At 33.0% G+C, this 248,485-nt stretch overlaps 2 protein-coding genes across 5 annotated transcripts; one reads left to right on the top strand and one right to left on the bottom strand.

Moving 5' to 3' along the window:
- Nucleotides 1-59,160: 59,160 nt before the first annotated feature.
- On the bottom strand, nucleotides 59,161-183,595 carry LOC118200432 (uncharacterized). Of its 4 annotated transcripts, none has more exons than XM_085825576.1 (2): nucleotides 183,486-183,595; nucleotides 59,161-60,790 (listed from the first exon to the last, which is right to left on the bottom strand). In XM_085825576.1, exon 2 carries the CDS (start codon nucleotides 60,600-60,602, stop codon nucleotides 59,187-59,189), a length of 1,416 nt encoding a protein of 471 aa, XP_085681702.1. In that variant the 5' UTR covers nucleotides 60,603-60,790; nucleotides 183,486-183,595; the 3' UTR covers nucleotides 59,161-59,186. The 4 variants fall into 4 exon arrangements, with proteins under 4 accessions (XP_085681702.1, XP_035228295.1, XP_035228296.1 ...); XM_035372404.2 differs by lacking the exon at nucleotides 183,486-183,595 and adding an exon at nucleotides 72,354-72,467; XM_035372405.2 differs by lacking the exon at nucleotides 183,486-183,595 and adding an exon at nucleotides 72,138-72,265.
- Nucleotides 167,783-246,674, top strand: LOC118181320 (alpha-1-macroglobulin-like). The gene is made up of 24 exons (XM_085825575.1): nucleotides 167,783-167,821; nucleotides 174,546-174,642; nucleotides 179,634-179,758; nucleotides 184,025-184,183; nucleotides 187,515-187,718; nucleotides 189,158-189,400; nucleotides 189,558-189,716; nucleotides 189,827-189,914; nucleotides 192,827-192,933; nucleotides 197,928-198,078; nucleotides 203,281-203,425; nucleotides 206,253-206,481; nucleotides 207,671-207,904; nucleotides 210,385-210,421; nucleotides 214,657-214,820; nucleotides 217,218-217,407; nucleotides 219,453-219,575; nucleotides 219,673-219,795; nucleotides 226,048-226,173; nucleotides 228,047-228,172; nucleotides 232,265-232,392; nucleotides 235,256-235,457; nucleotides 241,966-242,216; nucleotides 246,301-246,674. The coding sequence occupies exons 3-24, from the start codon at nucleotides 179,636-179,638 to the stop codon at nucleotides 246,409-246,411; spliced, it is 3,423 nt and encodes a 1,140-aa protein (XP_085681701.1). The 5' UTR covers nucleotides 167,783-167,821; nucleotides 174,546-174,642; nucleotides 179,634-179,635; the 3' UTR covers nucleotides 246,412-246,674.
- The last annotated feature ends 1,811 nt before the right edge of the window (nucleotides 246,675-248,485 follow it).

Below are 248,485 nucleotides of genomic sequence, written 5' to 3'. Positions count from 1 at the left end.
GTACATTGATAGAATTTATTTTCCGAAGAGAAACCCTTCACAGTCTGGACCTTTTCACAAAAGTACTCATACAGATTGTCTCAGTATGACAGAGCACAATCAGGAGTTACCATTTCAAACTAATAATAACGTTTGTAGAGTCATAAGAATTTTGTGAACCAGGGAAGGCGAAAAATGACAATGCTTTTGCCAGGACTCGAACCTGGACATCTCGAATACTCGCCGAGTATGTTACCGTTACATCACGAAGGCTTGGAGAAAGGAGGGAGAAAATACCTTATAGACTCACCCTTTTAAAGGGCGACTGGGTATTAGAAGATTCAATCATTAAATCCTGGTAGTGAAGCATCATCATCCACCACGTTCTTTTAGTTCGGGCGCCATTGTAGAATCATTTAGAATTTTTAGATGTCAAGCAACTGAAGAAATGAGCATTTTCCTCGCTGGAACTCGAACCTGGACCTCTTGAATAGGCAGCGAGTGTGCTAAATGTTACACAACGAAGGCATGCTGGAAGGAGAGAAAAAATACCTTATATGTTAAACACAACAGAATACCGAGTGCATTAAAACAGCTAAGGTCGCACCTCAATGCTCCGAAGTCAGCTCTGAACTGAAAGCCGATGCAGCAGAAGGGAAGTATAGCTTTAAATATAAATCGATGGCTCAAATTCTGAAGAGGGTACAGCCAGCGTCTTCTGCACAAAGAAAGGTCTTCACTCTTCTTCTTTTTCAATGCTCAGTCAGATTGAGACATCTTATTTCTGGCTCGAAGGCAGCATTATATGCAAATCTCAAAGCAATGAAGTCGATCTTCATTACATACGTTTACGCACCGACAGTATTTCTAGTATTCAAACCATTAGTGTTGAGCCTCTGAACACTCTCCGGTATATGCTAATAGGAGATTCTCCTTAATTGCGACAGTTTTATCATCAAAAAATAGATCAAAGCCCATATATATCACAAGGCAAATGAAACGGGATAAATGTTGGCAAAGAAGGCAACAGCATACACATTCCTGCCCACCGAGTATATTCCAATTCGAACTCAACGTTGAAACGAAAAGTTAAAATAAACGCAGATAACACCTGGCAAAGGCAATAGGAAAAAGAAAACAATGGCGCTCATTTTTTCTCCCATGACTGCTTTCAATTAAATTCTTCAAATCTAAAATCAAAGCGTTGACTACTGACTCATCTCTGCATTGAAAACTGCTTTGCACGAGCCTATCTATATACAGGTTCGGGGATAGGGACTCGTATCAACTCTGTTGTGGTAAACTATTCTTGAGATATTACTTATATAAACTAGTCGTAATACAGGGCAGTTATTTCTCAGTCTTCTGAAAGGAATCTTCAGACCTCGAGAGCTTGACTAGAGGAAAATGGAAAAGACATAAGAAAAGCTCTCAGGCCCGTATATGAACGCTAATACAGGCGGTCTTTAGACTTCCACATAGCATACTACTTCTTATTTAAAATTGCCTATTGTGATGTACATTGTTTTAGATAGTGATTAATCTTTTTTTTTTCTTTTTTTTTTATTCATATATTTAAATACCCAGCGACACAAATCCACGATTTTTAAATACTATGTTGTAAGCATCTTAAGTTTTACTAACGTTTATTTTATTTTAAAACTATACTATCCTCTCTTATTTTTCGCTTCTGGCCGAATTAAATGCGTTTTATGTAAATTGTATTTGCTAACGCCCAAGCATTTAGTGGCCTTTTGCCAAGTTAGATAGAGGGAAAGTGAGGTCCCTTGCCACTGCACGAGTTTTCAATCAGCTGCTGTCTGCCTTTAAGGCCAGAGGTTTAGTCCTCTCCGTATTTAAAACGTATTGTAGTTTCAGCAGTTTGCTAAACTAGTTCAAAGTTATCTCTTAATTTTAGTTATTTAGTAGTTTTTTTATATTTTTACGTTCAGACCACAAGTGGTTGGTCTTTGTATCCCGAAGTGTGGGAGCGCCTGTATTATTGTGGAAAATAAAGGGTAACTAAATCCTTCTCATCTTGTTATCTCTTCAGTACTCCTTAAGACATACGTAATTTGTAGTCAAACTTCCTGTCCAGTCAGGACACGTCATGCTTCCAAAACAAATTAAAAGAAATACAAGTCCTGATAATGTAAATATTTTGGCAAATTATTATTCTGATATCAGTATATATTCTGTAAGAAAATTCCTTTGATATCTAGCATGCTAATGTCTTTCCTTTAAAATATTGCAAGAGCAGCTAATTTTGCAGTACGATTTAAACTCATAATCTACAGTTCACTCGTAGAAGCACAAGATCTCAATATGTTTGCTTCAAGAAAGATTTGTAAGCCCGTATAGCTCAAAATACGTGTTTAAGTAATGCCATCTCTCCAACCCTCCGGATCATTGGACGTTATCAGAAGACAAAGCACTTACAAAAGCTTAAGAGTAAGCCTCTAACTATCATTGAGCTGCAGAGTACAGAGCACCATAATAACGACATAACTTTGTTGTTTATTATTTCTTTAGTTGTACTCTCCGAAAAGAATTTTCTTTATAAATATAGACAAACCATCATTTAAGTAAAAGCTGTAATCGTGATGGGTAAAATGACACCTTATTTTCTGCAATTTTATCTCTTTTACAATCCCCTCTGCATCTAATTATAAACGAACCGTTGTCTTCAACTGAAATTAGGGACTTTGCAAAATTCTTATGTATCGTCTTTGGTTAAACGGTTTTCGTCCAATGTACTTCGGAATCCTTCAGAAAGAAAGAAACTGACGCTAAAGTGTAGCAATGTCACATTTTTCCATCATTACACACCTGCTACAGTTTGAAAGTTTGAACTCTTTTTTTTGCAAATCATCGTTAAATATGCAATTTAACCTTCTAAAAGTGCAAGAAGCTTTTAAAAAGGATATTTAAAAATTTAAGAAAGTTTGAAATTTAAACTAGCAGTATTGAATTTAGAGAGTTATGGATTGCCGTATGAATCCTCCCCTCCTCCCAAAAAATAAATAAAGCAAATGTTTTCCATTTCTGAGACAAGCAAGTTTTGCCGAAGCACAAAGTTTCAGTATTAAGTACATTGCATCGTATATAAATTATAATGAAAAAACCCATAACCATAGCTATACTGGCTTTTTCATATTGCTAAAAAATTATAAATAAATATCACAAATATGAATTTGAAAATAACAAAAAAATATGAATAACAATTTATGAATGACAAGTAAACAAGGATATTTACAGGCTTTATTGAAATGTTAGAATTTTTCCACAACTACGAGATGGTTGAGAAAAAATATGTATAATCGGCTGAGTCCTAGAACATTACTGGTACGTACACGAACGTTTCCTTTATTTTATTGCAGTAAGTGCATAGACCTTGTAAAACTATTTTCTGCATTAGTTATTAAGTTGCAACATAAAATTGTTCAGTGTCTTGTCTAATAAAATGGACTAGTACAGAAGTCAAAACTTAAGTAATTAGCGAAATAAAAAAATGGGAGCTAAGAAAAAATAAATGCAATCTTGGGCACAGTGAAAAGAAGCATGTCTAAGGATATGTGACACAAATAGTGATGAAACTGTGCTAAATTGGATTCGCCATTACTGATCTCCAGACTTGCGTGATGATAAATGCCATTCGAAGATAATTCAAGGTCAGAATCCTGTCAGACAATGTTCAGAGCTTAAATTCCGCTGGAGCCCAGTGGAGTATACTTCTCAGTTATATACAGTATACCAGTACTTCTCAGTTTTTGAGTTAAATGATTATTCTATCCAGAGTGAAAACAAAGCTCTAGATAAAAGGGTCTTTTTTATATAAATGGAACACAGTTTCAAAGAAAAAAATTATTTTAAAAATAAATATGTGTTAAAAGTCGATTATAACTTCCCAATGCATACCTGTTTTGTTTTTGTCTGGGAAAAAATGGACGGAGGTGTTAACAATTTTAAGGAAAGAAATTCCCCATCCACATGTCAAAGGTTTATTCTCCGGATAGGACAACGAATTTATGAAAAAGGGTAAAATGTTTTGTTCCCGAAATTACGAAAAATTATTGTCTTGGTCGTGTATGTCTAGCGCTAGTGATCTGTCATTGAAGAGCTCTGCAGAACGTGTAAGCAAATCACGGAGACAAAAATTGTCATTTGCGTAGACCTTACGTTTGTTATGTTATTATCGGATAGAATTTGGGGAAAAAGTTTCTGCCCTGTCGAAAATTCTTCTTGACAGCTAGAATTATATAGCCATGCCATAGAGGTCAAAAAGCATAGGACTGTTCTTTGTTTTCAAAGCTGCACTTCTCCATTAATTTTTTCCCTATACTCTTATATTATTTCCAGAATTCCCTATATTCTCATTAGTGTCGCTTTAATTGTTTTACTTTTTTTCATTAGTATGCTGGAAAAAGAAGGTTTTCTTTTCCTCTCATCCCTTAAAATAGTACATTATACCGTATATTCAGGGCGTGAATTCAGCCGGAGGCCGGCTATAAGATATTGCTTAGTTTCTGAATGATATTGTAAGTCCGGCCGGAGGTCCATAAAGATGAGGCCCAATATTTTATTTCTTTTACTTAACTTTATATCATGAATTTAACAATTTATTAAATTTTTATTAATATCTTTCCATTTTATTTAATTTTAATTTTAATTTAATTGCTTAATTATTAGTCGTTTGCTAATTTTATTAGTTATTTTATTTATTTATTTCCCTCCTTCTTCCTGACGACTTTCCATAGGGCTCCGGCACTTCATATTTTAGAAATTAAGCCCTGCTAAGGTTGAAATTAATAAAACAACAGTGGAGAGGGGGATTTATTCCATGGGATTTGTCATAAAGATTTACGATTGGATATCACATAAATAACAGCAAAGCGCAATTTGTTGCATTTCAAACTTTGCCTTGTAGAATGCATCCTACAGATATTTTTTAGCCAAATGGTGACAATGATAATTGAGTTGTCTGCTGAATGTCAAATGACGCAAGAAAAGTTTCAGATGAGGCAGAATTTTAGGATCCATCGTAAAACAAGTATTTTGCGCCCAACAAATAATGGACCAGTGGAATAGTAAACTAGCGGTTAATTGGTTTAATAACAATAGATCTTAAACTATTTTCATTAAACCAAACGTTAAGTAAGGAGATTACCGCCATCGGCTATTCCAGCCTTGTAAGAAACGTAGTGAATCGTCTCTTGGTGAATTGTCACTGAATAATATTTCATGACGATTCTGTACATCTAGGCTTCCATAATAAATATTTCTTTTTGAATGTTTTGTTTAATGCAGGTATTTTTGCACCTATGTGGCTCATACAAAGATATCTTCAATGTCTGTCTCTACTGCTTGCCTGTAGTGAATAAGTTCATATATCCATAGAATAATTTTATTTCATCTTAAATATAAATTACGCAATTTATGCAGGAAAATTATGTTGAATTTTGTTTGACAAATGCAAATGGAATTTAGACATCCAAGAAGTGCAATATTTTGTGATATTTCATTAGCAAAATCTATCAATCTCTCTTCCTTGTTTAATTAGCAAATAGACAGGCTATTGATAACACATTTTCTCTCTCTTTATTTACTGTGCATTTTCATATATTTTGAAGGAAATTTATAAAAATATGCCAATATGCTCTACCTTCAATCACTAATTAGATTATCTAACTAAGTAAATAAATTTAAAGAAACTCAAATCATGCCATCAAGATCGAATCATCCGAGTTTCATTTTTAAGTGGTAATTATACAAAATTGTCATCTGGCCTGTTTACGTTAGAAGTTAATACCTGAGTAATGACAATAAGACAGTCTTGAAATCAAAATTCAGCCAAACTACAGACCTTTATATGAGCCCAGAGCACAACTTGTTTGACTTTAGTTCAATAAATGTCCTTTTTTATAGCATCTAAGTAAGTCCGTGGTTTTTTACTTCCTTGAACGAAGTAAAAAGGAAGTATTGTAATCGCGAAAAGTTTCAGGCAGCATATTTCAATGAAAATATCCATTTTGACCACTATCGAAGTTTTTGCGTGATATCTGTACGTAAAGGCAGAATAAAAGAATCTTTTTCTCCAAAAAAATTATAAAACTGCTTTAAAATAAATTCTGAAGAGAATTTTTCGTGACGTCTGTACGAACGTATGTACGTATCTCGCATAACTCAAAAACGAGTAGCCTCAGAACTTCGAAATTATGTATATAGGACTGCTATAACATGTAGATGTGCATCTCGTATTTTGGTTGCAACCGGCCGCACCAAACGTATATAAATATATTTACACATATATACATGTACTCTGTTACCCGACTCAGTAATCTCAGTTTCTTTACTCTTATATGTTTGTAAATTGCGCACCTTTTGCTTTAAAAATGATTAAATTATGTTGTCTTTATCTTCCGGTTAAGGTTTTTATGCCTTTAGTAAATCTTCATGCGATATGTTTAGAATTATTAACAATTTAAAAGTTGTTTAGGAGTCGGTAAGCCTTTTGCAATGGCGGCAATGTTTGTTTACATTTGAAACTTAGCAGAATAGTAGATTTGTTGCCGATCTAGAGAAAGTAAGCTTCGCAAAAAGAAAGATAACGCCTTCTTTTATTATTGTGAATTAAATCATGCTTAATCGATTCTGGAATTTATTCGAGGAAATAAGTATTTAAGATTTACTTCAAAATTTTTAATACTGATATTTTGAGTATTACGTATTTTTGCCTTGTCGCGAAGGGAAAACTGAATTCGTTGAATGAGAAATACTGGATCGTCTGTGAAAAATTTGTTGTTGTTGTTGTTGTTTGCTTAATTTCTTTTATACATCGTTTTAGATTTATTATAGTATTTGAATAGAATATGTGGCAACGATTAGATAATTCTTAAGATGATATAAATTTTGTGCATGCTGAGTTAAACAAATGAATGAAATTTAACGCTGTTAAGCGAACCTAGCGCCAGAGTGTCGCTGTGGTAAACAAATATAGTGAATTTTAAAGAGTGCATTTATACTATTGTGGTTTATACGCTAATGACGAAATAAATTTAATTAAATCCAATAAGATTAACTGAAATGCAAGAAAAATGCGTAGAAATTTAATATTCCGTACGAGGAAGTCATGTGGTGTACACATCAGATTTTTTTAGATAGGTTAAGTGGATCATCATAACAAGAGCTCAAAAATGTCGCTTATTTTATTGATATGCTCAGAAACGACGTCGCTAATAACACAGTGCCCTTGAAATAGGAAAAAATGAAAATTGAACCACTTCATAAAAAGACTTTATCAAGGGCGTTCAATCAAAGAATTCCGGGAAAAAAGAATTTATCAAAGGCTTTCAATCATTTTGTAATTAAGGACAAGAATTTAACTGTTCAAACAGAAGAACTTCATCAAAAGATAACGTACAAAAAATATATTTTAAACATAGAAATAAAACTTCTAAAAGCTGGAAAATTTGTGATGAGGAGATTACGTATTACAACGTAAAATGAATATTTGAAAAGTAGCAGAATTCATAATTGAAAAATTTTAAATGGATTCTACGTTATTCATTTAATTATGTAGAACATACTTACTTCATTATTGCTACTTTTTAACCGCAGTAAGTTTTATGAGTCTTGCGTTGCACAATATACAGGAGGTCTTCGCGTTAAAAAGTAATTTTTTTTTTAGACTGACCTTTTCTGTTGCGCTTTTAGTATGTAGAATTTTATCTAAAATTTAAAAGACTTGAACCAAAGTATTTTACATTATTACATATATGACTCACATATTATTTCATATTATTATTTATGTCCATATTATTTCATATTATTATTTATGTCCATATTATTTCACATTATTACGTCATATGCCATTATTTTTAAATTTTTATTAATGCTTTTAACACTGCATTTTATCCCATTTTTTCATTATAAGCATATTCATCTGTTGCGCAATACTGCCTAGGAAAGCGGGAGAAATACCTTGTAATATATACTTTCAAAATCTTTCATCTTGCGTCTTTGAGAGTCAACTGAAAGATAAATTATTACCTTTTTACGTATTCAAGTCTCTTCTACACAACTTACTGAAAACATGTGGCGCATGTTAGCAAATTGCGATCTTCTTGACAGCAATAAACTCATGCAATAAACGCATTTACTTTGTTATTATTTTTATATCACTTTCCTGCCAGAGCTGTATTACTTAATGTCTTTGTGTAATGCTTTACAGATTCGGTTAATTCACTTAATTTTGGGATTTCTCTTCTTTTTTAACTGTCTTTCTCACCAGAATTTAATTGATGAGTCTAATTTTTGCAAAACAACATAAAACAATAATGCATCACCGAAATTCTCTATTTTTTTTTCAAGCCTATCCAGACCACAAACAACATCATTCACTGTGTCCACTAAACTCAGAATTGCTAAATCTGATTCTTTTGAGTTGAAGTCAATAAAAATAACCTTTTGATCTGTGCAAATATTAACTCGCTTTTATTCGGGTAACGATCCTTCAGTAATTCCCACACCTATGAGACAATTGTTATACGTTATCTATCTTTACTGCTTGTCCAATACGATACACATTACCTTTTAATAAATATTTTAAATGTTGTAGCTTTTGAGAGCTTGTGGTTACTACAAACACATGCATTAAACAGATCATTAAATCATCATATTACCTACTCCTTCAAATTTTATCACTAAATGTTTGCAAGTTCTGCTTTGGGGCCTGAAGATGACGTTCTGAAGATGTTACTTCAACTTTTATCTTTGACTTGAAACCCAACTTAATTGCCTCAAACGTTCTATTTAATTATAAGATTAGTTCAACTAGACTTTCTTTGAATGCCAAACTGCTCCTCATAATACTTTTCAATGTCATTTTATTCACACCTTATATTCAACTTATCAAATATTTCTTACAGTTCACTATTAAATGCATTTTATTTCTTTAAAAGTAATTCACATGCACTTACGTGTACTTTTTTTATTCTAACTGTATCTCTACATTTTGTTCTTTGTAATTTCAATAAATCTTTCTGATTCATGTTTAACTCTTTGAGTACAATTGAAAAAACTATTATCCCGTTTTCTATTTAAGTTTATATCTAAGTATGTCATAAATAAGGTAAATGTCGCATTTAGGATTTTTTTCGACAAATGGTTTCAAGCCAAGAGCTGGAACACATATGTCGCAGCCGTAGTTAACGGCGGGATAAATATATCTCACACGTAGTGATCGAATTACTATAAGCAGATCTATTATTCTGGAAACCTTTATTATCTGAAATAAATTTACATCGTGTAGTTAAGGGTGAAGCATTCTTTGCATTACTCAACATTCCTCATTGGGCAACTCATATTTGTTCTTTCCTCTATGTTCATTTGTGTACAACGAGCACAGAGGCTTTTTGATTTTCAAATTATCGGAAGATGACCCTCAATATTCAGTATATTCTAAGTAATTTTTAACCCAGCAGTAAAATTTAAACGTTTAGTGGGACATATATATATCGTTAAACAGTTAAGGTAGTTGAAAATAGAATTTACCACTTTAGATTCGTCAGCTGGCTTCCACTTTACAGGAACTGCTCACTCACACCAAGGTCTCCCCTACAGACGAGTCAAGTATAAGTTGTTTCGTCTTAGATGCTGGTTCGAGAAATGAAATTAGGCGCCATATAGTGATAAAATCCTTTTATTGGTCCTAATATACTAAAAGTTACATGGAGTCTCTCTCTCATCTTTACATTCCTTGTAACAATTACTTACCACTACGAGATGCACACTTCATAGTAACATTTCAAAATCGGTGCAGTTCTTTGTGGCTTCTCGTTTACACTCTTCAGTGCTTCTTTTACAATCATGTACCAGAGAAAATCACATGTTGTCACTACTTGTGATCCGATTTCTGATTCGTAAAAGAAAATTCTAGGACATTAAACATTTTCATATACGTTAACCGAAACTGAAAATTTCCGACCTAGTTCTTCAACGTGGGTGCGGTGGTCTTGCCAAACACTTGTAGTTTTATTATTGTTAACATCTTGGTGAACGGGCTGCATTTTCGTGGTATTCCCCCTTGGTTAACGTAGACAGGAACCAGTTTCTTTTACAAACCTCTCCAAGAAGGCTGCTCTTCCCGTAGGCAGATAGCCTTCTAGTTGTTTTTCCTTTAATCGATTACTTAACCGACGTAGAAGAAACTGTTACTATAAATGTGCAATCCACCCATTCGGTCATTTGTATGCAATCGAAATATGCGGATGGTCATAATCTGAAATGGATAACATAACGGTTACTTAATTTACAGTCTAAAACCTTCCATCTGAAGGTTTTGGACCATCTGAAGGTTTTGAACTGTAAATTACGGATAGGGTCAACATAACGGTTACTTAATTTACAGTCTAAAACCTTCCATCTAAAACCCAAATGCTGATGAGGAGTGCGTTGAATACTACTTGGAGTATTTTGCGGTGAGGCTTGAAGGTGTAGAATAAACCATTCTTTAAGAACGCTGACTTTTATCGAACTATACCGTTATCTGAACGATGCACGAAAAATGTTCATATTGCTATTCATGTCATCGGCGTGTAACTTTCATTCACATTTTTGTAAAAATATATGGATGTGATACGCAAACCACTCTACTTATATATGCCTTCAATTCTGCATCTTAAACATACATTCAAATGAAGATAATCGGCCGAGTTTCTTTTATTTCTGACTTTATGAGAGTTCTCAAATGAATAGCACAAATCGGAAACACCCACAAACTCACCTTCCGAGAAAATACGCTACCATCTCTGTTGGTCATTGCTCTTTTATCTTATAATACCCGATGTTATCCATTTCAGATTATGACCATCCGATTTCGATTGCATACAAATGACCGAATGGGTGAATTGCACATTTATAGTAACAGTTTCTTCTACATCGGTTAAGTATTCGATTAAGGAAAAACAACTAGAAGGCTATCTGCCTACGGGAAGAGCAGCCTTCTTGGAGAGCTTTGTAAAAGAAATTGGTTCCTGTCTACGTCAACCAAGGGCAAAACCACGAAAATGCAGCCCGTTCACCAAGATTTTAACACGAATAGAACTACCAAGTGTTTGGCAACACCACTACTCCCACGCTGGAGAGCTAGCTCGGAATTTTTCGGTTTCGATTAACATATATGAAAATGTTTATAATTATATATCTTATTTCCTAGAATTTTCCTTTATGAATCAGAAATTTTACAATGTTATAAATGTATTGAATGAAAATTATCTCCTTCAGCATAATAAATTTATATAACCTTAACATATGTATTATAACATTTATTTTTAAATTTAGGTTTATCACAATCCTTTTTTCCTTAAAAAAATTTCAATTTACTGATGTGATATTAGAATCTTCATCTCATTTATTGAAATTTGTGTGGGAGGGGAACATAAAACCGACATAAAAGTAGGGTTATTGATACGCCGAATGTTTGTTTCTGCTTTGTTTCTTCCTCATTTCTTTCACAGACGACCATTTCATGGATGATGCTTTCTACAAGCTTTTACGTTATTTTATAGATTTGATGAAAACATTGATTTATGTTACTTTAATAACAGTTGCATTTCTCTCAGCGACTGCGTTTGAATACGATCTAGATTCTAAAGTTTTTCATCTATTTATTTTAAAGTTCTTACGGTCTTATATATTTTATTTCCATTAGAATCATTCTGCGAATATCATTTTCTGTAAACAATCAAGTAATAAAAAATTACCTTTTTTAAATGCTTTAGTATTTTATTTTGCATTAAATATTCACATTTCCGTAGGATTATTATGTTTACATTATTTAAGGAATAGTTAGTACTAGCAAATTTCAAAAGATTTGCGTGTATGGTATACGAAATAAAATTCTTAATCACTTAGATATGAAATATTTTGGCAGTTCAAATAATTTAATTTATACTTAATTCCTCAATACGACTTGGCAGATGTCAGTCTCTCTCTTTATATATATATATATATATTGGGACGATCAGATATATGCACCTTCGGACTTCCCGGTGCTTAATGAGAACTTCCTGTTTTGTTCAGAGACAAAATGGACAGCAGAACTTTGACGAAAGGTACAGCGGAAACCCCCTAGTGTGGGTTCCAGCCATAAGGGACTAATTATTCTCTTTCCAGGTCGTAACGAAAACGAAGAGAGGTCTTTGTGTGAAAAGCTTTTGATGCTGTAAACGAGTGGAAGCAGACGCATTTTAGCGTCCTCGCTGCGTCAGCGGCTTTTGTTTAATTTATGGCTGTAATGATTCAAATATTTTAATATTTAATCAAGAATTTCTAATTAAGTTTTTAAAATAAATATTTTAAAAGACAACCTGTCTTTTCCTGCACCCAACACGGGTGTTCTGACGTTACGATATATATATATATATATATATATATATATATATATGTTCACAAGGGTTCTATAGCTTTGCATATACATGTATATATAATCTTAAGGGTTCTGTAGCTTTACACACACACACACACACATATATACATATATATATATATATTTAATATCAGACTTTAATTATTAACTATAAACAGAATATCAGTATTATTGCAACTTACATAAAGCAAATTTATAAGGTATTTCTCCCTCCTTCTTAGCGTGCCTTCGTAGGGTGGTGGATGATGATTCTGTACACCAGGATTTGGCGACTGGGTTTCCTAATAACCCCAGTCGCCCTTTAAAAGGGGGAGTATATAAAGTATTTCTCCTGCCTTCTTAGCGTGCCTTCTTAGTGCTGTGGTCTGCAGGTTGGGCGCGTATTCCAGAGGTCCGTGGTTCGTTTCAAGGTGAAGGCGTTGCTCATTTCACATCCTTCCTGCTTCCAAATAACCTAATGTCTCTACAAATTAATATGCAATTCAATTAATTTAGAATTCAAACTGGACTGATGAGCAGTAACCATTAAAATGCTATTAAAGTTTCGTAAGCTGATGTACGATACATTAAAATTGTACAAAGAAAGCAGAAATGTTAAAAAAAATGTCTACAACAGAAACAAAATGGAAACAAATTATGATTAAGGATATTGTTTATTTGCCAAAGGAGAATTTACTTTTCAATGTAAAATAATTTTATCTTAGCTGATGCACAATAATTTGGAGATTATCTCTTTTCCTAACAATCGAACGATGAATGTGAGTGCAAACTAAAAAATTATATTTGCTATACACAAAAAAAAAAAAAAAAAAAAAAAAAAATTTAGATAATTTAAAGTTTAAATGTGTATTCAATGATGATCGATTTCCCAAAATTTCTTCATTTTATTTTTATTGTAAAAATGTTTTAACATTTCTTTGTATAATTTTCATGTATCATACATTTGTTCAGGCAAACTTAAACAGCATTTTTAATGGTTAATAGTCATCACTCCAATTCGACATCAACAGCGCTCAATTCTCAATTTAAAGTACTTATTCCATTGATTGTAAATAAATATATATGTATATATATAGACAAAAAATAAGATATTTAGAACCAGTTTCACACAAAGGCCCAAAGGAAATGAAACTCAAATATATTTAAACAAGCTGAACAAAAATACCTAGTAATTGAACCTACAGTATTTGTATGCATCAAGTACAACATTAAACTTTGATTATTAACCATCATGAAGCAGATTTTTCGGCAACTTGATATTGTAATGAGGCGAGATTTCAACCATATGTAGACGAACAACACAAGCGTATTATTACAGACAATCTTAGACAATGTCAAGCTCAAGAAATACAGCAGCTTGTGAAAAAAAAATACATTTAAACCAATCAAATACATTCCTAAATTAAATTGCATCCAAAGTAATTATGGAACTATTGATAAGTTCTCTATTAAGTTTACCTTCCCATCTTTTTAAGGAATAGAAGAATGAAAAACTGTAAGAATTTACTTCAGAGGTTTTTCACAATTGAAAAAGCAATTTACGATTGCCAGAATTGATAAATCCAGCAATAATATCAGGACTTTATGAAAAACGTTCTGCAATTCCCTTATTGAAAAAGAAATGCAAATTTCTACTACATGTTGTATTTCCAAAAAATGAAAGAACCGCAATAATCAACAAAATTTTTGCTTTCCACAAAAAATGAAAATTTTTTCTTTTTGCTGCAAACAATAGATTTACCAATCTATATGGTTTACCAAAATTTCATAAAAATCCTGTGAAATTTAGATTTATTGCAAATGGTACTAGAAACTTCAAGAAGAATTTTGATAATGTTTTCACAAATCCACTTAAATGAGTATGGTTGGTTTTGTTTATTTATTTATGGCAAAGCACACTGGCTATCTGCCTAATGGGAGGGATGCCTTCGTGGAAGACTTTCGTGGAGGAGTACTGTTTCGTATACACGTTACACATGGGGAAAATCACGAAAACGCACATACAGCCAGCCCGTTCGCGGGATTCGAACATCGGACCGAACTACCAGTGTTCAGCGACTTGACCGCTCGGCTGCTGATGGGCTAAATGAGTATGTAGTTTAGTCATTGATAGAGCTAACGCTGTTAAAAATTATTGTTGGATTATTAACAAAAACGTGTAAATTTATAAAGTTAAAAATCTAAAAGTTTACAATATTAACTGCTATAACGTTGAGAATCTCTACACGTTCTCTGCCACTCAAAGAAATCTATGAAAGTCATCTGTAACTACTAAATGTTTTCCCTGAAATGCTTACTATTCTGGAATTGCAAAAAAATGGACAGATTTTCTGTATTTCTCGCTTTCTACATAAAACATTCTACTAAAACTACATAAAACATTCAGAATTTCTTTGTCTACAAACAAATGGGATTCCAATGCGAAGTTCTTATTCAACTCATTTATGTAACCTATATTTGTTTTCTAAAAAGTTTTAATTTTTTAAAAATCTTGTAGAGACATTAGGTTAATTGGAAAAGCCATAGAAATGAAAAATGAGCGAACGCCTTCGCCGGGAATCGAACCACGGACCTCTGGAAATGAAATGAAATACTATGTCTAAATTGATTATTAGAATGATGTCTTCATATAGGAATTGTGTGTTATATAAGCATATAATTGTAACGCACTCTTTATATAACAGGACGAATTGGTTTAATTATATTTCCATTTTTGTGAACAGATTGAGATCTTTATACAGTCGGTTCCCGATTAATCAATGTAGATTACTCATCTTATGAGCTAGACCCTATCTAAAAAATGTTAAGTCTGTTTATTGTCGAATGACGGAGATGTTACTGTCATTAACAATTAACATAAAAAAATTTGATGTGCACAATACATGACTTTTTTGTACGCAATATTAAATTATACGCCTTTTTTCTTGTCTTTCATTTAAACATATTGGATTGAATTAAATCTACTTCGACGATAGCGCATTAACCACAATAGAATACATGCTTTCTTTAAAATTCACTATATTTGTTTACGATAGCGACACTCTGGCGCTAAGTTCACTTAACAGCGTTACATCTCACTCATTTTTATGGGTTTTTGTAGGTACAGGTATCATCACTTTATTGCTGGCATACAATTTCTAAGAGTTTTGACCAGTATATTAATAATTGTACCAAATTAACATTTGCTTTCAAAAATAAGGTGCACTATTTATAAAGTGTCATTATCGGTCAAAGGTGCAAATTCAGAATGAAAAATCATGAGTTTAAATACATATAATATTAAAAGATAAAATAAAACACAATGTCCTTTTAACAGGTATGATGATGAGAGTAAAATACCGCAGTTGAAGCGAATTAAAGAATTAAACTAAAACGTTGTATTTGTCATTCACTTTTTAACTCAGAATGCACAAAATTTATATCATCTGAAGAATTATATAATCGTTGCCACATATTTTATTCAGATACTATAATAAATCTAAAATGATCTATAAAAGAAAGGTAAAAAAAAAAATCACAGACGATTGCAGTATATTTTTCATTCAATTAATTCAATTCTCACTTCGCGACAAGGCAAAAATACACAAAAAATCAAAGTATCTATATTAAAAATTACGAAATAAATCTTAAACACTTATTTCCTCGAATAAATTCCAGAATGGATTAAGCATGATATAATTCTCAATAATAAAAGAAGGCGTTATCTTTGTTGTTGCGAAGCTAAGTTTCTCTACATGGCAACAGTTCCACAATTCTGCTAACTTTCAAATATAAACAAATATGCTATGGTAAAAATAATTAGGCTTATCCGCATTTAAACAACTTATTGATAATTCTACAAATATTGCTCGCAGATTTACTAATAGCTTAAAAACCTTAACCGGAAGATAAGGGCAACATAATTCAATCATTTTAAAGTAAAAAATACACAATTTACAAACATGTGTGAATAAAGGAACTGAGATCACTGAGTAGAGTAAAAGAGGGGATATATATATATATATATATATATATATATATATTTATATACTATTATAAATATATATACATATATTTATATATTTATATACCGCTATTTTGCCAAGTTTGAAATGTAAACAAAAACATGTCCGCCATCGCAAAATCCATTAGGCTTAGCCGCACTTAAACAACTTTTAAATTGTTGATAACTTCACAAATATTGCATGCAAATTTACTAAAGGCATAACCGGAAGATAAGCACAACATAATTCAATCATTTTTAAAGCAAAAAATGCACAATTTACAAGCTTATATGAATAAAGGAACTGAGATCACTGAACAGAGTGGATATATATATATACATATATTTAAATAGTTTTGGTGCAGCAAATTGAAAACAAAATAGGAGGTGAACATATACATCTCATAGCAGTCTCATACACAAAATTTCAACGTTCTGAGGCTACTCCTTTTTGAGTTACGCGAAATACATACATACGTACGTGGGCACAGACGCCACGAAAAATTCTCTTCAGATTTCATTTTAAATTAGTTTTATATTTTTTTTTTGTGGGAAAAGAGTCTTTTATTCTGTCCCTACGTACAGATATCAGGCAAAAGCATCGTTAAATTGGATTCGATAGCGGTCAAAATGAATATTTTCGTTGAAATAAGATACCTGAAATTGTTCGCGATCACAATACTTCCTTTTTACTTCGTACAAGGAAGTAAAAAGAACGCTCCGCGAAAAATTAAAAATCAGGGAAAAGAAGAAAAACGTTGCTTGGAATAGCATCAGTGACAACAGATGATGCACATAAGACGAATTTCACCCCCAAACAGAAAGACCTAAAATTCTTTTATATGATCTTCAATTCAGCACATCGTTTAATTTCGTTTCTGACTATTATTCGTAAATTCTGTTTATAACGTAGTTTCTTCATTTATGATGAAGTTTATTCCTTCTTAGTTATGAGTTTTTTGCAATGATATTTAGTTTACAATGAGATTATTTAGTTTTGAGTACTTATTTATGTAGCTAAATGAAAATACTCTCCACATTAAGTTGCTTTAAAATATAAATGGACTGACAATAGTAATTTTCTGTTGATAGTACTAAAAGTTATTCCTTATTCCTGATTGTTTTAGTCCAAAACCCAGAAGGTGTATTAAATTCGTGCCCACCAGCGGCCGAGCGGTAAAGTCGCTGAATACTGGTAGTTCGGTCCGAGGATCGAATCCCGCGAACGGGCTGGCTGCATGGGTGTTTTCGTGGTTTTCTCCATGTGTAACGTGTATACGAGCCAGTTTCCCTTAGAAAGTCCTCCACGAATGCATCCCTCCCCTTAGGCAGATAGCCCTCGAGGCTTTGCCATAATCGCACACACACACACACACACACAGTATTAAATTCGTTTCGGCATTCTGCGGTAAAAACCTTAAGTGTCCGTTTCACTTTTCAAACTGTTGCCACCAAATATTATCGACATGTGTTATATTTAAAGAAATTAAATAATGAAGAATCTGCATAACTGTATGTATGTTTTTCGCATTTTGGCAATCGCTATCGAATGCAATTTAGCGATGTTTTTGCGTAAAGGACGCTTTTTCACCCCAGAAATTATAAAACTGTTTTAAAATGGATTCAAAAGAGATTTTTTCGTGGCTTCTGTATATACGTATGTGCATTTGTATGCATCTGGCATAACTCAAAATCGAGTAGCCTCAGATCGTTGAAATTATGTATATAGGACAACTATAGGATGCAGTTGTGCACCTCCGTTTTTGGTGTCAATCGGACGCACCAGAAGTAAATAAATATATATATATACATATACCCACTCTGTTACTTGGCTCCGTGAGCTCAGATTTTTATTCTTATATGTTTGTAAATCGCATATTTTTTGCTTTGAAAAATCATTGCTGAATTATGTTGTTCTTATCTTCTGGTTAAGCTTTTTATGCCTTTAGTAAACCTGAATGCAGTATTTGTAGAATTATCAAGAATTTAACAGTTGTTTAAGTTCGGCTAAGCCTAATTTGTTTTACCATTGCAGCCATACTTCTTTACATTTTCAACTTAGAATTATAGTGGATTTGTTGCCAATCTAAAGAAACTAAGCTTCGTAACAACAACTGTTTCTTTTCTATTTTACTAATTTCTTTTTTATATAGTTTTATATTTATTATAGTATTTGAATAGAACATGTGGCAAAGATTAGATAATTCTTCAGATGATGTAATTCTGAATTATAAATTGAATGAGATGTTAATTGAACTGTTAATTGAACCTAGTGCCAGAGTGCCTCTATGGTAAATAAATATAATGAATTTTAAAGAGTGCATTTATTCTATTTTGGTTTATGCGCTATCGACGAAGTAGATTTAATTCAATCCAATACATTTAAAAGAAATGCAGGAAAAATGCGTATAATTTAATATTCCGTGCAAGATAGTCATGTGATGTGCACATCAGTTTTTTTTTTTTTTTTTTTTACTTTACGATTTACACGACATTAGTGTACACTGCAGTGTTAATAGTTCCTTTAATTAAATAATGGGTTTGAAAATTCGAAAAACTAATTTTAGCAAATGTGAAACAAGCAGCTCATCCATAAAAGGCTCGGTAAAAAAATTTAACCACTTTTTTTATTTCCAAAAATGCAAAAATATACACTGGTGTGCAAAAATTAAGGACAAAGTCGAAAAATTAGCATATCAGCTGAACGAAGAGGCAGAGCCGACAGAAAGACCAATCAGGAGATTAAGTAAGGTGATGTACGGTAGCGCATGCGCAGATATGCAGGTAGAGGTAATGGGGGAGCGTCTGAGTAGTATAAAGCATGTTGTTGGTGTAAGATCAGTATTTCTGACAAAGAGATTGCACGCCGTATAGCAGTTAAAATCACACCGAGTTGCTGCCTCAATGGCGAGTTGCTGCCTCAATGGAGAAATGGCGAATAATCAATCTGTTAGACGACATCTGCATGCTTTTACCCGAGGTCGAATCATTGGGAAGTTGGACTAAGGCCGCAGTGTGACAAGTGTGGCTGCAGAGTTCGGAATTGCTCACAGCATCGTTTCACGACTTTGGAGACAATTTCAAACTACAGGAACAGCTATCCGGGGGTTTAGTAGTGGTCGTCCACGAGGAACCACACCTGCAGATTACCGGTATATTGCCTTACAGGCCAGAAGAAACAGGCGGCAGACAGCGGGAGAAATCGCTAGACACACGACACAGGCGACTGGACGACCGATGTCGCGTTTTACCGTGGCCAGAAGACTGCACGGTGGGGGTCTGTTTGCACGACGCCCTGTACGGTGTGTAACTTCTAACGCCTGCCCATCGGAGAAGGCGTTCTCTGTGGTGCCGGGAACACCGGAATTGGAGAGACAATGAATGGGGACGAGTACTCTTTACAGCTTTGGGCAGCAATGCCTCAACAACTCATTGACACCCTCATTCTCAGCGCTGTGAAACCTGCCTAGCAGTCAGGGGAGATCATAGCCCCTATTAAAGACCGGATGTTTCTTGCTGGACACCCATCACGGGGATATTTCGGCCTTCAGTCGCATTGCGCTCCATGCTACTTTTTCAATAAAGCTTCTTTTTATCCCTCTGATTTCTCTTTTAGTAAGTGTTGCTTACATTACTCATGTCCTTACGTATTGGGGATCTTACGGTATTAAATGTGTTGATTTGGAAAGCTTTTGTACAAAGTTATATTGAAAAAACTGTCTCGTCCTTAATTTTTGCACACCAGTGTATGTTCCACCTTGTATTATTCAAGTCATGTCATTTAGATACATTACAAATTTTTCCAATATATTAGCAAGACATACCAGAAATTTGATCATTTAGAAATATTAAAAATATATTATTACGCTACATGAGAAATAATATATTTAGCTATATTATTAATTTTATCAATTATACGCATTTAAAAAGAAAGCAAAAATATACAGATATTTCTAAAATCAATATTTATGCCAAATATATTAAATATGTACAGTATTTTCAGCACTTTGTGAAAGCTTCTGTTAAGTGTATAGACATATCCGTTATTAAAAATATGTATTACTATACTTGGTAGAAAGAATAAAATCAATAAAACCAAGCTAAGCCGAAGTTCAAATAATCACTTGCCGATCAATAATTCAATTTGATTAAATACACCGGAATTAAAATCTTGATGTGAAAATAAACAGAGGGTTGAAAATTTATTTTTAAGCCGCTGTTTTCAATCTCGGCCGGGATGAAACTTTCATTTAAACAGCCGAGAAAACTGTCTCCGTCAGCGGGCTAAAATGCGCTGAATAAACACGTCCCGTATTTTGATTTCTCGGCTTTAACATAGTCTGGAAAGGAATTATCGATTTCGTGCGCAAAAAATCAATTTCGCCAAATACTCGCTTTTGGAGTGGTCTTGAAATTGAGTTATCGAAATTTTTCTGAAATTTCTTTTGTCGATTCCATTGCGGCCAAGGCAGGAAAACGCCCCGATTGGCACTAATCGGAAGATAAGGATTCCTGTTAAATCTCACAGTTCGTCACTAAGGTAATAAAAAGAGATTTAATTCTTTGATATGAAAATCTAAATGTCTATTGATAGTTTTATTATTTATTTGGTTACAAATGATGAAAAAATAGTTGCAAAGCGTCGTATCGTGAAGGTCTAATATTAACTGCAATATGTGCACTGAGATTGGAGTTGAACAATATTTCTTTGATCTCATTAAAATTGAAAATATACTTAAAATTAATACTTACCTAATTATTGCCGTAAATGTTGTTACAAATATTGTAATATCTAATATAAAAATAAAGAACTATAGGAAGAGAACCTATTGTCATAGTTATATGTTATACATACACACACACACACACACACACATATATATATATATAACCTTACAGAAACATCTATAATAAACAGGATTAAAACTTTTCATAAGAAACTCAATATTACTTTCAATGCAAACTACAACATATTTACTAATCTTTATGCGATTCCCAAATTCCATAAAACACCATTAAAATTTAGATTTATAGCTAATGGAACTAATAATTACAAGAAAAATATAGACTATTATTTTTCAATTCAACTTAATAAAATCTGTAAATTTATTTTCAATGATTGTAACACTAATCATAACTATTGCTGGATCATTCATAATAACACTCCTGTCATTAATACCATTCATACCATTAACATCCAAAACAGTAACTGCTATGATTTTGAAAACTTATATACCTCACTTCCTCTAGAAGAAATCTATACCAGTCTACTTGATCTACCAAAACTTTTCCCTAATATACTCAATATCATGACTCTTGACAAATGGAAAACCTACCTAAAATGCACACTTTTTCATAACTACATCAAGTTTCAAAATCAACTTTTTAAACAAGTCAGAGGATTGCCAATGGGCTTACATTCCAGCACCTCGATCTGTAATATCTTTTTATTTGTCAAAGAATTTAACTTCCAAAAAAATCTACAACCACAAGAGTTAAATTACTACAAACACACCTACAGATATATTGATGACCTTATTACAATTAATAATTTTGGTAAAATTGAAAACTCCGACATTTATCCGAATTGTCTTAAACTTAATAAAACTAATAATTCACAAAATAGCACAGACTTTCTAGATCTTCAAATCATTAACTACAAAAAAATTTTACTTTTTGACAAAACAAGAAACTTCAATTTCAATACTAACAAATTAATAAATTGGAACTCCAACATATCCAAAAAAGTAATTAACAATACTATAATTAATCAAATACAACGAATTAAAACTATATGCACAGATACAATAGATTTACAACGCGAAATTTTGATCCTTATCAAAATTCTCAAAAATAATCTAATTCCCTTTCAATTTATCAACCATTGCCTTAAAAGAGCAGGCGTTAAATACTCACTCTAAATCATTTAACTGATAGGGATATGATAATTTATTCCTAAACCTGAGAAGGCGGTATAAGTTGGATGACTGTCAGTTGAAAGATTTGTATATAGTGTAATTACTCAATTGTATATATTGTAAAAAGCTAATTGTCTTCAGACATATACTGTTACTATACTGTTACTAAAAAAATGGGCCTATTTCCTGCCTTTAGACTGTCTACTAGCTCTTGGACAGCGAAAATGCCTTTTTCCTTTCTTAAATTCTTAATCATTGCGACACGACAATTAGCCAGAAATTAATTAATTTCCATTCACTAGTATTTTCGAAAAAATCTTAACAGACGGTCTCTCTCAGATAAGAACTCCAGAAAATACATCCCTCAAGAATTCCAAGTCCCACCCACTACCATAAATTACTTCACCCAAGTCTTACCGACTGATATTATTCAAAGTCCCTACTGCCGCTAAGAATTTTCGGACACCCAACACTTCTGAGTCAGACACGAAAAGAACACTTTGCCAACTCTCCCACTAGAAAGAATGTAAGTTACTTAATACCTTTCTGGCCTTTATATCTTCATGTACATTCACTAATCTTATTTATATTATTTTCTATATTATTATTTTTATATTTTTATGTTTTCTTTGATTTGTTTTTACAAAGTTTGCATTATTTATCTTTTTTATAATCTTCTATGTTTATTTCAACTTTACTTTGATTTCGATTTCATAATGACAATTTCCAATGTTTAATTTCTACAAATAATATAGTACTCAAATACATAAAGATGATAGTGTCGGGGACGGTTACTCGAGTTTTACAGGATTTCTCTACAGTAATTGATTTTTACTCCAAATTGAATTGACTAAAATGCTTCATGAGAATAAGTTCTTTGAGTAGCAACCATTCGCGGAAATATTTGGCCTGACTAGAATTGCCGGTTTGGCTTTAACTTATAACTCGAGTAAAGACGAAACACTTTCATATTTACGTATTTTTATCAATTATTGTTCATTGAACGGGAGTTGGTTTGTTCCCCTTGAAAAGTCAACTAATTTCCGATCAATGACAATAATTACATGTTTTAATTTTTCCTTTTACAATTGTCATATTATTCTTCGTGATGATTTAACTCCAGTCCCCGTTAAAACATTATTAACATTTTGCTTTCAAATTACTTCAAAACACCTTTCAAAATATAACTTACCAGTATGGATGCACACTTTTAAAATAATTCTACTTTAATTAAACTTAGGAGATAATATAATCAATTAATCAATACTGTTTAGGAAATAAATTATATATATATATATATATATATATATATATATATATATATATATATATATATAGTATATATATAACAATGCAGTTAAAAAAATTAAATATTTGCAGATATATATATATATATCTGCAAATATTTAATTTTTAAAAAAATTAAATATTTGCAGATATATATATATATATCTGCAAATATTTAATTTTTTAACTGCATTGTTAGCCCAAAAGGAACGTGAGCCCCGAAGTCTCCAAACGGCAATGGCATTTTGCGTTGTATAAATGGCGTATGACTTTTCAAATTTTATCCATCAAATATTGTAGCCTTGTGTTACATTTAAGAAAATTATATAATGAAGAATCTGCATGAATTTATGCATGTTTGTCTCACGGTGATAAAACAAAGGCATCTGAAGCTGTTAAATTTTGATTAACGTAGTCCTCCACCCCAATATAGGCACATAGAAGCATGAATGTTAAATTTCAAATTCGTTTTATTATCTGTTTTGTGTTTTGTAAAAGTTTAATGACATTTTGATTAACAAAGTCAACAGTTTCAAAGCGAGAAGTGGCAACACCTTCCTGAAAAAAATATTTTCGTCTCCAACGGGCGATACTATCTATCGGAAATTCTAAGGACATGCTGTTCTTAAATACTTTCTGATTTTGTTGTTGAATCGAATTTTATGTGGCGTAAGGGTCGAGAACGTGATATTTAATAAATAAAGTAAACAGCGTAAACACTAATAATAAAGAAACAAAATGTTTTATAAATTCATCTTAGTAAGAAAACTCAACATTGATATGACGAACTGAGAAAAGACTGAAAAAAAAAAAGCAGAAAATGTGTGGAAACACTTAACACTGCATCGCAAAAACTTTAGCAAACTCTTCTGGATGACAGTTAAAATCTGAACCCTTTCAGATTTTTTTATATCATGTTTTTGTGGTCAAAATTATTCTATTTTATATGCGTTTGTTTTTAATACAGAATTGTTAATTTTGTTGGTTTGAGAATAGCAAAGTTCAGGAAGTAAAAATAGTTTGAGTGAAACTCGAAACAAGCTCTTTACGCAATAGATCTATTCTGAAAGCTCATTTATGACTTACATAAATACGGTTAAAAGAGGTCGAACGAGTTGTTCCAGCTTCAGGCCTTACACTGTCTATCTTCTCAGAGACGCCACTCTCCCTTAATAAGTTTCTCTGATTAAAATGTGAATGATAAGAGCTTCGCTATTTACAGAATAATCGATTTAGTTTCACGATTTTCGCTAGCGGTCGAATTTCTTCAGCTATCTCATACATTCGTAATTTGAAGTAGTGATCACCTAACAACCGTTCTCATTCCTGATTGCTTGGAGAACGTTTTCAGCTGTACCTAGTATACAACACATATATTATATATTTATCGCTTGCATTCCTATTTCTTCAGTTCTCAGTGAGAAAAAATTTTGTTTTTCACTAACAGAGCTCCATTTTATTCTTGAAGTCTGGGCTCATTTCATTCAAGTTTTCTCCTGCAATTCTCCTTTTATGGACCTTTGTTTAAGATTCGGTACATATCATTTTTCTTCTGGGACTTCGTTAAGATTCTAGTGATACCTCACAAAGCTATGCTTTGAAATTAGGATTAAAAACAATGTATCAAAGTATCACAGAACGAGTTGTTCTTGTTCTTCTTGCAGTTTTATTCAGTTACAAGATTTAGCGGAATTATGAGTGTATTTTGCAAGTGATTGGAGCCATTGCGGATATTTCTCGAATATTAAGCAGAAACTGTTTATATATATATGCGTTTTGTTGAAGCTGTTGAAGTCACATACTGTTCTGTTTGTGACTGATGTTTCATAAAATACTGTTAATCTCTTCCTGTGTAAAGAGATTCTTCAGTGCGATATGAATGAATTGTTAGATGGGTAATTGATTAACAGTAGGTCTTATAAAATGTATCTCTTTGAATGCCGATAACCAGAAAAATGGAAGGTTGATTAAAAGCTATCATGGAAATGAAAAGTTTTAATTAATCTTCGAAAAAATAAAACGAGCGGATAATAAATAGCTTCAAATACCGTTGAGGTGAAATTCTTCGAAGCAAATGACGCTGAGGGGAAAACTTAGGCAGCCGCGAATGTCATTGAGATGAAGAAGAACATTGCTGTAGTGGAAGAGAAAAATCGTGAATGGTGTGACTGAGAAGTAGACTCTGCAAAGGAAGTGACGAAGAGATAAAGACTCTCTAAATCAAGAAATCATTAATGGAAATTGAGAAAACTGTGAAGAAGATGAGAGACTTGAAAAGAAATTTTAATTTTAGAGCAGAAAATTCTAGAATCAGTTTCATCTATATACAACGTCTCAGCTCAGCCTGCTTTGAGCAACATCAAGGTTCTTTATTTCGCCCGACATTTATCTATTCCCTATGATGGGAAGTCAACAAGAAGAATGTACAGAACACAATTTCACGTGATTTAGAGATAAATCTGTGAGATTCTGTCACGAAAGGCTTAAATATGGCTGCATCCTTAAGAGAATATGCTGCTATAATCTTACAGACACTTCCAACCTAAAAACGCAAAAACGTTCAGACCTTGAATGTTTAATTAATGCGTTATGTCTGCTCTGTAATTAATGCGTTAGATATGTCTTCAACTTTGGATTTTCGTTTGGGATTCTATATGCGTGGTCTCTCTCGCAGGATTTGGTTGAAGTGCTAGTAACTGCGCATAAAATTATGCGCTGAAACTAGCATAATAAATGATCAAAGGACGAATTGTTTTTGCTGTGCTGTTTCAGTTGTTATTCAACTGCATGATTTAGTTGAAATGTGAGTTTATTATGCATCTGACTGTAGGCAATTGACGATATTTTTCGACCATTAAGGAGAAATTATTCGTATCTGTGTCTGCTATAACTTTCTGTGTTGCTTGTAACTGTTTTTCTTGTTTTTTCTTCCTGTGTTGTTGTTTTTTTTAAATTGTTAACTTCTTCTTGTGCATACAGAGTTATCATTCAGAGAGATATAGACCGAAACGATAAACCCTAACCCTAAAGATGTTTTCTTATTTATTATAGTATCACATCAGTATATGATAATCAGTATATGATAATCAGTATTTAAAACTGCCTCCTTACTTTTAAATAAACAAATTTAAACAGCCAGACCATTTCACTAACCAATAATAGGTCATTTGTGCATTCCCGAAGGTATATTAAATATCGCCGAGCTCTGCTGAGTATTAAAACTACGCACCGATTTTGATAACGCGGGGTAGTTCGAAAATCTCCATCTGCTCTTCCTCCATCACGAACGATTCGAGCGAACTTTCAGCTGGCCTTGTATTTTGAGTGCGCCTCACCGCAGAGACATTATACACTATTAAGCACCGTTTAAATGCAACACTCTTTTGCGCAACTGGGATTAGCAAGAGGGGGAAAAAGAGATGTAAAAGAGTTTACATCCTCTGTCCTCTGTCTTCCTTCCTTTAACCAAGAAGGCACTGCAAACAATGAGGTCCATACGCAGGAATTAGATTGGTTGATTTCTAATGTTGTTTACACATTTTTTAATGTTGTCTACTATGGTTATATACGTTATTAGAAATTTCAGGATCCATTTCGTAATGCGTCCCGAAACAGTTCTGCTTCATTATTATTATTATTATAAGTTACGATTCAGATCACTCATGGTGTTTACCGTTGTGGTGAAAGTTTTGTCAACTATTTCATGATAAGCTATCAAGTTCAAATTTGTACATACAATTTATGGCTAAGAAATACAATGCGGTGCAGCAATTTGTTTCAATTATAATTTTTCAAATTCGATTATGAAACTATTTTTCGCGCGTATCTTCGTTTAACGAAAAAATTATAAGTTTCAGAATTTTATTGTTAAAGACATCATAGAGAGCAGGATAAAAATCTTTTAAATAAAATTTGCATGAAATTTTAACTTAAATTCTTACGTGTTAGAGAATTTTCTTTCGATTTTTGGTTTTCGTTTTTTGTTCGATTTTGTCTGAATCTTTCGATTTTTTTTGTCGACTTCTATTATTTTTAAATTTCATCGTCTACAAATATATTGGTTATAAAGTTTTGCATTTTTCTTAGATTCTAAAACAATATATAACACAAAACTCTTATTCATCTCCTATCACTATTTAAAAAATTGTAATTATTTTATATTTTTTAATACAGAATCTAAAAAAAATTAACAAATAATAAGAGATGTCGGTTATATTTCAAAAGAAGAATTTAAAAATAAATATTTCCAGATAGTTTCTACATACTTGATTTAAAAAATTCTAAAATGAGATATCGAAGGAATTCTGACCCTATATAAATATGGAAAAATATTTAAAAAAAGAAAAAATATTTAAAAAAAGAAAAAATATTTACAAAAAATTTACAGAAGATATTAAAAGATAAACGTATCCTTATCAATGAGTATAATTAAGTGCTTCAAGTTTATCAGCTTTTGCTTTTATACCTCTTGTTGCCTTAAGTGCAGTAATTGCTGAATTCATTGAAGGAAAAAAAGGAGAATACAAACATTCTTATGATTTTATAAACAGTTATTAAATTTATGGAAAGCTAAATCAATTACGGAAGACGTTTATCTACGAGAACAAGATTTTGTAACTACTTAAAAATATCCGAAGAATTTTCATCCCTAATAAATGGATATTAACTGGGTGAAGTCTCTAAAAACACAACTTTAAATGAAGATTTAATTAGAACTTTCGAAACTGTTATAAATTGGGAATTGATATCAAGATATCAAAAATTATCTGACCTTTTCATCAGCGAATATAGAGATAGAGTAGATTGGAATAATATATCAGCCTATCAGAACTTAAGTGAATCATTTATGATTATGCATGAAAATCAAATTAAAAGGGGTATTATATCTAAATGTCAAAAATTATCCGAAAAATTATTTTAGATAATGCAGATAAAATAAATTGGGATAACATATCAGAATATCAAACATTAAGCAATAGTTTTATTTTACAAAATTTTGAAACATTAAATATGAAATCAATTTCTAGATATCAAATATTATCAGAAATACTATCGAAAAACCGAAAGAAGTAGTCGATTGGGATGAAATAATGAAATATCAAGAACTGAGTGAACACTTTTAAAATAAACATAAAGATAAAGTTGATTGGTGTAACCCTAAATTATATAAACGATTATCTGAAAATTTTATTAAAAGATATAGCGAGAGAATTCCCATCAAATTAATACCACATGTATCTACAGCTCTAAATAAAAGTTATTATTGAAATTATTCAAGTGACATATAATGAGCCAGGGGGCAAAACATTAAAAAAAATCTCATATGTACACCACATGACTCCCTTATGCATTTTTTCTTGCATTTCATTTAAACTTATTGAATTGAATTAAATCTACTTCGTCGACAGCGCATAAACCACAATAGAATAAATGCACTCTTTAAAATTCACTATATTTGTTTACCATAGCGACACTCTGGCGCTAGGTTCACTTAATATTTCGTTCACATTATAACTCAGAATGCACAAAATTTATATCATTTGAAGAATTATCTTTTCGTTGCCACATGCTCTATTCAAATACTATAATAAAGCTAGAACGATATATAAAAGAAATTAAGCAAACAAAACAAAAAAAGAAAAGGTTTTCGCAGACTAGTATTTCTCATTCAATTAATTCAGTTCTCACTTCGCGACAAGGCAAAAATACATAAAAACAAAAAAATATCTGTATTAAAAATTACGAAGTAAATCTTAAACACTTATTCCCTCCAAAAAATTCCAGAAAGGATTAAGCATGATTTAATTTGCAATAATAACCGAAGGCGTTATCTTTGTTGTAGCGAAGCTTAGTCTCTCTAGATTGGAAACAAATCTACTATTCTGCTGTTTCGAATGTACAAATATTGCTTCTCGATTTACGAAAGGCATAAAAACCTTAACCGGAAGATATGACCAACATAATTCAATCATTTTTAAAGCAAAAATTGTACAATTTACAAACATATAAGAGTAAAAAAACTGAGATAACTGTACCGAGTAACAGAGTGGATATATATATAAATATATTTATATAGGTTTGGTGAGGCCGATTGCAACCAAAATACGAGGTGCACATCTGCATGTTATAGCAGACCTATATACAAAATTTCAACGTTCTGAGGCTACTCATTTTTAAGTTATGCGAGATACGTACGTACATACTTTCGTACAGACGCCACGAAACATTCCCTTCAAAATTCACTTTAAAACAGATTTATAACATTTTATGGAAGAAAAGAGTCTTTTATTCTGTGCTTACGTACAGATGTCACGCAAAAACATCGTTAAATTGCATTCGATAGCGGTCAAAATGGATATTTTCGTTGAAATATGCTGCCTGAAACTTTTCGCGATTACAATACTTCCTTTTTACTTCGTACAAGGGAATAAAATTATTTTAATTAAATAGATATGGAAGAATTCAATAGACTCAGATCTTATCCAGATCCGGCTGCTGGGCCTCACAGAAATAGAGTGATCGGTTTACTTAATATATAACCAGTCTCTTCCATTGAAAACTGCTATTTTGAGCTTTGACCTTTATGAATGCGTTTCTAGAAAATGAGAAGAATGTTCCAAATCTGAATACCGAAGTAAAATTCATTATTATTCTTGAATCATGCTTTTAAAGGAAATATTGGCGGTGTAGTGTTAGATAAGCAACTCTATTTTATTTTGTGATTAAAAATAATAAAAAAAAATAATTTTCAAGATTATGGTGACTGGCAAGATACGCTTAAAAACCACTGTGGCATCATTGTCACCAGGCAGTTCATTTTACCATTCTTAAGATAAAAATCAGCAAGTCTATTAAATTCTCGGAATCGGGCGTACTCAAGTTTGCCTGCCAACTTTGGCCATCATGATACAACTTCAAAAGGGAATGCTGAGAGAGCTGAACTATAGTATAATTATTATTTAGGAAAGAAATATGATTGTATATACTATAGATATATAAGATTGAATTAAATTAAATACATTAATAAATCAAACCAGATTTCCTTATACTTGAGCAATAGCTGCATAAATTACTTCTAACAAGTTTAGCCGCCGGAAATAATTCAAAACCCCCGCTGCCGATAAAGAATTTCGGACACACAACCCTTCTGAGTAAGACGCCGAAGACAACACTTTATCCACATCCCACTAGAAAGAACGTGAGTTAATTAATGCTTTTTCTGGCCTTTTATATCTTCATGTACATTCCCTTTTCTTATTATATATATATTAATTTTCAATTTTTATTATTTGATTTGTTTTTGCAATGATTGCATTATATTTCTTAATTTTCTAATGTTTATTTCACTTACTTTGAGTTCTATTTCATAATTCCAATTAAGATTACCAATGTTTAATTTTTTACAAATAATTTTGAATTAAAATGCATAAAAACGAGGGTGTCGGGGGACAATTACTCAAGTATTTTCTCAATTTTACTACATAAAAATTACTTCGGGATATATGATGGGTGTGGCAAAAGCTCCCACTCGAGCCTGTACAGAGTCCAGCCGCTGAATGCAGACACATGTAGTCTTGCATTATCTTGATGGAACATTCATTACCTTTTTGCGGAAGAACTCAGTTCGGCATTTCTCCTTGATAGCAGCGTCAATACAGACTACCATCTAGCTGTGCGTCTTTACTGTCGAGGGTTTTACCTCTTCCTAAATACTTCTCGTGGCAATCCCACCAGATACAAGGCATGATCTTTTCGTTAGTTAAATTGCCCTTAGCGACACTGCCTACGGGCTCACTTGGGGTAGACCAACCCCCCTTTTCGGTCTGTGTTGTTGAAGTAAATCAGCTTTTCATCACAAGTGACGATCCAGTCGAGAAGTCCGTCCTTGCTTTGACATTCGAGCAGATTAGTGCAAGTTCTAACACGTCTTTCTTTATCGGCTTGAGTCAGCTCATGCAGCACCCAGCAATTGAACTTGTTTCTCAAGTTTATAAGATACATAGCACGACTATTGGGCAGAGCACTAACGTCTAATTCCTTAGCAAGCTCTCGAGAGGTTTCATACGGATCTTCTTCCACAAGTTCTCGCAGACGGACCTCATCAACATCAGTAGGACGTCCAGAGCGCTCTACTTCTTGAATATCATAGTCCATGTTTATGAACTTTCGGTAGCAAACCTTCACAGTCTCATATGACTGTGAAGTATCTAAAGTATTAAGACCTAAAGCTGTATACATGATTTGGTGACATTCTGCAGCTGACTTTTTGCAACAGGACTGGAAGTTAATGGTGGTTATAATCTGGTAGCATGACAGTTGCATTTCAGACTTGCACTTAATGATAACGATATATTTTTTTTTACAAATTTCACAATGCAGTGTTCGAAAGTCTCTTTCTTTCAAAAGCTAAAAATCATTTGACAAAATATAATTAAACACGCCAACGCGAACTGTTTGCGCAGACGATAATTGCGGTGCCGGGAACCTTCGTTAAAACCAGATATTTACAGCCATGATGCACAAAATAAATTTTTGACGGCCTTAACAAAGGAGTACTCGCTTAAAATCAACACAAACATGAGTTAGTTAATTAAATTTCATACTATATATCATATACCCCGTAATATTCTTCTCTTTATCATAATTAAAGATCAAATGGATAAGATCGCTGAAAATGTATAGTTCGATTCATAATGTAACACCGGAAATCAGGATATTTTCGTATTAGTCATATATATGTAATATAAATACGAACCATCTTCCCTTAAGAAATCCCTCACGAAAGCATTTCTTTCCTTAAGCAAGGAACCTGCATTTGCTTTTCCATACTCTGTTAAGGAATTAAAGCTTCATTTTGAAGCCCAAAGTATTAATACTTGTATCTTGAATTAAAAGTTAAAAATTATCTATTTTCTAAACAGCCTTCATGAGTTATTCATTAGAATAAAACATAATTTTTAGTTTCTTTCGAAGAATTGAACATATAAATATCAAACATCATTAAAGAACTTCGTTCCACGTTACTAAAGAGTTGTCAAACACTTCTGGTAAAACAGCAAATCAAACGTATTGAGAGAAATATTTTTTCGAGCACTTTCTTTCTCAATCCCTAAAAGTACGATATTGTATGAGCAGTATAATTTAAACGTTACGATCATGAATACGTTTATGTACTTACTCTGCTTCATGACAAATCGATATCAACATCATCGATTCATGAGCATCATTAACCTTACATTTCGCCTTACGTATTTCCTTTTATTGAACTCTCAAAAGTTACTAAAGAATCAACAATAAAAACAGAACTGTTTAAAGAGCTATTTTTAGAGGGTGACTTTATTTTTATGATTTTTTGAGTCATTAACTCGAGAAGTTTTTAAGTAAGAAAGAAAATGGCAACAGAGTAAAAGGAGAAAAAAACAGCAAAGGAATTCAGTTACGTTTTGAAATAATTCTTAAAATATTTCTGAATTCATTTTAGGGGAAAAAAAGTTCAGTTTTTTAAAGAGATAACTATTCCAAAAATGCAGTTTAATATTTTCTGAAAATCGTAAAAATAAATTATTTTAATTCTGAAATATTTTATCCGTTATTCTTAATAATGTTTTGCCCGTTACATTATTTCACCATCTGACGCTATTATTCGATAATTAAATTTGAGGTATCTTCTTTGATGAACTTTGTATCATAGATGGGCTGAATTCCACTTCTTTAATAGTATTTTAAATGGAATTTGCGCTTATCATTTAATGAGTTATTTAAATGATAATGGATGAAATAAACACTGCTCAAATTTTTAGAAATCTGATCATTAAAGCCTGTGTTTTTCTTTAGCTTCCATTTTAAAATAGAATTACCATTATTTTATGCAGGATCGAAATGTCATTGTAAATCATTTTGTAAGGAAAATGACATGGATACGTAAAAAATTGGCCGAAATTTAGAAACATAAATAAATTTTAACAGCACATTTGTTTTGAAATAATCAATTTAAATACAACAGTTAATAATGACTGTTTACATATACAGTGTCTCAAAAAAGTGATGGGACACTTGTGCTTTACAAAAGGAAACTGCAATAAAATAAATTTTAAAAACATGTAAAATTTTTTATAGGTGTGTTTCATACTTAAATTTAGTAACAATTATTACATAACATACATTTTCTCAAAATATTAAAACATTAATTTAATAAAAATACAATTGTTTAGAACGGAGCAGAAAATGGCTCACTTAAGTGATGGGACACTACGTACTATGCAACAAAAATCGTCTTAAGTAAGCAATAAAAATATCTTTTGGGGTATTTATTTTCACTCAAATGCAATTGCCAATAATTTATAAAATCGTCTGCAGTATTTCTCTCCAGTTTGTTTTGGAATTTTTGTGTTTTTTAGCTCTGTGCAGCCATGAATGCTAAACGAAAAGAAACTTTGCCTGGAATTCGAAAATTAGTTATTAATTTGCATATTGAACGTGGAAAATCTATTAGAGAAACTACTGAAACAGTTAACTTCAGTCATTCAACAGTTTTCAATATCATTAAACGGTATAAAAAGAATTGTATGATTCAGGATAAAAGAAGACCTAGCCGACCATCAAAGCCATCCAATGGAAGAAAGCGAATTATCGTTCGAAATATTTAAAACAAAATCCAAGAATGAGTGCTCCTAAAGTTGCTGCTAAATTACAAGCATTATATGGAGTAATTGTTGATTCTGAGACTATTAGAAGAGTAATTTCGATCTACTGGATATCACGGTAGAGCAGCCAGGAAAAAATTCTTCGTAAGTGAAAAGAATAGAAAACCCAGACTGGCTTTCGCAAAATCCAACATAAATAAATATTCTGATTACTGGAATGAAGTTATATTTGCTGATGAGAGTAAATTTAATATATTTGGTTCTGACGGTAGAATCTTGGTGTGGAGAAAACCCAGGGAAGAATTTCGCAAACAGAACTTGGTGCCAACAGTAAAACTTGGTGGAGGAGGAGTTATGGTATGGGGGTGTATGTCGTCCGCTGGAGTTGGTAATCTTGTTTTTATTGACAGTATAATGGATCAGTACAAGTATATTGACATTTTAAATCAAAATTTGAAATCTTCAGCACGAAAATTGAACCTTCATAACGATTTTAAATTCTACCAGGACAATGACCCCAAGCACAGTGCTTTGAACGTTAGACTCTGGCTGCTGTATAACTGTCCTGAAATAATAAAAACACCCCCACAATCTCCACAATTAAATCCCATATAGAATATTTGGCAAGAATTGGAATCAAGAATTCGCAAACACACCATTTCTTCAAAACAACAATTAAAATCGGTGCTTCAAGAAGAATGGGGTAAAATCACTCCAGAAATCACAAAAAAATTAGTCGAATCCATCCCAAAAAGATTAAATCATGTTTTAAAAGTAAAAAGAAATCCAGCAAAATATTAAAACCTTTTAAAAAGTAAAATTTTTGGATAAATATTTGATGGAAAAGTAAGTGTCCCATCACTTAAGTGAGCCATTTTCTGCTCCGTTCTAAACAATTGTATTTTTATTAAATTAATATTTTAATATTTTGAGAAAATGTATGTTATTTAATAATTGTTACTAAATTTAAGTATGAAACACACCCACAAAAAATTTACATGTTTTTAAAATTTATTTTATTGCAGTTTCCTTTTGTAAAGCACAAGTGTCCCATCACTTTTTTGAGGCACTGTACATAGGCTGTTCGCGCATTTTTAGGCGATTTTGCTTGGTATTTGCTTAATATACGGACCGGTTACCTGATTTGTTACAAATTTTAAGTCAAGCGTAATCGAAATATTTTTAATTGAAGATTTTTCTTTTCGAAGATAATCACTATTGTAGTCATGTAAGTGCTTTGAATTTTAATCATTGCTTCGGAAAAGGTATATTTTTCATCTGTCTGGTAATTCTTGTATACTAGCCAGCTTCCCGTATAACCATCTTTTACGGAAACATTCCTCTCTATAGGGAGGAATGTTTGTAATTCGGCGACGGCTTTGTTTATGTTTGATTACGGTGTAGAAACTTTACAGATTTTTGTTTATTTAAGTAGAAGACGTGAAAATGTGTAGTGCCCTCGTCGAGCATCAATTCATTTCAATGAAGTAACTTTGAATTCTTTAACTCTTTGAAAACCGAATATTTTGCTAACCTGTATGTTAAAATACTGAGCCGCCCGAAATAATTTTCGAGAGTCACGGCAGTTTCCTTCCTTCCCCATGTATTAGCGCACAAAGAGTGAAGATTTTAAATGACATCGTTTCTACTTCTAATAAATAGAGATAAGAAACCACAAATAAATACTTTTAGGGCAAGCTGTCTGCAATAAACTGATGCAGTGCATTTGGGGAAACTGCACCTGCTACTGCATATCTTAGGGGAGGGAAGAAAACAACATCGGAATTTCGGCCGTTTGGGGCAGTTGCGGTCGTTTGAATGAAAGGCCGTCTGAGGCGTTATGGTCTTCAAAGAGCTAACTTTTTTTTCTTTTTTTTCGAATTTGCCTGAACTATTAATTAATTTTAATGATGCAATTCTGAATTCCTTTACTTTTTCCCAGTTTGTTTGTTTTCTGACTGAACTAACCTTCATTACTCGCGCAGGGTATGAGATACCCATCTTTCTGAAATTTTTAATGTTCCTTTCTAACTTTGGGGGGGGTGGGGGTGGGAAATGGATGAATCTTCGTATAGCTGACTCTCAGGTCATAACTTTGAAGGAGTGGAAACCTGCAGCCGAATCCAGAAAATAGTTCTTTGAATATTCCCTCGACGGGTATATTATACCCTGCGCGAGTATTTGTGTTATAGTTCTGAATATGCGAATAAGCTTTCAAATTGTTCTTCCGATATTGCGCGTTATCGCCTTTGATGAAGAATGCGATGTTTGAGAAATTCATTAGATGTTGTATCTTCGGATGAATAACTATCGTTGGAACCATAAGAAAAAATAAAAGAGAGCTTCCTCCAATGGTTTTGAGTTCAAAGAAGAGAGAGATTTACACCTTTATGTTTCGTTTCCAAAAAAATACAATAATAGTCTCACATACACCCAAGAAAAATAAGAATGTTCTTCTACCTTCAAGTATGCATAATTATGATACAATAGAGTCATCTACAGGAGAATCCAAAAAACCTGAAATAATAACTTTCTACAATTTATATAAAGGAGAGTTGTATAAAAAATTGTTGCTGGAATTAAGTGCGCGAATTATTTTGTTATGTATTAAGAAATAACCTACTGAACATCAAACGAGGCGATCATTTTTGAAATATTTGCGATTTCAACTTGCAGAAGAATGCAAGAAAAATAGAAGCCAACAAGCGATGCTTCCGTGAAACTTAAAAGAAAAACTAGGATCCAATGAAACCATTGCACTTACCTATAAAGAAGGCCAAAGTAATATCTAAAAGATGCTCGGAATGCCCTAATAGAAAAGCCAGAAATCTAAATTTATTTTTGAACGGTGGAACAAACATATATATATATATGGAACACATGGCATATATTTGCAGAAAATATGCAAAATAAATTTAAGTAGCATGATTAACTAGTTTTATAACTGTAGTCTTCTTTTTTTAATTGTTTTCTACTTTTCGTGCATAGATTTTATGGTAGAAAATATAATGAAACACTCTTGGGTATGACATACCCTACGCGAGTAACGCCGTTCGTTTTTGTCGGGCGGGTAATGCCAGGTTAATATTGTAAAATCGAATATTCCAGGTTTCCAATTAATATCCTCATAACATTATCTAACTTAAGTTATCTTAAGAGCATGTAGAGATTCCTGAAGATTAATTTCGAAGGTTTACTTGTAAAAATATTATATTTGGGAGCATTTACCGTCAAGCACTTCCACAGAAAATATAGGTTATGAACCTAATTGCAGCCAAGGCTTCCGGACACTTAGGGTTTTCGCCTCTAAAGCGACGCCAACAAAAATCATTCCTTAATTATGTTAAATATGCACTATTTAGTGCTTTTTGTATTAACTAAGTAAAGGTTCTCAAAAAAGTGCTGTGTACAAGCAGCAGTTTCAAGCGGCTTCAAATAAAATTACAGTCAGTTAATTAACTGCTTTCTCATAGATTAATTATTAAATTGCCCAACGAAACATTTTCATCATAATTAGCTCTATAAACTCAATTTTCGGGAATGCTAGCTTATTCATACATATTATTAAATTCTATGCATAATTTTTAAAAATGGAAGTGCCAGACTCCTATGTGACGCCATTAGGTTTGGTCTAGTTTATTTATTTGTAGCAAAGCACGCAAAGGCTATCTGCCGAAAGAGAGAGATTTCGTAGAGGACGTTCTAAGAGAAGTCTCGTATATACGTTACACATAAGGTGGTGTGGTGTATTTAATTATGGCAAAGCACACTAGGGCTATCTGCCTAAGGGGAGGGATGCCTTCGTGGAGGACTTTCTAAGGGAAACTGGCTCGTATACACGTTACACATGGGGAAAACCACGAAAACGCCCATGCAGCCAGCCCGTTCGCAGGATTCGAACCTCGGACCGAACTACCAGTGTTCAGCGACCGCTCGGCCGCTGGTGGGCCCTCGTTACACATAAGGAAAACTACAAAAACGCCCATGCAACCAGCCCGTTCACCTGGAATCGAATCCAGATCTGAACTACCAGTATTCAGTGCCTTTATCCTTCTGTCGCTGTTGGGCCCCCAAGACGCCATCACGAAAGATGAATAAAAACAACTACATAAAATAATATTTAATGATTAAAAATTAATTAAAATAAAAACATATACATATATAAAACATTGATAAATTAAAATAATTTTGACAAATACTGGTTGGCGGGCAAAGAAGTGATAAAAGTAACAGCACCTATATGAAAAATGAATTTGCTTATTACATTGTTGCTTATATAGCTGGAAAAGAGAGCTCAAAAGATTTTAGTGCAACTCTAAAATATGTTACTAGTTTCCTATTAACCCAATACTTATACAGAATTACATACATTTCGTAATTTACATACATATCATATATTTCGATTTTATTTATTTGTTTATTTGTTTGTGAACAACGTTTGTTAAATTATCTGCCTCAGGTTCAAGGATGAAATTCAGTTTTAAACCCAAATGATTTAGTTTAGCTTCATTTGTAGCTGGGGCTAATTCGATGCCCTGTCTCAGTTGCACGCATTCAACATCATTAGTCTGAGTAATCCTATCGTTCCTGTAATTAAGGCACACAAAATCTGCAATATCAGCTACGTGCATTTAATACACTTTTCTTCTTTCCACAAAAAGAATATTTAAGACGTCAGGTTCAGTTAATGATGCTGAAGGTGTACTAGACGGGTCATGTTGCCACAGAAAAAAAATTAAGAAGTATAAATCCGCTATTCTGCCAAGCTTCCTGACGAATAAAACTTTCTAGTTCTCCTTTTCAGTTAAGCAAACCATGATGCAATAAACGTGATGATTTCGGATACACAAGACAGAAAAACTTCTCTGATATATGAAACCCTAGCAATCTACCCGCTGAACTAATCGAAATAAAATTTGAGGTATTATGAATGTATGCGCTCAAAATTATGCTGATTTAAAACAATAGACCTCACGCAGTTACAGTTAAAGTAAAAAAAACTGAAATTTTTAGAAGGCAATAACCAGCTTTTTCTCCGATCAAACTGATCTGCACATTGAAAAACCATAAATGGCGTTGGAACGAGACGCGTCTAACGACAGTTGCCGGCGTAAAACATCTACAAAGAACAGCATTGTAAAGGACCGACGACAACTCAAGCGAGGAAAGGGAAAAATACTTTTATTGGAATTACAAGTTTTCAAAGTGTTCAACTTTTCAAGCTGGAATCATCTCCCGTAATTTTGCATCTTCGTGGCCACCGCAATTCCCCTATTTCACTCTGAAGAATTTTTGGTTTTAAGGTTATCTGAAATCTATGCTGCACATATGAAATTCTCGAGATTTGTTGGAATTGAAACACGCCATAAAACGTGAAGTTATACAGATTCCTCCTGCAATGACACATTCGTCATTGTTGTCAATAATCTCCCATATGCAATGCCTTATTGTCTGTGAAGGTGGGCACGTTAAAAACTTGTATTTGCAATAAAATATATTGATGGTCCTTTACAATATTTTTCTTAGTAAATGTTTTATGCCGATAATTTTTATCATGCGTGTTTCGTTATGACGCTGTTTATGGTTTTACGGTTAATCTTCCATAATCAGGATGAGCGCCAAACTTGGCGAGAGTTTTTAATTTGGCTCGATTTTGATTTGGTTGTGGCTTCCGGCTGTATGTTTTTCTGTGGCAAACCTAGAGCTTTATTTCGGAGATTGTAATGAATGCGAGTTTAGTGTAGCAAGAAGATTTTTTTTTAATTTAATTTTAAAATACTATGTTTTTTCTTTAAAGTTTTGCTGTTTAATACTTACGGGAGGTTAAACTGTTGTTGGTGGGAATTATCTATTATATAGAATAGAATAGAAACACGACAATGTGATAATTAAAATCGCAATAACAACCTTGTATTTAGCGTACACATATTAAAACATTCAAACGATTTCGAGGGCAGCTCCTCATCAGGAGAACGAAATTGCTAGAAAAGGGAAAAAGAAGAAAAATAAAGTACTGGCAAAGCAATCTCAGAAACACGTGGTCGTTATCAGCACACACGTGGTCGTAACTGGATTTTGAATCATATTTACACTGGCCGCCTACTTTTCTGAGCCAGGCTATCTGATCAAACATATAAAACATGAACTAAAAAGCAAACAAATCAGTAAAGTAAAAAAATAGGGAGCGAGGGGCAACTGCACCTTCAGGCACCAAGTCTGAACCTCGAATATAGGGAAAGCTTCCACGTTCCACTTATGTTCCACTTTATGCCGTGATTAGCACGTAGAATTACGTGCTGTGTTCTGGCAGTCATAATGCAGTTGCTACGAGGAGCAAGCACTGAAAGTGGAGAAATGCGTGAGCTGGGCGGTGCAGGATAGCTAAAGTGCAGAAGGGGTGTGTGACCCACGCTACGTGAGCACGAGATGACATCTGAATGCTACAGTTCATTATGCTGTAAATACGATAAAAAACAAAATACAAGAGAGAATATAAGTTTAAATGCAAAATAATAAAACATAAAGTTCTTGATTAGATAATCACTATTTACATATGTACAAGTCTCAAGAAAGCATTATAAGCTGGAGAAATCAGTAACAAGTCATAAGGTGTGGAAGGCAAGTCACGTGGGAGGCACCCTCCCAAGTCCTGGCTCTGGTGAATGCTGCTTCATTTTTTAAGTTAGAATTTGTGCAGTCAGACTTTGAAAATAATAAGCAACTATTTAAGTTGGAAAGTTTTGGTTGCTATCTAGCATAAAAGCAGCGAAGAGACGGAGATGTCTATCTTCATCCAGTATTTCATACTGAAGAAAATTAAATTTGTCTAGATACTCACAGTCCTTAGCTTTCCTGAAGAAATTCTTATTAGTTTTACGAAGGAAATTGTCCATAGTCTCAATTTTGAGGTCCTTGTGTAAAACTTCGTTGCGAAGGTAAAGGTGCGCGTTGGTTATGAGTCTTAAGAAGAGATTTTGAATTAGCTTATTTAAATCAGACACAGTGGCTCAGGCTGGTGAAGCATAGATCATTATTGGTCCTAAGATCGACAGGTAGATAAGTCTCTTTTTCTCTAAACTAAGTTTGGAGAAACGGCCTAACATGGGATATGTAGACTTTTCATGACATAGATCGTTTTTTGTTTGACATGATTAATATGATTTGTCCAAGTAATTTTACTATTTAAAATCACACAAGGTATTTTGCTCGAGTCACAACAGGGATAGGTTCGTTGAATAGATTGAGTTGATTTTTGAGTTTCTTTTTCTTTTTCCTTCTGCGGATGATAAGAACCTGGGATTTAGAGGCATTAATTGGCACTTTCCAGTTCTTACACCATTCTTCGATGAGCGGGATGTGATCTTGAAGTTTACGGACGGCATGATTCACATTAGCAGACTTTACTGCTAATGCAGTGTCGTCTGCATAACACGCTAAAATCGAATTATTGCTGTGAAGAACAGTTGGAAAGTCCGCAGCATAAAACAGGTACAAAATAGGTCCTAAAACACTTCCTTGTGGAATTCCACTGAGTATTGGCAGAACCTCCTACATACAAAGCCACGGCACGGCTGACACTACGTCACTAAAGTCGTCCTTATCTACAGACAGCATGGTTGCCACATGAAACCACTTACGCTGTTATTCCCTTAATACGAGAGAAAGAAACGTAGCCCTCCTTGCAAAAGGCTTATATCTTTTAGTTGTAAATAAATAAATATGTATAGATATATATCCGATTTGCCCTTCATCAACTGCATTTCCTAATTTCAAATACGTATCTTAACTTTTCTTAAATAATTTTACACTTAATAATAAAGAAATTGATTTAGCATACTTCAGGTGGTGGTAATAAAATATATTTATAAAAAGAGTCTGTTGCTGGTTTGTTTTTTGAAGAATGTATATTTTACTAAATATCCTCTTCCTTAATAGAAAGGCAACAATAATGCATAATGGCAAGTTTACAGTTGATTAAAACTAAAAATACCTAAATTTACTTTAATCGTGTTTTATTTTTTTAATATCAATTTTTAACAACATTTTCTATTTACGCATATTTGTTTAGTAATTTTCCGGTTTTGATAGGCTTTTTCACTTCACGGTAGGATTGAATTTCGTAACAGATAATAAACCTGGAGTATGATTTGAAAGTTACTATTTTTAAGCATATATCAGTATTTTATTCAGTGTTAATTTTCAATATAGGCACAATAAATTCCATATATTTAAGCTTTTTCAATTAAATTACTATTTTTGAAGAATATGTAATTCATCTTTCTCAATAACAAAAAAGGAAAATCGCAAAAATTCAACAAACTTTACACTTGTTTGGAATTCAAAATCCTCAAGTTTCATTCTTATCATTTAATGTCTGTAACATCTCTTTTGTTTATTATGTACATGTATAATTTTCTTGTAGCTAGTAAATTTTTTTCCTAAAATCATTTAATTGTAACTTATCTAAACTTTTAAGCAAATGATAAATATGAAGTTATATAACTGATATGCACTTACTGGAATTTTTTTGTCAGGATAATCAGTAGAAACTTTTAAAACATCTAAATAGATCAAATGCCCTGAATTCTTAGAATTGTAAGGAATAAGAAGTTTAATGTATCTCCTTATTAGAAATCAAAACTAATGTAGCACATTTGTATAAGGTAGGACTTAAAATTTTCAGAATAATTTCAGATCTTTATTAAAAGGAAAGTAACACAATTAGGGTGCAAAACGCATTAAAAAGGATTTTTATTTTTGACCTGAAATTGTTCTACCATTAAAATTATAACTAGAAATAACAGGAAATGACACCACAGTACAGTAAGAAAAAGGGGAGTCAGTGTTTATTTAGGCAACTTGATGTTACTTTCTTTTTATTGCAGTAAATCCCTTTGAGAAAAATAGCTTAGTATAAATGTATGAGACCTTTCAGCCCTTGATTACATAATTAACTTGTCGAGTGTTTACAGTCGGTTCACTACGCTACGAGAGCAAGAGGCAAGTGTTGACAAAGTGGAAAGACGACTTTCGTGACGTCAGAGCGTTCAAGCAACCCTAGAGCCTTGGCCTTGTATGTAGGAGGTACTGGTATTGGGCATTCGGAGGTGTAGGAACCGTGTACAGTCACTTTGAATTTCCTGCAGGTGATGAAAGATAAGATAATAAGTACAAGTTCTCTTTCAAAATTGAAGTCGATAAGTTTGGAGATAAGACCCTCATGCCACGTCTAACATGAGGATAGCAACGTTTTGTTTACAGTGCAGTGCTGATCTTATGAATTCAGTTAGTCTGACAAGTTGTTTTGTAGTTGAAAGCTGAGCTCTGAATCCAAACTGTTCAGGCAGTAGTAAGGTGAGATAGATTTTCATTTTAGCAAGCAGAATCCTTTCGAAAACTTTACTCAAACTCGGAAGAAGTATAGGCAAAGCAACCTCTGTAACGGCATTTTACACCCTCCGGTAGTATAAAACGCGATGAGGCAACGCCATCTATCGGCAAAAATAACAAAGAAATAATAGAATTTTATTTATTTAAAAAATAATAGAATTTTATTTATTTATTTATTTATTTTTATTTAATCTCGTTTTACTATTCTGTTTACATAAAAGAACGACGTTTCACTAACGCAGAACTTAAAAAGTTACTATTCTGTTTATGTTTAAAAATCACATCTTAGTGCTCTCACTGCAGCAAAAAAAAAAAAAAAAAAAAAAAAAAAAAAAAAAAAAAAAAACTCGCCAACATTTGAAGGCGAAAATAGTTTGGCGCCAGCTTACTTCTCTTATGGAACATTAGCCGGTTTTACAGTATGCTGATCAATATGTGCAGGAAAAAAGTGGGACTCGCCATTCGACATTTTTTAACTGCAATCGTAACCGTGAGAGCTCTATTGTTTTAAATCATTTCAATCTCGAATGTAGACCTTCAAACAGCAATAGCTGATATTTCATTTTGATTTGAGTAGATAGTGCTCTAGAAGCTCATACACTAGGGAAGATTTTTATGACCTCCCTGTATTTGTCTTCTTTTTTTGCCTCCACGTCTTTTCATGGACATCCTTTAGTTGAAGAATAAAATAAATTAAAGAAAATCTTATCTTATTTGGGGTTCTTGGTAAATTACAGTATCATTAAAAACCTAAAACGTTTTGAAGCCTAAGCTCCACTGAACTTAAGAACTTAAACCCGGCTTCGTAATATTTAAATATAGTATGTTGAGTCGAATATCATCGGTGTAAAGCGGACTCAAACATTGATTATCCATAAGAAAGCTACATAAAACTTCTGCATGGTGATAATAAAAAATTATAACGGCAGAAGATTTAGAACACTACATTTACTTTCAAGCCTTATCTTAAAATTCCATTTACGTTATTTCATTACTAGAATGGATAATAAAATGCTTTATGATTACCGATAACTGCTCAAACGAGAGTTTTCAATAGTTGAATTTTCCTTGCTTTTTCTTGATTCTGCCATCTACTGCTGAAGACCGGAAACAAATTATTTTCTTTCCTGGTCGATAATTCGGCAAATTAAAATTAACTTTATTCATGCAGTTATGATATAGGTTTTGGTAGTACAAAAATTCTTATTATACATTTTTGGTGGATCTGGAAATGCTATAAAAACCGCACTAGACTTAACAATAAATACTATTTAAATGCTATGTGGAATAAACAAAATTTCATTTCAAATCTATTTATTTTATTTATACATGATCAGAAAACTATCACTTCAAAATATTACTTATAGAATTCATGTATTGTAATGCCGCATTATAGTACTTTCAATTGACTGATAATAATTCCCATTATTAGTAACAGTCATAATACTTGTATATCTTGAAACTCTACACAAAGCCTCAAAATTACTTTTAGAAAAGAGAAAATTGTTACATTTTTAATACGATTATAATTTTGGACTTAAACGAAATTGGAAATATACACGAAGAAAACTAGTAGTACTGATGATTAAATGCGCAATATTTTACTAAAATATTTCATATTAAACATCTCAATATATCATATTAAACATCTCAAAATGTGTGCTATAAAGTAATAACCAATGCAGAAAGAACTAAGTAAAGGTGCACTATTCTTTAAAATTGGTAACCAAAGTGACAGAATTTACAAGCGTCGTTCTGAACTTCAAATTACAAATTTAATGTTCGGAATAAAGAGGAGGATAATTTGTTTCACTGACTTTTATCGATTTTGAAAAGTATAATGCTGATTTACAGGAAATACTAAAAATTCTTTTCGCGTTTAGCCATGCAATGATATTTCCTTCAACACGATTTCATTCGAGTGACAAAATATCATCTTTTCAAAATATCCAAGCCTACCTAATGAATAATATCCTTCTACTTGAGAAAGGCTACGTAAACGAAATCAATTTCCATCAGCTTTTCTGAGATGGCTGAAACACAAATTACTACCTGATACTGGCATTAATGCGATGGATCAAACAGCAATGATCACACTGGATTAGCCTTTTCATTTAATAACGTCACCGAGAGAAGCAATACATCACACTTGCTCAATTTTGACTATTGTTCCATTTCAAGTCTCTGTTGGGATTTCTTGCACGCCTGAAAGCAATATAAAAAACTATGTTACTCACTCGAATTCTCTTAGTTCTTTAAAATCACTGAAAATTTGTTCTGTGATTTTCTAATTGCTCATGTTAAATCAATATCTTTTAGATCAAGAATCTCTAATTTTTACTTCCTTGTACGAAGAAAAAGCAAGTATTGTGATCGCGAAAAGTTTCAGGCAGCATATTTTAACGAAAATATCCATTTTGACCCCTATCGACTGCAATTTAACGATGTTTTTGAGTGATAGCTGTACGTAAGGACAGAATAAAATACTCTTTTCCTTCAAAAAAATTATAAAACTGCTGTAAAATTAATTCTGAAGAGAATGTTTCGTGGCGTCTGTACGAACGTATGTACGTACGTACGTATCTCGCATAACTCAAAAACAAGTAGCCTCAGAACGTTGAAATTTTGTATATAGGACTGCTATAACATGTAGATGTGCACCTCGTATTTTGGTTGCAATCGGCCGCACCAAACGTATATAAATATATTTATATATATATTCACTCTGTTAAGCCTTTTTTTATGGCGGCCATTGATGTTTACATTTGAAACAGGAGACTAGTGGATTTGTTGCCAATCTAGAGAAACTTAGCTTCGCAACAACAAAGATAACGCATTCATTTATTATTGCCAATTAAATCATGCTTAATTCTTTCTGGAACTTTATCGAGGAAATAAGTGTTTCAGATTTACTTCGTAATTTTTAATATAGATATTTTGACTCTTTATGTATTTTTGCCTTCTCGCGAAGTGAGAACTGAGTTAATTAAATGAGAAATACTGAATCGTTTGTGAAAAACTGTTTCTTTTTTGTTTTGTTTGCTTAATTTCTTTTATACATCATTCTAGCTTTATTACAGTATTTGAATAGAACATGTGGCAACGATTAGATAATTCTATTCTTTAAATGATATAAATTTTGTGCATTATGAGTTATAATATGAACGAAATATATAAGTTAACTGTTATATAATTATTAATACTGCTAAGTGAAGCTAGCGCCAGAGTGTCGCTATGGTAAATAAATACTAGAGTGAATTTTAAAGAATGCATTTATTCTATTGTGGCTTATGCGCTGTCGGCGAAGTAGATTTAATTCAATCCAATAAGTTTAAATGAAATGCAAGAAAAAATGCGTATAATTAAATATTCCGTACAAGGAAGTCATGTGGTGTACACATCAGATTTTTTACTGTTGCACTACTGAAGTAAGCCCAAAATCAAGTTGAAGTAAATCGTCCTTCCTCTATTACTGTTTTGACAGCAGTGATAGTTTCGGACATGCTTGCTACCTCTTCTTTGAATGTTCGCATGGTCTTTTTCATCACACTCATTGAATGTGCTCAGTCAAACTTCCCAATTAATTCACATAATATTTTGGCTTATTTCTGAAGTCACCACCCCTTCCTGAAAGTTTCGACACATCTCTGGACACAAAGAAAAGTTTGACAAAAAATCACAGTTTTTCGACTGAATTAAGGTCAGTATATAAACAAGGCTAGGCCTTTTTCCAAAACTGAAGCTATTTACTTATGCGAAAGCCGCCCGACGGGGATAGTGGTTAATGACTCTTACTGCCTTACCAAAGGACCCGGGTTCGAATCTCGATGAAGACGTGGCTGTTTGTAAATGTATAGTGTCTGTGCGCATGGGAACACTCTAAATTTGCGACGAGTCGAAAGCCCTCTTGCGAGTTTGGTGGTAGGAGAAGAGGGACAGGAGGCCTTTGCACCCATCCTCTGGAAGCCCTCTCTCTCAAAATTAGGTTCACAACTCTAGCTTAGTTATCAGGACTCTAGCGAACGAGTCAAGGCTCTTGCCAATGACGCCCAGCAGCGTCAAAGACGCTAAACACTGGTAGTTCGGTTCGAGGTTCGAATCCCGCGAATAGGCTGTGTGCATGGGCGTTTTCGTGGTTTTTCCCATGTCTAACGTGTATACGAGCCAGTTTCCCTTAGAACGTCTTCCATGAAAGCATCCCTCCCTTCAGGCAGATAGCCCTCGTATGCTTTGCCATAATTGAATAACCCAATCCAATTCTTGCCAATGACAGGCGTATATGACTCCTTACTACGATGAATATTGTGAACTTGCTCTGACCTTTGTCAGACATGTGAGATCGGGAACAACAACAAAAACTTACGCAAAAACTATTTTAAAAAAGACATAAAAGGAGAGTAGTAGGTTCGGATATAGTGATGTCACGCAAGAGCAAACCCTGAAGTACTGAACAAACTCTGAGTATCTTGGATCGAATATCGGCCCATTTCAACACCAAAAAATAAAATAAAATAAAGTAAAAAGGCCGGATTCCGTAAATTGCACTTGCGCAAGCACACAAATTTTGGCATACTACATTTATCCATTGACGAGTTATTCAATCCTCAGATTAGAAAATCTACTGAAGCCCTTTTTTTGGCATAATCACCCAAGAACATTTTAGCGTAAATAACACAGGAATCATTTAGGGGAAATCATCCTTTTGTGCCAAACTATACGACTCAATATCGAGATTCGAATTTTTATGCAAGAAGCTTAACGTTTTGTTTGTTTATAGATTTGTTGTTTGTTTGTTTTAAGATTTTAACTCTTATGATAATCTGGAAAAATGTGTTTCGTAACTAAGAGAAGTTATTCATGATGCCTTTTCTCAAATCAAACACTCGCGTACATTTTGTCCACAGTTTTACAGTGATGAAATTTATCACTTGAATCATTCAATTAAAAATCAGTTGCACTTCAGTATTCAATTTCACGGTAATAAGACTGTCGATATTAAAGTAATTAATATTTGACACGTATTTTAGTATGGATTATTCATATCTGGTACTCAGTCAAATTATTTCGCTTAAGTTCTCATTTGCGCAGATTACATTAGTTCATGATTTGATTTTATAAAATCTTGAAGTTTGATGATTTACAAATTTCTAAAATATTTTATATTAGTACTCACATTGTGTATTCATATCCGCAGTTTACGAATTTTAATGAATTCCCTTCTGATGAAATTTAAATGAAGCATTGCTGTGAATCGAGAAGAGATGATACTTGATGCAGCAAATATTACTTTTAAAAATAATATTTTGGTGCAAAGGTAAACGGTAATGAAATAAAACTTGTTTCTAATACATACCTGATTAGATTGAAGTCGTATAGCATGGTCTATGAGTGCATTAATTAAAAGTGCAAGACATTCCAGAACTGAAAGTAAAAATTGCTGATAACATCTAACGTTAAGTTATATTTGACCTGAAAACGTTAAACAATGCTAAAGCCATATCTATGGCTGGAAAACACTGAACAGACATCAGGGATCCATTAAAAGGACCATTGCTGCAGAATAAAAATCAGTTAAGTGATCAAGATTGTCCCATGAAGCAAACACGCTAAAACCGCCTTAGATATTCACATGATACTTTAACCCTTTCCGGCATGCTACCTTTTAAAATTGGAGTTTTGATTTAAAAAAAAAAAAAAAAAAGTAGGCAGTCTAATTAGGCCTAAAGGAGTAAACAAGTAAAATTTTGTGAAAGTAGCACTTATCGTTTTAATTAAGTGTGCCCAAAGTGGGCACACTGATTGAATAGAGCTTCGAAAAGAGTGCTGAAACAAGCATCGTTGTCAATGAACTGACCGATGAGATGCTGAGAAACAAAGAATACAGACTCTCAGTTGTCCTAGATTATCGGTGAGCCGGGTCTGGGCACACCTAGGGTTCGCCGTTTGATTTTAAGCAAGATTTCAAGGTAAAAATTTAAAACTAATATAGAATAAGGATATTAGCATACAGCCAAAAAAATAACATAGAAATTTCTTTTCAAACAATTCCTTTTATACCCTAGAAAAAATCTGGAAGATTTCTTTGAAAAATGAGGGTCTTAAAAAAACTAAACATGGCTAAAATATATGGACTGGTTTGTGTTCAGCTGCCATCTACTATAAATAAAGATGGTTCAGAGTAACCTATAAATCCTTTTTCATTCAATTTTTCTGTGCGTACAGAAGGAAATTTTTAGGTGCATCCAGACCGGACACACTGTGCCGCAAAGGGTTAAAAGAACTTACAGAGACGCTGTATAAAACTACATCTAAACCCAAAGTCATGCAGCAGTTCACCAGGCTGCAGATACCCAATCTTTGATGAAATTATCAGCGTTTACTGGCTTTATATACGCAGTAACTAATTCATTTGTAATCATTGAGGGCCCACCAGCGGCCGAGCGGTAAAGTCGCTGAACACTGGTAGTTCGGTCCGAGGGTCGAATCCCGCGAACGGGCTGGCTGCATGGGCGTTTTCGTGGTTTTCCCCATGTGTAACGTGTATACGAGCCAGTTTTCCTTAGAAAGTCCTCCACGAAGGCATCCCTCCCCTTAGGCAGATAGCCCTCGAGGCTTTGCCATAATCACACACACACACACACATTTGTAATCATTGAGTATGCGTTTTCTCCCCTGAAGTATGTAGTTAAAGTAACTACCTTATTTTGTTTTAGAATTCTTAAAATACAAAACTCTAATTGCCTAGAATTGTAATTGTTAGACGCACTGCAATTAACACTGCAGTTGACTATAAAACAGTTGTACCCTGCAATTAATTACATTGCAACGATCTAGAAGCATTTTTAACTACTAAATATTTCATAAGGTAAGTTAACTTGTGAAAAATTGCTTTAACTTACATGTGTGTTTATTAAACATGCAAATAGCACATTTTAATTGATTGTAGTTTGGAGTAAAAGTTATGTTACTTACAACCACTTGAATTTACAAGTTTATGAAAAATTAATTAAAATGCAAAATATATGTAAGGGTTAAATTCTGAACTAAGTTAGACTTGTAAATTTATAGGCATATTCATCAATTTTTAATTCACGAAATCGCCTCTGCGTCAGTCTTAATTAGATTTACTCCGCCATCTTCGCTAAAGGGTTAGTTCAAAACTGTGAACCTTCATTCCGCTTTAAATAAATAAGTCTTTCTAGCTAGTTAGATATTTATTAAAAATTTACTGAAAATATTATTAGTTTCTAGTTCAAGAGGCGTAATTTTGAGAATTAATTTCTAATATTTGCACTTGAGCAAAATCTCAAGAATTTTACACAGCTAATCCGTTTTATTGTTTGTCGAGCGCAGAAAAATATTACCTGTATCCATTGACATTCTTTCATTCATTCAGAATCTTGCTGCTTCTAGGAATTATAATTTTTAAATTAGTCTGTAACAGTCAAAAGCTTTTTTCTAAACTAGACTTTTCCAAAACCAATATTATATTTCTTTTATAAGCTGGGCTAACCAGAAAGCGGAAGAAAAGGCTTTTGAATACTTATCGTTACACCCCGGTTTAAATTTTGGTAAGCAGACTGGATACATGGGCGCTTTCATGGTTTTTCCCATATGCAACATGACTATGAACCCTCTTTTTAGAAAGTCTTCCACAAAGGCACCCCTTTCCTTAGGCAGATTGCCTCGAGTTCTTTGCCATAATCAAACTTCTTCTATTGCACATTTAAGTAATATCTGAAACTAGGGCTGCCTATTGAATAACCATTGAGTCAAATTCTGATAAACCCATCATAAATTAAAATTATCGTATTTTGAAACAACATTTCAAAGACCTATTTCAGGAAATGAGCGTATCATGCCTTAAACGCACTCAAAAGACTGCATTATGCTCCATTTGAGCAAAATAATTGAACGGGAAGCCTGTTTTGATGTAAACTCTTAATTATGTCAGGTAATACGCTGCATAATATACTGAAAGAGAAGAATGCAGTGATAACACGCACATTCAGCGTAATGCACACAACTGAAACTATATTAGGCCTAATGAATTTTAAACATTCAACTTTGCATGACGTAGATGCATCATCAGTTTATGTTTTTGTGAAAAGGCTTGAGAATATCAGACAAAAAGCTATTAAGCACAAATATTTATTTAAGATTTAGTACATTCAGAAATCTTCACGATGATATTTTCACACTGTAAAATTTATTACGATTAATTGGTATCATTGTTATTGCATTGTGCAATTTGTTCGTTATTTTTGCAGTGACTTTGTGTATAGCAATCCAGTACCTATGCTAATCAGTTTTCTCGCTCGTAAACGTTTATTTATGGTATCCTGTTACATATTTTATCCCTGAAAGAAAACATTTTGCAAAACTGAAATGCGATTTATGTAGGTTTGGTTTGGTTTATTAGATTACGGCAAAGCACTCGAGGGCTATCTGCCTTAAGGGAGGGATGCCTTCGTGGAGGACTTTTTAAGGGAAACTGGCTCGTATACACGTTACACATGGGGAAAACCACGAAAACACCCATGCAGCCAGCCCGTTCGCGGGACTCGAACCTCGGACCGAACTACCAGTGTTCAGCGACGTTACCGCTCGGCCGCTGGTGGGCCGATTTATGTAGGAGTTCAGCGCTTTTGTTAAAGTTAATACCGTTAATGTTATTAAAGTCGTAAAATTAACACCGTTAAAGTTGTTAAAGATAACACCGTTTGTAAAGTTAACACTTTTGTTAAAGTCAGCTTTAAAGTTAGACACCATATGTTACAATGTGAAATTAATCTCAATAGTAGTTAACAATTATGCAGGCGTTCGTGTGTTTCTTTTCGTATTTATAACCCTCCGTCAATGCAAAAACTATCGTTATAATAGTTAAAAAAATCATTTATAAAGCAGAAAAAAATCATTTATCATTTATAAATCATATATATTATTACAGTTGCAAGAGATCAGAAAATTGGACATCAGTAAAACCCGATTTCATCGCTTTCGGTGGGTGGATGGACTTTTAAAAAATAGAAAGAGGATGGTGTGAGAAAAGAAAGAAAGAAATGGGAGTCGAGTACAGAAAGAAGAAAAAAATGAAACAAAGGAAAAAAAAGAACCACCCTTCCTCGTCAGATTTTTACGCTCGCGTGGCGATCGACTTTCCCTGGGAATTAATCGCAACGAAATGAACGCATTTTCCGAGCCTCCGATTTCGAAAACGATCCCTCGCCTCTCTACGAGCACTCATGCATCATGTCACGTATGCGTTCAGAGCAGCAGAAGGATGGTTTCCGTAAATTTCTCTAACTTATCCCTAACATTTTTTTTTTCATTTCATCTTTCCTCGGTCAGATGACACTCTTTTGCGAGTCGTCTTTTCCTCTCTCCTCTCCAGTTAAGTACGACGCTCTCCACTTAGTTTCTCTTCCTCTTTTCCTCATATGCAGACATATATATTTTCATCTGAAAGTAGCTTGTTGTATTGGATTTCAACGTTATGATTTATCATTAATTGTCTTCTCTGAAACTATTGTAACAAAACAAAATATTTTTAGCATTAATATTGTTGTTAAGTTGTTACCGATTGTTAAGTTACGGTTGTTAAGATGCTGTCATCTATTTCAGTCATGAGTATTGACTTAAAATGGTGTTTGTTTTCAAGCTATAATTGATTGTTATGTTTGTGGACTGTTATGTTTCAGCCACTGTTTGATTACGATTGTTATCAGTCCCAAGGAGCTTTACCTCAGAAGAGCTGCTAGTCTCGGAACGGTATTTGCGTTGAATTTCTGTAAAAGCCTGAATCGCTTTCCAAATTGTTGCCACCGCATATTACCGATCTGTATTATTTTAAGACAAATTAAATAAAGGAGAATGTGCATGAATGTGGGTATGTTTCTCGCAATGTGAGAAACCAACCGTACTTAGATCCATCAAATTTTGAATAACGTAATCCTCCACCCGAATATGAGAGCTATTTATCGGAGATCCTTAAGATACGCTGTTTGTAAATATTTTGTGATACTGCTGTTGAACTGAATTTTAAGTGCGAAGAACATGATATTTCATAAATAAAGGTAGCACACAAAGCGTTAAAAAAAGTCCCTTTGGACGTAATATAAAATCTGAAATCTTTCAGATATTATTTTATTTTATTTAGTTTATGTTGATTCTGCTATAAATTTTGCGATTTATCATTAATTTTCTTCGACAAAACATTCAACGTACAACATTTTTAACCTTGTGATTCGTCGTTAGTTTATAGGTTTAAATTGCAGTTGAAACAGATATTGCCTCAGCTTTGTCACTGCGAGTGGAACTACTTAGCACATTTTTATCGTAAACAGACGTCTCTATAATTATACGACAGAGATGTGATTGAATTTTGTGTTATACTGGGGAAAAGTCATAATGCAATACTTGAAATGTTATGGTATGCATATGTTGATGAAACATTAAAATATGCTCCTGTCTTTCATTGAATGAGACGCTTCAAGGCGATAACTCTTGAGTGACTTAGAAAGCGAGTTCTGGCAGGTGTTTACAGTTGACTTCTGTATTTACAGATGTTTACATTTAGCACCCAAGGGTAGTGTTATCTAAGCATCTTGAAAGTGATTTGCATTTAACCATCAAGAAGCAAAGATCGAATTTGCTCAGGAAATTGTGGCTTTGCTCTAGAATTGTGCCTGGTTGCATCTTGCTGCTGTTGCATTTGCACATTGTGTGAAAATGCTCTGTCAGCATTAGAATATCCGGTATGCAGCGCAGATTTCGCAACATTGATTTTTAAACACTTTCCACATTGAAAAGATTTTCCTTCCCACTTAGGAAGTAAAATACGCCACATAGCCTAGTTCTAAGAAGAATGTAATAGAACAGTCTATTTCTTGTTTCAGAATCATTTTTAATGCAAAACCTCAGTTTTGAGATGAAGAATACGAAGTCCATAGAATTATATGAATCTGAATAATAATGAACTTTTCAGCTCGCATAGTATATCGATTTCCACAGCTCTCATTAATTTAGCCCTACAGTTAGAAGCGCAAACTGGAAATTAAAGGAAATTTAAAAATATGAAATTAATATATAGTTAATGGCAAAGCAAATCGTTCTGAATATCAGATTTTAAGTAATTAAAAACAATATTTCATTTTTTCAAACTAAGTAAGAAACAAACTATATGTAAAAAATTGTTATTGTAATGATTCATATGTGGAAAGAGTTAAATGTTTTGAAATAATTATGAAGTGACAAAAGCAGCTGAAATATTACAATGTAATTTGAATGCTATGTGCAAACTAAATTCTCGATATAGCCTCAAATACACACTTTTTATACACGATATAGCCCCGATATACACACTTTTTGAATCATTAAAACACTTCCATGTTTTATGTTTTTGCTCTGAATTATCCATAAGAATGTAGGATAGATGTTTAAAACAAATTTTGTTCTGTCCATCTGATTATCTAGATTTTTACTTATCTGAATTAAGGTAAATCCAGAAATTTTTGTATAATTTGTGCTCTGTTATACTCAAGCAAAATGCAGATACTTGTTATCTTATGCTTCTATACGTGTCTGCAAATCAATATCATATCACGTACGTTACTACATACATTTGTTTACGTAAGCTGAAAGTATTGTAAATATATATGCATGTTTAAAAATGTGTTATTTCAAAATCATTCACGATAATTTTATTTATTATTTCATTTATGGATCATCAGGTGATAAATGTATTCGTCATTTAATAGCCATATATCAAATATGTAATTGGGATAATTTCAGGATTGCATTACATTTCATAATTAGACATGTAATTAGTACAAAACCGTATCTAACTTCCACAGTCTGTTGATTTCAAGCTACCTTTTTTTTTTAACCTTGTGTCACTTTCCTTGTTCACATTGCACTCAATTTCATTCCACTGTAAAATATTTCCCTGACAAAATTTAAGAAAGTTTTGTTTCTGCCTGGCGCAGGAACATATGCTTAACACCAAATCGATGCTTAACACTAAAAATAATGATACGTATACCAGAAGTATTATAAGATACTATAAAAACTTAAAGAAATGGTCGTATAACTTAACAAAATGTAGTAGAGGTTTCTCACGTTTAACATTGGGAAAGAGTACAAAGACAGTCTCAAAACGTTTCATCAGTCACGCCTTGTACGTAGGCTGTCGTATTTTTCTAATTTGCTATGCTGTAGGTTGTTGGTTTAAATGAAAAAATATTTATTTTGTAATTTATTATTAAATACATAAAGTGCAAGAGTTTTCTTATGCTGCATAAATATTCTCCTCCTTCATCCATCCATCAAATGATTCTTCATTTTCCTGTGACACACCTGTAACCCGAATAGTCCCAGAACACGATCTCAGTCCGAAGTTTTGATAGAAAAGAATCGATAAGAAATTTATGTAATAGGTATCACTTGAATTTATATATAATTTATTGAATATCTATTAAATATGCGTTGAAAAGTGCTGATGTGTAATTTATTATTGGCAAGAGAAAAATACCTATGATCGATTAACTTTTTAATTTTCTTGTGCTACGTATCACTCAGTAATGTTGAACACAATAAATTGATAAATAAGTGTTAATCTAATATTTTACATGCATTTTATTATTTTGTTAAGAAAATTGTATCAAATGAAAAACTATATTTATTCCTTTAATATATAATAGCAGTATGCATACAATAGGCTCAGAAAGATAGATATAGGTTTTATTTCCTTAAATATTTATTTCAGAAGAGTATATATAGTTATAAAATTCCTCAAAACAAGGTTGAGAACTTTATGAATACTTTCAACATTTTGGATAGGGAATTTCTACATTATGGATAGATGGTGGTTAGAAGTATAAAAAAATCTCTTTTTATATAATCCATGTACATCATAAAATTCAAATGGTAAAATATTTATCATGTTCCAAAAATTTTAATCTAAGAAGCTGTATCTCTTTATGCAGGTTTTAATCATCTGAAAAGGATTTACTGTATATCTTTAGGTAAAAATTTCAAGAAACAATTTACAGCTTTAAATCATTTTTTAACTTTTTAACTTAGATTCAAGACTTTTAGCCAAATTTAAAGAGCAGCTGTAAAGGAGGAATTGCTTATTTTGAATCTTGATTGTTCGGTATTGGGGGAAAAAGGAATGATGCTTTGGACTGAATTTATAATTTTTATAATAAAATATAATTTTATATTTTTTAGAATTATTTCAAAATCAGTTATAAAACTTTAAATTAGAATCTTAAGATCTCAAAAAGGATTTTATCTTTAAATAAAATAATCATTTATTTTATTTACCTAGAACTAGATAATAATACCTAGAACTGCCGAATCATAAAATTAAATTTGTACTATTAAATGATAATAAAATTCAATTTTAAAAAAGATATTCCAATTTTCAAATCTCCGATGTTATTTCCTCCATTTCTTTTGAAAACATAAACTGTTATGAGCCGGAAAATATCGAAGAAGAAAATTAGAGCTTTAAAAAGATGTTTATAGTTTTAATTGAATTAAGAAAAAGGCATGAATACAGAAAGATAGTCGGTATGCTCTTCTAAAATTTCTTCCTTGCTATTAGATCTTTGGTGTTGGTGCAGATGATAGTTTCAGTGCGCTTTTGTAATATCCGTATGATCCGTAGTATCCAAAACAAGCATTAATCAAAACTTTTATCTTATCTGCATAAGAAAAATTAAATTTGCTTTAAACATTTTAAATTTCAGTATTAACTATATTTAATAGTTATTATAAAAGAAACAGTTAATTAATTTATCGATTATAGTTCACTTCCGAAATATTAGCGTTGAGAAGGATATATACTGATTACCAGGTTTTTTTTTTTTTTTTTTTTTTTTTTTTTTTTTTTTTTTTAATGGCACTAACCATTTTAGGCTTTGGCCACTACTAAGCCAGAAGCGATGGTCATTTTATTAGATGAGGCTACTGCTAAGCGGCCACCGTTAGAACTTAGGTATTGACAATTTATATCCATGCCTTCTCTTGGATTCGAACCAGGGTCATTCTGTACAGAAGATAGAATCATTACCCCTTTTCTCGCCTCGGCGACGGGATTCATTTATTAAAAAACGATATCGGCATTTCTTTGGCTAAAGTCATTCCGCGTATTTGGGATGACCGGAGTTCGAATCCTGGCGAAAACATTGCGAATTTCTTCAGTTTTCTGACTTCAGTAAATTCTAAATGACTCTGCAAATGACGCTCGACCTAAAAGGGGGTAAATAATAATTCGTCACAACCAGGATTTGACGTCTAGTTCTCCTAAACCCTAGCACCCCTTTAAAAAGAAGAAATACTTGAGGTTTTTCTCCCTTCTTTCCGTGTGCCTTCGTGTTGTAATTGGAAGCAAGCTCGACTCGTATGGGGAAGGTCTGGAGTTCGAACACGGCGAAGGCAGTGAAGATTTATTCAGCTTCCTGACATCGCTATAACTTAATGACTCTGCACATATATTGTTGGTTAAAATTAAACAGTCAGCTCCGATACTTTCCCGAGCACATCATCACAGACAAATTAATAGTTCTTTAATTTCTTTCAGTATTTATCATGTTCAATACAAAATGCAGCTTTTTTTTCCGCCATGTTTCCCATAATGATTCTTTGTAATGTGTTTCCTGAAGAACTATGGGTTGCAGAGCTTTATATTTTAAGGAGCGTTTTAACCCTTAAAAGTGAGTTTATGCAGTATTCACGTATCAGCCTGTATATATACATACAAAAGTAATAAAATGTAGTAGAAATGTTAGAAAAATTTGTGACTTTTAATGAGTTATTTCTGTCCTTGTTTCTAATTTGTTCAGAATCCTTTTATGTGTAAATATATATGTAGGTATAGATATATGTATATATAGATAGTTGTGTAGTGCGTATATATGATGCGTAGTTTGTCTGGGTGACATATGAAACTGTTAAACATAATGTCCAATTTGATATATTTATACCTTTCATGTGTTGCTATTTTTATAATGCTGTATATACTTATGCTATCTGAAATGAAATGTTTGTTAATTAAGTTATACTTTGTGTTTTATTGATTGGTTTAAATGCATGTTTATTTCGCTTTAATATTCAAAATATCAAGACAGAAATGTGAATTTCAAATATAATTAATTCTAAACGTATACTTTCGTTGTAACCTAAATTGTGATCTAAATTGTGCCAAAACGTTTATATTTAGTGAATATTCTCTCTCCCCGAAGAAAATTCTAATCTAAGGTTGATTTTATTTATTTTTGCTTTGATTTTCTTTATTTTTGTTTATTTTTGCTTTAATTTTGTTTATTTTTGCTTTAATTTTGTTTATTTTTGCTTTGATTTTGTTTATTTTTGTTTCCGATAGTAAGGATGAAATAATTATATTTTTGTTTGGTAAGATTTATATCATTTAGATTTGAAAATGATATTTTGCTTCATTTACAGAAGAAGTTCAGCAGTAAAGCAGGTGAGACATAATTAACTATTAATAATACATTACCTAAAAGACAGAGCGTCGTATTTTTTTTTAATATTTACATAAGGAGACACAATTCTTTCCAAATTGGTTGTCGATGAGCGTCTTTATTCAATGGCTTTAGAGCCTCTCGGATAACTTCCACAGCATCATTTCCCGATCCATAATGTTCTTCAATAACTGGAAGAGCTTTTGTTAACAATTCGAATTGCTTGTTGTAATCACCTAATGCACCAATCGCAAAACCTAAATCTGCCATTGCCTCTGCAACCACAATATGTTTCCGACCATAATATTTAATAAGCATAGGCATAGCACACTGAAGAAGTTCCTTTTCAGTTCGACGATCATTTCTGTCTCTGTAAGCTGAGGCTAGCCATATCATTGCTTCACATAATTCAAGAGTCTCAGAACTATGAGTACATTCTAATATTGGTAAGGCTCGTTCAAGTAAGTTTTTCATTTTTTCATATTCTTCAAGAGCGCCGTAAACCTTGCCTAAATTCAATAAAGATTTAGCGACTTCATTGTGGTCCGATCCATAAACTGTTTCGTTAATTTGTAGTGCTTTTTCGTGTAAATCTTTTTCTTTATTGCGATCGCCTTTAGCACCGTAAGTAAATGCCAAATTCGTAAGAGTGATTGCAACTTTAACATGTTCTTCACCATATTGTATTTGGAAGCAGTGCAAAGCCTTTTCTAATAGCTCTATTTCTAGATCCTTTTCTCCTAATGCTCCATACACAACACCTAAATTTGCGAAAGGTTCTCCAACTTCGAAATTATTACTGTCATAGTGCTTCTGGATAATTGGCAGTGCACGATCTACAAGTTCTTTTGCTTTAATCTCATTTTTCAAGTACATATAGCCAGCTGCCAAAGCTGCTAATTTTGTAGCTAACTCAAAATGTTCATCTCCATATTTCTTCTGTATTACAGGCAAAGCTTGTTCCAAAAGTTCAACTTGCTTCTCGTTATTTCCTAAATCCCCGAGAGCTACTCCTAAATCAAACAGAACTTCTGCAACTTTAAGGTCATCAGGTGTAAAATATTTCTCAATAATTGGTAAAGCCTTTGCTAAAATCTCTACTGCTTGTTCGCTTTTGCCTAAAAGCACATGTGTGATTCCTAATCTAACTAAAGTTTCAGCAGGTTTAATTTCATCAACATCTGGGCTACCGTCAAAAACAATAAGCGCATTTTCAAGTAGTTCTTTACTTTCATGGTAGTTTCCTAAATGAGTATGAACAAGACCTAAATAGGACGAAATGTCAGCTACTTCCAAATGGTTAGGGCCATAATGGTCCTCGTATAATCGTAAAGCATCATGTAAAAATTTACACTGCTCTTGTTCATTACGTAATTCTTTTGAATGTTGAATTAATTCTACTGCTATAGGTTCATCGTTGGAGTTATTCAAGTGTCCTAAATTAAATTTTTGGTAAAGAGTGTTAACTTTATCTATGAAAGACATTTTCACTCAAACTCTGATGCACAAAACCTAACTAAGGAAACGAAAGATATTGGTTGATTGACTGAAGATCTAGTCTAGTATAACTACAAGACACTGCTGAATCGCATTGTTGAATCTTCATCCAAGTTTCAGATGACAGAAAACTGTAATACACCGTTCATGAAGAGGAATAGATTTCTCAGATAAACCTAAATAAAATATATATTAGAAATGAGAGAACATTTTTGAAGCATAATTCAGTTATGAACATTTTTGTTTGTAAGCTTTGCTTAAAGGTATACATTTAAAGGATTAGAACCTAAAACATGTATTCATTATTTTTGAATACTTAATATGAAAATAACTCACGTGGTTATTAGGGCTATAAAACCTATTTTTAATTTTTATAAAAAAATGTAAATTATTAATATTATATTTATTGCAATACATTCTTATGCGTATTTTACAAGCCACCTCATTATTCCAATCGTTATAAAATCATTCTCCGTAATTCAGAATCTCAGTATAACAGGAAATTAAGACTACAGAAGAAATGTCCTCCCAGCAGTCGTTTATTGTACTGGCTCGGAACTGTACCTTGGCAGCCTCGGCACCGGGCGGGGTTAAGAACAAGAGCCTGGAGAATCTGTGTATGTAAGCAGGTAATCCTGACTTCGTTAACTAGACTGACCAGCAGGCCAAGGAGGAGTAACCCTGTGTTAGTCCCAGTACAGGCATCAAGCAACTTGCGTTGAACTGGCGGGCAGCATTTTGATGACCAGTCAAATCTCCAGGCGTGATATTTTCCCGCCCTCTCGATCCCTAACAGCCGAGAGTAGTGGCCCCGCACGCTCAACGCTCAGGGGTAGTAGTGGTTATACAGAAAAAAATTTAAAGTCTGCCCTTTCGGACTAGAACCCAAGGCAGTAGCATGGTTAACATACTATTTATCACTTGGAAAACTTCGACTGTGACCCGCGAGTGCCTAATATGGGGCTTGAAGCGGTCCGTGTGGTACAGAATAGGAGTAGCACGTAAAACAAACATATATACAGATTGAATGGGGGGGAATGGGTGAATTTACGGTTTGCAGAATTATGGTTGGTTTAGTTCAGAATAGGATCAGTATATAAAATCATATACACAGAAGAAATGGAAAGACGGGTGAATTTATGGTTTGCATATATGGGTTAGCATTTAGGAATTGATCTGAAAAAGGAGCTATTATTTTCATTCATTGAAAAAATAAGGAAAGGGAAGTTCCATATTGTTAATCTGGGTTTTACTGTTATTAATTTTACAATGGTTAATTATCATGTTAATTTGAATATACGATGATATTTTTTCATAAAAATGCTCTGTTACAAAAGCTATACCCAATTTATATATCTATTCTGAAATTTTTTTTAAAATGTATAAATTTAAGATTATTTCTTTAACCATTAACACTAATCTAAAAGAAAATAATTACTTAGTTTTCTTTCAGATATTTAGAAAAAACTCTTGACAGGTTTTGCACATCAGACGTTCATCACAGTGAGGACATTATAGATACACATCATTTATTTTCTTAAAAAAAAAAAAAAAAAAAAAAAAAAAAAAAAATGGACAGCTTTACATTCGATTTATTATAATGCGTAATAAAAAAATCTGATGTGTACACCACATGACTTTCTTGTACGAAATATTAAATTATACGCAGTTTTTTCTGCATTTCATTTAAACCTATTGAATTGAAATAAATCTACTTCTTCGATAGCGCATAAGCCACAGTAGAATAAATGCGCTTTTTAAAATTTACTATATTTATTTACCATAGCGATACTTTGACGCTAGGTTCACTAATCAGCGTTACATCTCATTCATTTTATAACTCAGAATGCAAAAAAATTATATCATCTGAAGAATTACGAATATCTAATTGTTGCCACATGCTCTACTCAAATACTATAATAAATCTAAAACGATGTATAAAAGAAATTCAACAAATAAAAAATAAACAGTTTTTCACAGACGATTCAGCGCTGGTTACCTAATGCGCATGCGCTACTCATAAACATTCTCCCCTATCCCAAACAGACTGGAAGCCCACCAGCGGCCGAGCGGTAAATTCGCTGAACACTGGTAGTTCGGTCCGAGGTTCGAATCCCGCGAACGGGCTGGCTGCATGGGTTTTTTCGTGGTTTTCCCCATGTGTAACGTGTATACGAACCAGTTTCCCTTAGAAAGTCCTCCACGAAGGCATCCCTCCCCTTAGGCAGATAGCCCTAGGGTGCTTTGCCGTAATTAAATACACCACACCACACCACCCAAACAGACTGGCGACAGTATTTTCTACTAATAAGAAACACTTATTTCCTCGAATTTCATCAGAGATGTATTTCTCATTCAATTATTTCAGGTCTCACTCAGCGGCAAGGAAAAAATGATAAAAGCACAAAATATCTTCATTAAAAATTTAAAAATATAGAAAAACATAAAACACCAAATACATTTAAAAAAAGAAAAGAAAATTTTACGATTAAAATTACAATTTCTACGCAAGAACAAGCTTGCAAGAAGACAGATTTTTCGGTGCACAAAACTGAAAATTTACTTTTGGTCTCACTTGGCAAAAAGACAGGGAAGACGCAGAAACTGATTTAATTTGTTGTGGACGCTATGCTGAATCAATGTATAGGATAATTTAAAAACTTAAATGATAATTCCAGACTGGATTAAGCATAATTTAATTCGCAATGATAAAAAAGACGTTACTTTGTTGTTGCGAAGCTTAGTTTCTCGCACTTAAACAACTTTTAAATTGTTGATAATTCTACAACTATATTATGTAGGTTAAATAAAGGCATAAAAACCTTAACCGGAAGATCAGAACAACATAATTCAATCATTTTAAAGCAAAAATGCACAATTTACAAACATATAAAAATGAAGAAACTGGGCTCACTGAGCCAAGTAACAGAGTTGATATATATATATATATATATATATATTTATAAATGTTTGTGGCGGCCGATTGCAAATAAAATAAGAGGTGCGCATCTACATGTTATAGCAGTACAATATACAAAATTTCAACTTTCTGAGGTTACTCGTTGTTTTAGAGTTATGCTAGATACACACATACGTACTTACAGAGCCATGAAAAATTGTCATCAGAATCCATTTTAAATCAGTTTTATAATTCGTTCGGGGAAAAAGAGTCCTTTTATCTGATTTGCGTACAGATGTCACGAGAAAACATTGTTAAATTGCATTCGATGTCGATCAAAATGGATATTTTCGTTGGAAATATGATGCCCGAAACTTTTTGTGTTTACAATACTTCCTTTTTACTTCGTACAAAGAAGTAAAAACCATGTTTATTTAATTCATTGTAAGCTTCATTAAAATTTCTTTAGTCATACAGCGGGCTTAAAATTTCTTTCCGCAAATGCAGTTATTTAACAACTAAATCAGAAAAATATTTTTACCGACGCACTATTTGAAATCCATAATCAGATTTTACACAGCGTTGAAAAAGTTTTATAAAAAATTATACTAACGATATTTATGTGTAAACTAGCTGAAGAAATAAATTACACATTGAATTTATTAATAAAGAGGGGAAAATTGATAAAAAAATATCTTTCTTAAATATTGCACTAATTATAAGGTTATATGCTTTTTATAATGCACTTGTCTCCACAAATAAGGAGATATTAAAATAATTAGAATCATACTACGTAAAAATCTTTGAAATTAGAAAAAAAAATCTATTTGACAGTCAAGTTTAGTCAAATGCTTTGTTACGTAAATCAAAACGCTGGGACCCCCAACATCTCCTCTGCAAGTTTCAATTAGATTAGCTTGCATACAGTAAAATTTAGTCGTTTGAATTAAATGGAGCCACTGACAATCCGCGCATTCAGAAAATATTGATATTTGTTTCATTTTATTTATAAATACTTAACTGTAATGGAAAAATATTACCTCAAAATGCTGCATTTAGTAATGTAGAATTACGCATTTTGCTCGGTCATAAGAATTCATACTTATGAAAAATGTGACACACATCCAGGACTTAATTTCTAAAATTAGAACATGTTGCGTCCGTTGCACCGCAACAAACGACCGTTAGGAAAGGGAGAAAAATTTTAAAAATAACTAATAAAAGAATACAATAAATAATAATTAAAATAATTAAATTAAAATAAAAATTTAATGGCACAATTTCTGGAAAGTAATCAATAAAACTTTAATGCGTTACTAAATTAATGATAAATAGTTAAATAAAAAAATAAAATATTGGACCTCGTCTTACTTGGGGCTCCAGCAGGAGTTACAGTTTCATTGTAAAACTAAGAAATAGTTCAACCGGGCTTTGGATGAATTTAACGCCTGGATATACAGAATAATATACTACTTCACAGAATGATACAAACAAAGGCCATTCTTTTTCCAGCACACCAATAAAAAAGTTAAACTGATGAAGGTTTCACCTTTATTAAAAAGAAGAGAATGCTAGAAACAGTATGAGAGATGGGAAGAAACTGTAATGGATCTGTAAACTGTAACAGAACATAAAAAAAAAAAAAAAAAAAAAAAAAAAAAAAAAAAAAAATTCTGAAGGATTTTGAGATTTTAAATTACGTCCAAAGTGCTGTTTTTTTAACGTTTTGTGTTGTTACCTTTATTTATTAAATATCATGTTCTTTGCACTTAAACCATAAAATTCAGTTAAATAGCAATGTCGCAAATAATTTTAAAATGAGCATATCTTTAGAATTTTCGATACACAGTTCCGCGCGCTGGAGATAAAAAAATTTTTTCCCCGTAGAGTATTGCCATTACTCGCTTTTAAATCGTAGAGTTTGTTACTCAAAAATTCGTTAAGGTTTTACAAAATATGAAACCGATAATAAAACAAATTCCAAATTTCAAATTTGGTCTTCCATATGCCCATATTCGTAAGAGGATTACGTCATTCAAAATTCGATGGCTCTATGGACCGTTGTTTTATCGCAATGCGAGAAATATACATACATTTATGCCGATTTTTCATTATTTAAATTTTCCAAATATAACACATGGCGATAATACTTTGTGGCAACAGTTTGAAAAGTGATTCGCCGCTTGTAGTGAATCGAACCAAAATCGTAAAACGAAAACCATAGTCCTTCAGAGACAAAGCTCCCTTGGACTAAAATATAGCAAATAACCAGGACTGCTAAAGATCTACTGCATTAAGATTTTTCATCTTTTATAGTATTTGAGTGAATGTAACTTTCTCTTAGAACGACAGATGGCACCACTGCACATTTGTCCTCGCTTCAAAAGCAAATTATATTTTGCAACGGTGCAATCTATTTTTATCCTTTATTGGAGCTTGACTTCTGCACAGGCAAATGGGACATTTGTCAGATCTTCCTAAAGTGTTTCAATTATGTAAAATTTTAAGCACATTCCTAAGCGTTAAAAATACAAAATTAGAAATAGATCCGATAAGGTTTAAAATGTATTCGTGTGTATTTTACAAAATACAACTTGTAAATGAAACCAAGAAAACAAAAGTTATATAAATGTGAAAAGTAATTCTTTTATTTAGGTAACTTTGAAGGAAAAATATTAAATTACATGGCTATTTATAGGAAAAACTTTATATTCAATCATTTTTGCCCTATGTACTCATTTTTCCATTCCTAGGAGATCATTCCTAACATTCTATATTTGGTGCTCTCTCCCTAAATTAATCTGTTCGCCCAAATTCGAGATCTTTCTATATTATGTAACGCTACTGAAAAAGGGCAACTGAAACTAATATTAACCATAGCTTGCCTCTACAATTACATCAAACTTAGTATATATACTCTTGACACAATAACTACGTCATAATTCTGCTGCACTCTTCTGTTAACTTCTACACTGCTAATATCTCCCTGCCTTGCTTCTTTAAAAATGCCTGCGTCATTTCTTGTTAAAAACCAATGTACATAGAAATTTATCATCTTTAATTCTGATTGAATCATACAAATGTATCGAACTTCATTATGATTGGATAAATATTTCCTGAGATGATTTTATATGTGCAAAGATAAAGACTGGAGATTCTTCAAGCTCAAGTGTGTTAACTGCGTCATCATAGTTTTTACTTTCAACTATTATTGTCTGCTCAGGCAATCGAAAGCTGTTAAGAGTTCCAGCCATTGCGAGTGTGCTTCAAAATTATGACAAATATATATCAAGGACTGAATTAAAAAATATTAATAAATCTTAATAAATTGCCTAATACTTGCGAAAAAACATCAAAGTAATAAAATAATAATTTATTGATTAATGGATTAATTGAGCGTATTATCTCCTTTGAGAAACTTAGTAGAATTTTAATTGAATGAAGTAACTTATAAGCATTTAAAAAAATGAATCTTGCAAAAATGTTTTTTAAAAAGAAACATCCCATAGGAACCATGAAAAAATTGAAAATGGAAACTTTTGAAAAATGAAAAAAATAATCAATAACCCAAGTAATTATCGTCATTGATCGGAAATTGTTTAACTTTTCAAGGGGAACAAACCAATCCCCTATCAGTTAACAATAATTAATAAGTGCTAAGGTGTTTCCTCTTTTACTCAAATAAGAATTATGATGTTAAACGGATGAGTTTAAGCCAAGCAGATAGGTTTCAAGCGAGATGAATTTAAGTCAATGCACTATATAGAATTCTCAAAGGGAATAATATACTCAATTAATCCACTAGTAAATAAATTATGTATATGTATATTTGATATTGGAATTTAATTACCTCCTAGGAACAGTATTTCAATATTACTGTAATTTAAATAAAGTATATTAAATTAGTATGAATCTCAATTAATTTAGAAGTGTGAAATATAAAACTCAAATTGAACTGACGAATAGCAACTATTAAAAATGCTATTAAATTTGCCTGAACAAATGTATGATGCATTAAAAATTATACAGAGGAAAGGTAAATGCTTAAAACATTTTACACTAGAAGCAAAACGAAAAAATTATAATTAAAGTATTGTTTATTTAGGAAAAGGAGAATTGACTTTTCAAGGAGAAATAATTTTCCTTTAGCAGATGCTCGATAATTTGGGAATCGTGTTTTATCGCAACCTATCCTTGAATACAAACTAATAAATTACATTTGCTATGCACAGAAACAAACATGATAAAATTTAAATATGTACTCACAGATGACTGATTTCCCCGACGCGTCAGTGTCAACATATTTATAATAATAGTGCATAAAATCGGAATATATATATATATATATATATATATATATATATAATAAAATGAGAGGGAAAAATAGTTAAAACTGTAAAGATCATTTGAATAATCCTATTCTAGAGATTATAGATAGATAGATAGATTATTTTTTAAAGTATTTTATCAATTAAACAATAGAAAGTATAGAAAATTTTGCTAAATACCAAACCTTGAATTAAGGTAATTTTTTTTATATTCCTAAACTAAAATTAAATACTTTTAATAGTTGAATAAAGGGTTGATCACATTCTCCTCCACCCCCCGAAACTATGAAATTCCCTCTCCCTGATTAATAAAGAAACTCAATGCCAATGATTATAAGTTACGGAGTGCCTATGGTTCAAAACCATGTACCTCCACATCAGAAAAATATCTAAGTAGTGAACAGAAATAGGAAAATTGCATAATTGGTTATCATGATGCACACTAGAGGGAGCTGCATTAGCTCAAGAAAGTTTAGGAATAGAAAAATCAAGTTTTGAGTTATTTTTTCTGCTTTATACGAAATATGTCTCATGTAAATATAATTTTCATTAGTGGCATCTATTACATTTAAAAAATTAAAGCCTGAGCTCTGTTACAGGTCCTGCCGGAATCTCTATTTTTACTTCCTTATACGAAGTAAGCGAAGTATTGTAATCACGAAAAATTCCGGGTACCATATTTCAACGAAAATATCCATTTTAACTGCTGTTGAATACAATTTAACGATGTTTTTGAGTAGCATCTGTACGTAAGGCAGAATGACTCTTTTTCCCAAATGAAATATATTGTTCTTATTTCTTAGAACAGCGTTATTGCTTTTAAAGAAAGTATTGTTAATAAAAAGTTTTCAAAGTTTATGGTTCAATCGGACACTTCAGTAATTTTATTAAACGAAAGAAAGGCGCCGCTCTATTGTAATGGTGATAAGTTAGAGCTGTTAGGTGTTATAGCTGTTAGGAATTCAGTTTAAAGCATTACTTTCCCTCACTAGATGGCGCAAGGAATTCCACAAAAATTTAACTTTCCCCCTCCTCCATATTTGCCATAGTTGTCAGTTACCATTCTACTTCGTTCCGGTAAACGCATGTAGAAAATGCAGAGTTAAGCCCATCTGTTTCTTTTTACAGCCACAAATAAAAAATATTCAGTGTGCTGTAGTTTTCAAAAAAATAGCATCTAAACATTTCTTTTTCTCTCAATGTTTTTATATCATCTGTACATAAAAAATATAAAGTTTCAGCAAAAATAAACTGCGTTTCGCCTAAAACAAAAAAATCTCTTTTTTAGCTAAGACATTACCACAAATTACTCAACAGTCCTGCAAACAAAAAGAGGTAATGAAGTTTTTTCTTACAGCTTAACAAAAATTATAACAGAGCCTGCATTTGTCACTGGATTCTAACACTGTTTATCAACAGCAGTTGATTGATTACTATAACTTTGGTCCGGAAATTCGAGCTGTTTGTAAGTATAGTGTTTTTGCAGCATATAGCACCGAGAGTCCTTCTTCGACCACGGAAGGAAAGAGAGGCCTTTTTTATACCAGGGCTGACGCAATGTTACCAAGTTTGGATAGTCTAAGGTAGTGTTTTCCAGCGTGGGGGCCATTCGATTGTTAAGGGGAGAAATTCGAAAAGGGGCTCCTTCAGAGTCTAAGAAGACAAGGAGCGTTAGAATTTCCAGTTGTAGACATGGACATTTAAGTGCTTTTAAAGGGCATTTAAATAGCTGACACGCTTTCCAGACGTTTCTCGCACATGTCAGCCAACGAATTCATTTTATGTTTTACTATAGGAACGGCAATAAGTATATTATTCTTCTCTTGAATGTCAACAGCAGCTGCTTTCAGCTTTGTTTATATTTATCGATATGACAAAGTTTTTAATTGATCTGATATTTATTTCTTTAAGCCCTTAGTGAAATGAGTCGTGCAAGCACAAAAAAATGCTCATCAGTACTTGGAGGAATATTAAAATTTGGGTTCATTCCGATGAACGGTCACCTTTTTGTCTTTTATGCCAACAATGCCTGACCAACGAATCAATGAAATGAAGGCGCCTTGAGGTACATCTGAAGGCGAAACATAATGCTCATATTAATTCAGATTTGAATTATCTTCAAACCTTAAAAACAAATTTTGAAATATGAGTAACATTAAAGTCTCTACTTCTAATAAAGCAACTGTTAATCGTACTTATGTTAATCGTACAACTGGTTAAGGCTAGTTATTATATTTCATTATTCATCACTACATCTCGGAAAAGTCATACTATCAGGATATAATATAATCAAACCGTCCATATCAGCATTTCTTAAAACGGTTCTAGAAAATGACGACAAAGACGTTAAAGCTATGCCAGTAAGTAACAATACGTAACAGTAACAATTTTTGAAAAAAGAAAAATTTTGGTGCAGATGGGCTGAATCAACTTTGAGAGACTGTGCGGCCGTCCTTATAACTTATGTAAGATATATTGAGAAAGGTGATTTTGTCTAAGAAATGTTCTTCTGTAAATCATTAGAAAGCACCACTACCTACAAAGATATTTATAGTAAGCTAAAAATGACTTAGATGTCAAAAATATACCAATGGAAAATTGTGCTGTAAATGGTGCTCCTACTATGATGCGGAAGAAAAAGGGTTGCGTAAAATTGATGAAAGATGAGAATCCAGAAATGCTTCTTGTGAATTATGTTATTCATAGGGAAAACTTGATAGCTAAAAACATTCCGCCTCTTCTTAATGTAGTACTAAATTTTATAAAGTGTATCAATGCTATTAAAGCTAGTGCCAAATGTGAACGTCTCTTCAAGTTATTTTGTGAAGAACAAAATGAAGACTACATAGGACTTAAGCCTGAAGTAAGACGGCTGTCGAAAGGGAACTGCTTAAAAAGATTTATGGTACTATCTGATACTCTTAGTTATTTTTTACGCCCCAAACCTGAAATGAAAAATCTGTTAACGGTTGATGATAAGGCATTTGTGAGTTATTTAGCCGATATCTTTGAAAAGCTAAATAAATCAAATAAACAACTTCAAGTAGCAAACAAAACTCTTGACGGCGCAAAAGTGAAGATATTTGGTTGTATTACCTTTATTGAATTATGTCAGGAGTATATTTATAACAAAAATTTTGAAAAGTTTCATTGCCTCCTCAAATATGGAGGGACTGATACCGCTGGAATAAATAAACTAGAGGGAAGAAAATAAGAGGGCGGAAAAACAACAAAAGAAAGAAAAACAGCATCTAAATTTGCTGCTCAACCGGAAATAGTGGTTAGAGACATTAACTGCCTTACCGAAGACTCCGGAGTCGAATGTCGGAGAAGATATGGATGTTTTTACATGTATAGTGTGTGCATGCAGCATGGAGACATTGAAAATATGCAAAGAGCCGAAAATCCTCTGGAGAGACTGACGATCCCCTAAAAGCTGGCAGACATTTTTTTCCCAATGGCCGAGCGCTTTATTTAATAGCCATTAGCCTTGCGCCACTGCAAGGGCTGGAAGTGGTGGCTATTTCATTATGGAAGCACCTTATAAGTGGCCACCATTGCCTCCTATATAAAGGGACGGAAGTTATAGCCATGGCTTCTCAGGGATTCGAACCCGGGCATATCGCTACGGCAGTCAGGATCGCTAATCATTTTGGTATTTTAGAAAATATATATATCTAGATCTATATCATCGAATATCAATACATGATTCATTTTTAACAGCCTATTACAATTCAGTAACTAATTATTTTATTAATATGCATTTTGAAATAAAGATGATATATATATATATATATATATATATACGTATATATTTCCAAAAATATTCAGAATTCAAAATTGAAAGATATTTCTTTCTAGTCAAGAAAATATTCTGAAAATCACTCCTGGTCATTTGTAAAGCATTACAATTTGCAAAACAGTCTAAAACCCTAATATACTTATTAGCGGATTGGACTTTAGTACATGAACTTGGTGACTCGAACAAATGAGTGTAACATTATTTCAGAAAATATATTTTAAAGAATTAATATTAATTATATTCTAGAGAGTAGTATTATTTCAACAACATATTTTAAGAGCCTTAATATTAATGTTATTTCGAATGACACAAACTACATATTTTATAAATTTTTGAAGCTCCTAAATTCTTGAAACTTCTTAAAGAATTCTATAAATTATTTCTAATTTTAAAAAAGAAACTTACTCAGAATTAATTTGCAATAATAGTACATTAACAATTAACTTTAATTTCCTGGATGTGTACCAGAAATGCATGAAAATACACTCTCTTACTCTGTGCCAAAAATGTGAGTTTTTATCAAAGCTTGGGAGTTGATTATCAGCAAGTCGATGACGTCTCCTTTCAATTGATGTTTATCCAAAGAATACAACTGTTATCACGATGTACCAGTATTCAAAAGGTGCGCAATCTCCAGATTAAAAGAGAACATATTCTTCAAAACTAAAGACATTTTATCGTCTGATTAACATCATCAGCTTTATACTTACCTGGAGTATGAATGCACTGCTTCAATTGCAGAGATTAAATATCGTTAAATGTTGCCCCACAGTTGCACACAGGTAGAAATAAATTATTACTATCAATAATACAATTAATTTTGAAAATGGCAGGAAAAGCTGTTGACACATCCTAGTTTATCAGCAAGACTATGAAATCGATATCTGTGTATTGATAACACGTAAAAGTCTGGTTGATTAGTAATACTTGAACAGATTTAACAGCAAACGACTTTAATAGGGAAACATTTAATGTATATTGATTTTCCAGCGATAGAATTGAACACATATTATTAAAAATATTACGAATATTCTACATAGCTTAAATGAAAACAAAAGATGTCAAAGACATCTTTAGAAATAAGCTTCAGTTGTGTATATTATTAAAAATGCTAAGAATAGCCTATGTAGCTAAAATTAAGACTCGAAATGACAAAGACTTTGGAAATCACTTTCAGTTATGACTATTTTATCAGTTTTAGTTTTTTCATCCCAAATTCGTTTATCTGCGATATTTCTTCTAGTCAGCAGGTTACAATAATATTGACATTATTGGTTTCAAAATTTGTATAAAAAGTTCAAAAATTATATTCTTCATTTCGCATTATATTACTAAGCTGTAAGCCTCTCTACAAAATTCTGTAGAGAAGGAAACAAGTGATAAATATCGATTATTTTGGGAATGAAAGAAAATATTATTTTGGGAATGAAAGAAAAGGAAATCTTCATAAAATTATTGGGAATCTTTTATAAATTAAAATTTTATTAATTAATTATTTTGGGAATGAAAGAAAAGGAAATCTTCATAAAATTATTGGGAATCTTTTATAAATTAAAATTTTATGTGTCATCTATGTCAGGAGTTCCAAACTCAAATAGCCTTGGGCCTCATACACGATCTGAAAATAGATGACAGGTCAGAAATTTTTAACAAAATTTTAAAAAAATATATTTACAAAATAAAAAATCTTTGAAATAAATTTTTAATTTCGCTAAGTAGTTTTCAAAACATAATACATGAATCACAAATATAAAGTAGCAAAGTCAAACTATATTTATTTTCTATCTGAAACGTAAAGTTCGGTAACTGCAACATATTTTTGTGATTTTAATTTGTAATTAAAATGTATTTACACTTAAAAATTAAATTTTCAGGTTAAAGGTTATTTAAATAGTTTTAACATGCTAATTAATCCTTACTTAACTTAATCTAATTTATTAAACTTAAAGAAGTTATGAAAACTGTTTTTTTAACTTCACAGTGAAATTCCATTTAGGAAAAACTTGAGAATATAATGATAATTTAGTTTTTTCTCTTTATTATTATTTTTCGACGAATAAATAAAATAAAAATGCATTCATTTATATATAAGTAGTTATACCATTTGGGTACTTTTTCGTTTTGTCGTAGCAGGCGATAAAGTCAGCAATAATGGTACAACCGATACCAAACGGAATATCGTCGCCGGTAACCTTTTACTCCTCATTTTCAAAACAAGCCGCAGCCATTTCTTATCAGATTGTTCGGTAATACTGGCATATAATTATATAGAATTTTTACCAGAAAGTTCAATTTTATGCCCTAAGGCCATTCGTGGGCGATAATTAAGTCAATTAGAATGCAATCACAACTCTCACCTGATAATAAAATATAGAAAAGGGAAAGTCAATGGTTAAATTCATCAATTTCAATGAGAATGTACTAGCGAAGTAAAGTACTGCGGTTTTACATAATTTCTGAGTAAGCTATTTGTACGAATTGAAATAATTCTTGCATTTAAATCTGTATTCCAAATTAAGATTTAACTTGAAATTAATGTAGATAATTACTGAGTGAATTAGATTTTTGTAACGTAGTTTATGTGAGATGAGATCACTTGGGGGACACGTGAACCGGCGAATCAGGATGTTGAACCATGAAAGCATAGTAAATTCTTAAATTAACGTCTCTTTTACAAATTTATTTTAACAAGATTTGTATCGCATTATAAATTACACAGCAACATTAACAGATTTTCTGATGTAAACATATGCACGTGGAAGACCGAATTTTGAATTTCGAATATTTATTCCTGTTAGTTTTTAATGGTAATTCATATAATATAAACTTCGGTTTCAAATAATTAAAATTTTGAAATCTTTGTAATGCTATATTTGCAAGATGTTAATAATTGAAACGTTTTCACGGGCCGCAAACATTGTTTCGAGGCCGCGTGCTGGCCACGGGTCGCCAGTTTAAGACCATTGATCTATTTAATTATTATGTTTAATTAAATTATTTAAGGCTTTGCCATAAGTATAAAAATATTTAAATACAGTTGTTTTGCAAAAGTTTGATTGAGACAGCATGCATAAATTTATTCAAGGAATAACACAAATCTAACATACTGAATTATTAGTAGCCCAAAAGGTCGTTAGTCCCGAATGGTCTTAGTCTCGAAACATGACTTTGCGTTGTCGACTGTAAACGGCGAATTACCTTTCGAATTGTTGCCACCAAATGCTGTCGATCTATATTTTCTTTAAAGAAACTAAATAATGAAAAACCTGCATGTATGTATGTATATTTCTCCCATTGTGAAAAACACAACGTTACCTAGAGCCATTAAATTTTGAATAAAATTGTCCTCCACCAGAACATGTGCATGTGGAAGACCGAATTTTGACTTTCGAATATTTATTCCATATTTTGTAAACCTTTAATAAATTTCTGATTAACAAATTCAACGACTTGAAAGCGAGCAGTGGCAACAACACTGTACAGAATAAACTACTTTTATTCCAGCGCGCAAGGTCTATAGGAAATTCTAAAGATATGCTGCGTTTAAATATTTTGTGATTTTGCTGTTAAATTGAAGTTTATGTCACGTAAATGTGAAGAACGTGATATCTATAAGCATAAGGAGAAGTTAACACACAAAACATTAATAATAAAAAGACACAAGAAACATTTTTGTAAGCCATCTTGCTAAGAAAACTGAACATTGATACGATAAATCGAGGAAAGACTGAAAAAAATAGAAAAACATATGGCAACATTTAACATTGCATCTAATACTGCTTTTAAAATTTTTATAAATTTCATGGTTGAAAACTAAATGGAGTACGTGCGAAGAAAATAGTGCTTAATATCAAAGCAAGCAGAAGTGAGTGCAACAGAAGACTGGTAGACTGCGATCTCAGCGAGAGCGTAAAAATCCGTAACAAATCCCATTGGGCAATCATTAAAATCTGAACTCTTTCAGAATTTTTTAAACACTTTTTATTTCTCTTTAAAATTCCATATTATTATCTACAGTTCTTGAATTTTAATATTAATCGAGTGCAGTAAAAAATGTTCTAGGATTAGCAGTTATATTCAAGAGTTTTACAACTACAGTAGAACTCCAATTATCTTATCCGAACCGCTGATTATCCGAATCGCTTTCAAAATTTCAGAATTTTTTAGAATCAACTAAAGGAAAGAAGCATAAGGAGAAAAAGAAGAAAAAGGACATAGAAGCTCAAAGAAAAGGAAAGGGACGAGAGAGAGGAGAAGATGAGAATGACGTGTCACTTGAGGAATTAAGAAGCATTCTTTTGCAAATTCCTCGATGTTCAGAAGTTAATGCTGAGGATACAGCAGAATGGATGGGGTGTGATTCGCCAGACCGTAGGTTTCAAATTCTAAGTGATGAACTTATCGAAAGAGTGAGAGAAGAAAGTGTCGAGGAAGAACGCGACTTTAATGTCGAAGTTGAAGCAGACATGGGACCATCAGCTATTGAAGCGCTTGCCGGTCTTGAAACTGCACTGAACTGGATGGAGCGTCAGCCCGAGTGTGACCACATGCAACTTCTCATTGTCAAGCGGACACGCGACTTGGCTGCCCGAAAATGGATTAAGCCAGACGAACAGGTTACTGTGACCGAGATTTCAGCAAGCAATGACTCTCAACACATGTAAGTACTGTGCAGTACATACCATGTATGTAAAAGTGTTTGTTGTCTTTTCATTTTAATTAAAACCTCTTTTTCTTTAAAAATAGTTTTTTCCTTCCATTTTCAACATACAGTACATACAGTAATTAAATAAAGTGTACGTAGACTCTCACTTAGGAAAAAATCCAATTATCCGATTTTTTATTATCCGAACTGGGTCCGGTCCTAATTGATTCGGATAACTGGAATTTTACTGTATTCATCAACGGCTAAAATTCGGTTCAATCTGTTAATGTCTTTCTCTTTTTGTGTATTACTCATAAGAATTTTAATTTTTAATCGTCCTCTCATTCACAATCCATTGTGAATCAGAGCACGAAATTATTAAACTTACTTATTTGATTTCGTGTAACTGCAAGGAATATGTTTATTTTTATTAAATATGGAAATATTTTTATTTATAATGCCACCCAACACATTAATTACTTTACTGTCGTACAGAAATGTAGTCTGCAAACAATCACAATGCTTTTTTATTGGATGAAAGTAAATATTTCATTAAAGAATTTAAGTATCTAATATACTGCTGCATCTCTGAGATGTTCCAGCTGAATGTCGAAAACAGTAAAACGAGTTTTTATTTCTTAATCTTAATTGTTCTGCCATTATGTAGCTAACAGTTTGGACACAATTGCAGTTTTGGTACTATGACTCAGTAAATAAATTATGATGCCAGGGAAAAAATGATTCATTGATGGGAAATACTAAAGATATACAAAAAGAAAAAAATGGTGGTGTGTCTTTGCTAATAGTACTAAATTTTTGTCAAAATTTCGCTTTTAATTCCTATTCCATTTATAATCTGCTCTCACACACACAAAATTAGCTTTTTATGGAATTATAGGAGAATGACATAAAAGTGGTTTCAATTTTATTTATTTATTTATTTATTTGTATTTTCTGTCGTGGTCTTCTTTGTTTTTAAAATGTATGATACACTTCATCGAATGATTAAAATTATTAGAGCGGGTAGCCACTAGCCAAGTAATGCACATGCGATGCCAGAAACACACTCTCTCTCTCAAATCTAAAAAAAACTTAAATGCTCACACTAATTTGCATTCTTGTGAGAAATAAGAAAAGAAGAAGTTGTAGTAAACGCTGAAATCATAATAACTGTTTAATTAACATAAGATTCCGTACAGCTCTAATATAAAAAAATCTGATGTGTACACCACACGAATTCCTTGTACGGAATATTGAATTACACGCATTTTTTCCTGCATGTCATTCAAACTTATTTCCTCGAATTTCATTAGAGATTTATTTCTCAATCAATTAATTCAGTTCTCCCTTAGCGACAAGGCAAAAATACATAAAAACTCAAAATATCTATATTAAAAACTGAAAGATATAGAAAACATAAAACACCAAATACTGTTAAAACAATAAAAAAAAATACATTTAAAATTATTGTTTTTACGAGAAAACAAATCAATTCGGCCAGAGGGCAAGAAGGCAGATTTCACGGTGCACAAAAGTGAAAGTTTACTTTTGGTCTCACTCGGCAAAAAGACACTGAAAGAGTAGAAACTGATTGAATTTGTTATGGACGCTGAGTCAATATATAAGATAATTTAATAACTTAAATGATAATTCCAGAATGTATTAAGCATGATTTAATTCGAAATAATAAATGAAGACAATATTTTGTTCTTGAGAATCTTAGATTGGCAACAGATCTACTATTCTGCTAAGTTTCAAACGTAAACAAATATGGCTGCTGTAGTAAAAAAAAAAAAAAAAAAAAAAATTAGGCTTGAACTTTGAAATTGATACTAATTAATACCGCACTTATTGAAATTGTTACTAATTCAACAACTATAACATGTAGGTTAACTAAATGCGTAAAGGCATAAAAACCGTAACCGGAAGATAAAAACAACATCATTCAATTATTTTAAAGCAAAAATTGCACAATTTATCAACATGTAAGAATAAAAACATTAACTGACGGAGCCGAGTAACAGAGTGGGTATATATGTATATACATATATTTATATAGTTTTGGTGCGGCCGATTGCCCCATAAAGGGAGATGCACAACCACATACTATAGCAGTCCTACGTACAAAATTTCAACGTTCTGACAATGCTCGTTTTTGATAAATGCATACATACGTACGTACATACAGACGCCACAAAAATTCTCTTCTGAATACATTTTAAGTGTTTTATGTGCCGTTTGAGGGGGGGGGGAGAATCCTTTATTCTATCCTCACGTACAGTTGTCACGCAAAACCATCGTTAAATTGCATTCGAAATGTATATTTTCGTTGAAACATGGTACCAGAAATATTTCGTGATTACAACACTTTCTTTACTTCGTACAAGAAAGTAATAAAAAATATCAAACCCTATATATATATATATATATGTATGTATGTATGTATGTGTATACATCGCATACATTTAGAACTTTTGGGGGGAGAGATTGGACGTTACTTGTGAGTTTTCACATTTTTCACACTATTGCCTTCTGGCAAAATTTTAAAATTGTTATACACTAAAATAAATAGTGATGAAAATTCAAAACATTCCTAGTCAACAAATTTTTAATTTAGGATTAAGTAACTACAAGGGTGAACAAAAAGTTGCTGGATTAGCTGTATTGCCAAAAAAATATATGCATTTCCTCGTGAGCAACAACGCACGGATTTCAACAGTACTGTCATTCGCTGAAATGCAATTCGGGGTTATTTTTGTGTAAGTGTGTCAATGATCTTTAGCGAATCGCAGTCGATATCGTCACTGTGGATGATCCAGTACGTGAATGATAGATTGATAGATTTTTCTGGTCATGGACATTCTGAAAGAGTGCCACATGATAAAAAGGAGTCATCTTATAGAGAACAAACTTGGCTTGGCACTGACAGGGTAGCACGTTCTTTTGCAGCATTAAAGCAACATTATGTCAAAAAAGTAGTAACCTAATCAACACAAGCTGACAGATATGTGAATTAATTGCTTTCTAGTAGAGAATCCCAGATGATTATAGAATAAACCAGTTCTTTTATATCATTAGTTGTAATTGCTTCACTATTCCAATGAAACTTTACTTATTCCAACATCTATGTGTTTTATTATCATTTTTAGGTTGAACGGCTTGGTGACTTTTTCTTTTACCAACAGTATTCATTTCAACTAGACTGCAATTGCACACTCGTTGTTTATCTATTTTTACTTTGATATTTTACGATTTTTTGACTTCAGCTTTTTTTTTTTTTTTTTTTCCTGTTACAGCAATGGTACATGTAACATGGAAATAAGCGGAGTGTTTCTTAGACAGTCTCCCACAGAAATATCCTTCCCTCTACACAGATGATCCTCGCGTGTTTCGGTCGTAATCAAACAAATTAACCGTCACCAGCTATGGAGATACTATTATTTATACCATATTTTTACTATCCATACATATGAGGCAATGGTTTAATTTTGTTCTTTCGTAAAATTTCTCATTTTTGTGTGTTAAGCAGTGTGTACTGGTATAACTCAGAACTATGTACAGAATTTTTTTAAGAGTAGCTGAATGAGGGGCAGAAATACATTAGTTTACTTTAGTTTATGGTACAAATATTAAGTAATTGAACTCCAGTTGTTATCTAGATATTTTGCAGTGATGCTTGAGTAAAATATTGTGGAACATCAATCAAATACTATAATGAGTTAGCGAATGAAACATAATAAATTCTATTTTCAAACTTAACGACATTTGTTGTAATAATCTGTCCTATTGACGCACATCAATATATCAAAGCTAAGAAAAATAAATTAGGAGAACAATAATATCTTGCAGAAAACAGTTGTCCCCTGAAAGGAAATGAAAACAAATATCACCTCAAAATGGAATATATTACCAATATTGCAGCTAGAATTTGCTCTTTCGAACGCGCATTCTAAGCAGAAGTTTATTGATGAATCGAATGGTGAAAAAATATTGCCACCCCAAACGAAAGTAGCAATTTTTATTTATAAATGCTAAAGTGGTACGTGTTTTAAAATCTCTGATTCTAAATTGCAAAAGTAAGGTCATTTTGAAATCATAAGATCAAGATTTGGAGTTCGTATTCTTAATTGCCGCAAAATTTAAAACTGATGATATTGGCTCAGGCCTTGTAACTACGTAAAAGGTGAAATTTGTGTTTGTAAATTTCAGAAACGAAGACATTTGCAGGCAGTTGTTTACGTATAAATATTTTTTCAATATTCTTACAAGCACAATTTAATGCTACCTCATCAAAACTACCAATAATACTCAGCATCAACGAGGATAATAATGCTACAACATCAAACCAGACAAAAGATGATTTATTCCTGGTTCTAAAAGAACAAGAGGAAAGTATAAAGAAATTCAGAAAATTCTGACAAAGAAAGTGAAAATGAGAGTTTCTAAGTTCTTGAAGAGAACTCCGTTTATGAACAGTTTTATAACTCATAAATATAGTAGTAAAAACTATTTTAAGAAGTCGCATAAAAGAATATGAAATTAATTTGGAGAATACAGAACTTCGGGAACCGTTTAGAGGAGTAATAGTTTCCAAAAAAAAAAAAAAAAAAAAGACTCTTTCATATCTCCCATTCTACTGGGCCGACTGATGAAATTTAACTCCCGTTTTTCATACCTCGAAAGCGCGACTTAGGATATATATCAGATTATATATAGCATTGTTCTAACGTGCCGCACGGAAAACCATGTTGTCCTTTTCTCGATCGAACCCAAACTTTGAAGGTATTCCAACACAAAACCGGACTTTTTAGAAACCAATGTTTTTCCATTTTTCGATATTACGACTCAAATTATGGCAAAGTGCCAAGTTTTGCAAAATTACCTTTCAAAATTTTAGCTCCTCAGTATTAATTGAATTTGGTATATATTTATTAATATTTCTTTTTTTTATTGAACTTAGAGTAATTCTTTCTTTCCTAGTTCGAAATTTAGATTCAATTAAAATAAAATTTGCAGATATTTTCGGATTTATTTTTAAAATTTGTATTTTTTAGCAATTTTTATGCATTTTATTTCGAAACATTTTTTTTAATATTATGTCCCATAAAATTTTTACTATCATCTTAAAGTAGATGCATTTCTAAGCATACCAGCAACAATAGAGTTTTTATTGAAAATTTCCCAAGATATTCGTGTGAATTTATACATTGGTGCGATCTGAAATTTGGCATATTTTCTATAAGCGATAAGTTAAAATTATTTGAAATTATGAACGATGCAGATTTCTTCTCCGTTCGTGCACGATGAAAGGGAAAGGAAAATAGGTTACTGAAAATCAAGAATTTCACCATGTGAATTATTCTTGGTGCAACTTGAAAAAAAGTGCCGCTGAGATAAATTTTTAAGTTTCTAGGTAAGTTTCTCACCAAATTTTGCAAAATTTCATATTTAGACATGATTTCAGTCGTAAAATCGAAACATGTAAAAAATGCATATATAATTCCCGAAAGAGTAATTTTGTGTCAAAATACCTATGTTAGAACAATACTATGCCTAATTCTATTTCGTAAATCGCGCTTTCGAATATATCTAAGTCGCGGTTTCGAGACATGGAAAACGCCATTTGAATTTCGTCAATCGGCCCATTAGAACGGGAGATATATAGAACTGTCCCATTTCTTAGGCACAGTGTGCAACCCCGCCTGCATATTGCGCTGAGAACCTGTCCTACAGTCGTTAGAATATTTTGAAGCAGGAGACGTAAAAAATGAGCAGTGCCCTCTCCAGTACTCGAACCTAGACGTCTCGAATGGGCGCCGAGTGTACTACCGTTACCCCATGAAGGCATGATGGAAGAGGTTAGAAAATATGCACTACCCCTTTTAAAGGGAATTGGAGATTAGGGAACCCAATCTCCAAATCCTGGTGATGACGAATTATCGTCCACCGTCTTTTAGTTCGAGCGCCACTGTAGGATCATCCGTTTTTTTTCGGGGGGGAAGGAAGCAGGAGACATGAAAAATAAGCAATGCTCTCAACAGGTCGGAAACCTGGATCTCTCGAATACGCGCCGAGTGTGTTACCGTTATACCACGAAGGCGGAAAAAAATACTCCCCACTTTTAAAGGGCGACTGAGGTTTAGGAGAGCCAATCGCCAAATACTGGTGCTGACGAATTATTCCACACCCTTTTAGTTCGGGTACCATTTTTAGAGTCATTAGGTTATTTTTGAAGACAGCGATGTGAAAAAGATACAGTGCCCTCACCGAGACTCGAGAGCATGCCTTCGTGGTGAGGGCATTGCAGCCTCTCCAGCATCAAAAGGTTCTAACGACCCAGCACTGAAATGAATTTTAGCCCCTCTTGACCTTTTCACATACTTCCGACCAGAGAAATTAGATTCTTACTCTTTGTTCATCTGTTTGCCCACTAGTAAGAGTGCCTTGTTTATGCTAGCACAGCAGCGTGGAAAGAAAACACGACTGAAGTAAATTTTAATCACGTAACCGCGATACTACCAACTTTGGGCAAGTATGCGCAAAAGGCAGTGTGACAAAACTGGAGATATGTCTTAGCGACATGGAGATCATTTTTTACTTTCCCTCGCCGTTCGATCATTTGGACTCCCACCATTTCTAAATATTGTAAATGTTATTGTCAAAAATAACTGAATAATTTAAATAAAGCTTTGAATAACATTAATATTTAATAGACTGTCAAATCAATTGATAAATAATAGAAGCTGACGAATTTTTAACTTCATCTGACACAACTGTAAACCGCAGTATTTTTTTTTTTTTTTTTTTTTTCAGAATTTGTTTTATTTTGACATATTAACACATGAATCGTTAATGCTTCATGTGAATGCCTAGGAAATTTCGTAATTCTCGGGTAAAATTAAGAACCAATACAGAAAACTTTCTGAAATCTTAAACCGGGGGGGGGGGGAACGTAATCAGAAATAAGCAATTAATTGCATTGGATCTTTGAACATCTTTCGTAGATACCTTCTTTAAAGTTATTTCTGTTCAGAAATACTGTTCTTAGTAATAAAATTCTTCAGGTTGACAGAAGGATAGTAGTAATGTAATTTAATATCAATAATACGTCATCTTAGACGGAGAATAAGTCTTTTCGATATAAGGAAATATAAGGAATCTTTAAGAATTAATAAAAATATACATATTACCAAAGGGATCACTTACTATTATTAGACAAGGGAAAACTTAATTTCACTTACTAATAAAACAGCATAAAATTTTTTTCCACCTCAAAAATTTTCAAAATCCAGTCTCTGACATTACCATATTTGTCAAGAAGCTGTCTGCAAGAAGTGCCGGCATAGGCCACTGATTTCCGTAAAAAACCTTTAAATCGTTTTATGGACACCAGATGGCTGTACTATGTTACGTTGTTCCGAAAGTAAATTCTAATTTCTGTTAAGTATGTTTCTAGTTACGATTTGTTTTCTTACATGTAGAGCATTTTTTTAAAACTAGTTATTTTAACATTCATTTCTTTATTCGCTCTCAGTTTTCAGCCAAAGAAGTCATTTTACTGTTATTAAATATATTTAATTGATATAATTTATACCTTATAATTTTATATTTTATTTATTTATTTTTTTTTTTTCACTAAGTTCCATTGGAATTATCAATTCAATATTTATGACGACCTATGTTCCCTAAATCCTAGTAATTTATTACTTGCCTGCGGGTTAATCGATAATGTTAGAGGAATATAATATGTTTAAATTATTCTACCGGCACCAGATGGCTGTACTAGCTTACCTTACTTTTTAAAGAAATGGAAACTGAATTCTGATTTCTGTTAAGTATCTTTCTAGCTTTTTTTAAATTATTATTAGGAAAAAAAATATATTTCCTCACGCACCACAAAGTATTACACGAAGCTTACTAAAATGCTAGTGAAAAAAATCTGATGTGTACACCACAAGACTTCCTTGTACGGAATATTAAACTATACGCATTTTTTCTTGCATTTTGTTTAAACTTATAGGATTTAATTATATCTACTTCGCCGACAGCGCATAAACCACAACAGAATAAGTGCATTCTTTAAAAATCACTCTATTTGTTTACCATAACGATTATAACTCAGAAAGCACAAAATTTGTATCATTTAAAGAATTATCTAATCGTTGCCACATGTTCTATTCAAGTACAATAATAAAGCTAGAACGATGTATAAAAGAAATTAAGCAAACAAAACAAAAAAGAAACAGTTTTTCACAGACGATTGAGTATTACTCATTCAATTAATTCAGTTCTCACTTCGCGACAAGGCAAAAATACATAAAAACTCAAAATATCTCTACTAAAAATTACTAATTATTAAAAAATTAACTAAATCTTAAACACTTATTTCCTCGAAAAAATTCCAGAAAGGATTAAGCATGATTTACATCGCAATAATAAATGAAGGCGTTTATCTTTGTTGTTGCGAAGCTACGTTCCTCTAGAAGGGCAACAAATTCACTTCTCAGCTGCTTCAAATGTAAACAAGAAATGGCCACCATCAAAATAGGCTTAGCGGCACTTAAACAACTTTTAAGTTGTTGATAATTCTAAAAATATTGCATACAGATTTACTAAAGGCATAAAACCCTTAACCGGAAGATAAAAACAACATAATTCAATGATTTTTAAAGAAAAAAAATGCACAATTTACAAACATATAAGAGTAAAGAAACTGAGATCACTGAGCCGGGTAACAGAGTGGATATATTTATAAATATATTTATATACGTTTGGAGCGGCCGATTGAAATCAAAATACGAGGTGCACATCTACGTGTTATAGTAGTCCTATATACAAAATTTCAACATTCTGAGGCTACTCGTTTTTGAGTTATGCGAGACATACGTTCGTACAGACGCCACGAAAATTCTCTTCAGAATTCATTTTAAAGCAGTTTTTTTTAGTTTTTTTTTTTTTTTTTTTTTTTTTTGGAGGAAAAGAGTCTTTTATTCTGTCCTTGCGTACAGATATCGCGCAAAAACGGCGTTAAATTGCATTCGAAAGCGGTCAAAGTGGATATTTTCGTTGAAATATGCTGCCTGAAGCTTTTCGCGATTGCAATACTTCCTTTTTACTTCGTACAAGGAAGTAAAAGGCATATCAACTTTAAATAATACAATTAATTCAAATATTTTTTACTAAAAGAAACACAAGGTATATATTGTGTATGTTTCTTTTAGTCAAATGATAGGAAATAATTAGAAGGAGGGACAAAAAAATATTCAAATCAGTGAAATCCAGAACTGAGAAATGAAGTTAAGTTTACACAAGTTTTCAAAGGTTGTTTTCTTATTTAATTATGGCAGAGCTCTCGAGGGCTCTCTCTCCCTATTGTTTTGTTTTGTTTTCTGTTTGGGCTCCGTCTGAATTCAAGCCTTAAACTGACTTCATTCACAGTGCATATGAGGTGGAGTTTAAGCTGTTTGAACGCAATAATATAAAGAAGAGGTAATAACTCCTACAATAATAAAGTGATTGCACGAAGATCATTGAAATTAACCTAACATTTTGGAAAAAGGAAATTATATATATTACCCTGTTTTCTAATTTTGCAGCTCAATGCGCAAAATTCTTGACAGCACAGGCCTTTTTCATTTTGTTCTCCTTTCTTCAATTATATATATATATATATATGTGTGTGTGTGTGTGTGTGTGTGTGTGTGTGTAAAATATAAAAAGTAGGACGGCTTTGCTCTTTGCGAACCAAGAACCTTTAACTATTTGCAATTCATTCAGAATCTTCTCCCTAAACCAGTACTTTCCAGAATATCCCAGCTTATTACGTAACCGCTTCTGTAAATAGAGAACTCACCCCATTTTGCGTCAGAAGCTCCTCTCTCCCTGTGCTCGTGAGATCTATGCTGCTGCACTTCTCATCTTTCTTCACTTTCTTAGAATAGTTATGACGTCAAAAGCCTAGATTTCATCATATTTAGTTTGAAACACTATTTGATATGTAATTAGGAGAATTTCATCTAAAAGAAAGATTATCTGTCATTGGAATGCCCGGACTTTGATGCCAAGCTTCACCATTCATGTCCACGACTGCTAAAATATCACATATATCACATATATATATATATATAAATAAACTGAAATGACTATTAAAAAATATAAACTTTCTAGTTGCAATTTGTTTTCTTACGTGTACACTATTTTTAAAACCAGTTACTTTAACACTGGCACTGAATTTTCAGTCAAAATATTATTTTACTCCTATTAAAGATATTTGATTGGTTTAATTCGTACCTTATAATTTTACTTTTTTTTACACCAAGTTCTAGTAGGCTTACCAATTCAATATTGATGAGAATTTGTGTTCCGAAGTCCTTAGTAATAATTATTTTCTATCTGCGAATTAATGGATGAAGTCAGAGTAATAAAAATATTAAATGGCTTTAAATTTTAACGAATGAATTGATCTTGAGTGAGGGGAAATGGAACTGGAATTTTTCCATTGACCTTCCCAAAATGTTAGGTTAATTTCAATGATCTTCGTGCAATCACTTTATTATTGTAGCAGTTATTACCTCTTCTTTATATTGTTACGAATTTGGTATTTAAAAAGCTAATATTAGTTCAATTATAAATGAAATGGTTTTATTTCTCGCGCAGTGCAGCGCGTGACGAATATTAAAAGAATGCTAAGCCGGAAAATTGAAAATACAACAGCGCGTGCATTAAATAAATAAATATCTCTTTTTGATTTCGAGAAAGTACTGGAAAATTCTAGCGCGTGATTTTAAAATCTTATAAAAGGAGGAAAACATCTCAGTTTGTAGTAGTTGCTTAGTTTGTTGTTGTTTAGAAAACTGCTCTTGTTGATTGTAGCGAATTCGCGGATTAGCGTTCTTTAGCTGTTTTGAATAACGTTCTATTGGACATTTGAGTAGTTAAAAGATAACTGCTGTGAGATATTGTAATACTGCATGATAATTCGAGAAAATTTAAGTATTTTTGTTGTGATAATAATAAATTTTTGTTCATTTTTCATCGGACTTGTGCATTCATTTCATAACGAACCCGTACGCACGCAACAATTTTTGGTGTCAGAAGTGGGATTTGAATGCCAATAACAAGAGCGATGGAAGAACAATTGAGACAGCTCATTACTGCTCTTGCTGCGTTCCAAGAAAAGATGGAAGCTGGCCAAACATCTTTTAAAGATAAAATTAAAGAGAAAATGGATGCTGGTCAAAGGTCCGTTAAAGAAGAAATAAAATTGGGCCAGGAATCCCTCAAGGAAGAAATGAAAACGGCACAGGAACAAATGAAATTGGGCCAAGAATCCGTTAAGGAAGAGATGAAGGCCATTCAAGCTGGTCAATTAACTTTTAAAGACGAAATAAAAGTTGTTAAGGAATCTGTTAAAGAAGAAATAAAAGCTGGACAAATCAAGATTGAAGAAAGTCAATACGAAATGAAAAGAGAAATTACCTGCATAATAGAAACCAAATTCGATGCTATGGAAGGCAGAATAGATGTGGTTGAGAATAAAATGGGACAAATTGAGGAAAATGTTTCTTCCGTTAAAGAAGAAATAGAAGGAAGAGTATGTTCCGTTGAAAAACAAATCGAACAACAAATTGATGACCGGGTTTCTGCGGTTGCCAAAGAACTGAAAACTTTAAAGAAATTCGTAGCGACGGCTGGGAGCAAGTGTGATGATTTTAAATTCTTAACGATGCCTGCTCGTCCATCTCTGAAGCTATCCACATATGATGGGAAGACTTCCTGGCAAGTGTATAAGACCCAGTTTTCTATCGTGGCGGATGCGAATGGATGGGATTCCCAAGCTAAGCCCTGTCATCTCGCCGCTTCCCTGAGAGCAGACGCAGCGGATATCCTGCAGACGCTTCCGGAAAATCAAAGGCTAGATTTCGAAGCTCTATCCGGCGCTTTGGAGCTGCGCTTCGGCGAGAAATGTTTAAAAGACTACAGCAGGCTCCAATTAAAATCCCGTCAACAGAAGCTCACTGAAACATTTCAGGAGCTCGCCACGGATGTTGAAAGGCTGTCACATCACGCCTTTTCAGAGTGCCCGACAGAAACAAGGGAAATCCTGTCCCTGCAATATTTCGTCGATGGCATCCGGGACCCTGAAATACAGAAAGCACTGCGAATGGCGGATGTTAAAGACTTGAAAAGCGCTTTATTGTACGCCATGAAATTCGAGGCAGCCCAGCAAGCCACTCGTCGAGACCGCCACCCAGTCAGAGCTGCTCAAGTCCAGCAGCCAGGGGATAAATTCACCGCTCGTCTAGACGATTTAACTAGACAACTGAACTCCTTGAGACGGAATATTGGTGAGAAGAAACCGACCGTTAAGTGCTGGAACTGCGGTGCTGAAGGACACATACGACGAAACTGCAGAATACCCCAGGGTACGGATGTTAAGACCGCTGCTAACAAACAGCAGGGAAACTAATTAGTGGCCATCTCGCGGGGCGGAGGTTGCCAGATAATGAAAAGCCCCAGTTTAAAGCGTTTCAGATTTCTGCAGTGAGAGGCGGCAGTAATGGACTTTTTATAATAGGACATATTAATGGAGTTCCTTGCAATATGACGATAGATACAGGAGCCAACGTTACCATCATCCGAAAAGATTTGGCTCAACAACTGGGAAACAAACTTATCTGGACGCCGCTCTGCGTTACCCTCCAGACTGTGTCCGGTGAGAAGATCGACATCGATGGAAAAATAAACGTTAACATAACGTTTGGAAGTGCCGCTTACCATCACACGGCATATGTAGCAGAGATCACAGATTCTTGCATACTCGGATTGGCCTTTCTAAGGAAATACAATTTTTCCTTGGACTTTAAAAATAACGAATTGCGTTCTACATCTGAGGACATAGCCCTTTTCGGAATTAATGATGGAGTGAAATCTATCCACAAAATTATAGCTCAAGATGATATCACAATTCCCGCAAGAACCGAGTTTTTACTTCCTGGATCCATAGCCGAAAATAGAAATTTCCGCTACGGCATCATAGAATATCCCGATAGCTGTAATAGCCCAAAAGGAGTACTAGTAGCCTCAACACTCGTCGACCTATCCAGAACGGTTATCCCGGTGAGAGTCGCCAATGTAACTGAGAAGGCGAGAGTTATTAAGAAAGGTGAAGTGGTTTCAACATGTACTCCAGTAACCACCGTTGAAAGAAAGAGTAACATCCAAGAATCCGTGTCTTCAGAAAGCATTACATCAGAGTTGCTTCAGAATGCGCAATTAAACGATGAAGAGAAGAATGCTGCCGATCGCGTTATTAAAGATCTTCAAGTTGTTTTCTCCCGCTCGTCTTCTCACGTGGGTCGAACTAGTTTGACACAACATAGAATAGATACCGGCGATCATCCCCCGATCAAGCAATATCCAAGGCGTCTACCGTTTGCTAAACAGGAAGAGGTGCGAACACTGTTAAAAGATATGGAAGAAGGCAATGTCATCGAGCCTTCAGCAAGTCCATGGGCATCTCCCATCGTTCTCGTCAGAAAGAAAGACGGCTAAACAAGATTTTGCGTTGACTATCGCCGGTTGAATGAGGTTACGAAGAAAGACAGTTACCCTCTTCCTAGAATTGACGACATTCTAGACACTCTTTCTGGAAGCAAGTGGTTCTCAACGCTTGATTTAAAGAGTGGGTATTGGCAGGTAGAAATACACCCTCATGACCGAGAAAAGACGGCATTTACTACGGGACAAGAGCTGTGGCAATTCAAGGTGATGCCGTTTGGACTGTGTAATGCGCCGGCAACATTCGAACGCCTCATGGAGACTGTTTTGAAAGGACTTTCCTATGAAGCCTGTCTGATATACCTATACGATATCATCATCGTCGGAAAGAGTTTTGAAGAGCATCTAGAAAATCTTAGAAAGGTGCTTCAGAAACGCAAAGAAGCCAATCTAAAGCTGAGTCCCGCTAAATGAAAATTGTTCCGAAAGGAAGTGACTTACCTGGGACATGTCATCTCTGCAGAAGGTGTGTGCACGGATCCTGAAAAGGTGTCAGCCGTTAAATCCTGGAAACGTCCCGAAAATGTTCATCAGCTGAGAAGCTTCCTAGGGCTTCTACTATAGGAGATTCGTGAAGAACTTTTCTTCCATCGCAAGACCCCTTCACAAGCTGACAGAAAGTAAGCAAAAGTTCTTGTGGACAAAAGAATGCGAGGATGCATTTAACAACTTAAAGGATGCTTTAACATCTGCTCCAATCCTGACGTATCCTCAGCTCGACAGACCATTTATTCCCGACACCGACGCGAGCAATGAAAGTGTCGGTGCTGTTTTGTCCCAAGAAATAGACGGCCAAGAACGTGTAGTGGCGTACTGGAGCAAATGCCTGTGTAAACCGGAGAGGAATTATTGTGTCACCAGGAAAGAGTTGCTCGCCATAGTCAAAGCTGTAGAACAGTTCCATCACTATCTATACGGCAGAAAATTCCTGCTCCGCACCGATCATGCATCATTGACCTGGCTTTTAAATTTCAAGAATCCTGAGGGTCAAATAGCATGGTGGATACAGAGACTCCAAGAATATGACATCACTATCTGTCATCATAAGAGATCATCACACGGGAACGCTGACGCCCTGTCTAGACGACATTGCCCAGAAAGCTGCCGATATTGTTCCAGGGTGGAAGCGAAATACGAACTGCTGACTCCGGTCGTAAGACAAATTACAACATCAACATCGGCTGATCGAGACCCGTGGAGTGATGATGAAGTCAGGAAAGACCAGCTGGAAGACCGTGACATTAAACCCATAATTTATTTAATGTAGTCATCAAACAGAAAACCTATTTGGCAGAACATTTCTATCTGTAGTCCTACAACAAAACAATACTGTGCACTCTGGGATTCACTTCACATTCGAAACGGCGTCTTATACCGGAAATTCGAATCGGATGATGCGAAGACGTTCCGATGGCAATTGATACTTCCAAGATCCCGGATTCCTGATGTCCTTAAAGAACTACATAACAGTCCTACAGGAGGTCACTTTGGAATTATGAAGACCTTACAGAGAGTTCGTGAGCGCTTTTACTGGAATAATGCAAAGGATGACGTCCAAAAGTGGTGCCGATCTTGCGATGCCTGTGCAGGTCGGAAAGGACCGAGAAAACGCAGCCGAGGCAAGCTGCAACGTTACAACGTAGGTGCGCCGTTTGAACGTATCGCCTTTGACATCTTGGGACCTCAGCCACGAACTGCTGATGGCAACAAATACATACTCGTTGTCATTGATTACTTCACCAAGTGGCCTGAAGCGTATCCTATTCCTGATCAAGAGGCTGTTACAGTAGCTGAGGTGATGTACAGCACTGGATTCCCAGGTTCGGAGTACATCTTCAGTTACATTCTGATCAGGGAAGGAATTTTACCTCGGTAGTAATCAAAGAACTATGCAAACTACTCGGCATTGACAAAACCCAGACGACGCCATTACATCCCCAGTCGGACGGCATGGTAGAGAGGTTCAATCGAACCATCCTTAATAACCTCTCATTAGTGGTTTCCAGAAACCAGCAGGACTGGGACAAGAAATTATCGCTGTTTTTACTGGCTTACCGCAGTGCTGTCCACGAGACTACCGGCTATACCCCGTCACAGATGCTCTTCGATCGTGACCTTCGTCTGCCTTGTGATCTCTTGTTTGGTCGCCCTCCGGATGCTCCTTCATCGTCTGAGGAATATATTCAAGATCTCCAGGCCCGGTTTGAAGTGATGCACAACTTTGCAAGAGAGCGAGTCAACTTGGCGACGGAGAAGATGAAGACCCGATATGACACAAGAGCTACTGAACATCAATTCCACGAAGGAGACAAGGTGTGGTTGTGGAATCCGAATCGACGGAAAGGACTTTGTCCGAAATTACAGTCACCTTGGGATGGCCCGTACACAGTCCTAAACAGGCTGAATGACGTCGTGGTTCGGATTCGTAAGTCTTTGAACTCTAAACCTAAAATCGTTCATTACGACAGGTTAACTCATTACTATGGCCATAGTACGTAATGTAAATAATTGTAAATAGTGTAAGACCATGTTCCTTTTTGTTTCTAAATGTGTATTTAGTATTTGATTCGTATTTTGCATTTCATTTGTATTTTGTATTTGATAGCATTTGATTTGTTTTATTTATTGCATTTATTATTCATGTTGTTTATTATTGTAATGTAATGCTTATTATTTCATTTATACCTTTGGTTGTAAGTTTGACTTCCTGTCCAGGGATTGTACTGCCCGGGACGTGCAGTCCTTGGGAAGGGGGCAGTGTTACGAATTTGGTATTTAAAAAGCTAATATTAGTTCAATTATAAATGAAATGGTTTTATTTCTCGCGCAGTGCAGCGCGTGACGAATATTAAAAGAAAGGTAAGCCGGAAAATTGAAAACACAAGAGCGCGTGCATTAAATAAATAAATATCTCTTTTTGATTTCGAGAAAGTACTGGAAAATTCTAGCTCGTGATTTTAAAATCTTATAAAAGGAGGAAAACATCTCAGTTCGTGGTAGTTGCTTAGTTTGTTGTTGTTTAGAAAACTGCTCTTGTTGATTGTAGCGAATTCGCGGATTAGCGTTCTTTAGCTGTTTTGAATTACGTTCTATTGTACATTTGAGTAGTTAAAAGATAACTACTGTGAGCTATTGTAATACTGCATGATAATTTGAGAAAATTTAAGCATTTTTGTTGTGATAATAATAAATTGTTGTTCATTTTTCATCGGACTTGTGCATTCATTTCATAACGAACCCGTACGCACGCAACAATATTATTGCGTTCAAACAGCTTAAACTCCACCTCATATGCACTGTGAATGAAGTCAGTTTAAGGCTTGAATTCAGACGGAGCCCAAACAGAAAACAAAACAAAACAATAGGGAGAGAGAGCCCTCGAGAGCTCTGCCATAATTAAATAAGAAAACAACCTTTGAAAACTTGTGTAACTTAACTTCATTTCTCAGTTCTGGATTTCACTGATTTGAATATTTTATTTGTCCCTCCTTCTAATTATTTCCTATCATGGCATCTTTTATCATTAATGTCTGAACACATCCGCCGCCATCAAAATTTGAAACATAATTTTTTTTCTTATTGAAATTGATTCAATAATTAATTATTATAATCACACAGCATAGCGTGTTCAAAAAATTTGGTCAAAAGTTTTATTTCATGAAATTTTGATCCTAGTTATGTTATCCTAGTCATGATTGCAAACTAAGATAGAATATTTTATAACACAGTTTCAGGTTTATGGGTAAAGTTAAAATTTTCATATGTTCGCAATGTGGTAAATAGGCAAAACTGCAAATTTTTATCATATTTCAATGAGTTAAATAACCTTGTACAAGTTAAGTAACGTTGCAAAACTTTGCACAAGTTTGCGAGTAAAATTCGCAGAGATAATCTCTATTAACAGCTGTATGGAACTAGCCAAAAAAAAAAAAAAAAAAGGGAATAATTAAATGCCGGTTTTTTGTCCAACACGGAAAAACTAATCGCGAAATTGAAAAACATTTTCTCCATCTCCTGGTGCTATTGTTTTTCGTTAAATGTAATAAAAAATATCCAGCTTTTGCCTGGTGATAAGCAATGGAAATATAAACCCATATCTTTACGATTTTGTGTTACTGTTTCATATTAACTGAAAAGTGTGACTACTGTTTTGTAAAGCCAGGTAAGTGACACTTTTCATGAAGAGAACCGTATAAAATTTCGGTTTTTATTTACTGAGCCTTCTCGTCTGCAACGCTAAATCTCCATTTATAAAATTCTCTTATATATCTTGAAAAACCTGTTGCATAGAAGTATATTCACTCAAAAAAGGTCATGGAGATAAGATTTCTTGGAAGTGGTAAACAAGGATTTGAAGACGCTCTCACAAATTGCCAACCTGAAAATATTTTTGGCGAGTCATTGTGCTAAATTTATTCCTCATTTACCAGCCGACAAAGTGACTGTTTATTTCAAGCATGTTGTCGAATCGTCGGACCTGCTCAATATCATAAGAAAAATTTTTTTTTTACAAATTGTATTATGATAATAATAATGATAAATCAGAACAATAAAAATTTTATATATATATATATATACCAATCTTGGATTCAAAAGAGTGTTGTAGTGTTCAAAGAAAACACACACGCAAGAGATACTGTATAGAATACGTTTTAGTTTTTCAGGATTGCGTTCAGAAAGAAAGAGTGGACCGCTTTCCAAAATGGCTTCCCTATTCAAAAAGAGATCTCGTAGAGAGGCCATTTCAGTTTTCTAAGATTGAGGCTCAAAGAGAGAGTGGACCGTTTTTCAAGATGGGGGTTTCACTTTTCCAAAATGGCATCCCTATTTAAAGAGAGATCGTGTAGAGTGTCCATTTCAGTTTTCCAAGATTGGGATTCAAAGAGACAATGGACCGTTTTCCGAGACGGGGGTTCCACTTTTACAAAATGGCTTCCCAATTCAAAGAAAGATAGTGTAGAGAGTCCATTTCAGTTTTTCCAAGATGGGGGTTCCACTTTTCGAAAATGGCTTCCCTATTCAAAGAGAGATAGTGTAGAGAATCCATTTCAGTTTTTTCTAAGATTGGGGCTCAAAGAGAGAGAGTGGCCATTTTTCTCACTTTCCACGATAGGGATCCACTTTTTCCAAAATGGCTTCCCAGTTCAAAGAGAGATCATATAGAGAGTCCATTTCAGTTTTCCAAGTTTGGGGTTCAAAGAGAGAGTATACTGTTTTCCAAGATGGCTAAGAATTCAAAGAGAGATCGTGTAGAGAGTCCATTTCAGATTTTTCCAAGATGGGGGTTCCACTTTTCCAAAATAGCTTCCCAATTCAAAGAGAGATAGTGTAGAGAGTCCATTTCAGTTTTCCAAGATTGAAGTTCAAAGAGAGAGTGTTCACTTTTTACAAAATGGCTTCCCAATTCAAAGAGAGATGGTGCAGAGAGTTCATTTCAGTTTTCTAAGATTGGGGTTCAACGAAAAAGAGTGTCCACTTTTTCTAAAATGGCTTTCAAAGAGAGATGGCGTAGAGAGTTCATTTCAGTTTTCCAAAGTGGGGTGAATCTTTAGGTTCTTCAGAAAAAGAAAAAAGCCATGATTGGTTGGCACAAGAGCAAGGAAAGAAAAACGCCATCTTTTCATTTTCTGATAGGGTACCGGTGTTCGAATACTTTTGTGGCCGACTATCTTATTAGTTGAATTGAGGAGAAGAGTCTTAAGTGCTCTAAGATTAGAGGTTTCTAAAATATTCTTCTGGACAGATAGCATCATTGACCTGGCATGGTTAAGGAGTGTAAAGACCTCAAAAACTTTTGTTGCTAATCGAATATCGATCATCCAAAATTTATCTGTGGTTGAACAGTGGCATCACGTCCCATATAAACAGAACCCTGCGTGGATTTCATAGCAAGAGGTGCTGATCCGGTCAAACTTCAACTGCGTGAACTGTGGTGGTGTGGTTCTCCATTTCTTCTACAACCTGTGATGACTGAGTGCCAAAATGATATATCTGAGGAGATTGAAGAACTGCATCTTCGTGAATTAAAAACATCAAGAGTAAATGAATACAAGGAGTAAATTTTGTATTATTTCTACAAGAAATGTAATTAGAAAATTATATTTAATTGTATTATTTATAAAAAGGTAAATTCCAGGTATGTGCAGCAACAGATGGCGGATTTACCAGAAGCAGGAGTGACCACATCGAGAGATTTTTGGTAGAACAGGAACTGATTTCTGTGGTCCATTTGTGATAAAAACCTTTGTATGTATAAGTAAACAAGTAAGAAAGTTTTTATATGTATTTTTGTATGTTTCACTGCGAAAGCCTTGCATTTTGAAATTGTAAATGATTTAACAAGTGCAGCTACCCTTAGCCAAGTTAATATACTGTAATCAAATAAATTATCCCCCCCCCAAAAGAGCCTCTATGCTTACTGAGCAGTTAAACAGTCATCATTGTTTAGGCTTAATGTAAATGATTTATCATATTTAAAAATTCTAATGCTGAAAATATTACATATATTATAATGATCGAATCCAAATAAAGAATGAGAAATTATCCAAATTTTATTTACGTACAACAAATGTTTTGCTGTGTATGTTATGTGAGCACTAGGTATGTACAAAAAATGTACTCCTTAACGTTTGCCCAATGGAAGACTTCAAATGTGTTAGATGATGTAGTATGGAAACTCAGGGTACAAAAAATGCGAAATCAATAACCATTTAGAAGTGTACTATGTGATCAAGGTTCATAAAATGTTTGTAGCACGCGAGGTAATTTTTTAGTTTCTAGTTAATTTCCATAAATTGATTATTGCATGTATACTATTTATAAAAAGGCAGTGTTTTAAAATCTGATGAATCATTTATTATTGCCCTGAGGTTTCCGAAGCTCACTGCTGTCTATCTTTAGAGGTTGTCTAGAACTAGTGATCAACAAAGAATGTCTAGCACATAACAGAGAATAATTCTTAAATTCCCACCATTTTTTTATTGATATATTTTGCCCTTGATCTATGATTTCATCAAATTGAATATATCAGGCCTATGATTATAGAAAACTAGCACACCACAGGTTACCTATGGCTACATCAGCTCAACACTGGTAATTGAAATCTCAATTTCTCACATATTCCAGGTGCACATCCAATATCTGTTTATTTCATGCAGCAGTTTTATGTAATGACTGTACGAGGTGGTATATTCAAAGTCTGTTTTTTAAATCACGTACTTTCAGTCTAACTGATTTGTTTACACATGTACAGTTAAGCCATATATTAAAAGTTATTTATATAATAATTATGGTTTTATCTACTGTCTTCTGTAAAGTTACGCTTTTAATGGCCGTCAGTGTTTTATGATTACAACAGTTATTTATATTAATGTTAACAAAAAAAAAAATTAAATCACTGTGGAAATCTACAATTAGGATCTACGTTATCGGAAAGTGAAAGCAAAGTCATTAAGCTAATGCATAAGCTAAATTTACTAGACAATTTTTTTGCCAGAAATTATTCAGCTTCCAAAATAAATAAGTAAATAAACTTAAAAGTAATACAGTTACCATTAGATTTCATATAACTTTCTATATATGCAAATTATATAACTCTTAAGAACTATCCCCGGTTCTGATTAAAAACAAATTTATTAATTTGTTTTAACTTACAAGGGCAGTACTTTATTATAGACATCACTATGCTATGTAAACATCACTTAATATGTGTAATTGTTAAGAGCCTGAATAAACTGAAAATGTGATAGGTATAAGCATGAAAATTCTGGGCATAATTATCACTTACGAAATATTTTCAATCACTATATATGCGATATATTCACTTATGTCCGAAAATAATTCACTTATGTCCGAAATTACTAATGTCCGGAACGACATCAATTAAAAGTATTTTTTGGACTTGAAGAAAGTAACTGAAGAAGAGTAACGTACTTACGTACTTATAAGTGAGTAAAAAACATAAATAACGTTTTAGTGCTTAAATTCTTCTGTTACATGAATAAATTTATTAACATTTCCTAAAAATTAAGCAAAAAAATAGTTCTCCAAATCGAGTAAAACAATATAATGAGTTAAACAATGTCAATGTAAGGAATTCTAAATGTGAGAATGATTTTATAAACTGTGAAAAAGTATGTAAAGATGTTTCAAGAGTATAGTTAGTTATCAAGAGTATATAAAAGTCTGTTATTTTTTTTTTTTTTTTTTTTTTCTAAAGTATCTTTTGACATTGTGTCGAAAAAAATTCAACTTGGGATGTGCTCAATTATTATTTAGTGGCGCCATCTGTTAGCTTCATATGTAACTACAACAAGTGGCTAGAGAATGAGACGAAATATTAAACTTAACACTTTTACATTATTTTGATTTCCCAATATTCAGTGTGCCTTAAATCAAACCAAGAAATACTCCAAATTGTGCATTACAGTAAAAAATTCAAAAATATTCCTTAATTTAAATCTAATGTAAATGCATATCTGTTCAACTAGAGCAACTTTAAAAATATCGTTGTCAATCAACATTATCAATATAACGAACACTGTTATTATTATTTTTTTTTTTATCTGGGAATAAGAATTCATTATTATATATTTATACTGTTTGAAAAAAAAAGGAAAACTTCATAAAAAGTACCCCAACAAAATTGTACTCATACATTTAGGAAAGTTCCGTCTCTAATTTGTAAAATTCACCTTTCATTAATTGCGAGCACGCCTATGGTAAGATTTTTTTTTTTTTTTTTTTTGCTAGTCTGATTAGCACAGCAATCCAGAACTTTGACTAATAGTGGCCGGTATAAAAACACTCACATTTTTTTTATGAAGAAGGCTTTTATGAAGAAGGAACTGTTCTGCGTAAGGGTGCACGTGTCTTCATGCCAGGCTACTGTTATTGATTTCGTTTTAATTGATTATGGCAAAGCACACCACGGCTACCTGTCTAAGGAAAGGGATGCCTTCGTGGAGGACTTTCTAAAGAAAACTTGCTTGTATACACATTAGACGGTGGGAAAATCCATGAAAACGTCCATGCAGTTAGCCCGGAATCGAACCCAGGTCGAAACTACCAGTGCTCAGCGACTTAACCGCTCGGCCGTTGGTGGGCTCATGGTTCTCGTATTGTCACAAGCAAGATGTCGAATTATATCAAAATCCGTTTACACTTGCCTTTATTTACAATATCAGTTTGCTCATAGGACAAAATATATTTTACGCAACTGCGCAGGACGCTATCTGAATCTCTCAGAATCAGACATAGACTTCTAAACTAAACAGAAATCTCGGGTTGCCATTCCATGTTAAAAGCATGGAGTTATAATAAACAATTATGCATTTTTAAGAGTTATGAAAATGGTTGTCTTTAAAATTTCCTTCCTTACCATTTTTTTTTTTATTTTTTATTTTTTTTTTTTTTATTTTGGATGTGTAATGTTAGTAGTAAGTACATAATATAATATCTATAATGTTTCGCAGTGTGTGGGACAACATTGATGTGAGTTTTGACAGACGTGTTTTGAATGAAATCCCGTTTGAACGAAAAAGTGTTAATAATATTCTGTAAAGATGATGTGAGCTTACGAAATATTGAACAAAATGCTATATCACATATATAATATTTTCTCTTCCTCGTGATTTTTTTTAATTTCCTTTTTTTCTAATTTTCTTTATTGCAATAATACAGCACATAATAAAATAAACATGCACAGTTTGAATTTATCTGTAGCAGGGGTGGCTTAACTGCATGACGAGAGGAGCGGATGGTAGATTTCCTGAATGTTCGGAGAGCCGCAAATTTATATTTATACCGTTTCAAAAATAATTAGACATGTTTTCAATGGAAAGGAACTTTTGAAGTAAATTAATAAGAATTTCGTATTTTATGTGATTAATATGGTTATATGTAAACGTAAATAAATATTGTTTTTCTCCTGACCTGTATTCAGAAAATTATCCCAGGTCCCAATAAAATATAAATTTGACTGAATTACGTAGTATTATTGAAGTACTGTATTAGACATTTGAGCATTCTTCTTTCAAACAGAAACAGCAGAAATGACAGAAACATTTTCTTTTCGTTCCCTTTCCTTTACCCTCCCCTTTTTATAATGGTTGTTTGATTTTAATAGAAGTAAGCTAAAATCAGAAGAATATGTAACGTTCTTTAAGAATACAGTTATGTAAAACGTTTTTCGTTTGAGCAAATTATAAATAATTAATTGAAGAAAGAGTGTTTTTTATTTAACTTTAAAAGAAGTTTTCTAATAAAATAAATCAAGTCATGCAAGTCAACATTCATTGCAGAGAAACCTTTATTCCAGGAAGAAAATTATTTAAAAAAAGCTACCAACATTTATAGCCTTTTGCATAAAAATTAATTTTGTTTTTTTCACGGGGGTCAGCATACCGAGACCAAATCTGGCTTTAAATAACTGAATTAATTCATTAGATGCGAAATGGATTTCAAGTTACATTTTGATTTTTATACAGATATTCGAGTACTCAGATCTCAGAAATTTTCAGAAAGATTTTAAGTTGCAAATATCGAATCCTAAAGCTCTCTCAGTCATTCGAATGTTCTGAACCCTAACCTTAGAAATCGTTAGCCATTTTAACCCAAAATTTTGGAATGAATAATTGACTGATATCCAGAAAAGAAAAATTAACTAAAAATTAAATGAGATTGCAGTGGTATCTGAATCATGAATGTCACACCTGATGGCATTGAGTGTTACATTATTTCAGCATCCAACGAAACATGCCAGAATTTTCATGTAACCATTACACTTGCGCATCAATGAAAATTCTCGAAACTATGTATTTCGAAACTAACCCAACAATTCTGACCATAGATAACTTATTACTGATAAATCTAGTGGTTCATATAACGATATATAAATATTTTAGGCCACATATTTCAACTGTTTAGCTGTTGAACTCTACAGCCATGGCTGTTGAATTTTGAGCTAATTTCAAATACAAGAGAAATCAAAACTAATGATACAAAAGGAAAACGTAACCTGTAACTACTATACTGAATTTGTTTCACAAATGCAGATATAATATGACAGTTTAATTCTCCATATTTCTACGGACCCTTGTGCATACATAATAGACGTTTACACGTTAGTTTAGTTCCTGAGTTCTTGGTACATATATGTACGCATCAGTCGTATTCATATTGTTAGCTTTTGAACCCATAACTATTTCACTTCAAAATTAAAGATAAAGCGATAATTTGACTTATCGCTTTATCTTTAATTTTTGCTCAAACTCAAAGTTAACTCAAACTCAAAGGAAGGAATAAAACAAAACGTTTTTTTATTTAATCTTCAGCCTCATAACCTGCGTGTAGGAAAAAAAGTCCGAAATGGAGTTTAAAATGGAATCTGTAGGCGTATGAGGGTACTATGATTGCAGAAAATGAAAAATCACACTTACCAACTGTAAACCTAGCAAAGTCTCACATTGTGTTGCCTGAAATGTGTAGTTATCAGTCAGTGGATCGTAGTATTACAGCATTCCTGTGTGCTACATCTGACGCCTATTCTGCGAATTGATTCGGGTCGAAAGTACATTCGTATCCCAAATTATGTCCCTTTTTTCTCGAAACCCTAGAATAGGATACTTGTGGAAACCTTCATAAAATACAACCTACCGTCCGTGTAGAATTATTTACTCTCTGAAGCATTTATTGCTTGTCATTTAAGTAATAGCATTCTTCGAAAGTAAAGGAAAAATCTTCCATTGAACGTCATTAAAATATAAGAGCGTTGAACATATTATCTCTCAGGTTTCTTCGTAAAAAAAGTACGACGAATATACTTAAATTTTAAAAAATGTAGCTTTAAATTGTAGGTTCGCGTCATACACCGTTGCGCATTATACCGCCGCAATATACGATATGTATTTTTTTACAGATAGTTATATCAGTGATTCGAAGATAACAGGCATACAAATAGTTTTGAACGTAAAATTAGCAAAGCAACAATCTTGTAATCAATGAAATCCATGATTCTATTCTTAAAACTATATTGACTTTAATTCTTGAGGAATTTATCGCATATCTTGCCAGAGTGGTTTGATATATAACGGCTAAACTAAAAATACCGATTTTTTCCAGATATCAATTCTACGACTAAAATTATGCCTAAATAATAAATTTTGTAAAATTTGGTGCGAAAGTTAAGGATAAATTTAAAAATTTAACTTGGCGCATTTTTTTTCAGTTTGTGACAAGAATAATTCACTTGGAGAACTTCTTAATGTATGGCAACTTATTTTCCTTTCCCTTCCATGGTGCAGGAGCGAGAAAAAAGTTACATTGTTTCCACCTTTTTACATTGTAGTACATAAGCGGAAAAAAAATCACATCGTTTCTACTTTTAAATAATTTTAACAAAATGCCTAAACCACATTTGATGTTATTATCGCTTTCAAGAAATATGCCAAATTTCAAAAGGCGCTAATATCTAATATATGAATATACGTATATCTTCAGAAATTTTGAATAAAAAAACTATAATTTTTTGCAGGTATGCTTAAAATTACATCTGTTTTAAGATGATGGTAAAAATGTTATAGATTATAACTTAAAATGTTTTCGAAAAATTTATAAACATTATTTAAAAATACAAATTTAAAAAATAAATCATAAAAATAGGCGAAAGTTATTTGGAATGTACCTAAATTTCGAAATATCAAAGAAAGAATCTAATAAGACTAATAAAAAAGAGACATTAATAAACATATATCAAATTCAATTAACAGTGAGGAGCTAAAATTTTGACAGCTAATTTTTTAAAAAAACTACTCGTGCGATTTTTACAAAACTTGGCATTTTGACATCATTAGAGGCGTAGAATCGAAATATAGAAAAAAATTGGTATGTTATTTCAGAAAATGTCCGCTTTGTGTCAATATACCTATATTAAAAAAAATGCTACATATAAATCCAATAGATATCCTAAGTCTCGTTTTCAAGACATGGAAAACGCAATTTGAATTTCATCAATCGGCCTAATAGTCGGGAGATATAGAACTGCTCTAATTTTTTTTTTTTTTCGAGCTCTTCGAGTATTTTTTGCGGAAAGTTCCAGAAATGTAAAGTGTTTCTTTTGGTAAAACAAATTTTACTAAGCTATCATCAGTTCTGCGTGCATTCAGTCTCTCCGTACGCACTGTGTGTATTCAATCTATGCGTACATTTCTATCAGTTCGTGTATTCAGTCAGTACAGTTCTATCAGTTCAATCGTGCTATCAGTTCTCTGTCCATTCAATCTATCCGTACGCCCCCAACCATATCTTTTTCGAAGCATTAGTAAACATTTATGCCTATCATTACCTGAGATATGACCGACTATGAGAAGAGAATCTTGCGAAACATATCTAAACATGCTTGAGCAGTCGGCTGATATTCTTTTAAGATTTTACTCTTAATTACTTCGTAATTTTTGGCATCATCTTCACTAACATAAATCAAAGCCGTTTGTTGCATTTTCACCTAAAAAATTTATCAAAATTTCGGCTTTGTATTCTTCTGGTTCATTTTTAATCTTAAATGCTCGCTCTAGCGAAGAGAAACAAAGTGTCCATTCCGGTCGAGTCAGATCGGATATTGATAAAGTTTTTATGCTTTTAATTAAATTTTCTAACGATGTGTTATCCGAAAGATTAAAATTAGATGAAGCTCTAAGTTTTGCGGTTTCTAGTGCGTGTTCTTTCTCTAATTTAAACTTTTCTAGCTTCAGCCTTTCAGCTTCCAATTCTTCAGTGGATTTCCTGTCATCAGTAATGGATATTACCATCGATTTAACGAATTCAGGATCAGTTTTGTTGTCATTACTGTTAATAATTTTATCTTTCAGTTCCGCCAGTTTCAGACTTTCATCAGCATCTTGAGCTAGTTCTTTTGCCAATAGAAATAAGTCTTGTTTTTTTAGACCTTTAACTGAGAACATTTTGTGGCTTTCTTATAACTTCGTAATATAGCGCTAATTAATTCAAACTATTACAGTAAATTGTAATATACATCATTTTATAGTTTACGTAACTGTAATTTACACTTTAATAGGTAAGCCTAAATCACTTACTTTTTCTCCTTTTAGGCGTTAGTTTCGATTCTAATCCAGTTTCACTGCGATAATGTAGAATTCAGCCGTGGCCGGTGTGCTGTCCTCATACGCAATTAGTGGACTCAGATTTACCTTCTTATTTATTTACAACACACACCATAGATTATATGCACTTTACAAAACTTATACAAATCAAAATACGTGAATTGATAGAATTGTTTAAATTTTTTAAATTATCCCGAGCATTCAGCCTTTCCCGCCGAAAGCCAATCTGCAAGGAGGACCAGGCAGCATGTAAGCATTCTGTACCGCACCACGCGCATAGGAAAAATCCGTACTTGTGATTGGACATACTTTCAGATGACGTCATTTTCTCTTGGCGTAACGACGTTTAGGCGGGATTCTTATTTTATTTATTTATTTATTTATTATTTTTTTTAATAACGCGTATCGGTGACACGGAAGCGTAAAAATTATCGTTTGTTTCCTTCGAAACGAAAAAATTTAACTGCAGCGTTCTACAGATGGATTCCTGCTGAAACCTCCTTCTCTGAATGTGAGAACATTGTGGCTACATCGATTCTTGTATCGTTATCACGCGCGAGCACGTGCGTCGAAAGGTATAAATACTGGAAGGATTGGTTTGTCTCTCTCTCTTTTTCGTTTTTCCCCTCTTGCTGCCTGACGTCGAGTTTAGCGAGTGTGTGGGCCTTCGGGCCACACACACTCAGCAGTCGCCATTTGTTCCTGTCTAATTTTGCCGAGAAAGAAGCAGAATGAAGAAATCCAGTACTTAAAGTAAAAGTTTGATTTGTGAATAATATGATATACGCACAAGTGTGTGGAATTTGTGAATAAAATAAACGCGCAAGCAGAATATAAGTAACTGTTCGACTTCAAGATGTGCTGGACCAGCAATGGGTCACCACGTGCGACGTGTGTGAAAAATCATATGAATGTAAAAGGAAAAAAGAAGAGCTTATAAGTGTGTAACCAGACAGCGCGATAATATGAAGATAGAATTCATCAAGTTTCAACCGCAAAATTATTCGATGGAACAGGATTGCGCGAATAGTCACGCGTCGGCACTCCACGGACATTCCATTTGAGTCATCGCATTGCGAGTATCTAAGTTATGATATTTTAGTATGTATATGTGTGTGTTAAATGTGTCTTATTTAATCCAGAAAGTATGTGTATTGAAATAAATGTGATTGGAAAAAGAAAATAATCGGCTCATGCATGCATCAGTGGGTAAGTCTTGTTAATCTATTTAGTAATGATTAAGCAATATACTAAACACCAAATTTTAGTTTAAGTATTTACGCAAAATTAATTTGTACTTGATATTCTTAGTATCGACACTTTATACGATCAAGGCCAGCAACACCACATTTATGGTGCCGTGACCAGGATTATAATAATAAAGGCACATTATGGTGCCGTGACAAAAAAAAAAAAAAAAAAAAAAAAAAGGGAAATTAAGTTTTAACTGTTTCATTTCAGGTAGAGAACCATTTTATGCTTATGCCTAAAAATATAACTACACATGTGATTCCAGTTTGATAATTGCTTAAATATTTTGAATTTTGTGATGTCTGATATCAAATATGTGAATATTAGTAATGATTGGATAAAATTTTGAATTTTGTGTTTATCTGATATGAATCATTAAGAAAAAGTTGAAAATTGCATATGTAAAATATATATATATATATATATATATAGAATTCCATATGACTGTTTCCTGCTAATGTGAAATAATTTAATGATAAAAAATAGATATGTGAAAATGGTAATATCAATTCAAAATTGGTCAGTATTTAAGAAATTATTCCTGAATGTATATCATATTGTGTGGTAAGGAGTATGTAATAACTTGTATCCATGTGAAAAATTTCGATAAGTTACAATAGTGTATTTATGAATGTACTATACATTAGAAGTAATAATAATAGTAATTTAGAGTGGTACTAAAGTATAGTCAATTGATTCAGAATGGCTAAAAAAAAATAATGTAATGAATATGAGTCTGGCTACTGCTCTGCCTACTTTTTCAGGGGAGCATGACGAAAATATAACGTTTTTTTTAGATCAGTTATGCCAAATGGCAAATTTAGAGAACTGGAATGAGAACAGAAAATGTTTGGTGTTAAAAATTCAATTGAGGGGTAAAGCACTAAAATTTGTAATTGATAATGAATCGTGTAAAGATATGTCATTTGATGATTTAAAAGCATTACTAAGTAAAAAATTTGCAAAATCTCAGTCATTTGACACAATTCAAAATTACTTTAACTCAATTAGACAGACCCCAGATCAGTCAGTCGAGGACTTAGCGGAAAAAGTGAATACTTATGCCACAAAATATTTTGGGTGCTATCCTAGTTCGAGTGAAGAGGTACATAAACTCACTCAAAAAGCAATGCTTTCAAAATTCTTAGAAGCTCTCAGACCAGATTTAAGACTAGAGGTTAAAAAACTAGGACCTATTGATTTTGCTACTGCTGTTAAACAGGCAAAGAACATAGAAAAAGCATTGGAGGATTCTGGTAATAGCTCACAGACACATGATTTTTCACCTGAATTAAATACATTAATTATGCAACAAATGCAAAATAATAGAGCCATTGAGGATTTGTCAAAAAAATTCAATGAAATTTTACCTAATGGTAATGTAAACAATGTAACTAGCCTAGAAATTAATGCTACACAAAGTAGTAGTAATAGTCTTGTCATATTTGCCAACAGAATCATTGGACTACAGAGTGCCCTTATTTTCCTTCAAACAATAATTTTCAATATTATAGACAGGCTAGAAACAACCAGAGAAGAAATTTTTATAGGGGTAACTTTATCAATAGAAGGAAGAGATATAATAATCGGTATGCTTTCACGCAAGGTAATAGACTACAGAACAGTAATAGAAATAGGCCACAATACAGAAGATACAATACTCGTACAAATAATTTAAACTAATGAAGGGTACTTGCAGATCTCCCAGATACACAAAGTATTACTCAAGTGCCCATAAAAAAATTTGGGGGAAACAAGACAAAATAAAAAAAGTAAGGAAATCAAATAGGCCAAATACACATGAAAGATTCAGACACAAAATTAAAGAAAGTAATGAACAAAAATTGGTAGCTTCTTGCCAGACTAATAGTATCACAGAATTACCAGTAATAGAAATCAAATTTGGCGACTTTGGGGTAGAAGCATTACTTGATACAGGTGCAAATTTAAGCTTAATACAGCCAGACACCTTGCAAGTAATACAAAATTACACAAAGATTCATTACTTAAGCAGATCTGTAAGAATACATACGCTAAATAATGCTACTATCCCATATGTATCTGCTGTAAACTTAAAATTTCGTTTAGGAAATAAATGGCTTGCCAACCAATTTTTTGTTACACAACATAATTGGAACACAAATTATCAAATGATTTTAGGGTATGGTTTCATTCAAAAAAATAAGATACTTATAGATGCAGATAAAAGTCAGTTAATCATTGATAACACATATTTTGATCTTTTGGACAAAAGAAAAAACTGTACTAATATTAATGCAAAAAAGGTAGACAAGAATAGTAGACCAGAGGAGTCGGGTATTGTAAGAGTAGTATTGAATACCAGAATTGCGCCAAATACAGCAAAGATAGTAAAGTTAAGCATTCCAATTAATATGCAGAAAGAAAAGCAAATAATGTTCTCACCAGACAGGCGAAAAGTGGGCAAGATAGGTGTGACTGATTCAATTCATGAGATAAGTGACAGGCAATATATATTCACCATAATTGAAAACAATTGCAATGCCGCAATTATTCTAAGAAAGGGTGAAAAGATTGGTAAGGTATATAAAGTCGAAGAAAAACAATTTGAAAAGCCTAGAGAGCAACAAAATTTGCAGATTAACCATATAACTTTAAAAGAAATTAAAAAATTAAGAAAGGAGGAATTAAGCCCAGATGATTTTGATGTAAGTCATTTAGAAGCAGAACAAAAAAATAAGATGATTGAAATGCTCATGAAAAATTCAGCTGTGTTTTCAAAATCTTACACCACTCTGGGTGAGACTGATGCTGTCGTGCCACAATTTAATTTATTACATAACTTTCCAATTCAAACTAGACCATACACTATTCCTCGCATTGCTAAAAAATATGCCCAGGAGGAGATAGCCAAATTGTTAGAAGCAGGTATTATAGAGCCATCGACATCGAGTTACAGTTTTCCAGTAATTTTTGTCAAAAAGAAAGCACCACCTAATACTGATCCTAGCAAATTAAAATTTAGAATGGCAGTAGATTATAGATTGTTAAATTGCATAACTGAATCATATCAAATATGTCTACCTAAGATTTCAGATATTTTGCATAATATAGCAGGTAAAAGTTATTATTGTGTGCTAGATCTTAAGTCAGCATTTTTTCAAATAAAGTTAGATCAGAAAGATAAAGAAAAATTAGCCTTTTGCACGGAACTTGGCAATTTTCAACCAACTCGGTTACCTTTTGGTGCAAAAAATTCATCTGCTTATTTCCATACTCTAATATCAAAATGTTTAGGTGAATTGCAGGGTCCAAATTTACAATATTTTCTAGATGACATAATTGTTGCAGCTAACAGTATAAATGAATTAGTAATTATTTTACAAAAGGTGTTTGACAAGTTAAAAAAATTTAATTTAACATTAGACCCAGCCAAATTGCAGTTATGTAAACAAGAGATTACGTATTTAGGTTTTTCGGTTAATAAGAATGGTTTTGCTCCTTCAGAGGAGAATATTCAGAAAGTAGCCAAATTTCCTAGGCCAAGAAATGTGAAAGAGGTTCAAACATTCATAGGCATGGTAAATTATTTTCGACACTTAATTTTTAATTATGCAGAAATTGTCAAGCCAATAGTAAATTTAACAAGAAAGAATATACCATTCGTGTGGAACGAGAGATGCCAAAATGCATTAGATAAAATACAAGAATTAATTTTAGAAAAACCCACAATAAAAAACATAGAAAATGATAAACCTTTATATTTAGTAACCGATGCTTCTAGATCAGCCATTTGTGGCATATTAATGCAAAAAACTGATGAAAAGTTTTTCCCAGTACAATTTTATTCAAAAATTTTAACACCTGCTGAGGCTAGATATCCTTCAATTAGGAGAGAACTTTATGCAATCTTCAGATCAGTAAAGCAATTTCACGAACATCTGTATGGGAAAAAATTTATAATATTAACGGATGCTAAACCTCTGACTTTCCATATTAGTCTTGACAAACAGCCAGATATTGTAGCACGTTGGTTGTTATATTTACAGGAATTTCAATACACGATGGAGCATATTCCTGGTTTAAAAAACCCAGCAGACTACTTGTCAAGAGTTTCAGAGGATGTAGTGGTAAACAATGTAAATATATTTAAGACCAATGATAATTTGTCTATTCAAAACATAATTAGTAAACAGCAAAGTGATCCAGACATAAAATCAATTATAAAAAAATTACAGGACAACCACAAAGAAAGTGTAGAACAATATTTTATTGATAGTCATACAGATGTAGTAATGATAAAATTAAAACCTGTAAATATGAGAAAGAAAGACAGAAGTATCCAGAATAAAATTCTAATTCCTAAGGCATTAATTAAAGATGTATTACAGACAGTTCATGCGCCTCACTTTGGTATTCAAAAGACATATGAGTTTGTAAAGGCAAAGTATTATTGGAAAGGTATGTACGGCGATACGAAAAGTTTTGTAGAAAATTGTTCAGATTGCTTACAAAATAAGTCTAGACCTCACAACACTCTGCCACGTCTAATTCCTAAGAAAGATCTTGCTCCTGGAGAGATGATAGCTATAGACATAGTTGGTAAACTGCCAAGATCCATAGATAATAAGTTTTATGTACTCACTATCATTGATCATTATTCCAGATATTTGGAAACAGTTCCGTTAAACAACTGCACTTCTCAATCCATCATAAAATCTTTAAATGATTATTTTGCCAGATTTGGCATTCCAAAAATTTTGTTATCAGACAACGGTTCCTATTTTTGTTCCACAGAATTTACTCAATTTTTAAAATCGCTTAAAATAGAACACAGAAAAAGTTCAATTTATTATCCACAGTCCAATGGGTTGATTGAAAGAGTTCACAGGGTAATGAAAGAATCAATTGCAGCAATATCAAACAAAATATTTGAATGGCCACAGAAAGTACTGATGTTTAAACTGTATTATAATAATGCTAAACATTCTGTAACTCAATTTTCACCAGCAGAACTATTTTTCGGTAGAACATTAAATACTCCCATAGATAGCAATGATCTTCTTAAATTAGCAGAAGATTTCCAGGAATATTCCAAAAGAATAAAGGAACAATTGAGTAGAGATAAGCAACAAGTAAAATTAAATGAGGATGAATACTTTAATTGTGCAAAAAAATATTTGAAAGGGAGAAAAATTCCAGAATTGAAATCAGGGATAAAGTTTTTATGCAGGAATTTACTGATAGAAGGGTGTTACATCCAAAATACAAGGGGCCATATGAGATCATTAAAAAGCTACGAAATGATAATTATATAATACAATTAGAGAATAAAACCACTAAAGTTCACGTAAGTAAATTGTTTTTACAAAAGCCTTCAAGAGTAGATTCAACACAAAATGAGGATTAGGAGTGTAACACAAATGTAAATTGTCGATCAGCAAATCAAAAAAAAAAAAAAAAAGTGTAAAGAAGTTGTGATTATGATAAGAATGTAGTATGTGTACAAGCTAGATAATGAATGATGATCATGTGTGGTATGGATCAATTTAGTGTAATAAAGCGCTAATTGCACGATTTTGGTAGAGTTGGCTGGTCCACATACCAGAAGAATTGAATTATACTATGCAGGGTCTCATTGATTACTAGGTTGCAGATTCAAAAAAAAAAAAAAAAAAAAAAAAAAAAAAGTGTGGTTCAAATCTCCTTGTCTTACTGCTGAATCAAATTGAAGGTATGTAATTTAGTAGTGGATCTAATACAAATGTAGCTGTAGCTTGTAACAATGTCATGATATATTGGTATATGTAATGTGTATGTAAAATGAATATGATCAAATAATAAAAGTAGCTATGTAATGAAATGGTGAATGTGATTCTAAAATGTAAAGAATGAAATAAGGTAAACAATGGTTAAGAGGAGTTCCATCAAAATTGATAATGCAAATGTTCTTAGTTTAAGTGATTGATTGGATATTTAATCATATGTGAATTGTAAATTATGTGTCTTAAGTGCCAAATTTTCATTGCCTGGAATCGCATCTGTGGTGATATTTTAGGAAAGAGTAGACATGCATGAGTACGTAAAAGAATAATACTAATGTAAGAATGTAAAAAAATGTGTATCACAAAGTGTTTAAAGTGCTGTGTTTTTTTTCCCAAGCAATGTGAAAAATTAATGTCAATTATGTGTGTATAGTGCATACGAAAGCTCAACTGTGTGCGTGTAATGTGAAATGTATGGAGTGCCGACGAAATGATAAACTGCAGTGCCTTTGCAAATGATGTAAAGATTGGTGTGAAATGCAGACGAAAGTTCAAGTGTGTCCAGCAGAGAGGGATTTCATTTGTCCAGTGATGGGACAATTTTTTTTTTTTCTTCGGCCGGAGGGAATGTGAGAACATTGTGGCTACATAGATTCTTGTATCGTTATCACGCGCGAGCACGTGCGTCGAAAGGTATAAATACTGGAAGGATTGGTTTGTCTCTCTCTCTCTTTTTCGTTTTTCCCCTCTTGCTGCCTGACGTCGAGTTTAGCGAGTGTGTGGGCCTTCGGGCCACACACACTCAGCAGTCGCCATTTGTTCCTGTCTAATTTTGCCGAGAAAGAAGCAGAATGAAGAAATCCAGTACTTAAAGTAAAAGTTTGATTTGTGAATAATATGATATACGCACAAGTGTGTGGAATTTGTGAATAAAATAAACGCGCAAGCAGAATATAAGTAACTGTTCGACTTCAAGATGTGCTGGACCAGCAATGGGTCACCACGTGCGACGTGTGTGAAAAATCATATGAATGTAAAAGGAAAAAAGAAGAGCTTATAAGTGTGTAACCAGACAGCGCGATAATATGAAGATAGAATTCATCAAGTTTCAACCGCAAAATTATTCGATGGAACAGGATTGCGCGAATAGTCACGCGTCGGCACTCCACGGACATTCCATTTGAGTCATCGCATTGCGAGTATCTAAGTTATGATATTTTAGTATGTATATGTGTGTGTTAAATGTGTCTTATTTAATCCAGAAAGTATGTGTATTGAAATAAATGTGATTGGAAAAAGAAAATAATCGGCTCATGCATGCATCAGTGGGTAAGTCTTGTTAATCTATTTAGTAATGATTAAGCAATATACTAAACACCAAATTTTAGTTTAAGTATTTACGCAAAATTAATTTGTACTTGATATTCTTAGTATCGACACTTTATACGATCAAGGCCAGCAACACCACACTGAAGAACACTATTTTTATGCAAAGGTACAAAACATGTCACACATTAAAAAATGAGAAGTATTCATAATGCTATATTATTCAATTTAAAATACGTGCGTCTATTTCTCTGTTCCAAATCTATATTAGTCTAACTTCAAAAATAAATTTTACTTTTTAAGACTCATTATAAATATAGTTAAAATAATGTGTACTTGTGTAATGTTAGCTCCCAACGTCTTTTTTGATATTTCCGAAAACTGACTTGTCTCGTGCTTTCGCAGATTGGATCAGCAGACAATAAATATATAATGAACATGAAATAATTAATAATCACAACACCTATAATATGAAGGGTTTTTTAAATTAAGAATACATTTATTAAAAATCTCTGCACTTACTATTAATACACATTTACGGATCTAGCACAAGAAAAATTACTTTTCCTCTCTAGGGAAAAAATCACTACATTTTTTATATCAAATTCACCACACTAAGTGTAGTAAGAAGTAAAATCTCATAGCAACAAAAATTCAACGCACGTAATAATCTTTTCGTTACTGTTAACAAAATGTAAACAAACAGTATGGAGGTATATCCTCCAGCTCAAGCAAAGTCAAGGCGTTCCTAAGCGTAGAGGAAATGATGCCATCGGACGCCATATGCAATCACGAGGAGGGAGTTTTCCCTATGTGCGTGGAGAGGTACAGAATGTTTATATGCGACCAGGCACTGTTTTAACTCCCTAAACATAGGATTACAAAAAGCTTTCATTTCTGTCAAGGCTATATGTTTTGTAATAAATATGTTATATAATTCCACATTTACATGATGCTGTTTCTTTAGCCTAAGTAATTTTCAATAACCTTGACTTATTTGCAATTAATTATTCCTTTTATATAAAATGTTGAAGTTGATGTTGAAAAGATAAATTTGAGCGGTTAGATTTCTTATCTTTAGGAGTTGCTATAACAAAATTAAATGAGAAAATTAAAGAGAAGGAAAGGTACAAAAATGAGACATAAAATGCAAAGAATGTATGAATTGTAAATTGTTGTAATAAGACAAGTTCTTATTCATAGTTGAGGAATTCTTGTATAAAATCGTGGGTACTTAATCTGGGTCCCCTTGAGGGTCCATGGTACAATTTCCGATGGTTCTTGATAATGTGCCTTAAAAAGTTGATTAGGTAGTAATATCAATTCCATATTCATAAAAAAACTTATCGGAACATTGTGACATAATTACTACTTAAAACTCGGATATAGATTAGCAGACAGAATAAATGCGTGTAGAATCCCTGCGACAACAAGCAGGTGAAAACAAAGATAGAGGAGGTGATCAGGCTATGCCTCCTTCCCTTGAGAATTGTATTTTCGCAATATAATTTCAATAGCAAATCAAATTAGTGAGAGAGGCCTTTCAAAAGTGGAATACACTGAGCTGAGAACTCGCAGATATCAGAGCAGCAGATTAGTGTAGTTGTCTCTCGCAGTAATAATATAAGTAATTGAACAGTAACAAAGATACTCCCTTAATAGATATTACAACTTCAACAGCAGTTGCAACATTTCCAAGCAATTCAGCTAACATACCAGAAAACTGAGTCACGTAACTCCCTACCCAGTTTAAGCCAGATAGTACTACAACAACTTAAAATCAGCATTAGAAAAATAGCTCAACCCGTATAATAGTAACAGGATTGTAAAAAGGAAAATATAATGTAAGCTTATTACTATCCATTTTGTATGTACTTTATAAGGTATTTCTCTCGCCTTCTTAGCGAGTTTTCGTGGTGCAGTGGTATGCACGCTCAGCGCGTAATTGAGAGGTCCGCGGTTCGATTCCCGGCGAAGGCGTTGCATATTTTTTATCTCTCCTGCTTCCAAAATAAACCTAATGACTCAACAGTGGAGCTCGAACTATATGGGTTGTGAATGATGAGTCTCCTCACCCAGTATTTGGCGATTGGGTCCCCCCAAAATCCCAATTACTCTTTAAAAGGGGGAGTATATAAGGTAGTTATCCGGCCTTCTTAGTGATTCTTTGTGGTATAGGGGTCTGCACGCTCAGCGAGTAATTGCGAGGTCCGCGGTTCGATTCCCGGCGCAGGCGTTGCTAATTTTTCATCTTGCCTGCTTCCAAAAATACCTAATGTCTCTACACCGTGATTACGTAAAAGTGATTGAAGTTAACGTTTATTTTATAATATTTAACTGTAAAAAAGTTAAGTTGTATTCTGTGAAAGTTTTATAAAACTGACCAATTCCTAAGCCTTGAACAGTTGAATTTATTGGGATTTGCTGTTATTGAATTTCACCGATTTACTCGTTTCCATAACGATTCACGTGTATTTGTTCGTAAACACAAGTTTGAACATTTAATTGCTAAAAAATAAATTAAATTGTAAAGTTTATAACATAATTTATTTAGTTTTACAATAGAAAATTGCTGTTAGTTGATACATAAACAAATACAGATTTAAAAAATTTTTTAATAAATTTCCTTATCTTCAAAATTCTTTCTTATTCGATGATTCTTTCTTATTTCCCGATCGAAATTATTATTCCATTCTCTTTTATTTCTTTGAAAAATATGAAAATCCAGAAACTCAATTAAATCACTATTTGTCTCATTTTGATTTACCTACTTAAAACAAAATGTAAGTGACGGGGCACAGAAGCTCCAATGATACATTCTTTCTTTCTTTCCTTTTTTTTTTTCTGTTATTGAAAAATTCTTGCAAACGGAAATGTTACGAAGTCAACAAAACTAATAGAAGACGCCAATGTCTATTCATAGTGAAAATTAATCTACCAATGTGGGATTTTTTGCACTGAAAGAAAATCACTTCAGAAACTTGAATTTACATTTCCACGAAAATTTCTTGAAGCATGCTTTAAATTTGTTTGCTGAATTGCCAAACAAAAGCAGCCTGATACAATTAGAGAAACTTCGGAAAAATCATGTGCTCTAGAAATGATTGAACTATTCTGTGAACTGGAGCAGAAGAAGATAATGGAAGGAAATCCTTTATAAAATTATGTAATAAGTTTAATAATAAGTTTTGTAATATTTTCAAACAAATCACAGAGAAAATGATAATCTCACCATTTCACTTTAGAATCCAACTTGATAAAATATGGGCATTTCATATTATATTATTAAGCTGCTAGTTTTTACACATTATGCGCATGCTACAAACATCGAAAAGTTTTTATTTTTTGAGCATCTTGCCGAAACTGTAAAGACTGCAGATGGATTTGAAATTATAAAAAAACCTTTTCTTTAAATTATTTTAACTGGAAAGAAAAACCTTTATTCTCTTTACACTGATGCAACTCCAAGGGTGCTTTATATCACAAAGTTTTTCTTAATTTAGTGAAAAATGGAACTTTTCATGTTATGGTCATTCACTGCGTTCTCTACAATGTACTCTAGCGACAGACTCTAACAACAGCCCTAAAAGAGGTTTTCTAACAGCCATAACGCATGCCAACTTTATAAGAAACAACCTTCTGAATCACTGCATTTCGAAAAGTCAAAGTGCAGAACACCAGATGCTAATCTACCATACAGATGTGTGGTGGGTTGCCAAAAAACAAGCCTTGGAAAGTTTGTTTAAATTACGAATAGAAGTTTAAATATTATGGTAGAAAGCGACAACCCCCTTTCTGAAAATTTCAAAAGAAGGGATTTTAGTCATGTTTTGGCTTATGAGGTAGATATTTTTGATTATATGAATAACATAAATGTCCATCGAAGATGTAGATTCACCATTTTGGATGTTAATTTCTATCCAGAAGAATAGAGAAGTAACTGAAAATCTTGCTACCTTTTCGATATTAGAGGGTTGAGTTACAAAGAGTGAGAATAAATTTCTTTTTCAATCTTTCTAAAAAGAAAAATTTGATATCGGCGAGCACTAAAACCATTACAGAAATATTTTAAAGGTTGTTTCTCTCGATTTCATGAAAGCTGATCCACGTATCCCAAATCCTCTTATTGCTTGCATAAACTATATCGAAGTCGTTGACCTGAATAAAGATAAAACTCCTTGGGCTAAAGAAAGAAAGACTTATTGCGGTTAAAGACTTAAAAAAGACTTATTGCTGATGTGAGTTTTGGTGTTCACAGCAAGAATCCCAACCTCGTCTTGCTAAACGAGCTTTGAAAATTTAAATTTCATTAGTCATCACGGCAATATGCAAGGCAATTTCGGCAATATGCAGTTTCAACATCGGCAATATTTGGAACAAAAACCAGAAATTGGTTCGGTTTCAGTATTACAGCATGTCGCCTTGTCGCTTCAGCTGTTAGTCAAAGACAAACATCAATAGCCGTCATACTGACATGCATTTCGCAAAGAAAATTCAGCTATTACTCTCTTATGTATTATATATACTTGCAACAATTTATTAGTTTAATTAGATTTTTATTTATTTCATTAAAATTATCTCTAGTAATTAATTTATCTACAATACGATAGTATTTAATATGGAAACATAAAATTGCTAACGATAATTTTTACTGCCTCTAGTAATTTTAGTTTATGTACAATATGCTTCATAAACCAATTAAATTAAAAATATTAATCTGAGATTACGGTTCCTCGCCTTTACATTACTGTCAAAGATATATGTGGAATAAAATCAGGGTAGGAATCCTTTGTATCAAATCATTTTATATCTAATATATTTTTTTGTGTTATACTGTAGACGTATAAGTATGTTGAGCATACAGATACTAGATAGTAATTCAAAACACAGATAGTAATTGAATAGACACAGTTCGAAATTCGATAGACATACACAGATAGTACTAAAACATACAAGCAATTTTTTGTGGTTCCCTTCAAAATGTATTAATCTTTCATTTCATAAAAACGAATTAATTGCAATAAATCGTACATCATACTAGAAAAGCAATTTTAGCTTCTTTGCCCTTGGCCTTAGATTTATCAACGTTTTAATTACATAGCTTTATTTACTCGATGTGTGTACTGACATACATCTTGGTCACACAGCTCAAGATAAAGCTTTTCCAAGATATCTGAAAAAAAAAATCCGGAATGCACACAAAGATAAGATACTAAAAACTAATAAATAATTCTGTTTTTCTAAACAACTGAAATTTTACTGCGAAAGCGAGATCGAAAGATTTCAGCCAAAGGTCATTTGAAAAAAAAAATATTGTGGGCCAGAGTTAATTTTATTACTTATTGTCCCACCACTTTCAAACTAGATTTTCTAGAACTGTTTAGAATATATATGCATTCTCTAAACTGTCGTAAAACTATGTAATGCTTACAAACGTCTGTTCAAAGTTATGCGCTTATTTTATGTTATAGTTTAAAGGCTAAATAGTTAGATTCTATAAGAATGCTTGAATTTTACTGTGATCCAATCCCATTTCAGAATTTTATAATTACGGATAATAGAATAATATTGATCTTTCTAAAATCTATCGACATTCACTTGTTGTAAAAAAAACTGCTGCACTTAAAATCGCATTTAAATGAAAACATTTTTTGTATTGATAAATTAAAAATTTTTTAGATCACTATATGATATTTCAATGGATTTTTCCTTTATGGCTGGAGTTCAAAGCGATATTTTACTAAACGCTTAATGAATGGGTAAGAAAAGTTTTAACATTATGATGTCGTACAGTTTATAATGTGTAACAATGAAATCAGTGATAAGTACGTAGCTATATATTTCTCTCAAACATCGTTTACAACTATTTTTATTGTTAAAGTAGCAAGGAAATGCATTTTATTGTGTCTTCTTCAAAACTTATTCCATGTTTTTTTTTTTTTTTTTAATAGAGATAAACGTTCCATTTTGAATTTGCGAAATCTTTAATTTCGCTATCACGTGAGAAAACGATTTCAGGTAAAATTATGATCTACGTCAGGGGCTCCCAACGGGGTCGGTATTGACTCTAGGGGCTCTATAAAATTTTAAAGAAAATTCAATGATAATTAAAGGATCGATAGCGCGATGTGATCGGTATGGTCAAGATCCCATTAATTACAAAAGAAATTTTTAAATTGTTGCCACTAGATGTTTTCACCCTGTATTATAGTTAAAGAAATTAAATAATGAAGTATCTGCATGAATATATGGTTTTTTTCGCACTTTGAAAATATAATGGAAGTCGAGCCATCAAATTTTGAATAATGTACACCACTTTTGAATAATGTGTACCAATTTTGAATAATGTACATGGCCACCCGGAAGTCAGAATTTTGAATTTTGAATTAGTTTTATTATCTTGTTGGTACTTTGTAAACGCTAACGAATTTTTGATTAAGAAACTCAACGATTTCAAAGCGAGTAGTGGCAACACAGCATGGGAAAAAAAAAAAAAAAAAAAAAAAAAAAAAAAAAAAAAAAAAAAACATTTTTATCTGAAGCACGCGAGACTATGTATCGGAAATTCTAAAGATATGCTGCTTCTAAATATTTGGTGATTTTGCTGTTGAATCGAATTTTATGTGGCGTAATACTCAATAAAGTAAACACACAAAACATTTATGATAAAAAGATAAAAAAAAAAGGGCACTTTTCCGTTTTGCCGGTGCAAACGATAATGGTAAACGATAATCTCCAATAATGGTACAACTGCTGCCAAGCGGAATATCTTCGCTGATAACCTTTTGCGCCGGATTTTCAAAACAAGTCGTAGCCATTTCTTATAGTTCGACCGTCTCAAGCGAAACTCTGTTTGGCATTCTGCCAAAACACAGACTCATCCAAAAGGGGCGGTATTACTTGCTGTGACGTGAAAGGTTTTCTCTTCTCCGAAAACAGCTATACTGAAAGGAAAGAAAGTCCCCATCCTTCCACCCTATTTTGAGAATAATTAGGTCCGAATGGCGCATGCGTGTTTGCGCTTATGGTCACGGATGAGGCGGTCGAACTATACCAGGTTGAATGTTTCTTTCAATGCTGGCATACAATTACATAGAATATTTACAAAGATAATTAAATTTTATGCCCTAAGACCATTCGCGGTAACTAAGTCAATTAGGATGCAATCACACCGCTCACCCGAAGGCAAAAATATAGGAAAGGTAAAATCAAGGGTTAAATTCATCTATTCTAATGAGAATGCACTAGCGAAGTAAAGCACTGCAATTTTACATAATTTCTGAGTAAGCTATTCGTACGAATTGAAGTAATTCTTGATGTAAACTTGTATTGCAAATTAAGATTTAACTTAAAATTAATGTAGATAATTACTGAGAGAATTAGATTTTTTTATCGTAGTTTACGTGAGATGAGATCACTTGGAGTCACGTGATACGAACCGGGGAATCAGGATGTTGAACCATTATAGCATAGTAAATTCTTAAATTAATGCCTTTTTACAAATTTATTGGCATTTTACAAAATTTTAAACCATATTAAAATGTTCATGCCTTCAAAATAAAAAATTTAACATTTGTTATCACTTTTATGTGTATACTGTGTGTTGTCGCCAACAAAGTCTGCTTGGCGAGATTTGCGCCGGTGAAAGGGAAAAGTACCAAAAAACGTTTTGTAAAGCCATCTTAGTTAGGAAACCGAACATTGATATGATAAACTGAGAAAAGACTGAAAAAAAAAAAAAAAAAAAAAAAAAAAAATGTTATGTCAACACATAAAGTTGCATTGGAAATTCTAAACGTATACTGCTATGTTGCTTTTAAAAGTTTTAAATTTTTGTAATTTTTACTGTTCAATTTAAATGGCATAAGTGGGAAGAGAATGATGCTTAGTAATAAAGCTAAAAAGACAAAAAAATTGGATCAGTAGTAGTGAGTGTAACAGCAGACTTGTTGACTGTCAGCTCAGCAAAAGCGTAAAAACTTTAACAAGCCCTTTTGGGCTACCGTTAAAATCTGAATACTTTCGGTTTTTTTATAGATTTCTTAAACCAATAGTAACTTTTTAAATAGACAAATATTTCATGCAATAAATGCAGTACAGCAGTTACTAAATAACATTAGTGACTTTTCCCCCTACTAGTAAAAAATGAAGTCAATAATTTACTACAGAAAAAAGAAACAAGTTGAATAATGTTAAAAGGGGTGTTTGATGAGTTAAGTAAGGAAGTTTTATTCTGACTATTAAAAATATTGCATCTATACATCAAGCACAGCCATCACATTGATTCAAATCGAACTTTGGTGAAATTCGATTAAGCAATTTCGTTTCTAAAAACTGGTTCATATTGTTGCGTGCGTACGGGTTCGTTATGAAATGAATGCACAAGTCCGATGAAAAATGAACAAAAATTTATTATTATCACAACAAAAATACTTAAATTTTCTCGAATTATCATGCAGTATTACAATATCTCACAGCAGTTATCTTTTAACTACTCAAATGTCCAATAGAACGTTATTCAAAACAGCTAAAGAACGCTAATCCGCGAATTCGCTACAATCAACAAGAGCAGTTTTCTAAACAACAACAAACTAAGCAACTACTACAAACTGAGATGTTTTCCTCCTTTTATAAGATTTTAAAATCACGCGCTAGAATTTTCCAGTACTTTCTCGAAATCAAAAAGAGATATTTATTTATTTAATGCACGCGCTGTTGTATTTTCAATTTTCCGGCTTAGCTTTCTTTTAATATTCGTCACGCGCTGCACTGCGCGAGAAATAAAACCATTTAATTTATAATTGAACTAACATTAGTTTTTTAAATACCAAATTCGTAAGACTGCCCCCTTCCCAAAGACTGCATGTCCCGGGCAGTACAATCCCTGGACAGGAAGCTAAACTTACAACTGTGGCATAAATGCATTAACAAGCATTACATTACAATAATAAACAACATGAAAAATAAATGCAATAAATAAAACAAATCAAATGCTATCAAATACAAATCGAATACTAAATACAAATCAAATCAAATACACATTTAAAAACAAAATGGACCATGGTCTTATACTACTTACAATTATTTACATTATGTACTATGGCCATTGTAGTGAGCTAACATGCCGTAATGAACGACTTTAGGTTTAGAGTTCGAACACTTACGGATCATGACGTCATTCAGTCTCTTCAGGACTGTATATGGACCATCCGAAGGTGACTGTAATTCAGGCCTGATTCCTTTTCGCCGAATCGGGTTCCACAACCACACCTTGTCTCTTTTGTTGAATCTATGTCCAGTAGCTCTCGCGTTGTATCTGGTCTTCACTTTCTCCGTCGCCAAGTTCACTCGCTTTCGTGCGGAACGGTGCATCACTTCAAAACGGGCCTTGACATCTTGGATGTGTTCCTCAGGCGATGAACGCGCATCCGTACGGCGATGAAACAGGCGGTCACAAGGCAGACGAAGGTCTCGACCGAAGAGCATCTGAGATGGAGAATAGCTGGTAGTCTGGTGTTTCTTTTCGACCATAGCATGATTTCGGCTGTTTCTTGAGCTGGTTCTTTCGGACAAAGCGTCGGCATTTCCAGGTGAGGATCCCTTCTTAGGATGGATAGTCATGTCTTCAGATCCTGAAAGCAGTTTGTTGTTTTTCAAGTCTAAGGAAAAATTGTATTTCCTTAAAAAGTCCAATCCGAGTATGCATGGATCTGTAATATCCGCCAAATATGCCGTGTGATGGTAGGCGGCACTTCCAAATGTGATTTTCACGTTTAACTTCCCAGCTATGTCGATCTTTTCACCAGACGCAGTCTGAAGGGTAACACAGGATGGCGTCCAAATAAGTTTATCTTTAAACTGTTCAGCTAAATCTTTCCTAATGATGGTAACATTAGCTCCTGTGTCAATGATCATATTGCAAGGAACTCCATCGATATTCCCATTAATGGACATTCCGTTACTGTTGCCACTCACTGTATAAATTTTAAGCGCTTTAAAACAAGGTTTTTCATTATATGGCAAACTCCGTTCCTCGATATGGTCACTAATTTGTTTACTGCGTCGTTGTTGGGAAATAGTCTTATTTTCCGTACCTCGAGGTGTTCTGAAGTTTCTTCGTATGTGGCCTTCAACTCCGCAGTTCCAGCACTTTAGGATCGGTTTCTTTTCACTTCTGTTCCGTCTCAAGCCAGTGACTTGTCTGGTAAAATCATCTGCTTTATATTCCGTACCCTGGGGTGTTCTGCAATTCCGTCTTAGGTGACCTTCACTACCACATCTCCAACACCTTACAGCTACTTTGTTCTCACTGCTACTCCGTATCAAAGCATCGACTTGTCTGGATAAATCATCTAAACGAGCCATCAGTTGATCCACTGGCTCGTGGGCTCGCACAGCTCTGACTGGATGGCTATCTCTACGATAGGCTTGCTGGGCTGCCTCGACGTTTACGGCGTACAACAGAGCGCTTTTTATGTCCTTCACATCTGCCATTCGCAGTGCTTTCTGTATTTCAGGGTCCCGGATGCCATCGATGAAATATTGCAGGGACAGGATTTCCCTTGTTTCTGTCGGACACTCCGAAAAGGCGAGGTGGGACAGCCTTTCAACATCCGTGGCGAGCTCCTGAAGTGTTTCGGTGGGCTTCTGCTGACGGGATTTTAGTTGAAGCCTGCTGTAGTCTTTTAAACACTTCTCTCCAAAGCGCAGTTCCAATGCGCCGGATAGAGCTTCAAAGTCTAGTCTCTGGTTTTCGGGAAGAGTCTGCAGGATATCCGCTGCGTCTGCTCTCAAAGAAGCGGCAAGATGACAGGCCTTAGCTTGAGAATCCCATCCATTCGCATCCGCAACTATAGAAAATTGGGCCTTATACACTTTCCAGGATGTCTTCCCATCATATGTGGATAGCTTTAGAGATGGACGAGCAGGCATCGGTAAGAATTTTAAATCATCACTCCTGCTCCCTGCCGTCGCTACGAATTTCTTTAAAGTATCGATTTCTTTGGCAACTGCAGAAACTCTCTCATCAATCTGTTGTTCGATTTGCTCTTGGACGATAGAAACGCTTTCTTCAATTTGCTGCTCCACTGCAGAAACTCTTTCCTGAATTTTTCCAACTTTGCCTTCAACTGTGTCTATTCTGCCTTCCATAGCCTCGAATTTAGTTTCTATTATGCAGCAATTTCTCTTTTCATTTCGTCTTGACCTGCTTCAATCTTTTCTTGTACAGCTTTTATGTCTTCTTTAAAAGTTACTTGACCAGCTTCCAACTTTTCGTGAACGGATTCCTGTCCCGATTTCATTTCTGCTTTAACGGATCTAATCTCTGCATTAACAGTCTTTCATCTCTGCTTTAAATGATGCTTGGCCAGCTTCCATCTTTTCTTGGAATGCAGCAAAAGCACTAATGAGCTGTCTCAATTGTTCTTCCATCGCTCTTGTTATTGGCATTCAAACCCCACTCCTGACACCAAAAATTGTTGCGTGCGTACGGGTTCGTTATGAAATGAATGCACAAGTCCGATGAAAAATGAACAAAATTTTATTATTATCACAACAAAAATACTTAAATTTTCTCGAATTATCATGCAGTATTACAATATCTCACAGTAGTTATCTTTTAACTACTCAAATGTCCAATAGAACGTAATTCAAAACAGCTAAAGAACGCTAATCCGCGAATTCGCTACAATCAACAAGAGCAGTTTTCTAAACAACAACAAACTAAGCAACTACTACAAACTGAGATGTTTTCCTCCTTTTATAAGATTTTAAAATCACGCGCTAGAATTTTCCAGTACTTTCTCGAAATCAAAAAGAGATATTTATTTATTTAATGCACGCGCTGTTGTATTTTCAATTTTCCGGCTTAGCTTTCTTTTAATATTCGTCACGCGTTGCACTGCGCGAGAAATAAAACCATTTAATTTATAATTGAACTAACATTAGCTTTTTAAATACCAAATTCGTAACAATATTTTAAAAATTAAAAATAATAATAATACAAGAAGCAATAAAGTATAAATCTAATAGCCATTTTTTCAAAGCTTTTATTATTTTGGTAGCATGATTGTTACCTTTCAAATTGTTTAATTGTATTTATATTATGATTAATGAGGAAAATATAAAGGAAATCGATAACAAAAATGAGATAGTTGTTGCAAAAAAGCAATTGGAAAATCCCTATCTACTACTATCTATACATTATATAAACAGATAAACATATACCTTAGGAAACTGAAAAAACTTTCTTAGTTTCGAGTCGCAATTCAAATCCAGAATTTTCTATATACATAAATGCAATTTAGTTGTTGTAGAAAGATACAGAATGTTATAGAATCGTTGACATGCTTTTTTATTTACCAAAAATTTTAATTACAGTGACATGCAACTTCTTTTAAGAAAACAAATAAATGCATAAATTAAAAATGCAGTAACTGCATGTTTTAAGTTTGAATGTTATTATAAAACATAAAATAAATACGTCTATCAAAAGAAGTTAATAAAAGTATCGTGCTATTTTCAGTGCGACAATTTTCATAGCTTTTGCCAAAATTAAAATTCAGATGTTACTCCATAAACAATGAGCTTATACACTAAACTGCCACTGCTCTTTTCACCTATAAAGGCTTCCACATGTCAAGGCATGGATTAAATAAGCCTATGAAAGAGTTCCGGAGGTATGGCCTGCTAACGTTTTTCAGAGTTTTCCATAAATCAATTCAGGACATTCGTGGTAGACGAAGTGATTGCACACCTTTTCTAGAGTATCCAGAATGTGTTCGACAGTGCTTAAATTTGCGGTATTCGGTGGCAAAATTTAATCAACAGAAATTTACTAGAATGCTACTCGAACAAAGTGCTATTACTCTGAAATCTATGACAGAAGCAGATGTTGTGCTGGTAAACTCCATTTTATTCGAATGACAGAAAATACGAAGGGATGCAAATGATCACCCAGAAAATTTGCGTACTTAAATGCTTTGAAAAAGCTTCATGTAAGCACGAAAGATTCCAGTCATTGCAAGAGGAAGCATTTCAAACAATCACGCAGCTGCCACGAACTTTCTCAACTCCAATCTGACATGCTAGCACCATATTCGTAACTTCCCATCAGTGTGTTGCAGTCAGAATAGAGACTTAGCATTTCATAGTACTCGCTTTGAGTCATGGATAGTCCACTGTATGGTGCCCCGCTTAACGCTAAGCTCAGTAAGGATTTGTACTCTTGTGCGTTTTCGGCTTCTGAAGCCCATACAGTAAAAGGAGAGCTGTACAGTCCGTCAATTGATTGCCCGACTGGACTTGCAATCACTGGCTTCGGACGATATGGATAAGTCTTTCATCTTGCATATTCATCTTTCCTTTCCCGATATCCCCTTCCTTCAGCATATTCTTGATATTATAGAATGCAAAAACTGCAATTCTTGAATTATTTATGAATGATCCATCCATGCATAGATACCTATTACCTGCCCTCCAGCAAAGGTGTCGAAATCGCGACTTCTGAACGTGATATTACTGCTAGATACGACAGTAAATTTACACCATTTTGCCCATTCATCTACTCATTTCTACCTAAAAATTTCTGTAAGAATTAAAACGCAACCAAACAAGTTTATTCTACAAGTTATAAAATAATAAACTTTTACAACTGTTGCCACTCAAAGCAAAATTAAAGGAAAATAATATTATTCTGTTGAATGTATATGAACAATGCTATCTTTACATACTTCCACCTTTTGATAACAGGATTTTTATCAAAACTAATATTCAATATAACTAAAATTTAACCTAAAAGTTCATTTTGAAGCTCACTTAAAAGTATATTGTAAAGTTCACTTAAAAGTATATTTTAAAGTTCAATGTCCTTGAATATAGAAGACACTTTTATAGCTCGACCATTTCATAATCTAACCTATAGCACTCATCCAAGTTGTCATCAAACGTTTTGTCATCTGGATCACAAACTGGTTTAGGTTTAAAAATCACTGTATGAAATAAAGATTTCTTTCTAACATTTATCCTTCTCGTGTCAGTTGACTCAATCATTTCTTTCTCAAACTGTGATTTAGAACAACTTTTGAAATTTGTAATTTCAACACCTGATGTTTCAGAAGCACTTTCTTCAAGCTGTTCTTTACCGCCCTCATCACTTTTACTTGGTCCAATCCAATGGGCCCAATCTGCATTATCGAGTTCCACATCATATGGGAATTTTAGACATTCTTCTTCTTGAATAGCACAATAATCATCATTAAAAAGCTCTCTCGTTTTCTGGTCATGTTTTTCAGGATCAAAATCACTTTCAATATTATCTTGATTAAGGTTCAATTCATCTTGACCAGACACTCCTTTCAACTTAAAAAATTTTTCTTCATATTCTTTCTTTAAGATCTTTAAATCTTTCAAACGTTTTAGATCTTCTCTTCTCTGTTCTTTCTTCCTTTTTATTCTTTCAACGTATTCTTCACGCTTCTTTCTTTTATTATCAAAACGCCTGAGAGAATCTTCATTTCCCCTCGGATATTGTTTAATGAATTTTGAATCCGGCTTTTCAAATCGGAAATTATACTAAAGTTCAAAACAATTCTGGCTTTTTCATATTTGTTTCATCATAAGCCCACCAGCGGCCGAGCGGTAAAGTCGCTGAACACTGGTAGTTCGGTCCGAGGTTCAAATCCCGCGAACGGGCTGGCTGCATGAGCGTTTTCGTGTTTTTCCTCATGTGTAATGTGTACACGAGCCAGTTTTCCGTAGAAAGTCCTCCACGAAGGCATCCCTCAGGCAGATAGCCCCAGTGGGCTTTGCCATAATTAAATAAATAAAACTAAACCAAACCATTTTCATCATGACCTAGCACTGCAATATCTGTTTCTATATAAGTCGAAATCTCATCATTTTTACATTTTCCGTTACATTTCTTATCTACAGTAAAATCTCTTAAAAATTTCTTATTCCAACCAGGTTTGGTTAATTCCTAAACTTCTTCTAAAAGGACATTTCTTTCTTAACATCTTTTGGTACTTCTTCTTCTTGATTTTTTAAACATTTTAAATTTGCCATAAAATGGTCGTTTACGACCTTATCAATTTCACTTCTAGATTTCAATTCAAAGGTATCTGTAATGCCAACGGCATCTAATTCTCAAAGATTTCTGATATCTTGATTGCGAATTAAGAGGGAGGTAACAACAGCAGCAATAGAATTTTCACCTTCAATTGTTAGCGATTTACCCATCAAAACCCATCCGAGCAGTATTTCCATGGAAAAAATGCTTGTACTTAATTTCTGTATTTTTCCTGTATAAATATTTTCTGCAAAGTCTGAACCTATTAAAAGCTCACTCTGTGGGTTGACACAATCAACATGTGTGATATGAATTCCCTTACCACCTATTTCTAATATCCAAGGTCCTCTCTGTAGACTAGGTATAGATCCATAAATTATAGACTGATCAAAACAGGAATCTTGCAGCTTTAACCAGTATGCAGATTCTCAACATTTATTTTATAACATTTATGATTCATGTCAGATGTTCTTTCTCCAAAACACAACGTGTGTTAATTTTTTATGAGCTTCTGATCTTATTCCTAAAGATTCTACTGTTGATTTTAAAACATAGGAATATTCATATCCAGTATCGATCAAAGCACCAAGATGAAGTTTCTTTCCTTCATGTTGACTGGCAACCACTAAAGTTTGAAGTAAAACTCTTCTTGAAGTGCCTGTTGAAGAAAGAGAGCTAATTTCACAATTTTCTTTATTGCACTCGACAGGAACTTTTGATTTCTGCTTAAGTTCTGGACTGCAAACAATGTAATGCTTCCTACCACAAAACATACATAAAACTTTACTTTTACAATTCAGAGCTCGAGGGTTTGTTTTCAAACTCGTAAAGCAGCATTTTTTCTCTTTCATAATTTTCAATTTTTCATCATGACTTAAATTTTGTGCTTTGTAGCAATCTTTGCTTTGATGAGATTTTTCACAGAATATACAATTTACAATATTTTTGTTATTTATTTCTTTTCCTCCCGAAAATTAGTTGCTTGTAGTAGGTATAGTAATATCTTCTCTATCCTTATGAACTTTTCTATAAGAACCACTTTGCTTCATACCTGACTTTGCTAGAGTTATTCTTCCTTCTCCTTCGACCTCAGCCCTTAGAAAATTTAAAAGTTGACTCAGTCTTTCATTATATGATTTCTCTTCATTTATTGAGTTTCTCAACCAAACTCTCAACACGACTTCTGGAATACACGACTCCACAAGCGGGAACAGCATTGCAGAATATTTCAATTAAAATTAAATTATTGCAATTATAAATTCAAATACTTTAAGATCATTCCAATGGATTCTAATAATCTGAGGTGGGATTCAAGTTTATCATATAACTGAGTGATACTAAGCCTATATTCGGTAGCATTTTAAACAACTAAAGTTATTCCACTAACAATTTCTCACGGCCAGATCTTGCTTTGAGGCTTTCATTCACTTTTGTATAATTTTCTGCTGTAGGTGGATAGCTATCGATAATCTCTTTCTCTCTTGTACCTGGCAACATATACTGTATTAAATATTGGAATTTGTCTTCCAATTCCATTTCTTTGTAATCGTGAATTCGTTTAAACTGATTCCAGAAACACAACTATTGAAAGATAACTTCACCGCTAAATTTCATTAGTTCAAGTTTGGGAAGTTTTATTTTTGATTTATCATTACTTAATATATTCCTGTTTGGTTGTGATTTACTTTATATAAAAGAGTTGACGCAAACTATAGTTTCATCAAATTTGACTTTATATTCTTCTACAGATTCATATTCATCAGAATAACTTTTACCATTATTGATTACACTTGAGGCAAGTTCTAAAATTTCGTTATCCAGAATCATTAATGCGTTCTGAAGTAGCTAATTTGATCTTAACATCACTTATTTTTATATTTTCATCATCAAGTAGAGACATTAAACGGTGCTAATAGAGACATTAAACTCTGGTAGATGGTTGCACGGATTTTTGGCGATTTACGTTGGCGCAATTGTTGGCGCGATTTTAACAATCGTCAACCAACTTGAAAATGGCTGTTTTTACGTATTTTACGCATAGTAAAGTATTTGAAATTTTAAAAAATAAATATCGTTAAACAAAGGATTAATTTTTTGTTGAAAACGTCGCTTTTTAAGATGGCAGGCAAATGTAAATAAACACATTTACTACGAGTAAAAAACACTTATGTAAGGTTAAATTATTACTTTTATATAGCAAAGAAATAGAATAAAAACACCGCTATAAAATCATTGCACCAACGTTTAATTGGATTAAAGCATCACTTAAATTGAATATTGAATTAAAAACATCATACCAACGTTTAAAAGAATTAAAATATTACTTTAAATACTTTAAAATAAGTTTTATAGGATATAATTATTTATTATTAAAACATATGTGGAAACAAATATCTTAGCAATTTTTGAAAACAATGTATTAATTTTTTTAATAAAAATTGAAGTATACAATTATAAAGTAAAAGAAAAATACGTATTTACATTTTTGGTACTTTTCCGTTTTGCCGGCGCAAGCGATAAAGTCGCCAATAATGGTACAACCGATGCCAAACGGATTATCCTCGCTGGTAACCTTTTACGCCTCATTTTCAAAACAAGGCGCAGCCTTTTCTTATCAGATTGACTGTTTCTTTCAATATTGGCATACAGAATTTTTATCAGATAGTTCAGTTTTATGTCTAAGGCCATTTTCGATAATTAAATCAATTAGGACGCAATCACAGCGCTTACCCGAAGCCGAAAATATAGAAAAGGTAAAGTCAAGGGTTAAATTCATCAATTCTAATGAGAATACATTAGCGAAGTAAAGCACTACAGTTTTACATAATTTCTGAGTAAGCTATTCGTACGAATTGAAATATTTCTTGCATTTAAACTTGTGTTCCAAATTAAGATTTAACTTGAAATTAATGTAGATAATTACTGAGAGCATTAGATTTTTGTAGAGTAGTTTACATGAGATGAGATCGCTTGGGGTCACGTGATACGAACCGGCGAATCATGATGTTGAAAAATAAAAGCATAGTAATTTCTTAAATTAATATCTTTTCACAAATTTATTGGCTTTTTATAAATTTTAAGCGATATTAAAATGTTTATGCCTTCAAAATAAAAAATTCTTAGAATTAACATTTTTTTAATATTTTTTATGTGTATACTGTATGTTGTCGCCGATAAAGTCTGCTTGGCGAGATTTGCGCCGGCAAAACGGAAAAGTACCCATTTTTTTGAGTATTTAACCTGTCGTATATTGATAAGTACCACAAAAAAAAAAAAAAAAAAAAAAAAAAAAAAAAATCCGTTCACTATGAAATCGGTGCTACTTTGGTAGACGGTTGCACGGATTTTGGCGATTGTTTGGCAATTTTTCTTTTGGCGAGTAATACAACTTATAGCAAACCCATTGCTGGATAAGTTATTTATGGTAACCGATACTTTGTTGTCATTTTATTAAAAAAATAATGCGTTTTATTATGCATAACTTTCGTGTTTTAAATATTATTTATGGCTTCTAAATATTAAAAATCAATTTAATTTTACATTTTTATTTGAAATAAAAATTTTGTTGTTTATAATATTTTATATAATTTCATGTTGTTGATGATGTAATCAATGACGTCACCTTACTTAAAAAGTAATTGGTTTTATTAATATCTATAAATTTAATCTAATGTTTTAAACATTATTTATGGCTGTTAAATATTAAAATACAATTTAATTTTGCATTTGTTTTAAAAAAGATTTTATTATGAATGATTATTTAAATAATTTTAATTCTATGCGTGATGTAATCAGCTCCTTTATTGGTTACTGAATATTTGTGCATTACTGCGCCATTTCAAAATTTTATTATTCATCTCTTCGAATTCGTCAGATTTCAAATGGAATGAATATCTTCGTTTCGAAGATGAATGTTGTTATTGGTAATTACCAAGAATTATTGGTATTGGAATAAATAGAGACCTTATTTTGGCCTTTGAGACCTTATTTTGGCCAACCTGTCTTTCCTAGTCAAAGATTTATTTATAAATTGTTAATAGCGTCAGAGGAAATTTATTTTAAATTTTTTGAGGAAACCTCTCTAATTGTTTCTTCAATGAAGTGCGAGATATGTGGATAACACATGAAGATGGTTAAAAGAGCCGATTCAATTATGATTTCGATTTTTTTGTGGTACTTATCAATAAACAAGAGGTTAAATTACTCAAAAAATGTAAGTACATATTTTTCTTTTATTTTATAATTGTATACTTTAATTTTTGTTAAAAACATTAATACACTATTCTCAAAAATTGCTGAGATAATTATTGTCACATATGTTTTAATGTTAATTATATTTTATGTAACGTATTTTAAAGTATTTGAATTTAATAATATTCTAATTCTTTTAAATGTTGATAGGATGGTTTTTAATTCGATATTTAATTTCAGTAATATTTTAATCTAATTAAATGTTGGCACAATGTTTTTATAGCGGTGTTTTTATTCTTTTTTTCGCTATATGAAAGTAATAATAGCCTTACTTTAGTATTTTATACTCATAGTAAATGTATTTATTTACACTTGCCTGCCATCTTAAAAAACAACATTTTCAACAAAAAATTAATCCATTACTTTTAACGATATGTATTTATTTTTTTTTAAGTTTCGAATACTTTACTATGCGTAGAAACAGCGTTTTTCAAGATGGCTGACGATTGTAAAAATCGCGCCAACAATTTCGCCAACGTAAATCGCCAAAAATCCGTGCAACCGTCTACCAAAGTAGCACCATGAAATCTAAGGAATTCGAAGAGATGAATAATAAAATTTTAAAATGGCGCGGTAATACACAAATATTCAGTAACCAATCAAAGAGATGAGTACAGCTCGTTAATGCACAAATATTCTGTAACCAGTCAGGGAGCTGATTACATCACGCATAGAATTAAAATCATTTAAATAATCATACATAATAAAATCATTTAATAAATGCAAATTTAAATTCTATTTTAATATTTAACAACCATAAATAATGTTTAAAACATTAAATTAAATTTATAGATATTAAAACAAATTACTTTTAAAGTAAGGTGACGTCATTGATTACATCATCCACAACATAAAATTACATAAAATATAATAAACAATAAAATTTTTATTTCAAATAAAAATGCAAAATTAAATTGATTTTTAATATTTAAGAGCCATAAATAATATTTGAAACACGAAAGTTATGCATAATAAAACGCATTATTTTTAAAATAAAATATAACAAAGTATCGGTTACCATAAATAACTTATCCAGTAGTGGGTTTACCATAAGTCGTATCACTCGCTAAAAAAAAAAAAATCGCCGTCTACCAAAGTAGCACCCATTAAACTTTTATATGTCTTAGTAAATGATGTTCGTAACAGAGATAGCTTCTTAACAAGATGCTCCATTGCAAACCAAAACCGAAAATTCAATTAAGTATTTCTTTGATAAAATACTTACCTCTTATATTTAATCAGGTACTGAGGGCCATCAAATGTTAGATACGACAGTAAATGTACACCATTTTGCCCATTCATCTACTCATTTCTACCTAAAAATCTCTGTAATAATTAAAACACAACCAAACAAGTTTATTCTACCAAAATAATAAATTTTTACAACTGTTGCCACTCATAAAAAACTAAAGGAGAATAATATTATACTGTTGAATGTATATGAACAATGCTATACTTTACAATTACTGTTAAATGTAGACTAGAGAGGGGTACACTTATTACCATATACGTACATGCTTAAGACAGCATTCTCATATGTGCAAATATGAGGCAGCATTGCAACAATATTTGCATAACACTGCCTATCCGTAACTTAATGGCATTTCGGTACATACTTATGCTTGAAGAACGGTTTTTCATTCCATTAGACAATCAGAGAGTATTATTTTTAATTATTTAAGAAACTGTGTACTTATTTCAAATAATAGTTTGAAGGGAAACGTTTTATTGATGAATATGCAAATAAAAACAAAACATGAATTATTCTAAACAAAACTTGGAGTAATTAATATTTATTTATTCTTTTCATAGTTCAGACAAGAGTTAAACCTAGATGAAAATAAATGAATGCGATGATAACATTGGCGAAGCTAAGTGAAGTTAAACAAAGTCATAGAAATAGAAGACAGTAATGTCATAGAAAACTAGAATTTTGAAACATTAACTAAATGGTTTCAACCATTACGTAACATATCGCCAAATCGTGGCATAAATTGGAGAAAACCCTATCACCATATCTTGATTCTTACGAAAGGATGACACAATGCATCAAACGTACTGACCTTGTAATGTTTATCTTAAGATAATCCCCGTTAATTGAAGACATACTTTTCTAGTTTATAGGTTACACGCTCATTTGTCAGTTTAAACGGCTGCTAGTAGCCTTAAACCTCATTCTGTCATCGATTAAGTCAGTCCTCTACCAGAGTTTCCAGAAATACTGTAAATGACAGTTTAAAAGATGACCACGGATTGTTACATTTTAACGATTTCCTAATTGCATTTCATTAATTATTGCTGCAATGAAAGCTTGGGATACCTTTGTGACTCTTTGTGTTTTGTGTGCTGTTAATATTGGAAATGCTAAAAGGTAAGCTATAATCTCATGACATAACATTATTTCATAAAGGTGAAAAACAAATTTCGTTTTCAAACTTCTAACAGCTTGGATCAGTAGTAACTGACAACACGAAGCATAAAGAACTGCAAAGCTCGGAAAAATTACATTTTATTGACTAACTTCAATCCCCAAGAAATATAGTAGACGAAAATAAACTTATGAGGATTAACAGAGATAAAATTTAAAAAAATTAAAGATAGACATTAAAACTGATTATTGAGACTAAACAGTTTATATTAAGATTGTTTATATAACTGATTTATTTATTTAACTGAATATTAAGGTAGTTTTAGGACCTGAGTTTTGGAACTGTTTCCGTTTCGACTGTTTTATAATTCATTTGTATTAGATACTTACATACCTGTGCATAAATTATAGTTCTTTCACAGAACTAGCGACATAATGCGAAAAGAACGATGAAAAATATGATAGCAAATTCAGAGTGCTGGGCATTTACGAAGACTAAAACTGTAAAAACGGAACTGTAACTCATTATATAAACAAGTAAAACTCATTTTCTGAAATGAAGACAAGTTATAACATAGTTCGATAACATCCACTCATATAATGCTGAATTTTCTACTTTTAGGACATTTTTACATTAGAATTACAGAGGTACTTCTTCCACCAAACGCATTAGAACACCAACACTATACGACATTTATTACAGTATATAAATTAAATAGTCGCAAATTATGATAATGATACAACTAATAGAATACTTAATACGTATGACGGTGATTTAGTTGTGATTTACAACAGTATTTATAAGTATTTATGCAATACAGTTATTTATTTCATTGTAATCTATAAACATCAATATCAATCCATTTTACATGGTTTTGATTAACACTGCTCAAATGGACCTTTTTAAAAATCTCCTTTCAATCTCGTTCCAAGAATATATTCAAATCAGGTAAAAATTCTTAAAATTTATAACGTACCATCACATTTAGTCTAAAGTTTCGAATAAGTACTGACGTTATATTATACGTATATATATATATATATATATATTTATATATATCATAAAAGAAAGGAGAACAAAGTAAAAAGGACCTTTGCGGTCAAGAATGTTGCGCATTGAGCTGCAAAAATTAGAAAACAAGGTAAAAAGAATATTCTTACTGCTGCCGCTAAAAAGTGGCTTTGATACTGTGGTTCCGGTGAAAAAAAAATTTTTAACATAAGTAAAATAAAGTGTAATGAAAAGTGTAAATACAAAATAAACAAAATTATCAATAGAATATTTACTAATAAAAAGCGTATTAAAAACTCAAATCTAATTGGAAGTAACATGTTGATTAAAATAAGCCAAGCTTTAACAATTGAATAAAAATACAATTGTGATATAAAACTTAAACAAAATTTAAAAAAAAAAAAAAAAAAAAAAAAAAAAAAACTAAAAAGGTAAATGGTAAATTAGCCCAATTCGAATCTCATTATTGACTCTTCAGGGGAAATACATAAAGATTTTCAAATCCAGCTAATTCCATATCGCGTTTCGTCAAAACAGACAACTGAAACTGTACACGAAACTTTTTGAATGTTAACTGAAAAACACTTAGACGAAAACTTTAGTCTCAATTCTCTGTTTCATTTCCCGACGCGCCCGCTTGAAAATGCAAATGAAAAAAAAAAAAAAAAAAAAAAAACATTAATGGTGTAAGAAAAAACTATGCAGATTGGCCTGGTTAGGCAAATGTACAAAATAAAATAAATAGCGATTTGCTATTAGTCAAAAGTTCAAGATTTTTTTCACCGGAACCACAGTATCAAAGCCACTATTTAGCGGAAGCATTAAGAATATGCTTTTTACCTATATATATATATATATATATATATATATATATATATATATGAGCAACTGCGCAAGTAGTAGTAACTTGTTTTCGCACTAAATTAATTTAAGATCATACAACATTATATATATATATATATATTATATATTTATATTAACATTTTCAAACAATAATTGTAAAAAGAACATTTAAATTTTAGTTCGAATTTAGCTTTTAAGAACTCGCAGCAACAACAACAACTTGCATTTTTTCTTTTCAATTATGAAGTTGTAATAATTATGTTCTTTGCATTCAGATATGTTTTGCCATTTTAATCGCCTATTTTCGTATTCATTGATTACAAATAAATTTTTAAACTTTATGTTTTTTAACATTTTTTTTTTTTTTTTGAATTGTGACAAAATGATTTAAGTGCTTAGTTGATTACGGAAAAACGTATTGTCAACGGTTGCTTACAAGATATTCGAACCAAAAATAAACATGACAGTAAACTAAAGAAACATAAATAGTGGACTTTGATGCTGAAGTATAAATATTAAATTCATAGAAGCTTAAAGGTAAACAAATTATTCTTTAAGCTTTATTATGAATAGTGTTATTCAAGTAACACTATTGATTTAAAACTGCTAAAGATTTAGATAAATTGGAATAAAACTGCTCTGAAATACTTTCAATGATTTAATAATTTTTAAGCAAATTAGAAACTGGTGTAAATGCATCAAACACCTGATATATCAGGAGATGAAAAAGTGAACAAGAACTTTGCAGCAGTTAAAGGTCAAATCTGAAGAATTTCAAATTCAAAAGTATTCTTAACGCCGAATGTGAAGTCGTTTTAGAATCCTCGGAAGATTGCAGTGAAAAGATTATTAAATGGGAAGAAACAGTAGTAGATTTTTAAAGGATCCGTGTGATTCTACTAAAACTATTAATGCTAAGTTTTCCTTCAGCTAAATATCAAATCAGAAGTAATTTTCAGTTCAAAATTTCGAATAATGTTAAAACACCTAACAAATTTTACGACCCCTTTTTCATGATTAGAGTTTTTGTATTAGACTGTAAAAAAATTCACAGAAATCAAAGCTTACGTAATATCGTGAATTTTAAGGCAAGAAAACTCTTTCAGGCAGCATTGTATAACGTGCTGCTGGATTTATGCAAACAGCAAGAATAGAAGCATGCTTTGAGTTAGAAAGTTTTGGCAAAAAAGGTATTAGCTCAAGAGATCACAGAAAAAATATTGTACTACTAATTCTAATGTAAAATTTTGCATTACTATTTTTTTAACTTAAAATTCTAGAAAAATATCAAAGTACTAAATGACTGTATTACGACTAGAACAATATAGATGGATGTTTGCAGTTCTCCGCTGTGGCAAATTTCATCATAACTTTTAGATTCTACTCTGGATATGCAGGATATCATATACAAAAATTTCAGTTAGATAGTGATCATCTGACCAATTACATTGTTTAAAATTATTTATGATATTCATTATATAAATAATATTTTGGAAAAGATGTAATGACTTTTAAAATGATTAACTTTCTGTGCAATGAACAACGGACTTTTTTAATACTAAACATGAACGAAAACTCTTATTTGCCGTGGTTTATCAACAACAGTGACACGGTCTCAGTTTAATTAGAAAGTGAAAATTTTGATCAAATTTAAACGTTATACTATTTTAATGTTGTAGAATTCATTCCAGAAACGAAACGTTCATTAGACGAACGGAACGTTCATTAACGGAAACTCATTAGACGCATAAAGTGATATTGAAAAACGGAAACTAGCACTGGTTTCCGTAATTATAAAATTTATTAAAATCATATAAGCAAGAGGAAAGTTTCTTAACAACACCCTAAGGAGGGTTTGAAATGGAAAACTGTATTCAACAATTTTCTTTTGGCTTCATTACTGAAAGAAGGAAGCGCGATTTTTTTCTTCCTTTAGCGAAAGGTTGCAGATTGTGCGCTTTTCAATCAGCTATCAACATCGAATCAAAAAACTTGAATGGGAGTTCCTTGTTGTTACTTTCCGTGCTTGTAATAATGCATCATTTTTTCTTTGTTTGGTAACCCAAAGCAGTCCGTAGATCGTAGCTTAGTTAGTGGTCTACGACTTTTAAAAAAGGTCTTTACTAATACATAATTAAAAAGTAGTTTGGGATGACCGGCTGTTTAGATTATGTGATAAAGCAGGAAAATTTTGTTAAATAATTGTTAAATGTGTAAAATGTATGTGTGTCCGAAATGTTTTTAATGTGTGATATGGCTGTTAAGACATTGATTCTGAACGATAAATTGTTTCTGAATGATCCAGACGGTGGAAATTGTAGCAATACAATTGATCTTTTATCTGAGAATAACGGTATATTATACATAAATATTTACTGAGCATTTTGAATATCGAATTTACACAAACTTAAGTACACTGAAAATGGAAAATAATCTTAAGATGTTGCATTTTGTACGTATTAGAAGTTCTAAAAGTACAGGCATATCTTTTATTATGCTTAGAGATTTCAAATGAATAATTTAAAAACCGTTTTTAAGGAAAACAGTCAGTTTCCGCAAAATATGATCGTTTTTATTCTGTTGCTTGATTTTCAGGATTATTTCTCAGGTTATATCTCTTATTTAATGGCAATCTGGAAAATGAAATAAACGTGCTAATGTAGTAAAAAATAAAGTGATTTAATTGAACTCAAAAACTCAGTAATATAATATTTATATTGACATTTTGCATGATGATTATTCCAATAAGTGAACCCTAGGGAGATTTCTGCCCTGAGCATCTGTAGCAGTAGGTGTGCCATTCTTGATTTCATTATTCATGAAACAGTGATTCAAAGATTTGATTTATATGAATAATGTTGCAACGTGTTATGATACCTTTCCATTTTTAATGCTGTCCTGTTATTTTAGGAAATAATAAAATGTTTTAACGCTTATGAAAAGTTGTAATGCTAATTATTAGCATTATGTTGATATCTTATTGACATTCATTCTAACAGGGGTTTCATTTTGACGTCACCGAAGATTCTTGAAGCTGGTAAAACGGTATACTTCACTCTCTCAGTATTCGATGGACCGCCTGGTGCAGAAGTCACAATCGGTTTGCTGCGAAATGCTACGAATATCTTGGCAGAAAGCAAGGTGAAAGTCCTATCAAGTAAGTAAAAGTAAAGTTATCAAGGCAGTAGTTTTTGAATATGTTTTGTTACGTCTTTATACCTTTAAGATTAATTATTTATGATTATAATTTTAAAAAATATCGACTAGACAGAAGACTTCAATACGAATTTGAATGCATACTGATAAAAATATATAAAAATCATAGATGATATACAACAAATATCTTTACGTGCACAAAATATTATTATTCCAGAAAAAGTTTGATTGAACGAATTGATTAAGCTAAGCAAAAAACTTATTATATAACCAATATTTATGTAAATGAAAAATATATTTTATAGTATTTTCATATTCTACAAGTAAATCTTAAACACTTATTTCCTCGAATAAATTCCAGAATGGATTAAGCATGATTTAATTCGCAATAATAAAAGAAGGCGTTACCTTTGTTATTGCGGAGCTTGCTTTCTCTAGATTGGCAACATATCTACTATTTTACTTTTTCAAATGTAAACAAGCAATGGTCGCCATGGCAAAAAGCACTTAGAGGCACATAAACAACTTTTAAATTTTTTATAATTCTAAAAATATTGCTTGAGATTTACTAAAGGCGTAAAAACCTTCCACCATGTTAGGACCATGTTTGCAAGTCTTTTTAGGTAGACCATGTTTGCAGACTTCTCCCAGCACTTCTTGCTTATATTTACAGAAGCAAAAATTCTTACAAAATAAATTCTTCCTTTAAGAATTTATATATAGAATAATTTAAGAATTTATATATAGAATAATTTAAGAATTTATAATAAGAATTTATAGAATGTGAGATAAGTATTTAAAAGCCATCTGCTAAATTCAGCAAATAACACCAAATAATATTCTTTACTTCATTCAGTTTTATTTGCCTATCGTTTTTTATTCATCAGTTAGCAATTTAAGTACATGCAATATTGTTTAATTAAGTTGTAAAATTTCGTTATTTTGTCTTTTTTTCAATTATATTTTTAAGTTATTAAATGTGAGTAAAATGTAAAAGATAACTGCTCTGAAATACAAAAAATGAATTAGGATTCTAAAACAAATTCTTTACAGATCAAAACATGTGGGTGGAAATGTTTGTGCCGCCGATAGATGTTATACGTGCGAAAGTACATATTTTTGGGCATTTTAATAATGGCTATAGCATAAATAGGATAGGAGATGTCCGCATAGTTCCCAGCTTTAATATCACTTTGATTCAGACAGATAAGCCTTTGTACAGACCTGGACAGACAGGTGAGAAGCATTTTTGTTTTATTCTTTAAAGTTAGAGTAGCAACAAAGAGACAATTATAACTGCAGTTGTAATAATGAATAAAAATCTGATGTGTACACCACATGACTTCCTTGCACGGAATATTAAATTATACGCATATTTTCTTGCATTTCATTTAAACGTATTGGATTGAATTAAATCTACTTCCTCGATAGCGCATAAACCACATTAGAATAAATACACTCTTTAAAATTCACTATATTTGTTTACAACAGCGACACTCTGGCGCTAGTTTCACTTATTAGCGTTACATTTCGTTCATATTATAAATCACTATGCATATAAATTATGACTCACTTTTTTCTGGGCATTAACTACTAAAGAGGTTTCACCAGTAGATCGCATTAAAGTGCACTAGGCAAAGATATTTCCAAATAAATGGTACTAGGGAAGTACCAACACCCGTGGGCGAGGAAAATTCAGTTGTGTGAGCAGGCATATCTTAATACTTACGAAAATAGGTGTTCATAATAAAAATTGTGCAGTGATAAGCGATGGCATTAAATTGAAGCATGCAGGCAGTTGTAGTGAGTTATATGGAAAATGCAGATGGTGAGTGCAATATAACTAATAAGAGTGCAGGACAAGCAGTAGTGAGACATCATGAAAAGGGGGCGAAGACAGTTCAAAGTTGTGAATGGCATAAGAGTTCAAAGTCCTTCAGAAGTATGCAGTAGCTAGATAGGCCGAAAAAAGTTCAAAAGTTCGTAGAATCATACGATAAAGTAAAAATTCATATAAAAGAATTAAAAAATGAAATAGTAACATAAAAATCTCGAATAAAAAAAGTCTTAACATAAGTATAAGACGCCACGCAAATAATGGGATAGAGTCCAATTTTTCTGTCCGAGAAAATTAAGCAAAGTTCATGTTCAAGTTCGGTGCGAAACACATTCACAGTTGAAGTAAATTTTAAAATTAAAATTTACAAATTACCACCATAACGAATTGTGATGAATTGTCCTCGACCGTTTGACAGTGTATTCAATGGTTGGATCATAATCGAACATTTGTTTAATTGCGTTATACTGACTATACTTGTGAGCTGTCATGAGTATAAAGTTATGCACAGATGGAATATCCAGGTCGTTATGAATTATAGAGTTTCTCAAATACCAAGGTGCATTCACAATGCTACTTGGAATTTTATTTTTAAATATATCCAGTTTTTTCGCTCAGTTTCATTGGCGATTTCCCAGGCCGGCACTGCATATAGCACGATCGATCGAATTAGAGACGTGTAAAGCATTTTCTTTAAGAATGCATATAAATTTGAATTTAAAATTTATATCATTTGAAGAATTATCTAATCGTTGCCATATCTTCTATTCAAATACTATAATAAATCTAAAACGATGTATAAAAGAAATTAAGCAAACAAAACCAAAAAGAAACAGTATTTTACAAACGATTCAGTATTTCTCATTCAATTAATTCAGTTCGCACTTCTCGACAAGGCAAAAATACATAAAACGCAAAATATGTATATTAAAAATTACGAAGTAAATCTTAAAAAGTTATTTCTCTGAATAAATTCCAGAATGGATTAAACATGATTTCATTCGCAATAATAAAAGAAGGCGTTATCTTTGTTGTTGCGAAGCTTAGTTTTTCTAGATTGGCAACAAATCCGCTATTTTGCCAAGTTTGAAATGTAAACAAACATGTCCGCCATCGCAAAATTCATTAGGCTTCCTTCATTGCACTCTACTTTAAGCAATTAAGCAAGTAGAAGGGGGAAACCCCTTGGAGCAGTAAGCAAAGGGGCGTCCTCGCCGCCTGCCCTGGGTAATTCAGTCTGAATTAGCAGAAACCTTTGCATGAATTATTTTAATTACAATTTATAATATCTAGAACAGCGGTCATTTCGTATGACCGCCGGGCTTTCTAGTAATATATAAGACAACTGAACGAAGAAAACTTAAAATCATCTGCAAAAGTATAGAAATACTCTTATATTTACATAATTTTCTAGTAAATACTTTATTTGTACAAATTTTCCACTTTCATTAGGTTTTATTTAATATGCATTATTTAGCATATTTTATGAAAAAATTCCATGTATTTTTCGTTTTCAGTAAGATTTCGTGTTTTGCGTATGGACAGTGATCTCAAGACTTTAGAAAATGATGCTGTAAGTATAAAAATTTAATGCCGTTTACGAAATTATTTTACATTTCAAGCCTGATTTTACTCAAATTCCTAACATATGTGAATTTGGGACATTACTTCAAATATTTTAGCATTTTAAATCCAATGACTAGTAAACTGCTAAGGTAAGGGATGTGCCCTTCAAGTTTTCTTCCAATGGAATCTACATGAATCTCGGGCTAATCTTTGGAATATTGTAACAGGTAGTTTGGAGACATTTTGGTAAGGCGATAAAAGTTACTAGCTAGGACTTTAGCAATAATCTGAGAAGTACACAGTTCGAATCACAGATTATTTTGTCTCAGAGAAATGAGAGATCATGAGACATGTAATGTGACATTTTCCGGAAAATTCCAATCGGGATTTTAGCTAATAAGCACTCAGAAACAATTTCGCTGCTAAAGTGAAGAATCGTCCACTTATTTGTTTGGCGCTTTTTACAAGAGTAAGAAGAATTGGATTTTTGTCAATTTTCTTTGACTTTTTAAGTGAAAATAGGTTAATGTCAAGAGTGTGAGCAATGCCATTTTTGTGCAATTCTGGAATTTTTTTTAAAGTGAAAATAGGTCGACGTGTACATGAATACCGTGTATATGCAATTCTTAAAAACGCGGCAAGCAGTGGACGATTCTACACTTTCTCCCAATTTCGCACCTAATCTTCGTCATGATTAAGCACTTTTGTTCCATAAAAGTTCTAGCATAAGCGTAATTCGGCTACCAGATTGTTGGAAAAATTGTTGAGTTAAAAAAAAAAAAAAAAAGCCTTTATTTCGTGAAAACAAAATGGCGTCAAAAAAAAAAAAAAAAAAACTAGCAGGTTGCTGTAGCAGGGTTGGTCGCCAAAGTTTCGTCAAAAAATCGCCAAGTTACCATAATCCGAAGAGGCACCGAATCTTGTAAGAAAGTAGTCAAAGTTAAGAGTACAGTCACACTGCATGATGTAGATACTGTAAATTTTCTAGAAGAACATCAGGGCTAAAGGGCTAGTTCATCAGCTTCTCGCTGCTGAAACCGAAAGAAGAGACTGATGACGTAGTTGGGTTCGCTTGGTCAGTTCTGCTGTTCAGTTTCTTAAGCATTTGCTTGAGAATCAAAACGCTTTGAAAAATAGTTTAATAGCCAGTATGAGCCGAGATTTTAGCTCATGAAATTGCAATATACATGCATTTACATATGAACTAGAAATGTATTTACGTTAAACTCTAATACGCGTAAAACGTAAGTAAAACATGCATAAACATAACTATTTTTTAATTAACACATATGCGTAAACATAACTAATTTTTTAGGTCAAGTGTACCCTAAATGTTGTAATTCTTTTTCATAATCATCTTTTTAAATATATGTAAATAATAACCCACCGATAACATACGTAAATTTCTACATTTACAAAGAATTCTTTTTGCGTTAAAATATAAGTTAGTCGCAAAGTAATTTGCATTATAGAAATATTAAATAAAAATATGCAAATACATTTTGAGAATACATGCTAAAGACATTACACATCTATCTAATTAAAAATTAGTTAATGCTAATAATAGATTTTATAACACATTAAAACGAAACAAATTTCACTTCTTCCATTTTTGCTTTTCAATTAGCATTGATAATGAGTAGTAGAATTTTGTAAGCTTTTGCAATGTCTATTATGAAAGCATTATTATGGAATATCAGTATCAATATTATTATTTAACGTCAATTACTCAAAAAATAATGAAAATATTTTAAAATAGTATTTATATATTTTGGAATAATAGCATGTATTCTTACATTTTAAAAGTATATGCTCTGATACTAATTTATGTTTATTCAGAATTTCATGGTTTATTTTATATAGTAAAATTTAGCAGTCTAAATTAGTATATAATAAATATAATATTTTATATAGTAGTCCAAATAATTAAATGAAACGTGCATAAATTAGGTCACAAATTAAGTGAATAATAAAGTAATGATTCAAATTATTATTTTTGGTAGGAATAATATGAATCAACTTACATGATTTTTTTCCTATATAGTTTGGTTCGATAATCCTCTATTACTCTTTATCCATTTATTTGCTTTCTGGTCAGCTTTTCTTGCCGATACAAGGGCTGCATTCCTATTCAAGTGCCGAACCCTTATAAATGTTCGTAAACGGCAAAATAAACGAATTGCACTCTTATTCACGGAGGGAAAACGTTTCTCAAGTTCAGAAATGAGATTCTGAATTACACCTCTACCTTTTCGAAAAGAACTGCCATGAAAAGAACGGAAAGCATTTTCCATTTTCATCATCGTTTCCATCCAAACTGGTGATGGTACAGTTAATCCTCCTTTAGATAACAAAAATATCCAATTTGAGTCGTTAGGAATATCTACGAATTTTTTTGATATTTCACCCAAAGTAGGATTTTTATCTTTCACACGATATGCAATATAACCTGCCACATAAGCGAGCGATTCTTGTTCATATGCAGATATATCTTTCGTTGAATCATAAATTTCGGTTTCTCAAGGAAGTGACATACATTCATCATAGATGACTTCGTAATTAATTAAATCATCTTCGTATAAGGAAGATTCAAACATTTGTGCTTTTTCATTTGAAGAAAAAGCTGTTTCCAACAGCTCTTTTGTCAAATATGCTTCAACTTTCTTCACATCTTCACAGTCATTAACTCTTTTTTTTTAACGACAATTTAGGCAATTTGTTTGCCAATAGCAACCTTTTCAGACGAATTATTACGTCTGATGGAGACGGATGGTCATTAAAACGACCTAGACCCCGAATCTGGCTGAACAAGCTTTCTAATACATCTTGAGTCAGTCTTGATGTTAAAATATAGTTCACATTTATAGATTTTACGTCGTCAAATAAACCGAAAAGCGAATTTATCGATATGATAATACCTTTCTGAAAAGGTAGCATTGTCTTCTTTCCGCATACTCTGAGATCAAAAATCATTTGCTTAATCTCATTTAATTTTTCTTTTTGTACTTCATAATAGCTTTCTAGGCCGAAAGCAGCTTTTAAAGGCTTATTGCTAGGGTGTAATGGTACACTACTATTCATAATGTCAAAAAAATCATCAACCATTGAAAAAAAAATTACTTATTGCAGCAGTACCAGTCAAATGCATGATTGCTTTAGCCGTTGTGGAGGAAAATAATGCTTTTGCTGGTGCTACTTTCTGTCTCTCGTTCCCTTTTACAGATAAAAATTGAGGTTTCAGTTTATAGCACTGTTTAATTTCTCCGATATCTTTATTGAGTACTTCATATATAACGTCTTTGTTTATAACTGTACCATTTCCGAGCATAAAACCTTTATCAAGAAAATGGTTTCTCAAAAGCTTTATGCAATGCGGCATATCAGCGAAAACCCATATTTTGGTGCTGAACTTGGGACTGTAAAAGAAAGATTTATCTGTTGAAATTTGTAATTCTTTCCAAAGGGTCTGACTACCTCCCATGTCAGATACAATTGCTTTGACTCGAAGCCCAGACGATTCAAGTGCAAACAAAATGGAAGACAGAAGATTTTCCTTCATTTGACGATCAAAATCGAAATAAATGGGCTGTTTCCATTGCGAAATGAGTCCTCGAACCAATACAAATTGAGTCTTTTTAAAAGGACCTAATATCTGATTCAATTTTGAATCATAACAGAGTCTTGAATCTATATGAATTTCATCGAAACTTAATACGCATAATCTTTCTTCGTCAGTTGCATTTTGGCAAGTTTTTTTAATCAATAACAGTACATCATTTAAAATTCCAGGAATGCAACTGAATCTTGAGCACCATCTTTTCAGTGTACTTGCACTTGGAAGCGGAATACCCATTTTTTCTTTCCAGAAGTCGTATGACTTTACGGATAACGATCTGATTACTATGCTTTTTGAAATATCGTCTGGAGACCATTTAATTCGCTTTTTTTTCATTAATGCATTTGAGTTTTGGTAAATGTGTTTTGAATACACGTTTTCATTTTTCTTAGTTTTTCATTTTCTTGATTCACTTTTTTAATGTCTTTCCTCAGTTTCTGAACTTCTTCTAATATTAGTTTTCTATTCCTTTTAAATCTTTTTCTTTGCTGAGAGATAGTTTTTAAATGCTGCTTTCTCTCAGTCTGTAAAACAGAAACCTTATTCTCAAGAGCTGATAATTTTGTGATTAAATCATTCACATTTTTCTGGAGGTTGGAACAGTTACAACATTGCTGAGTAATATTATTTTCAGTGAGCTCCTCATAGCTATTACTGTTATCGTTTTGAAGTTCCAGACATGCCTTTTTAGGACTTAAATTCTGAATTCTTTCAAATGCACTTTGTAATTTTTTTCTTTTTTGTTGCCTTTGCTGCCATAGTGTATTCTGATAAATAACCAAGTCAGGAAAACAGACTACAAGCAGTTGGAATAGCAGTTGACTTCAGTATCTTTTTTGTCGGTAATCCTAGCAACCTATTTTTCATGTCATCCTCATAATCAGATTCAGTGAAGTGAATGCTGCATATTCGAGCACTCTTTGTGTTAACAATATCCGCTCTTCGACACCTATGCAACCATTCTTTCGTTAACTGAATATTTTTGTACAGAAATCTATGAAATACCACGCTAGTTTCTTTCGTATTATGATACGTATTGCTACAGGTAGCAACGGCACACGATACCATTTTTTCAATGATTTCTCATTACAAGAACTTTCGAAATACAAAATCCCTTTAAAAGTATCATCAGTTATAACTTTCAAGTAAAAAAAAAAAAAAAAAAAAAAAACTCTTTCTCTGAAACTAACAGGGCTAAAGAAAGAGAATCCAAGAACTAAAGATTCAATCTTTCGCATTGATGCTCTGGTCAGTCGACGACGGGACGAACCCAGTGACGTCACATAACATCCAGTATCCTCCCCAAGAGGGGTTCGTGTCGGCATCGTTCTTCTCAAAGGGATGACCCAGCCCTTCTCTTTCTTTAGCCCTGGAAGAACATAGGATAAAACTGTAGCTAATATCAAATATGCAAGGCGTAGCATTATCGCATAATGCCGATGCGTGACAAAAATAAGCTGATTATAATCTACACTGCTCAAAACAATTAAAGGATATTGCGGTTTTAGGTGAATCTTATGGCTGGGAAAAGTTTTAGCTGATTGATACATGGTCGACAGACGTAGTAGGTTATATGAGAATAAATTACACATGTTTGGCAGAAAAAAATGCATTTTATTGCGCATTTGTGTACAAAAGGAAAAAAGCACAATTTGTGCATATGAGAAAAAAAGAATAAGAAAAGGTGTTTTCTTCAAAGGAAATTATTTTCAGGTATGGTTTCCACGGACGGCCAGCAACGTTGAACACCTTTGAGGCATGGCGTCAATGAGTCTATTAATCACGAGTTGGGGTATTCTGTCCCACTCTTCCAGAAGAGCTCTTTGCAGTTCTTGGAAAGTTTGTGGGGGGGTTGGCGGCCAGCAACTCGTCTTCCTAGAGCGTCCCAAACGTTCTCTATTGGATTCATGTCTGGAGAACACGCTGGCCATTCCATTCGTACGATTACTTCCTCGAAAAGGAAATCATCCACCAGGTTAGCACGATGTGGCCTGCAGTTATCATCCATTAAAATGAAGTCATCTCCGATTACTGCAGCGTAAGGGACTACAATAGGTCTGAGGATCTCATCCCTTTATCGACGAACAGTCAGAGGTCCATCTCGAATGATGTAGAGGTCTGTGCGCCCGTTAATGGAGATGCCACCATACACCAACACTCCCCCACCACCAAATCTGACACTTTCGTGCACGAACGCGGGATTATTCCTACTGCCACGGTCCCTCCAGATGAAAATACGCCTATTATCAGGATGAACAGAAAAAAGAACATTGCTCCATTCATTTCTCTTCCAGTTCACATGCTCTGTTGCCCACTCCCTGCGGTCGCGACGATTCCTTGATGTTAGTCTAACACATACCATCGGTCGGCGAGCATACAGACCTACACCATGGAGTAGGTTTCGGACAGTCTGAGGTGAAACCGTGGTGCCAGTAGCCGAGCGAAGGTGTTGTTGGAGAAGAGTTGCATTCATATTTCTGTGTCTCCGAGTCGTTAACACTAAATAACGATCTTCATTGGGCGTTGTTTCCCGTCTACTACCTTGCACTGGTCTTCGGCCTGCACTTCCAGTTTCCAAAAAAACGGTTTCAGATCCTGGAAATCACACTTTGTGACACTCCAATGGCTTGCGCTACTTCGGCTTGAGTTTGGCCCCCTTCTAACCTACCAGCAACTCTTCAAGCATCTAAATCGGTTAAATGACTTCGCTGAGACATCGTACTCATCGAAACAAAGCAGTCACTGAATGCCGATCATCCTTGTCTTCATTGTCTTTTGTTCACTTGAAAATCAAATTTCATTCGCTGCCGCTGAAGCGACGTTTTTGACGTGGAACTCAAAATCAGCATACTCCACAGTTTGAAAATCAGAAAAATTTGCATTTGTGATTCTCTTCTTCCATTTTCGGCAAAAAAATTTCGCTTATATCTTTATTTTATATAAAACTTACAATATCCTTTAATTGCTTTGAGCAGTGTAGAAGCAATATACAAAATTTACGCTGTATAGAAATCGTATATGATGAAAGATAATATACATGTATCTACGCCGAGTAAGAATATTATGCAATGCCGTGAAAAGAAAACGATACATTAATTATCATTTGGAAGAAATATACAGTAATGCAGTTATTACTATGTAGAGTATGATTCAAATGTATGTATTATACTTTCCAAAGATAATTATTTTTGGTACTATTAGCAGTATTAGACTAAGTTCTACTTACATTATTATGCTCAGGGCTATTCACAGTATGATGATAAGTTTCTTGACGATTTTACATTCTACATGCTCCCTTTTTGGTACAACTCTGATATACGCCCTAATTTCACCAAATGTAGCAATATGTGTTCTGCGCTGGTTTTTGGCGCGATTGCGTGTTGTATGGCAACCCTGTTGAAAAAAAAATTGACGTTGAAAAATCTTTCGCTGGAGTTCGTTGGTTCCCGTCATGCTTTGTGTCTGAGAAGCTGGGGGGGGGAGATTTAATGGTGAAAGTTGTTCAATTGAAGTTCTGCATAAGGAAATATCGTCGTGGCCATCGTGTTGAGGGGCAATGGGTATTTGGAGGTGTGGAGAAAGAAGGTATGGGAGATTATTTTTAGTGGCTGTGCGTGATAGAAGTAGGGATTTGTGATTATTTGTTATTTTATTTATTTGTGAACCATAGTATGAATTTTCTGGATAGTGTGTCTGGCTGTCATATAAATACGATAGTGATTATGTGGCAGCATGTTAAAGGCGGTATGAAATTGGTATTTCTGCTGTTCGAAAAAGCATTAATGGTAAGTGCATTTTATTTTATTCTTGTTCTTAATTTGTAGAATGTTATGTTCATTGTTTTTTTTAGTATGAATTTCTGTCGTTATTGTTATTTTTATTAATTGTTTGAAATTTATTTTAGTTCTTTTGTTGATTAGTGCGTACTGTCTAAATTGTGCAATTCGTAGATGTTTTTTAAAGTTGAAACAGAACGCTGTGTACATGGTATTCTTTGAAATTTATTGTTGTTATGTTAATTTATTAAAGTGAGGTGTGCTTATTTGTAGATTCGTTTGTTGCCTAAATTGTGCAATTCGTAGATGTTTTTTTAAGTTTAAAAAGGATGCTGTGTACATGGTATTCTTTGAAATTTATTGTTATGTCAATTTATTAAAGCGAGGTGTGCGTAGTTCGTAAATTCGTTCGTTGCCTAGATTGTGCCATTCGTAGATGTTTTTTTTAAGTTAAAACATATCGCTGTGTACATGGATACTTGTCAAATAATTTTGGTTAGAAACTTCACGGTTTTGCTATCTAAATTTTTTGTTTTTGTTTCGGATTTTTAGCTTAAATTGTGTGTTCAAAACGTGGTTTTTGCATTCGCGAAAACCGTGTTTTTGGAGACATTTTAGGCTTAAAGTTCGAAATGTAGACAAAAAATTTAGATAGCAATATGGCAGCGTGGAGTTTCTCGCTAAAAATATTTGGCGAGAAATTTGGCGCCTTGGGGGCGCATATCAGAGTAGTTCCTCCTTTTTTTTATGTGCATGTACGATTGTATTCAAATGCAACATTTACAAGTCTCATAATATTATATTTATCAGTTAATTATATATACGCATTCGAACCCACCTGCGGTCGAGCAGTAAAGACATTGAACACTGATTGATAGTTCGGTTTGGAATTCGAATCGCGGCGGACTGCTGGCTGCATGAGCTTTTTTGTATTTTCCCCATGTGTAACGTACAGCTTGTGTAACGTAACCAATTTTTCTTGGAAAATCCTCGATGAAGGGGTCCCTCCTCTTAAGCAGATAATTCTCGTATGTTCTATCATAATTAAATAAACCAGACCAATATATAAACATCAGATGATTATACACAATACGAAAAACAACTGAGGTATTTTCGCAAAAATTAAAAAAAATGGAACTCTGATTCCAGTCATAGTGTACAGTTCTCATAGTATAGATTACTCAACGTTAGAATACAATTTATGCGCTAGAGGAAATTAAGTACAATGAGAGAATGAAAAACAAATGCCTATTTCCACTTTGCAAGCGAGATCTGTGATAAAAATATAGATAAAGATAAAAGAGATATAATTTATAAATTACAAGAACTTTATATACTTGAAAGACAGCCATATTTAATGCAGATTATATTTTATAATACTGCAACGATCAGGTCATTGCAAATGTTTTAGATTTTGCTTAAGTTCCGTTAGCAAAACTCTCAGCTAATTTCAGAGAGTATTCACTATTTTCTGTGCATGTGAAAGTGGGATCTCATGCGGGTCAGTCAAAAATGTTGACTTTTTAAAGATGTATTTGCTGAGTACGCATACATATGCAGGGTACCCAACAAAGGAGCATCTGCTTTCAAAATTATAGATCTCGAAAACAAAGATTGATAGAGAACACAATAAGTGGTAGATTTATTGTGAAAGCTGCACGCTTGTTATACAGAAGTTTCGAAATAATAATTACAAAAGCAGACCAACAGACTAATGCACATAAACTATTTAACATAAAGCTCGTTTCCTTGCGTTTTGATTCTTATTAATATTTATGAAGTAAGCATAAATTAGAATTCTGGAGTCTGTTTATTCTGGAATAGAGACTGTCTCCCAATACATCTTTTTTACCAAGATAAAGCTATTATCATATCAACAATCGATAAAGATCTATTGTTAATATGAAAGTTTTGAAAATAATTTCAAGTACAAAATAAACGAATTGAAATTTCCCTTTAAACTATTATGCAAAGATTCTGACTTCAGGATTAACTTTAAATGTTGTACGATTGCTTGACAGGAAAATCGAGAAATTGCGTATGAGAGGTAAGATGCAGGTGCCGGTAAAAGTTAAACAATAGATTATATGTAAAGGATCTTTTCGGCTTTTGAGTTCATTGCAGAGAGACAAAATGCTTTCTGTTGCCTTAAAGAGCAACGCGAGCAGAAGGGTGTTGCCTGGAACAACGGACGTGTGCTTTGAAAGAAGTCTTCCTTACGCACTTCCTAACTGAAAGTCTGGAAAGGAAAGTTAAAATTATTTCGTTGTGGTCGTGGCCAGAAACAAAAAGGCATGAATTGGAACAAGGCGTGATTTTATTGTTTAAATGACTCTTGCTTGAAAGCGTGTCAAAGACTTCCCACGACGAATGATACGAGCAAAATAAGCTAACTACCTTATGAGGCGATGTAGAAAAATATATGCGGCGCCTAAATTTAATTGCTTCGGGGCCGTATACAAGGAGGAAATGTTCCAGTTTTACAGAACACTTCAAAAGTTTGAGACTTAGAGGTAAAGGGCCCTGCCCGACAGTGATGAAGTGCTCTAGATGGATGATATTTTAAAAAAGAGTGTTTCCAGAAAGGTCTTTGTAATCTTGAATTCGACGTATGTTTGAGATGTGATGAGCGACGTATAGTGTAAAGATTCCTATCTACAGAGTTTTACTCTGACCGTCCTTTCAGAGGGTAATTTGCAAGTTTACGCCGTGAGATAGGACTGTTCTCTAGCATTGTTGGAGAAAATAGATTTTGATTGTCGGAATACAGAAGCTTGCTAATAAAAGTACTTTTCACCTACTTTTTATATGTAATGGATTATGCAAAACTAAGTATTGATATTTTAATATGTATTCTGAGATTGTTAAGTTTAGGATTGTGTATCCATAGATCGCCAATAGATGGCGGTAATGTTTGTTTGTAAAAAGAAACTGTGATGTCAATTATGTATATGTATCAGTTCGTCTTTGGTGTTCGTGAATAAATGTTGTGTGGAAGAACGCTCCTCTGTTTATTACTTTAACTGCGATCCAGTCTGATTTATTAGAGATTTACACATATTTTGTTTATGGTGCCTGCAAACCGGGATTATTACGAACCAGAAAATCGACAGACTGAATATTTCGAAAATGGAGGGCGTTCTTGAACATTTGAAAAAGAAACGATCGGTTGTTAGACAATTAACTACGAAACTGATAAGCAAAGTCGAATCGAATTTAGCAAATAATATTCCGCTAAATGAGAAAATTGAGATAATCGAGGATTTATATGAACAGTTAATTGAGAAAATCAATGAACTGAAAAGTTTAGATTCAGAAATAGAAACGAAAGTAACTTCGGAGGAGATTGAAAATGAAGTTACCTTAAGTCAAGAATACCAGGATAAAACTGTTATATGGAGAGGAAGAATGCAACGATTTTTGAAGAAAAATTCGGAATCTTTTAAAACAGTTCATCAGAACGAAACGGCTAATGTTGCACTTCCAGTTGAAACAAAAACAGTGAAGTTACCACGTCTGCAAATCGGAACTTATTACGGAGATTCGTGTAAATGGTTAGACTTCTGGAACCAGTTCGAAAATACAATTCATAATCATAGTGGATTGAGAAAAACTGAAAAATTTGCGTACCTAAAATCCTTACTAGGGGTTAATGCTTTAGCTGCCATTTCCGGTTTCGCTTTAAGTGACCTGAATTATGATTCCGCAGTAGAAATATTGAAAGAACGTTTTGGAAGACAAGATGTTGTTATCACTTCGCATATGAATAAATTATTATCCCTTGAACCAGTGGGAAACATTTCAAATGTTAAAGCACTGCGTAAGCTGTACGATGAATGCGAAGTCAACATTCGAAGTTTAGAATCGTTAAACGTTACTTCTGGAAGTTATGGAAATAGTCTCTGTCCTATCATTTTGCAGAAATTTCCAGAGGAATTAAATTTGGAATTTAATCGAAGTCGAAATATGGAAGCAGGATTTGATATAAAGGAACTTATAGAATTCTTAAAAAAGGAAGTTAACTGTCGAGAAGCTGCAAGTTTAATGAACTCTGCGAAAACGAATCAGAAACCATACTTTCGTCAAAATGAACAACGCACGAAAGTTTATCCGAATTATAAACCGAAAGTTCCGACTGCTTCAGCTTTATCAACAATTGGATACAAATGTATATTTTGTGACAAAGAAGATCATACGAAATATAAATGTACTGAGGTGAACTCTGAAGAGAAACGAAACATTTTGAAACGTACGGGAAAATGTTTTCTGTGTTTTGGATGTAAACATTTAGCTATCAACTGTAAGAACAAACAGTTTTCCTGCAAAAAGTGCCGCGGTAAACATCATGAAAGTGTGTGTGTGAATCCCGCATCAGCTGTCTCCAGTGCAAAAAATAAGGAAACCGAAACATCGGCGGAAATTGTTCAAAATTCTTCTGCCAAAACTGGATCTAATATTATGCTTCAAACGGTGTATACTGTGGCTGAGGGCAGAAATAAGAACTGTATTGTGAGATGTTTTCTTGACGGGGGTAGCCAAATCTCTGTAATTTGAGAAGATTTATCAAGAAAATTACAGTTACAGAGGAAAGGAGAAACTGTTTTAAATCTGCATACCTTCGGTGAAAAGAACGGGAAATATTGGCGTCGAAAGAAAGTTGAACTTACGCTCCGAAATATTAATGACCCTGAAAAATCCATAAATCTCGAAGTCATTGAAGTACCAGTCATAACAAATGCCGATATACGAGTACCAGATGTAGAAATCAAATCCAAACTCCAAGCATTCGGCGTCACTTTGACAGACTGCGGCGGCGCCGATGGAATGAATCATATTTCCGTTTTAATCGGCGCGGACATTATGTGGAAAATAGCAAACGAAGAAATAAAAAGGATAAACAGAAATGCCGTAGCTATGAAAACCTTGTTTGGGTGGTGTATACAAGGCAAATTTCCTTCATCAGACTTTCAAATCCATGATGCGTGTTTAAACGTAAGTGTAGAAGAGAAACTTCTAAAAAGCGTCGAATCGTTTTGGGATATGGAAAAATATTTCTGACGAAGAACAAAATGAAATGGCCATGGAAATATTTAACAACTCGATTACACAAAAGGGTAATAGATACGAAGTTAGACTTCCATGGAAAGATCAGAATGTGACTTTAAGAGACAATTTTAAGAATGCTGAAAGACGATTTTTAAATCTTATCGAACAATTTAAATCAAACTTGAACTTTTATGCGCATTATAAAGAAGTGATTGACTATCAGCTTAAGGAAGAAATCATAGAAAAGGTCGATCTTGGTACTCCATCTAGGAGACGAACTTATTACATACCTCACCGTGCTGTCATCCGTGAAGATCATAATTCTACGAAACTTCGCATTGTTTATGATGCTTCTTCAAAGGAAAAAAATCTTGAATCTCTAAATGATAATTTACTACAAGGACCAAATCTTCTTCCTGAACTTTTGAAAGTTTTAATAAATTTTCGACTTCATCGAATTGCATTTACGTCAGATATTGAGAAAGCATTTTTACAAATTTCTGTTGCACCTGAAGATCGGGATTCAATGCGATTTTTGTGGATTGATGAGAATTCAAGTTTGAGCAATCCGAGAATTCAAGTTTATCGGATGTGTCGTGTAATGTTTGGAGCAAAATCAAGTCCATTTTTGCTGAACGCTTGCATTAAGCATCATATAAAGAAATTTGAAGACATCCATCCCAGAACTGTAGAAATGTTAGAAAACTTCATGTATGTTGACGATTTTATTTGTGGATCAGATACGGAGGAGGAAGCTATACAGATATATCATGAAGCCAATGATATAATGAAAAAGGCATCAATGACTTTGACCAAATGGAATTCTAATTCGGATACTGTAAAAAACCAGTACAAATCAAGTGACAACTTCGTTAGTTTTAAATTGCCTGACTGTGATTCCCCCTCAAAGATTCTTGGACTTCAATGGGATACAATTAAGGATATCTTCTGTTTTAATGCACAAGACGTTATTGATTTCATCCAGTCAAATGACCAAACAAAACGCTGTGTTTTAAAAGCTGCTTCAAAAATCTTCGATCCTGTTGATTTTCTTGCTCCATATGTTATTCAAGCAAAAGTTCTGTTTCAGGATTTATGGCTGAAAGGTGTTGATTGGGATGAAATTATCCCACCAGAATTGCAAGACAAGTGGAATAAATGGTATAGGCAACTATGTGATCTACCTAATATCCAGATACCTCGGTGGTATTTTCGTGATGTTGATGAAACGCCTGAAACACTGGAACTACATTGTTTTTGTGATTCATCTCAAAGTGCTTACGGAGCAGCAGTGTACGTGAAATTCCGTAGCTTAAAATGTTGTGGAACAAGTTTAGTGATAGCCAAGAGCAGAGTGGCTCCCCTGAAAAAAAATATCTTTACCAAGACTCGAGCTCATGGCAGCAGTGTTAGGTGCAAGACTTGTAACTACAGTCCGTGTGCATTTTACTCAAGCTAAGATTCATTTATGGACAGATTCTCTTATTGTGCTTCATTGGATAAAGAACTCACCACGGCGATGGAAAACATTCGTACAAAATCGAGTGTCTGAAATTCAAGACAAAACATCCCCGAGCATGTGGCATCATTGTCCTGGCTCAGATAATCCAGCCGATAAAATCACACGTGGTGTTAAAGTGGGTGATCTTGTAGTAGATCAAGTGTGGTGGCATGGACCTCCATGGCTTCATCAAGATGAAATAAATTGGCCTAAAGTGAACGAGCATTGTAACATAGTAGATAGTGCTGAAGAAAGAGTTGTGACTCAAGTTACTAGCAGTGTTCAACCTTTACAACCTGTGTTAAAAATAGAAAACTTAAGTGACTTAGGTAAACTTTTAAGAGTCACGTCATATGTATTTAGATTCATTAATAATTTAAAGTCACAGAATAGAGTGATTGGTCCTGTGACCAAAAATGAAATATGTAATGCTATGTGTTATTGGATTATCTTATCACAAGGTGAGTATTTTTTGAAGAGTTGAATGATGTTAAATGTAAAAAACCATTGTCTCATAATTCCAAATTGTTTGGGTTAAATCCAATAATGGATGAAAAGGGTTGTTTAAGAGTTGGAAGTAGATTAGTAAAATCATCATTAGATGTCGATGAAATTCAGCCTATAATATTACCAAATAATTATTTTTCTCGTTTAATTATTTTGAATTGTCATGAAAAGGTACTTCATAGTGGTGTAAATGAAACTTTAGTCCAAGTAAGAGGGAAATTTTGGATTTTAAAAGCTAGACGTTTTGTAAAATCTGTGTTACATGATTGTAGATTTTGTAAAAAATATAATGCTAAAGCTGGACACGAGATAACGGTTCACTTCCAGCTGACCGAGTGGAGAAAGCTCAACCATTTGAGGTAAGTGGCATAGATTTCGCTGGCCCTTTGTATTTAAAGGATGGTACAAAAGTGTATATTTCATTGTTTACCTGTGCAGTGACTCGAGGAGTCCATTTAGAATTGTTATCAAATTTAAGTACAGAGTGCTTCATTCAAGCCTTACGTAGATTTTTTGCACGTAGGGGTATTTGTAGAGTTATATATTCTGATAATGCTAAAACCTTTAAGACTGCTGATCGTGAATTAAAATATTTGTATAAATTATGTAAAGATGAAAAGGTTCTAAATTTCCTTGGTAAAAATGGGTTTGAATGGAAATTTATTGTAGAAGGTGCTCCTTGGTGGGGCGGATTCTGGGAATGTTTGGTAAGATCTGTAAAAACTTGTTTAAAACGTATCTTAGGTAAAGCTTCTTTATATTATGAAGAACTGTATACTGTTTTAGTTGAAGTTGAAGCTGTTATTAATTCTAGACCTATAACGTATGTATACAATGAACCAAATGAACCTGATCCTCTTTCACCATCTCATTTTATAACTGGATCTAGATTAACTGTTTTGCCTTCACCTGAATCTAAACTAGAATCTACAAGATCTCAGTTGATTAAAAGATGGAAGCATAGGCAATTAATATTAGAGCATTTTTGGAAAACGTTTTATAAAGAATATTTGTTAGAATTAAGATCAGTCATGTTTTCAAAACCTCCAAAGAATTCTCCCGTGTTTAAAATTAATGATGTTGTACTTGTACGAAAAGATAATGTGAAACGCTGTAACTGGAAGATAGGTAGGATTAAGGAATTATTTCACGGAAGAGATGATAGAATTAGATCTTGTGAGATTCAGTTAGATAAGGGTGTTGTTAGAAGACCAATTGAAAGACTTTATAATCTTGAAGTTCAATAAAATTGATGCATCCGTTACGGATGCATGGGGGGGAGTGTTAAGTTTAGGATTGTGTATCCATAGATCGCCAATAGATGGCGGTAATGTTTGTTTGTAAAAAGAAACTGTGATGTCAATTATGTATATGTATCAGTTCGTCTTTGGTGTTCGTGAATAAATGTTGTGTGGAAGAACGCTCCTCTGTTTATTACTTTAACTGCGATCCAGTCTGATTTATTAGAGATTTACACATATTTTGTTTAGAGATTAAGATAAATCGTTCTATGTTTATTGTGAATTTAATATGTTAATATAGTAATTAGCGAATTATATAAAAAAATGAATGCTTACGTTGATATGATTATGCACTTATCTGCCTACGACATTGCAGTTAAAGAGTTTTAAATTGTGTTATCTATCCAAACCTGTGTAAAACTGCTTGCGGCTGTAATTAATTGCCAAATTTTCTTATGAAAGTCAGATTAAAATTTGTAAATTGATTAATTTTATGCACCTTTATTGCACCATTTCTATTTATTAAATGCAAGAAAACATTTTGAAAACATTTTCAATTCCCTTTCATACAGATGGCAGAGATCTGGATAGAAGATCCCGATGGCAGGAGAGTATCTCAGTGGAAAAATGTCACATTTGAAACAAGTAAGAAATTCTTCTGAAAATATCAATCTATGATATATATTGTAATATTATATAGCATTGATTTTGGTGATTTTTTTTGTTAAAATTATCAATAAACATTGTAATCTACTATTTCTAAGTATCTTTGTTATTAGCTTCTTAAAATATGAAAAAATTAAAAACATGAAATTTCGTGACCGAACCGTACTTGATGCATCTGTAACACTATCTTTAAGGTTGCGTATATCTAACGAAAATTAAAGATTGCCTTCTAAATTTTTCAGTCATTAATTTATGGGAATTATAGCCCCTTTTTCAAAAAAATTAATAACCTCATGCTGCTTTTCAGATAATCTTTGTATTATTTTTTTTCTAAATGTATGAATCTCTGTGAAAATGTTGAAGGAATTTTTTGCATCAAACAATTTTATAAAGGAAGATTTTCTTCGTACATATTTCAGTTTCTATCTAGAATACTTTTTAATTAGTTTCGATGATTAAAAGACCGGGTGGGAAATTTTTGTGAAAGAAAAATGAAGATACGTGTGAAAAAATACAAAATTAAAAACGAAGATTTAAAAACATTTATACTTAATATTTTTACGATGTATAACTCTTTACTCCCCTTTTACGAAAACGTTACATTCAATTCTGATATTTTTAAAATTAATTAGACAGTTTGGCGCTTATGTGCAAATGTTAAATATCACACATATGAGATATTACGATGAATGTAACATTAGATGTTTAAACGTCTTTAAATTATAGATACATTCTGAATGCGAGGGAAATATTTGCACAAAATGTATCTTATTTACAATATACAGATATTTTGTGTTCACATGTGTTGGCATTGTTTTAAGTATAAATGGAGAACTTTTCTTTTATTATTAATTAATTATAATCTCAGATTTCACAATGAAGTTATATTTTCTTAAAATAATGCATTATTGTTTTTAAATGTTGTAATTCGTTACTTTTTTTATATTAATGCTGTTATTTTCCAGTTACGTTAAAAAACCGAATTCTCATATTTTTAGCAACTGAACACTCATATTTAGGGAAATTAGAGTTGAAAAAATGTAGCAATAAGTGCTTATTTACAAGTTGAATAAACATATACTGCAAGGTTTAAAAAGGATAGCAAATGATATGCTTCTTAAAATAAAATGTCATGCTTTACATTCGATAGAATGCCGTACAATAATTATGAAGGTACTATTTCGTTCGAGCGGCGTCAGTTAAAAATGAGTCACTTTTTTTGGGCCACCATTTGTTGCCAAGTATAAGTTAATTTTGTATCAAATAATAATAGAGTTCAAAAGAACAAAAAAAAGTACTTCTGTAAAAAGTAAATTTTTTTTTAATTTCATAATTAAGGAAAGTAATGTTTTCTTTTTAATTCTTTAATCTAGAGAATACTACACATAAATAACAAAACAAAAAGCAATTCAATCGAAACAGGTGGCATAAAATTACAAATATCATTCAGTATTATAGAAAAAAAATTGTTTTTTTTTATATAACTGACACCACATAAATTCTATCAAATATGACTCTAAATGGTGGCGAGTAGTGCCCCGCTGAAATTTATTTCTCCATTTAGCACTGCCCCACAATCGCTCCACAGTTTGAGTATGGCATTCGGTTTCGGGGTCTACAAAATTATAACTGCGATTCAAAGTAAAATGTTCAGCATTTCTTAATTCTTCTTCCTTATATCCTTTCTAGCAGTCTGAAATTATTATACTGCCATCCGCGATGGTTTTCCTGAATGAAAGTCATCAAGGCTATAGCATAGGGTTTTATAAACTGTTTTCAGTCGCGACCCCTTTTTATCACTGAGATTTTTTCGCCACCCACAGGACCCCATAATATTTACAAAAATTTTGTGGGACCCCATAAGTATTGCGCAAATCCGACACACGCGTTAGTGAAACTGTCAGTTTCTTCACTTGTACTGTATACAGTACAACTGATTAGGGACTGCAATAATATATAGGTCATTAACTTTAATTTCTAATTTTAAGACATAGAACAATGTGAAAAGTTTAAATAAGTAACAGACAAAATGACAGCATCACTTTCAAAGCAAGGAAAATGAACGTTTCTACTCTTAGACAAAAAAAAAAAAAAACCGACGCACCAAGAAGGAGTTATTCGAATGTGACAAAAATCGGTAGAAGTGATGTACATGTACAGAAAAACAAATGATTACAGTTTGAGAAAAATTGGATGATTTATTGAAGTGATAGAGCTTTACAAAGTGAAAAAGTCAGTAACGCGTTTGTCCACCTCTGGCCCTTATGCAAGCAGTTATTCGGCTTGGCATCGATTGATAGAGGTTGCCGATGTCTTCCTGAGGTATATCGTGCCAAATTCTATCCAACTGGCGAGTTAGATCGTCAACATCCCGAGCTGGTTGGAGGGCCCTGCCCATAATGCTCCAACCGTGCTCAACAGGAGAGAGATCTGGCGACCTTGCTGGACAAGGTAATGTTCAGCAAGCACTAAGGCAATCAGTAGAAACATGTGCAGTGTGGAGCGGGCATTATCTTGCTGAAATGTAAGCCCAGGGTGGCGTGATATGAAGAGCAACACGACGGGCCTTAGAACTTCGTCGACGGACCGCTGTGCTGTAAGGTTGCGACTGATTACAACCAAACGGGTCCTACTATGAAATGAAATGGCACCCCAGACCATCACTCCTGGTTGTTGGCCTGTCTGCCGGAAGACTGTCAGATTGGTATCCCACCGCTGTCCGCCTTCGCTGGTCATCGGGGCTCAGTTCAAAGCACGACTCATCACTGAAGACTATTCTACTCCAGTCAGTGACATTCCAGTGGGAATGAGCCCGACACCACTGCAAACGGGCTTGACATTTTACAGAGGTCAATGGTAGTCGGCGCAAGGGGTGCCGTGACCTTAGCCCTCTTTCTGTGAGCCGTCTGTGAATGGTCCTTGCGGTCACTGAAGCACTAGTTGCATGTACAATCGATGATAATGATGCATCTGGGCCTGTGAGTGCCGTTCTGACGATTGTTCGGTCTTCACGTTCTGTCGTTTCTCTAGGCCTACAGCTTCCTTCTTGACGCTGTGTGTGACCATGGTTCACCCATTCATGCCAACATCGTCTGATAGTGGCATTCCTCCTGCTCAAGCGTCGACCTATTCGCCGAGTCTACCAGAGTACACGGAATGAAATTCGTGAAGAATTTATGCCCTGGAATCGTAATTTATCCTCTTAAATATCCTGCCGGTTGCGCAGATCAGATGCAGTATAGTGACAACCGTTCATTCATTGGCAGCCAAAATATAAAATTTTTCATTTTCCTGTCGAAACCTGTATGCATAGATCTTATCGGTGCGTCGTTTTTTTTTTTTTTTTTTTTTTTTTTTCGTCTAAGAGTGTATTATATAAAGAATGTGTCGAAACATTTTCCTTTTTTTCTTTGTCTGTAATGTCTTATCTCTTTTCAGATACATTGCGTAAAAATATTTGGTAATTGTAAAATTATTATAATAAGTTAAAGAAATATCAAAACTGCTAAAATTTTTGACGACCCCTGCTGCATGTTCCGCAAGCGCCTTGGGGGTCGCGACCCAAAGTTTAGGAAACCCTGCTATAGCACAAAGATCGGGAACGGCAACCAGAAAACATTCTTTGCTTTCCCGGCATAAATTTCCGAATACCTATTGTTCTGGAACAACATATCCAATGTTTTTTTTTTTTTTTTTTTAAATGACTTCCGTCTGTTTCTATGATTTTGTTGGTTTCGCCGATTTTATTTCTTTTACGAGACATCAAACTATTTGCACATACCTCCCTCAAATAGTTACTCCAATCTACTGTGCTATTAATGCTGATTTGTAACTGAAGTTGGCAAAATTTAATCACGCCATTACCTGACACCGCAGATATACATAACGAAAGGCGCTCAGGAAAGAAAGACGTGAGCCTTTAAACCATGTCTTGGTTCTCAATCCTTTTTTTTTGCCACCGGAAGAACATACGTAACAACGCCATACAGGAGCTCTGTTTGAGTCAAAAGTTTACTTCATCGAATGATTTTGAAAAGAAAGTCAATTGCTATGAATAATTCCTTTGCCTGAAGGAATCTTATCGCAGCCTCTTCGTCATTAGGTAACTTCCGAATCGTGTAGTCCATCGTAATAAAAAAATGGCAAAATATGCCCCCCCTAAAAAAAAAAAAAGACGTGAAATGATATTTGAAACGAAAACTGGAAATCTCGAGCCACCGTATTTGGCGTGTTATCGTTGCATTCTTTTCTTCTAATTTTTTCTTCATTTCTAACTGACGCTGCTCTAACGGAATAGTACCATTATGAAATACTGTACTATGGTTAATAACATCAGTGCATCTTTATGCATTTAATTCCTTCTTTAAAATAAGGTAATAAGGTATATACTATTTTCCCCAAATTATCAGATTAACGATGCTAAGTTTAGTTATAAAATAAGTAATTTCAAAATTCAGTAACATTCAAATTCTATACTGCTTATTAACAGGTTATATTTATGTAGCATGCAAGTTTGTTTTATCTTGAAATAGCGGATTTAGCCTGTAAAATGCTAACAGAATGTAAATTCATATTAAGTATAAAGAGAGATAAAACATTTAACTTATAAGTACTTGCGTATTGTGTGACTTAATGGTAATCAAATGTTTACCGAAAAATATCAGTTGCAAAACAAAAGTTTCAATATATGATGTTTGTTTTACAGGTATGCTACAGTTGGAACTGCCTCTACCTGAGAAACCATTATTTGGAATCTGGACTATTATGTGTTTAATCAATAATATAACTAGCATGCAGAATTTTAAAGTAGGAGATTACGGTATAATCATTACTATTTTAATTTTTCCTTAATAAATTCAGTAATATATGTCATATGATTTCGTAAAATATCATACTATTAAGAGGCGAAGTGTATCTGCAAGTTTGCGGGTTATTGTTAGAAAATAACCTTGGGATAGTAAAAAAAAGCTCTTCAGAAAGATCGTAATAAATGCATTGTAAATAAATGAGAATTTTATCCTCTCAAATAAAAAAAATCCGTGTAAGTGTATAGAAAACATTTATTTGGCTGTTAAAACCTTCATTTTCATTATTCATTCTTTTCTAGCATAATCATTAATTCAATCTTCCTATTTATAACTTTGTAAGGTATTGTTTTAGTTATTTAACCAGTCATTTTATGTTAAATAGCCTTCATAGTCTTCTCATTTCCATTTTTCTGCCAGAATGTAAATTTCTAGCTCGCGTGATATTCAAATGAGGTAGAAAGACGATAATATTTAAAGATTTAAAGGAAGGTTTTAGAGGGTAGAATTGGTCCAGCACACTTCTACCTCCACGAGAGAAAATTTCTTTCAGGTTTCTACTCTGTCAGGCCCCACATGGGATCACATCAGGAACTGGCAAGAGCAGGACTTTAATTTCCTGCTGAAAGCCAGTATAACCGCAAAGTTCCAAAGTTCCAAAGGTAGAATTGGAATGCGTTCCGAAGACCACTTTGCTAATTTGGTTTCCTTTTTGGTAGGTAGGTAGGTGACGGAAGATGGGGATGCCTGGTGGCTACCAGAGATAAACAGGCATGTGTCCCTCGCCTTTCACTATCTAATAGCAACAAATCCCTGTGACCTCAAGAGTCCACACCGGGAGCTTATTAAGGGTGCAGGAGTTTAAATGGCCAAACAGGGGCGACTTATTAACTAATTACATAATTACAGGTATGAGACTTGTGGGACGGATTTACAGGTGAGGGGCTCAGAGTTAGGTAGTAAATGTATGAAAACACAAAAACATGAAAATGTACAGAAAACACACACGCAGAGGGAAAAAAAAAGGTAGGGGGAGAGGGATACACTTCATTAACACTGAAGACTTATGACAAATAAAACACACTTAAAAAATAATAATACGCATATACCACATGTCAGATACATATTTGGCCTCATTGATCACATATATTGTACATTGTGGGGTGTGTTTACAGAAGAGGGGCCCTAAGATGGGAATAACATGTGATTGCTGGACATTGATATGGGGGACACGTAGAGGTCCGGCGAATATATATTTGTGGAGCGCATAGGTTGCTGAGTGTATGAGCATGCCGAGCGCGGTGACATGTTAGCAGCACAGGGTGATGTTCATGTTGACTTCAATAGTGTTAGTGGCGGACGTTGTGGGATTATGCAGCGTCGCATATATCTTGGCCCATAGCGGTGAGCTGGTCAATGACCTTACAGATTTTATTGAATGCAGGTTTGTTTTTAACAATGAACCGTTGAAAGGCGTCTGTAGGAGGAGTGGGATGCTTAATGTGGTTGTCTGCTGTGAGTGGGCAAGAGTAGATATAGTGTTCTGGTGATCCAAGTTGGCCGCACACGCAAGCATCTGTAGTGGAGATGTTGTGCCTATAATAATACGCTGGATAGGGGCCATGTCCCGTTATGAACCGGGTGAGGTGGGGTATAGCTATGAGGCGTGATAGAGAGACTTTGGGCCCGCAAGGATCTTGCGCTGGCCCAGTGCTCTGGAATCTAACTTTCAACAGTATCATCTCCACAAACTGGTCACAGCATACACAACTAGTTGCCTATGCAGATGACGTTGCGTTTCTAATCCAGGGTCGCATCAGAAACGAATTGGAACACAGAAGCACTCAAATATTACAAAAATTCAGCTTCCTCTGTCAAGAACTCAAATTAACCATCTCCACTGCCAAATCAACCGCTCTTATCATTCCCAAGCCAGGCACCAACCCAAGCAGAAATCCATGTATTAAACTCCAACAGAAAAATCTAAAAATCGTCAAAGAGCTCAAGTATTTAGGCTTAATATGGGACAAAGGCCTTACATGGATCCCCCATCTACAGCAACTCAAAATCAAGAGACAAGCCATTGCACGCAAGGCCCGTCAATTTCAAAGTATAAATTGGGGACGAAACCCATATATTAACAAGATTTTGTACACGACAGTGATTGAATCCATAGTCCCGTACGCTGTCGCAATATGGGCGACGCCTGTGCAAAACCGGAAACGTAAGCAACTACAGACCATCAAAGACCTTTCGCACTACTGATGTGCAAAGGTTTTCGCACCACAGCCACCTCTGCGGCCATCATCCTTGCAGGCATACCACCACTATATCTTAGAGCCGAGCAACAAGCTACAATAACCAGAGTCCTGCAACTACGCAAAGACGCCACCTTCCACGACACAACCCACAGTCCGACCTTATATGAAAACCGTCGCCCCACCCAACGCCCACACCCAGGCATTCAAGGAAGAAACTTCCGCATCACCATAGACAACACTAGCAATTCTAGTATTCCCAACGCTACGTACGTCTACTACACCGATGGATCCAAGATTGAAGACGGAGTTGGTAGCGCCTACATTTGCTACCACCAAAATGATGAACATACCAGTTGGAAGGCAGCACTGCGGCACTTCAATAGTGTGTTCCAGGCAGAAGCCTTGGCCATCCTCAACGCCACCAACGACATACTAAATAACGGCTACCACCAAGCATGCATCTGCACAGACAGCCAATCTTAACTCCTGGCAATTCAAAACTTAAGCCACACATCCCCAATTATCTCCGAAATCCAAAAGCTACTCTCTGTAAACCACCAGCAACGCATTCACCTCACCTGGGTCAAGGCGCATGCTGGTCTAGTTGGAAACGAGGCAGCAGACACCCTAGCCAAAAAAGCCGCCATCAGTTCTGAAGTTCAACAAATCCGTATCCGTGCACCACCATCGCATCTAAAGAGGCTTCTCAAAGAAGTCCTACTCAAAATATGGCAAGAGGAATGGAACGCGTGTGACACCGGACGGCGGACTTACAACAATCTCCTTGTTGGTAGTAATCTGCGGCATTGCTATTAAGCTTGTTACGCGACCTTAAGGTCAGAGAAAATTTGCGCGTTACCCTTATTATACAGCCGTTAGGCTATCATACTTCTCTTAGTTTTAGTTAATTCATTATATTTGATTTAATTGCTGCATTTTGTAAACAGGAGTAGTGTCATCTCTTAATTTTTATTTGATTTAATAAAAGGGTACACAAGACATATGGATAACTCACTACTAAGTCTTTACGACGTTTCGACATTTTATGCTTGCAAAGAGAACGAAATGTCACAATTTCTTTAATACGAAACTGTCTTTCTTTCTATTAAACTTTATTCCATATTACTTAACATGGAAATTTTACGATCATAAATTATTTTTCTTATTTATACGAAGAATTGTTACCTTCTTCTTCATTATCCTTGATAGGGCTATACTGTTACCTTCTCCTTGATACGAATAAGAACGGAAGAGAATTGCCTTCCTAATCAGGAAGCTACGCTTTGAAAGACTTTCTAAAAGAAACTAGCTGATACTCACTTTAAAAACAAGTGTGTTATATTTAGTATTCTGATTAATATTCGTTTCACTGTATCAATATTTATTTTGAACATCCGTTTGAGTGTTAAAATTCAATAACGCTTCTCCTGTCATATTGAATGAACTTTTTAAGTATTTTTACTTTTAGCTGGTATAATATTCAATTTGTTTTAGAATGAAAATAGCCTTAATATATTTGTGAATATTGCTTGTTATGATTTTTCTTTCCACAATAAATGTATTGTTTTTGATTTCATGTTTACATCTGAAATACTTTCGCTAGCTAACGAGTAATACTAACAGCATTATGGTAGGTTCGGAGGTACGACTTCTTCTGTAGTCGGAGCTTTAGATATGAAACAAAAATTGAAATAATTTATGACCGAAAAATGAAGAATCTTTTTTTAAATGAATGATATTGTAATAAATAGCATTTTTAAGGTTTGATATTGTCGATTTAAATAGCCTCATCTTAATTTCTGAAACAAATGTTAAGTACGTTTAACAAAAATATTAAGTACGTTTTCCTTAAAAGTAAAGGAATGTTACTCTAAGGAGTTTAATTATAACCTAATCAGGGATGAATGCTACAAGAATTTTTTTTTTTCCAGTTCTACCAAATTTCGAAGTGAAAATTAAATCTCCTTATGTGTTGGACACATCAGAAGAAATTTCTATAGAAATATGTGCATGGTAAAAAATCAAAACTTCTTTCTCTTTCTATATATCTTTCGCTATTCTTTCTCTTTCTTTCTGAAAATATTGTTGTCTGTTACAAAGTTATGAATATCTGTTATATCTGTTACAAACTTATGAAGTTGTAACTAATGAATTTGTTGAGAATACTATAAATAAAAAGAATTATTTAAAGACACATATTCTAGCATTTTGCAAGATATTAGAATATCCAAATTAGCTCGGATAAAGTACTTCAATATTATTTCTGATAAAAAAAGCTATTGTGAAAGGAGAGTCTGCATCTCTGCGGGAAAATAAAAGTAACGAGATTATATGACACATTACCATTTAAGCATCTTTTAAAACTTTGATAAAAAAAAGGTTTAAAGATATAAATACAGTTATGTCATATATTCTTATAGTACAGTGATCAGCATATGAATATAAATACTGCATAAAGATGTACGCTTTGCACGCGCGCGTACACACACCAAAAGAGAGAGAGAGAGTTTTATATCTCTCGTCTTACTGGGCCAATTTACGAAGTTTAACTTGTACTTTTCATGTCTCAAAAGCTCAACTTAGTATATATATTAGACATATATATAGCAATTTTATAATATAGCCATTTTGACACAAACTTTCTGAAATCCCATTTCATTTTTTTCCGCATTTCAATTCTAAGACTCAAACTATGCCAAAGTGTCAAGTTTTGTAAAATTCGCAAGACTCGTTTTAGCTCCTCAAAATTTTCATCTTCAGAGTTAATTAATTTTGGTATATATTTATTAATTCTTCGTTTTACTTCCTTGTGCGAAATAAATTATGTATTGTAATCGCGAAAACTTTCGGGCATCATATTTCAACCAAAATATCCATTTAACCGCTCTCGAACCCTTTTAAACAATGCTTTTGCGTAAAATCTGTACGTACGGATAGAAAAAAAGACTCTTCCTCCCGAAACGGATTGAAAAATGGATTTAAAATGGCTTCAGAAGAGACTTTTTTTTCGTGTCGTCTGTACGTACGTACGTATGTATGTATCTCTTATAACTCAAAACCGACTAGCCTCAGAACGTTGAAATTTCGCATATGGGACTATTTTTCTTTAGATTAGTAATTGTGTGCCTCCCTTTTTGGTTGCAATCGGCCGCATCAAAATTATTGTAATATATATATAAACGTGCTTGATATTGTTCCAAACACCAAACTTCGACTGTTTAAGGAATCGATTTACATACTTCAAAAAAAGTCACTTCATCCTTACGGACTGAATGCATATCTCAGTAATACCACCAATAGACAGCACGAGATCTCTATATATGGACAATTTAGATTTTTTAGCACTACTACTACCAGAGGAACTAGAGGAGCTGATACCATGAACAAAAATCTTTTCGTCACAAGATCTGAAATTAATTATTAACAATCTTAATTCCTACCTTGAACATAAAGAATTCGCAAAAAATGCCATAAAACTTCTTCATACCTTTAAGAATACTACCTTATGGAATCTGATAAAAACAGAAAATCAACCGTCTCAATGCTTCAAAATAGTCAAGGATCTGATTATAGACTTCTGCAATTTTAAACTAAAGAACAGTAATTTTTTTCACAAAAAACTTTTTTGTACTATTCAGTTCAAACACCCTTCTTACGATAAGTTAAAAATACCTAGCATTTTTAAAAAATTTCAGCACTTGCTTCCTGACCAACCACTCTAAATTAAATCCTGTTTTAAATTTGAAAAAAAAACCTTAGGTCAACTAGTTATCAACCACCACGTTATACAAGATAATAGCAAATGTAACAGCCAATTGACTGTCTACAAAAAATATGTCGATCCTTTCCACCAACATATTATTACAGGAGATCTTAATATTGTTGAAGATGTTGAATTACGTAACCTTTTGCAACTTGGCACCAAATTTCGTCCTACTTTCGGTATTAATAGACACGTCTGCCTCAAACAATTCAATAATGATCTTGATAAATTTATTATTTTAGCTAGTAATAGATCCAATTTACCCACTACAACTTTTCTTGAATGGAAAGCTGCACTTATTAAAGAATTTCAACGTTTGCTGTTCAAGTCACCTTGTTTCAACTCTTTACACAATAAAAAACGCCTGGAGGATCTAATTCAAAAATTGCAAAATCACTTTATCATCACAAAGATTGACAAAGCAAGCAACAATTTTAGTATTATTTGACAACAATTCTACTACAACCTTCTGCATAAAGAGTTAAATAACACCTGCACTTACCAAAAAATCACTACCAGTGCTAAGATTCTTCTCAATAAATTTAAAGCACTTCATAAAAGACTAAAAATACAACCCCAGAAATATAACAACAGGTTTGACAATCTCTATGCCTTACCTAAATTTCATAAGTCTCCAATAAAATTCAGGTTCACAGCGAATAGTACCAAAAGTTATCTCAAAGAAATATATTATCTCTTTGCACAAAAACTTCGTATGATACGTGACCTAAACAATAACTATGATTTTGAGGGTTTGCATTGCAACTGGATGATTTCTAGTAACGAACTAGTTCTTAAAACTATGAATTCACTTAAAATAGACCATATCCAATGCTACGAATTTGAAAACCTCTATACATCTCTACCGCTCGAAGGAATTTTTACAAGTTTACTAGCTCTTCCAGATTTATTTCCGCAAATTTCTACCATTCTCAGCAACGAAAAATGGCAACTATTCCTTACCTGCGTGCTCTTCAATAATTTTATTCAATTTGACAATAACATCTATAAACAAGTACAGGGTATCCCTATGGGCGGTAATTTTTCAAGCTCTGTCTGTGAATTATTCCTGTTTACTAAAGAATTGACCTATGTCCGTTCACTCAGTACAGAAGAACGTATCTTTTACCAACACATCTATAGATATATTGATAATGTCATTGCATTTAATAACTACAACAAAATAGAAATAGCTAATATCTACCCTGCATGCTTAAAACTAAATAAAACAAATACAGAACAGCATAATGTAGTCTACCTTGATTTACATATTATAGATTACAATTTTATTAAAGTTTACGACAAAAGAAGAGAATTTAATTGTTCCACACTTAAGTTAACTAACTGGAATTCAAATATTTCCAAAAGTTTGTTATCATCTTAATTTTCTTTTATTTTAATTACAGTTTTTCATTACAGATTTCTAAAATATATAAAAAATTAAATTGTTAATCTTTAAGCTTGCAGGCCCAGCCCGTATGTTTTTTTGTATATTTAGGACTAATAGCTGACCGCTATTTATTTTTGTTTTTATTTTGATTTTAGTCTAGATTTAAGATGTTTCGGTATAGTTTAACATATTTTAACACCTTAATGTGTCATTTTGTGCGGACGCGTCAGGAAATTGGAACAGAGAATTGAGACTATTAAAATTTCCAAGACACTTTATCTAAATTTAAAAAAATTTTTGTAGCGAAAAAGTTTCAATTGTCTGTTTCGGCGAAACGCGTAATGGGGTTAGCTTGATTCGACGTTCAAATAAATTAAATTTCCCTTGAAAAGCCAGTTTGGAAGTCGAGTTGGGCTAATTTACCATTTTCCGCTTACTTTTTTTATCTGTTTCTGTTTTTTAATGTTTTACATGTTTAATGGTTTGATTTTCATATGTATTAATTTTTTTAAAACGTGTTGAACTTTTTGGAGCAGCAGCTCTTGGTAACTTTTAGGCGAGCTTACTACAATTTATATATATATATATATATATATATATATATATATAAGATAAAAATATGAAAGCAAACTTCTAAATTTAATTCACTATTACCTCTTATTTTTTATTTCCTTTGGGAGCTTTATCTATCTGTCCTAAAAATAGCGCTGTAATTCTAAACTGCGTCATCTTCAAATTAATCCTGCGATATTACGTAACCCTTAATGCAGATGCCTCTTGACCTATCACCAAACTGGAAAACAAAACTAAAAACTGAAACTTTTGACTCCCTCCGTTTTTTGCAGTGAACTGATGAGTCACTTGTGCTTTGCTCTTGGCTAGACGTCTTTCTGCAATCATGTGTGTGCTACTATATTCGCTTCTATGGCAATAATATCAAAATTGTAAATGTTCTTTAATAGGCATGAGTAGAGTGCCAAGTGAATTGTGGCCACAAAATGGGATTTTAAATAAATAAAAGTAATTTAATCTGGCTCGACTGCTTCTTCTTCAAAATGGATAGACGCTCTAAGCGTCAAGTATCTACGCAATTGGTATTTCTACGCATCTATATCTCAGCGTTCGTATTTCAGTGCCTCCAAACTTGTTCTGTCATTACATTCTCCGGTCAGTTCTAATTAAGAAGAAATCTATATGGGTTTCTTATTCTGTGTTCACAATGAATCATGGGAAAAGTCCTGTTTCACCGAAAATTTTAATGCAAGTTTATGCCGCATTCATAATCAAATCTTTCATCTCATGTCATCGAACCACAGTTTCATTACATATATATACTCACTCTGTTGCTCGCCTCAATGAGTTCAGTTCATTAATGTTGAAAAATTGTGCATTTTTTGCTTAATATGAATGCTATAGAAGGTCTTCCGCTGACGTCAAAAGTTGAATGATAATAGATGTCGAAAACAAGTAATTTTGTAGCGTGCTTTTGCTCTCAATCAAATGCACGCTTACACTTCGCATTTATCAATCTCTTCGGTATCGAATCGTCAGAAAGTTAACTATCATTCTGCTATTTAATGCAAAGAAAGTGCTACTTATATCCCATTTATACAATCTATATGAGAATCTTAACTAGAATTTCTCTGTTGTCAGAACAATACTGGAAGCTTTTACGAATTTAAAAGAAAATATTTACTGCATCTGAAGCTTCATATCAGTGCGAATGGCAAGCCCCGTAACGTAATCGAAGTTGAAATAATCCCTATTTTATTGCCATTAGAATGCATTATGAAAGATATTTCATACTTTGGAGGATTTTTGTAATATTGAATGCAAATGCAAATTAAGATGTAATATAGAATGCAAATGCAAATTAAGATGTAATATAGAATGCAATTTAGATTCATTTTGTAATATAGAATGCAATTTGTGATATAGAATGCAATTTGTGATATAGAATGCAATTTAGATTAAATTTGTTATATGGAATGCAATTTGTAATATAGAATGCAAATTAAGATACAATATAGAATGATATTTAGATTAATTTTGTAATATAGAATGCAATTTGTAATGTAGAATGCGATTTGTAATATAGAATGGAAGAAGCATCAGTGCTATTTTACAGAGATTTCATCAATTTATGAATCCGAATATCAGGTTTTACTACACGTCAGGGCAGGTGTAGAAAGAGTAAAAAGAAAAACTTCTACTCGATTACCAAGGTTTTCGGTAACTTCTAAGCTTAACTAAGATGTAATAGTTGTGAGATGAAGAAATATGGTGAAATCATTATATCCTTCTTCTCTGTAAAAGGAAAGTACATACATCCTGTGATATTACTATATTTTTTAGAACATGTTAAATGTTGTCAGTAAGTGAAGTCTTAATACTGATGATATCAAGTGTAGTTCAGTGATTAAATTTTAGACACGATCATCAGTGACCGAATGGATATGATAGCTGAATAACTGGAAGTTTATACCACGTAATAAAATAAAACGTTGATTGTCATGGATTTCATTTTAGCAGAAAGGCGATACAAAAAATTGCCTTCTTAAGCTGAAATTCGACTGGATTCCCCATTTCTTTTAACTTCATTTTTCCTTTTTTTCCTTTTTCTGCTCAGTAGCAACTCAGTTAAGGTTCAAGCTCGACTGTTCAAGCTTCTTGTTATGACTGTTCAAGCTCCTTGGCATTATTTATCATGATCAATTTTCATTTAGTGCCACTAAAATAGAACATGAGCAGAACGATTTTTTGAGAAAAAAATTGATCCGATATTTCCTCACTGAAACGACTGCAAATATTTAGTGAAAATGTACTCTAACCTTGAACCGGTAAGCATAGAAACTCTGCTTAACAGTAACAGCTTCAATTTTCCATTTCTATATTTCTTCTAAAATGTTATGGAGTTATAATTAACCATGAAATGTAATTGCAAATTATTATAAAACATAGCAGTGTTGGCATTCGAGGTAATCTCCTTCTTTTGCATAGAATTAAACACAAACGGGATGAAATAGTGGAGATATTTGATAGTATATATTGTTCATCTAGAAAAGGCGCCTGCGTGATATCTCTCCAAAACTGCAGTTATGTGCATAGAATTTCAAATAGTGGTTATCATAGCTTTCGAAATTCACTTAGAGAGATTCCGAATAAAAGAAATCCGCACTGCACAACGGAGGAAAGCAATTTTCCGGCGTAAACTCGGACCCTGAATGCTATATTACGCCACATGACTAAGAAAATTCTTCACAATAAACTGCGAAGGCATATGTATAATGGAAAGAGTATAAAAGTAACGAAGAGCAAATATAAAATTCTGCATTCCAAAATTTTTGCAGACCCTTTCGCAACAAAAATCATTCTAGGACACTGCTGATGTTGTTTATTTGCAGCAGTTCGATGCTTAAAAAATTACATTCGTGTTATAAAGTAACAAAAACAAACACAAAATGAGTTTGGCGCCATTTTTGAATTATATTTTGTTTGGATATGTAGGGATTAAGAGGAATTCGCGAAGGATTTATGCATTTTACATCACCAATGAATTGGTGAATGACAGAAAACTTTTTCAGGTATACTTACGGCAAAAAGGTTAAAGGATTACTGAGAGCTAATGTTACAGTTAAAACGCCATGGACAACACTTAAGCCAACAGAATTTTCAAAGAAGGTAAGAAATTTTAATTTTTTCACTTTGGCATTTATTTTAACAGTATAACTTTGACATTTATTTAAGAGTATAATTTTTTTTGAGTTATTTCGAGATAAGAATTTACTCTGTGCTCATACATAATTACGTTATTAAAGGTAAGAACATGCTTCTGTTGCATATGAGGAAAATTCCATTCTGTTGCATGAGGCTATTAATTCCGGAAAATGCTCTCCAGCTTTGGAAATTTCAGATGCGTCAATCATTTGCGGATAATTTCTCTTTAATTATGAAAATATAGTAATCTGGCATTAACGCATTTAATCATGATGTCATCGGATGCGTTCACTTTCGTAATACGAACATGCAGGACAGGGCTTAATTTCTAAAAGTAGAAGTGTCGGAGCCTTTGGAAGTCCTTCAGGAAAGAGGAGCAGGAGTAAATAATTAAATAAAAGGACTATTAAAATCATTAATAATTTAAATATTAAATAGTTAAATGATTATCAAATTAATTAGTAATTATTTAATTCATATCAATAATTAATAGCAATTAATTATTATTTATTTAATTAATCAATATTTTATTGCTTATTAAAATAATTAAATAATTACAGATTAAAATGATTAAATAATTAAAATTAAATAAAATGTAAAGAGATAAATTAAAATTTAATAAGCGATTTTTAATATAATTTTATGGCTAAAAATAAAATTTTCGTAATCAAATTTCTACTGAAATTGTCTTTCAGTTACAGTAAAAGAAGTGCCGGAGTCTTCTATTTAGGGCTGCGGTGCGCTCCGACTAGAATTAGAATTTATTTCCAAAACTAAGAAGTACCGGAACCGGGCTCCGGTGGGCTCGGGGACAATTTAAGCTCTGATGTAGATAAAGATAAATACAACAGTGCACCTAAATGTTTCCCATGTTAATTAGCATTTAAAATTTTCTTTGCTATCATTTTAAGTTTTCTTTTATTATGGAAAAGCACCCGAGGGCTATCTGCCTAGAGATAGGAATCCCTTCAGGGAAACTGGCTCCTATACACGTTACATATGGGGAAAACCACAAAAACTCCGATGCAGCCAGCCTGTTCGCCGAGTTTCGAATTCCGAACCGAGCCACTCAGTGTTCAGATACTTTTACCACTCGGCCTTTGGTGGGCGCAAACATACTATCAGCCAATTCAGGTTTACATTATTAATGTAGATTTTTCAAATATTTCGCAATTCATATTCGTACATCTTTCGGTACTTTAAAAGCTTAAATATTCCCAAGATCCACATCTCAAGTAGTGCTTAAGAGTTCTTTTCCGCATTAATGACCACGCATTAAGACCGCTGAGTAGTATTAGGTCGATTAGGATTTGAATTCAAATGAAAAAACTAGTTACATGACATTTTCTATGGTTTTACTCATCTTTGATATGAATACGAGAGAAATCGTTTTAGAAAGTTCTTTATAAAGGCAAACTTCATCTTAAATAGTTTCCCATGTTTTTTTTTTTTTTTTTTTTAATGAACACATATTATTCTTTTCTTAGTTGTTCACAACAATAGAATATCTATCTGTTTATGAATTCACTTCCATAATACACGGACGGAGCCTTTTAACGAATATAAGTATTTAAAAGTGTTATTAAAAATTAATCAGTTATGCAGAATGAAAGAAATTGGACGTCAAAAAACTTAATTTATTTTCACACACGCACACACACACACACACATATATATATATATATATATATGTCTTTCAATATTTTATAAATGTTAAAATTCAGTTTATTCCTGAATCAAATTTTATACAGATTCTTTTTATTTTCAGCCCAGACGGATTACTGGACTCGAAAAAGCATTTTACTTTGAATCTCTTTTCTAATTGTTGCCACGAAATATTATCGCTCTGAATTATATTTAAAGAAACAAATTAATGAAGAATTTACATGAATGTATGTATGTTTCGCGCTGTGGAAAATCAACGGTATCTAGAGTCATCAAATTTTGAATAATATAGTCCTCCATGCGAACATGGGCTTCTGGAAGCCCGAATTTGGAATTTGTTTTATTGTCTGTTCCATATTCTGTAAAACTATCACGAATTTTCGATTAAAAAATTTAACAATTTAAAAGCGATCAGTGCCAACGCCGTAGGAAATAAAACATTTTTATCTCCAGAGCACGAAACTCTGTAGAAGAAATTCCAAAGATATGCCCAATGTAGCGTTAGCTCAAATGCTCTTGAAACGTGTATATGTCTGTAAATGAAAAAAAAAAGTTTGGGAACTTCTGAAAGCTATAATCTATAACATTATAAAATCTATATAACATTATAAAATCTATATAACATTATAAAATCTACATAAGATTATAAAATCTACATAACATTATGAAATCTGAAAGCTTTTATACTTTCTTTTTCTTTTGCTAAGTACTTCACCAGCCGTGATGGGCTTCAGAAAACTGTAGTTAGATTCATGAAGTGACATATGTATACAATTGCACAAACGTATTCGAATGTGTACTGATACGTTTACAGAAATTTTGTTTTCTTCTCCTTTGTACAATATCGACACAATAATATGTAAACTTCAAGACTTGGAATATATCTGACCAGTCGCAGTAGCGAATAAGTAAAACAAATTTCCGGAAATATCCAATATAAATTTTCGTTTGTCCGTAAATTTCCCTTGCGTTCTTCCAGTAATCATACTTCCTACAATTAGAATTAATACTCCTTTTGAAATGTATTACTTGTAATCGTAAAAGACAAAGAACTAGCCTTTCCATACATAAATCACTTATAATTATTCCTCACTTAAAATTCAGTGGGCCAGCTGTTCCGTTGATGGCGAAAAGAAAGAAAGCCTTCCCATACATTAATCATATTTTATGACTTAGCAAATGAAATTGGTAAAGCCTATGCATGTTTTGAGATTGAGTATGGACGATTTTTCTTCCTAATCTCAGCAAAAAATTAAACTTTTCTTTTCATTCGATTTAAATATAAATCACATACTTTAGCCAACACTTTGCTAACGTTATTTTGAAAAATATTTTATCTAATTTAATTTTTAAACCCTTGACAGATTTCAGGCTGTATTCCAGTTGTAGTCAAACGGAAGGATTTATCTTCGGGTCCCTTTATATTTCCTTCTCGATTCAGTACTCTTGAGGTAAACGCAGAAGTTGTAGAAAAAGGAACAGGTATAATTATTCTTTTGAAATAATTTCTTACATCAATTATTATTTCCAAAATTCTAAAGATTGAATCGAAGTTTAGCAGCAGAGGTACACTGCGGAAAAAAAAATGGCACATTTCTATATCTCCCGTTATACTGGGCCGATTGACGAAATTCAGATTGCGTTTTTCATAACTCGAAAGCGCGACTTAGGATATATAATAGATTTATATATAGCTTTGTTCCAATATAGGTATTTTGACATAAAATCGTACTTTTTCGGAAATAACATGCCATTTTTTTCCATATTTCGATTCTACGACTCAAATTATGCCTAAATATTAAATATTGTAAAATTTGGTACGAAATTTACAGAGAAATTCAAAACTTTCTCTTGGCGAATTTCTTTTTCAGTTTGCGTCAAGAATAGTTCACTTGGCGAGCTTCTTAATTTATAGCAACATAGTTTCCTTTCCTTTTTTTCATTATAAATGAACGGGAAAAATCATCGTTCATTATTTCAAATAATTTTAAGAAAGTGAGTAAACCACATTAGATGTTATTATCGCTTTCAACAAATATGATAAATTACAAAACGCGCCAATGTATAAATAATAATAAAAAATAATGAAACGGACGGAGGACTATGGAGTAAATAATAAACTACGGAGGACGGAGACGCCTGGTGTCTAACGTAGATAAACAGGCGTATGTTTTAGGCCCTTCCCTATCTAGCGGCGACAACTCCCTGGAGCCTCAAGAGGCTGCGTCGGAAGTTTATTGAGACATCAAAAAGGTTGTACATGCCCAAACAAGGGCGCTCTTGTTTTGTTTTACAGATTTGGAGAGATTTTGACTGAACAGAATTGGCAAGGAAACAAAAATGTTGCAGAATTAATAAAAGAAAAGGGGGGAACAAGAGCAAGAATTAAAACATGCAAAGAAATATAATTAAGGCATGTGCTGAGCTAAGCTACTAGGATAATGACCTCAACTGGCAACTCACTGGAAACAAAAGAAATATCCGATTTAGCATTTTGGCGATGCCGCTGCATTTTTTTCCTTTCAGTAGATTTTGCTTTACCTTACGGCCGAATGGCATCATTTTATCTAGCTTTCGTGCCTGGAGTACTACGTTTTAAAGAAAGAGGTTCTAATATTTCTGAGATAATTGGTTAGCTTTTGGCAATGCTAAAGTAACAAGAATCAGGGTAATATTCGCAGATTTGCAGAAGTAGATTCGAAGATTTAAATATACAGCTTCTTTCACAGCTGCGGGAGAGCTAATGACAAAACAGAAGCCTGTGATCAGGCGATAACATTGAGAGGAAAGAAGTCAAGCTACTAGAGCCACCTATTAATAAAAATGGAAACAACAATAAAATAAATTTCTCAAAAGCTGAGTATAAAGTCAGATTGAAACTGAGATCGTTAACTAAAATTGAAAAATTTTTATAAATGTGAAGCGTGCCTAGAAAATCTACTTCACTAACGGGAGATTTTTTTTAACGATTTTGGCTGCAGAAAATCGAAAACGCGATTTTCTGAATATATGTAAGAGTATTTATAGGATAATTTGAATAAATAATAAAGGTTGTAACTTCATGTTATTATGCTCTCTCAAGCCTTTGAAATGTTGAACTTGACTCTAAAGCTTTTATTTCAAATGCTACATTTAAGAGTACTGTTAATAATGAGAGTAAAGAAATAAAGCATAAATTTTTCCTCTAATAATTATTTTTATTGTTTTCATTTTCTTCTCATTAATTATTATGTTTTCTAAGAATTGTATTGAAAACATTATACTGATTTGCACATTTGTGGTTTTCCTAGGAATGATAGTCAACAAAACAATCGAAATTGAATCTGAAGTCCTGCTTGAACCATTTAAACTCAAATTTTTGAACGCTGTAGAAGACAAGGATTACTTCAAACCTGGAATACCTTATTCCGGTGCAGTAAGTTGATATTTAATTTTATTTCCTGGGCTACCAAGCGCGCAACGAACAAAAATCATTCCCCGAAATAACGTCAACGAAATGGCAGAAGTGTGGAAGATATAGCTAAATTTTAAAAATTACAGTTAGACTATGTATTTGTATAATCTTATGCTACAAAGCCATAAAAAGAGGAAATTCCCAGATTAAACTTTAAAAGAAAGTTGCATTATTCACAGTAAATCTTGCACCATGTTGCAACCTAATCCTAGAAACTAACACATTGAGAGAGGAGAAATTACTTTAACACTTTTAATTAATGTGGCCAGCAACAACGGTTGTTAGCTATTTTTTATGCCATTTATGTGACTCTGCAATATTTACTTAACAACAAACGTTGGTTTAAGCTTAGGTTAAATTTAAAACAGAGGTTTGTTGTTATAGAAGAACGATATCTTTCTTCTGTTTCATAATCGGTTATAATGAATGGTTTTTCAGCTCTCTGACTTATTTAATTAACTAATAAATGTATTTAATAGTTATATTGCTACACCTTTTTTCATCTTCGCATTTGTTACTTCTAATTATAAAACTGTTTTAAACGGCATAAATATTCATATTATGGTTGAAATCAATTCTGTAAAACTGCAAAATTTAACTTTCTTTTCCGGTACTCCGTTTTGTATAGTAAAATTGGTTATAAGCCCCTTATCATTAAAAAAAAAAAAAAAAAGAGAAACACGCCAAAGTGAAAATAAAATTACCAAAGCAATAACCTTGGGTTTGGCATAGATTTAGTTATGAACTCAATCGAATTCGAGAGCAAACATCCCTCTTCATCTTAACATAATTTTCTATTTCTTTACTCTTTTTGGAAGCAGATGTCGCTGCTTTCTTGATCATACGACCGTTGCTTTCCTGTATCGCAGTCCTGATGCAGCAGGACCTGAAATCGAAATCGATCGATTTCTTGAATAAATCTACGCCAAACACTAAGTTGTTATTTTGCTAATTTTACTCTTATCATTAATTATAATATTATGATAATTAATCAAATATTATCATAATCAAAAGAAGCGGTATTATGCTTAAATGCATATAATACATAAATTTAACTTTCCTTTAGGTAGTGGTCAAGTGTCTCACACAGCTGAACACTGGTTTATATGTGTTGAATACTCAAAAGTAACTCTACATCTACACCGATCTATCTATGTTATTAATCTGCCTGTCTATCTTACATGCCTATTAGTGATTCTAAATTATCTCGCTAAAATATAAATGAAGGTAGAGAGATGTTGTAAGGTATATTTGAATTTTATAACGGTTATTTTACCACAGTTAACTTTTCCTAACTTGCTTTGTTTCAGCTTACAAATCCCTACCAGAATGAAGTTTTAGAATCGCTTTGAATGAAAATGAGAAAGAAATAGTTTTAAAGGAAAGTTCAATTTACTTCGTGAGAGAGAGCTTGGAATCCTGATCAGCGGGCGTTTGGCTTTGAGCTAAGTCTCTCTAACTTCTGTTACAACCGGCCGTATATTACGTGCCTTTTGATAGTTCTCTGGCTAGCTTAGATTACGGGCCAACTACGCTAGATTTGTGTTAGCTTCGGCTAAACCTCTTAGTTAGTTACACACAGTTCTTATTTCTTAATTTTGAGTTCAAGCCCGAGTGGAGGCTTTATTGTAAGCCCGAAGAAAGTAGCCGACTGTTATCTTATTTTGAGTGAATAAAGGATAATTAAACCTTCTTGAGTTTACACTTTCTATTCTTTGAACTAAGTGATAATTCGCTTAACAGTTCACTAGATTAGATTTAATTTAGAAGAATAAAACTGAGGAACTCTACAGTGTAATGTTAAAGCAGCTATATATACTTAGGATTTCCGTGAGAAGGAACCTTCATCTTGACAGTAAATGCCAGAGGGATTCTTCATAATATTCAAATCCAATGATCGAGAAAGGAAATTCAAGTGCGGGAAACTTCGAATGCACACATTTTTGTTTTCTGCATGAGAAATGTGAAGTGAAAGAGAGTGGAGAAAATAGCAAAAACTGCTCTTGATGTATCTATTCTATGTGTCCGTTGAGGCCTTTCGTTTTGTATAAAGTTCCAAACGCAATATTTATCTCGAGATATTTAACCTGCCAATTAAGTTACTGAAGTTTGATAAAAACAATTCTGAACAGGAAACGATATCAGGATATTCCTTCCAGACTTATCTGACGTCTGTTTGGGAAGAGCTCAAGACACATCCGTACCGCGCTTGTCCATTTCCATCCGCGGCACCATACACATAATGCATATCGGACAATTTCCAGTTAGTAAATCGATTCAACCATCTACAGCAACGTCCTCTCCTGAAATGCTTCCCACTCTCCCATAAGCCTGCGAACATTGCCCTCTAGCGGTCGCCGTTCGTATTTTCAGACACAAGTTCCTACGTAAATGCTGCTTGTCATGCTACTACAGACCACTATGTTAAGTTTATTAACGACCTTTTGAGACACCCTGTATACAGAGTGATTCTAAATTACTTTTATAAATTAAGAGGGGTGATAGTATTCATCCGGAGGAGTCATAATTACCATAGAACATAGGGTCGCATTCCAATCTGAGAGACAGAAAAGAAGAATATTAGAATTCTAATCTGAAATTACAGCAGCGTTGGGACAACTAATGAACGAGACCAAATGTTGCACAATCAGTTTAGTGACAAACTCACAGAGAGTGAACAAAACGGATAAAACCGAAAACTTGGCGTTCGAGTGTTAATTTGAGATCAGACTTTGATGGCAAACACTCAAATGAACATCTTCTGTTTTAAGTCTTAACTTCGCAAACGGTTGCAACAAGTTAATTATGTAACCAAGGGCTGAATATTATAAACTAACTCCAACGTCCACTGCATGCCGAGTGTCATGTATCTGGCCGCGGTAAGCCAATCAGCTGCCTGCCAGTGTCCAGCAAGTGAGAGAGACGGCAGTTGCATGCTAGCCTCAGAGGAGGAAGATGGTAGATTTCGCTATGTTATACGAGCGAGGTACTGCTCCGAGTTTACTATTATTCTTTTAACGTTAATTTTAATAAATGTTTGCTTCGTTTTTTTAATGGTGCCTTATTGAACCGTGAAGCCATTACAGCAACTCTGGTTCTCGAAAGAGAGCGTGCTGTAAGGGTTTATATATATCAATATATACATTGATTTTAAGCTATTCCGATTTTTGAAACGAAGCCTACTCTAAAGCGAAACTTATATTGCAACTTGAAAGTTAATTTAACCAAATTTAAGAAATTTGTCAACATACAAAAATCTGTTTACAATTAACAACGTCTAGAATAATGGTGCTTTCTTGCTTTTGCAGTTATTCGAGGTATCCGGATTAATATATTCTAAACATGTGATTTTAAATATCACCTTATGAATGCTTATAAAAATCTTTAATAATCATAATACCTTTTGTAATACATATAATTTAAGCATATTTAGGTTTTCTCCCATATACATCTTATACTGTCATCAAAGAAATCTTAACTGCATTAAAATGTTCTATAAGAATATGTCTTTCGAGTTGCTCTACCAGAAGAAACTTTCATTGACGGGTATATAAAATTGTGGTAAAACCATAATTCTGCTCATTAAGTTCTGGAAAAGTAAAAAAGAAATTGCTGCTTTTTCAAAATTCCGTTCCCCATTGTTTCGATTACAGCGACGTAACGTAAGAGCTATCGAATCATACTTTACCATTTGTGGGAACCCCAGCATACCAACACTGCAAAAAGACACTGTACGCCTCGCCATAATTGCCGATATTACTCATCAATCCTGCCGACAGTCTTGTATTTGCTGGATAGAATTTGAAAATATCCATTTACGATGCCGAAAAGAGTCAGTTCCCGATTACCGAATTCTTAAAAAGGCCTCGATTTCTGAAATATCGGAAATCATTTTCCAGAAATAGTGATAATGCCTTTATCAAATCTGACAAAATCCTCCCACTGTCGATAAGAATTGCTGTTTTTGATTTGTACTTTCATAGATGAAGATCACTATTCTACGGGGTATTCAACATTTATTTAAGGATTACTAGTATTTTTTCATATGGAAATATTAAAGATTTAATGTATATATTTATAATTCAAATTTTCATACATATATTTTTATGGTTTCCCTTCATCATATTTTATATATTCTTAAGAGTGTTTATTAAGAGCATGTTTGTGGTTTGAATAAGCACAGAAAATTCTTCAAGAATATATATATATATATATCTTTTATCCTAGATGCTAGTGCAAACTAACAACGGCACACCTGCCGCATCAGTAAAAGTTACGATATGTGGAGCAGAAAGGCAATGTCCTACGTTCATTTCGGATAAGAATGGCATAATTCGTTTCACTTTCAATCCCATTAATGAGACTATATATTCAGTAGATATTACGGTGAGTTTCTTAATTTCTTTGTTTTCGTTTCATTAAATAAAAATTTAAATGTATATAAGTGGATGGCTTAGTCAGAAGCAGCATAAGTTTCTAAAAACTGATTTTTAAGAAATATGAAATTTCTCTCAGCCCCTTCTAGTGTTTCTAAAAGAGTGCTAGTATCAAAAATAATATTTCACTGATATTTGTCACGTAGAGTGTTTACATTTTCATAATTATAAGCGTAGCTATTAAGTAAAAATCACCGAAATTTTCACTTGCCCTGCTTCAAAAGCAAGCTATTTAGTTATAAGTATCTATACTATTAAAATCGGTGAGTGTCTGTTTGTTTGTGGTATTATCTTCTCCAGAACGGCAGGGAGTCGAATTTCGAGAGAGGTACTCCAGGATTCCGAAAAATATTTCGGCTGTTCCCATTTTCATTCGACTTTAATCAGCCGAGATATTAATTAAAAACTCTGAAAACACTAATTTTCGCACTCATTTTTACGAGAGGCAACAGTCTCGCGCATTGGAGATAAAAATGTTTTATTTCGAAACTGCTGCTACTGTTCGCTTTCAAATCGTAGAGTTTGTTAATCAAAAATTTGTAAGTTTTACAAAAATTGAAATAAAAACAACAATGCCAAACATTAAGCATATTATTTTCATATAAGGCCGTCTTCTGACGTTGAGGAAAGCAAGCGACTGCATATGACGTCCCTGTCGAAAATTTTTCGTTAATGTCAGCATTTTAAACAAATAGCTGCTGTTGACAAAGTTTTTGTTTCAGGTTAGTATAATTGATATATTATTTGCACGTTAATTCTTTTATTAATACTGAGAAAATATTGCTATATAACATTAAATTTAAATCATGACGTCATAGGTATTAACCTGAAATGTCAAAAGTTTTTTTTTTCCTGGTTCGGGAACATAAAATTATTTACGAATTGGTTGTTGCTTGGAAATAATGAACTAATTTCTGTCATATTGTAATGCTTTCACATATTTGCTTCTCAGGGGTACATAGAACTTAGAAATTTTGCTTTGGCTGCAGCCCACTAGTCTAGAATAAAACTTGGAACATTATAATTGCTCACATTTTTCTTTAAAATCTTTCTTAGACACTAAATAAGCATTAATTCATTCTCATAAAAAAATTGAAATTTTCAATCTCCTTGATACCTTGTGGGGATTTATTTAACGGTTAATTTTATTTTGAAGCAACCTTTCCTACTGCTCTTGGTTTCAATTCACGCTTTCTTGCCAGAATAAGATTTCAGTTTCCCGTTGTTATGCAAAGTAGAGTAGAAAGATACTATTTACTATACTGGTCTCTGAGCTGCTTCAGGCACAGCGTGTTCTGCCTTTCGGCTACGATGTTTCTCTGTTATTTAAGCTTGCTATTTTACGGGCGTGCATATTAATTGACGGTTAGTTCACATCGGTGGTAGGGCCAAGTGCCGAATACGCGTTAAAATCTCTATATGTAACTTCGGCTGATTATTTGACTCCCCCCGGGGGTTGACTCAGGAGAATTCCTGAGAAGTACTGGCTAGGATCTGTACCTCGGCAGTCTCAACCATATAAGTTTGCTCCACAGGACTAGAGTCCTAGTTTATTGTATGGGGTAGGTTCAGGCTTGGCAGAGACCGTACTGGTACTATGGTGTCCGTTCCTTCGGCTGTTGCGGAGCTACATGCAGTTTTTCTCAGGCTATGTCCTTGGGGGTTTGGCCTTTATAGTCCCAGTGACGGGGACTGACACAGCAGTTACAGAACATAACTGAAGCTGAGAAAGTGGTGCCAGGAGGCGAAGGTGTTCTAGCATTCAATTATAATCTATTTTATCTGTTAAAGAATTTTACTCTGTCTCATGCTTTGTATAAAACCTGGCAGGGACTGCTGGGTCTGCTCCGCTTTGGACGAAGTCTCTGAACCTTGAATATATCAAACACCGTATGGCAGTGCCCTTGCGGACCCCAGAATGGGGTTCCAAGATCTAGTGCTGTGATTATTTGACTTGCAATTTAATTTTACATTTCTGTTTTGATTTCCCGACGAAAGTGGCGGCGTAGAACTGTAAGCAAAAGGAGTACTAGGTGTAAATTCTTGAGTTGAATAAAAGGATCTTTTAACCCTTTTCACGTATTGTTACTGATGCAGTTGAACTTAACGAATAGTCGCTTCACAGTTCATGTGAAGATCTAGCCAATAAAAGTCACTTTAATTTAGCTGCAACCTTACAACCTTTCTTAAATTATTAGCTTGTAGACAAAAAATGTATAAATGAATCAATCTGTATTAGCATTGTTAATTTATAAAAATGAAATAATTTTGAAGTTGAAATAGGTTTAATATAACTAAACGCCTTTAATTGCGAAATAAATTGACCCAAACCAATTGGTATACATCAATAAAAACAGGCGAAACATCTTAAAATTCAGGCGATTTTTTTCGTAAACCTTTTGCTTTCTTTTAGGTCTGTCTTGTAGGTGGACGGTCACTCTGTCCACCTCTACAAAACCCTGTGACCTTGTACACCGTTGTTCATAGTGATCTTTATTTGAGTTCTACTCTATGTACTATCTATTAGTACTGCTCCTACTACTATGCCGAAAGAACTCAAGATTCTGAAAAGATTGCTGCTGTATGTGGTTATTCTTCTACTCTCATCAGTAGCTACCTAGTCGGTACAGTGGTTGGTGGAGCTGACTCTGTACCGATGGCGCGAGTTCGAATCACGGAGAATTCATTTTGTAGTGCACGAATGTAAACGAATGCAGGGATATTCACTGTCTGTGAGCAAAGGTGACACTCAAAATACATGGGGAGTCAAAGGTTTGGAGTTAGAATTTCAATTAAGGTTTGGAACGTTTCAAATATATTTTATTCGTACAGACATGTATTTGGAGTACCTTATATATTAAAATATACATTAATATTAAAACTGACATGAGCGATGTTCTCCGTATTTCATTATTATTTTAAAACTTTGTATATGTATGCAAACCATAAGGAACAGATTTAATGAAAATATGTTTTGTGTTTAAGATAAATATGTTTATACAGTTAAATTATTTGAGCGACAAATGTATGGAATTTCATCATCAAGGAATTCTGAAACATTTTCGAGTATGAACCTTTTAAATAACTTAATATTTTCAAGCATTTTGATTAATTGTTTATGCTTTAAGTACAATCCAACATAATTTGTCGTTAGTATAAATACTTCAGAATAGCAAATAATAATTTTTATAAATTTAGATAATTTTCTTACAACTTCTTTACAAATATTTTTAAACTTATAGGACTAATTATTTACGATTCTTTCTGTTTCGATTTGCCAGGCGAAAGTTGTGGATCCATTGCATAAATTCCATTGGCTTTACAGAAGTGTACAGACAAGACTTTCTCTTATTACATGGTATTCTCCTTCTAAAAGCTATATCCAAATAGAGCCTATCACCGAGGAACTCGAGTGCGGGAAAGTTCAAAGTGTCACAATACGCTATACCGCAAAGGAAGGAGATTCATTTCAGTTCCACCATCAGGTAAACTTTTACATATATTTAAATTTTTATCTCGACTTAGATTGCTCGTAATCTTATTCTCTTTGAGACATTATGACATTTTTGCTTAAAATTTTCATAGGGGACGTCATTAGAGAGCAGCTAGCATAGGCAATAAGACTATCGATTACACGAATGCAGAATTAGCCAGTATAGTGCAATTCTCATACAAGGTGCGCGCTCTAGGCGAGCAGCTGCACTCTTGTACCAGAAACGGTACCCGATAAAACGTGCTTCCAACCATGAGTTATTTGCAGAACGTTATCAGGTGTTATGCGAGAATAATTCTTCCCAGAGACCTGTCTTGAATCAAGAAGGATGAGCAAGAACACTTGGCATTTAGGAAATGTGCTCCATTATGCAGACCACACTCCAAATGCAAGTACTCGAAAACCTCCTATAGGTTAGTCATATGGCAGATCCTGAATGAGAACCAGTTACATGCATGCAACGTTCAACGTATGCAGTATTGCAGCCTGGCCGTGTTTGAGGTTTTGATACAAAACAAGAAAGATATGTTATTTTAATCCAAAAAGAGATAATTATGAGGCAATGACAACATTAATAGCGTAGTAAAAAATAGAACTATATAGCTGCCTGAAACATGATTTTATCTGATGGGTAAAGCATGATAAAATGCTTAAATTGGTTAAAAATTAAGAATAACAAAACACATTTCACGTAGAAACCGCAAAACACTAGATAGTATAAAATCCATAATATTAAATGAATTAATTAAATTTTAAATATGAAATGAAAAAATAACATGAAAAACATTAGCACGGGGATCTTTTCAAATTAGTTTACTTAATGTTAAATTAAACAAGCTAAAGTATTTCAGCCTGAGATATCTAAAAGATAAGCAGTTAATTAAAATGTGTTATACAAGCAGTAGTACATTATCTGGTACATTATCAAAACTGCTTATCTAAAAGATAGGTAGTTAATTGAAATGTGTTATATATTTACTGTTCGCATACATTACACTGTTCGCATGCTGATACACTCTGTAAGCAAATGCTTGTGTGTGACACCGGAATGACCTATTCTTAAGCGAATTAAAAGAGCCTCTTTCTTCCTAATTCTGCTCGATCCCGAGCTCTGTGTTCTGGTGTTTAGCTTCCGTAACTTTTTACTTGCTTGAAAATACCAGAGTACCTGTCTTTTACTTATGCTTCGCTTAATGTAAGTCCGTAATTAGTAGATTTGTGCTAGAGAGCGGGTATCGCATAAATGTGATGGGCATTGTAAGTGTGTATCGATTTACTGCGATTTTACTGAATAGCCAACTCCCACGAAACTCACGAAAGAACGCCTATTGCAGGCATATACAGCCGCAAGCGATGTATAAGAGTAAAGATTAATGCGAAAAGCAGATATACAGCTAGCTTATGAAATGATGCCCAAACATTTTATTTCAGATCCTTTCAAGAGGTCGAATTGTGCAACAGGATTCTCATCCTCGAAGATTTTACTCTAAAGATGACGCGCTCTTAAATCACAGCTCGATTTTATTGCCAAATGTTAGAGAATTTGCGCTCACTTTCAATCTAATAGCCAGTATGTCACCTATAGCTCGACTGCTTGTCTTCTACGTACGGGAAGATGGAGAAATAGTTGCTGACTCAAAGATGTTTCGCACCCAGAAATGTTGGGAAAATAAAGTAAGAAACTTATACACATTTGTCTCCTCAAGAAATTTTTTAAATTTTATTTTTTGTAACAAAATTTAGACTAGGTCAACAACTCTGATATCTGTTTGTATCAAAGTGTATTACGTTATTATTATGGATTTGTAACTTTAGCTTCTTCATGTTTTAGGTGAAACTCGGCCTGTATCACCCACAGCAGTCTCAGAGAAATGAAGATGCTAAAGCTACGGTGATGCTATCTGCCAGTCCTTCTTCCATCTGCAGTGTTGGCTTGGTGGACAAAAGACTTCAGTTGTTTGGCGAAGAAGAGCGATTCAGTAAAGATAAGGTTAGAAATTGAAGTTTATTTCTACTTAAAAGAATAATATATGAAACAAAATTTTTTTTACGCCTTAGAAAGAGTCAACATGGAAATTTTTTTTGTTTTGTTTTACGTAGTTATTCAAATGGTTGGAAAAGCACGATGTCAGCTCGTCTACGGAACCTCGAAGACTCAGGGAAAACATATGTGAGCTACACTATCCAGGTACATTTATATTTCCTGTCTTACGTTTTAAAATCATAACAGTTTCTTTCAAATAAGGAGTTACAGAGTTTGACTTTATATAGTTTGAGTTACAGAGTTTGACTTTATATAGTTTGAGTTACAGAGTTTGACTTTATATAGTTTGAGTTACAAAGTTTGACCTTATATAGTATGTGCTTATAATGTTTGGAGTGTAAACTAGCTTCAAACTCCTAACAGACATAAAGCGAATTATAGTTGCGTCTGAAATCAACTACAGAGAATTTAAAAGGTTTAAACAAACCTTTTAATTTAACAAAACATAGAACATTAGCGCTTCTCGTACTAACAAAATCAACCCCCACATGTGGCGATGTAAATAAAAGTAACAGTCAAATTCAAATTTAAAACGCAGATTACCAATCAAAGACTATACAATTAAATTAAAATCTAAGCTGGCTCAAGAACTACAAGCGGTATATCAATTTAAATATCAGCAGCAAATAGCAAAGCTGAATGACTACAATTTTATCAGAGCTGTCAGAACTAGAGTAACGGGGCCTCGAGAGGCAGAAACACGCTCTGTTTTACAGTCGCTTAAATACTTTCTAATTCATTTGCATTTCAGGAAATGGAAAGGAAAAGTTGCAAAGTTGAAAGAACATACATACATAGTATATAAAAGAAATGAAGGATATAATTTTGAATCAAATTTCTTAGAATCTAAGAAATTCTATTTAAAACTGTGTTTCGCGAAATACTGATGATGTGTATTAGTCAGTTAGGATTCTGCAAAAAATTACAAAACTGAGAGAACAGCTAAACATTGTGTGCTTTTATGAACTTGATACAATTTAAAACAACTTTGAAAAGATTGAAAAGAAATTTAAAGATAAAACATAAAGCGATTTAAATCATGTAGTAAATAAATTTAATAATGCAGAGCGACGCCAAGTGGCTTAACTTGCCAATGAAGTGCACGCAAAATGCAGTGCTGATAGTATTTGTATTCTGTGCTCAGATGTAGAGGAGCGTTTCTTGCAGCTTTCGTGCTTTGATTTCATCTTCTGAAATTATTTTACGTAAATATCAAAATGTTACTAATACTCACTAATGTAGAGTAGTACTTTTTATCGTGAAATTCCACCATACGATTTTATTCCGATTTCGAAGAAGCGCTTGCATTATCCTGATGATTCGAATATGAAGAACGTAACGTCATTGGTGGTTTCTAAACAAATTTTCTTGTGCGTGGTTCTAACAAATTTGACGACTATATTATCTTTTTCAATTTGTTTGAAAGACATCAACACGTTACATCACGCGTACTAAAACAACAACAGCACTACAACTATTATAATGCAAACATATAGACCACTCTATCGGTGAAGCAGCCTTTTCTTCCCATGAAAAGTTGCAACACTTGAGAATGAAATACACGTAAAATGCAGTTCTGTTAGTCTCCGCATCATGTGCTTAGAAGTAAATGAGTATTTCACTGTGGCTTTCGTATTTTAAAAAATTTGATGTGGGCGCCACATGATTTCTTGGTACAGCCTACGAAATTATTCACATTTTTGGTGCATTTCATTTAAAATTATTTCCTCATATTTTATTAGAGATATATTTCTCATTCAATTAATTCATGCTCACTTCGCGGCAAATCAAAAATACACAAAAACTCAAAATATCTTCATGAAAAATTTTAAAATACAGAAAAAGCATAAAATACAAATTACATTTAAAACAGAAAATTTTTACTATTCAAAATAAGAGTTTCTAAGCGGCAAATTTTTACTATCAAAATTAATTCTAAGGAGTTTGGCCAGCGTGCAGGAAGACAGATATTTCGGAGCACAACACTGAAAGTTTACTTTTGGTTGCCCTCGGCAAAAAGGCACTGAGATTGGTGCTTAAACTGACTTAATTGAATATTCTGCAAAGAGTTTCAAATATAAACAAATGGCGGCTTCGTTAGGCTTAGTACCAATTAAACAATTTTAAATTGTCAATAATTCTACAAGTATTGCATGCAGATTAACTAACATAAAAACCACATGAAAACATGACATAAAAACTGCTTAACCGGAACATAAAATCTACATAATTCAATCACATTTAAAGCAAACAAATGCACAATTTACCAACATATAAGGCTAAAAAAACTGCACTCACCGAGCGGGTAACATAGTGGTTATGTATATATATGTACACTGCTGGCCATTAAAATTGCAACACCATGAAGGAAAGTAAATACAAAAAAGATATTTATTGTACATAAACAGTAAGCATTAAGACAAAATGATTAAATTTGTAAGCAGTTTGGGGGTTTACAGGGGGACGGAATTAGTAGAAACAGCTGCTACCCCTGGCAGCTTAAACGGCCTTACCCGTTAAAACAGAAATTCGAAACGGCCCTTACCCGTTAAAACAGAAAATGGAGTGGAACTGGGCTTGGATGACAGAAAAGTATAAATTGTTCAGTGATAAAAAAATTTGGGAAACATGATCTTAGACTACAAATTGTCGGGAAAGTTAAATGAATATATTTAATGGAAAATACTGATACTAAAGAAGCGAAAATTTTCTTTGTAGAAATTAATCCTTTTTCTTTTCAGTGTAATGCTCAAAGTATAGTGAAAAGATGATAAATATTTTATAAGAAAGTAAGAAGTAAATGTAGTTTTGTAATATTGATAATATTAATAAAAAGTATAAATATATAACTAATTTCTAAACTTGTTAAAAATATAAAAAATAATTCTTATTAAATTCTAAATGAATAGTGTGCATGCATTTATTTACTTAGGGCAAATGGTAGTTCTGATTTCATTTAAAATTTAAGAATTAATTTAGTTATTTAGCTATTTTCTATAACTCTGCAATTTAAGACATATCAGTATAAGAGAAATTTAATAAGAAACTATTTTTAGTATCAGGCATTAGACCTCACATTAGTCTTACTCTGAGAAACTTTGAAGAATTCTATAACACCTTTGGATTCGAAGATGAGCGTGCCGATTCAGTCGATGCTTTCGAGGTAAATGAAATCTTTTCCCTCTTTATACACATATTTCAATTAGTATTTTGACAAAACCTTTATTAGTTGAATAAACTGCTATATGTTACTTATACAGGGTGATTCTAAATTACTTTTACAAATTAAGAGTGGTGATAGTACTCATCCAGATGAGCAATAATTACTATTGAACATAGGGTAGCATTCCACTCTGAGGAATGCTACCCTATGTCCACAAGAGACATAAAAAAGGAATATTAGAATTCCAATCTGAACTTACAACAGTGTTGGGGGAGCGAATGAACGAGACCAAATGTTGCACAATCATTTTAGTGACAAACTCACAGAGAGTGAACAAAACAGATAAAACCGATCATTTGGCATTCGAGTGTTAATTCGAGATCAGATGCCGATGGTAAACACTCAAATGAACACCTTCTGTTGGAAAAGTCTTAACCTCGAAAACGGTTGCAACAAATTAATTATGTAACCAAGGGCTGAATATTATAAACTAACTCTAACGTCCGTTGCATGCCGAGATTAGCATGAAAAGCTCATGCTTGCGAACTTCGTATCCCATAGAAGGGCGCTTCAAGTAGAATGAGCGCAGCAGAGTAAGTCTAAGAAGACAGGATAGAAGATGGCTAAGAGAAAAACAACTGCTTTTTTGATACTTGATATCAAGGTAGATTTTCCCCTTAATAGATAATTTCTCCCTAATAAGTTAGATAATTAACTTGTTGCAATCATTTGTGAGGTTGAGACCCTGCCAACCAGAGATGTGCATTTGAGTGTTAGCCATCAAAGTCTGAGCTCTAGTTAAGACTAGAACGCCAAGTTTTCGGTTTTAACCGTTTCGTGCACTCTCTGTGAGTTTGTCACTAAACTGATTGTGCAACATTTGGTCTCGTTCATTCGTTCTCCCAACTCTGTTGTAAATTCAGATTGGAATTCTAATATTCTTCTTTTCTGCCTCTCAGAGTTGTTTGCGATACTATGGTCTGTGGTAATTATTGCTTATCTATATGAGTACTATCACATTTCTTAATTTGTAAAAGTAACTTAGAATCACCCTGTAGAAAAGGTCCCAGCTTCTTTTATAGACTAAATATGGGAATCATTTTCTTACATTAATGAATAATATTTCTAACCCATGTTATTATCTCATGTGTTAGGTTGAAAATGAATGAAAGTGGGCTTTATTAGACAAATACTGTAAAATAGTTACACTATTCCAAGTTTTTTAAAAAAATAATCATTAATATACTGAAGCTAAAATTTTCTATTGATTTGAGCCTTAAAAAGGAAAATGCAGTACTGTTATTCATTTCAACTTAAATGAAACATGATTTTATTAACCCAATAACCTTGCACATAAAAATTCGGTGACACAACATCATTTTCAATATATATATATATATATGTACGATAAGAAATATGAAAGCAAGCTTCTAAATTTAATTCAAAATAACCTATTTTATTTTCTATTTCATTTGGGAACTTCATCTATCTGTCCTAAAAATAGCGCTGTATGTCTAAACTGCGTTATTCAAATTAATCATGCGGTCTTACGTAACTCTTAATGCAGATGAATCTTGACCAATAACCAAATTATAAACGAAAACTAAAAACTGAAACTTTTTATTCCCTCTCTTCTTTCTGTGAACTGATGCGTCACTTTTGCTTGTACTTTCCTTTTCGCCAAATCCTATACTGCAATCATGTATGAGCTGCTACATTCGCTTCTATGGCAATAATATCAAAATTGTGAATGTTCTTTAATAGGCACGAGTAGAGTGCCAAGTGAATTGTAGCCACAAAATGGGAATTTAAATAAATAAAAGGAAGTTAATCTGGCTCGACTGCTTCTTCTTCAATATGGATGGACGCTCTAAGCATCAAGTATCTACGCATCTCAGCGTTCGTATTTCAACGCCTACAAAATTTTTCTGCCATTACATTTTTCGGCCAGTTCTAATTATGAAGAAATCTACACGGATTTGGTATTCTGTGTTTACAGTGAATTGTGGGAACTCTGTTTCACCGAAAATTTTAATGTAAGTTTGTGCCGCATTCATAATCAAATCTTTCATGTCGTGTCATCGAACCACAATTTCCTTACATATATATACATATGTAATATTTTTGAAGCATAGAAGAGGAATCAGTATGCAGTCGTTGCAGCTTATGCTGAAGGCTTACAGGTGAAGATAACAAAACATGAACTTGAAGAATCTTTATTTCCATGCATGTAAAATCATCTCCGTAGATATTTATCCAATCATAATGAAATCCGATACATTTCTATGATTCAACGATAATGAAATATCAAAAAATTTATCAAAAAATTCTATGTATATTGGTTTCTTAAATTTATGACGCAGGCATTTTCGAGAAGCGAAGCGGGAAGATATTAGCAACGTAGAGCTATGTAGAAGAATGATGTAAGTAGCTCGTCAGAGGTATTTATACCAAAGTTGGCGCGATTCTAGAAACAATCTATCAGATTGTTTCTAGGACAATGTACTCAAGGACCTCATTCCGGATATGAATTCCTGGGGTATTTATAGAATTCCTTGCCAGTGCGGTTTAATTTACATTGGCCAAACTAAGAGAGCCTTAAAATTTCGCGTCAAAGAACATGAGGCATATGTTAGAAAAAAGGAAACACAGAAGTCTTCTGTTGCTCAACATTGTTGGTCCGAAAATCACACTTTCAATTTTTCTGCTGCCAAAATTATTCAAAAAACATCTTCCATTGGAGAACTGGATTTTCTAGAGGCATTTCACATTCATAAAAATCTTTCTGTTCTAGTTAACGATCCTAATTCCAATCCAAATTTGCCTTCGGCTTTTAGAGAAATTATGTTTTAGTTCTGGTTTCGCCAACAGATGGCGCCACTTGCTTATTCTTGTCCAGGCTTTCTTATCTTATCTAAACATTATTTCCTATCTTGTTCATTTGCGGTTTTGCAGCTGAAGATGATGGTTCGGTAAAACCATCGAAACTAGTCCTGTGAAAATTTTGTAAATTAACGCTGATTTTTGTTGTTTGACTTCTGAATTAGTATTTATTCTGCGTGTTATTGTGTCTTAATCTATCAGATCTTAATTAATATTAGTTTTAGCTGCCCTTTTTCAGTAGCGTTACATAACATAGAAAGATCTCGAATTTGGGAGACCAGATGAATTTAGAGGGAGAATGTTATTTTGGAGTCGCCAATTATTATTAAAGTAGCTATCGTACTTTGTTCTGTCTTACATATATATGTATGTGTGTGTAATTTTGATATTGATGAAGCAGTGAAAAATATGATTTATTGAATGACGGAGATTAGGGCATTAAAGAATGTTAGCTCTCATGCGGATTTAACTTTTACTTTCTTGTACGAAGTTAAAGTATTGAAATTGCAACTAATTTTGGGTGTCATATTTCAACGAAAATATCCACTTGGATGCACTTTAATGAAAATCGCATCCATTTGAATGATTTTCTTTTTTGCGTGATATCTGTACTTACGGATAAAATAAAGGACTATTTTTCCTCCAAACAGATTGTGAAACGGATTTAAAATGGATTCAAAAGAGTTTTTCTCATAACCTCTGTATCTACATATGTATCCCGCATATCTCAAACATTTGTAACCGTAAAGCACTGAAATTTTTCATATGGGACTGCTATAATACGTAGTTGTTCTCCTCGCGTTTCCGTTGCAATAGGCTACATAATAGACACACACGTATGTATATATATAGGATGCACCATAAATGTTGCGACAAACTTCTAGAAGAGGTAAGATAGGAACCTATACCCGGAAATGTCAGGGGTAAGTGGTAGGAGAATATCAGGGGTAGAGGTAGAAGATAGGAAAAGAAGAATGAGTGATTAATTTGAAACATTTATTGGACATGAATACAATTGGTGTACGACAGCTCGAATAATACAACAGATGCTCGAAGTTTGCCCCATCAGACGCCAAACATACCTGACGCCCACGGAACATTTGAATGCCGCGAATTATTTGGTCTTTCTCGAGCAGGTTCTTTCCGATTTGCTTGACGATATTCCACCAAATGTGAGGCACAAAATGCGATTCCAACATGATGGGGGCCCTAGCTCATTTTGGAGTGCTCGTAGCCATTTGAACAGATCATTCCCGCATCCATGGATTGGGCATGGTGGTCCAGTTCCCTGGCCCCCATGCTCACCGGATTTACTAAGCCTTGATTTCTTTTTGTGGGAAGCTATCAAAACCGTGTATCATGATCGTGTATAAAAGTGTCGTGTATCATGATCCTGTTGTGTCTGAAATGGATCTCGTGGTAACAGTCGCCTGCGCAGCTGCTACAGTCAAAGAAACTCCCTAGTGTGTTTGAACATGTCCGGCAATAAATGGTCCTTCGGTGTCAGGCATGTTTGACTTCTGACGGTGCAAACTTCGGGCATCTGTTGTAACATTCAAGCTGTCGTTCACCATTTGCATTCATGTCCAATAAATGTTTCAAATTAATCCCTCTTGTTTCTTTTCCCATCTTGTATATAAACTTATATTTTTAGTACTTTGTGTATATTTATTTTCTGTTAAATTATTTATTAATTAAATCAGACTCTGTAGGAAGTTTGCGATCAGAAAATTATTCTTGAACGTTTGTAACCAAATATATGCAAGCACATTTGTAGTAAGAAATCATAAGTATGCATATTTGTGATAAGAAATGCTTTCAATTTCAGTAAGATTAAACATTAACGTGTACAAATATTCGCACAACCAAATGATAAAAATGTAAATCAATTCATTTTATAATAATTCTTTGTCTGTTAACCCTTTTCACATTTCATTATGATACGTATTAAAAATGCATTGCTTAAAACTTTGTTTAATGATATAATTTATCATGTGAAATGAATATGTTTCTGCCGTTGAGGCAGCTGAGGCATACGGACACATGAAATCAAATTGTTATAAAATGATAAATTCAATGTGATTATCATTTCTATTTTTTCTTTTATACAGAGAGCTGGGACGATGGTGATAAGCGATTTAAGACTTGAAACTCGACCATGCATGAATGAAATAGAAAAAGTAACTTCGGAAGAACGAGAGCAATCAGATTCCCTAGAATACGGCTATTTTTCTTCGCATCGTGATATGCATCTTTATGGAGGTATTAAAAGAATATTCAAATGAATTTATTTATAAATTGCAGATAATAATGCCTAATTTAGTTAAAGCTTTGTTGATTAATAGTTTAAATGTTAATGAGACATTTCAGAATTCTTAATAATAATGTAGAGTCATTAGGTCTTTTTGATGCTGAAGACGTAAAAAATGTGCAATACCCTGGCTGGGACTCGAACCTGGACCTCTCGAATACTCTCTTAGTGTGCTCCCAATTACACCACGAAGGCATGCTGGAAAGATTTAGAAAATACGTTATAACAAAAACATGTATTTTGTTAATTAGCAACGAAATTAGTGAAATTGAGAAAAGATATTTTATGTTTAAGTCTATCTGTACTTTGTTTTTGAAAATTTCAAACTCTTGCCTAATTTTGAAGAGCTGAAAAATTAACACGACGTGTTGGATACAAAATGAAATCTGTCATCGTGAATCAGCCAGGAAAAGGCAACTATTAAGCCTTTGCATTTGAAATGGCTAACTTCGTTGATTCACGCCCTAAACTGTATGTACTGGAAAAATCCTCAGTCATGTTTAAGGGGTTATTGCACAACCTGTTGCCAGCTGTCGTGTTTTAAGTGATTTGCAAGTGTAGCTGACACTGTGAACTGAAATGTGGTAGATGATAACACATCACTACCTCAATTTTGTCGCTAGATTTCGTATATCAGTGCTGGTTTTCGCTGGGTTTCGTATCAGTGCGAATACGCTCATGCTGTAAGTGTAGTATGTCATACTAATATTCGAAAATCCATGCTTCGAATTTTGTAATAGAATTGTTGATTTTTTAGTGTTGTGCTTCAGAAAGACTAACCGTCTTTATACTTTATTGTAAAAAACTGACTATTCTTAAATTAGACAAAATTCAACATTAGACTAATTTTAGTTTTATTGAAATGCTTTATGGATTTCAAGAAAATCTGACACAGGTTTATTTTCTGTAAGAGACTAAAATATTTATGTGGACCTGGCTGATTTGTTTTATGGTGTAATGACACCCTCTCGTTGTAGTGATTATAGCTGCATGCTGCTGTGTCCCACGACCTTGCGGCTGCGTCAGCGCAATACGCTCTAATATGATGTGATAGCCGACAGTTACAAGTTAAACTGGAAATCGCTGCATAAAATCCGAATATTTACTTCAAAGCCCAAATGGCTCACATGGTTTCAAAGCTAATGTGAAAATTTACTTTTCAGTACATTCGTAGCTGATGACCCTGGGTGGCTATATATACTTTCTTCGTAAAGTTATAATATGTTCACAAAGTTTTTCACGATTTTCCTTTGTTTTTGAGCTTTATTGTACTTTATGACCATTTGTTATGAAGTACAGTAAAACTCAAACTTACATATAGAAGAAATTATTGAGTTTCTAGTTTTCTTGCTACGTTACACTTTCATTTTCATTCTTTCTCTTAAATTATGAAAATGGTTTCCTAGTTCAACGCTGGAAGTACCAGATTTTGAAGAAAAGAATCTAATTGATTAATTTACCATTTGAGTACTCAGGTATACTTTCAAAGCATTTTAAAGTAAAATTATTTCATCATCTTCTCGAAATCGGGCAATTGAATTATAGATTCTTTAAAGTATTTCATATTTCAAACATGAATATTAATAATAAGTTCAACTTCTACAAACTACATATTAGAATATGAATGAGCAGAAACGTTTTTGAATTTTTTGCACTGTTCAAAAATTATTGAAAAATCCATCAAATATTTTTTTCTAATTATCTGGACTGGAGCTTAGAAACTGAACAGAAAAAAAAAAAAAAAAAAAAAAAAAAAAAAAACGCAGATATATTTGTTTAAAAGTGTTTTTCCGAAGATGCAAACCTAACATATACGAAAATCAGATGACAAGAACTCCGCAGTTTCAGTCCAAGGATACATAACTTTGGACTAGTCCAAGGGATACATAACTTTGGACTTTTAACTCGTCAAGTACTATAAAATTAAGTTAATACATGTGAAACACTATTTACTTTCTAGCAGTTCAGTTGTGGCACACAGAATTTGTTTCTTTCCACTTTTAATTAAATTTGGTGTTATTTTTGGACTTCCAGTACTATATATGGTTTCTGTTAGCTACACCCTGTACACACACACATACAATACAGTTTTTTAACTTTTATTTTTTTCCAGTAGAAAAATATACTTTCATAAATCTAAACATTATCCGCCTAAACGGGGAAGTGATTATTGACGCTGACTGCCGTACCTCAAGGCGCGGATGCATATAACCATTCTGTACCGCGCCACGCACATAGGGAAAAATTCCTCCTCGTGATTGGATATGTCTCCCGATGACATCATTTCCTCCACGCTTAGGAATGCCTTGACTTTGCTTGGGGTCGAGGGTATACCTCCGTATGTTTGTTTACATTTTGATAGCAGTACCAAAAAGATTATTACGTGCGTTCTATTTTTGTTGATGTGAGATTACACTTCTTACAACACCTTGCGAATTTAATATAAAAAAATAGTAATTTTTATATTAGAAGGTAGGGGAAAAATTACTAATTTTTTCACCTTCCTTCTAATATAAAAATTACTATTCTAGAGAGAAAAAATGTTATTTTTTTCTTTTGCTTACTCGGTAAATGTGTATTAAGTACATAAATGTTTGATAAATGTATTCTTAATTTAAAATACTTCATATTAAAGGAGTTGTTAGCATTGCTTCATGTTCATTATATATCTATTTTTTTGCAGACGCAATCTCCGAAAACATGATTCAAGTCAGTTTTCGGACAATAATATAACATTATATTATTAATAATATAACATGGCAATAATATAACATTTGCAGAGGAAATATTTCCTGCAATGTGAATGGAACAGAATGCAACAAAACTGCAATAATTACAATATACTTACTGGCACACAATGCCTTCATAATTGGACCGAGATAGTCGCGTTTCGGTTTTTGAACTAAATTCATGAACTCAGCTATTTATATAATCTAAGCGTTTAAAATTGCTTCTGATATTAACAACGCCTTTTAAGGATTTTATAATTTTATCATTTCATAAAACAGGAAGCCTACTGCAGAACACTGCGGTTAAATATTTTCGTTTCAAAGACTTCCGTAATAAACGGTAATTTTTCAGACTTCCGTTTCACTTATGCTGGTCATTCAACGAAAACAAAACCGTATGACGTCTAAACGTCATTACGCCAAGAGAAAATGATGTCACTGGAAAGTATGTACAGGTCCGGGTTCGAATTATGCAGAAAACATAGCTGTAATTGTCCGTCCCTCATAGGAGGCAACGGTGTCCTGCCTATTATGTGCCTCTACAATAAAGAGACCACAGCTTCCAGCCTTAGCAGTGGCCGATATTTATAAAAGGTTACAGCCAGCCATGGGGAAAAACAGAACATAAATATTAATCAAAATACTTGCAAATTACTGCCAGTATCTTGATATTCGCCAAACGTAGACAGTATCTGCTAACGTTTTTAATCTATCCTTATAGAAATAGACATAAAAATTCCTTTAAAATTCTCAATTATGAATCTACAGTTCCTAAAATATTAAAGATTAATACAATCAAAGGTATATCTTCGATTTTAATAATCAGTTAAGATTCAGTCACCCTGCATGCAGAAATGTTGTTTTATATCTAAATTCTATTCTTCTGTTAAAATCGTTAATTAAAATTGCTGACAGCTCTTTATAGTTTTCACCACGTATAACTTACGTATAAAAAAGAGAGTGGGATATACTCTTCTTAGTAAACTGATTTTTAAACATGCACATTGCCTCTACAAATTTTAGAATAAACTCATAAAATTGAAAACAAATATGCTATGAGGTATTTCTCCCGCCTTCCTAGAGCGCTTTTGTGGTATAGTGGTCTGCACGCTGTGCCGGTATTCCAGAGGTCCGAGGCTCGATTCCTGGCGAAGGCGTTGTTAATTTTTCATCTTTCCTGCTTCCAAAATACATAATAACTCTATAAGTGAGGCCCAATATAAAAGGGTGGTGGATGATTTCTCCCCTAAAAACCCCAGTCGCCCTGGCGTTGCTAATTTTTCATCTTTACTACTTCCAAAATATCTAATGTCTCTACAGTGCAACTAAATAATTCGCTATTTTTTAAACGTTTCACATGCATTCTTTCGGATACCTTCCGGGATGTCCTCCATCAAAATTGGGACGGAGATTTCTCCATTTTCTATGAATATTTCAGTAGTCCTCTGCGGTGCACTCTAAGTAGTTTTTTTTTTTTTTTTTCTTTTTGTAATAAGACGGCTAAATGACTGATGGATTCTGGTCATTCTCAACAAATGCATTAGTTATTGGTATCTGGTCATTTGAAACGATAACAAAAGCAGCATTCCTCAAGATATATATATCTGATGGTACGTTCAAAAGCTTTCTGACCTGCTTCACAGAAGTTAATTTTCGGAGCCCTTTTTAATCTGTTCGTGCAATTTCCTGGATTTCAGTATTTTCGAGATGCTGATTGTTCTGGGTGTTAAGTTACTATCGAAAAGTAATGCAAACTTTCGTTTTCAAATTTTATACCCTCTTATGATTAATTATAATTAGATAGTTGGCTGCAAAACTTTGCATTGAAAACTGAAGTGGAAATTTATGTTCCTGCATCAATGACATGAGCACTGCTGCTACATTTTCCAGTCTATTGCCTACCAGGGAACATAGTAGAATGAAGTAGTTACTTTAGTTAATTAGATATATGATATCCATCCATGAATAGGTTACTTTCTTACTATCATGTCATTCAAAGGATTAAATTTGCAACAAAACGTATATTACTACATGCACTTAATATGGACCCAAATGTATTTAAAATAGAAAGTTATTATTCCTTCTCACAAGAAACAAAAACATGTTGACAACAAAAAATAAATAACTGCAGAAGCAATTATCTTCAGAAGTAAAGCAGAATAAACATTTTTCATACTGATAATTTAAAAATAGTGGCAGGACTTCTATGAATTTTTCTCAAGACTATTCTTAAACTTTATAGATGAATGTAATGATTTTTGGTTAATCTTTTTTGATGAAGAGAATTCAAAGGACTAATATAGTCTTTCCAATTACTTTTAGAAGAACATAATTAATAGGTCTGAAATATAGTCTTTCATTATACAAGCAAATTAAACAATGAATTACAAATAACTTTCGAACTTCTGTTTTTGGTTTTAATAGGAATTTCACAGCAAAGATTAATTTTTCCTCGTGAAGACGTTGAAGAACTATCTGACAACAAAATTTCTGGATCAACTCCTATTTCAGCAGAAGAAATACGAAGTTATTTTCCAGAAACATGGTTATGGGAGCTACATACAATTGAGTAATTTTCATTTTTATTTATGTAGAATGCTAAAAATGATGATTTCTTTTGTGGCGTTATATAAAAGTTGTCCTCCTAAAGAGTTAATTTTGAACTGTAAGATATATTTTGATAAATTTCAAATTTCATTAAAAACATTGCTTAGGTCGTACTAAAAAAGTAATGTGGAATTTTATGCTCACAGTTTTCGTATTAAAATAACTAAAATGTTAATTAATAAAAAATATTAAATAAATTTTAAATAAGAATTTTAATCGCCATTTTGATACCTAGCTATATTAGGTCTTAAGGTCACTAGAATACATTTAGCGATAAATTATATCTTTTAACACTTGCCACGGCATCGAAAACTATTAGCGTATTTCAGTTTGCAGCTAGCTTGCAAGTATGTGGTAATCAATTACATTAAATACAAGTATGTTTTTTAGACAAAGAATTTGTTAAAAGTAACCAACTCTCTTTCTTGTTTACAGCATAGAAATGGAGTAAATTGATTTTAAACTGCCTCAAAATCCACGTTTATGGAAAGAGAACAGTCATAATGAACAGTATCTTCATTATTCTGAATAATTTTGTTTCCTATAGCTTTATGCGAAGCCCCCTCCCCCCAAAAAAAGATCAATTAGAATCTTAGCATCAAGACGAGTAGCCTCTATTGTAAGTTTTGTGAAAGAAAAGCTCATTTTTCAGTATTATTTTAAGTTTTGCGCGTCAAAATTGAAATATTCTCGTATCGAGCATGGTATGGTGGGGACTGACATTTCGCTTTTGTATTGTGAGGACACTGAAGCGTATCATATATGAAACACCTCGAGAGAAGACATTAAATTATTTCACAGTATAGAAATTATGATATAAGCTTCTAAAGATCAGGAAAAACAAACACTTTGGTAAAACCTTAGAAGAAATTACAGCAAAATATAGATGGATTTCATTTCAGATGTAATATTGAAGATTAACTGCATATAATAAACAGTTAAAGGCTTTCTTGAAAATGTTAATCTATGCCATTGTGTTGAACCCATATTTATACAGAATCATCATATAATATGGACATAAAGTGCAGTTCATTTCAATCTAATAAAAATCCTCTTTTCGGTAGATCACAGTTTTGCTGCGTATATTAGCTCTAGAACTGATGCAGTTATTCAAATAGCAAGGTATGATCATTGAGAGATACGTATCTATTTAATGAGCTTCTCATGGATTTACATTAACATAGCATATATTACTGAGATATGGACAGCTTAATCTTTGAAACAAGCACGAGACTGTTAATAAGATTAAGCAAGTGTCTTCTGTGTCCTCATAGAATGTTGGCGTTGCTCGTAACTGCGATCCGATATTGATGGCACTTGCCCATTCTTGGTTGGCTAGCTGCTGTCCTAGGTCGAACTTCTCGTTTAATTACCCGCATCTTATTTTTTGTGCTTTTGGTAGAAGTTAGAAACGCTTTACGTCTTCTGCGGTCTACGATTTCAGCACGTAGATATGAATCTTTGTGTACATCAAGAGGTGAATCGAAATATAAAGAATGTGCTATTATTTAATAACTTTTCTCGAGTTGCAAGAAAGGAATGTAATGTTTTAAATGTTTATATTTTTATACTGCCCGGTTAAACCTTTGAGCGCAAACACTTATTTTTTAATTATTTCTTTAATTTTATCATTTACTGAGATTTTTTCAAAGCAATGTAATTTTCTGAGAAATTAACTCTATTGTCTTCTGTTTTTCCTGTAAAATGTTGTCCATTTTTGTAAAACTTTTATAAAATCAAAAGAAATGCTGTCAATTTAGTGAACATGAAAAACAAAATCTGGGAGACCAAAACTGAGCCACACCTATCTCTTTGGCGCAATAAAATTAAACAGGCGAATAGCTATAGGAATATAATTTATGAAATTAATGGTTTCTCGATAATTTGAATTATTGCTATCTCAGACAATTTGTTGTTATGCGAACAGAAATTGAAATTGTATGGAATGCATTTCATCTGCCATGCTCACAAAATCTTATTTACTTGCAATAAGTAAGGAATTTCATTATTTTGGCTGAAATTACTTACTAAACTTCTGCAGAAGGTATCCTCTCTCTCAGACAGTCCTAGTGTGCTCTAACCGATCTCAATTCAGTCCTTTTATATATTAAAGAGAAATATTATTAAAATGAGTTAACAGTAATTCATGCCATAATTATTCCTGCAATTATAAACTTTGTATTTTTAATATATCTGTATATTTGGGTATGTACATGATGTATTTACAATAAACTACATGGGGGGGGGGAATATGAAATTTATTATTTTTAGTGCAAGTAATTTTTGTCTTTAAACAAGTGTGTACTTGTCATATTGTTCTTAAACACAACTGAAATTAGCATTGCAAATAATATTGCTTTGAATTATTTGTTGGATTTATACACGAATTTAAGATAATATATCATTATAAAAGTCAGATTAAATAAAGCAGTGTTTATTTTAATGTTTGCGGATGACCTCAAATTTTATGTGCTTTCATGTCTGTGAAACAAATGCGTGCCCATGGAAATTACTGATTTTCCAAACAAATTTAAAAAAATTGAGATAGAAAAATATACTTGATAATATGCCTAGATGTCAGTGCAAAATATGCAAAATAAATAAATTTTGAAATTGTTATTATAATGTATTGTAAAAATATTTGCTCTACACTATTGTTGTTAACGCCTATTTCTCACTGTCACAGAAAATGCGTTTATAAGCCTTTCGTATTAAAATTAATTTGTGCTCAAATATTTTCTGGAATTACTTTCTTTTATTATGAACTAATTCATTGGTACTATTTACAGTTCGAAAGGTGAAACGATCGTGAAACGGCAGCTACCTCATACCATAACAGAATGGGTAGGAGAAGCAATGTGCATCCATTCCAACACTGGTCTAGGCTTTTCGGAAACAAGCAGTATTATTACCTTTCAACCATTTTTCGTCTCTATGCAGTTGCCGGATTCTGTAATCAGATACGAAATAGTGCCTATTTCCGTGTATGTTATCAGTCATTTGACAGAGTGCCTGCCGGTATGAATATTTTTTTTTTTCATTTTTCTTTCATTTTCTTTTTGGAAGTGAATGACACCCATTTTCTCCTATGTTTAATAATAGGATTGTATTGCTTCGTAAATTTAATCACGAGTAGTAGAGGTCTAGAGGAGGAATGATAGAGTTCTATTTTTTAGGAATAAAGTAGTAGGGGTCTATGTGGAATGCATTTAATTTAACGCTGATGATTTCTTCATAGAATGGTAATTTTCAATAACGCAGTCTCGTTCGTTAAATACAATCTCGTTTACACCCAACCTGTAGCAATATGCTCTTTTTTGTTTAACACAGTCATTCCAGATTAGAATGATTATTGCACACACAGCAGGATTTCAATTCTAGGCAACTCGTAAACTTTTGTGATTGAGAAGCTGTGTAGGAAGCAGATATTAAAACTGCATAAAATATTCAGTTCGACAGTCCTTTTACTGGAAAGGTAGAATGGAAAGAAACATGTTAGATAGACGCCTTTAGATAGGATTTCGAATGGCAGCAGTTTATTGTTCCTTATTTTTCTCCTTTTGTTCACAAGCACACTCAGAATTACTCTGTGCCAAAATAAACCGAGAGCTTAAGCATTGGCAACTACGTAGGCTTTGTTCAATGTCAATAATTTCAATGCTTTCCTCTTTAAATGGAAAAATTACTAAATCTGCGTTCAGTACTTAATATAACGTCTCTAATATGCCCACTTGAAACTAATATAACTTTCGTTTAGATATTATTTCCAGAAAACGCACCATGCATTCCAGTAGCATTTAGTCATAAGATTATAAACATATACAGTTTTAATATAATTATTGTGCATCAATATGGCAAACGTGAGTATTCATTAAATTGAGTTTTAGAATCCAGATATAAGCAAAAAATAAAAGGAAACAGAAGGAGGATTTTGAAACCTATAAAGAGAGAAAGGTATTTGAAGAGACACCATATTTAAACGTGCAGTTAACCTTAGAGTATGTAATGACATACGAGTATGTTTATACTTAAGCATTGTAAAAAATAACTGACATGAAACAGTGACAAAAGATCCTACGAAAGCTTATAGAAAACCTATGTTGCAAGATATAATATTTAAAAATTAGATATTGAAATCCCTTTAAGCATATTGTTCTATAAATTATCATTTTTGGTTTTGGAGGTTATGAATTCAGTTTCTTTTCAGATCAAAATATTTTTGGAGTCAAGTGAGGATTACAAATTCACTCCTGAGTATCCATCATACAAGATGTGTGTTTGCAATAGTGACTTTCATCTCTTTATGGTGCATTTCGTAAGTTTAGGCAAGGTGAACATTACAGCATACGCATTTTCAATCGAAGATGATGAAATTTGCGGCAATAAAGCCACTGCAAGATTTAGTGCCAGCGATGCCATCATGAAGCAGCTTGACGTTAAGGTTTGGTATTTTTATGTGCATCCGATTCTGTTTAAATGGGCTTTTGATTTAGTTTCGAAATATTTTAGAAACATCATTTAGAAATAATATATGAAATCTTAGTCGCTTCCCTTTGCTATAATTTTTCATCATTTAGTGATTTCATGATTTCATTACATTACAGCATGACAAAAATGAAGAAATATATTTTTCTTTGAAAATAGAATAAATCTAACCATCAGCGAGAAGGCCGCAACATCTAATTACTTTAAAAAATAATGTAAAATTAAATAAATCTTTTTTTGAATATAAACTGTCTGTGTAACGGTTTTGTAACGGCTGGAGCTGTGTAACAGCTTTGGATAGCTCCTTTGGTATTTTCGTTTTATATTTGACTTCGCGAGATAACGAAAACGACGCTGCCACAAAGTATGTTTACGAAAGTGCAGTTTGTTGCTAAATGGTAAAAACAGGCACCAAAAGGAAACTGACCATGGCGAAATTTCTAATCTACACGTTGCTTTTTTCTGTCAGCTACAGAAATTTGTTAATGTTAAGTTAATGGTTTTTCGTTTCTTTATCTGCACTTTATTTACTATTTTAAGATGGTTATTGACGGAAAAAATTATTATTGACTTTTTATTTATCACGTCGATGATGATAATACATTCGAATATATATCTATATCTATATCTATATATATCTCTCTATATCTCTCTCTCTCTATATATATATATGTATACATGGTGCCAGAAATTCAAAAATATAATCTAAATTATTATAGTTCAGTGTACTACAAATTCTAATTCGAAACAAAAGCTCATAGTTACGTAATTTAGTGTTCATCCCTCCAGAGTACTCAATCTATGGATCTGATGAAAATTGTTACAAGAATATTCCCCATAGCTATCTAAAGTAAACACAGGACAGTTTCTTTCGCGATATCACAAACATAATTCACTTTCTCGCGTGGATAAGAATGTGCGCACACATGCACACACATATATATGAAATATATATATATATATATATATATATATATAAGGAAAGAGATAAGCAGATATAGATATAGATGTAGATATGTACACATATCTTTAAATTATATATACGAAATATCTTTGTGATCTTTCCTGCTAAAAGCCCATGCTCACAAACAAGGTTTTATAGAACGTTGTAGAGAATTAGGTATTTTTGGAAGCAGGCAAGATGGAAAATGAGCAACGCCTTCGCCGATAATCGAACGGCGGACCTCTAGAATACGCGCCCAGCGTGCTGACCACTACACTATGAAGGCATGCTAAAAAAAGCGGGAGAAATACCTTATATACTCACCCTTTTAAAGAACGACTGGAGTTTTAGGGGCCCCTACGCCTTTTTCTGAGCAAGCGGGATACTGAATTAATTGTCTTAAAACAAACAAATTTATCTGAAATTCTGCAATAACACATTCGGCTGAGGCTTTTCTGGAAATGTTTGCACGTTTTTCCTCATTTTACACTTCTTTGATTTCATTTGAAGTGTGGGATTTCTCAATCTTTTTCTCCTCTTTCTTAGCTGAGAGCCGTTCGATAACTTCTTGCTGTTGCACGTGATGTAGGTCCATTAGTTGGTCGGTCTCCAACTCTTCTGATCACAATCTTTCCCCAACTAGCAAATATCGTCCTCATTCATTTCCATTTCCTTGGTCATCTCCAAAGACAAAATGTAACCCACAATTGGAGCCCTCTGTTCATGAATAAACTCTTCAAAAGCATGTCCGAGAGCATAGTCAGGTCACAATTTCCACCATGTAGAATTGAAGGGTCTCCTGGTACTCCATTCTACGCTTATAATTTTGAGGGTCACAGTATGAAAAATGATGTTTAAAAAAATCTCTAAAGGTAAGGTTTGATTCTTCTGCATCGAATTATCGCTGAAATATTGCTTTGATGCTAAGCTTTTTATATTCGAAATGATCCACTAATCCATGGGCTGAAGTAATGAAGTTGTACTGTAAGAATGAAACTTGCAGTTCGCAATGAATCTTGAGTCACTTCCGACTAGATTATATCTTGACGAATGAATTTAAAATATTGAAAAAAATAATTGAAAAAAGTTTAACTTTTCATCAGCTATTTATTTTATTTTATATTGACTTTGTTTGTTTTAATTTAATTTAACTTAATTTTATTAAATTACTAAAAATGTTATTTTATCTAGACATTAAGTTTTAAATTAGTTTTGAGTCACATCCATCATGATTCAGGAACGTGGCTCTGTTGAAAATCTTTACGTCTGCTTCTTGAAAAAGAACCAAGAAATTTCAAATTTTTATTGCTCATATTTATTATTTAATATTGTATGAATATTCTTGTACTGAATTACTTTTATTTTTGTTTCTGTTAGTAAGTTTACTTCTTGCTTCTATGAAAAATTTATCTGTTTGTTATCTTTTGATTATTTATGTAAATATAAATTATGTAAATATTAAATATGTAAATATTTTCTTTCTTTTTTGTTAGGCAAAAGAAGAAACCTATTATTCTACCTGCCCTAAAGGTAAATACGTTAAAAGCTATTTTAAAAGAATTAAATGAATAACTCTCGTTTCTTTTCTGTGAAAAATGGTCCAGGCTAATCATTTGCTTTTTGTTGAAAGGAATTAAAGTTTGAATACTTATTAGTTTGAAAAGAATTTATAAACTTAATTTTGCGGAGAAGAGGGGAGTAACACTTCTATAATTTGGACAAGTTTTATGGAAACGTTTAGCAGGTTCACTAGTAGAACACATTAATGCACATTTTAATAGCACAAATTTTAAAATTAGCTTAATTACAATCAAGAACTATCAGGAATAATCTTTCTGTTACCGTTTCGAGTATTACCCGTTTATTAACGCTACGAGGTCGACATATGTATAGAAACTAACAACTTATGTATAATAAGAATCGCCGTTTTTTTCCCAATCATCCGATTTCTACCAGTTCTATAACATCCAGTTAATGCTTAAAAAAAAATGTTCAGGTACAGAAGGGAGCGAGAGACCAGAATTTCACGATTGGTCAAATGTGTATCGTTCTGCCTCACTTATTGAGGGAGAACTCAGTAGGGAGGGTGGTCCGAGAGTCATCAATACCTCTTCCGCGTCCACTAACCTTTCGAGTATTTTGAGCGTCCCACTGCTGAAGAGACACTATACACCTGCAAACATCCACGAAATTTGAGCCCGGATCCATCGGTACGACAATCAGCGTCACTAACCACTATACCGGGTTAGCGGCAAAAGGTTTGTACAGAGAAACACATATTTTTGCCTCAGAACTGTTAGGTATTAAGTTGTACTCTCAAAATTTAATCTTGTAATTTTTTCTAGATTTTGAGAATTGATTGGGGAAAAACACGATAGTAAAATTATTACACTGTCTTCCTTTGCTTGAAATTTAAAATTAAATTGAAGTATTTTAATAATAACATGCGATTAAATAAACAATAGAATGTTCCACAATGAGTTTTAAGAATTGCTATTTGATTGAGAAAGATCATTTTTAAAATTGGGCTATTGTAAGCTTTTATTTAGCTCAATCAACAACTTGAAAAGTGATTCGGCCATTTAAAGTGATTCGAAGTCAAATGCCGTTTTGAGATTTAAAGCTCTTCTGGGCTAAAACACTTGTAACACATAATTTGTAGTTCTATAGCTACGAGTTTACCAATGAGTAAATTCGACGAGCAAATCGGTTTGCATGACATTTTGCCAAAACACTTAAGATTCACATCGGACTGAACCGTATGTATTTCATTTGTTAGAAAGAAAGATTATTGCATGGTTCTTATCCATCCTCCCTATTTCATAAATAATTGGCATGCGTTTTTAATGCTCATAGTTTGGTACCTAAACAACAGCAGCATTTTAAGGGGGCTCATACACCTTAAACCCCTTATTCTTCGAATATGTGAATTGGGAATTGCAAGAATTGGGATATTTTACTTATTTTAAAAGCAATTACTTCCAACCTTTTACAGATGACTACATAATACAGCTGCTTTGGGAACTAGTAACCAGAAAGTTTGTGTTGCCACAAATATTTTTGTAATATAATCCGCTTTGTGACAAAATGTTTCGTCATGTTTCCACCTTGCACGCGTAATATTTTAAAAATGGCTAATGGCACATGCTTGAAATTATATGGAATTCTTTATATAAGCACTATCTTCTAACTAAACCAAAAATCTGATGAATATTTTAATATTAACCCGGCGCACCAAGAAAAGTTACTAGAGTAGGCGCTTGGGGAATCACATACCCCAATATTTAAAATATGATAAAAATAGTTTTATTTAGTTTTAAAGCTGTTTTTCTTGTTCTCGTGTATTATAAATACGCGAATAATAATTGGGTTTTAAAAAATTAATTTCCAAGATAATCTTAGAGTTAAAATTAAGATAAATGAAAATAATAAAAAAATAAACATCATGCCTCTAAGTTTCATTGCATCTCTAATACAGAATGCTTATTTTATTTCTTCACACTTTGAACGAAATACATTCATGTGTTCTTGGCACAGAATGTTCTTCGTCGAAACTTCTGCTTTTGTTTTGCATGCAGTACGTCAGTTTCTTGGTAAAGTATTAATCTCTGATCTTTGTTCAATACTTTTTTTCATTAATTGTAATGATAAGTCCTTCAAAAACAGACTTCTGTTTCTGGTTGGTGGTTAAACAGTCGAATGTAATATAATTCAAGCATTTATTACAGCAACATTCAATGTAGGAAAGAAAAATACCATTGGCCACATCTTTGTTATTCTGGCAATTGAATAATTGGCTGACATTTCATCCCCCATATCCACTGCTCCTTTAGTCATATTATAAAAACATAGAATTCCTGACGTTTTATTTTCTCCAATAGTGTCATATATAGTATGATCGTTATATAATGTTGAAAGCATAAGGACAGTTTTTCCTTTTTTAGGGACATCAGGAATTAATGTTTTATCTTTTTCGAAACCAGAACAGTGTAGAAAATATACCTATTTCATCTTCAGTTTCCAAAATGCAATCTTCATCGCTTTCAAATATTTCTAATAAATCTCACAGACATTGCATCTCCAATTCATAGGGAGTCATTCCTTTTTACCATAATGCAGTTAGAAATTTTTAAGAATTTAATGTCACATACTTTAAAATCACTTGCGAGTAGAAATATTTACTGTTACACTCTAGGAATAAATTTCTGAACTAAATATTCAGTCAAAAAAACACTTACGCGGACAGGCGCGTGGGGTGTGTCATACCCCAGTTCCAACAAAATACCGATAAATCCTTTTCTGAAACACACAGGCAAAGAAAAAGCGCTTCTGAAAGTCAACCACAATTAGAAACTCAGCTACTGAAAGCAGCACAGAATTTCAGTTTCACTAGCTAGGAATATTCCAATTTTATGTAGGGTTGGGGTATGATACACCCCACGCGCTTTCCCGCGGGTTAAAAACTTTTATGCAAGAAAACATTACAGATTTTTTTAAATAAAAATACATTTTATAAACTCAACTCCAAATAAAATAAAAATTTAACATGAAATTCTTAGAATTTTTGGTTCACAGTAGTTTCCAAATGGTATAAAAGCTACATATTAAACATGGAATTAAATTATGCGACAGAATGTTTTAAACTGTGCGCGCAAGGTAGAAACATGACGAAAAGTTTTGTCAAACAGCGGATTAAAATTATAAAAATATTTGTGGCAACACTAATTTTCTGATTACTATTTCAGAAAGCAGCTATATTATGTAGTTAGCTATAAAAAGTTGGAAGTTATTGCTTTTAAAATAAGTAAGTTATCCCAATTCTTGCAACAGTCACATAGTCGAAGATCTTAAGGGTTTTAAGCTGTATCAGTCCCCTTAAAAATCGTGTGAACGTTGTTATTTATCAAGGCTCAACGAGACAACATTTTTCTCAGAGTTCAGACCGTCGCTTACATTTTAATGCAAATTTGGAAATAAAATATTTTGAAGTAAGGTAAATGATAAATAAATTGTTAGAAGTAAAAGAGTGATTATTCTTAACGAAAAGAGATTTTTCAGTTTAATAATTTGATTGATAATATCAGATTGACAATATAATATGTTATTGACTGATAATATGTTATTTATACTAAAAACAATAAATTTTAAGATAAATGACAAAAATTATAAAATAAGCTTGCTTTTAAAGCTCATAAAATAAAGAACGAACTAAAAGAAAAAAATAATTTTTTACTTTGTTTAATGGTAACAATACAGAGACATTAGGTTATTTTGAAAGCAGGAGTGATGAAAAAAGCAACGTCCTCTCCGGGAATCGAACCACGGACCTCTGGATTATGCGCCCAGCGTGCTGGCCACTACACTACGAAGCCATGATAAGAAGGCGGAAGAAATACCTTATAACAAGAGCTTGAATATTTCTTGTTTCAAAATTCATCTTCAGTTTTATATTACTAACAAAGCTTGGGTGCCTAAACTAACGAAATCTAATAATCGATTTGCGTTGTCAAAAATATAAAGCATTACTTTTATACATCTACCAAGAGTGCTTTTATTATTCAAGATATAGAATCGTAAATTTCGTGAAAAATGCACTAGAATCGTAAATGGGTTTGTAAAGATAATCATAAAACCTTTTGTTTGTAAAAATTATTTTTCTTCTGTTAGTTCATTCAATATTTTATGAGTTTTAAATAAAAATATATTTTATAAAAAAATTTTTGGTTGTTTTTATCTTTCTGCTAAAAGACCGTTTTCTGTTTTAGATGTATGTGGTTGCATTTTGCAAGGAAATAATGGCAATATCACCAGCCCTTCTTATCCTGATCGCTATCCACCTAACCAGAATTGTGTCTGGGAGATATTGGCACCACCCCGCTTCACCGTTATTCTAAATTTCACTCACTTCAATCTGGAAGGATCCTCTTCGGTATCATATAAATTTCCTTTAATTTATAATTTGTAAATTAAATGTGACTATATCACCTTAAAGAAGGTACTATGCTTTCAATAAGCAAAATAACTCTCATTTTTTCTCCCCTTTTAACTCCCCTTTATAAATATGTGTAGGAACTTACATCGTGTCATTATCATCCTACGTTAGGCCTTAAACAAAATTCATTTATAAAAGACTAAAAATATATCTTTAACTTTTTCTGAGACAATCACAAAGCTAATTATGAAATATATCATATTCATTGCTTAAAAGTTTATTTAAAAAGCTTTTCAAAGACCGAGTATAAATGTCATTTTGTGTTTGAAAATGCACTGCGTAGTGCTGAAGAGGAAAAGTGCTGCATAATCTCGCTGTAAAAGCCAAGGAAAATTGTGAAGACCGTATCGTCCTTATGTGGCTATTCAGATGTGGTTATCGTGTTTACCAGTGGCCGTGTTTCTATCCACCGTGGTGCTGTGGTTTTATGCATTGGACCTCGGCATGGAACATAGTTGCCGAAGAGGAGGAGTAGGAGTAGGAATTTAGTAAAGTATTCTTGACAGCATTTATATGAAGCATTGCATGGAATTGCAACAAAATACTCGCCAAATTAATGAAATGCCAAGTGGACTCTATTGAAGAAATTCAGCAGTTATCATTGCCGACATATCATTCTGTTATCTAGCTTATGTTTTTCTCACATGCCATAGTTTGAAATTCCCTGTTCGTCTATTTTGTTGAGTTTAAGGAAAGCGGTATTAAAATGTATGTTTCCCTTACAACAAATATGCTCCATTAGTAGGCAAACAGATTTAACACTACGTAAGTAATTTAAAAAAAACACTTAAATCCAAGCAATAGGTTGTACGCCAAATTTTCTAGGTCTTCAGGAGTCCACTGAAGATGCAGTAAGTAGAACAGCTGTGTTTTTGGTGGAAAAAAAGTTAGTAAAATTACTCTTTTTTTGTTTGGCTTTGCTGAATTTGCAGATAACTAAAGAAAATGACGAATCGGAGCATTCAAATCAAAAAAGAGGATAATGCTAATTTTGTGATACGACATTTCAGAGTAAGAGTGGTTTTATTCCAATCAGAATTTTGGGAGATCGAGAGTGGGCCAGTTAATCAAGCCAGAATCTTCCGAAACTAACCAAGTCAAACTTGACAAGTTCGTCCTAAAAGATTAGAAAGCATTAGTAATTATTGCTCTGAATGTGAGGCAAAATAAAGATGTCAAACTTCATCCCGGAAAAAATGAGTGCGAATGCAAAAATGCAGGATTACTTAAGTTCTCTCTTCGAACTGTAGATAAAATTGCAAAATAGGATATGAAATTCCAGTACAGGATATGAAATTCCAAGTGAAAAGGGCACAAAACGTCAGAATGTAGCAAAATTGAAAGCAAGAATACTTATCGAGATTCCTCTGAATAAAGTTGTTCTCTCAGTATTGTTCATACAACTCAAGGAATTAGGAATACACATTTGGTGACCTGAATTCAGGAGCAACCGCACACGTGTGCAATGACAGAAGTAAATTTACATCAATAACTGAGTTAGAAAGTGAAGTTCAGTTATATAGCAAATAATGAATTTCTAGAAATCAAGTTAATCAAAAAGTTAAATTTCAACTTTTCCTTTATTTTAACAAGTTCTAATTCAACTTCACATCACATAATACTTTATGATGTACAAAACGTTTCCAATCTAAACATTAACTTAAATTCACTAACTTAGTGACGGAGCATAAATTCACTGTTTACTTTAAAAGTATCCATGGGATGGGTAAAGATAAAAGCAAAACTCTTAGTTTTACAGGCAACAAAGCGAAATATTCTTTATGTTGTAAATTAATGGGATTTACTGAAAGTTGTGCTCCACAGGGTAATGCAAATACGCCAAACATTAAACTGAAACTGTGACATGAAAGGTGGGATCATAAAAGTGTTGTAAAAAGATGGTGCACGATCTAAAGAATCCAAAATGTAGTAAAAAAACTCTATTTTGTGAAATTTATACAGGCACACACTGTAAATCGTGGCATTTTTTTTTAACTTTTACACACCGATGTTTATGGTTCCATAAAAGTCACATCTTTAAGGTGGTGCCAAATACATTATAACATTCATCGACGACAAATTGTGGATCAAATCAAATTAAAATTAAAACTGTGGATGAATTTTCTAAATAGAATAATTTAATTTAATATTATCATTAAACTATATGATAAGTTATTTTCCCCTTTTTTGTGTATTAATTATCGTACCCATTTTAAATAAAAGCTTATTGTACAAAAACGTTTTCCGAACTGCATTTTATTTAATGTACAGTAAAATATTGCTTTGAGATTACTAATGTTTGTATATAATATTTAATATTATTTCTTGAAATAGGATGGTTGTCTTTACGACAAAGTAGAGATACATAGTCGAACATCAGTGGAAAATGATCAGAAGCTAGAAGGGATCTATTGTGGAACGGATCGGCCACCAGTTTTGAGATCTAAGAGAAATGTTCTAAAAATCACTTTTAAATCTGACAGGGCTGTGCAAATGAGAGGGTTCGCTGCTCAGTTTTTCACAGGTTATCATTGATTTTATTTTCTTATATATTCACAAAGAATTCGAGCAATGATGAGAAGTTTGCAATTGAAAATATGTGTGGTCAATACAATTATTAAAGTGTTTATTTTCTGTTATTTACAAAATTATTCTTACAAAAAGAAGTTAAAAGGCAGTGCGTGGAATAAGAAAACGACCACTAATGCGCCATCTTAATTCAAGAAGTAAGATGAATATGAAAGTGACAAGTGTGCATAATATGATTAGTTATTTATATTGAAATGTAAAAATTCATTAGAGATTTATTTTTTCTTAAATCTCAGTAAAATATTAGACAAATATAGTTCCTTGCTTCAAGCAAAATACGATCTTCGAAAAATTAAATTATTTTCTTATTATAGGATCGTAGTCCTAAGCACAGAGGAGGTTAAAATAGTTTAGTGCTTTACTTGTACCACTCCATTCATCTACTAATGTTAAGAAAAAGATAATAAAGTCAGTGATTATTAATTAATTATTATATTTTCAAATTATGATACTAAGTTGAAAGATTAAATTGATTTTATTTAATATTTATGTATTTATTATTCTTTGCACTGCGTTATTTGAGATATTTTCGATTCAGACCGTCTTATAAAATAGAATTTTAGCGACGTTCAGATTATTGTGCCTGATTTTGACGTCTAAAATGAAATATACTATAGACTGATATGAAATGTGTTATAGAAAGGAAACGTGCTATTTGTTATATTAAAATCCTTTTACTTCTTTAATATTGTTTAGTAACGCTCATGAAATGAAATGTATAACTACATAAATAATAAAAAGTAAAAAGGTATAGTAAAATCTTTGTACAACGAGTATATTTATTGTGGAACCTTTTTAGGCTCTCAAAACACCATAGACCACATTTTATTAAATAATCACGTGACTTCGTTGAGAAACATCACGGTATGGCGTACTCGCTGTATAGAGAGGTTCTTTCCATTTTTCTCTTGAATTTTTGTGCTTTTTAAAAGTCATTTTCTTATCCTTTTCCGTGGGAAGAATGAGGGTATTGTTAACAATGTATTAACTGACATAATATACAGAAAATGCATGTTTTCGCAGTTTAAATATAACATGAGACATATTTTATTTTCCTAATCATATAACTTAGAATTTATAACTGTTTAAATATTTTTGTCGTAAGAGCAATTAATAACATTATTTCTAATGCAAAATTGTTTATGCTTAGCCTAGCTCAAATTTTTATTTACATTTCTTTATTTCCAGTGAATAAGTTCTAAGACGAAACAGAAATTTTATTAGAATATCATTTTAACAAAGTTGATACCTTCTAATTAAGCTTGAATTGTCTTGTTACCCAAATAAACCAATATGTGTGTGTGTGTGTGTATTTAATTACGGCAAAGCACACTAGGGCTATCTGCCTAAGGGGAGGGATGCCTTTCGTGGAGGACTTTCTAAGGGAAACTGGCTCGTATCCACGTTACACATGGGGAAAACCACGAAAACACCCATGCAGCCAGCCCGTTCGCGGGATTCGAACCTCGGACCGAACTACCAGTGTTCAGCGACTTTACCGCTCGGCCGCTGGTGGGCAATAAACCAATATGAAAGCTTACAGTTGTATTCTAGACTGTACGAAATGTTTTTATTTGCTTAAAAGATAATTTAAATATATGCATCTAACCATTTAGAATTGCTGTTAATTGGATGTTCCTTATTGAATTCAACTCTGTCATTTACATGTTTTTAAGGTGTGTAAATATCTAATTATTAGATGTTAGTAATTTCAAACTCTACTTACAATCTTAAAAGTTTCAGCAAGAAATTAAAAATAAGTTAATTCCGAATTATGTGGAAAAGATTAATGTAACATTTTCATGCAAGAAAATTCGCAGTTTTTAACACTACTTAACTTTCTGTATTACTTATAAAAATGCAGTAAAATATGCTATAGCTCTAAGAATTGCTTTGCCATACATAGTAAAAGTAATAGCAGACAATAAATATGTTTTACATTGTATGCAACAAATGCCAATGTTTTTTTTAATGTTTCAGACCTGAATGAATGTGACTCAGAAAATGGCGGCTGTAAGCAAATTTGCCGGAATACAGATGGAAGTTACGAGTGTGCTTGTCACAGTGGTTTTATACTTCATCCAAATAGACATGATTGTTTAGGTACCAAAGATTGCTAAGATCGTGGTATATCAAATTCATTTTATTTCGTTTAGACTAAATATGGCTTTTTAATTCACTGAATGAATTAATATTTCAGACGTTAATGAATGCGCTACAGAAAATGGTGGATGCCAACATATTTGCGAAAACAAACCTGGTAGTTTTCAGTGCTCGTGTCGTGATGGATTTGAATTGCTTCCGAATGAACGTGATTGCAAAGGTAGAGTGAAGACGTTTGTTTACGTTTTCTAATTTCTCATCATTCAGTAACAAATGAAAAAGGGTACTTTTTCGTTAAATCATCCACCGCGTTCAGAGTCAAATTTGCCAGACTTATCACCCAATCTGTAACATAAAAATTCCTAATATTTCAAAAGGCTTAGTCGGTGACTGATTTACCGAAGAACTACATAAAAATATATTAAACAAGAGTTAAACTCGTACATGAATGCACAGATTTCAGTTTAATTATTGCTATTATTATTTTTTGAATTTTCTTAAATGCTAATGTTTTTTTTTTTAAATTAAGAGGATCAATATATAACTCTTGTTTTATTCCGTGATTCAAAAAATTGTTTTGAGATAATTTGTTCTAACCAGTTTCTAATCCTTTTTTACATTTTTACATACACATGTAGTAACCGCCTGTTGGTGTGAGTGTAGAAAATCTAAGAATAAAACTTTCGAAAGAAATAATCTGTTAAACATATTTCAAACGCATGTTTCGAAACGGATGCTAAGCTACTGTACAAAAAAAATAAACAAATAGAATAGAGGATTAAAAATGTATTTACAAATCTCATGCTAATAGTGGGATGGATATTAACAGTATGATGCTATAAGCATATCAAATATGATGCGTATTTGTATTTTTAAAAATCCATTTGCACTTTGAAAGCAAGACAAAAATGTGTTAATTATCAAATATTTCTCTATAATGTTAAATTACAATTTTCATAAATAGTACCTTTTTAGAATTACAGTACTAATATTTAACAATATGCATGAATCTCATATTTTTACACGTGTATATGAAACAAAAATTGCATTAATACATTAAAAATTATTTATTTGAAACTAAAAACCGAAATGGGTGAAATTCAAATAAAATGCATATTACAGAGTAATTTTGTATCTTTATTTAATTGAGCAATTTATCTGAAGAGAACGGAATGCGAATGCACACTTTAAGATCAATGAAATGCATTTGAATGCAATTAAATATATTTCATTTGATCTTAAAATCTAAACTGATCAACAGTTTAAACTTATCTGATTCGTGAAACAAAGTTACTAAAATGTATTATATTTAATTTCGGACAACATTAAGTTATTTAAGGTACATTCACACTATAATTATTAATATAAATATATCTGTATTAGTGCTTCTTTATGCAAAAAAAAGGATATCCATCCTTTATACAAAGGAAAGCGTGTTCACGAAACTCCCTTTAGAAATCTCTAAAATGTATAAATTCGAAAAAAACAAAATCTGATGTATATTCCACATGACTTCCTTGTACGAAATATTAAATTATACGCATTTTTCTTCATTTAAACTTACTGGCTTGAATTTAATCTACTTCGTCGATAGCGCATAAATCACAGTAGAATAAATGCACGCTTTAAAATTAAATTCACTATATTTGCTTACCGTAGCGAGACTCTGGCGCTAGGTTCTCTTAACAACGTTATATTTCACTCATATTATAACTCTTTCTACCTATCTATATACATTTGTAAGAAGTTTTCTACCTTACGGCCTTTACTTCCATAAATCACCAACCCCCTAGGGCCATCTATTAGTTCGTACAATACTCCGGAAGTCAAATTTTCCGAAAAACTTCAGTGAAGATAGTAGTACGCGGGATAAGCAATTTTCTTGGATGAAAAAGCAGTTGTCTTGGAAAAATTAAAAATCCTAAAAAAATTTTTCGATGAAAGAGTACGAATCAGGATCGAACTCTCGACCACGCAAAAACAGGAGTGTGATACCACTCAGCTATCCTCGCTGCGTCAAAATTAGATAAAAGTTCAAGTGCATCTAATGCGACTGCTATTATTTGAATAGCTTATCATTTCAATCGTGCAGCTTTTTGTATTTTTTGTAAAGATTTTTAAGTTTAAATATCATGTTTCTAAAATCGTCGAAGCTTTCAGGAGTATTTGTAACTTTCGTTTCTTCTTTCGGAGCGACTGCGTTCGCGTAGGATTTTTTGTTTGCTGGGAATTTAGGATTTTCTTCTTTTTTGGTATATTCATTATTCAATTAAAGTCTTGGTTTTTCTTTTGGTTTTTCTTCTTCATTTCCAGGTCTTTTGGGGCATTCTATACTGCTGCGGCGTCGGATCCTCCACAGAGAACACAAATAGCAGAGATGTTTAATTTCCCCTTAATCGGTCATTCATTTAATTTCCCCTTAATCGGTCATTCATTTAATTTCCCCTTAATCGGGCATTCATTTAATATCCCCTTAATCGGGCATTCATGGGATCTATGAGTTTCGAGACATGGAACACATCTAGAGGTATTATGGCAGGCTTTTTGTGTGTTCCCGTATCGCTGGCATTTAAAACATTGCACAGGACTGGGCTGAGATCTATATCTGACAATTTTGACACGCATATCCATGATATGTGTAACTTGAATTCTCTTTCCGTCGGGAGCTCTAGGGTGTTTCTACTTAAAATACAGGCAAAAATGTAGGGACTCCACTTCTCAATCTCTGTAACTGATGGCATTTTATTACTTTAATGTTGAGGTTCAAGAGCTCTTGTTTTACGTCTTCGGCAGGCTTTTCAAGGGTCAAGATTTTATAACGGTTTTATGGTTCTTTTCGGATAGTAGGAGAAAAGTGTGGAATCCGATCTTTTCGTTAGTGAATTTTTTTTGAACACTTCGAAAGTCGTCTGCAGTGTAAAACTGAAGTTTTAAAGTGTCATCTTCTTTCTTACATTCGAGTTTTGTAACTCCGAGCTTTTCTTTAATTTCCTTTCTTATTTGTAACCAGTTAACATCGCTATTTATGATAATTGACGGTATTTCTTGTGTTTAAAGCTTTGTGAGTCGGGATTACTTTGAGTGTTGCTATTATTTTGTGTGACAGGAGCACTGTCATCATCCATTTGATCAAGATTTTGATTTCATTTAGTGATAAATCTGGATCAAGTGCTAATTGGAACTGATTCCATTGATGATTCGCTATGTTTGATTGATTCGCAAACACAGCACATTATTGCTGGTTAGTTGCGTGAAGCCCAATTTCACTAGCTCAGATGAAGGAGAACGAGGAAACTTCGAAACCGGCGTATTTACAGTCTTTTTTAGCCAACCTCCGTTGCTATAGTTGAAATGGAATTTCGAGTGAAACGGTGAAGGCTCGCCTTCACAATAAGAATACTCTAATTTCTTCGTAAAAAGTTCGAATCAATAATGTTTTAATACATATACGAACTCTGTATCCACTGGAGAACATTGATATAGCTTTGTTGGCAAATATAGTACATAAATTAATTTTAGGATGAAAAATATAAATAAAATTGTATCCTGGTTTATTACTGATATAATTCCCGTTTTATTAAATTGCATTACACTATGTTTATTAAAAATGCTATATGCAGCATGACATAGCTAGTTGAATAATCATACTATGCTTCATTAGAAATCAGTTCATAATATCCACAATTGAATATAAAGTTGACATGATATACAGGTGGTCCCAAAAACATTGATCTCGGCTTTTATTCCTTAAATATGATAGTAGACATATAATGTCATTTACAAAGTTACGTAACAATAAGTGAAAAATTTTATGAAATCAATTAAAATTTTCAAGGATTAGATTTTAAAGAAATACAAAATGTACGCTTTTATGTGGCCCCCGTATAGAAAAATTCTCTATTAACAAACTGTGGCCTATACATTAATAAGGTCACGTATAAAATTTCAACATTTTATCACAAAAAGCCGCAGAGATATGAAATTATGTCAATGCTGAGTTTCCCCCTGAGTTAAACCCTTTTCCTATGTCTGGATATTAGGTTGAAAAGAGGAAAATAAAGCAAGTTCGGTAAGTATAGTTTTGTAAATCTGTAAATAAATTAAAGATAAGAAACATGTTTTATATGCTTATGAACGCCTTTCTGCATCCCACGTCATCTGCAATCTAGCTGTACATTTTAACTTATGATTAATCCCTCACCTACCTTTTTTAAGTTTATCTGTGCAAATTTTTATGATAAAATACTGAAATTTTGTACATGAACTTAGCGGTGTACGGGATACATTTTGCTGAAACTTTTTCTGTATATTACTTCTATGAACTTGAATTTATGAAAGTTAAAATTCCAACTATTTTTTACCAACTTTTCATATTCTAACTAATAGTAAAAACTAAATTGCTTTCACAAAGAAATACATTATTTTATAAGTAAATATTTAGTTCAAATTTTATTATAATACTTAATAACTGTTTTTACTAATTAATAGAAAGACATTTAATCACGTAATTTATATACAAGTTGGATCTAAAATAACTGGTTGAAATAAAAGCGTGCGAAATAAGCAGTTTCTGTAATTCAATGTGTGTGCAAAATGGTACATTCAAGCGGTGGACCACCCTGTTGAGATGGATAAGTGAAAACAGTTCACGGTTTACATAGCCAATCCCCATACGGTTTTCAACGGTATGTATTGATTACATGAATGCGGAATTCGTTGATATGGGCTGGGAATAGAAGCGTAGTAACTACTCAAAGGATCTATAGAGCAGGCAGTCTTCCCGGCAGATTCCCGGGCAGACAGTTTCCAGATTCCCACATGTTTAAGTGTATTGACAGAGAGCTATATTTTGTATCGTAACCAACTTCCAAGGCGTGATATTGATAGAGGAAGATGTCGCAAAACTCTTTCAGTGGAAAAAGCTGTAATCCGTACATTTGAGAATAATCTATTCACAAGCGCGAGAGCTGTTAGTTGTGAAAACACGAGAGAGTTTATTGATTGACGGACATTAAATGGGAAACAAATACATCTGTATCGATATGCTTGTAGAGACATTACAATATTTTGGAAGAAGAAGACATGAAAAACGAGCAATGCCCTCCCCGGGATTCGAACCATGGACCTCTCGAATAAGCGCCGAGCGTGCTGGCCGTTACACCACGAAGGCATGGTAAGAAGGAGGGAGAAATACTTTATATAGAATGCAGGCATCAAAACCAGATGATTACCCACTGCGAATTAACTTTTCGTGCTGGTAAACAGGCTGTACAATTCCAGAACTTTCCTTCTTATGTCTTATTCAATGCAATGTCTACATGTTTGAATAAGTTTAATATCCACAATTCTCACACTTGAGAGAACGATAATCCACAAGACGCCTGATCACATGCCTATCAGACAAAATTCTTCATCTGCGTCTGGGTTAAAATTGATCGGCATGTTGAGAAGACTACCTACTCGCTTGAACAGCTGCATGTAGATATGATTCTATAAAATATGTTGCTTAAAATTCGTTCTGATATTCTCCATTTGCTGCATACGAATGTGGTACTAGACAGTTCCTCACTTCAGAAGTGATGTCAGAAATTTCGTCCATTCTCTTTACGGCTCCTCCTAGAGGGCACAGAGAGGACCATTTCTTTGACCGCAAACATCACCAGACATAAAGAGGACAGATTTGTACTTCTGAAGGTATATTAAAGACGTAACACTGAGTTTGAAGATATATACTATAAGTCATTGCTAGAAATATGCATGAAATTCTTAAGATGTTTGCTAATGTACTCTAGTTGCACCGCTGCTATGAAGCTTGTTTGCTTGTGATCGGACTTTCGAGCAACTAGTGTGAAAAGATGAATAATTAAAATTTTTGTTCTGAATTTTACCTGTTTTTCTTTTTTACTTATTGTTCATACAACTTTACGTGCTGGCTTTGCAAATGCCATGCCTGCACCTATTGCTAATTTCGTTTTGCTCCGTATAATTTTGTCAAATATCTGCGAATCATTTTTATAGACACTGATAATTATTATCTCAATAATTATTAATTAAAATCATTACGAATTCGATACATATTATTGTATTCAGCACATATTCAATACTGCAAATATGCAATTGTTCGGCGGTAATAATTTAAATACTTTTAACTGTGACTGCTGAAATATGTTTAACACTGACTTCTAGAAAATATATACTGAAAACATGCGCCCACACACGAAATTAATTTTTAAACATGTGATAAATTTTTACTGGGAATCTGTGGTTTCGGTAAACTCAATTTTCGGAAAAAAAAAAACCGACAAAAATAATTTTAAACTACTCATGAGAAATACTGTCAAAATATTTTCGCAACAATAAGTATAAATATACATTATTTGAAATACATTAAGGTAAAAGCAATTTTTCAGAAGCAAAATTATTTCTTATATTATTTGCAATGTTCACAAAAATTTTTATTTTAATATTTCAGATCTCAATGAATGTGCCTATGATAATGGTGGCTGCCAGCACATTTGTGAGAACGTTGTTGGAAGTTACCTGTGTTCTTGTCACGAAGGATTTTCTCTTCTCCCTAATGAACATGATTGCAAAAAAGGTAGATTCATCTTATGTTTTTTTCTACGCGCTGCTTCAAAGCACATCTCCATTCATGCAGGGGCTTAATCTTGTTTAACGTTCTGCAGATCTAATCTTTGACTGGCGTTCTATCATGCTGTCCAAGAAGACAAATACTCTGCCGCTTAGCTATCGAAAAGTCTACCGAACCGGGGTCACCTACCGGGCTACCGAACCAAAAGTCACTTTCGATATTTTCTCATTTTTGGTTTGGGCTTGAATCCAAGCTTCATTTTACTGATTGTATTTTGAACAGCACGCAGCACTTGAGATTTCCATTTGGAAGAACAAATCATGGTCAGGCTCACACTCATGTGATATGAAAATAAGGAAAGAACGATCTATTTACCAATTTGATTAAAATTGTTTCATTTAAATTAAAGGACACTCTTAAAATAATAAAAATAGGACAAATCTTAAATTTTATCGATCCTTAAACTGTTCGCGAGTCTCTCTAATCCCCATTAATGAATATTTCGTTTCGTCCAGCTTGTTTTTGGACGAACAGTTCGTTTTTCAGTGTCTGCTTTTGTTGCAGGTATATAAAAAAAAGTTTTCAATTTTTTGTGTTAAAATGTTTAACACGTTTTTGTATTATGATTTCCTGCATTGTTTCATGCACATCCATTTTAAAATTTCACAGCGATAAGAAATGAATCGGTAATTAATCATGTGATTTTGTTCAGAAATTTTATAATGTCAGACATTTTCTGCGGGTATAAATTTTACTTTCTTCTTTCTATTGATTTGTGATGGTTAATACTACGGATTTGAAAAAAATATTTTATATACTTTCGGAAATTTCTTTTGTTCCCAATGAAGAACGGGTATATTATTAACAATAACTGTTCTCGAGTCTCTCTAATCTTTCATAAGTGAATAGCTTTTTTAATCCAATGGCTGTATGAAGTACGGGTATATTATTAAAAATAAGTATAACTTATATAACTATAACAAATACACATTTAGATGTAATTTATATGCTGCTTAAGACACATTTCAGAATCCAATTAACATAATTCGCATTAGATTTTCACAGAATTGTATCACGAGTGTAATAAATAAAGTATTTGTAATAAAATGTAGTATGAACCTTAATTTGTAATAAAATGCAGTATGAACCTTAACATAATGTAATCGTTTATACCTCGTCTAGTAAAAATTTATTAATTTTTTCTTTCTTTTTCCCATGATTAATTATAAAAAATATATTAAATTTCATTAAAAAAATTAATTTGGTCAGCACTCTTGTTTCTGAACAATAATGTAAATAGAATGTTATTTTTGATGAATAAATCCCTATAAATATCAGACTTGTGTTTCAGTTCGTATTTAAAGTTTTCATTAATTTAGAAAGACTCCTTGAGTGTATATATGAGAAATCAAGTCATTATTACTTTGATGATAAACACTAATCTCTAATTTATTAGTAATAATTTCTAATTTATTAGTAATAATAAATAATTAGTAATTTAAAATTTGAAAATCTACTTATTTCAAAAGATTGTCAGAAATGTAAAAGAAGTTCATTTATAATTGCATAAAAAATTCTGATGGAATGTTATCATGCACATTAAAATTCGTTTTCAGCAGCAAAAGAATTTGCATAGTACTTACATTAAATGCAGCAAGAATATTTTACTGAAGTAAATTTACGTCATTTGCCTTATCAAAACAAGATCAAAGTAATTATTACCACAGTACTTATATTATACAAATATACTCTACATGTTAAATACTTATTAGGTACTTCTTACATAGCATTCAAAGGTCAACGTAATTTCATAGTACTGAAAATACTTTTTATATTGTTTTGCGGCTGATATTGAAATATTTTTATTTAAATGTTTTAGAGCTAGGCGGATGTGCCTCTGGAAATGGTGGCTGTCAACAAATTTGCCATAAAACAGTCGGAAGTTATTACTGCTCTTGTCGCGAAGGTTTTGAACTTCTTCCGAACGGACGTGATTGCAGAAAAGGTAGACAGACATCCTTAATAATATGTATATATATGTAACGTAAAAATATGTAAATCAAAGCCATAATTTAGGTTAGCAAGAGCCCGTTAATTTCTCAGTTTTAATTTGACTATGCCCTTTCTGTACTCTAAAACCAGTAATGCAGTTTTCTGAACTGCGTCAATTCTAGATTAATCCATATCATATAATTTGCATAATGATGATGATGTAGTTAATTCAGAAGCTTCAGTATTAGAATAACTACGCAGTTTTGCTTCTCTCTGTATTCTCGAAGACACTGCTTCGCTGTCCTCGTCCTTTCGCAGCAGTATGTTCTTGAATAGGCACGATTTGAGTGCCAAATGTCTCCAAACAACAGTTGAGATAAAGATGGATATTTAATCGACTGCCAAGTTTGTGGTTCACTACGGATTTAACAAATATTCTATGTTCTTTGCTATCAGTATTGAAAAGTCTTTTTCATTACAGACACACACATTTAACTGGCATTCTATCCTGCTGTCCATGAAGACAAATACTCTACCGCCTAGATACCGAAACCAAAAGTTAGTTTCGATATTTCCTTATTTGTGGTTTCCTTATTTGTGGTTTGGAGATTGGATTTCGTCTTACAAACTACGTCCTTCACAGCACGCAGCAGTTCATTTCCATTTGGAAGAACAAATCATGGTCAGGATGTTTGTTCATCCAAGTTGTTTCATGTGAAATAAAAATATGGAAAGAACGATCTGCTTACTAGCTTGATTAAAAATATTTCATTTAAATAAATGGACACTGTTCTTAAATAATAAAAATAGGACAAATACTAAATTTTTATAGAACCTTCGTTACGTCTTTTGAAGGCACGAACAGTTACTGACCGACAGTCAACTGAAATTGCAATTTTTTTTTGGTGCGTGCTTCTGTTGCATGTATATAAAACTAAGCTTTTCAATGTTTTGTGTTAAAATGTTTATCACGTTTATATATATATATATATATATATATATATATATATATATAAAGAAATATAAATACAGGCTAAAAATTTAAACCCGTCCTGCGCTATAGTTGCAGGATTGCAGCAGAATAAACTTAAATCATCTAAATGTATTATTAAATTGGAGTAAAAGCAAGGCAGTTCTTCTATAATATAATAATTGCAACCGTGTATAAGGAGTTTAACACAATTTCTAAACAAATCCAGTTAAATAAAGAATTCATAGGAGAACCAACTCGAAAAATAAAAATGGGAAAGGGAAAATATTCAAAATTATACAAATAAAATTTAATCTCTTTTCATTGAAACTCTAATTCAGAACTCATCAGGGGAAAATTAATTGAAGCTTCATAAAAGTCGCTGAATATGTTTCGAAAATATATTTCGTTCCCCTGGTCCATTTGAGATCAAAAACCATAAAAAAGTTTCCTCAAATTTTTATTAAAGGCTTTAAAATTCATATAAAACCGAAAACGCCAATCTCATATGAAACAGAAAACTCGAATTCTGGTACATTTGAAAGTAAGATGAAGCACTCTCTCTTCATTTAGTTGTTAATTGGTGATGGATTGGTTTATCCCCTCGATAAGTCGATTAATCTGTGATCAATGTCAATAACTGCTTTTTCAACACTCAAAATGCTTACTTTTGGTTTTGGTATTTTCGCGATTAAAGATTTTCTTAATAGATTTTTATGTTTTTAAGCAAGGAGATATTGAAAATACTATTTAAAATACTACTTAAAATTCTGACTAAAAATCTTTTTCATTCTTGGTTTTAAATTGAATTGGTATTCCTTGGAAATGGTTTAGGGAAAGTTTTATTATTATGAATTATATAACATGTTATGAAAAGAAAAAATTACATCAATGTTGATGGTGTAGCCAAGTTCACTAAGAGGTATTTGGGCTTGCATTAGAAAGGTTTCGTTCTCGACATCTTGAGTTTATGTGAGTACCATAGTACCATGTGACATAAATTAATCTAGAAATGGCGCAGTCCAGAAAAGTTATTACGATTTTTAGAATATAGGGAAAAAATGCACAAACTAAAATTGAGGAATAATGAGGCTATTACTAAATAAAATTATAAAGCTGATTTTCTTAATTTTTATCTTAGCGCCCATGATCATGTGTGACGAAAAATATATTTTCGATTATTAGTTCGTGTAGGAATTATAGTCAATTCGGCTACGTCTGTCTACAAGTCTCTCCTTTGAGTGTTACCTTTTCAACTATACAGTAAAGTCTCTTCGGATTATAATGCTTAGAAACATCATCAATCCGTTGCAGTCATCATATTTCAATGAGTCTGTAGGATTTTATGACGTGCTACTAACCTCAATGGAACATTTATTCACAATTGGATTTTCGGCTTTGGAGGGCTGTCGGAGTGCAATTTGCGTTAGAGGGTTTTTGGAATATTGCCATCTGGCACAAGATAATCCGCTGTAAGAGCTGAATCTACACTGTAATGTCATTAACATGCTGTCTAATCACTACCAAAGAGATCAAAACACACGCAAAAGACGTGGCTCTGGACCCTCCCCCCCCGGAGGATTGCCACAAAGGCAGACGATCGCTATTTGTCACTATATGCAAGACGCTGTAGATCACTAACAGCACGACAACAAGCATCGCAACTTTCAGCTGCTGCAAAACGACTATCCCACCAAACTGTCGCAATAACTGCATGAAAGTGGACCGTATCCTAACGACCTGCGGTTTGTATTCCTTTGTCCCCATAGCAACTCAGAGTGCTTTTGTAATGGGCCTGTGAAGAGCTGGAAACTGGAACGGTGGAGCCACGAGTCTCGATTTAACATTCAGAACAATTCCCGAAGGGTAATGATGTAGCAAGAGCCTGACCACGAGTCACACGCTGTCGGGCGCCACACATCGTCGAAAGAGACCAATTAAAGAGGAAGAGGAATACTTGTATGAACTAGGATAGCAATTAAAGGCCGCACCGACATCTGGGATTTCTGATTGTCCCATAACTGCCGTCCGATATCGTGACGAAATTCTCCAACCTCTTGCGCGTCCTTTTATTGCTGAATTATCTGGAGAGTGAAACCATTCCACATCTGCCGTGGCTTGCTATATCACCGAAGCTGAACTCCATACAGAATATGTGGGACAGATTGAGACGACAAACAGGTCACAGTGTGCCGCCGGGCACCCTTTATGAGCTCCAACATACATTACTATGGCAATAGGCGCTAATGCCACAGCAAGTGATCAATGGCAGTATTGCAAGCTTACGTCGCCAATCACAGAATCACAGACATGCATTTCAGCTAGACGGTATCATATACGGAATTAGCGAAATGTTTCCATTTCATATCGATCCATTTGATCTTTCGTAATGCGATGGTCTTAGTACATGCGTTTTTGTACATCTTTGCTTTATTGCTTGCTACGTGTCCTCATAATGCCACACCAGCCTCCTGGATTAGTTTAATGCATAGCCATTAAGTAGTTTTCTTTCATTATTTTTTTGCCTTGCCTATTTTTTGAGGAGTATACTTGCTAGTTTCAAAAGTGGTCTTGTCAACGAAGCGCTGGTCATGAAATTGTTTACTGTTTTTCATTTAAACCATTACCTGACGAGCCTTGAAGCTATACATTGATATATTTCGGGAAGTTTGTCTTCAGCGAATGCAGTTTAGAATGCATCAAGTGAAAACTGAAATTCAAAAATAGAATTGCATACTTTGGCAGAAAATGAAGTTTTGCCAGAAAAACTTATGACTTAACTAGCCACAAGAAAGGTAATGTTTTGAGAAATTAGGGGAAGTGTAATAATTATAAATTTTAATGTTTTTCATTCCGAGTTTTCTGTATACGATACTAGTTTTTTCTAGAAATATTCAGCACATTACGTCGGAAAAGCCTATTAGTATTATTATACAATTTATATTATGTAGTAGTTTCTCATAATGAAACCGTAATTCCTCCAGCTCAAAGCAGGGACTATATCAGCCTTAAAAATTCCAGGATACCTTTATTCTTTATTCTAGGCGAACTAAATAGCGATTTAACAGCTACAGTGCTCATAATAATTTAGAAGGAGAGTTCATAGACTATATTCTAATATCTTTTTTCTTGCAGAAACTTGTGTGCATCATATGACGTCCACTGAGGGAGTTGTATCAAGTCCGAATTACATAAACTATTATCCGAGGAGGACGGCATGTGCTTGGAAGTTTGAAACTGCTCCAGGACACAGAATTAAGCTGGTAGATGACATTTTTAGTTTAAGGAAAATAATATATTTAATATTTAAAGAAACTAATACGTACCATTGCATGTAGAAATACATGCTGCTAACTAGATAGTGAAAATTAGTTAAGAAGGTTTTTTAATGTTTAAAAAACAAGACAAAACTAGTAAATTATAAAGCTGACTCTAAAACTTTATTTCTAAATTTTGACAACTTTCTAGTTCGATGGGACGAATTTTAAAAGTAATTTGGATCTTCCATTAAAATAAATTTTACCTTTAAACGAAAGAGTACATAATTACATTTATATATTTGTAAAATGAATCCTCGATTAAGTGGTCTTTATGGAATCAGATGCATATAATTTACTGGTTAATCCAGAAAAGCTAAAAAAATATTGACAATATGAATATACACATAAAATAATGGAAAATGTTATGAATATTTACTAGCACGAAATATTGCGGCGCGTAGCATTCACATTAACAAATCACTAAGTCTCATTTTTACTTCCTTGTACGAAATAAATATAAAGTATTGTAATCGCGAAAAATTTCGGATGTCTTATTTCAACGAAAATATGCATTTTGACCGCTATCAAATGCAATTTATCGATGTTTTTGCGTGACAGCTGTACGTAAGGACAGACTAAAGGACACTTTTCCCCCCAAAAATTATAAACCTAATTTAAAATGACTTCTGAAGAGATTTTTTTCGTAGCGTCTGTACATATGTACGTACTTATCTCCCATAACTCGAAAACGAGTAGCCTCAGAACGTCGCAATTTTGTATATACGACTGCTATTACATGTAGATGTGCATCTCCTATTTTGGTTGCAATCGGCCGCAGCAAAACTATATATATATATCGACTCTGTTACTCGGCTCAGTGAGCTCTCTGAGTTCACTCTGAGTTATAAAAAGAAGGAGATGTAATGCTGTTAAGTGAACCTAGCATGGAAGTGTCGCTATGGTAAATAAATATAGTGAACTTTAAAGAGTGCATTAATTCTATTGTGGTTTATGCGCTATGCGAAGTAGATTGAATTCAAAATTCGTTAACTGTTAATTCAATAAGTTTAAATGAAATCCATGAAAAATGCATATAATTTAATATTCCGTGCAAGGAAGTCATGTGATGCACACATCAGATTTTTTTATTTAAGTTTTTGATTTGAAGGAACCTCGAGCTAGTTCTTTATCAATGGTAGTACCAATCACAGATGAATTGTTCTGCATTCATAGTAATTTTCACGTTCAAATAAAATCAAAGGAACATTACATATATATATTCATAAATGTAGTATCATTAACTTCATTTCTTTGTTTCTTTGTAATGCATCTTCATAACAACAGTTTTATTCTACCAGTTATATTTGGAATTATTTCACTCAATTCTTATTGGAATTTCGCTCATCAGTGGGCGGATGGTCAAGGTCTCTGAGCAATGGTAGTTCAGCCCGCCTTCATATTGCAACGATGGGGTGGTTGAGAAGCTTTGTATATAGGTTTTCTCATATAAAATATAAATATGAGCTAATTTATCTCAAAACATCCTTAACTAAAATCTTCTATTACAGATAATTTGAATGTTCTTTGATATATTTAAGTAACCTAGCATAATCTACCTTTAATGAAATTTTCATCTTCTCCGCCAATCATTACCAGTTTCATCAATTTCATAAATTCAGCGTAACATTTTAAGAATTTCGGTGAATTATATTATAAATGTTTTATTTCACAAAATTTTCCGTATCCGGTTCCAGTGCTTTTAGCTGTATTTCTATAGTTTTAAAATATTGTATGATTTTGTTCATTCAAATAAACGTATTTTTAATTATAAACCTATTCTGAAGTAAATAAAACGTAAATTTTAAAAAGTTGCATGTGCACTATCTAGCAAGCACACATACGACAATGACTAACTGAAGCATAAGCTTGTGAAATTTCAAAACTGTGATCATAGGTACTCATTTAAATTTGGTTTACTTTTTTTAAAAAAATGCATTATGCTTTCCTAGTAAGCTGTATATAATTACAGCCTAATTACTTTCTCCTAATCTTCCTACACTAATAGGCAACTTCTTGTCCAATCTTAAATTCAGAAAATAATAACGTAATGTAATTATAGCAAGCGTTTAAATTATTGCAATATTTATTCACATTCTGGCTTGAAATTACATAAATTTAAACGTTACATAATAAAAAATTGACATCCGACTCTTGCGACTTTAGAATGCAATATAGTTCGTACAACTATTAAAGACTTACAAAATATTGAAGACTAAAACTGGCTTCTATATTATTAAGACGTTTTCTGTGCAATTATAGCATTTGAATTGTAGAATAAAAGTTGCAGCGATTTGGGTAATTTTTTAATGCTTTCTTGTGGACGAAAAGTGCAGGAAAGATTTAAGAAATGTAATATTTCAACTAAAATATACATTATAACTACCTTGCGTATTATGTTGAAATTGAAAATAGAGATTTGATTCCCCGAATGAAAACGAACGAATTTTAGCGAAGAAGTGAAAAAGAAATCTATTATATATTGAAAAAGAACTTTTATTTTATTTCTTTATTAGTTTACCTTAGATTTCGTATTAAGAGTTTTTTACTTTTACCTTCAATTCAGCGTAACATCTCCTTCGATGTAAAACTAAAATTAAAGGTTTATAGTAATGTTATTCGATAGGCAGATACTAAATCATAACGATCTTTAAAGGCACTTGAACTTCTTAAAATATTACGACTATGTTTAACAAATACCTTTAAGCTCAAAACTTAATGCCTTACGAATTTATATAGTAAAAATGACATGAGTTTATATAGTAAAACAATAAACTTATATAGTAAAAATGAATTCAATTTTTTGTAGGTTTTTGAAATTTTTGAAGTAGAAGCAGATGAAGATTGCGTGATGCTTTACATTGGAAATTCCTCAAATTCACCACTGATGGACAGGTTCTGTGGAAACAGCGAACCTTATGAATTCATATCGCCTTCCCATACACTGTTCATGTCATTCCAGTCGCCTGCAGCTACATGGAAGACTCGTTTCCAGGCCACATACTCGTCTGGTATCTCGACTGAATGTATTCTTATTAATAAGGAATAATAAATGCTTTTTATTTATTATTCCTTGTAAAATAAGGAACAATAATTTTTTTCAGTTATTATACAAATTCTGAAAATTTATTTTACATAAAAATTTCAGTAGCAACGCAATCTTTAATTGTAAAATAATTCGTTCATGGAATTTATTAGGATAATACCCTGTAGTCCATTGTTATTATTTTTCATTAACCAGTTATTTTATATTTTGGGTCTTTAAAGCGAACTTCTCGTTTCCGTTTCCTTACCAGAATTTAAGTAAGGGATAAACAGTTAAAATTTTAACTCTTTTACGACCAATCCGCCCCATACGGCCCTACATTGAGACAACCAGAACCGCCCGAAAACGGCCGAGATTGCAACAATCCTCTTAAGTTATGCAGTATCAGGTGCAGTCTCCCCAAATGCAATGTATCAGTTTACTGTATACCGCTCGTCCTAAGAAATTTCTTATCTTCTGGTTGCTCGTGACATTTCGTTGTTGATTCGTTTTTGGTACAGCGTGCTTTTAAGCTTTAAACAACAATAAAAGTGCAGTTTAGAAATTTAAAGATTATATTTATTTTTAATCAATTTATTCCTTCATATAAAAATAGTAGAAGTAAACAAAATCTCAGTCTTGATCATAACAAAGCCGGAAAGGCTTTTTGGTCTGACCTTCAGAATAGGTTTATAAAGGACGGGGTGAAAGGCTAATGGAATCTTTTTTAGAAAGTACAAAGGATGTCATTTGAAATCTTCACACCTATTTTCTGAGTTAATGGACGGGGAAGGGAGGAAATTTCTGTGAAGTTCGGTTTGGTAGTTTGAGGATACAGATTAGTGAAGGGTCTGGATTTCAAAGAGTTAAGAAGGATTTGGGGAGTTTAATTTAGGTAAACCGTGCAAATAATGTAAGCTATCTAGGGGTTATCATTAACTGTAGGCTCACATGATTTGCCACATTAAGCATCTCATAAGAAAGACCTGTGATATCTCTAAATCAATTTTCTTTACTCTTCGGAAACTACTCTGGACTGTTTCAACAAAAACAGAAGGATATATCTACGTATTATAAAGGGAATTCTATGTTATGCATTTGCAGCCTGGGCGATAGCCTCAAAGGCAGACTTCCACATATAAGGTATTTCTCCCGCCTTCTTGGTATGCCTTCGTGTTGTGGTGGTCTGCATGCTGGGCGCGTATTCCAGAGGTCCACGGTTCGATTCCCGGAGAAGGCGTTTGCTAATTTTTCATCTTGCCTGCTTCCAAAAAGATACCTAATGTTCTACACACTAACTTCAAGGTGGCACATAATAAGATACTGGGAAAATTTGTAAATGCACATTACCCGATCAGAAACAGACTGACCAACGACGATTTGAAAGTCAACTTTATAGTAGCCCAGATTACTAAACGTAATAAGCATTTCTTAAAAACTGGACTTAGCTGGGATGCTGGAAATGTTTCAGAAGTTCTTAGTTACCAAAACTCTCCAGAAGATAATTTGATCAGACCATTTGCTACTTTTGGCTGCCTACGTTTACTTGTTTTCTAGCGCGGTGGGACATTATCTCTCGTCGCTTTCCATTAGATTGGCACACATGCAGTAAAGGAGACAATGGTCTCTTCACGTTGTACCGTTTCTGAAGTTACATCTGCTGCTCGTTAAATTTATATGACCTCAGTGACTTAACTCTCTTATATAGCTTATTAAGGATCCTTCTGAGATCACATAAGCAACTCCATAATCAATATCAGTTTAATTCAGAGCGTATTCTGCCTCTAGAGTCCACGTTACTAGGTTCCTACTAGCTCAAATAAAATTTGCTGTGTTCGGCCCTGCATTGTAGTTGCCGATATTTAATCTATTCCGGTTAGGTTTGTGAGCCAACTTCACGTTAAACTGAATTATTATTAAGACACATTATCTTTGACTGTCTTTGGAGTATTATCTTTGAATTTGAATTATTATTATCTTTGACTATCAGCTTATTTTAAACTTGAACTTAATGTTATTTAAGTTTCATCATCACAAGTGATTGGCGGAATTGTAATAAAAATGGTTACCTAAACCTTCTTTACACTCTGTCGTTAACGTTCAGACTATCATTCTGTCTAAAGTTTAGTTACAATTTATGGTGTAAACTTCTGAAGTATAATAACGTTATTAAGAAATGATTGTCGTTTACTGTCATTGACAACATAGTAGTTACGTACAAAAAATGTAAGTAAACATAACATAAGCTATGTCTGATCCTTTCGCATATTAACAGTCTAGGCCAGGGTCGGCAAACTCATTAGTCAATAGAGACAATTATCAACAGTTCAACTATTGAAATCTCTCTTTTTTTTTCAATGGCGGGCCTATAATGGCATTGACCACTACTAAGGACAGAAGTGGCGACCATTTTAATGTGGAGGCACCTAATAAGCGGCCACCGGTACCTCCTATGAAGGAACAGAAAATAGTACATCCATGCCTTCTCCGGGATTCGGTTCTCAACAGTACAACTTTTTTCACTCCACAACACTCACTAAAATTAACTTCATATTTCAATTTTTTAGTTAATCTATACAGATATGTAGAATAAAACGTGGTATTACACTAAAGAACGGTGCTACTTATTGATAAAAATTTGTAAGTTGTCCCAAAACGTAAATCATGATAATGATGAACAAACAGTAATACGAAAAATGGCCTTGCATCTCCTTGCAAAGGTACAGTAAATCAGGTTTGTATGTTGTTGTTTTTAATTTTAAGCATGATTTAAGTTAATAAGTTAGAAGTCAATAAGACGACTTCTCAATTTAGTCTTGATAAGGTTTATGCTTGAAAGTGAGTATTCGCATGAATATGAAGACCCTGATAAGGAAAGAAAGCAAACGCTAGTTTTTTTCAGCTGGTTATATGAGTCAGGACATTCTATGTGTTCAAATCAACATATCTTTCTTCTCCACGTCTTTCAAAACAGACCACTTGTGCTGTGAAAAACCACGCTTACATTTTATTCCCTCCAATGTTTCTGTATCAGAGCTAAGACTTCAAATTCCGAGTTCCATAATTCTTTGATTTTTAAATCCAGCAACTGGATTTCAGAGTTGCCAAAGCTGGATTCAAAGCTGGATTTCAAAGGGAATAAATATTAAATTAATAAGTCAATATTAAAGGGAGTAAAATTTAATTCTCCTACAGTCCTTTTAAGAGGATTTTTAACAAAAGCTGACTTTTGAATTCCTGAAACCTGTTAGGAAAAACTCCTCCCATATTTAAAACTGTTGTTTTGAAATAGTGAATGTCAGTATCATTAGAATGTCAGTATCATATCAATGTCAGAATTATTTTCTTGGCGATGTTTCAACAGGCTTGGAAAGTGTATAAAAGTTTCTCTTTCGAAATATTGAAAAAAAAAAAAAAACATAATTTGTTTTCAAATTAAATAACTTCTTCTAGGAGCGAAAAAATTGTGTTTCCTCTCCCTGTAGTTTTTGATTAAACTGATTTAGATGAAAAGTAACGTCTGCTATGAAATAAAATTTTTGGATTAACTGATGGTTCGTTAGTTCTGGATAATAAACTCCCTTTCCAAGGAGAAATGCTTTAATTTCTGTTAATGAGGACGTGAAATGTTTCTAAACATTTCTTCTTGATACCCAACATACTTTGTTATGCGGCAGAAATTGTGCTGTTGCAGTAATTGTCATACGTCAAATTTTAACGCACTCTCCATTTGTTTGTATACGCACTCTCCATTTGTTTGTATACGCACTCTCCATTTGAACTAAAATTCTTTAAACGGCGATGATTAAGGGCTTTAGCTATAATGAAGTTGATAAACCTCGTCACTAATTCTATAACTTTGCACATTTCACCTGAAAATCCTGGAAATTCTGAAAAATTTCCTCTGCTCTTTGATGAATGATACACTGGTAAGTAAATATCTCGTGATTCAGTGCAATGACCCATTTATCAATACATCAACAAAAATCTTATTACAATCTGTACAATAGCAATTTTAACTTGATATACCAAGTAATGCAAAATTAAACTTTCATGTCAAAATATCTGGGCTTTTAGTGTTTAAAAATTTACAGTTTGAAGTGTTTTCATATTTTATGCAGCCCAAATATAGTCTATGTATTTTATCTTACCTAAATTCAGTTGCTAGGAAAAGTTTTGTTTCACAAACTGGAAAAACTTCAAATTGTAAAGGTCTAAGAAGATAAAATCCTGATATTTTGAAACTAAACTTCATTTTTACGTTATCATTGAAGTTAAAATTGCCATTGAATGGTATATTAATTCAAAGCATTTCATTAGTTAAAATTTCACGTATGACAATTACTGCAACAGCATAATTTGATACATAATCAGTACAATCAAAACACCGAAATCGGTATAAAATAATTCCTAAGAATAACATTGTCGGATATGTTTTCAGTTGTTTTCATGCTTCTATAAAATTTGACGGCCTCTGTGCTGTATTTTCAAGAATTTCTTGCTTTTCCATGCGCGCGGTCGCATATGCTATTTTGTGTAAGAGCCAAAGAGCCACATTTGGATCGCGAGCCACGTTTTCCCGACCACTGGTCTAGGGTATGGTTAATAGGTAAATTTAAACAATTCAGCTTTATTCTTTTCCTACTTTTTCTAAAGTATCTTTTCATCAGTCTATATCGGAAGTCCTTCAATTAACACAATTAATTCAATTAACACACATGGGGAATAAAACTCCAGCGTAATATTACAGCTCTGTAAGAATATTCTTTGTATGCGCTAATTTAAGTATAAGTGTTCATTTTCTAGCATTTTTCTGAATTGTAACTAGAAACTGTTTTCCTGTATGCTGTAATCTTTTTATTTCCAATGGCGGGCTCTAGCCATTTAAAGGCGTTGGCCACTGCTAAAGACGGAAGGTGTAGTGTATCTTTGTTATGAAGGCACCTAATAGCGGGGATTGTTTTTTTTTGTTCCCCCCCCCCTACAAATCGCGGACACTTGCCTATAACGGCGTTGGCCACTCCTAAGGCCAGAAACGGTGACTATTTTATTATGGATGCACCTAATAGGCGGCCACCGTTACCTCCTATGAAGGGACAGACAGTTTTACACCCATACCTTCTCCGAGATTCGAACCCGGGTCCTTTGGTATCGCAGTCAGGCTCCCCTAATTACATTACCGTCTGGGCGGCGGGGGGCATTGTAGCCTCCTATGAAGGGGCGATGTTTCGTTTTGGTTTGGTTTATGTGATTACGACAAAGCCTCAAGGGATATCTGCCTAAAGGAAGGAAGGTCTTCGTTGAGGACTTTCTAAAGGCCACTTACACATGGGGAAAAACACGAAAACGCCCATGCAGCCAGCCCATTTACGGGATTGAACCTTGGACTGAATTAACTGTTTTCAGCGACTTTACCGTTCAGTCACTTGTAGACGCACTGTGAAGGAAGGAACAAATCATATTCATACCAGTCACAGTCACTAACCACTTTCCCGTCTGGAAGTCTTCATCCGCTGTAATGCAAAAGTATTTATTCAAGTAGAGTTCCTTTTCCTATGCAAACAAAGCATTTTTTTTTTTTTTTTTTTTAATATCCTCTCCAAATTGTATGGCCAGACAGAAAGGTACATTATTATAGATACGAAAAAATATTTATATTATACTTTCTGCAAATATTCATATTGTAGTTATTTTTATGACGATGAATGAAAAACACGGTCACTTTTCTTACATTGGAATTGAATTTCGATTAATAAATGAATCATTGAGAAATGCATTCTAAACAGTAAAATATGCTGTATTACAAAAGTTTTGCGTTTAGATTTTGCGATAATTTGACTTTTCATAAGGACTGTAATGCATTATTGCAATAGGCATTCTGTAGTGGTGTATGTGGTTAGCACATAACCTAGCAAACAAAATATTCCATGAATATGAGGAAGACGTAATAGATTTTTAATTTTCCTATTCCAAAACATTTAGTACTCTTAACAAAATTATTCGCCACTGCAAAATGCGATACAGCTTTATTTATTAAAAAGGCAGAATTTAGATAACTTCGAGATTAAAAAAAAAACATGAACCACTTCAAATTTGAATACACTAACTGTGATTATTGCTTATAATGAATTATTGTAAGTAAAAATCACAGTTAGTTAACTTAAAAGTTTGAAAGATGTAATAAATAATCCATAAAAATTTAACAATTGACATTTCATTAACTAAGGCAAAATAACTTGGATTTGAGTAAATGGGGATTTGTACTTAATCAGAAGAAAAACTGAAAAGCTTTTAAACTTGTGCAAATTTTAGGTGGAAAATGACAAGACATGACAATATGTGTAATCATTAAAATGCAAATATATCCAATTTTCATTTGACATCTAGTTTTTATAATAACCTGGGTCCCAAGGGGAAAGATATCGAAATAGTTTCTTTTAAAATTAAAAAAAAAAATTCTTAATGGGACTTTATTTTTTTTTTTTTTCTTTTAGTGTGCGGAGGGCATCTGGCTGCTGGGGAAGATCCATCATTTCTTTATTCCCATGTTAAATACGGAGAGCAAAATTACGGCAACCATGTAGTCTGCAACTGGCTTATTACATCATCTAAAATCAGAAGGGTCTGGATTACATTTAAGACCTTCGATTTGGAGCAAGATGGGGACTGCGAAAAAGACTACATTGATATATTCGATGGATTCACTGAAACCAGTTCGAAACTTGCGACGTTCTGCGGCTCTGAGGTAAAGTTGGTTCTGTGGTAGTTTAATATTGTTCCGTAACAGCTGATGTACAATAGTCGTAACAGTTGATGTAAAAAAGTCGTAAAAATTGATGTACACTGCGCAGGAAAAAAAAAATGGAGCAATTTTATATCTCCCATTCTACTGGGCCGATTGACGAAATTCAATTTGCATTTTTTATGTCTCGAAATCGCGATTTAGGATATGTATTAGATTTATATATAGCACTGTTCTAATATAGGTATTCTGACATAAACTCGGATTTTTTCCGAAATAACATACCAAGTTTTTTTTCCATATTTCGATTCTACGACTCAAATTACGACAAACTACCAAGTTTTGTAAAAATCGTACGAATAGGTTTAAAAAATTTAGCTCTCAAAATTTTAGCTCCTCAATATTAATTGAGTTTGGTATATATTTATTATCTCTCTTTTTTTATTAAACTTATTTGATTCTTCCTTTCACATTTCGAAATTCATGTTCAGTCCAAATAAAATTCACCCATTTTTTTATGATTTATTTTTAAAGTTTGTATTTTTAAATAATTTTTATAAATTTTTCAAGAAAATGTTTGGATTAAAATCTATAAAATTTTTACCGTCATCTTGAAGTACGCCTACTTTTAAGCGTACCTGCAAAGAATTACAGGTTTTTATTCAAAGTTTCCGAAGATATACGTGAATTTATATATTGGCGCGTTTTGAAATTTGGCATATTTGTTGAAAGCGATAAAACATCAAATGTGAATTACACTTTGCTAAAATTATTGGAAGTAGAAAACGATGTAACTTTTTTACCGCTCATGCAACAACGTAAAACGTTAGGAACGAGGTGCCTTTTTTCCCGCTCCAGCAATGGAAGGGAAAGGAAAACTGATTACCACATATTAAGAGGTTCGCCAAGTAAATTATTCTTGCCGCTAACTGAAAAAACTTGTGTCAAGATAAATGTTTGAATTTCTTCGTAAATTTCGCACCAAATTTTACAAAATTTAAGATCTAGGCATAATTTGAGTCGTAGAATCGAAATATGGAAAACAATTGGTATGTTATTTCAGAAAAAGTCCGATTTTGTGTCAAAATATCTATGTTAGAACAATGCTATACATAAATCTAATGTATATCATAAGTCTTTTTAGACATGAAAAACGCAATTTGAATTTTATCAATCGGCCCAATAGAACAGGATATATAACTATAACGGGAAATATAGAAATAGCCTTTTTTTTTCGCAGTGTACATCAACACTGTCTTGATCAATAACGGAAAAGTGTCCTTTTGGTATAAGCGGTGAGGTTATCACCTTCAACCAAAGCTATACGTAATTTATCTCTGTAGAAAGCATTGATAAGCCTATTTTTGTACGAAATTTAAATTAACAATCATACGCTCATCTAGAATCTTAATTGTTTAACAATGAACAAGTTGCGCAATCCCTACATAATACATCGCAAAATAATTAAATTTTGCCTTCATTCAGAAACATACTGTTAAGCGGTCGCTGTAAGATAGGAAGTCGTTTATCACATATATGTTTGTATCAGAACTATTTGTCACTCCAGTTATTGTACATTAGGTAGAAAATATAGCGGTTAAATATTATATAGCGGGTAAATATTATATAGCGGTTAAATAATGCACAGGGGATATGTATCAGACCTGGACATAGGTATTGTCAGCGAAAGCGAAATGGGAGTTAAACTTTTATAGTATAGCTTGGTTTAAAAAAACGCTATGAAGCGATTGTGAAGACCTGTAAATACTTGTATTCTGAGTGATTAATTCCGCCAACATATTGATGTGCAGTGGCGATGTCAGAATTGTGTGTAGAAATTATTTTGAGCTCTTCGTAAAATCGCTGTCATCAGTCTAAGATACTGTTTTGAAATGTGTCGAATTTCGTATAGAGGACGTTTAAATTGTAGCTTAGGTTGGAATTCGGTACATCAAGACTCTCCTGATGAATAATCGAGAAATTGTTCTTTTGATATAAAGGATGATGTTCGAGCGTCATCCAGCAAGTCCGTAAACGGACATAAAAGTTGTGCTTGGCTTTTTCAAAACACGTTTCGTGACTATAAGTTCTTAATCAATGTTGGCACCTAAATATTTTGTAGTGAGTACTGCTGGGAACACTGCTTTTATATAACACAAGTATTTGTTTTTCATTTTCCTATGCTAACTGAATATAAGAATATGCCTTTTTTACCGGTTTAATTTTCAACTCTGAAGTTTTAATCAGCGGAGGTATTGTTAACCACAAAATGCACTGTTTTCTGTGGCACATTAGATATTACATATCCATGAAAGAACTGCCGTGTCTTGGATATATTTAGTAACTTTAAAGCCTAGTAGCTCTAGTATGTTGCTGAAGAAAAAATTCAATATCACTGGACCAAAACAGATCCCTGGGGATTCCTGCTTTGAATCGTTTCTTGGCTAATAAGATGGCATCAATTCTGACTTGAACATTTTTATCTTTTAAATATAAATTTAGAATTATAATGAAGTTGATGAGAAGCTGGAATTCATTCATTTTAACTATAAAGCCTTGATTTCAAACGGGGTCAAATGCTTGCTTGAATCCAAGAAAACATGCGACGAGTGAAATTTTTGAAAAAGGTTTCTGCAACTGTTTCGAAATTCAAGATTTTGATAAGCAATATTGTGACTTTTTCGAAGTGTTAAGCTAATTATGTTACTATTCTCGAGATATTTAACTAGTAAAGATTGTAAATAGCGTTCGAAGTGCTCGTCTAGACACTCAGAAGACTGATTAATCAATGTATTTTTATCGACCTAGGAGTTTTCCCCCTAACTTTAAGAACGTTATGATAATTGCGTATATCCACTACTGTAGAAAATACTGAAGCATTAAACGCGCGCTCATTATATTCGCATAAAGATGATATATTTGCGTAAATATGCTTTGAAGAATCCTTCTGCTTTAAATTTGATCTAAGTTTATTAATAATCAGTTTTTTAATTCATTTTCTTAGTTACCATGGAATGGTAATGGTAAGGCTGGGGAGGCGTAAGGGCTGACTAAGATGATAAATGCATATAAGGAAGCATTAAAAATAAAAAATAGAACTTTTTGCATTAAATATATGTAAATGGCATCGATTACAGATATGGAGTAGAAAGAGCAGCAGTAAAAGAATTTTGGTTAGTAAGATGTGCTGTTAGATACTTCGAATATATGAATGAAAGAAATTGTAGAAGTATTTAATTTTTTAATAGAGGACTTACTATGTTATAAAACGTTTGCTAGTTAAAAAATTGAGCATTTTTTAGTCATGACAAATAATTAAAATTTTAAACATATAAATTATAACGAACGCTTAATTCCTAGCATACTTCAAATTCTAAAAAGATATGCATATTCCTTAACAATGAAATTAAAATTTCAAAACAGGAAGGTCATAGATATTTGAAGTTTACGGGATCGCTACTCATGCTCGTGAAAATCGTTACCAGGCTAATCACATGCAAATAGTCACACATTAGGGAAAAAATATTCGTATAACAAATTAAAAATGTTAATTTATTCTATATGGAATATAACTGCCGTGAGCAGAAATGCATGCATTCCTACGTTTTAGTACGCTATTAAAGATTGTTTTGCTTTGTAAGGTTTGTGGGCTCGAAGTATCTGGGCCGGTAAACCATAGTGACTGTCAGCTGGCTCATACGCTTGCAATAACCAACCAATAATGTCCCAGATAGAAGACAAGATCAGTCATGCAGTAAGCCAAGATTGTAAAAGCAACATGCAACTTTGCTTTTTCGTGTCGAATCACACCTCCTGGTTCAAACTGTGAGAGTTGCCAAAGTAACAATCAGCTATTAATATACTAGGAGCGCTATTAATAGACTGTACCTTATGACAGAGCACATTAATATTTGTAATTGATAAGACTTCTACTTTTTTCAGTGTGAGAATAAATAATAAGTGAGAATATCGTATTTATAAATATTAAATTAATTAATTTTCATAAAATGTGTATACGCTGCTATAAATTTCAGCTTTTACAGCTTCCGAAGAAGCTAGATTCAATAAAACTAAATTTTCCTTTCAGATTCCCCCGGATATACATTCCACTGGAGATGGTATCTTAATCCGTTTCCACTCTAACTATGCTATTACTGGACGAGGATTTGCTTTGACTTACGAAGAGATCTTTGACTGATTACCTTCAATGAAAATTTCTTCTGGAAAAACATGCATATAAATGTCCCATACTCTGCCATATATTCGGAACTACAGGGATGCAGAATTACCAAATTTACCGAATTCTCTGCCTATAAGTCTATAATATCGAAATAAAATTTTTTACCGTTATAAACCGTGCTAACGAATGAAACCAGATGTATATTATAATAGTGCAAATATATTTATTGAATGGATATTTATCAAAAAATAAATTTATTTCTAACTTAATTAAATTTTTTAAAGTTTTTGTTTCAAAATCATCCTTGTTACTCTTTTCAAAATTCGAATAAGATCGAACAGGTATAGCTCCCAAACACTAACCGACTACATCAAATTATAAAAAGCTATTAACAATTAAATGGAAATGCATAAGTTATTATTAAGAGAGATGTATTGATTCAGAACAGAACAAAAAGGGAGAATATTCGATACCAAGCGCAGCGGATGGACATCCACAATACATACATCCCCAATCCCCAGGACTGCTGCCTCTTCTAGTGAAGACCAGGCTTCTCATTCATATCACAAGCATTTATCAAGTCTGTAGATAAAAATACATAATTATATAAATGCAACATACGTAAATAAAAATAAACATGAAATACATAAGTACATAAGATGTACTTATGTATTTGTACATATGATGCATAAGTACGTAAGATGTACTTATGTATTTCATGTTTATTCTTATTTGCGTATGTTGCATTTATATAATTTGACAATATCTAACAACAACTTTAGCTCAAACACTGCTCATGATTGTTCCTGTCAGTATATCTTAAAGTATCTTACCATATTAGAACGAGAAATTTGCGGCCTTCATTCAGTACAAACTGGGACTAAATTCGTCGAGCTTTACCATGGAATGGTAATAGTAAGACTGGGGAAAGATAAGGGCTTCCAGCCTTACCATTGCCATTCTTCTAGCCTTACCTTCCATAGCCAGGCTGAGAAAAGGTAAGGGCTATATTAAGATGATATATGGTGATATATGATAGCACCAAGGTTAGCTTTCATTCCGCTAGGCGTGAACTACTTAACATATCTAGTTTAGAAACTGGCTTTCGAGTGATCTTAATTTGCATAACTATTTGGTCTGAGGGAATATACATAACGCGAGCTAAAACGAAGACCGAACGGTGATTAAACTAAACTAAAATATTAGTAAAACTTAATCTTGTCAAAAGGTTCTCTAATATGAGAATAAAATCTCGTAAACGGAACACAGATACAGGTGCGCTGTTTGTAATGATTAATTTTTTATTTTAATAAAAGCTCTTCATATTTATTTAATAAACCCCGGTGCACATCTGAAATAATTAAAAAGTTTAAAAGAAATTATTGCTGATTCAATGCATTAAAATTTGAAATAATTATTTTCTGTTTTCTTAATTTACAACTCGGTAACCAACTAGTGGTAGTCAAAAGTAAAATTGATAAAAATGAAAATAAATCAGGCATAAATTTACGACTAAATGTTTAGACATCAAGTTTAAAATTATTCGGTTTCAACCAATACTTATCACACCGTCAAAACTCAGATAAAATCTCGATTCTCATAAAAAGAATCAAACGATATATCTTGAGTACTGACTTTGCGCTTGTTTATCTGAACTCTGACCAGTATCGATGGGCTTAAGATAGCGTTTGTTTTATAAGCCACCCTTTTATCTCCTTATCAAGACGTCATTACGTCATCAGATGAAACAATGAATTGAATCCTACGATGATTCTCGCAAAACTCCGATTGCAGATGAATTGCTCACGTTATCCAAAGAGTTTATATGATGATACATTTAATTTTTCTATTAAGTGATTGCTAAAAATAATTCTGGGAAACTTCATTGTCCAAAATATTTGTAGACTAAACTAACCTTACTTCTCCATTGACAGCACGTCAATGAGGTGGTTTATATTATGAATTTATTATTTCATTATTTATTTTTACAAACACTAATTCTTCTAATTTTCATTCGTGCATTTAATAAATTTACCTTTGTACTGATATCGCATTACTTTCATGCCTCCTGCACGTAAGCCGAAATTAAATA

This window comes from Stegodyphus dumicola, chromosome 10, assembly GCF_044657685.1.
Source record: "Stegodyphus dumicola isolate Sdum_Otavi_A_Nest chromosome 10, ASM4465768v1".
NCBI classification, from domain to species: Eukaryota; Metazoa; Arthropoda; class Arachnida; order Araneae; family Eresidae; genus Stegodyphus; species Stegodyphus dumicola.
The sequence above is the reverse complement of the archived record's forward strand: the minus strand, read 5'-3'. Positions and strand labels throughout refer to the sequence as shown.

Coding starts and splice junctions, on each gene's coding strand:
- LOC118200432 (XM_085825576.1), bottom strand. CDS start 60,602: ATGTCTTTCATAGATAAAGTTAACACTCTTTACCAAAAATTTAATTTA.
- LOC118181320 (XM_085825575.1), top strand. CDS start 179,636: ATGATAGTCAACAAAACAATCGAAATTGAATCTGAAGTCCTGCTTGAA. Junction 192,934..197,927: donor ATTCAGTCGATGCTTTCGAG/GTAAATGAAATC, acceptor TCTTTTATACAG/AGAGCTGGGACGATGGTGAT. Junction 214,821..217,217: donor ATCTGGAAGGATCCTCTTCG/GTATCATATAAA, acceptor TTCTTGAAATAG/GATGGTTGTCTTTACGACAA.